Source organism: Caretta caretta, chromosome 8 (assembly GCF_965140235.1).
Source record: "Caretta caretta isolate rCarCar2 chromosome 8, rCarCar1.hap1, whole genome shotgun sequence".
NCBI classification, from domain to species: Eukaryota; Metazoa; Chordata; order Testudines; family Cheloniidae; genus Caretta; species Caretta caretta.
In genome coordinates, this window is record NC_134213.1 from 40,194,155 (window position 1) to 40,481,729 (window position 287,575).

At 50.7% G+C, this 287,575-nt stretch overlaps 1 protein-coding gene across 4 annotated transcripts; it reads left to right on the forward strand.

Annotated features, from left to right (window-relative positions):
• The first annotated feature begins 105,345 nt into the window (after positions 1–105,345).
• PCDH1 (protocadherin 1) lies at positions 105,346–234,332 on the forward strand. 4 transcript variants are annotated; one of them, XM_048862359.2, is made up of 6 exons: positions 111,179–111,198; positions 120,430–121,244; positions 123,465–125,657; positions 175,590–175,809; positions 220,661–220,704; positions 230,018–230,156. In XM_048862359.2, the coding sequence occupies exons 2-5, from the start codon at positions 120,447–120,449 to the stop codon at positions 220,684–220,686; spliced, it is 3,237 nt and encodes a 1,078-aa protein (XP_048718316.1). In that variant the 5' UTR covers positions 111,179–111,198; positions 120,430–120,446; the 3' UTR covers positions 220,687–220,704; positions 230,018–230,156. The 4 variants fall into 4 exon arrangements, with proteins under 4 accessions (XP_074987523.1, XP_074987522.1, XP_074987521.1 ...); XM_075131422.1 differs by lacking the exons at positions 111,179–111,198; positions 220,661–220,704 and adding an exon at positions 105,346–105,558 and having other exon boundaries at positions 230,018–234,332; XM_075131421.1 differs by lacking the exons at positions 111,179–111,198; positions 220,661–220,704 and adding an exon at positions 110,005–110,251 and having other exon boundaries at positions 230,018–234,332.
• Positions 234,333–287,575: the final 53,243 nt, after the last annotated feature.

Consider the following 287,575-nt stretch of genomic DNA (forward strand, 5'->3'; position numbering starts at 1 on the left):
ACTTTGCTGGTGCTTGTTATGTAGCCTGTTGTAAAACTAGGTAACTATCGAGATGAGTTCTGTACCCCCTGGCAGAGCTCTGGGTACCCCCAGGGGTACACGTACCCCTGGTTGAGAACCACTGGCCTAGATGATCACAATAGTCCCTTTGGCCTTTGGTCCACAATGGCCATGGACTCTATGAACCTAGCAGTGGCAGTGTCTCTACCATCAGTGTAGGTGTCTCACACCCTTTAGCACTGGTGGGGGGCGGGTTTAATCACACCCATTAGCTCTAGTGAGGTCTCTGCCCCATTGCCGGGGGTCTCACACCCTGTGCACTACAGCTTGCCATAGTAGTGAGCAGAGCTGGTGAAACCATTCCTGGGGAATCCCTGAGGCTGATCTCTGAGGACAGATCCGTTGTTCAGGAGGAGTCATTGCATCGTCTGTGGAAGCCCATTTCCATCTGGGGGGTATGCGAGCTGTTCCCATCAGGTATGTGCAGGGACTGGCCCAGTCAATAACCCAGGGCTGTTTGTACTCTTCCACTGGATGAGTGAACAAGGAGTCGCTTTCTCCTTTGGGGGGATTTTGTACCATCTGCGGGCATCACAAGCCTTTCCCTGGGTCCCCGGTGGCTTCTTGAACAAGTGAGAACAGGCCCCAGCAACAGGAGCCAACACAAGCTGGCGCTTCTAACCCTGTTGCCAAGTGCTCTGACTGGCTGGCAGAACCCACCTCGGACCTGCTAGGCTGGCTCAGTACATGGGGAAGGAGGGAGCAGGAGGCAGACGGCACTTGGCCATGCAGTGGGGCTGGGAATGCCTCACTGGTGGGGGACATTGCAGGGTGTGAGTCCCATAGGTGTCGGAGACCCAGTCATTAGTGTGACATGGAGCCCTGTCCTGGTGTTCATGCCCTCCACTGCAGACACCCTTCCCAGCTCACCATAAACAAAAATTGCTGCCCCTCTCCCCCGCCACGGCCCCCTCCTGCCCTATTTAAACCCAGCCTGGGATTGGACAGGGCAGCAAACACCAGCAGTGCCAGACCAGGAGACGGGGGGGGTGAGTTCCACAACTGAGACCCCTTTGCTGAAACATCCTGCTGGGAGCCCTTCTCTTCTCTGCCAGTGGGCTGAGCACAGACTCAGGGGAAGGGAGGCGGTCAGGACCAAATGAGCCAGGTGCTGCCTGTCTGGAACTGCACAGCCTGAACCCAAGCATGTCAGTGTCACTGGAAAGTGCTGGGAACAGGGCAGGCTATTGAGCCCGTCACATCAGTGGCCTGTGTGGGATGGGGCGTGGCCACATGTGCAGCTACTTCAGATAGCGATTGCCCTTTGAATTCACCCTGCCATTAGCTGAATTAACTGTCCAATGCAGGCAAGTGCCTCGTGGCTGCATGGCTCTCTGGGCTTTGCTGGGGTATTCCTGGAAGCCCAAGTGGAAGCAGACAAATTTTCGAAAGTGGCCACTGAGTTGGGGGTGCCTCAGGATCTGGGCACCCATGCTGAGACACTGTAAAGGCTGGCTAAGCGCGGCAACCAGGATCAGTGGCCACGGGTGGAAACGTAGTCCTCACGGCGTGGCAGTTGGGAGCAACAGCAGCCGCTGGATGCTGTGCATCGTGGGGAGCAGCTTCACTGATGTGATTTTTACATATGGTCAAATATTTATGACAAAACAATTTGTGGATAATTAATTCAGAGACTGATGGCAAAGCTCCTCCGATTTATTCTATGAGTGCCAACTACTCATGGGCAAAGCTGGCGAAGAGTGGGCAAGTGTGTTCATAAATCATTCATCATTTAGTGATGAAAACATCATCAAATAAACTTGGCCTGAATGCTCTCCAGCCAGCAGGAATGCTAGTGACTGTACGGAACACCGGGACGTGGGCACCAAGGAAACCACATGGAAACTCCCCGCAAACTACAGGATTGTCAAGAAGCTTAGCGAGATGGAAGCACAGGCATGGGCAGCGTGACAACAGAGGAAATAGCAGTCCAATCCTTGACCACTTTAGCTAAATCGATATCGGGCCGAGTTCAGAGTCTCCACACAAGGGGGCTGCCCCGGCTTAATTGTGGCAATTTCTAAGCCAATTTAGCTCAATTGGTGAAGTTTTCTCCTGGATCCAAGGCCATGGTGGGGCTCTCTGGACCTGCGAGATGCTCTGGGGAAGAGCTCTTGGGCCATTGTGGATCCCCAGGCCTGTAAGGTTGGGAAACCAAAAGCAAATGTCCAGCAGAGGCTGAGTGCTCCAGACGAGCATTGGCAAAACGATGAAGCTGGGGCCAGATTGCTAGCTGAGTAAGTTACCAATGCTCCACTTAAGTGAGGGAGTACTACTGATGTCAGTAGGGCCTGTCAGTTCACCCCAGCAGAGGATCTGGCCCAGAAAATGGGCCTCATTCTCCCCTGCCCTGCACTGTCAATGTCACTCGGAGCTGTGCATTCTGATTGAGGGGATGTTACAGCCACACTGCACCCACTCTGCCTGGCTGCCAATGGTGGCCACATAGCCAGGACTAAGGACACCAGCTTGGCCATTATCTCGCTCCTGGAACCATGCAACGCCCCCCTGGTCCCTTGAGGGCACCTTCCCCCAGCCCAGCAGCTGATGGACTGCAGTGTGGGGTTACCAAAGGTGGGTCATGTCAGATTAACCTTATCTCCTTCTTTGAGAAGATAACTGACTGTTTAGATAAGGGAAATGCAATAGATCTAATACACCTGGACTTCAATAGAGGTTTTGACATGGTACCACATGGGAAGCAATTAGATAAATTAGAAACTGTGGGATTTCTCCCCAACCCCCACCATTTTTGTGGGTTTGTTTTTTATCTCCTTCCTCTGAAGCATCAGGGCTGGCTGTGGCTGGAGATGGGACATTGGGCAGGCAGGTCAGGGCTCTCAGGTGGCACTGAGCACTCTCTCTCTCAGGTGCTTGGCTGGTGGTTTGTGCTCACATACAGAGGCACCAAATTCCCCAGTTCCCAGGTGCTCAAGCCCCCCCCCCCCGCTCTACCCCAGGCCCCTCCCCAACTCCATCCCTTCCCCCAAGCTCCACCCCCCTCCTACGTGTACCTCAGCATGTCTTTCTATTTTGACCGGGATGATGTGGCTCTAAAGAACTTTGCCAAGTATTTCCTGCACCAGTCCCATGAGGAGCGTGAGCATGCTGGAAGACTCATGAAGCTACAGAGCCAGAGGGGCGGTCACATCTTTTTGCAGGACATCAAGAAACCAGATTGTGATGATTGGGAGAATGGGTTCACAGCAATGGAGTGTACCTTGCACCTGGAAAAGAATGTGAACCAGTCACTCCTTGATCTGCACAAGCTGGCAACTGACAGGAATGACCCTCATTTGTGTGACTTCATTGAACTCCACCCAGTTCCACCCCATCCCCCTGCCTCTTCCTGCCCCCGCTCTCTCCCTCCTGCCCACTGCTGAACAGCTGATCGCAGAGGGCGGGAGGGCTGGGGGGGAGGGAGAGGAGCTGATCGCAGGGGCTGCCGATGGGTGCTGAGCACCCACTATTTTTTTTCCATGCATGCTCCAGCCCTGGAGCACCCACAGAGTCTATGCCTGTGCTCACATGCTCAGGGTCTGACTGATTGCCATGGGTGGTGGTCGGGAAGGAATTTCCCCCAGATGAGATTGGCTGTGGCCATGGCAGTTTTACACCTTCCTCTGCAGCATGTGGGTGTGGGTCACTTGCCAGGATTATCTGGGTAAATCTAATTTAACCATTTCCCTGCCATTGTGGGGCCTCGAGCACTGGTGCGCCTTGGTCCCTCCTATTCTCTGCCTGTGCTCTAGTCTCCTGGGCACTGTAACATTTTGGTTGTTGGGTTTAGTGTGTGGCTGCTGGCTCGTGTTGGTGGCCTGGTGATCTCTTCTGGCCTTCAACTCTATGGCTCCGTCATGAATATAGCGGGAAGGGTAGCAACCTTAATGTATCCTTGGCAGCTGTACTGGATTGCCTTACCTATAAAGGGTTAAGCAATTAAAATAACCTAGTTGGCAGCTGACGAGAGGGACCAATGAGAAAAGAAAATACTTTCAAATCTGTGGGGGAAGCATTTGTTTGTTGTTCTCTTTTGTTGTTCTCTCTCCAGAGGGAGGGAGAAGCCAAGCACGTACAATACCTCCTGAAAATATACCTGGAATAATCCATCTAGAATCATATTTCACTAGGAGAGTGGTGAAGCACTGGAATGGATTAGAATCATAGAATCATAGAATATCAGGGTTGGAAGGGACCCCTGAAGGTCATCTAGTCCAACCCCCTGCTCGAAGCAGGACCAATTCCCAGTTAAATCATCCCAGCCAGGGCTTTGTCAAGCCTGACCTAAAAAACCTCTAAGGAAGGAGATTCTACCACCTCCCTAGGTAACGCATTCCAGTGTTTCACCACCCTCTTAGTGAAAAAGTTTTTCCTAATATCCAATCTAAACCTCCCCCACTGCAACTTGAGACCATTACTCCTCGTTCTGTCATCTGCTACCATTGAGAACAGTCTAGAGCCATCCTCTTTGGAACCCCCTTTCAGGTAGTTGAAAGCAGCTATCAAATCCCCCCTCATTCTTCTCTTCTGCAGGCTAAACAATCCCAGCTCCCTCAGCCTCTCCTCATAAGTCATGTGTTCTAGACCCCTAATCATTTTTGTTGCCCTTCGCTGGACTCTCTCCAATTTATCCACATCCTTCTTGTAGTGTGGGGCCCAAAACTGGACACAGTACTCCAGATGAGGCCTCACCAATGTCGAATAGAGGGGAATGATCACGTCCCTCGATCTGCTCGCTATGCCCCTACTTATACATCCCAAAATGCCATTGGCCTTCTTGGCAACAAGGGCACACTGCTGACTCATATCCAGCTTCTCGTCCACTGTCACTGATTACCTAAGGAGGTGGTAGAATCTCCATCCTTACAGGTTTTTAAGGCCCGGCTTGACAAAGCCTTGGCTGGGATGATTTAATTGGTGTTGGTCCTGCTTTGAGCAGGGGGTTGGACTAGATGACCTCCTGAGGTCTCTTCCAACCCTGATATTCTACGATTCTATGATCTAAAACCACAGAAACTGTGAGTAGGGCAAGGAAATGCATTAGGTTACCTTTTGTTTTGACTTGTGAATTTTCCTATGCTACAGAGGTAGTTTCATTCCTGTTTTTGTAACTGGGAAGCTGAGCCCAGAGGGGAATCCTCCGTGTTTAAAATCTTTTATTACCCTGTAAAGTTATCTTCCATTCTGATTTTGCAGGTGTGATTCTTTTACTTTTTTCTTTATAAATAAAGTTCTTCTTTTAAGAACCTGATTGATTTCAGGTTTCAGAGTAGCAGCGGTGTTAGTCTGTATTTGCAAAAAGAAAAGGAGTACTTGTGGCACCTTAGAGACTAACCAATTTATTTGAGCATAAGCTTTCGTGAGCTACAGCTCACTTCATTGGATGTAGCTCACGAAAGCTTATGCTCAGATAAATGTGTTAGTCTCTAAGGTGCCACAAGTACTCTTTTTCTTTTTGATTGATTACAGTGTCCTGAAGACAAAGGGTCTGGTCCGCTGGTCTGCGGGAGAGCAGTGGGCCGGGGGCTCTCCTTGGCTCTAGTGTCACAGACTCACAGGACTTGCGCTCTCTCTCGGCTCCGTACGGTCCCTGAGAGAAACTCCCTTCAGTTTGACAGCTCTTCTCGGGGGTTCACTCTCTCTTGGGGGTTAAGCTGTAGGCCCCTCTGCCTCCTGGAACCGCACCTCTCTGAGCCCTCAACAGGCCTGTCTCTCGCCGTGGGCCCCCTCAGGGAGCCCACTCGCTCTGGACCCCCGGGGCCTCCACTCCCAGGGGGAATAATGCAACCCTGATCTATAGACCAGAGTGACTCTCAGACAGCGTAAAACAGAAGGGTTTATTGAGCATCTGAACACAGCACAGGAAACTCTCAGGGCCTCAGGCCTAGCAACCCTCAGCACAGTACATCTAGGTCTCTCCAGCCTCCAGGTGGGCTCTGGCTGCTCTCTCCTCCCAGCCCAGAGACCAGCTCCTTCCAGCCGAGGCATCCTAAATCACCAGCCCCAACAGCTCCTCCCCGTCCTTGGTCTTCTGTTCCAGGTAAACAGGTCTGGGGCCCTCTCTCTTCCATCCTTTGTTCCTCTCTGGCTGGAACTGGTTGGTCAGGTCACTGGGGTCCTCTCTCCTCAGTCCTTTGTCCTAGCACTGTCCAGAACCGGCTGACTGCCAAGCTGGGGTGGGCCTCTTTGTCACCAGGTCACCAGTTGTTGGGGTTTCCCATCTCCAGACCATTGTCCGGGGGTCCTGACCACACCTGGTCCTCTGCAACAACAAACACTCTCCCACCACCTTGTTAAACAAGCAGCACACAGGGAAACTGAGGAGCCATATGCTATTCATGTAAAACGCCACAAAAATCACCAGCTTCATCATAACTATGCTGAGGAGCCCCCCTGGGGCAGAGGGACCTTTGCACCCTGAACTGCACTGCCCCAGGGCTGGGCTGGACACTGCTGGGGGGTCTTTTACTGTAACTGCCAAGTCCCTGGGCCAGTGGCAGATTAGTCACAGGGCCAATGGGGCCCATGCCCAGGGACCCCTGCCAATTGGGGGCCCCAGAAATATGGGTGCCCCTGTACCCCACTCAGCCCGCCCGGCACGCCAGAAGTCCAAGTTCATGTACCTGGATGCATCCGATGAAGTGAGCTGTAGCTCACGAAAGCTTATGCTCAAATAAATTGGTTAGTCTCTAAGGTGCCAAGAGTCCTCCTTTTCTTTTTATCATTTCACAGTTGAAGCTGGAATAAGCAGCCTTGGGCTGAAAGACACGTCTCCAAAACTCAGTAAGTGGCTGGTGGTGCATAGCTCTCCTGCTACTAAGAGGCCCCATCTGCAAGCTTTCTGCCCCAAGGAATTCTTGTGCTGAAGTAGCATTTTATGGTTTCCCTCCCCAAACTGGTCTTCTGATTAAAGAGATGGTATCATGTCCAACGTGGCCCCAAATTAAGGTTTTTGGATGTTTAAAAGCAAAATGAAAAGTTCACTTCATTGGCGCTGTAGCTCATGAAAGCTTATGCTCAAATACATTTGTTAGTCTCTAAGGTGCCACAAGTCCTCCTTTTCTTTTTGCGGATACAGACTAACACAGCTGCTACTCTGAAAAGCAAAATGTTACTGACCCAAAGTCCAATAGAAACAGTCCTAGGATTTTCATGAATTCCAGCAGAAACAAGTTAAATAAATCCTCCCCTGCGCTATTGCAGGAGAAGCATGGAATGAGCCTTCCTGCTCAGTTTTCATTGTTCAGCTCAGACACAATGCAGAAAATAAACAGGAGCACCAGGCACGCGGAGCAGGGCATGCCCCCACACCCAAACCCCACTCCCTGGCAGGAGCGCCGGGTGGGTGGGAAGAGTGGGGCAAGCCCCCATGCCCTGATTCCATTTCCCTGGCAGGAGTGCCACGGGGAGGGCACAGGGGGCACTGCAGGCAGAAGGGGTGGAGAGGGCCCCACAAAACCCTAATCCACCCCTGCCCTGGGCTAGGGTATTCGCTCCTTTATTTCTGCCAGTCCCAGGAACAGCCCTCTGTGACTTACTGGGAATGGGCGGGAGTCAGTGGGGCCCACCGAGGGCTGGGCCTGGAGAGCCCTGTGCCGGGACCACCCACAGTGCCCACCTACCAGCTCGTAAGGCCTAGAGCAGTTGGCAAAGTGCTGGGAAGGCTGGAGAGCTGCAGCGTTTGCAGTGCCTGCTTGTGGTGCACACCTGCTCAGAGGCCCCTTGACCCACCTCCTCCTCCTGCTGATCCAGGTCAGCTGCTGCCTCTGGAGACCAGGATCCTGCTCTGCATCTCCCCGTCTGCTCTGGCCTGGCTCTGGTGTAGGGCCAGCCTGCCTGGAAGCAGGCCTAGTCCACCCTGTGGTTTGGAGGCTCTGCTGTTCATGTGTGGTCTGTGCAGGCAGACCAGCTGGCCCTGCCACCTCCCTGCTGGGCCCACTGCCCTTGCATAGAGAGCAGGCGTAGGGCTCCCAGGGCTGCACAGCGGGGCTAGCCGGAGTGGAAAATGCTTTGAGAGTGTCCCTAGTGAGACAGGCTGGGTGAGGATAGGTTTGCACAATTAAAGCTCTACAGCTGCGGAGGAGGGGGCCTGAGAGGCTGGGCTAGGGGGAACAGTGGACAGGCAAGGGCAAGCAGTCTGTGCTTGTCCTGCTAACCTGAACCAGGAGCTGCTCCCAGATGCTCCCAACCACTGCATTTGTAAGTGCTAATGGGCAGGCTGCGTCACAGTGTCTGGGGCTCTGGCCCTGAGAGACCGTCTGGGGTCAAACCCTGCAGCCAGCTTTAAATTAGGGCAAGAGACTCTTGTGGTCAGCAACAGCCTTGGCAGCTAAGAGCAGAGCATACACACTGCCAGTGCCAGGTTCTGGCTGGTCTCCAGAGGGGCCATCCCGGGCACGGCTGCTCAGCTGGCCAGACATCTGGAATAGCAGGTGTTGGCTGCTGCTGGCAGACGGATACAGGTCATGAACGGTCCCCGGCTCATCCCCCTTCTGAGTGCCTGTGGGCACCCTCATAGGTGCAGGAGATGCTCCCTGGCCAGTCTCAAACACCAGATGGGGCAGCATGGAGATCTGCAGAGCCTGTCCACTTGCAACCATTGTGCAAAACAGCAGTCACATGGCACCAGCCAGGCCCTGAGCCTGGGGTCACAAGGCCAGAATCGTGACTGAGAACAGGCAGGCAGCATGGAAGGGGAGGGCCATGAGGGCATGGTGTGGGACTGGAGGGCACGGGGGGAGGGCCATGGGGGTATGGCAGAGGGCAGGAGGGTATAGGAGGGGGTGAGCCAATAGGAAGGTGAGGGTGCTGGATGGCCATGGAGGCAGGTGGAGCACAGTCCTGGCACTGGCAGTGCCCCGGCATTCCTTCTGTTCCAGGTCACCCAGCCCGTGTAAAGGCAGCCAGGGCACAACCCCAGCTATGAGCGCTGCAGATCAGTGCTCCCCTCTCCTGGGCCTCTCGCCATTTCCCTGACCCCTGGCCACCTGCCCCCCCCATCTGCCCCCCCCATGCTGTGCAGCCAGGATGCCCTGGGGCTGCGCTATGCGGGGGACGCCACACAGCACTGTAGCTCATTCTCCTCACAGAAAGGGGCTCTTGTTTCCCCTCAGACTTGCTGCAGGGGGCAAGGAGGCCAGGCGCGACACGGGCAGCTGCCAGCCGCCACAAGCCTATTAGCACTTGGATAGCCAAGTGGGATCCAGCAGGCGTGGGGGGCTGCAGATCCCAACTCCCCCTGTCACCCGCCCCCACGATCGTCCCAGGGAGTACAAATGTCCGCACGCAAGGAGCTGGCTGCTGCTTCAGTGATGGGGGAGCTCCTGCCCCACACCAGCCCACAGGCCAGCAGGGACCTCCATGGGGACCCGGCCAGGAGCAGGGAGAGCCCAGGCCTTGCAGCCTCCACACACCCCTGCTGCAGCGTGTTGGGGGAAATGGGACGTGTGCCAGCACCTCCCCCTCCCCCAACAACTGCATGGGAAGGGCACGAGCACCATGTGGCCAGGCTCCCCAACATGGAGACCTCATCGTCCTGAGGCCAGCTACCGCCCCACTCCCTGTACTAACATCTCCCTCCCCCAACCCCTGCACCAGCACCTCCTCCCTAGCCTGATACCCTGATCCCTCCACCTGCATCTCCCCTCCCTTCTCCCCAACACCCCGAACCCTGAACCAACACCTCCCCTCCACTGACACCCCAATCCCTGCACCACCTTCCAGTCCCTCAACCCAATCCCTGCATCAACACTTCCCCCATCCTTCCCCTGCATGAACACCTCCCCACCCCTCCCCGACCCCATGCACCAACACCGCCTCTTCCCTCCCACAATTCCTGCACCAATACCTCCTCCCTCCCCTGACACCCTGATCCCTACACCTGCAACTCCCCTCTCCCTCCTCCCATCCGGATCCCTGTACCAATACCTCCTCTGATCCCCGCACCAACACCTGTCCCCTCCCCAGCACCCTGATGCCTGAGTCAACATCCCTGCACACTGAGACCCCTCCCTCACACTAAATCCCTGCACTCAGACCTCCTTCCTACCCCAAGGGTCTAATAGAGACTGACATGGGTAGGCTGTAAGCCTGGCGTTCCCGGCCTATGCCCTGCACAGTAGGTATCTTGGAGGGCACTGGAAAGGGCACCTGAAGAGGTGTTGAATCGTCTGGCGGTGGGTAGAAGCTGCCCGCTGAGGCTGTGCAGAGCACTAGCAGCCCGGCATTGTCTAATGGACTCATCAAACCCTATTGCTCAGGGTTCCACAGAAAGCCCATTCTCCATGCCACAAAAGGGGCAGAGGGCCATTCCGTTCTGGCAACCCGGCTTCTGAATCACCAGACAGGGATCACTTCCAAGAGTGGCACTGGTGGCCCCTGCGAATCTGCTCTCCATGGGACCACTTGCCCGACAGGCTCACTCCAGCCTGGGGGGGTGACATGCAGCTGGCATGCTCAGATGCCTGGAGACAGGCCCTGTATGACAACCTTCGCTCACAGGGCCAAGCTGGGAGTCTGGGCTCCCAGGGCTCTGGGTCAGTTGTGATAGCAGAGCCCCCACCTGGTGGAGCGTTCCTTCCTACTGGCCTCTTGTGGGCCAGGGTTGCATTCTCTCCTGCTGGCTCTAGTGGGGACTGTGGCCGAGTTCCCTCTTGCTGGCTCTAGCAGGGCAGGAGGCTGTGTTCCTAGGTGTTGGCTCCCGCAGGACCTCGGGCAGCGTTCCCTCCTGCCAGATCTAGAAGGACCTGGGGTCATGTTCCCTCCTGCTGCCTCTTGTGGGGTCTGGAGCTAAGTTCCCTCCTGCCAGCTCTAGCAGAGCTAGATGCTGCATTCACTCCTGATGGCTCCCACAGAGGCTGGTGCTGCATTCCCTTCTGCTGGCTGCCGTGGGGCCTGGAGCCACGTTCCGTCCTGGTGGCTCCCACAGGACCTGGGGCCCTGTTCCTGTCTGCGGGCTCCCGCAGGGCCTGGGGCCAAGTTCCCTCCCACGGGCTCTCATGGGGCCATGGGCCACGTTACCTCCTGCTGGCTAGAGCAGGGCCTGGAGCTGCATTCCCTGCTGCTGCCTCTAGTGGGGCCTGCAGCCGCGTTACCTCCTGCCGACTCTAGCAGGGTCTGGGACCGCGTTTCCTCCTGCTGAGTTCCATGGGGCCTGGGGCCACGTTCCCTCTTGCTGACTCAAGGAGGGCCTGGGGCCACATTCCCTCCTGCCAGATCTAGCAGGACCTGGGGTCAAGTTCCCTCCTGCTGGCTCTTGTGGGGCCTGGGCCGCATCCCCTCCTGGTGGCTCCCGCAGGGCCTGGGGTCACGTTCCCTCGAGTCAGCTCCCATAGGGCCTGGGGTCACATTCCCTTCTGTCAGCTCCAGCGGGCCCTGGAGCCGCATTCCTTCCTGTCGGCTCTAGTGGGGCCTGGGGTCGTGTTCCCTCCTGATGGCTTCAGGAGGACCTGGGGCCGCGTTCCCTCCTGGTGGCTTCAGGAGGGCCTGGGGCCATGTTCCCTCCTGCCGACTCTTGCGAGGCCTTGGGCCTCATCCCTCCTGCTGGTTCTGCAGGGCTTAAGGCCCCGATCCCTCCTACTGACTCCACAAGGCCTGGAACCGCATTCCCTCCTGGTGGCTCCCGCGGGGCTTGGGTCTGTGTTCCCATCTGCCAACTCTAGCAGGACCTGGGGACACATTCCTTCCTGCTGGCTCCTGCGGGGCCTGGAGCCGCGTTGCCTCCTGCCAGCTCTAGCGGGGACAGGGGCCACATTCCCTCTTGCTGGCTCTAGCAGGGCCAGAGGCTGCGTTCCCTCCTGCCGGCTCCTGCATGGCCTGGGGCCGCATTCCCTCCTGCTGGCTCCTGTGACGCCTGGAGCCGTGTTCCCTCCTGCCAGCTCCCATGGGGCCTGGGGCCACATTCCCTCCTGCTGGCTCTGCAGCGCTTAAGGCCTTCTATGATGAGATAACTGGCTCTGTGGATGAGGGAAAAGCAGAGGACGTGTTATTCCTTGACTTTAGCAAAGCTTTTGATACGGTCTCCCACAGTATTCTTGCCAGCAAGTTAAAGAAGTGTGGGCTGGATGAATGGACTATAAGGTGGATAGAAAGTTGTCTAGATCGTCGGGCTCAACGGGTAGTGATCAATGGCGTAATGTCTAGTTGGCAGTTGGTATCAAGTGGAGTGCCCCAAGGGTCGGTCCTGGGGTCTGTTTTGTTCAATATCTTCATTAATGATCTGGAGGATGGTGTGGATTGGACCTTCAGCAAGTTTGCAGATGACACTAAACTGGGAGGAGTGATAGATACGCTGGAGGGTCTACCAGGCCCTGGGACTACATTCCCTCATGCCTGCTCTTGGGGAGCCTGGAGCTGCATTCCTACCTGCCAGATCCCGCAGGGCCTGGGGCAGCATTCCCTCCTGCTGACTCTTGTGGGGTCTGGGGCCGTGTTCCCTCCTGCCGGCTCTAGCAGGGCCTGGCGCTGCGTTCCCTCCATCTGACTCTAGCAGGGCCTGGGGCAGCTTTCCTTCCTGCTGGCTCCCACAGGACCTGGGGCCGTGTTCCCTTCTGTCAGATCTAACAAGATTTGAACGCTCCCGCAGGGCCTGGGGCCGCATTCCCTCCTGCCAACCATAGCAGGGGCTGGGGCCGCGTTCCCTCCTGCCAGCTCCCACAGGGCCTGGGGCCACGTTCCTTCCTGCCAGATCTAGCAGGGCATGGGGCCACTTTCTTCTGTGCCAGCTCCCGCAGGGCCTGGGGCTGCATTCCCTCCTGCCAGCTCTTGTGGGGCCTCGAGTCCACAGGCACCGGCTTCTGCTGGTGCCAGTGGGTGCTCGACCCGCCCCTGTCCCCAGCACCACGCCGACTCCAACCCTGCCTCGCCCCCTCCCATCCCTGCCCCGTCCCCATTCCAACCCTTTCCCCAAAGTCCCCGCCCCAACTCCGCCTCTTCCCTGCCTCCTCCCCTGAGCATGCTGCATTCCCACTCCTTCCCCCTTCCTCCCAGAGCTTGTTGCGCCGCGAAACAGCTGTTTCGCGGAAGCAAGCACTAGGAAGAGAAGCAGGGATGTGGCGCGCTCAGGGGAGGAGGCGGAGGTGAGGTGGGGCGGAAGCGGGTTGGGAGGGGAGCTTGGCTGCCGGTTGGTGCAGGGCACTCACCAATTTTTCTCCGTGGCTGCTCCAGCCCCGGAGCACCCATGGAGTTGGTGCCTTTGCTTGAGTCTTGTTCCCATCTTCTGAATCCCGTGGGGCCTCGGGCCACGTTCTGTCCTGCTGCCTCCCGCAGGGCCTGGAGCAGCGTTCCCTCCTGCCAGCTCTAGTAGGGCTGGGCCGCGTTCCCTTCTTGTGGCTCAAACAGGGCCTGGGGCCACATTCCCTCCTGCCAGCTATAGCAGGGGCTGGGGCCACGTTCCCTTATGTCGGCTCCCGCAGGGCCTGGGGCCGTGTTCCCTCATGCCGGATCTAGCAGGTCCTGGGGCTGTGTTCCCTATTGCTGGCTGCCACGGAGCCTGGAACCGTGTTCCCTCCTGCCAATTCCCGCAGGGCCTGTGGCCGTGTTCCCACCTGCCAGCTCCAGCAGGGACTGGACTGCGTTCCCTCCTGACCACTCTAGCAGGGGCTGGGGCCGCGTTCCCTCTTGACTGCTCTAGCAGGGCCTGGGTCCGCATTTCCTCCTGCCGGACCTAGCAGGGCCTGGGGCCGCTTTCTCTCCTGCTGGCTCTTGTGGGGCCTGAGGCCTCATTCTCTGCTGCCGGATCCTGAAAGGCCTGGGCCGTGTTTCCTCCTTGTGGCTCCCGCAGGACCTGGGGCCGCGTTCCCTCCTACCGCATCTAGCAGGGCCTGGGGCCGTGTTCCCTCCTGCCGGCTCTACCGGGATCTGTGCCACGTTCCCTCTTGCCAGTTTCAGTGGGTCCAGAGGCCGCTTTCCCTGCTGCCAGCTCTAGCAGGGTCTGGGGTCGCATTGAATCCTGCTGGCTATAGCGGGGCCAGGGGCCGCGTTCCCTCCTGCTGGCTCTAGCAGGGCCTCGGTCAGCTTTCCTTTGTGCCAGCTCCTGCAAGGCCTGGGGCCACATTCCCTTCTGCCAGATCTAACAGAACATGGGGCCGGGTTCCCTCCTGCCAGCTCCAGATGGGCCTGGGTCGCGTTCCCTCCTGGTCGCTCCTACAGAGCCTGGGGCCGCATTCTCTTCTGCCAGCCATAACAGAGGCTTGGGCTGCTTTCCCTCCTGCCAGCTCCCACTGGGCCTGATCCCGCGTTCCCTTCTGCCAGTTCTTGTGGGGTCTGGGGCTGCGTTCCTTCCTGGCCAGCTGCCGCAGGGCCTTGAGTTGTTTTCCCTCCTGCCAGCTCCCACTGGGCTTGATGCCGCGTTCCCTCTACTGAATCTAGCAGGGTCTGGGGCCGCGTTCCCTACTGCCAGTTCTTGTGAGATCTGGGGCCGCGTTCTCTCCTGCCGGCTCCAGAGGGGCCTGGGCTGTATTCCCTCCTACCAGATCTAGCAGGGTTTGGGGCAGCATTCTCTCCTGCCATCTCTTGTGGGGCCTCTAGTCGTTTTCCTTTCTTCTGACTCCCGTGGAGCCTGAAGCCATGTTCTGTCCTGCTGCCTCCCGCAGGGCCTGGAGCCGCGTTCCCTCCTGCCAGCTCTAGCTGGGCCTGTGGCTGTGTTCCCTCCGGTTGATCCCGCAGGGACTGGGGCCATGTTCCCTCCTGCTGGTTCTAGCAGAGCCTGGGCTGCATTCCCTCCTGGTGGCTCTCTCATAGCCTGGAGCCGCGTTCCCTCCTGCTGGCTCTAGCAGGGCCTGGGCCGCGTTCCTTCCTGCCAGCTCCAGCAGGACCTGGAGCCGTGTTCACTTTTGCCAGACCTAGCAGGACCTTGGGCCACATTCCCTCCGGATGGCTTTTGAGTGGCCTGAGGCCACGTTCCCTCCTGCTGGCTCCTGCGGGGCATGGAGCTGTGTTCCCTCCTACCAGTTCCTGCAGGACCTGTGGCCGTGTTCCCTCCTGCCGGCTCCAGTGGGACCTAGGCCACGTTCCCTCCTGTGGCATCTAGCAGGGCGTGGGGCTGCATTCCCTCCTGCTGGATCTAGCAGGGCCTGGGGCCTCGTTCTCTCCTGGCGGATCCCGCAGGTCCTGGGCCGCGTTTCCTCCTGGTGGCTCCCACAAGGCCTGGGGCTGCGTTCCCTCCTGCCGGATCTAGTTGGGCCAGAGGCCGCGTTCCCTCCTGCTGGCTCCCATGGGGCCTAGGGCCGCGTTTCCTCCTGCCGGCTATATTGTGGCCTGGCATCGTGGTTCCCTGCTGCCAGGTCTAGCGGGGCCTGGGGACGCATTCCCTCCTGCCGGCTCTAGCAGCTCCTGGGGCCGCTTTCCTTCCTGCTGGCTCCCTCAGGTCCTGGGGCCACCTTCCCTCCTGCCAGCTCCCGCAGCACCTGCAACCACAGTCCTTCCTGCCAGCTCCTGTGAGGCCTTGGACTGCATTCCTTCCTGCTGGCTCCCACAGGGCCTGGAGCTGTTTTCCAGCCTCTCAGCTGCTGTGGGACCTGGGGCCATGTTCCCTCCTGCCAGCTCTAGTGCTGCCTGGGCCTCCTTCCCTCCTGGTGGCTCCTGCAGGGCCTGGAGTCGCATTCCCTCCCGCCAGCTATAGCAGGGGCTGTGGCCGCATTGTTTCATGCCAGCGCCTGCAGAACCTGGGGTTGCATTCCCTCCTCCCAGCTCCCACAGGGCCTGAGGCAACATTCCTTCCTGCCACATCTAGCAGGGCCTGGGGCCGTGTTCCCTCCTGCCAGCTCTTGGGAGACCTGGGGCCAAGTTCCCTTCTGCTGGTTCCCGAGGAGCCTGGAGCTGCATTCCCTCCTGCCAGCTCCAGATGGGCCTGGGTCCACGTTCCCTCCTGCTGGCTCCCGCGGGGCATGGAGCTGTGTTCCCTCCTGCCAGATCCCGCAGGTTCTGGGGACGCATTCCATCCTACTGGATCTAGCAGGGCCTGGGGCTCCTGACGGCTCTTGTGGGGCCTGGGGTCATGTTCCCTTCTTCTGACTCCCGTGGGGCCTGGGGCCATGATCCCTCCTGCTGGCTCCCGCCAGGGTGGAGCCACGTTCCTTCCTGCTGGCTCTAGCGGGGCCTGGGGCCGCATTCCCTCCTGCTGGCTCTTGTGGTGCCTGAGGCCTCGTTCTCTCCTACTGGATCCTGCAGGGCCTGGGCCGCATTTCCCCCTGGTGGCTCCCGCAGGGCCTGGGGCTGCGTTCCCTCCTTCTGGCTCTAGCAGGATCTGCGACTGCGTTCCCTTCTGCCAGTTCTAGCGGGGCCTGGGCCATGTTCCTTCCTGCTGGCTCTTGCCTCTATAGACTTTACTTCTCCTGTGCACCTTAGCAGTGATCACATGGGATAATCTAGTTGGGGTGAATGTGTTCCTTGGAAGGTAAATTCAAAAGCGGGAGAGAGTTGTAAATGCAATTTTAGGGTGGGGAAAACAGCATGAAGGATAAAGACGGGACACCAGGCAGCCCCAGTGCCCCCTTCAGGGGTTCCCTCCTCACCCCTTCCTCTGGGTATGATTGGGCGTACCTGTCCTACCAAATCCCAGAGCCCCTCTGTTCCCACCCCCAGTGCTCCATACATCCAACCAAAGGGCTGGGAGAAGCGAAGCAAGCTCCGCCACCAGCCTTGTGTTCCCGGGGCCCTGGTTGGGCTGTTTCCCTGCAACCTTTCCAGCGCCAGAGTCACAGCGGGGGCAGGGGGTGAGGGCAGGTTGCCAGGCTCTGAGCAGCTCTGTGTGCAATGTGTCTTGTCCATGAGAATGCAGCCCTGATCCCCACCATCTCCTCACCCCTGCAGGGCACTCTGGGCCATGGAGCAGGTGTGGGTGAGGCAGGGGGGGGGGGGATCCATGGAAACCCAGAGCAGTAAGGGAGGAAAAGGGTATTGGAGAGACACGGGGCCACCTGTGTCCCGTGGAGATGATGGGACCATCGGTGGATGGGAGAGCTGGGTAGCCTGTGGGGGTTGGAATCTGGTGGAACTCAGCATTGGGGCAGCCAGGAGTATCGGGGATGGGGGGGCAGTGAGCCTATGTTGGGAGCCCTGGGTGGGGGGACTGGACCTGGGGAGGTTGCAGGAGCCTTCCCCATTCTCTGCCTTCTCCTATGCCCTCCAAACCCTCCCTTCCCAGCTGGGGGCTGAGGGCACTGCCCCCTTCCCACTCCACCAGGTTCCATGCTGCTCAAGGGGCAGTGAGGTGGGGAGAGACTGCCAGCTCCCTGGGGCCGGGAGAAGAAACTACAGCCCAAGCCCTGCTGCTCACAGAGCCCAACACAACAGGTGGAGGTGCCAGTGCCACAAGATGCCAGACACACGGCTGGACTGTAGGGGGATGACATGTCCATGTCCCAGAGCCCCCGGGCCAGTCCTGGATCCCACTGTGGTCCCTGTATGATGAAATAGGAATTTTTCATAATGTTTTGTATGAATACTGTGTGCCTCAGTTTCCCCTATGTGCTGCTTGGGTAACTGGTGCATGGGAACTGTGTGGCTCCTGGAACTGCCCATGAGACAGGCATGGGGGTGGCACTCAGCAGCTCAGAGGTGCTGCTCAGATGTGGGCTCCTGCATGGGCTCGGACCGTCCATGCCCAGCAGGGCTCTGGCTCGCCCTCCCCAGGCCTGGCTTGCCCACACAGGCCTCACTCACTGTCTGTGATGACTGGCGTTACCTAGGCTGGTGTGTGGGGCTCTCCTCCAGCCATGGGATGTGCTGGGCTCCTGACCCCTGCCTGACTCCCCACCTCTCTCCCCTGACTCCCCCTAGGGCTGTGAGCAGCTCTCCCATGCTGTAGTGCCAGCAGTGGGCCTGCTGGTGAACCCGTGCCACCCTACACAATGGGGGGTGGGGGTTGAATGCCAGTGGCTGCCTGGAGCCCTGGCTGCTCTAGCACTGCCTCCATTGTTCCCACCAGGGGAGCCATCCAAACAGCAGCACCAGGGGCTTTTAGGCGATCAGGTCTAGTGAAAAAGCAGCCTTGTGCCTGGCTGCCTGTCTCTGCCCCTCTGCAGGGGCTGGGATCCAGGGGTAGGGTTGCCAGTCATCTAGTTTTCAACCAGAATGCCCAGTCAAAAAGGGACGGTCAGCGGCGCAGCAGGGCTAAGGCAGGCTCCCTGTCTGCCCTGGCTCCATGCGGCTCCCAGAAGTGGCCTGCATGTCCCTGCGGCCCCTAGACATGACCCTGAGCGCCAGCTCACAGCTCCCATTGGCTGGGAACCGCGGCAAATGGGAGCTGTGGGGGCAGCACCTGCAGACGGGGCGGCACACAGAGCCCCCATGGCCTTGCCTCCACCTACGGCCGCAGGGACATGTCACCGTGTCCGGGAGCTGCCTGAGCTCAGCGCCGTCCACAGTCCACACCCCAAACCCCCTCCGACACCCCAACCACCTGCCCCAGCCCAGAGTCTCCTCCCACACCAAAACCCCCTCCTGGAGCAGCACTGCGCACCCCCTCCCGCACCCCAACCCCCTGCCCCAGCCCTAAGTCACCTCCAGCACCCAAACTCCATCCCAGAGCCCGCACCCCTTCCTGCACCCCCAAATCCCTCATCCTCAGCCCCACACCAGAGACCACACCCTCAGCCAGAGCCCTCACCCCCACTGCACCCCAACCCTCTGCCCCAGACCAGAGCCCCCCTCCCACCCTGAACCCCTCATTTCTGGCCCCACCCCAAAGCCCGCACCCCCAGACCACAGCCTGTACCCCCTCCCACACCCTTTCCTCCTGCCCCAGCCCGGAGCCCCCTCCCAGACTCCAAACCCCTCATTTCTGGCCCCACCCCACAGCCTGCACCCGCAGCCAGAGCCCTCACCCCCTCCCGCACCCCAACCCACTGCCCAGCCCGGTGAAAATGAGGAAGTGAGCAGAGGATGGGGGATAGCGAGTGATGGAGGGAGGGGGGTGGAGTGAGCAGGGGACAGGGCCTCAGGAAGGGGCACAGCAGGGGGCAGGGCAAGGGTGTTTGGTTTTCTGCAATTGGAAAGTTGACAGCCCTACCTGGGGGTGACAGTGCTGGAGGGCTCCTCAGGGCTGGTTGCTGTTCTTCAGTTTGTAGATGATGGAGGGGAAGTTCCGCACACAGTCCTGAGCCCATCTCACCTTGGGTGCAGGCCCCAGGGCAAGGCACCCCACCGCGGCCATTGGCACTGCAGGAGGCAGCTCACTGGGAGCAGCCAGGAGCAAATCACAGGCTGTATATTACACAAGCACCTTAGCAACTCACTGAACCTGCTGTGCATAGCAAGGAGAGAACAGCCACTCTGGGGCACCCGCCCCTCAGCTGGGTGCAGGGCTGGAGAGCAGCTGCTGGCACTGGAGCCATGGCAGCCAGTGACAGGGACAGGAGAGTTCACTGCATCCCCTGGACTGGATCAGTGCAGACTGGATCCCCTGCACCCTCAAGCCAGCCCAAGCTGGCACCCCATGCCGGGAGAAGCCCAGGCCTTTGGCAGAGCAGGGCAGGCCAGGCAGCAGAGGCTGCAGCGGATCCAGGCAGGCAGCATGGGTATATTAGTGCCTAGGCCCTGCAGTGGGCCATCCCTCAGGCCTCATCCACTCAGGGAAGCCTCTGCTTCTCTCAGCCCTGCTATCCAGCTAACAAAGCGGGAGGGAGTGGGATGGAGCAGGGTCTGGGGGTGATAGAGTAGGGTAAGGGATGGATCCACTACCACAAGAAGGCGCTGTGCCCCAGGAGAAGTCACTGCACAACCAGCCTGGGCCCTGCCCCTCCTGCCCCAGAAGCTCCCTGCCCTCTCCCCACCCTGTGCCCAGGATCAGTGCTGCTCACTCCACAGTTAGATTCAAACCTGAGAGGAGGGCTTTGCTTTTTCTGCTGACTAGTGTGAGCCCTGGATCAAGTAGGGGCCCTGGCCCAGACTTATGGAGGTCCTGCTGCATGATCCCCAACGTGACTGGGGGCCCCTAGGCCCAGATCCAAGGGGGGCCCTGCCATGATTCAAGGCGATCCCTGCAGCCTGGGCCCAGCTCAGAAGGGGGATCCCAGGGTTGGGGAAGTACCAGCCCCTCAAGAGGGAGCAGGGCTCTCTCCTGCCTGGGCTGCAGGATCATACCGTTTCCCATCCATCTGCTCTCCTGTCACATCCCTGTCTCCCTGATTATTTTAATGAGTATAATGATTCACACCTGGGCAATTCAAACCCGCTAACAATAACAATTTTAATTAGTTTCCACTACAAATCTGAAATGTCGTCATTAACATTTAAAATGCCTGCAACTGGCAGCTCCCTGCAAAGCAGAGCATGGGTGGGCCTAGGGGGTGGAGGGGAACTGGGATGGGTGGGCCATGGGGCAGGTTGGAACTGGGGCAGGTGGATCAGCTGTAGGGCTGGGGAGACTAGAATAGGCCAGGGAGAGGGAGTGGAATGGGGCAGGCAGATGGGCCAGCTAAGAAGAGGGACACATAACCTCTGTCATGTGCCATGGCTTTGCAAACCCCTCTCCTTGTGCCCCCCTTGCCACCACCCCCATTTTAACCCAGCTCCGAGGCAGACCAGCAAGGAGGGGAAATAGCTGTGAAGCAGGCTGCCTGGTGACTAGGGTACCCCAGCGAGGGATGGGCAGGCAGGGCCAGGGTGCAACAAGCTTGTCAGATGTTCCTGAGTGAATGGGCCAGCTGGGTGTTTGGCTGGCACTGGCTCTTTCCATATCACTCTCAGATCGATAATGGTCCATGCGAGCTGTGTGCTCAGTGCTGCCGTCAGGGGACGGTGCAAAGGGCCCTCGGGTATAGGGGCTATTTAAAGAGCTGGACATGTCAGTTGGAGGCTGGTTATAATTTCACACAGCTCTCTCTGGACCTTTTAATGCTCTACAAGGCTGGAGGCAAGAGGCAGGCTGCAGTGTGAGATCAGGACCATCAGGGACACTGGGAACCATCAACACACACACAGGTGCATTCACTGACAGACACACACACTCACAGACACACACAGAGACACAGATGCACACATGCACAAATGCTTGCACACATAGACAAACATGCGCACAAACACACACATACGGGCTGTTCTGCTTTCTACTTCTCATGGGAAAGCCCTAGTGGCCAATGGCAAGGGCACCTCAAGCCAGGAAAAGGTTTTGCATCTCCAAATGTTGGCTAAGACCTTCCTCCTGTACCGAGTCATCCAGAGCCCTCACTTATCCTAGCATCGCTCTGGGGCATTTTGGGGTCAGCACTGACTCTGTGGGGAGAACTTCTCCTGGTGAGCCCCTTGCAGCATAGCGCCCCCTAGCACCATGTTGGGACACTGGGGCCAGCACTGACTGTGTGGGAAGAGAACCCCTCATAGACCCCCCGCCCTGCTGCCTGCAGCACCCTGAAGATATTCCCAGGCAAGCACTGCCCTGCTCAAACCCTGCTTTGTTTCTGAACTCTGAGCAGTGAGACAAAGGGTTCTCTGCTGCTGAGACAGCCAGCCCCATGCAGGGAAAGACACTGGCATAGGAGAGGATGGGGGGCAGAAGCAGCAGAGTGGCACTGAGGCACAGAGAGAGCCCCTCCTAGAGCGAGGCCCAGGGACCTGGGGGGTGAGGGACAGAGATCACACTTTCATGGGGGTGGGGAAGAGAGGAGCTGGGGTGAGAGAAACAAAGGCAGCTCCCTCCCACTCAGTGCAGAGAAGGCCTGGGGTGAGGGGGCTCAGCAGATGGCTTGTTGGTTGCCCTGGAGTCTGTATGTGGGTCCCGGCCTGTGGGTGCACAGAGAGCAGGCACTCAGAACCCTGCAGCAGAGTCTGACTCAGCCCCTCAGAGCTCTCCCCACTGGGTTTCTCTTCCTCTCCCCACTGTGAAGAGTAGAGTGTTGGGAGAGAGGAGAAAGGGCGAGGGGCTTCCTGGGCTGCCACTCCAGCAGTGCACAGGACTCTGTGCTCACCCCAATGCTACTAGCTGGGGGCGGGAGCAGGGGCAGGATCCGCCACACAGGCACGCTCAGCCATGAGATTTGTTTGATGTCTTGATTTGACTGGTTCCCCTCCCCATTCCTGGTCTTTACCATCACATCCTGGCCAGGCTTGGAATTCCTCTCCAGAACCAGCCATAGTCTGTCCAACAAAGGAGCTCCTTATTCATCCCCAGAGCAGCAGGAAGGGGGGAGGGGAGCTGGGCTCGAGGAAAGGATGTCATTATTAGGGTGACCAGATGTCCTGATTTTATAGGGACAGTCCTGATATTTGGGGCTTTGTCCTATATCGGAGCCTATTACCCGCCACCCCCGTCACACTTGCTTTCTGTCACCCTAGTCATTATCCAAAAACTAGCAGTAACAGCCCAGGGAATTCCTAGAGCTTAAGGCCAGAAGAGACTTCAACTGGCAAATAATGTTTATCTTAAAAGGTGTCCAAACATGCTAAGCTATAGAAATGTTCTATTGGGGCACCAAACAACCTTAACTCTGCCCTGGAGACACCATGCAATAGGCATACAGTCATGTTTGGTTCATGTTAGTACTTGTGGACCGAGGTCAGACTAAACCAATTTTTAAAGCCTTTAGACTTTTTTATCCTGATTTTTCCTCAGGGCATCACTGCGGGACAGAGTTCAGTGGTCCAGGTGCATTTCCATTGTTTAACATGACTAGGTTTCTTTTCATTTAACCTTAACTCTGAATTCCCTGCCCTTGTGATGCATGTTTCTGGAATAACTCCTCTTGCCCTGTAAGGTAGGTTACTGCTGTGTGCTCTCCACCTTCACTGCAGCGAAACTTCCCTTTTAAAAATGTACCCATTTCCCCCATGACCAGTAAACCAGCCACTCAGAGGATACTCCAAAGGGCTATTGCGAAGGAGCTGAAGGTCTGTAGAACCAACCTGGACAGTTTATTTTAGCTTTTAGGGGCACATTGTCCAGCACACTCTCTGCTGTCCCAGAGCAGCCAGCAGGGATAGGCCACTTCTGCTGCATCGACAGCTCTCTGTGCAGCCAGAGCAATGGAAGGTAGCTGGGGTCCACACCTATCTTCCCTGGCTGCTGACCTCTGCATTGCCCCTCCCTCCTGGCCTCTACATTGTACAGCACGAGTGCCCACCACACGCACATGCACTGCCTTCTGCCCCAATGGTCTCCTGTGTTCCTGATGGACGTGATGCCAAGCTGCCCTTGGTGAGTGCGACACCCTCCCGTGCTGGCAGGAGGCTGCGAGGAGTGCTGTGAATGGCTGTAGTGGCCATCTTTGTAAAGGGCGGTCCATGATGTCAATTCCATTGAGAGCCATAGGAGATGTCAGCCTGAATGCAGGAAACAGCCTGGAGTAAACCTCCCACCCGGCCCATAAATGCCATCTGTGCACCAGGAGCTAGATGCGGGTGCAATCCCTCTTCCACGTCAGTGCCAGCCCCTTCAGCCTCTGCATGGCTCTCTCTGCCCGCCCGGCTCCCTGGGCTGCTGCGGCCTGTTCCCAGCTGAGCTGGGCTCTGTGTTGCCCAAGGAGGCCCCAGCTGTGTCTGACACTGGTGTGGTGCTTGGCCAGTCCCAGAAAGGCCTCACCAGCCTTGCCCAGCTGGGCTATGGGTAGGCTGCTGCGCACAGAGAAGCTCAGAGGGCTGTGCAGGGTGGCCACAGGACAGATAGACGGCGGCCGTGTGGGGACAGGGCAGTGGGCGAGGTGGGCACTGATGGGGCCAGAGGCTGTAATGCTGAGTGCAGGGAGCCAGGAAGAGATGACCAGGAGCAGAGTGCCCTGGAATTTCACCAGGGCTGACCCAGCCTCGCTGGGGATTGCAGCTCCAACCCTTCACAAATGCAAAGCTTGGCAACAGGTTGGGCAGGTTTCCTGGGTGCGAGCAGGCAGCAGGCCAGGAGCTGCAGGGGCAGGGAGCCATGTAGGACTGCTGCACACTCTCCCCACAACCCCTCGGAGCAGCACCGGCTGTTGTCTGAGTGTAAACAAGGTATTTAATATGCAGATGAGCTCATTAGCATCTCCTGGTTTCAGCGGCACTGTGTCTGCAGCTGGACTCACGGGACGTGTCACAGGAAATCTCAACACAAAACTTTTAATTACAGACAAATGGGTGGACACGTTGTTGTTGGCAGCTCTGGGTGCTTCCTGCCAGTCAGGCTCGGCTCCCGTTGCCAACCTCACCTGGACGGGCAGAAGCATCAGTCTGCCACCGCCTGAGCCACAGGCTGCTGGAGAGGAGCGTGTGTGGAGCCAAAGCAAGAGCAAGGCTTAGGGTTGCCCGGCGTCCGGTTTTGACCAGAATGCCCAGATGAAAAGGTGGGTCCGGTCGGCACTGCCAACTGGGCCATTAAAAGTCCGGTAGGGGGCACAGTGGTGGCCCACGGCTAAGGCATGCTCCCTGCCTGCCCTAGCTCTGCGCAGCTCCAAGAAGCGGGCGCCAGGTCCCCGCAACCCTTAAGCGCATGGGTGGCCAGGGAGGCTCCACATACTGCTCCCTCCTCAAGTGCCGGCTCCGCAGCTTCCATTGGCCGGGAACCGCAACCAGTGGGAGCTGCAGGGGCAGCAGGAGCAGGCAGGACCATGGCTGGGGGTGACGCCCTGGTCTCCCTGGATAGGGGAAAAGCAGGCAGGCCTGCTGGTCCTGTGCTGCTCACAGAGTGTACAGGGCACATGGTTGTAGTTCCACCCTGCTCAGGGGCTGGCCTAATTTGCCCTCAGCAGTGCCCCTGCACAGTCTGATGTGCCATCCCTGCCAGACTCCCCCATGTGCCAGGCTGGAGGCCAGTTGTAGAAGGTCTGGAGGTGGAATCGCTGCCAGGCTCTCAACCCTCCAGGCTCAGGCATCTGCCAGCCAGCAGAAGGTGCTCATGCTACCTGGTGCTGGTCCCGATGCTGCGGAGTGGATGTCAGGGGAGCACAGACAGCAGAGCCACACTGCCTTTGGCTCCCTGGGGCAGTGGAGCAGGGTAAGGGTGAGGGGGAAGCCCTCACAATGCCATGGCTCTGCCCTGGCATTGCTGGGCTCCTCGGTACAGGGAGCTAGTGCAGTGACCATCATTGTCCTCCAGTTAAACCCCCAGAGCAAGTGTTGCAATCCCAGCATTGCATCAGAGTCACGCTAGTGTCCCTGGGTCCGCACGCTCACACCAGCACCATGGGTGACCTGCCAAGGACTCACTCCTTGGGAGGCTCTTGTGCCTTGGCGTCTCCATTGGTAGGTGCGGTGTTGGGGTTCAGTCTGGGCTGATCTGGCTGTGGAGGGGCACTGGGAGCTGGGTGGTGATTGGGCATTCACTCTGCCCACTCACAGGCAGGCTGGGGGCAGCGTCCCAAGCACAGACGTCCCATGGCAGGATGCTCCTTAAACCCGTGTGAACAAACCCAAACGCAACTACAGAGCTTAGCACTTCCAAGGGCCAGTGCTGGGGCAGTCAGGCCCAAGAACGTCTCCCCCTCCCCCAAGGGTTCTTGCCATGTCCTCACCCCCTGCCCCCCGATCTCCACTCGCCAGGGGGCTCTACGTGCGCAGAACACAGAGACCCCAACCCAGTCTCCTCAGCCAGCAAAGCCAAGGAAAGACGGGCCCAGCCCAGAACTCCCCTGCCAGGTCCCTGGCAGGGCCGAGGCAGACGCTGCCTTGTCAGAAGGGAAGGCTTGGCCGTGAGCAGCCAGGGCCAAGGGGGACTCCAGGTGTGAGCCTCCCAAGAGGGGGAAGGTTGCTGAGTTGGGGCTCATCTCCCCCCACATACATCATCCCCCCAAGATGGGTATCAGAGCCATCGGGTTGCCCCACAATCCTCCACATCTCTGGGGCACAGACTGCTGGGAAACAGGGACTCCCTCCACTGAATGGGACCCTCGCCATATAGCCCCCGGACTCCAAGCTGCATAACACTGGCTTTGCTGGGCCCCCCAAGAGCTGCCTCAGCCCCTCCATGAACAGCTGCCATGGAAAGGGAGCCAGTCAGAGTGCTTAGGCTCCAGCGGCTTGGGGGCACCTGGCTGTCATTGCTTAGCCAGTGTGATTGAGATCCCTTTGGATCATGCTGCCCCTTCCTCCACCAACCTCCCTGGGGCCAGCCCTGCTCTCCTGACTTCTGCATTTCTTCCCTTCTCTTCCCCACTCTCAGTTCTTTCCTTCATTCTCTCTGGGCTGCTGCAGCCCCTTGGAGCCTCTGTCATTTTGTGCTTACCTAATATCCAATAGAAACTTGTAACTGAATAAAAAGAATTGGTAGGGCAGCTCCGCGGCCAATTGCCTGCTAGGGAGTAGCCAGAGCCCGGCCTGTGCCAGGATCTGCTTGTTATTTGGTGAAAGAACAGTCATCCCAAGCTGTATCCAGGGCATGCGCTATTCATCTGTCACTGTAGTCAAGAGCTAGTCAGTCAATGATGGGGGCAGAAAGTCTAGCATGTGACCACAGTGAGCACTCATGCTGTCCATCGAGGGCCACACATTGTCAAAGGGAGCCCATGCCATGCCAGGCTGGTATGACCCAGCCAGTGAATCCAACATGTGCTGGTTCTGATCACATCTGTGATCCCCTCCAGCCCGCCCCAGGTGCTGCACAGACAGCCGGAGACAGGGCCCCCCCCCAGGAGCTCAGGGTGCATGAGTACAACACTGAGGGCTGGGGAGCGGCGGGAAGAGGGGAGGCTGCTCAGATCTCACCGTTCCACACGTCGCTCTGTGCAGCATCTAGGAGCTGCTCCGAGTGACAAGCGTGTGGGCAGAAATGGGGCTCCGGGCGCCAGTGAGTCACAAGCAAACACAAGGGTAGGTACACAGCAGCTATGGGTCCCAGCTCCCAGGGTGGGTACTCAGGATATCCCCTCCCCTGTGCCATGCCCCAGAGCCCCTAGCACTTGGCGCTGCTGAGTGGGTAACAGCAGCCAAGACAGCAGCAAGGTTACACTCAGAAAGCAGCTGCATTTCGCCACTACTAACCTCCAGGCATCTGATGCTGATCCCCTTCCCAGGGAAGGCAGGCGCTGACCACTCTGGCGTTCCCTGGGGGCTGCCCAGATGCATTGCTTTCTCTATCTGCAGCAGCTTTGCCTCACACAAGGAAACTGAATTCCCAGCAATTGGCAGCTAATGCCCGGCCAGTCTGAAAAGCACAGTTATGTCAATGTAAGTATCTTTTAGCACTGGGTCATTAGACCCTGTCCAGGCAGGAGCTGTCCCCTCCAATGCAGCATTGTGCAGGGAGCCCCTTTCCCCACTCTGATCACAAAGAGCAAGGACAGACTCAGGCAGAAAGCCTGCAGGACAGCACCGCGCGTGGGACTCCCTGCGGGATCTGCTGCATCCACCCTGCATCCCACTTTGACATCCCGACATGGCCTGTGTGTCAGTGCTGAGAATAGGCACCTCCAGGCTGGCCTATGGAGCACCAGGGATGGAAGGTCCGCATGGTCAGAGTGTAGCTGTCTGGTCATTTGCACACTTGCCAGGGAGGGCAGACAGCATTGCAGGAGGCGGCAGGCAGGTGTGGCGCTACCCTAGAGACCATGGAGCAAACAAAAGGTCTTGTCTCCACATTGATGCAGAGCCCAGTGAAGGCCCAGCACCTGTATGAACTGCCACTCGTGCCCGTGCAGGGTAACCAGATCTCACCTGTGCAGATCCCAGGCAGAGCTTTCAGTCCTGCCAGCATGACACCCACACAGTGACGTAGTGCCAGGGACCTGAACCAGGCATCGGGATTTGGCTGGGGCCTGGGTTGGAGTGGGTTTGACCAGCAGACCAGTTTGAATGGCTGTTCTCATGGGGTGAATTGGAGAGAAAACTGGAAAAAATTAAATTCAGTCATGTTTCAGAGTAGCAGCCTGTCACGGAGTCCCCAGGCGATGCTCTGGAACTGCTCCCTACGAAGCCAGTCAGGACTCTGGGGAAGTTTCCTCTCTGTGAGCAGACTGTCTGCAGGGCAAAAAGCTCACATGGCTTCCACCTCCCTGGGTCTGACCTCGAAGCATTCAGCATCCTCTGCCCCTCCATGCACTTCCCACAGTGAGTCTGCCCAGGCGGGGTCCTGGGGAAGCCAGAGGGTCCTGCACCCCAACTTCACAGTCAGATGTGACTCTCAGCCAGCCAGTAAAACAGAAGGTTTATTAGACGACAGGTCTAAACTAGCTTGTAGGTACAGAGAACAGGACCCCTCAGCCGGGTCCATTTTGGGGGGGAGTGAGCCAGACAACCCCGTCTGCACTTCACTCCATGTCCCCAGCCAGTCCCAAACTGAAACTCTCTCCAGCCCCTCCTCCTCTGGGCTTTGTCCCTTTCCCGGGCCGGGAGGTCACCTGATCCCTTTGTTCTCCGACCCTTTAGCTCTCACCTGGCAGGGGGGAAGGGCCAGGCCATCAGTTGCCAGGAATCATGGTGTTGGCCATTCTCTGTGTCCAGACCCCTGCACACACCTGCCCTCTAGGGTTCTGCAATGATCATACACCCTTACCCCACCACCTAGATACTTAAGAACTGCATAGGGGAAACTGAGGCACCTCCACAATATTCAGAGGAAACATTAAGAAGAGTCATTGAACAGTCATCGCTTCATCACACAGCCGTGTTAGTCTGTATCCGCATGTGCACCCAGAGACAGCAGGGCTCAGGCCCTGCCCCTACAGCCTACATAGGCCTCAGCCACTTGAGTGCCTGTTGCCCCTGTCAGCCAGTGTCCAGGGGGACTTCACCCTCCCTTGGCCAATAGGTCACAAACGTTTTGATAGGCAGCAGCAGAACACTGGTGATCAGGGCTCCTGGGCTCTGGTCCCAGCACTGGGAGGGGAGAGTAGCCATTCAGGTGGGACTTTCAAAGGCCCTGAGGAGGTTAAGTGCCCAGCTGCTATTGATTTTCTGCTACCATTTGAGTGTCTGAGACTCGCCCTGGCTGAAAGGCAGTCTGGCTTCGCAGCTAAGACTGGGGCCTGCTGTATCAGTGACACAGTGCTATTCCCAGCCCGATTGAACCATGGCCTGGGGAATGTTTTCAAAAGCAGGTTGGTGACTCAAGTCCTTCAGAGGCAAATTTGTAAAGACACCCAGGGAACCAGACACCCAGGCACCATACATCCAGGGAGCCCAGACACCCAGGGAGCCAGACAATCAGGGAAGCATACATCCAGGGAGCCAGGGTGCCAGACGCCCAGGGTGTTGGGCACCTCCATGAGTTGGAAAGTCCCACTAGGTCCCTTAATACTGTTACAAATCTGACCTAAAGGCTCATTTTCCAAAGTGATGTAGGCCAGGCCCTCCTTATCTGCCAGCACCTCGGCTCTGCCTCGGGGCAAGTCCCACTCCCACTATGGCTTCCCAGGAGTAACTCACCTTCCCTTTCCAGCAAAGCACCTGTGCTGCAGTTTAGAGCACTTGGCAGAGCAGAGGCAGCAGTGAGATCCCGGATGCCCCCGCAGGGGTGGCTGCTTCACAGGGACACCGTAAGATGCAGTACCTGGCTGTCGGCAGAAGCGGCTGTGCTGCTCTGCGTATGCACACTCTTGGCTAAGTTTCTGTTACGCACTTTGATTCCTGCTCTTCTTATGTGGAGTCCCAGGGCTTCAATGATGCAACAGCCGAATACCTTGCCTGAAGCACTGTGATGCTATCCAAGCCCATAAGCTAGGAAAAATTGGTTCTGATTAGCACTCGCACAGCCCTCCTGAGAGCATGGAGCTTGCAGCACTCACATGTTGTTTGTACCCCACACAGCAGGTCTCCCATGGGCCGGGCTGCCTTTCACCCACCGCTTTTTTTACTGCTGAGGTTGTTCATGATTTTTCTTTTTGGTTTAAATGTGATTGTATGTGCATGAGAGAAAGAGAGACAGTGAGGTGGTGACTGAATGTACCCTCACCTGTGTGTGTCAGTTCTGTATTGCTGTAGGGCCAAGGGGTGCCAGTCATGGACCAAGGCTCCATTGTGCTAGGCGCTGTACAGGCAGAAAGCTTGCAATCTTGGTGTCAGAGGACAGACAGCGGAGCAAACAGATGGGAACCCAGTGAGCTGATTGCAGACAGCCGAGCCATTGTCCAGGCTCCTGTTGGCCTTCCTGCAGAGGGGAGAGGTAAGGAAGGTTTGAGGGATCAATGAGGGGATTTGTGCAGGTCCTCCCATGTTAGGGGGCAGCATGGGAGAAAGTGCAAAGGGGCTTGCTGGAAAATCTAGCAAAGGGGTGATTTGCTTAGGGTTGGCACCATTGGCCAGAGCAGGGCTACACAGTGGGGTGACATGGTCCAAGCAGGGATTTCCCTCCCCCCCCCCGGCAAATTTCCCCACCCCCCCACCCCCCAGTTTAGTGAACTACTTACATGCAGTGTTGCCAGTTAAGTGATTGTTTGGGAATTTGAATTGAAACTGAAACATTAATACACACTTTAAAAGCATATACAGTGTATGATAAAATACGTGTATCTGAAAAAGTATAATAGATTTGAAAAGTATAAACAGACTAGCTTCCTTCTACAGCTGTTGTTTTTTCTGACAATGTCAGTGCATTCATTTCAGTGTTGTTGGCCAACCTAATTCAAATTATGATTTGTAAGCAAAGTCTAAATGAGCTCTCCCTGACAGCTAGTGATGAGTTGCGGGGAAAGGCTTCAAGACCAGATTGTATTTCCATTCACACCTAATCTACCTAGGTATCCAGCAAACAGAGCTGCATTGCCCAAGTGATAGATTTTGGCTGGGGCTGGGTTACAAATCACGTGAATGTGGGGGTTGGGGGGTGGGGGTAATGAAATGTTGTTATTCTTATTGTAGGAGTAAAGAGCACTAGAACTGTACTTAGCCTGTGCTGATTGAGGGCATCAAGACAGAGGGTGGGGACACGTGTTTTTCTTGATGGTCTGCCTGAGTCACAAGTACTATTTGACCTGCCCCTCTCCACTGTTTAAAGACAGAGCTGATTAGTCTCCATAGAGAGTCTTTTGTTCTGTTAAGTGACCACTACAGCTGAAATCACTGATAATCAGATCTAAGTGCTCAGAACTGCTGAGGGACAGTGTTTCTGTGGAAGTGACGGCCCAGTCTGCACTAGCAGCGAGGTTCCCCCACTGAGAGCTCAGCTGAAATCACTGAGAGCTGGGTGGAACCTCAAGAGACCAACTCGCAGAGGTCACAGTGGCAGCAGAAGGTGACGGTGCAGGACCATTGTCAACAGAGCGATGGAGTGAACAGTGGCACAACGAACAACAGTGGCCAGAGCGAACAATGAGCAGCTGGAGGAACGAGCAAAGTGCCTTCTTGCCCCCCACCTGGGAGGTGAACTCATGTGAAAGCACCTCTGAACTCTGAGTCTCCACTGCCCAAGGACAACACGGCTGAGTGCTAATGAGGCTGTTAACAATGCTGGAGACGCAACACAGTTCATGAGAACACACATGGCCGCGGCATCCTACTGTCTATTTAAGAAGAGACACCGCACACTACAGACTGGAGGCCAGTGTTAAGTGCATTGTCACTTGTTCATCCTCGAGTTGAACACTGGTTCCAAACAAGACCAGCAAATGCTCTCACTATCTTTCTGCAAGAAACTCAGCTGACTGCCTAGATGCATGTGGTGCAACAGTGAAAGACTCAACAGTTCAAAAAGTGAAGAACTCTCACCACATTCAAAAAATGTGCATACATGGCTGATGAATGCACCGATGCAAATAGGCATCAAGTGGTAAGTCATTGTGTATGTTATCTTGATGTCAGTGGTAGGCCAGTAGATGCATTTCTAGATGTTCAAGTTATAGAAGACACATCGGCTGCATCTTTGACAACCCAAATCTTAGAAGAGTTAAATAAATGCTTATCAGTTGGACCCCAAACAGATGGCTGCTTGTGCATTCAATGGAGCTGCAAACTTCTCTGGAAGACATGGTGGAGTACAAGCTTTGCTCAAGAAAAGTGTAACCCTAATCTTTCCTATACACACTGCAGAGATCATCTACTCCAACCAGCGCTAGTACGAGCTGCAGGCTCTTCAAAAGACATTTAAAAAGCTATAAATGTAATGTCTTCATTATATTCTTTTTTCAGCAAGAGTCCAAAAAGACTGGATATCTTGGAAAATATAGAAGAGACACTGGGACTGAAGTTCAAATTAGTCCAACCTGGGAAAACCCTCTGGCTTTCTCATGAGCGATCCTTGGCTGTTGTCTTAAAATTACTCCAGCCATTATTACTGGCTTTGGAAAGTATGGGATGGATCTAAGTAGTGAGACTGGTGGATTACTTTTGCTACTATGTTCAGAGAAAACTATTGCCATTCTCTCTCTTGTAAGTCTACCGCTGAAACTAGTTGGACAATTAAACAATGCCATCCAGGCATCTGCTACAACAGTAGTAGATCTTTGTCCAGCAATAGAAGCTATATTTGGATCAATCAGAGAGCTATGCATTGAGAAAGTACTGGAAGAAGCAAAGACTTCAGTCCAGAAGTTGACTAATGAAGGCATTTATATTGAATCCTTAAGTGAAGAGGACAAGAAGAGTTTGTTAAGGCAACTGAAAAAGTACACAGACTTGATTCTTAAAAATCTACAACAGCAACTTCTAGAGTCTACTCAACCTCTGTAAGCTTTTCCAGATCCCTGTCCTATAAAACACCAACATTTGAGTGGAGAGAGGCACTACCAGCAATGGGGCTGCCATGTGCTCAGGACAGAATAGAGAATTTGAACACAGAGTGGAATATCATATGACGAATGAATGAAGATTTGACTTCAACTTCTTTTTTATCATCACTAGTGGCTTGACCCGATCTTTATGATATGTTTCCTGGGATGAAAGAAGTAGGAATTCCTGGGAAAAACACTGGGTCCAAGTGACAAGCTGGAAAAATGATCTCTGCAGGAGCATTGTGAATGGATCTAAGTGGGGGTAAAGTGGGATGTGTCCAGACCAGGCAAGAGGAGGGTGTGAGATGCTGAGAGCCTGGAGGAGAGAGCTAGCTGCGTGGATGGAAAGGAAAGGGAGCAGCAAGGTTTAAACACAGCCTGGAGGTGAGGAACTAGAGAGATGGCTGAGTTGAAGATGATGCCCAGGCTACAAGTCTGAGTGACAGGAGTAAGGTGATGCTCTCCGTGGGGACTGAGAAAGAACATTTGTTCCCATGTAGGTATTTACAGACTGTGATCAAATTCCCCCTTAACCTTCTCTTTGTTAAACTAAATAGATTGCACTATAAATAGATTGACTATCACTGAAAGGAACATTTTCTTATCCTTTAATCATTTTTGTGGCTCTTCTCTGACCCCTCTCTAATTTATCAACCTCCTTCCTGAAGGCTGGACACCAGAACTGGACACAGGATTCCAGCAATGGTCACACCAGCGCCAAATCCAGAGTTAAAACAACCTCTCTGGTCCTACTCTAGATTCTCTTGTTTATGCATCCCAGGATTGACAGCATCACAATGGCAGCTCATGTTCAGCTGATTATTCTCGATGACCCCAAAATCTTTTTCAGCCACTGCTTACCAGGATAGAGTCCCCCATCCTGTTACTATGACCTACCTTCTTTGTTCTCAGATGTATACCATTATAGTTAACTGTATTAAAGCTCATATTGGTTGCTTGCACCCATTTTACCAAGTGATCCAGCTTGCTTAGTATCAGTGACCTGTCCTCTTAATTATTTATCTCTCCCCCGATTTTTGTGTCATCTGCAAACATTATCAGGCTGCGAACTGATCCCTGAGGGACCTCACTGGAAACACACCTGTCTGATGATGATTTAGTGTTTACAGTCACGTTTTGACATTTATCAGTTAGCTGGCTTTTAATCCATTATAATGTGTTCTGTTTTAATATTATATTTTTCTAGTTTTCTATTCAAAATGGCATGCCATTCCAAGTCAAACGCCTTACAGAATTCTAAGTATATTACATCAACACTATTACCTTTATCAACCAAACTTGTAATCTCAACAAATAAAGATAGCAACTTTAGTCTGACAGGAGCTATTTCCCATAATCCCATGTTTATTGGCATATTGGCACAACACTGGCTTTGTTCCAGTCTTCTGGAACTTCCCCAGTGATCCAAGTGTAACCCTTCTGTCCGTCAGAGTTGGCAGCAACAAGGGCCGGGTTCAGTATCTAGGGGTTCCATTCCAATAACACAATGCAAAACCGGCTCGAGCCCCCACCCTGTGACCTGGGACAAATATATACCATCCCTGCTGGGCGCCTCTAAGAGGCAATACTTCCCCTCTCGCAAGCACAGAGTCTAAGGGTATGTCTACACTACGAAATTAGGTCGAATTTATAGAAGTCGGTTTTTTAGAAATCAGTTTTATATATTCGAGTGTGTGTGTCCCCACAGAAAATGCTCTAAGTGCATTAACTCGGCGGAGTGCTTCCACAGTATCGAGGCTAGAGTCGACTTCCGGAGCGTTGCACTGAAGATAGCTATCCCACAGTTCCTGCAGTCTCTGCTGCCCATTGGAATTCTGGGTTGAGATCCCAATGCCTGATGGGGCTCAAACATTGTTGCGGGTGGTTCTGGGTACATATCGTGAGGCCCCCGTTCCCTCCCTCCGTGAAAGCAAGGGCAGACAATCGTTTCGCGCCTTTTTTCCTGAGTTACCTGTGCAGACGCCATACCACGGCAAGCATGGAGCCCGCTCAGGTAACCGTCACCGTACATCTCCTGGGTGCTGGCAGACGCGGTACTGCATTGCTACACAGTAGCAGCAACCCATTGCCTTGTGACAGCAGACGATGCAATAGGACTGGTAGCCATCATTGTCATGTCCGAGGTGCTCCTGGCCACGTCGGCCAGGAGCGCCTGGGCAGACATAGGCGCAGGGACTAAATTTGGAGTGACTTGATCAATTCATTCTCTTTAGTCCTGCAGTCAGTCCTATTGAACCATCTTATGGTGAGCAGGCAGGTGATATGGATTGCTAGCAGTCGTATTGTACCATCTTCTGCCGAGCAGCCCTGAGATGTGGATGGCATGCAGTCCTTCTGCACCGTCTGCTGCCAGCCAAAGATGTAAAAGATAGATGGAGTGTATCAAAACAAGAAATAGACCAGATTTGTTTTGTACTCATTTGCTTCCCCCGCCTCCCCCGTCTAGGGGACTCATTCCTCTAGGTCACACTGCAGTCACTCACAGAGAAGGTGCAGCGAGGTAAATCTAGCCATGTATCAATCAGAGGCCAGACTAACCTCCTTGTTCCAATAAGAACAATAACTTAGGTGCACCATTTCTTATTGGAACCCTCCGTGAAGTCCTGCCTGAAATACTCCTTGATGTAAAGCCACCCCCTTTGTTGATTTTAGCTCCTTGAAGCCAACCCTGTAAGCCGTGTCGTCAGTCGCCCCTCCCTCCGTCAGAGGAACGGCAGACAATCGTTCCGTGCCTTTTTTCTGTGTGGACGCCACACCAAGGCAAGCATGGAGGCCGCTCAGCTCACTTTGGCAATTAGGAGCACATTAAACACCACACGCGTTATCCAGCAGTATATGCAGCACCGGAACCTGGCAGAGCAATACCGGGCGAGTAGGCGACGTCAGCGCGGTTGCGTGAGTGATCAGGACATGGACACAGATTTCTCTGAAAGCATGGGCCCTGGCAATGCATGCATCATGGTGCTAATGGGGCAGGTTCATGCTGTGGAACGCCGATTCTGGGCTCGGGAAACAAGCACAGACTGGTGGGACCGCATAGTGTTGCAGGTCTGGGACGATTCCCAGTGACTGCGAAACTTTCGCATGCATAAGGGCACTTTCATGGAACTTTGTGACTTGCTTTCCCCTCCCCTGAAGCGCATGAATACCAAGATGAGAGCAGCCCTCACAATTGAGAAGCGAGTGGCGATAGCCCTGTGGAAGCTTGCAACGCCAGACCGCTACCGGTCAGTTGGGAATCAATTTGGAGTGGGCAAATCTACTGTGTGGGCTGCTGTGATGCAAGTAGCCCACGCAATCAAAGATCTGCTGATATCAAGGGTAGTGACCCTGGGAAATGTGCAGGTCATAGTGGATGGCTTTGCTGCAATGGGATTCCCTAACTGTGGTGGGGCCATAGATGGAACCCATATCCCTATCTTGACACCGGAGCACCAAGCCTGCGAGTACATAAACCGCAAGGGGTATTTTTCAATAGTGCTGCAAGCTCTGGTGGATCACAAGGGATGTTTCACCAACATCAACGTGGGATGGCCGGGAAAGGTACATGACGCTTGCGTCTTCAGGAACTCTGATCTGTTTCAAAAGCTGCAGGAAGGGACTTTATTCCCAGACCAAAAAATAACTGTTGGGGATGTTGAAATGCCTATAGTTATCCTTGGGGACTCAGCCTACCCCTTAATGTCATGGCTCATGAAGCCGTACACAGGCAGCCCGGACAGTAGTCAGGAGCTGTTCAGCTACAGGCTGAGCAAGTGCAGAATGGTGGTAAAATGTGCATTTGGATGTTTAAAGGCGCGCTGGCGCAGTTTACTGACTCGCTTAGACCTCAGCGAAACCAATATTCCCACTGTTATTACTGCTTGCTGTGTGCTCCACAATATCTGTGAGAGTAAGGGGGAGACATTTATGGCGGGGTGGGAGGTTGAGGCAAATTGCCTGGCTGCTGGTTATGCGCAGCCAGACACCAGGGCGGTTAGAAGAGCACAGGAGGGCGCGGTACGCATCAGAGAAGCTTTGAAAACCAGTTTCATGACTGGCCAGGCTACGGTGTGAAAGTTCTGTTTGTTTCTCCTTGATGAAACCCCCCGCCCCTTGGTTCACTCTACTTCCCTGTAAGCTAACCACCCTCCCCTCCTCCCTTCGATAACCACTTGCAGAGGCAATAAAGTCATTGTTGCTTCACATTCATGCATTCTTTATTCATTCATCACACAAATAGGGGGATGACTACCAAGGTAGCCCAGGAGGGGTGGTGGAGGAGGGAAGGAAAATGCCACACAGCACTTTAAAAGTTTACAACTTTAAAATTTATTGAATGCCAGCCTTCTTTTTCTTGGGCAATCCTCTGTGGCGGAGTGGCTGGTTGGCTGGAGGCCCCCCCACCGCGTTCTTGGGCGTCTGGGTGTGGAGGCTATGGAACTTGGGGAGGAGGGCGGTTGGTTACACAGGGGCTGTAGTGGCAGTCTGTGCTCCAGCTGCCTTTGCTGCAGCTCAACCATACACTGGAGCATACTGGTTTGATCCTCCAGCAGCCTCAGCATTGAATCCTGCCTCCTCTCATCACACTGCCGCCACATTTGAGCTTCAGCCCTGTCTTCAGCCCACCACTTACTCTCTTCAACCCGCCACCTCTCCTCCCAGTCATTTTGTGCTTTCCTGCACTCTGACATTATTTGCCTCCACGCATTCATCTGTGCTCTGTCAGTGTGGGAGGACAGCATGAGCTCAGAGAACATTTTTTTTCCTTTCTAATCTTCACTAGCCTCTGGGAAGGACAAGATCCTGTGATCATTGAAACACACGCAGCTGGTGGAGAAAAAAAAAAAAGGGACAGCAGTATGTAAAAAGACATTTTATAAAACAGTGGCTACACTCTTTCAGGGTAAACCTTGCTGTTAATATTACATACATAGCACATGTGCTTTCGTTACAAGGTCGCATTTTGCCTCCCCCCCACCAGGTGGCTACCCCCTCAACCCTCTCCCTTCCCCATGGCTAACAGCGGGGAACATTTCTGTTCAGCCACAGGCAAACAGCCCAGCAGGAATGGGCTCCTCTGAGTGTCCCCTGAAGAAAAGCACCCTATTTCAACCAGGTGACCATGAATGATATCTTACTCTCCTGAGGATAACACAAAAAGAGTTAAAGAACGGATGTTGTTTGAATGCCAGCAAACATACACTGCAATGCTTTGTTGTACAGTGATTCCCGAGTACGTGTTACTGGCCTGGAGTGGTAAAGTGTCCTACCACGAAGGACACAATAAGGCTGCCCTCCCCAGAAACCTTTTGCAAAGGCTTTGGGAGTACATCCAGGAGAGCCATGAATGCCAGGGCAAATTAATCCTTTCACATGCTTGCTTTTAAACCATGTATAGTATTTTAAAAGGTACACTCACCGGAGGTCCCTTCTCTGCCTGCCGGGTCCAGGAGGCAGCCTTGGGTGGGTTCGGGGGGTACTGGCTCCAGGTCCAGGGTGAGAAACAGTTCCTGGCTGTCGGGAAAAGCGGTTTCTCCGCTTGCTTGCTGTGAGCTATCTACAACCTCATCATCATCTTCATCCCCAAAACCTGCTTCTGTGTTGCCTCCGTCTCCATTGAAGGAGTCAAACAACACAGCTGGGGTAGTGGTGGCTGAACCCCCTAAAATGGCATGCAGCTCATCATAGAAGCAGCATGTTTGGCCTCTGACCCGGAGCAGCCATTCGCCTCTCTGGTTTTCTGGTAGGCTTGCCTCAGCTCCTTAAGTTTCATGCAGCACTGCTTCGAGTCCCTGTTATGGCCTCTGTCCTTCATGCCCTGGGAGATTTTGACAAAGGTTTTGGCATTTCGAAAACTGGAACGGAGTTCTGATAGCACGGATTCCTCTCCCCATACAGCGATCAGATCCTGTACCTCCTGTTCAGTCCATGCTGGAGCTCTTTTGCGATTCTGGGACTCCATCATGGTCACGTGTGCTGATGAGCTCTGCATGGTCACCTGCAGCTTGCCACGCTGGCCAAACAGGAAATGAGATTCAAAAGTTCGCAGGTCTTTTCCTGTCTACCTGGTCAGTGCATCTGAGTTGAGAGTGCTGTCCAGAGCAGTCACGAGCACTCTGGGATAGCTCCCGGAGGCCAATACCATCGAATTGTGTCCACAGTACCCCAAATTCGACCCAGCAAGGCCGATTTAAGTGCTAATCCACTTGTCAGGGGTGGAGTTAGGAAATAGATTTTAAGAGCCCTTTAAGTCGAACTAAAGGGCTTCATCGAGTGGACGGGTGCAGGTTTACATCGATTTAATGCTGCTAAATTCAACCTAAAGTCCTAGTGTAGACCAGGGCTGAGTGTAGCAGAAGCCTTTTAATAACAGAGAAGCAATGTGGCATTATGTTGGGGAAACACCACCAACAGGATTCATAACACAACCCATGAGCAAAACCCATCCCAAGCAAATTGGGCCATGTCCTTTCCCTTTGGTTCTTGAGTCCAGCAACCCAAAAGTCACTCAACCCAAAGTCTCTGCCCCTGGTCAGTGCAGCCCCAGAGTTCTAAAGGTTAGCTACAGAGTTTTACCTCCCAACCTGGGTGGAAATGGGAGGGTTAAGGGGCACCTTATGTGGTCTGAAGCCAATTGCCCTGCCGCTCCACTCCACCAGCCATCCCACAACTGCTCCGCTCCACCAGCCATCCTGCAAACTGCTCCACAATATATCTTCAGGCTCCCCCACTGCTTAACACAACACTCAGTTATTTCAGCTCTTAATAATTTTAGCTCTTTTGTGATTTCAACTCTCACAAATCTTGGGAGACAGGCCAGTCCTTGCCTACAGACAGCCCCCCAACCTGAAGCAAATACTCACCAGCAACCACATACCACACAACAGAACCACTAACCCAGGAACCTATCCTTGCAACAAAGCCCATTGCCAACTGTGCCCACATATCTATTCAGGGGACACCATCACAGGGCCTAATAACATCAGCCACACTATCAGGCTCGTTCACCTGCACATCTACCAATGTGATATATGCCATCATGTGCCAGCAATGCCCCTCTGCCATGTACATTGGTCAAACTGGACAGTCTATGTAAAAGAATAAATGGACACAAATCAGATGTCAAGAATTATAACATTCATAAACCATTCGGAGAACACTTCAATCTCTCTGGTCACGCGATTACAGACATGAAAGTTGCGATATTACAACAAAAAACTTCAAATCCAGACTCCAGCGAGAGACTGCTAAATTGGAATTCATTTGCAAATTGGATACAATTAACTTAGGCTTGAATAGAGACTGGGAGTGGCTAAGTCATTATGCAAGGTAACCTATTTCCCCTTTGACAGGTTTCAGAGTAACAGCCATGTTAGTCTGTATTCGCAAAAAGAAAAGGAGTACTTGTGGCACCTTAGAGACTAACCAATTTATTTGAGCATGAGCATGAGCTTTCGTGAGCTACAGCTCACTTCATTGGATGCATACCGTGGAAACTGCAGAAGACATTATATACCCAGAGACCATGAAACAATACCTCCTCCCACCCCACTGTCCTGCTGGTAATAGCTTATCTAAAGTGATCATCAAGTTGGGGAAATGGCCCACGAAAGCTCATGCTCAAATAAATTGGTTAGTCTCTAAGGTGCTACAAGTACTCCTTTTCTTTTTGCGAATACAGACTAACACGGCTGTTACTCTGAAATAGAATCAAAGTTAGCTCTAACATTCCACAGTGAAGGGGGAAGAAGGTGCAATTGTAGGGTCCTCACCAGGAGCCCATACACCAGGTATTAATACCTGTCCCCAGCCTCTATCCATTCACTGCATTTGGAACCCATGTCCCTTGCCTAATGAGTGCTACTTAGTTGATGGCGAGTCCCTCCATCATAACAAAAGGCCAAGTATAGTTCCACTGTCCTTGATTCACATAATCAGGATAGCAACAATTTATTCTTCCTGCCCCAATAACAGAGGAACTGGGGGTCCCACAGCAGCCAAAGTGAGCATTTGGGCAGCTATGGGTTCATGCTAGGCGGGGTGGGTGTGCCAGTGCAAATGAGATCAGCCCCTGAAGTTCTTTCACAACTTGCCACAACTCACCACCAGATGTCAGGGTGGAGCTCATCCTGACTCTGCTTACACAAGACTTATTGAAAATCAACATTAACAGTCCAGGGAACTCCTCAGCCAGCTCTTTTAAAACTCTGGGATGCAAGTTAACTGGACCTGCTGATTTAAAATGTCTAACTTTAGGAGCTGCTGTTTAACATCCTCCTGAGATATTAGTGCAAGAAAAAATGTTATCAGATGATATGACTACGTCGTAAATGGAAAAGAAATATTTATCAAACACTTTTGCCTTTTCTTATTGATAGTTCCACCATTTCTATCTCACAATGAACCAATACCAATACTAGGATTCTTCACTGATGTCCTACAGGTATTTATTAACAAGCAGGAGAAACAAGAATCGGGGTAGGTTATGTGACTGTTTCATAGGCTTTTTAAAGCTTTTAACTTATTCTGGCAGTCAGGACTCACCCTTAAATTGCTACCTGATGGAATTTGTAGAAAATCTAAGGGCATCACTGAATTATAGAAATCATAGAAATGTAGGATTGGAGGGGACCTTAACAGGTCATCTAGTCCAGTCCCTTGCACTGCAGCAGGAATAAGCAGACCATCACTGATGGGTGTTTGGCTAACCAGTTCTTAAAAACCTCCAATGACAGGATTCCATGAACTGGAAAAATCATGGAGCAGGTCCTCAAAGAATCAATCCTGAAGCACTTGCATGAGAGGAAAGTGATCAGGAACAGCCAGCATGGATTCACCAAGGGAAGGTCATGCCTGACTAATCTAATCGCCTTTTATGATGAGATTACTGGTTCTGTGGATGAAGGGAAAGCAGTGGATGTATTGTTTCTTGACTTTAGCAAAGCTTTTGACACGGTCTCCCACAGTATTCTTGTCAGCAAGTTAAGGAAGTATGGGCTGGATGAATGCACTATAAGGTGGGTAGAAAGCTGGCTAGATTGTCGGGCTCAACGGGTAGTGATCAATGGCTCCATGTCTAGTTGGCAGCCGGTATCAAGTGGAGTGCCCCAAGGGTCGGTCCTGGGGCCGGTTTTGTTCAATATCTTCATAAATGATCTGGAGGATGGTGTGGATTGCACTCTCAGCAAATTTGCGGATGATACTAAACTGGGAGGAGTGGTAGATACGCTGGAGGGGAGGGATAGGATAGAGAAGGACCTAGACAAATTGGAGGATTGGGCCAAAAGAAATCTGATGAGGTTCAATAAGGATAAGTGCAGGGTCCTGCACTTAGGATGGAAGAATCCAATGCACTGCTACAGACTAGGGACCGAATGGCTAGGCAGCAGTTCTGCGGAAAAGGACCTAGGGGTGACAGTGGACGAGAAGCTGGATATGAGTCAGCAGTGTGCCCTTGTTGCCAAGAAGGCCAATGGCATTTTGAAATGTATAAGTAGGGGCATAGCGAGCAGATCGAGGGACGTGATCGTTCCCTTCTATTCGACATTGGTGAGGCCTCATCTGGAGTACTGTGTCCAGTTTTGGGCCCCACACTACAAGAAGTATGTGGATAAATTGGAGAGAGTCCAGCGAAGGGCAACAAAAATGATTAGGGGTCTGGAACACATGACTTATGAGGAGAGGCTGAGGGAGCTGGGACTGTTTAGCCTGCAGAAGAGAAGAATGAGGGGGGATTTGATAGCTGCTTTCAACTACCTGAAAGGGGGTTCCAAAGAGGATGGCTCTAGACTGTTCTCAATGGTAGCAGATGACAGAACGAGGAGTAATGGTCTCAAGTTGCAGTGGGGGAGGTTTAGATTGGATATTAGGAAAAACTTTTTCACTAAGAGGGTGGTGAAACACTGGAATGCGTTACCTATGGAGGTGGTAGAATCTCCTTCCTTAGAGGTTTTTAAGGTCAGGCTTGACAAAGCCCTGGCTGGGATGATTTAACTGGGAATTGGTCCTGCTTCGAGCAGGGGGTTGGACTAGATGACCTTCTGGGGTCCCTTCCAACCCTGATATTCTATGATTCTATGATTCTGTAGGTAATTTGTTCCATTGCTTAACTGTCCTGACAGTTTGGAAGTTTTTCCTAATGTTCAATCTAAATCTCCTGTGCAGCAATTTAAGCCCATTGCTTCTTGGCCTGTGATCAGTGATTAAGAAGAATAATTTATCACCCTACTCTTTATAACATACTTGAAGATTGTTACCATGTCCCCCCTCAGTCGTCTCTTCTCCAGACTAAACAAAGCCAATTTTTTTCAATCTTCCCTCACAGGTCATGTTTTCTGGACCTTTTATCATGTTTATTGTTCTTCTCTGGACTTTCTCCAATTTGTCCACATCTTTCCTGAAATGTGGTGCCCAGAACTGGACACCGTACTCCAGCTGAGGACTTATCAGTACTGAGCAGAGTGAAAGAATTATTTCTTGCGTCTTGCTTACAACACTCCTGCTAATACATCCCTGAATGACGTTTGCTTCTTTTCAACAGTGTTACACTGTTGACTCATATTTAGCTTGTGATCCACTATGAGCCTCAGATCCCTTTCCACAGTATTCCTTCTGAGGCAGTTATTTTCCATTTTGTATTTGTGCAACTGATTGTTCCTTCCTAAGTGGAGTATTTTGCATTTGACCTTATTAAATTTCATCCTATTTACTTCAGATCATTTCTCCAGTTTGTCCAGATCATTTTGAATTTTAATCCTTTCCTCCAAAGCAGGAATTCTCAACCTTCTTCTTTCTTTCTCCAGATAAAAGCCAGGTCCAGGATTAAGGGGTAGGAAGCAGGGCAATTACTAAGCTTCAGCTTCAGCCTTGGACATTGGGGTTCGGGGCCCTATCAAGTCTAATGCCAGCCATGCTTGGCGGACCCCCTGAGATCTGCTCATGGCCCGCAGAGGCCCCCAGACCCCTGGTTGAGAACCACGGTTCCAAAGCACTTGCAACCTTTCCCAGCTTGGTATTGTCTGCAAACTATAGAAGTGTACTCTATATGCCATTATCTAGATCACTGATGAAGATATTGAACAGAACCGGACCCAGGACAGATCCCTGCAGGATCCCACTAGATATGCCCTTCCAGCTCAATTGTGACCCACTGGTAACTACTTGGTTTTCCAAACAGTTGTGTACCACCTTATTGTAGGTTCATCTGGGCTATATTTCCCTAGTCTGTTTATGAGATCACAGAATCATAGAATATCAGGCAGGGACCTCAGGAGGTCATCTAGTCCAACCCCCTGCTCAAAGTAGGACCAATCCCCAACTAAATCATCCCAACCAGGGCTTTGTCAAGCCTGACTTTAAAAACCTCTAAGGAAGGAGATTCCATCACCTCCCTAGATAACCCATTACAGTGCTTCACCAACCGCCTAGTGAAAAAGATTTTCCTAACATCCAACCTAAACCTCCTCCACTGCAACTTGAGACCATTACTCCTTGTTCTATCATCTGGTACCACTGAGAACAGTCTAGATCCATCCTCTTTGGAACCCCCTTTCAGGTAGTTGAAGGCAGCTATCAAATCCCTCCTCATTCTTCTCTTCTGCAGACTAAATAATCCCAGTTCCCTCAGCCTCTCCTCATAAGTCATGTGCTCCAGCCCACTAATAATTTTTGATGCCCTCCACTGGACTCTTTCCAATTTTTCCACATCCTTCTTATAGTGTGGGGCCCAAAGCTGGACACAGTACTCCAGATGAGGCCTCACCAATGCCGAATAGAGGGGAATCATCACTTCCCTCAATCTACTGCCAATGCTCCTACTTATACAGCTCAAAATGCCGTTAGCCTTCTTGGCAATAAGGGCATACTGTTGACTCATATCCAGTTTCTTGTCCACCGTAACACCTAGGTCCTTTTCTGCAGAACTGCTGCCTAGCCACTCGGTCCCTAGTCTGTAGCGGTGCATGGGATTCTTCTTTCCTAAGTGCAGGACTCCGCACTTGTCCTTGTTGAACCTCAGATTTCTTTTGGCCCAATCCTCTAATTTGTCAAGGTCCCTCTGTATTCTATCCCTACCCTCCAGAGTAGCTACCACTCCTCCCAGTTTAGTATAATCTGCAAACTTGCTGAGGGTGCAATCCACGCTATCTTCCAGATCATTAATGAAGATATTGAACAAAACTGGCCCCAGGACTGACCCTTGGGGCACTCCGCTTGATACCAGCTAGACATGGAGCCATTGATCACTACCTGTTGAGCCCGACGATCTAGTCAGCTTTCTATCCACCTTATAGTCCATTCATCCAGCCCATACTTCTTTAACTTGCTGGCAACAGTACTGTGGGAGACTGTATCAAAAGCTTTGCTAAAGTCACAGAATAACACGTCCACTGCTTTCCTCTCATCCACAGAGCCAGTTATCTCCTCATAGAAGGCAATTAGGTTAGTCAGGCATGACTTGCCCTTGGTGAATCCATGCTGACTGTTCCTGATCACTTTCCTCTCCTCTAAGTGCTTCAGAATTGATTCCTTGAGGACCTGCTCCATGATTTTTCCAGGGACTGAGGTGAGGTTGACTGGCCTGTAGTTCCCCGCATCCTCCTTCTTCCCTTTTTTCAAGATGGGCACTGCATTAGCCTTTTTCCAGTCATCCAGGACCTCGCCCAATCACTAGGAGTTTTCAAAGATAATGGCCAATGACTTTGCAATAACCTCCGCCAAGTCCTTTAGCACCCTCGGATGCAGCGCATCTGGCCCCATGGACTTGTGCTCGTTCAGCCTTTCTAAATAGTCCTGAACCACTTCTTCCTCCACAGAGGACTGGTCACCTCCTCCCCATGCTGTGCTGCCCAGTGCAGTATTTTATGACCTGGTTCATGAAGACAGAGGCAAAAAAAGCATTGAGTACATTAGCTTTTTCCACATCCTCTGTCACTAGGTTGCCTCCCCCATTCAGTAAGGGGCCCACACTTTCCCTGAGCTTCTTCTTGTTGCTAACTGTGACAAAGTTCCTCCTCTGCTTTGGTGGATCCTGCGCTTTTTGGCAGATTTGCTCACCTCAGATGTTCACAGCAGCCCTCAGTTTGGCCGCTTCTGCTAGAGCCTCAAACCTGCCGTTCACTCAGCAAATCTCATCACTGGCCAGCATGGAGGAAATGGAGAACAATCTCCACAGTCTCTGTTGTCCCACGTAGTGGGTCGGGGACAGGCCAGGTCCCTTTCCAAATTAGACCTTCCCTTCTGTTGTTGCTCACAGACCAGGTCCACTCCTCCTCCAGGAGTTGGGGTAATGGGGGGAACCCGGGCCCACCCTCTACACCAGGTTCCAGCCCAGGGCCCTGTGGATAGCAGCTGTCTAGATCTCTTGTAACAGCAGCATGACAGCTACAGCTACAACTCCCTGGGCTACTTCCCCATGGCCTTCCCCCAGCACCTTCTTTATCCTCACCACAGGATCTTCCTCCTGAAGCCTGATCACACTTCTCCTCATATACTCCTCAGTCCTCCAGCAGCATGCCTTCTCGCTCCTTGCATGCACTCCACTAACTGATGGGAGGTCCTTTTTTAAACCAGGTGTCCTGATTAGTCTGCCTGCCATAATTGATTCTAGTATGTTCTTAATTGGCTCCAGGTGTCTTAATTAGCTTGCTTGTCTTAATTGGTTCTAGCAGGTTCCTGATTGCTCTAGTGCAGCCCCTGCTCTGGTCATTCAGGGAACAGAAAACTATTCATCCATTGCCCAGTATATTTGTCTTCTACCAGACTCCTGTACCCCACTGGTCTGGGTTTGTCACATAACATGCCTGTAGAAACCCTTCTTGTTACTCTTAACATCCCTTGCTAACTGCAACTCCAAGTGTGATTTGGCCTTGCTGATTTCACTCCTGCATGCCTGAGCAATATTTTTATACTCCTCCCTGGTCATTTGTCCAATCTTCCACTGCTTGTAAGCTTCTACTTTGTGAGACAGTGTCAAAAGCCTTACTAAAGCTGAGATATATGACATCTACAGCTTCCCCCTATCCACGAGGCTTGTTATCGTGTCAAAGAAGGATATTAGGTTGGTTTGACATGATCTGTTCTTGACAAACACATGTTCTTGAGAAACCTATGTTGACTGTTACTTATCACATATTTTTCTTCCAGCTGCTTACAATTTGATTGTTTGATTATTTGCTCCATTATCTTTCCAGGTACTGAAGTGAAGCTGGCTGGTCTGTAATTCCCTGGGTTGTCCTTATTCCCCTTTTTATAAATAGGTTCTATATTTTCCCTTTTCTAGTCCTCTGGGATCTCTACTGTCCTCCATGAGTTCTCAAGGATCATCACTAATGGCCCAGAGATCTCTTTAGTCAGTTCCTAAGTTATTCTAAAATGTGATTCATCAGGCCCTGCCAACTTGAAAACATCTAACTTCTCTAAGGGTAAGTCTTCACAAGTGCTTTAATGTGGTTGTGTAGTCGTGGCACCAGCGCTGGGAGAGAGCTCTCCCAGCACTGTAAAAAAACCACCCCTACGAGGGGAGTGGCTACCAGCGCTGGTGCACTGTCTACACGGGCACTTTACAGCGCTGAAACTTGCATCACTCAGGTGGGTGTTTTTTCACACCCCTGAGCAAGAAAGTTTCAGCGCTGTAAAGTGGCAGTGTAGACAAAGCCTAAATAATTCTTAACTTGCTCTTTTCCTATTTTAGCTTCAGACTCTCTGTTTACAATGATGTATATTATATTAGTCGTCCGATCACTGCTAACCTTTCTGGTAAAAACTGAAACAAAATGGTATTTAACACTTTGTCCTTTGTTGAGTTTTCTATTATTGTCTTTCCCTCCTCATTGAGTAATGGGCCTGCTGGGTCCTTAGTCTTCCTCTTGAGTCTAATGGATTTGTAAAATGTTTTCTTGTTACCCTTTGTGTCCCTAACTAATTTAATCTCGTTTTGTGCCTTGATCTTTCTAATTTTGTTCCTACAAACTTGTGTTGTTATTTTATGTTCATCCTTTGTAATGTGAGCTAGTTTCCTCTTTTTGTCTGACACTGACTCCTTTTTGAGTTTCAGGTAATTGAAGATCTCCTGGTTGAGCCAGGGTGGTCTCTTGCCATAATTCCTATTGGTGAGTGCATGCATCAATCCATCAAATGCAGGATCAAAAGAAACAACAAGCAGACAGAGCCTTCAGGTTAGAAAGGGGAGAAGAACAGGGACGCAACCTCAACCTGACCCTCCTCAGCACAGACATCAGGGACCTACCAGCCCTGCTGGAACAAGCCCCAGATGGGGACTCCAGGGCTTGATGCTCCATGGTGCTGAGCAGCCTGGGCTCCTGTTGATTGTGGGTGGTGAGGGCCCTTGTACCCCGCAGGAGTGCTCAGCACCTTGCAGGGTTGAACCCAAAGTACCTGCTGTGTGCAGTTGATCTGGTCTGTCACCCCTACCTGATGGTCTCTAGGCCTGAGCCCTAAATGTCATCCTGGAAAATACAGTCAGATAAAGCCTGCAAACACCGTGAAGTATTACAGAGACACGGGGTGAAATCTGGGTCCCTGGAGTCAGTGAGGTGTTTTCCAAGATTTCACCCTAGAGGACTGAACCCATCTGAAGTGGTGGATTTCTGGGCTTTGTAATCAACACCTCAAGAGCTTCTGCCTGGCTGTACAGACACTAAGGCCCAGACTGGGAAAGGTGGTTGGGTGTCGCTGCGCCCAGCATTGCAATGCCTAACTGAGTTAGAGCCTCAGGCTCATTTTCCAAAGAGAATTAGGCCCTTACACACCAAGATCCCATTCACTGGCACTGGGATATCGGCTCCTAAGGGCCTTAATCATGGCTGAAAATAAGACTTAGGCCTGGGCTACACTTCAAGGATCGCCCTAGTGCTCCGTCCCTCAGAGCTGTGACCAGTTGTGCCCCTGGAGCTCCATACATAGGTCCCTGGACCCCAGTGCAGATGCAGAGCTCAGTGGAAGAATTCTTCATTCACCTTGCTGCCACTTCCCAGAGAGGCAGATCAATGACAGTGATCCATTGATGTAGGAAGCGCCTGCACTGCAGTGACACAGCTACAGCACTGAGCACAACAAGGCCTAAATACCTCCCCAAATACAGCCCTTAGGCTCCGTGGGTCTCTGTGCCAAAAGCAGACAAAGCCCCGCTGCCCCTCCTGCCGGGAGTATTTGACAGTGGCATGTGGCAGCCAAGCTGGGGCTTGAACACAAGCTGTGACAAAAGCCCAGTAAAAACCTCACACCTTCACATCACGCTGCAGCCTGGGAGCCTGCAGCTGGAGCCCTCCAGCACAGAATGGCCAGATCTTGCTTGCTAATCAGCGTGGGGGGCGTCTCAGCCATGGCAGCACAGTCCCTGCCCCAAACCCAAAGCACCAGGGAGTCGAAAGCTACAGTGAGAACACATCCCACTCTGAACCCCGGCCTCAGGACTAACAGCCTGGGCACAGCTCCAAGACCGGAGCCTGGTGCTCAACACACGAGAGCCTGGGAAGATCACAGCCCAGTGCGATGGCTCTGGCTGCCTGCCCAGGTCTATCATACACTGCACCACAGCCACGTGTGCAAGCCAATGACAGACTTGCAACACATGCATCAACAGTGACCAAGGATGAGAGCTGGAGTGAGAGGAGCCCAGTGTGAGCCAGGAGCGGAGCTGTGGGGTGGGAGGATGTATGCTGGGGGCTCTGAAATACAAGGAAGTGCAAGAAACTCCCACACATCTTCAGATAAGGGAAAGTGTGCCTGAGCATGGGGGGGAGCTGGCACTGAGCTGGGGCACCCTGCCCCAAAGCAGACGCGGGAGCCACTGGCACATGGGCATAGGGATCAAACAGCATGTGGCCTGGCCTGGGTGGATTGTATCCCCTTGGAGTTGGCACAGCCCAAAGGCTCTGACTCTTTACACCGTGGCCACAAGGGTCTAGCTGGGCAGGCCAATGAAGTATTATTATAGAAACACATTGACAATGTGTGGGAGTGAGTGACTGTGAGTGTGAATACGACAGTGTCTGTGCACAGGTCTCTGGCTGTGTGTGATGATGAGTATGACTTGTGACCATCTTTGGATATGTGTGAGTGTGACCGTCTTTGAGTGAATGTGATCATGAGTGTACTCGTCTCTCCATGTCTATGTGAATATGACTCTATCTCTGGGTATGTTAGTGTGGCCCTGAGTGTGACTGTGTCTAGATGTGGCCGTGAGTGTGTGTCAGTGTAGTAGTGTCTGGGTGTGGTTGTGTGTGACTGTGAGTGTGATTGGGTGTGGCCATGTGTGTCAGTGTAGTGGTGTCTGGGTATGTCTGTGTCTGACTGTCAGTGTGTCTGGGTGTAGCCATGAGTGTGAGTGTCAAGTGTAGTGGTGTCTGAGTGTGTCTATGTCTGGGTGTAGTTGTATGACACAGTGACTGGGTGTGGCTATGCATGTGACTGGGTGTGGCTGTGAGTGTCAGTGTAGTGGTGTCTGAGTGTGTCTGTGTCTGGGTGTAGTTGACACAGTGACTGGGTGTGGCTATGCATGTGACTGTCTGGGTGTGGCTGTGAGTGTCAGTGTAGTGGTGTCTGAGTGTGTCTGTGTCTGGGTGTAGTTGTTTGACACAGTGACTGGGTGTGGCTAAGCATGTGACTGGGTGTGGCTGTGAGTGTCAAGTGTAGCGGTGTCTGAGTGTGTCTGTGTCTGGGTGCAGTTGTATGACACAGTGACTGGGTGTGGCTATGCATGTGACTGTCTGGGTGTGGCTGTGAGTGTCAGTGTAGCGGTGTCTGAGTGTGTCTGTGTCTGGGTGCAGTTGTTTGACACAGTGACTGCATGTGGCTATGCATGTGACTGTCTGGGTGTGGCTGTGAGTGTGAGTGTCAAGTGTAGTGGTGTCTGAGTGTGTCTGTGTGCAGTGGTATGACACAGTGACTGGGTGTGGCTATGCATGTGACTGTCTGGGTGTGGCTGTGAGTGTCAGTGTAGCAGTGTCTGGGTGTGTCTGTGTCTGGGTGCAGTTGTATGACACGGTGACTGGGTGTGGCTGTGAGTGACAGTGTGCAGGTGATTCCAGTGAAAAGAGGGAGCGAGTGTCCACGCAACTGTTTTTTCTCTTTCATCGACAAGTATTTGCAGCAGCCAATGTGCTGCTTCCGTCTGGAGTGCTCTGAAGCTGCTTCTACTGCATTTCTAATTCCTGCTTATTGCTGAAGCCTGTTGGGAGCCCATCTCCCACCTGCTCTGTGTCGAGCTCGGTGTTCTGCCCCTTACAGGGCATCCCTCATGCTTCACTTTGTGCTTCTTTCTTCCCTGAAAATCTGCTTACATCCCTCTCCTGCTTTTCTGGAGTGAACAGAAATGCAGCGAGGGTGAAGGACTATCCTGTGGAGACAGAAATCCGTCTGTCTGCCTCCCCTATGCCTTGCGCATCCCGCTGGGCTTGGTGGAAGCAGAACTCACCTGGCAGGCTGCAGAGTCTGTTGGCCTCTCTCTGGTCATAGGTGGCCCCATCTCAGCCCAATCTATCACACTCCTGGGAACAGAGGCAGTTAGGGGTTTTTGGGGCCCTGGGCCAGAGCAAGTGGGGGCCCCTCCCAACCCCTTTTGCCTGCAGTCCCCCCGCCCCCACCTCCAGAGCTCCTGCTGGGGAATGGGGTTGAGGCGCGGAGGCTTTCCCCACTCCCTGGCAGGAGCACTGGCTGGGCAGAGCAGGTCTGGTTGCAGGAGCACCCATTTTTCCAGGGGTCTCCAATTGGCTGGGGCCCCAATTGGCTGGGGCCCCTGGGCACGGGCACAGACCCCATTGGCCCAGTGACTAATCCGCCACTGCCTTGGAATGAGGCATGGGGCATCCAGCCCCACCATCATGCTCCAACTTCGGGATGCCTCTTAGTGCTGGTGTGAATCCCCCCACCCTGAATGTCACTGCCCAGCCCTGGCAGCTGGGGGACACGGTTGGTGTCTTGCTATTGTCACCACAGAAGGGGAGTCTCTGGCTATCCACCCCGCACCCCAGACAAAGGGTCTCAAAGGGTTGTCTCATGCCCCTCGTTCTGGGGCCCCCACTCATCAAGGACAGGCCCAGGAGGGGTCCTGGATTCCTGGGTTCAGCGTCCCAGCCCCTTCTCAGAAAGGCTCAGCCACTCATGCCTCTCTGCTGCACCGACCCCTGCCCACCTAGGGGGCAGCAGGGTCATTGGAGCAGGGCAATTAGCAGGAACTCGCCAAGAACATACACACCACATGCCACACAATTAGGGGCTTTATACCAAAGACAGGTCACCCAGTTACATGGGAAGTGCCATGGGCATTGTGCCACCTCGTGACTGGGTGAGCGCCATGGGCATTATGCCACCCAGTGACAGGATGAGTGTCATGGGCACTGTGCTACCCAGTGACTGGGTGAGTGCCATGGGCATTGTGCCACCAGGTGACTGGGTGGGTGCCATAAGCATTGTGCCACCCAGTGATGGGGTGAGTGTTGTCGTTCAGAAGAGAGACCTGCAGGGCCCAGGCCAGACTGGCCTGGGAGATGGCCTGTGGGTATAGCTGCAGTTAGTAGGAGCTATGAACTTTCCTTGCCTACTGCCCTGCATGGAGCTCTCTTCATTGCCTGGTCCTTTGTGGGTTAATGACACAGGTACAGGCGTGGCGGAGAGGACAAGGCAGAACCTGGGAAGGAAGGACATGGGGTTTGGGGTTCCTAGAGTCTGGAGGGGTGCCCAGAGATGGGGCTGTGTGGGGAGCACCCATTGGCAGGAGGAGAAGAGGCACTGCAGAGGCAAAGAGCCAGAAAAGAAAGGCAGGGAAAGAAGAGGGGCTCTCAGGAGACAGCACTGGGATGCAGAGTGTGAGCGGGCAAAGCAAACAGTATGGAGGAGACAGGAGGTGATTGCTGCCCACTGTGGGCTACCACCCTTCTGCTGGGCAGCCAGTGCCAGTAATAGGACCCTGACTGAGATGGGCCCTGCCCTGAACTGTGGCTGCCCCAAGCATGCTGGATCTGATTGGGAGGCTGCTCTTTGTGCTGCCCATGCTCGCTGACGTACAGCACCCCAGGATCCAGGTGTTCCTTGAGCCGTCCCTAGCTCAGGCCTCGCCCCAGGCGCTGGCCCATGTGTGGGCCAAGCACTGTGAAGCACCCCGCACAGCAGGGCCAGGAGGCGTCAGCAACCTCTCTGATTAGGGGGCTTAAATCAGCTGTGCAGGTGAGGGCAGCCTGACCTTGCATTTGGCTCTGGCTTGTCAAGCGTGCGTCATTTTATTCCCACCCCGGATCTTCACTCAGAGCCAAGGCAGATGCTCCGCCCCATGGGCTCTGTTCATGCACAATCGAATGGGCGCTTTCTCTGGTCAGCCCCAAGCCTGAGTGATGGGAAGAGCCAGTGTGAGCATGGTGCCCCCAGCTCCAGGCTGCCTTCAGTCGGAGAAGAGTGGTGCCTTGGGCCCTAGTAAGGTTGTCAACCCTCCAGGATTGTCCTGGAGTGTCCAGGAATTAAAGATTAATTTTTAATTAAAGATTATGTCACGTGATGAAATGCGGGTTGTCAGGCGTCCGCCGACCGAGCCACTAAAAGTCCGGTCAGTGGCACAGTGGGGGTCCGGGGCTAAGGCAGGGTCCCTGCCTCCCCTGGCTCCACGTGGCTCCTGGAAGCGGCCTCCAGGTCCCTGCAGCCCCTAGGTGCTGGGGTGGCCAAGGAGGCTCCACGTGTGGCCTCCGCCTGAATGCCAGCTCCACAGCTCCCATCCCATTCCCCTACCCCAGCCCTGAACCCGCTCCTGCAGCCGAAACCCCTCATCCTCGGTCCCACCCTCACCCCCTCCTACACCCCAACCCCCTGCACCAGCCCATAGCCCCCTCCTGCACCCCAAACCCCTCATCCCCAGCCCCACCCCAGAGCCTCACCCCCAGCCGGAGCTCTCACCCCCTCCCGCACCCCAACCCCCAGCCCAGTGAAAGGAAGGGAGGGAGGGGGGAATGGAGCAAGCGGGGGCGGGGCCACGGGGCAGGGATGTTCGGTTTTGTGCAATTAGAAATTTAGCAACCCTAGATGAAATCTCCAGGACTTCATCCAACCAAAGTTGGAAACCCTAGGCCCAAGAAGGTTCCTCCCCACACACCCTCCAAATCTTCCAGAGAAGGTTGCCGCTGAGTGGCAGAGGTGTTTGGAAAGGAAATGCCCAAAGCAGCTGTTACCACTCTGCTAGGGTAATAAACAAAGGCCTGTGTGCAGAGAGCAGAAGCACAAATCCATCCTGGGATGTGAGGGGAGGGAATATCTTGGCTGGGGGTGAGAGGACGTTTGGGAAACACACAGGAGCAAAAGGATGTGACCCCCACTCATTTCACCCATGAGCCCAAGGGACTGGGTGCCCCCCCCTCAGGAGCCATCTTCATGCGGGCGGGGAAGGGGGCAGCCCTGCGTGTGGCTGGCCTGGCTGGTCAATTTGCATTTCTGGGATCCATAAATCTTTCAGCTGGTGTTTTAACTGGGCTTCGGAGACTAGCCAGGGAACAGCTTCAGCTGAACCAGCCCAGGACTGCACAGGCCAGGTGAAATCATGGCACCAGCCCTGAAGTTCCCCAGGGCCACTCCCCAAGAACTAGGGGTCTCTCCCCTCCCCACTGTAAACCCTCCTCTCCCCCAGGACCTTCAGCACAAAAGCCAGGGCCTGTGCGACCTGAGCCAAAGCAGAAACGCCATTCGCTGGCAATGGTAGGAGGCTGTTCAGCGTGGATCAGCCACAAGAGCAGCCATGGCATACTCCCCTTGTGTGCTCTGCTGCTTAACCTCAGCCTCTGAGGCAGGATCTTGGGTGCTGAGGGAGGCTGTGATGAGTGGTGAGCCGGGGGGAGCACGCAAGCCGGGGTGTCTGCTTCCTCCCGCTGGCAGTGCGATGGGGGCAGTTACCGCTTGCCAGCCACATGGTTCCCTGCATGCTGGAATGGCCCTGTGGGCAGGCTGCAAGAGGGGCACTGGGAAGAGCTGCATCGCCCCAGCCCAACCCGCCTGGGAGTTCAGCTAGGAGCCACCTGCCTCGCCTCTGCCCTGCCCACCCTCACCCCCACCAGCTCTGCTCTCCTGGCCAGCCCGGCGCCTTCCCCTCCTCCCTCCCAGCTCTTCCTCCTCCTCCTGCACTGGGCCCTGGGAGGGCTGTACACGGAAATCCGTTTGCAGCTGCCTTGAAGCCGGAAGAGCTCGCAGTCAGTCAAAGGCAACCAGGCCTCTCCAGCTGGGTGCAGGAGCTGGTCGCTGGGACAGCAGGTCACCCAACGGGCCCAACAGTCGCTCCCCTTCGGGGGAGAGGGCCGGGCCAGAAGGCTGGGCACTCCCACCCTAGCTAGGGGAGGGTAAATAGCACTTTGCCCATCCTGTGTTGGGGACTGCCTAGAGCTGCAGGTCCAGCAGCAGCCCCCTCCCCCCCCCGCCCGCTTTCATAGTCTCACCTCTGAAAGGGGATTTTGAGCTGGTCGTGGCGAGATGAGGAGAGGCATGCGGGAGGGGGCAGGTGCAGAGGTCTGCCTTGCAGGTAGGTCGTGCAGCACAGACACACAGGGCAGGGCTCTCCCCCACCAGCACCAGTCATGCCAGTGCCACTGCATGGCACACGGGACCAGCGCCTGACCCCCCCGAGAGAGCGAGCAGAATCACAATGGCCTCAGCCCTCCACACACGCATGAACATGCACAAACACATGCATATGCAGCACACACACCCAACGTGCACATACACATACTTGCACACACATACACCCTTGCAACATAGACACATGCACATTCAGACATGCAAACATGTGCACACATACACTCGCACACATACATACCTGCATGCACACACATTCATACACATATGCGTGCACATACCCATACCCATACCCAGGCATACACCCATATGCACACACACAAACACATACACATATACAAACATATGAACCTATGCACACACATGCACGTGCACACTTACACACACAGATGCACATACACACACATACATATCCACACACACACAAAACATACACATGCATACACAACTACACACGCTCACGCCCACACACAGGCACACACATACATGCATGTGCACACAGACAGACATACAGTCATGCGCATATACACACATACAAATGTATGCAGACATACACAAAGATATACACAGGCACACATGCACACATTCACACACATGCACACACACATATACTGAGCACGTACACACACATACATATACAGACACAGATACACACGTAGGCACATACACACAATAGACATATACACAACCACACAGATACACCCACGCACATACCCATACACACCATCTGACTCTGCTTCTCTCTCTCTGCTCTACCCTCAGCCACTGCAGGCCATGTGGCCCCTGCTGGACGGGGTGGAAGGGTGTCCCTGCTCAGTCAGGTTCTCCCCAGGGGTGACGTGCCTTCCCAGGGCTGGCTGATGGCAGGGCTAGACTGATCCCACCCTCCCACCGAGGCAGGGCCTGGGGAGCTGATTGGTGTTAGTGATCACTTACAGACCTGTGGCGGGTAGGGCTGGGGAGAGCAGGCTAGGATTAGCGCAGTTTGTTCTGGGATTACAGTATTGTTTAGCAGTAGCACAGCCGGAGTAACCCGGCTCCGCTCTCCTGATCTCCATAGGATTAATACTTTGTTCCAGAGGATTACGGCCATTATGAATGTTGTGGGGGTTGGACTGCAGGATGCAGGCTGTGCTCACAGACAGCACAGAATTAACAGGCGCACCAGCTCAACAGAACAGTACAACAATCACCACACTGCCCAGCCCAGCGGGCAGGGGCAAGGGTGCCAGGCTCCACAGCTAGGGGCAAGGGATTCGGATCCAGCCCTCAAGGGCAGCTGCCCAGCCCCAGCCCCCTCAAACCAGACCCACGCCCCCAGCGCACCAGCCCCCTTGTGACCATGTGGGGGATCCATCAGTGCACATATGGATTCTGGTTGTGTTGCAGCTCTGAAACTGTTCTCATGCAATTCCTGTATCAGTGAATACCTCTGTGTAAATGTGGAATCCATCATGACTGGCAGGGCCTGTAGCCCCCACCCCTCAGTTAAGCAGGGACAATGAGGAGCAGTTAACCTTAATGACTGTACTTGGACTGCACAATGGTTATGCTAAGGAGGCTGGCTGATTCCATGAGACCCAGCTTTCCCCACCCCTCAACAGAGAAAATTCCCAGCAGCAGAACAAAGGAACCAGGTGTTGATGGTGAGGCAGGAAACTCCAAAACCGACAGAGACAGGAGCAGCTCAAGCTTTGGGCAAGCAGGAGAGGAGAAGTGTCAGAGGAGGTCTGCTTTCAGGGTGGGAGGAGGGCTTTAGCTTCTCTGACCAACCAAGCAGTCAGAGGAAGCAAGCTGAGACTGAGGGAGAGGGCACAACCCCCTTCCTCACCCAGTCTCCCAGCAGACTTCAGCCCTGCCCCCTCACCCAGTCTCCCAGCAGAGAAACACCCCCCTCACCCAGTCCCCGCAGCAGAGCAACCACACCCTGCCCTCCCAGCAGAGCAAAACACAAAGGTAAACTGAGTACTGAAAAAGGAAATCCCAGCCTGCCTGACCCACTTTACATAATTCCACACCCTATACAACTCAGCCCACCCAACCCCAGCCTGCCCTGTCCAACCTCACACCCTGACTACCCACCCAACCCAGCAGCCTCCACCCAGCTCAGCTGGACAACAGGTGCAGAAAGAGGAAAGCAGCAATGACCTTCAGCAGTGTTTGGGATGCCCTCGGAGAGCCCCACCACAGGGTCCTCTCCTAGAGACCTCCTGATAGACATAATGCAAGGGTTCCCAGGTGCAACAGGGCTCCCCATTCCTGACGTGAGGCCCAAATAGCTGTTCTGTAATGATCCACTTGTGCCATTCCAGCATCAAGGAGGGGCCTTAGAACCAGCAGCCCTCCACTGGCATGACTCATTTTCATGGTGGGCAAACAACAAACATCTATCATCCTCTTCAGTGTTCCACAATAGTCCGTCTGGCGTCGATGGATCTTCCCTGCTGGACAGGATGTCACACCTTCTCTTGGAGACCAGCACTATATTCCAGTTATTGTCTCTCTCTTGTCTGGTGACTTATGCAGTCACAGAGGCTTACCGTACAACTGCTTAAATATTACCTTACAGTACGGGTGTAACGCCGACTCATACAAGGCGTCGGCAGCAGGGCTCAAACCTGGAACCTCTTCAGTTAAATGCATGACCGTCTTCTGACTGAGCTAAAAGACATGTCTCTGTTAACAGGGACTGTAGCAAGCTCATCAATCGCTCGCTGGCCTAGCCACCACTAGAGCGGGGACAAAGTGTCACTCTGACCAACCAGGCCAGGATGGTCACCTTCCCTCTCTCCATCTGGCAGCATCCCATGGGATGCACACTCTGCAGGAGGGATAACGTCGTCTCCCCTTTAGCTTGCACCTGACTCGGACCTACACAGGTTCCCTGTTCTCTGACACAGGCCATCTCCTCTTCAGTTTGCTTCATTCTCCATTCAGTTAGCGAGCATGAAGTGGCGCTCAGGATCAGCTCCCCACAGCGCACACAAGTTACAAGTCCCCCCTGGTAATCCAGACTGGGAATTTACTCCATTTCCCTGGGAATCAGCAGAGGTGTATTTAAGGGCTGGGTTAAAAGACAGGATCCCAGCAGTGGCTCCAATGTAGCACCTCCTCTCCACCCAGTTACCTCCTTTCTTAGAATCATAGAAGATTCGGGTTGGAAGAGACCTCAGGAGGTCAACTAGTCCAACCCCCTGCTCAAAGCAGGACCAACCCCCACTAAATTATCCCACCAAGGCTTTGTTAAGCCGGGCCTTTAAAAACCTCTAAGGATGGAGATTCCACCAGCTCCCTAGGTAACCCATTCCAGTGCTTCACCACCCTCCTAGTGAAATAGTGTTTCCTAATATCCAATCTAGACCTCCTCCACTGCAACATGAGACCATTGCTCCTTATTTTCTCATCTGCCACCACCGAGAACCCCTGAGCTCTATCATCTTTGGAACCTGCCTTCAGGAAGCTGAAGGCTGTTATCAAATCCCCCCTCACTCTTCTCTTCTTCAGACTAAATAATCCCAGTTCCCTCAGCCTCTCCTCGTAAATCATGTGCCCCAGCCCTCAATCATTTTTGTTGCCCTCTGCTGGACTCTTTCCAATTTGTCCACATCCTTCTATAGTGGGGGGGCCCAAACTAGATGGAATACTCCATATGTGGCCTCACCAGTGCTGAATAGAGGGGAGTAATCACTTCCCTTGATCTGCTGGCAGTGCTTCTACTAATTCAGCCTAGTACACCGTTAGCCTTCTTGGTAACAAGGACACACTGTTGACTTATATCCAGCTTCTCGTCCACTGTAATCCCCAGGTCCTTTTCTGCAAAACTGCCACTTAGCCAGTCGGTCCACAGCCCGTAGCAGCCTTTAGTGCCAATCTCCTTACAAGTTTGAATGGGCAGGCCTGTGTTCTTCTGGGTCCCCACACATCCAGTCCTGCCCTTTCTGTGGCTGGCTCCAGGCTATCCCCATAATGGCTTCTTCCCCATCCAGGGCTGCTGGGGAGGGCAGGTCACACCCTATTGGTCAGGCTAGCTCTTCTTCTCAGGCTTTCCCTTGTCAGTAATTTGACTCTGCCTCCTCCTCCTAGCAGGCTGCCTGCAAAATGCAATCTGTCCCCAAACCAACAAGACCCCTGCTGTATCTCTCTTCTCTCCCTATGGGTTGCTGAGCAGACTCTGAGTCTGCCCTTGGCTCCCGCTCCCTACCACAGACAGGGTATATCTCCCTGAGCTACCCACACATAGAGCCCGGGGACCTCCGGACGCCCCTGTGGGTTACAAGGGATACAGATGTTATAAGTGGGATAAATGCATGCGGAACTCACCAGAAGTCAATGAAATCTAAACACTAAACACACTCTAGTTTAACAACACTGACACACGGGTGAGCCAGACTGATCCCAGCTCTGTATTTGTCAGTGTTCAGGTGAGACCTTGGCATGAACTGGCACCTGGTCTGCCAGCATCACAAAGACAGATTAGCACCATTCAGCTCTGTGACACCTTGGAGGCCAATACCTGGATCTGGTTGAATCTCTTATCTTGGGGAGGCACCGGCCCTCCTCGTGCCTATCTCAGTGCCAAGGGCTGTCCTTCGGGGGAATCAGAGAGCTCTTCTTTGCAAGCCCATGGGCCTGAAGCATGGCGAGGGGCCGTCTGGGTCACCTCCTGAGCAGCTCTGGAGGAGGATACTCTGATAAATGTGGCATAAGCTTTCGTGAACTACAGCTCACTTCATCAGATGCATCCGATGAAGTGAGCTGTAGCTCATGAAAGCTTATGCTCAAATAAATTTGTTAGTCTCTAAGGTGCCACAAGTACTCCTTTTCTTTTTGCGAATACAGACTAACACGGCTGCTACTCTGAAATCTGATAAATATGTCACCTAAGAATAGTGCAAATGCCTTCCTCTGTTCCTCAGCCTTGCCATGACCACCACTTCCAAGAACCCCCCGAGGAGATGACAAAGGCTCTTGCCTGTGTGATAGTCCCTAATGACCATGGCCCAGATTCACAAAGGGACTTGGGCATTGTGACACTCAGCAGTGCAACACCTAACTTTTGTGTACCTAGAAAACCACAGAAACTTGCTGTGGTTCACACAGCCTAGGTCTGGGCACATGGGTTCCCAGTGTAACGCATGAGGAGAGCGAGGCACCCTCTAATGGGATCTGTGACACTGCACCCCATATTCTTCACAATGATATTATTTTGATATGATTACAACATAGTTATGATGTATTTTATGCAAGATAAGTCATGTGAGATGTCATTGATTTGCTGAATATGATTATCCTATTTGTGTGTATGTATCATTTTTGTATCTGAAGTTATGAATATTGACTATGTAGCTGTATTTCATATGTAGTTACACCTGGGTAATGCCCACTAGACAAGATGCTTTCAGTCTAGTTAGTGGGTGGGGAATGGGCCATTAGGAAAACAATAAGCCTTAGGGCATGGCTACACTGGAAACTTCAAAGCACTGTTGCAGGAGCTCTCTCAGCGCTCCTGGTAATCCATCTCCACGAGGGGATTAGCTCCGAGCGCTGGGAGCCTGTTTACACTAGCGCTTTAAAGCGCTCTGACTTGCTGTGCTCAGGGGGGTGATTTTTCACCCCCCTGAGCCAGCAAGTTAGAGCGCTATAAAATGTAAGTGTAGCCAAGCCCATAGAAGAAACTTATCTCCTACCTGGGGAGCCTTCCTGAAGATGCTACAGACAGCCTCCAAGTAATGGCTGCTGTGACTGTAAAAAAACAAGTTATCTGACCACGTCTCTAGACTCCATCTAGCGATGTGTTTTTCCACAGACCAAGCTTTGAAACAAAGGGTTCTCACCATATGCAAATGCTATATAAGGCAGTGAGTGACATCATCTGGTGTTCTTTGCTCCCCCTCAAGGAGACTCCTGGAAACACCTGAGGAACAAAGACTGAACTGGGGAAAGTGCTGGACCCCAGGCTAAAGGGATTTTTAGCCTGTGAATGGAACACATGGGGATTCCAAGCTGTAAGCAAGTGCATCTTACCTCTTAAGAATCTGCAGCCTGTTTGTATCACCTCTTAGGGTGAGACTCTGTTCTTCATATCCAATCTATTTAGTATATTAATCTTAGTTTATGTTTTTTGTTTATTTGCTGGGTAATCTGCTTTGATCTGTTTGCTGTCCCTTATAATCACTTAAAATCTATCATTTGTAGTTAATAAACTTGTTTTTACTTTATCTAAACCAGTGATTTGGAGTGAGGTGTGTGGGAATCATAACTCAGGGGCAAAAGGCTGTTGCATGTTCCTCCCCACACTAGGGAGGGGGCGAGTGTTATGAGTTTACGCTATACAGTTCCCTGTGCAGCGCAAGATGGTATAATTTTGGGGTTATACTCCAGAGGGGGTGTATGCCTGAGAAGCTGGTACTTGCCCTAGCTGTAGCCTTCCTATGCAGGGGCTCATCTAAGCACCTGCATATAACTGCAGTGGGGTGTGTCCCTACCTGTATGTATGCTGGTGAAAGTGCAGCCTAGAGGGTTTTGCAGTTTGTCACAGCAGTGCAGTGTGAGAGGGAGCCCAGGCTGGTGGGTCAGGGGCAGTGGCATTTTTTCCAGAATAAGCAGTTAGCTGTTGTTGTTGGTGCTAATGCCCGAATGGGGCTCAGTGGGGTGAAGGCACTGAGCAGAGGCTTCTAAAACCTCAGGCAGACACAGGACTAAGGGCTCCATGATTAAGGGAAAGGCAGGAACTGAAAGCTGGGAAAAGTTCAGCCAGCCTCCCCCCCACCCCAACAGGTGGACAAAGTTTTGCACATTCCTGGCACCTGCATGAGATTCGGGGAGAGAAACTCCTGCCTCGGGCCCTGCCCTGTCCCTTGGGGGTTTGGAAGAACAATGATGGCATCTTGTCCGGTGACTGACTCTGTGTCCCCCAAACACAGAGTTCTGAGTTCAAGGAAAGATTTTTAACATGAGAATTTTTACAAACTGGAGCAATGGCTCCTGACCAGTTCCCGTATCGATGTAACCTATATAACTGTGTCTATCCCAGGGCTGTCACTGGTATTGAAATGTCACCCAAATGTCACCCCCATAACCACCATCGCTATACTGGGACTGTCTATGCACACCAGGCCTTAGTCTCCAGTTCTGTCATAGATCCCAAGGCCAGATGGGACCACTGTGATCATCTAGTCTGACCCCCTGTATAACAAGATGGAGACCTACCCCCAAATCATTCCTAGAGCAGATCTCTTAGAAAACAGACCATCTTGATTGAATAATTATCAGTGATGGAGAATCCCCCATGGCCCTGGGTAAATTGTTCCAACGATTAATTACCGTCCCTGTTAAAAATGCCTTGTTTCAGTTGGAATTTGTCTAACTTCAGCTTGCAGCCACTGGATGGGGTTAGATCTTGCTCTGCTAGCCTGAGGAGCCCATTATCAAATATTTGATCCTCAAATTTCTTTAGCTGCCCAGACTCAAGCCAAGCTCACTACTCGGCCTGGCGCCAGGAGCCAGGACCAGTGACTATAGCTGTTTTGGGGGTGAGCTCCCTGCCCCTTAGTGCTGCATGGGTTTCTTTCCTTTCCTCCAATGAGTGCAACCCCCAAATATCCGGGGTTTGCATCCCTGTCATGTGCACGGCTGGCAGGGAGCTTTCCTGGATGAGTCCATCAACCTCTGCACCTTCTCTGTGTTCATTAAAGACTTGAGCCCTTCCAGGAGCGGCACCAACTTCCAAACATGCCCTGAGTGCTGTGGAGGCTGGGCTGCCTTCCCCCGCTGCAGCAAGGCTCTCAGTGCTCCCCCAGGCAGCAAGACTTCGATCTGTTCCGCTCTGCAGCTGGGAAAGCTCCCAGCACCAGTGGAGAGGGGCCAGGAACTATTCACTGGGGCTCCGTTGGTGTACAATGGAGACCCCCCCCTACGCTCCCCTCCTGTCCCACAGCCAGAGGCTCTGGGGCGAGGAACAACAGAGTGAGAACAGAGAGAGTGCACCACTTGTCCAGGACCAGGGACCTGCGGGGGGAGATTTTCAGCCCTCTAGCTGTGAGCTGACACTGAGATGGAGGCCCTAGGCCCAGTAGGAATCCCAGCATCCTTCCCTTTCTGTGCCTCTAGGCAGGACGGGAGCTGGCGCTGCACGGTGGCACACTGTATCCCTCTGGGTATCGTGTAGGTGATGGGTGGGGGAGAAGGAAGCTGGGGAGGGGACTGAGACACACTAGAAAGGAGCGCAGCCCTGGGAGCCTGGGGGAGAGGAAAGGCAATTGGAAGTGAGAGATCCTGGCCAGAAGGAGAGCAGAGGGATGGCCAGGGGAGAAGGAACTGAGGAGCTGCCCCAGGAAAGGGAGGCCCAGGGTCTAGGACAGGCCAGGGCTGGTGGATGGAGCCAGGTGGGGGGAAGGTAACAGCAAAGCCAGAGGAACCATTGTAGAGAATGCTGGGACATGGCTTCTGCCCACCCCGTGGAGTTCTCCCAAGCGGTAGCTGTTGGCCCATGGACATTGCCCCAGCTGGACTCCATCATGCTCAAACTGTTCACACCCAGGAGTGGGTTAACCAGCCTGCGTTAAATCGGGCCAATTTCGGTTAGAACCGGTCCAGAGTCTCCTGCCAGCGGATGGGAACTCAAGCAAGGCTTCTCTCGATATATATCATCTGTAGCTATGTGGCTCACTACATGTATGCGCATGCACACACAGACTCAGATTTAATTAAGGAAAATTGTTTATCACTTTGCACTGTGCACAGAACCAGCTCTCATGCCGGCACCCAGTAGCTGACGAGTGCCTCTCCTCACTGTGGGCCATTCGTGGATGGGATCTACTGCAAAGCCCACTGCAGTGAGGGACCGGAAATGAACTTTCCATTTTTCTGCCACTCCAGGCTCCATTCATGTACATTAACCACACTTGTTTCTCTCCCATTTCATGGTGTTCTCTTGCCTGCAGCTCACCTGTGGTGCTGCTCTTGTGGGGTGGGTGGTCGGAGATCAGCTGGTGGGATCGTTTGCAAGCATAGCTGGGTGAGCCAAAGGCAGATGGGAAGAACGCAGCCTCCTGAGTGTGGTGGCTTGGCCTAGCCTGGCGCGTCCGGCTGTGCTGTGGTTTGAGTTAACTGACTTCCAGTTAACTTGATGTAGCTAACAGGACAGTAACGCTAACACAGCTGTTTTACAAGGGCTGTTCCCTGGTCATATGCATTCCTGTCAGTTAACTCCATTTAACGGGTGATCAATTAACTTCAGTTCTCACAGGACCATATCCTCTAGTCTAGACAAAGCCCTGGTGGCCCTAGGAGGCAGAACCTGGTCAGGCTCTGATGAGGTGTTTGTGTGAGCCAAGCACTTTTCCTAGCCCAGACCAACTCCTTGTGGACTTGTCAGGACCTGCATGAACTGGCAATCAGCTAATTAAGCAAACAGCTCTGCGCACTAAGAGTCACACCCCTAGAGTAGCCATGCCCCATGTGGGCTGCCATGCTGGGCACAGGAGCAGAGAGGTGCAGAGAGCAGTTCCCTGTTCTCTGCACTGTTGGGATGCTCAAGGGATGCTCATATAGCAGGGGATTGCAGGGGCCTGGCACAGATGGGGCTGGCTCTTCACAAGCCCAGTATTTGTCAGTCACACCCCGCTCTGCCCACTGCTGAAGAACGGGAATGACATGAGACAAAATTTTGTTCTTCAGCTGGTTCGTGGGCTCTTGTGTTCTGGATGCTGCCTGTTCAGGCCAAGGCACTTCGTTAGGTAAAACTGGGCTGGAACACGGTGCCTCAGGGCAGGGCTGGATGAATCTTTTGGGGGCCTGCCAGAGGCACTGAGCTGAGGACTGAGCAGAGGCCAGCTGGCTCAGCTGCTGGAGGCAACATCCAGTACTCAGGGCTGGATTAATCTTTTGGGAGCCTGGTGCCAAAAATATCTGTGGGCCCCCATGGATGCAATTGGAGCATGGAGTGGGGAATTCAACCCCTGGAGTGAGGGGCTGGCCAGGGGCATGGCATGGTAGGGACAGCCCCACTCTGCCCAGCCCAGTGTGAAGGCACTATTTAAAAACTGGCGGGCCACTGTGCATTTGGCAACGGCACAGCCCTCTGCTGCTCTTTCCCTCGGGGGCGGGCCCGTGCCTCACCACAGTCATCCCGCCCAACTCACCCCTCGACTCCCTATGGCCAGAGCCCCCCTGGACCTACTATGCCCACCCCCCCCCATCCCCACCGCCCCCCTACCACAATCGCCACAAATGCACAGTGTCCTGCACAACACCACTCCTGCCCAGTGCCACCCCTGCCCACAGCCCCACCACCACTGCCCAGTACCCCACACACAACCCTGACTCCCTATTGCCCCAACACACACACGTTTTCAGTGCTGCCCAGTGCAGTAGTCTGGGAGCTGACCTTGTTCGTGAAGACAGAAACGAAAAAAGCATTGAGTACAAGTGTGATTTGGCCTTCTTGATTTCACTCTTGCATGCCTGAGCAATATTTTTATACTCCTCCCTGGCCATTTGACCAATCTTGCACTTCTTGTAAGCTTCTTTTTTCTGTTTAAGATTAGTAAGGATTTCACTGGTTTCAGAGTAGCAGCCGTGTTAGTCTGTATTCGCAAAAAGAAAAGGAGTACTTGTGGCACCTTAGATACTAACCAATTTATTTGAGCATAAGCTTTCGTGAGCTACAGCTCACTTCATCGGATGCATACCGTGGAAAATAGAATGAGGAGATTTATATACACACAGAACATGAAAAAATGGGTGTTACCATACACACTGTAAGGAGAGTGATCACTTAAGATGAGCTATTATCAGCAGGAGAGCGGGGGTGGGGGAGGGAAGAAAACCTTTTGTAGTGATAATCAAGGTAGGCCATTTTCAGCAGTTAACAGGAATGTCTGAGGAACAGTGGGGGGTGGGGGAGGGGAAATAAAACGGTGAAATAGTTTTACTTTGTGTAATGACCCATCCACTCCCAGTCTCTATTCAAGCCTAAGTTAATCGTATCCAGTTTGCAAATTAATTCCAATTCAGCAGTCTCTCGTTGGAGTCTGTTTTTGAAGTCTTTTTGTTGTAATATTGCGACTTTTAGGTCTGTAATCGAGTGACCAGAGAGATTGAAGTGTTCTCCGACTGGTTTATTAATGTTATAATTCTTGACATCTGATTTGTGTCCATTTATTCTTTTATGTAGAGACTGTCCAGTTTGACCAATGTACATGGCAGAGGGGCATTGCTGGCACATGATGGCATATATCACATTGGTAGATGTGTAGGTGAACGAGCCTCTGATATTGTGGCTGTGATTAGGCCCTATGATGGTGTCCCCTGAATAGATATGTGGACAGAGTTGGCAACGGGCTTTGTTGCAAGGATAGGTTCCTGGGTTAGTGGTTCTGTTGTGTGGTGTGTGGTTGCTGGTGAGTATTTACTTCAGGTTGGGGGGCTGTCTGTAGGCAAGGACTGGCCTGTCTCCCAAGATTTGTGAGAGTGACGGGTCATCCTTCAGGATAGGTTGTAGATCCTTGATGATGCGTTGGAGAGGCTTTAGTTGGGGGCTGAAGGTGATGGCTAGTGGTGTTCTGTTATTTTCTTTGTTGGGCCTGTCCTGTAGTAGGTGACTTCTGGGTACTCTTCTGGCTCTGTTAAGCCAAGCTGGTCACCTGCCATATTTACTATTCTTTCTACACATTGGGATGGTTTGTTCCTGCAACCTCAATAAGGATTCTTTAGAATGTAGCCAGCTTTCCTGGACTCCTTTCTCCCTCATTTCAGAGTAGCAGCCATGTTAGTCTGTATTCACAAAAAGAAAAGGAGTACTAGTGGCACCTTAGAGACTAGTACTTCTTTTCTTTCCCCCTCATGTTATTCTCCCAGGGGATCCTGTCCATCAGGTCCCTGAAGGAGTCAAAGTCTGCTTTTCTGAAGTCCAAGCACTTGAGATAACTCGCTGATCATCCTTCTTTCCCAGTACGAGGCAGCAGTCCTCCCCTCTTGTGCTCTCCAGCTCATGCTTCCTCCTGGTATCCCACTTCCTCACTTACCTCTGGGCTTTGGTCTCTTTCCCCTGGTGAAACTAGTTTAAAGCCCTCCTCACTAGGTTAGCCAGCCTGCTTGCGAAGATGCTCCTCCTTCTCTTCGTTAGCTGGAGCCCATCTCTGCCTAGCACTCCTCCTTCTTGGAAAACCATCCCATGGTGAAACAATCCAAAGCTTTCTCTTCCACACCACCTGCATAGCCTTTCGTTAACTTCCACAATTCAACAGTCTCTACCTGGACCTTTTCCTTCCACAGGGAGAATGGAAGAGACCTTGCACCTCAAACTCCTTTATCCTTCTTCCCAGAGCCACCTAGTCTGTAGTGATCCACTCAAGGTCATTCTTGGCAGTATCATTGGTGCCCACGTGGAGAAGTGGGAAGGGGTAGCGATCCGAGGGCTTGATGAGTCTCAGCAGTTTCTCCGTCACATCATGAATCCTAGCTCCTGGTAAGCAGCATACTTCTCAGTTTTCCCAGTCAGGGCGGCAGATAGATAACTACCAGTCCCCCTTAGGAGAGAGTCCCTGACGACCACCACCCACCTCCTTCTTTTTGGAGTGGCGGTCATGGAACCCCGATCCCTAGGACACTGCATCTCACGCCTTCCAATCGGTGGAGTCTCCTTCTGCTCCCTTCCCTCAGATGTATCATCTAGTCCACTCTCCGCATTAGTACCTGTGGAGAGAATATGAAAAGGAGACTATGAGAGGAGCTGGCAGGTGGGGCTAAGAGGTGGAGAGGAGCCCTCGGCCAGCAGGCAGGCCAAGAGGAGCAAGTCGTGGGCAGAGGGGAGCCAGTGGGCTGGCAGGGTCTTGGGGCATAGTGCAAACAGAGCAGGCTGGGGCCCCTTTTGAGCATGGGCCCGGCTCCAGGGTGCCACTGGCACCACTGTAAACCCAGTACTGCCTTAGGGTCACTTCCTGGAGATTTTAGAGTTGTTATTGCTAAGTGACAACTTTAATCTTTTCTCTAACAAAATACCTCTCCTATGGGCTCAGCTGGGTGCCTGGGCCTGGCTTCCCCTCAGCGTGGCTCCAATGCCCAGCAGGTACCCTGGGCCTGGCTTTCCCTCAGCATGGCTCCGATGCCCTGGCGGCACCCTGGGCCTGGCTCCTTGTTGACTAGCAACAATGTCAATGGGCTCTGTGTGTAGCCCACCTGTGCCTGGTATGAAAGGAGCCGTTGCTCAGTGTGGCCTGGGCTGGGCAGGTCTCCACACTCTGACCAGTCCTCTCCTTCCCCACATGCGGTCAGGTGCAGTGAGATAATTAACAATGTTGGCATCTAACTATCATCACTGACCATCTCCACTGGGACTGGTGGGGCTGGTCCCACCTCCAAGCCTCATTCTGGCTCTATCTGCAGACACAGGCAGAGACAGCTCATTTATGCTCCGTTCACCTTTTCAAGGTTTCCTTTGCAGCCATCACAGCTAAAGACTGAGGTTTTCCAAAGGAAAGCTAAGATTCAGGAGAACAAAGGAGAGGCCTGCGAGTGCCCCCTGGGCACTCCACTCTCTGGGAGACCCTGCGCTCTTATTGGGAGGAACAACTTCAGCTGATGTGCCCAGTGTTCCTGGCTGCTCAGTGCCTCTGCTGGTCTTGGACTGAGTGTATGTGTTGGGATTTTCCAGCAGTTGCAATACAAGTCATAGGTGTCAACTTTTACTTTTCCCTGGGGGTGCTCCGCCTGGAGGCCCCGCCCCCACTCAGCCCCTTCCTCCAAGGCCCCATCTTCTCTCCGCCTCTTCCAGCTCTCGTCCCACCCCTTTCCCGAGGTCCCACACTCATTCCGCCTCTTCCTGCCCTCGCCCCTCCCCGGAGACCCCTCTTGCTGCTTGCCACCCTCCCCCAAGCCCTTCCCTGAGCCACCAAACAGCTGTTTGGCGGTGCTCCCGAACAGCTGTGGCTGGAGGGTGTTGAGCACCCACTATTTTTTTTCCGTGGGTGCTCCAGCGTCAAAGCACCCTCAGAGTTGGCACGTATGATACAAGTATCATTAGAAATCCCTCAATGAGAGAAGCACTAGACTGAAAGGGGGGGGGGTGTGTCTCTGCCCCATATGCCATGCTACCGGCTTTCAGTTTGTTCCGGGGCAGAGTGAGCCAGCTGCAGGCCGAGTGTTTGTTCCTCATCCAGTGGGTTTTCCCCCACAAGTAATCAACAAAAGGAAGTAATATTTGGTCCCAGTCTAAGGCCAGTCCTGGTGCCTTGTAGTCGGCCTTTTCCTAAGACAGAGCACATGGCATGAATGCAGAAAGTTGCTACTGGTGATCTGGGAGAAACCTGCATTTTGTGAGCATAAAGTGCCACCTGGCCAAAACCCTTTTGAGTAAGAGCATGTCGATATTTGGCAATTTACCAAAATAGTTATGCTGGGTGCCAGAATTTTGGTCAATTTCCGCAGGTAGAGAAACCCTGAGTCTCTTGTCCTGCACACAGCCTGGTGCAGAGGGCTGAAGGCTGCATTTCCCCGCATCATGTGTGACAGCGCCATTCCAGGAGTTTTGGCACAAGGGTTTGGTGTACATTTTTAATGGCGAGGGTAGTTAACCACTGGAACAGCTTCCCAAGGGTGGTGGGACCTTGTGCAGTAAAGATCGGGTGTGTTTCTAAAACGTCTGCTGTAGTTCAAACAGGAATCAGTTTAGGGCACTTCTCCGGCATGACTAGATAGTCACAATGGTCCCTTCTGGCCTTGGAATCTGTGAATTTTCTGGCTACTTCACCTCTGGAGCCCCTGGACAGGAAGGCTAGAGTGGGGAACCATAATGGTTGGAAAAAATGTATCCAAGTGTGAGGCCTGTGAAGCTGGCTTTGCTCCAGAGTCGAGTGGCTGCCTTTCCAGCTTACTGAAGGCCTCACAGTCTCCTGGTATGCTTGTTGACACTGGACAGAAGCTTTTTGGTACCTGATGGGAGCAGGACGCTCATTCAAAGCCTTTATGCAGGTTTTCTTGATGGTGCTAGTATGAAATTTGTCAACAGTTTGCATGCACTGAGAATCTGTATCAATAGGGTGGAAATCTCTCACACATTATTGACAAGTTTCTAGTCTCTTGTGGTTTGGAATAAAGTCACAAATGTTTTGGATTTTCCCTCTGACAGTTCTCCTTGTAGTATTAGGGTTGGGTGGGCAAGTTGCTCTGGATGTAACATGCAGAGAGTTGTCTGTTTGCACAATCCTTGATCTGTGTAGGGTCTTACAACAATATATTGACTGGAGTGTGAGGGGTCACAGGGCCCGGCCCATCAGATGTTGTTCAGTTCTGTTTGCTGAGCTTCTCAAGAAGTGAAGTGATTAAGGAAGAAGTTGGGCGTACTGCCCCTTGCCCCCAGTTCTTGCACTGAGATTCTGTTTTCTCGGAGCTATGAGCTTGTAAAGAGCAACTTTGATAGCCCAGTGGGTTTGAAAGGGGCAAGCAAACCTTGGTAAGACAGACAATGTCACTGTGTTACCTCTCCTGATAAAACATCAGTTGTGGGGAGGGGTGCCACTGGGTTTAGACTGAGTCTGCAGATTCCTTCTAGTGCTGGCTGCTCATTTAGGATGTTGATTAGATCTCTGCCCTTAGTTGTGTTTGTCTGCATCTGAAAGGGGTCGGGGGGGGGGGGGGGGGACGACTCTCTAACAGGACCTGTTCCCAGTAGAACTGAATAGTGGGGCTCCCCCTTTCTTTGCAGCCCTGGGCATTCCCCACAGCCTGCCAATGGACACACTAGGGCAGGCAGGGAGATGTGGGACTATGCAGAAGTTGATCTCACCCCACCAGTGAGATTCCAGCCTGACTCCTGTGACCTGGGGAGTTTGCTGCTCTGACTTGTCTGTCAAATCTCTCAGGGTCTCACTGCTGGGTGAGCACTGAAGGATCAGAGTTGACAGGACTCTAGTGCCAGCCAGGGCAGAGTTTGTGCGGGGGGAGGGGCCATGCTGCCTGTGCCTCTTTGCAAGGCCAGGCTACAGATCAGAGTCCAGTTTTTATAGAGGTTGGGTGAACAGCCCTTAATTTATAACCTGCTGGAGCCACCTGGCACTGAGTGGGCTTGTTCCAGAGTGCGGGAAATGGGGCCATTCTGCCACCAGTAGCTGTCATCTGTCCTTCCTTTGCCACTTGCCCAAGGACGGGGGTTTGAACAACCTCCAAAGCCCGTGTGAAGTGGGCCAGCCCTGGGCAAAGTTGGAGGGATGGGTAGGAATGACTGATACTGATGCGTCATATGGTCAGAGTGCCTCTGCCAGCGGCCTGCTGGCACTGGAAAGAGTTCACCCTTTAATGGTTAATGTCCAGGCCGGCGCTTTTGGAAATACTCCCTGTGCCTCAGTTCTGCCTGCTGTAATGTGGGTGAGAACAGGTCAGACTCGGCCCCTCCATCCATACTGGGACAATTAACTAAGGTGTGCGTCTGGAGGTGCCTCATGTTACGTACCCGCCTTTAGCTTCATTGATTTCCCCAAGGGCACTGAGTGAGTCAGCGGCACGGCCAGGATTAGGGCTCCAGGAGCTTGCTGCCTTTATGCCTCTAGGCCAGTGTTCTCAGCATTCCCTCCACCATGGGACCCCAAAGCCCTGAGTCTCCCAGCCCCCAGGCTTCGGTGCTCTTTTTTCCTGAACAAGCATCTATTTGAACACCACCACCACTGGCTTGAGGGGCTGGGTGGGGGGTGCTGGTGCTGGAGGTTAGGGCTGGGCTAGTGGCAGCCTGGTATCTGGCAGTGGGATTGCCAGGACTAGGCGGGTGCCCCAGGGGTTTGCTGGGATGCTGTCATGATGAAATGGGAGCCCGGGAAGGTGAGGGAGGAAGCCAGGGCGATGGGTGGGGGGTGGGGCAGGGGTGCTGGAACAATTTGTGAAGTGGGTTGCTGAGAGCCCTTGAACCAAACTGTAAACCTTGTATATAACAGAAACCACTTCAAGCCAGAGGGTGCAGCAGCACCCCCAGCACCCCTAATTCCAGCACCTATGGGGGTGGGGGGCGGCAGTTAGTTAGCTGTTCATGTCTGTGCAGTGGCCAGAATTAATTTATAATTGTTTTCTTGGCAGGCTCCAGGGGCTGCTGTTCCCTCCCTTTTCAGTTAGCTAGATTGTTAGCAAGGTCTGTTGCAGGGTCTCCACCCTGGCTCAACTGCCATTGATTGTGGGGACTGACAGTGGGCTGGGTCTCTTATTTTCAGCCCAAAGGCCCATTGAAATTAACAAAGCAGGGTTAAGTAGCCTCTTCATCAAATCACTTAATGTCTCCTCCTGCAGCCAGGACAAAGCATCAGTTTAGGACTAAAGCTGAAATGAACAAAGGCTTCCCTTGCAGGGAAGAGAATGGAAAACAAGTGAATGCTCTAGACCTGCTGCCTTGTTGGAGTCCATGGGTGTGTGTCCACAAGGATAGATAAGGAAAAAGGTGCAGTATGACCTGGGAGCACAGATCTGAAAGGTGTTAAAGTACTTCTCTGCCATCCCTAGGCAGCATTACGAATCACTTGAGCAAATTTGATTTGAAAAAGCACCCTTTTCCTTATCAATTTCCCAGCGCCCATGGCACGGGCCCTGGATCTCCTTGCTCCCTGCAGTTAAAGAGAGAGGGAATTGCCCTGCACTCCTCTGGCACTGTTAATGACACAGCTGGGGCAGCTAGGGCTTGTCTACACAGTGAAATGACATCACTAGTCATTGCAGTATAATGCTCTTTCTGGACACTCTTATTCTGGGCTGAGGGCCTTGCTCTTATTGCTTTGAAAGTGGCTTAAGCTAAACCAGAAAAAAGGCCTTGTTATTCTGCTAGCCAAGCATCCACGCAGGGACTTATGCCACTGTAAGGAGAGCATAGGATTATGCCAGTGAATTTCACTGTGTTGACAAGCCCTTAGTAATGCTGAGAAATGGACGTGAGCAGCTATTAGGTGAGGGACCCACCTGGGATGCAGAACCAGCGCAGCAGTGGGAACAGGGTTTAGGGCCTCTGGACATTTCCCCTTCATCCCCACCCCAAAGCACGCCACACTCTAGCTCCAGGCTCTCCAGTATGTGCTTGCTATTGACTCTCTACTGCCTCCTGTTGGGCATAGTTGGGTTTCTCTCTCTCTCTTTTTTTTTTTAGTGTTTGTTTATTTAGGAAGTTTTAACAGGTTTACAGCTCCTTGCCATGTAAACATCAGAGCCAAAATAATAATCATTACATTACAAGAGTGAGCTGTTGTTTCGAACCGTTGTACAGTAATACAGCAGAGTCATCAGGTATCTCTGTGGAACAGCCTGTTTCCATACTACAAACTGAGCATCTGTAGCTATCCACCATGTGTTGCTTCTGGTAATTGTACTAAATCGAGTGACATCTCTGAATACACATTTTTAACAAACCAGGCATGTCTATCAAATGTTAATAGTAAAAAAAAAAACAGACAGGTGTGCTGGGGTTTTTGCAGGTGACTGAATGTACTTTGTCTGAGCATTGATTACATAGAAACCAAATATCTACAAATCTGTTTGTCTTCTGTCTGTTTTGCTGAGGATGTAATTGGTGTGTTCATTTTACCATAACAACCACCTCCCTTATTTTTTGACCCATTCCTCTAGAGCTGGACTAGTTTTCTTTCCCAATGACAGGCTCTCAGCCGCTGAGCAGCTACTAACAGATGAGAGATTAAGGCTTAATTTCCTTTTGTGTCATTTCCACTAGGCACCCCCAAGAGACTTGCCAAAGCAGCATTTGGTAATAAACACCCATCCATTTGTGATGTCTGGTGATGGAGCATGTCCCAATGCTCGCTAGCTGAACATGTCCACACGCTCGCTAGCTGGACATGTCCACCATGTCCACCAAAAATCTCTTCTTTCACCATAAAAAGAAAAGGCGTACTTGTGGCACCTTAGAGACTAACAAATTTATTTGAGCATAAGCTTTCGTGAGCTACAGCTCACTTCATCAGCTCGAATAAATTTGTTAGTCTTAAGGTGCCACAAGTCCTCCTTTTCTTTTTGCGGATACAGACTAACACGGCTGCTACTCTGAATTCTTTCACCATGTCTCCAACATTTATACCCATCCAGATCTCTCTGTATTTTAACCTGACTGTGGTAAGTTGCTATTGAAACAGTATCGTAGGAAATTTTTCTTGTATCATGTTACAGACTGAGATTGCTGCTCTGTTTGGCATAGTTTTTAATAACTGAAATTGTCTGTCCATTCTCCTCTCCTGCTAATCCCTCATTCTTTGTTCTCCTTTCCCCTCCACTCCTGCTCTTGCTTTTCTTCACCACCTCAGTCCAGTCTCCTCAGCTCCCTAGCCCTACCTCACTGTGTATACAACTTACCTAAGAAGAAAGAGACCATGCACCGTGCCCACTCCAGCATGTATCCAGTGCCGGGTACACTCTCGAGCCTTGTCTGGATAAAGGGCGGCTCTTCACACAGACTTGCACCGAAATACCTACATGTGAATTCAAAGCCATGTTCATAGGTGCTGGAACTAGGGATGCTGGGGGTGCTGCTGCATTCCCTGGCTTGAAGTGGTTTCCATTATATACAGGGTTTACAATTTGGGTCAATGGCACTCAGCACCCCCACTACACAAATTGTTCCAGCCCCTCAGCCATATTGTTAGTTCAGCGCAGGTTTGCATGTAGCCCAGCCCTGAGATCAAAGGTGTTCTAAATCATGTGAGCTGGCACATATGGTTACAGCTCAGTGCCAATAGGACAGGCTGGTTGAGGTGAACCCACCAGGGAGGCCAGGCTACAGCTTGGCCTGCTAATGTCTTCAAACCCACTTGCCTCATCTGCACTAGGGTTTTTACACTGTGTTAGTGAAAATGCAGTGCCAGCGGGCTGGGCCTCTGTCCATAATTCAGCCTAGGTCATGACAATAGCAACCCAAACCTTGCTTGCCTTTGGGGATTTTAGCAAGAAGCCTGACCAAATTCAGTAAAGTTACTGAGCTTTACTCTAACAGGGAGCTTCTTGGCAAGTCTAAGGAAGTGTAACCACAATCAGACAAGCCAGTCTGGGAAAGGTGGTACCTGAGCTTGGTCGTTAGGCCTGTGAAAGGTGGCCATTCGCGAGTCAGCCTCTCCTCAGCAGGCTGGCTCCGGCAGAGAATGGCCTATCTGGATCCTGTGGTGTGACACGGAGCTGGAGAAATCTGGTTTGGAAGTGGGGTTTGTTCTGCTGAAATGAGTGTGTGTGTGTGTGTGCGGGTTGCTAAGGAGATTGAGGGAGGTAAGTGACTTACCCAAGGTCCCATGTTATGGCAGAGGCAGGACTAGAATCCAGGTCTCCCAACACCCAGCCCTGGGCTTTGCTCCAGGACCATCCTCCTCTCCAAATGAGTGGCTCTTTTCTGCTCAAGCTGATGTTCAGGTGCAGCTCCTCGTAGCATGCATTGCACTGACACAGCCTGCAGGTGGCAGGCAGGAGTAACCAGGCGAGTTCCCAGGCACGGGTGAGCAAAGTGATCTTGCCCTCTGTTACTACCTGGAGAGCCAGCAGCAGCTGTGTATCCAGCAAGGCCCCCAGTTTACAGACCTGAGTCAAACCCCTCAATGGAGGGAGCCAATATCTACTCAGCCAGCTCCTTCAATTCGTCCCTTAGCCTGCCAGCAAACCTCTGCTGTCTCTGGCCCATGCTCAGGGCTGATGGCATGATCTCCTCCTGCAGAACTGAATAGGCCCTCATTTATCACCATCCCTTTGGGCCAGCCCCCCGCCGTAGGGCAGGCCCCAGATTGCCACTGAGACCACATGTTAGATTCATTGGCCTAACACTTCCTTCCCCCCACTTATGGGTGGGGGAGGTAACACAAGCCTCCCTCCAGTGCCGGCTCGAATATCTGCTCCTGGGGCAAAGCTTTGGTTGGCATTTCCAGCTCTGTGAGCATAAGGCTAGTGTCTTGGTCCCTGTGCTGGGATGGCCAAAAGCCTATTTGCTCCAGCAGCACTCGCAGGGCCAAGCACACGCTGCTGGACTTTCCCACCACAGAGCTTCCCTGCTGCCCGTTTAGAGCCGCCTACCTTCTAGGGCGTCAGGTAAGGGACTGGGCTCACTGGAGGTCCCCTCCAGCCTAGAACCTCTCATCTTCTGGTTGCTAGACTGTAGGTCCCTGGCTGACCAGGGCAGGATTGGAAGCCCATGACTGTCCCAGCAGTACAGGTTTCACCTGTCCCATTGCAGCCCCCTGGGCCTGAATGCACACTCCTGACAGACACATGTGGTCATGCTGAGTGTGCTCTAAGAGACTTCACAGCCGCTCCAGTGTCAGTGGGTCCAACAGCAGGTTCCCCCTCGTCTGCCCTTCACTTGGGTGGTTTTCTTCCCCAGGATCTCCTGTGGCCTTAGCTCCTGACCTGTGCTCTGCCCTGTAGCATCGCATGTCGAAAAAGGACCCCTGCTAACATAAGTCCTAGCACTAGCATAAGCCGGCGGCTGTTTCTCTGGCCCTGACCTCTTTACCTGCCAGGCTCTGGGAAATTGGGCTCCCCCCACCCTGAACAGCAGTGTTCTCCTGTGTGCCATGTCCTGGCAGGTGTGTCCGGCAGCATTCACTGGGGGATGGAAGTGAAGGGAGAGATTTATCTGCAGGGAGCAGGATGAGGACAGGTTCCCCAGCCTGTCACGGGCTTCCAAGCACCACGGGGTGCTAAAGCCAGCTCCACGAAGGCCAGTGCCCAAAGGGGAAGCAGCAGAGCAGGAGCCCTGGTTTCTCCGGGACAATCTGCACTAACTGTTTCAGAGTAGCAGCCGTGTTAGTCTGTATCCGCAAAAAGAAAAGGAGTACTTGTGGCACCTTAGAGACTAACAAATTTATTTGAGCATAAGCTTTCGTGAGCTACAGCTCACTTCATCGGATGTGATTTAGTTGGCGATCGGTCCTGCTTCGAGCAGGGGATTGGACTAGATGACCTCCTGAGGTCCCTTCCAACCCTGAGATTCTATGATTCTATGACTCATCCTCCAAGCAAGCCCAGCCCCACACCAAGGCTGCTGTAAGGAAGGAGGTGCCATACAGCCAGTGCCTGAGAATGCTGCCATGCAAAGCAAGCTCCAGGCACAAACAGGGTCCAGAATCCCAGCATCCCCCACCCTACCACTTGAACCTGAGCTCCCACCAGATGCCCTGAGCCAGAGGAAGATCAAGAGCCTGCTGCTTTGGAATGCAGAGAGCAGAGGAACAAAGGCCCTGTGCTGGGGAGAGCTTGCAGGAGCAGAGTGTGGCCAGCTGGCCAGGCCTCTCATGCCGCCCACATTAGCAGCCTGCCTGGGATCTGTGTATTAGCCGTGAATTAATGTCCTGCAGAGACTGGGAACCTGGATCAGGCGGGGATTAAAGAGGCATTACCCCTTTGTTAAAGCTGATGTTTTGGGGATAATCTGGAAGCTTTAGCTAATACATTATTACAGAAACTTCTTCAATCACAGTGGCAGACAGTAAGCAGATTTGGATATTACTGCCTACCGGTGTGCAGGGCCTGCTGCTCCCGGGGGAGTGGGTTTGCATCATGGCAAACACATGCCTGAGCTCCTCAGGCACTCTGGAGGAGCAGCAGAGGGGCAAATGGGGGGCAGCGGGAAACAAGGGAAACTCAGCCGCACCCAGGGAATAGGCTCCTGCCCCACTGGGAGAGGGCCCCAGGTAGGGTAACCATATGTCCAGTTTTGGCCGGGACAGTCCCTTTTTAAAGCCCTATCCCGGTCGTCCTGACTTTTTTGGCAAAAGTGAGCATTTGTCCTGTTTGCTCTCGCTGACTTGATCAGTTGGCAAGAGCAAACGGGAAAAATGCCCAGTTTTGTTAAAAAAAAGGTGGATTGTGGAAGAACTTGTGGAGGGAGAGATGAGCGTCAATGGCAGCCCCACGCAGTGGGGGAGGCAGGGTTCAGATGAGGGGCAGGCAGGGCTCAGGTAAGCAGCAATGCCAGCCCCAGCCTCACGTGGGAGCAGACAGGGCTCAGGCGAGCAGTGACACCAGCCCCAGCCCCACATGGGGTGGGGGGCCAGGAGTGCAGCTCGGCCAGCCCTGTTTGGAGGGGGCCTCAAGAGAGTGCCTTGGACCAGTCCCGGGTTGGAGGGGTGGGGGTGGGAGGTTTAGGAGAGCGGCTCGGGCCAGCCCCGCATGGAGAAGGGGGTCTCGGGTTAGCCCCACCCTCCCTTTGGGAAATATGGTCACCCTAGCCCCAGGGAGTGCCATGCAAAAAAATTGGCCTGGTCTCACTCACCAGAGGCAGCAGCAGCCAGGGAGACCTCTGAAGAGGCCACTCAGGCCCACCCCACTCCTTACCCCCACTGGAGATTGCTGGGATTGGGTCTCTAGGAGCTGCAGTGTACTCCAGTCTGGCTCACTCCAATAGCCCAGAGTTTGCCACCTTTCTAATGGCTGGTAACCAGACCCCCTAGGCCTTGCCCCCTGCTCCAGCTCTTCCATCAAAACCCTGCCCTTTCTCTGCTTCTTCCCCCAAGGCTCCACCCCTGCTCCGCCTTCTCCCCCCACTTCCGCCAGCCCCCAAATAAAAAAACCCAGACATCAGGGCATGTCAAATGGCACCAGGAAACACAAGCCAAAACCCAGACTGTCCGATGGCAACTCGAAATACCCTCCAGCTTTACTGTTCAGTTCCTGCCACAACAGATCCATGGGATCTGGCAGTTGGGAGAGGAGCCCCAGATGGGGAGATCCCCAGCTTTCCAGTCAAATGGGCGCTAGGTGCCAATGACTCTGCTGGGGGCAGTAGGGCTTGGATGAGGCAGCTCAGGGCATGGCCTCACCCATTCTAGGCTCCAACGTCTGGGGGAGGTTGCTCCCTCCTAGCCCAGGAGAGAGCAGGATCCAGATGATCAGGGCTCAGCCTTGCAATATGGAGGCAGCAGGAACCAGGGGAGGCTATTTTGTGCCTCTTCAGCCTGCCAGAGGCACTGGGCTGAGGACTGAGCAGAGTCCAGCTGGCTCAGCTGCTGGAGGCAGCATCTGGTGCTCAGGGCTGGATTAATCTTTTGGGGGCCTGGAGCCAAAAATATTTGTGGGCCCCCATGGAGGCAATTGGAGCATGTAGTGGGGAGTTCAGCCCCTGGAGTGAGGGGCTGGCCAGGGGCATGGCATGGTAGGGACAGCCCCACTCCACCCAGCCCAGTGTGAGGGCACTATTTATAAACTGGTGGGCCACTGTGCATTAGGCAACTGCCCGGCCCTGGGCTGCTAGCATACCCCTTCCTCTCGGGGGCGGGCCTGTGCCTCACCACAGTCCCCCCTGCCCAACTCACCCCCCAACTCCCTATGGTCAGAGCCCCCCTGGACCTGCTATGCCCACCGTCCCCACCCCAATCCCCACTGCCCCTCTCCCACAATTGCCACAAATGCACAGTGCCCTGCACAACATCACCCCTGCCCAGTGACACCCCTGCCCACAGCCCCCCCATCCACTGCCCAGTACCCCACACACAACCCTAACTCCCTAGTACCCCAACACACAAACATCTTCCCTGCCCCCTCACTGCTCAGCACCACCCCGCCCCCAGATCCCCCCAGAGACCCACTCCCCCATGCCTTGCCTCCCAGCCACACTCACTGGCACTGCTCGGAGGCAACTGTCTGCCAGGCTGAGCCGGGGTGGGGAATTGCTCCGGCCCCTCGGGAGTGGCACAATCAGCCAGGCCAGGGCCTGCCCCAACCAGGCTACCTCAGGACCCACTTGCCTGGAGGGACCCAGCCAAGCCCCCAACACGGTCTACCCCTGCCCCTCCCCTGCCACAACCGGCCAAGACTGGGAAGGCTACTGCACCAGTCAGAGGTGGCTCCGTGGAGACAGGCAGGGCCCCACAGGTAGAGGGAAGCAGAGACTGCACGGAGCTGGAGGTGCACTGGGGTCTGGCCAGGGGGCAGAAAGAATCATAGAATCAAAGAATCTCAGGGTTGGAAGGGACCTCAGGAGGTCATCTAGTCCAACCCCCTGCTCAAAGCAGGACCAATACCAACTAAATCATCCCAGCCAGGGCTTTCTCAAGCCTGACCTTAAAAACCTCTAAGGAAGGAGATTCCACCACCTCCCTAGGTAACCCATTCCAGTGCGTCACCACCCTCCTAGTGAAAAAGTTTTTCCTACGATCCAATCTAAACTACCCCCACTGCAACTTGAGACCATTACTCCTTGTTCTGTCATCTGCTACCACTGAGAACAGTCTAGAGCCATCCTCTTTGGAACCCCCTTTCAGGTAGTTGAAAGCAGCTATCAAATCCCCCCTCGTTCTTCTCTTCTGAAGACTAAACATCCCCAGTTCCCTCAGCCTCTCCTCATAAATCTTGTGCTCCAGCCCCCAATCATTTTTATTGCCCTCCACTGGACTCTTTCCTATTTTTCCACATCCTTCTTGTAGTGTGGGGCCCAAAACTGGACACAGTACTCCAGATGAGGCCTCACCAATGCCGAATAGAGGGGAATGATAGGGGCTGTCCCTAGATATTCTGGGGCCCTACACCGCCCCCCCCCGCGGGAGGTGTGTGGAGGGCCCCAGGCCTCCATGGGGGGGGGGCGAGGCGGGGCTGGCATGGGGGGCCAGGGAGGAACCGCCTCCCAGCACTTCCTGCCACCAGTGAGTGCAGGCCTGGCCCTGCTGCAGTTCTCAGGAGAGTGGGGATGGGGATGGGGCGGAGCAGGGGGAGGAAGACACAGGGTGGGGGCAGAGCAGGGCAGGGGCTTTGAGGATGGGGTGGAGTGGGGGCAAGGCTGGGGCGGGGCAGGGGTGGAGCAGGGATGGGGGCCATGGACCAGGGGCGGGACAGGGGCTGGAGCCACATGCAGCTACGCAGGGCATCAGGAAATTTGGTGCCAAATTTCCTGGTGCCCTACGCAGCTGCGTACATTGGGTATGAGTAGGGACGGCCCTGGGAATGATCCCGTCCCTTGATCTGCTGTCAATGCTCCTACTTATACAGCCCAAAATGCTGTTAGCCTTCTTGACAACAAGGGCACACTGTTGACTCATATCCAGCTTCTCGTCCATGGTAACCCCTAGGTCCTTTTCTGCAGAACTGCTGCCTAGCCACTCGTTCCCTAGCCTATAGCGGTGCATGGGATTCTTCCTTCCTAAGTGCAGGACTCTGCACTTGTTCTTGTTGAACCTCATCAGATTTCTTTTGCCCCAATCCTCTAATTTGTCTAGGTCCCTCTGTATCCTATCCCTACCCTCCAGCATAGCTACCACTCCTCCCAGTTTAGTGTCATCTGCAAACTTGCTGAGAGTGGAATCCAGGCCATCCTCCAGATCATTAATGAAGATATTGAACAAAACCAGCCCCAGGACCAACCCTTGGGGCACTCCGCTTGATACTGGCTGCCAACTAGACATGAAGCCATTGATCACTACCCGTTGAGCCCGACAATCTAGCCAACTTTCTATCCACCTTATAGTGCATTCATCCAGCCCATACTTCTTTAACTTGCTGGCAAGAATACTGTGGGAGACCGTGTCAAAAGCTTTGCCAAAGTCAAAGAATAACACGTCCACTGCTTTCCTCTCATCCACAGAGCCAGTTATCTCATCATAGAAGGCAACCAGATTAGTCAGGCATGACTTGCCCTTGGTGAATCCATGCTGACTGTTCCTGATCACTTTCCTCTCCTCCAAGTGCTTCAAAATTGATTCCCCGAGGACCACATCCATGACTTTTCCAGGGATTGAGGCGAGGCTGACTGGCCTGTAGTTCCCCGGATTCTCCTTCTTCCCTTTTTAAAAGATGGGCACTACATTAGCCTTTTTCCAGTTATCCGGGACTTCCCCCATTCACCATGAGTTTTCAAAGATAATGGCCAATGGCTCTGCAATCACAGCTGCCAATTCCTTTAGCACTCTCGGATACAACGCGTCCAGCCCCATGGACTTGTGCACGTCCAGCTTTTCTAAATAGTCCCTAACCACCTCTATCTCCACAGAGGGCTGGCCACCTACTCCCCATGCTGTGCTGCCCAGTGCAGTAGTCTGGGAGCTGACCTTCTTCATGAAGACAGAGGCAAAAAAAGCATTGAGTACATTAGCTTTTGCACATCCTCTGTCACTAGGTTGCCTCCCTCATTCAGTAAGGGGCCCACACTTTCCTTGACTTTCTTCTTGTTGCTAACATATCTGAAGAAACCCTTCTTGTTACTCTTAACATCTCTTGCTAGCTGCAACTCCAGGTGTGATTTGGCCTTCCTCATTTCACTCCTGCATACCTGAGCAATATTTTTATACTCCTCCCTTGTCATTTGTCCAAACTTCCACTTCTTGTAAGCTTCTTTTTTGTGTTTAAGATCAGCAAGGATTTCACTGTTAAGCCAAGCTGGTCACCTGCCATATTTACTATTCTTTCTACACGTCGGGATGGTTTGGCCCTGTAACCTCAATAAGGATTCTTTAAAATACAGCCAGCTCTCCTGGACTCCTTTCCCCCTCATGTTATTCTCCCAGGGGATCCTGCCCTTCAGTTCCCTGAGGGAGTCAAAGTCTGCTTTTCGGAAGTCCAGGGTCTGTATTCTGCTGCTCTCCTTTCTTCCCTGTGTCAGGATCCTGAACTCTACCATCTCATGGTCACTGCCTCCCAGGTTCCCATCCACTTTTGCTTCCCCTACTAATTCTTTCCTGTTTGTGAGCAGCAGGTCAAGAAGAGCTCTGCCCCTAGTTGGTTCCTCCAGCACTTGCACCAGGAAATTGTCCCCTACACTTTCCAAAAACTTCCTGGATTGTCTGTGCACTGCTGTATTGCTCTCCCAGCAGATATCAGGGTGATTGAAGTCTCCCATGAGAACCAGGGCCTGCGATCTAGTAACTTCTGTGAGTTGCCGGAAGAAAGCCTCGTCCACCTCATCCCCCCGTCCGGTGGTCTATAGCAGACTCCCACCATGACATCACCCTTGTTCCTCACACTTCTAAACTTAATCCAGAGACTCTCAGGTTTTTCTGCAGTTTCACACCAGAGGTCTGAGCAGTCATACTGCTCTCTTATATACAATGCAACTCCCCTACCTTTTCTGCCCTGCCTGTCCTTCCTGAACAGTTTATATCCATCCATGACAGTACTCCAGTCACGTGAGTTATCCCACCAAGTCTCTGTTATTCCAATCACATCATAATTCCTTGACTGTGCCAGGACTTCCAGTTCTCCCTGCTTGTTTCCTAGGCTTCTTGCATTTGTGTATAGACACTTGAGATAACTCGCTGATTGTCCCTCTTTCTCAATATGAGGCAGGAACCCTCCCCTCTCGCGCTCTCCTGCTCGTGCTTCCTCCTGGTATCCTATGTCCCCACTTACCTCAGTGTTTTGGTCTCCTTCCCCTGGCGAACCTAGTTGAAAGCCCTCCTCACTAGGTTAGCCAGCCTGCTTGCAAAGATGCTCTTCCCTCTCTTCGTTAGGTGGAGTCCGTCTCTGCCTAGCACTCCTCCTTCTTGGAACACCATCCCATGGTCAAAGAATCCAAAGCCTTCTCTCCAACACCACCTGCGTAGTCATTTGTTGACTTCCACGATTCGACGGTCTCTACCCCGGCCTTTTCCTTCTATGGGGAGGATGGACGAGAATACCACTTGCGCCTCAAAATCCTTTATCCTTCTCCCCAGAGCCACGTAGTCCGCAGTGATCCTCTCAAGGTCATTCTTGGTAATATCACTGGTGCCCACATGGAGAAGCAGGAAGGGGTAGCGATCCGAGGACTTGATGAGTCTCGGCAGTCTCTCCATCACATCGTGAGTCCTAGCTCCTGGCAAGCAGCAGACTTCTTGGTTTTCCTGGTTGGAGCGGCAGATAGATGACTCAGTCCCCCTGAGGAGAGAGTCCCCAACCACCACCACCCACCTCCTTCTCTTGGGAGTGGTGGTCGTGGAACTCCCATCCCTAGGACAGTGCATCTCATGCCTTCCAATCGGCGGAGTTTCCTTCTGTTCCCTTCCCTCAGATGTATCATCTTGTCTGCTCTCGGCATTAGTACCTGTGGAGAGAACATGAAAATGGATGCTTACCTGTATCTGTGCTGCTGGTACATGGACGCTCCCCTTTCTTCTTCTTTGTATCAGTCTTCACCATAAAAGATGCTGGGGAGGAACTGACCCCAACCTGCTCTCGTGGGTAGTACGAGATTGAAGTCAGCAACTGAGTTTTCAAAAGAGGAGGTGCTGGAACAAACATAAATAAAGAGCAACAAATTCGCCAGCCGAGACGGCACAGACAAGAGTTTAGAAGGAACTTCCGAAGTGCCAGGGCTGCCAGTGGTAATGTCTCATCAAAATCAGCTACTGTAGTGGAGGGCAGCAAACCTTGTGCCTCTATTTTTAAAGGGCCCTAGCGTGACCCAGGAATTACAGACCAATTAGCTTTGCTTCAGCACAAGGTAACTGGTTGAAACTATCACTTAGAGCCATATGATAAAACACCTAGAGGGATGTAAATATTGGGCTACTCAGGGCAGGAGTATCCCAAAGCCCTAGAGTACCAGTAGCATGCCAAGAATCCCACCATTCTCCACGTTGCAGGGGCTATAGCTGTGGTGGGTCCCAATAACCGCTCAGGCACATGGCTCAGGGAAAGGTTATTTTCCTAGGGCTGGAAGTAAAAGGCAGGGTACAGACACCCCTAGGTACAGAGGCCTAAACAGTTACATTTCGAAGTGAGCAGCAGCAGTTCCTGGTTGGATCCCTGCTGGGGCTGTCTAATCCAGAGTCAGGGGTGTCCCTCCAGTCCAGGCTCTATTCAAGCCAGCAGGAGCTTGCAGGTTTCCAGGCCAAGCTCAGGGAGTGTCTCTCACTGGCTCCCTGCCCAGCAGCTGCTGCTCCTCACACAGACCTGCCCTCAGCTTGATGTCTAGCCATCACAGCCTGTTCCACATGGGGCTCACATTTCCGGGGAAATCTTTCTGCCCTCATGAGGCTGCTGCTTCACCAGCCCTCCTCCTCGATCAGGACCCTCCCCACACCTAGCCAGGAGGTAGGGGCCGTGAGTTGCAATCCTTGGGTGACCATATTTCCCAAAGGCAAATGGGACACAGGGTGGGGCTAATCCGAACCCCCCTCGTCCACACAGAGCTAGCCCAAGCCACTCTTCTGAGCTCCCCTCCACACGGGACTGGCCGAGCTGCTCTCCCAAGCCCCACACCCCCACCCTGCACGAGGCTAGGGCCCTGCCCGAGCCCTCACTGTCTGAGCCCTGCCTGCCCCCTGACCGAGCCTGCCTCCCCCATGCGCGGGGCTGGCATTGACGCTCACCTCCCTTTACATTCCTTCACACCCCACTTTTCTTAACAAAACTGGGCATTTGTCCCGTTTGCTCTTGCCAAATGATCAAATCAGCAAGAGCAAACAGGACAAATGCTCACTTTTGCCAGAAAAGTCAGGGCATCCGGGACAGGGCTTTAAAAAGGGACTGTCCCAGCCAAAATGGGGTGTATGGTTACCATAGGAACAGCTCTGTTCTCTAGTGTGCTTAAGGCCTAACATGGTGCAGCCAGGATAGGTATCTGTGCTGAGACCTCATCCAGCCACCACGGCAGCAGGGTCAGCGCTGCTCTGGGCATGGGGTGTAAGGGGACTCTCCCTTTTGCAGATGAGGCCTCAGCACAGGTCTGCATTAGAGACACTAACCCATCCTCATCACACTGGCTGGATGCACTGCTCAGGGTGTCTGTGTCCACCAGTGCAATTGGTCTGGGCAGCCTTACAAGTGTGCTTGAACCACCTCCATTTGCCCTGCCCACTGCATATGCATCTGAGACCTCCTGCAAGAGCTGCCAGCAACAGTGCCTTCTGGGTGATTTCAAAAAGCCTCATGGGGTTCCACATGGGTGCCCTGAAGAACTGTGGTAGAGGAGGTCCAAGTCCCAGAAGCCCCTGGGAAATCCCCAAGGGACTCCCATAAAGTTCCCTTCAGCCGTGGCATTTTCAAGCAGCATTCGCAGCATGGTGGGCAAACAGCATGCTTGGATCCCATGTCTCGCCTGGAAGCTGCCAAGGTTTGTGCTGCTATCTATGCAACATTTTATGCAAACTAGTTAGCAAGGTCATTTGAACATAAGAACGGCCATACTGGGTCAGACCAAAGGTCCATCTAGCCCAGTATCCTGTCTTCTGACAGTGGCCAATGCCAGGTGCCCCAGAGGGAATGAACAGAACAGGTAACCATAGAGTGATCCATCACATCGCCCATTCCCAGCTTCTGGCAGACAGAGGCTAGGGACACCATCCCTGCCCATCCTGGCTAATAGCCACTGACTTTGCATATTTACACATAGATTCATAGATATTTAGGTCAGAAGGGACCATTATGATCATCTAGTCTGACCTCCTGCACAACGCAGGCCACAGAATTTCACCCACCACTCCTGCAAAAAACCTCACACCTATATCTGTGCTATTGAAGTCCTCAAATCATAGTTTAAAGACTTCAAGGAGCAGAGAATCCTCCAGCAAGTGACCCGTGCCCCATGCTACAGAGGAAGGCGAAAAACCTCCAGGGCCTCTTCCAATCTGCCCTGGAGGAAAATTCCTTTCCGACCCCAAATATGGCAATCAGCTAAACTCTGAGCATATGGGCAAGATTCATCAGCCAGATACTACAGAAAATTCTTTCAGGGTAACTTGGATCCCACCCCATCTAATATCCCATCACAGGCCATTGGGCCTATTTACCATGAATATTTAATTACCAAAACCATGTTATCCCATCATACCATCTCCTCCATAAACTTATCGAGTTTAATCTTAAAGCCAGATAGATCTTTTTCCCCCACTGTTCCCTTGGAAGGCTATTCCAAAACTTCGCTCTTCTGATGGTTAGAAACCTTCGTCTAATTTCTAGTCTAAATTTCCTGGTGGCCAGTTTATATCCATTTGTTCTTGTGTCCACATTGGTACTGAGCTTAAATAATTCCTCTCCCTCTCCCGTATTTATCCCTCTGATATATTTATAGAGAGCAATCATATCTCCCCTCAACCGTCTTTCAGTTAGGCTAAACAAGCCAAGCTCCTTGAGTCTCCTTTCATAAGACAAGTTTTCCATTCCTCGGATCATCCTAGTAGCCCTTATCTGTACCTGTTCCAGTTTGAATTCATCCTTCTTAAACATGGGAGACCAGAACTGCACACAGTATTCCAGGTGAGGTCTCACCAGTGCCTTGTATAACAGTACTAAAACCTCCTTATCCCTACTGGAAATACCTCTCCTGTTGCATCCCAAGACCGCATTAGCTCTTTTCACGGCCATATCACATTGGCAGCTCATAGTCATCCTATGATCAACCAATACTCCAAGGTCCTTTTCCTCCTCCGTTACTTCTAATTGATGCGTCCCTAGCTTATAACTAAAATTCTTGTTATTAATCCCTAAATGCATGACCTGACACTTTTCACTATTAAATTTCATCCTATTACTATTACTCCAGTTTACAAGGTCATCCAGATCCTCCTGTAGGATATCCCTGTCCTTCTCTAAATTGGCAATACCTCCCAGCTTTGCATACAACCCTAAACTTCATTTGCAACAAATTGTGTGGCCCATGCAGCCCTGGGGACGAGCCCTCTGATTATCCCTGGGCAGCGGCAGGGCAGCTTCCCCCACTCCCCACCATGCCAGCAGCCTCACACTGGTCTGGGAGTTGCCTCTCGGGGCCATGGGGCGGTTTGGTTGCCATGGTCCAGGCTGCTCTGCTGGGTCAACCAATCAGTGCAAAGCAGTTGACATGGGAGCTGGCACTGAGACCCCTCCAAACTCATCCCAAAAAGGGGCATCCCGAACTGCCCCAAGGATGGGAACAGCTGGTCTCTGGGGAGTTCTGATGTTACACATGGACAACGAGACCATTTTGGCTGAGAGACGTTTATTCAATGCAGTCGTGGCCTGTGTGGAGCTCTCCTAGGCAGGGTCTGCCCCTCCCTGTTCCCCAGCAGCATTTATCACATACTGCACTTCAAGGACACAAATATTAACACAACCTCCAATTTCATCCGACAGGGGGTTTGCAATGAAACCATTCCAACAAGGACAGCGCACAGACTGATGGAGGGGAGCAGGGAACCTATGTAAAAACACACACCATGGGTACAAGGCCTTGCTTAGTCAGGAGGGTTACAAAGAGAGTTGCATGCAATTATATTTATGTTTTATAATTGTTATTCTGTATTTTGGGTATTTCTTATTATTTCATTTGATCCATTTCCTCCCTGGGGGTTGGTCCTACCCCCGGGGTGAGGGGAGTTGGGAGCCCTGAGTGGGGGATCAATCCTATCCCTGGAAGATGCAGAGCCCTGCGGGAGGTGGGGGACTAAGCTTGTACCTCACTGCACATTCTTCTTGGCTATGTAATGGTGTTGGCGGCGGGGGAGCTCTCTGAAAAAGCCAGGCATCTCCCCTACAAGGCAGGCAGGCCTGACAGACAGGCCTAGCACAAGTGTGCCATGGCAAACACAGGCTAAGGGGCAGGGCCAGCTGCCGCAGCTCTCGAGAAGCCATTGCAGCTGAGGCTGGTGCAGGCAGGCAGGGGGTGCAGATGAGGGGAGACCTGATCCAGCAGCCTCCAGAGCAGGCACAGCTGGCCCTGCCCGTCAAGCACATGGCTTCATGCTCTGCTCTGCTGCTGGATAAGCTACAGCAAGTGGTGGGTGTGAGCAGGAGCCTTGCATGGTTCATCCTGGGGCCTGCAGGGAGCAGGGGTAGCTGGACACTGGCTGTGATTGCCTGGGGCCCTGCCCCAGGCAACCCAGGGTACAGGAGGCCCAAAGGCATATAGCCCCCTTTGTCTGGCTTCTACAGGCACACAGGCCAATGGCGCTGTTCCCACGGCCCGGAGATTGGGGCTCCTGAGGTGCCTGGTGACAACTCAGTAAGTGTCACCCTGGCTGGCAATTCACTGCTGGCAGAGCCCACGTGGGAAGAGGGGAGGGGGAACCATGGGATGTGCTGAGAGAGGGGGCTCATTTGGGATTGGCACTGGGTGGGGCTTCATGAGATATTGTCCAATCGGACCCGTGGGAACAAAAGGCTGTGGGAATGGAGCCAAAGGGGAGCCAACATAAGGAGTACAGTGGAGCCCAGTGCATCCCTGCCCTGATGCATCCCTGCCCCAGCACGAGAAGCCTGGCATGTCCTTGGCCTGGCCTGGGGAGCCTGGTGCATCCCTGTCCTACTTTCTGCCAGCCCCCTTATGCAGGATCACACTGTGGCCAAGGATCCAAAAAGAAAAGGGCTCAAGGTGCCAGGAAGAAGGTGAAAGAAATGGGAGAACCACCAAGCTTCAGGCACCAGAGGGGCCATCTTCAGATATGCCAACTCCCCATATCTGACCCTACATCTTTAAAAAAAGTAAGAAGGAGAACCTGGGGAACTTAGTCCCTGGAAAAATCGTGGAGCAGGTCCTCAAGGAAGCCATTCTGAAGCACTTGGAGGAGAGGAAGGTGATCAGGAACAGCCAACATGGATTCACCAAGGGCAAGTCATGCCTGACCAACTTGATTGCCTTCTATGATGAGATAACTGGCTCTGTGGATATGGGGAAAGCAGTGGACGTGGCATATCTGGACTTTAGCAAAGCTTTTGATACAGTCTTCCACAGTATTCTTGCCAGCAAGTTGAAAAAGTATGGATTGGATGAATGAATTATAAAGTGGATAGAAAGCTGGCTAGATTGTTGGGCTCAATGGGTAGTGATCAATGGCTCAATGTCTAGTTGCTGCTGGTACCCAGCAGAATGCCCCAGGGGTCGGTCCTGGGGCCAGTTTTGTCCAACATCTTTATTAATGATCTGGATGATGGGATGGATTGCACCCTCAGCAAGTTTGCAGATGACACTAAGCTGGGGGGAGAGGTAGATACGCTGGAGGGTAGGGATAGGGTCCAGAGTGACCTACACAAATTGGAGGATTGGGCCAAAAGAAATCTGATGAGGTTCAACAAGGACAAGTGCAGAATCGTGCACTTAGGATGGAAGAATCCCATGCACTGCTACAGGCTGGGGACTGACTGACTAAGCAGCAGTTCTGCAGAAAAGGACCTGGGGATTACAGTGGATGGGAAACTGGATATGAGTCAACAGTGTGCCCTTGTTGCCAAGAAGGCTAATGGCATATTGGGCTTCATTAGTAAGAGCATTGCCAGCAGATCGAGGGAGGTGATTATTCCCCTCTATTCGGCACTGGTGAGGCCACATGTGGAGTATTGCGTCCAGTTTTGGGCCCCGCACTACAGAAAGGATGTGGACAAATTGGAGAAAATCCAGCGGAGGGCAATGAAAATGATCAGGGGGCTGGGGCACATGACTTACAAGGAGAGGCTGAGGGAACTGGGCTTGTTTAGTCTGCAGAAGATATGAGTAAGGGGGGATTTGATAGCAGCCTTCAACTACCTGAAGGGGGGTTCCAAAGAGAATGGAACTAGGCTGTTCTCAGTGGTGGCAGATGACAGAGCAAGGAGTAATGGTCTCAAGTTGCAGTGCGGGAGGTCTAGGTTGGATATTAGGAAACACTATTTCACTATAAGGGTGGTGAAGCACTGGAATGGGTTACCTAGGGAGGTGGTAGAATCTCTATCCGTAGGGGTTTTTAAGGCCTCGCTTGACAAAGCCCTGGCTGAGATGATTTAGTTGGTGTTGGTCCTGCTTTGAGCAGGGGGTTGGACTAGATGACATCCTAAGGTCTCTTCCAATCCTAATCGCCTATGATTCTTCTATGATTCTACAGAGCACCCGGCTCCGTCCCTCTGTGGGCCTATGGAGTGATCTGCTCTGTCCCTCAGTGACCCTATAGAATGACCGGCTCCGCCCCTCTGTGGCCCTATGGAGTGCCTGACTCCGCCCCCCATGGCCCTATAGAGCACCCAGCTCCATCTTTCAATCACCCTATAGAGTGCCCGGCTCCATCCTTCTCTGACCGTATAGGTCATTCCCCTCTGCCCCTGTTTGTGGCTCTGGAGGTCATGCTGAGCCAGTCTCCTTATTTTGGGGAAAATGCCAGCTGAACCCCAGGGCCTGATCGTAGCCAGGAGGGTGGGCCCAGCACTGTGCGGCGGGGGCAGGGAAAGCTGGCTCGCTCATGTGCACTCCCTGAGGTTCTTGGTGATGACATAGTCAGTGTGGGTCCCCGTCTAGCTGTGTGTGCATCTCACATGCTGTCAGGGCTGCATCCCCACTCTGTCACTCCGAGTGCAGAAGGTGGGGGTCCACAAGGATTCTAAAAATTAATACTTGCCACTCCAGGCTTGTATTAAACTCCCAGATTACAGCTTTTCTCTGACCTTGGCTTAGTAAACGCTGCCACCACCCAAATGCAAAAAAAACCAACCTTGCACCCAGGAAGGAGCACTTGGGAATTCCTCCCTGTGGGGTACCCTCAAGCCCTTTCACACACACCCCAACCCCCCAGGGAAGAGCTGAGAAAGAAAACAAAGGAAATTATCTGTTGCCACCAGCTAATCAAACAGCATATGCACAAACGTCTTAGGGCACCAAAAATCCAATCCTGTTCTTAAAAAAGGTAAAAATTTTAAAAATAAAAAGGAAGAAAATGCATCTGGAACTTAGGCTTTTGCTAGATTTTAAAAGAGCAATTCCAAAAATTAAACACCTAAAATACATTTCTTGGGAGTTCAGCTTAAAGGTTACAAGCAAACAAAAGCATCTGGGGTTACACAGAGGAGTCCACAAGCCTTAAATATAAACAGAAATAAACCTAATTGCATCTTCCTAAACATTCCTAATTTACTTACATATTTGGGTTGTTAAATGTAGTTCTAGATATGATCTGATGGTTTTCATATCTGGTTCAAACTTTACACAGCATTCCTGCTTATAGCATTTTTGCTCCAACAGACAAAGGGAAAGTTTCTTTCCCAATTTTAAAAAGTTCTATCTTTCCATTGGCTCTTTTGGTCAGGTGCCCACTTCCTTTTCTTTACTTGGGGGACTTTTAACCCATTACAGGTAAAGCAAGCAGAGAACAGCTACCAAGAGGGATTTTACAACTAACTGGCTGGCCGGATGCCCATCAAAGGGAGCTACCTTCCCCCGCCACACACACACACACACACACTTCATTTATCACATGTGCAAGGTCAGAGTTTGTGACCTTATAAAATGTTCTGCAGGACGGCCCAATCAGGAGTGGATGCTGCTTGCTATCACATGTAGCCAAAGTGATGGTGACCAGAAAGGCCACCCTGACCATGAGATGCTGCAAAGAGCAAACTGAGAGCTCCAAAGGGGGCTCCATGGGATCCAGGAGGACAATGTTGAAGTCACATGCTGGAGCTGAGTCCGACAGGTGGGTAAACAGTTAACAGGCCTTTGAGGAAGCTTGAGGCCATGGGGTGTGATCAGACTGCAAATGATTGCATCAGATGACAAGCCAAGATTGCTGCAGGGTGGACCTCGATGGAGCAGAATGACAAGCCAGACTAGTCAAGGATTTTTGGTAACAGAGCCTACACTGGGCCTAGGCTATGCTGGGCTTCCCATACTGAGAACCTCTAAATTTCAATCCATGTCTCTCACAAAGATGTTTTCCTGCCCTGTATCAGGATCTCCTGAACTCACAGGAGCAGTCTCTGTTTATAGCACTCAGCAAGCCAACATTCATGCTGTCGGGTGCAGAGACTTTGACTCCAGGTGCAGTGTATACATTTAATGGGTGGCGCACCTGAGCCCACTTATCCACTGATGCTTTAAAAACTCCCACACCCCAAACTGGATCTATGCTGGTTATGTGATATGTAAGTACCTTTCATTATGACAGGTTTCAGAGTAGCAGCCGTGTTAGTCTGTATCCGCAAAAAGAAAAGGAGTACTTGTGGCACCTTAGAGACTAACAAATTTATTAGAGCATGAGCTTTCATGAGCTACAGCTCACTTCATCGGATGCATAAAGTGGAAAATATAGCGGGGAGATTTTTCTACACAGAGATCATGAAACAATGGGTGCTGTAACACTGTAACAAGGGTGATCAGGAAAGGTGAGCTATTACCAGCAGGAGAGCTGTGGGGGGGAGGGGGGGGAAGAGAAACCTTTTGTAGTGATAATCAAGGTGGGCCATTTTCAGCAGTTGACAAGAACAGTAGGTGGGGGGAAATAAACAAGGGGAAATAGTTTTACTTTGTGTAATGACACATCCACTCCCAGTCTTTATTCAAGCCTAAGTTAATTGTATCCAGTTTCCAGTATAGGGTGGTGTTTATGTGACCATCGCTTATTAGCACCGTGGTGTCCAGGAAGTGGATCTCTTGTGTGGACTGGTCTAGGCTGAGGTTGATGGTGGGATGGAAATTGTTGAAATCCTGGTGGAATTCCTCAAGGGCTTCTTTTCCATGGGTCCAGATGATGAAGATGTCATCAATGTAGCGCAAGTAGAGTAGAGGCATTAGGGGATGAGAGTTGAGGAAGCGTTGTTCTAAGTCAGCCATAAAAATGTTGGCATAATGTGGGGCCATGCAGGTACACATAGCAGTACCGCTGATTTGAAGGTATACATTGTCCCCAAATGTGAAATAGTTATGGGTGAGGACAAAGTTCCATCCCACCATCAACCTCAGCCTGGACCAGTCCACACAAGAGATCCACTTCCTGGACACTACAGAGCTAATAAGCGATGGTCACATAAACACCACTCTATACAGGAAACCTACTGACTGCTATACTTACTTACATGCCTCCAGCTTTCATCCAGGCCACACCACACGATCCATTGTCTACAGCCAAGCTCTACAATACAACTGCATTTGCTCCAACCCCTCAGACAGAGACAAACACCTACAAGATCTCTATCAAGCGTTCTTACAAATACAGTACCCACCTGCTGAAGTGAAGAAACAGATTGACGGAGCCAGAAGAGTACCCAGAAGTCACCTACTACAGGACAGGCCCAACAAAGATAATAACAGAATGCCACTAGCTATCACCTTCAGCCCCCAACTAAAACCTCTCCAACGCATCATCAAGGATCTACAACCTATCCTGAAGGATGACCCATCACTCTCACAGATCTTGGGAGATAGGCCAGTCCTTGCGTACAGACAGCCCCCAACCTGAAGCAAATACTCACCAGCAGCCACACACCACACAACAAAAACACTAACCCAGGAACCTATCCTTGCAACAAAGCCCGTTGCCAACTGTGTCCACATATCTATTTAGGGGACACCATCATAGGGCCTAATCACATCAGTCACACTATCAGAGGCTCGTTCACCTGCGCATCTACCAATGTGATATATGTCATCATGTGCCAGCAATGCCCCTCTGCCATGTACATTGGCCAAACTGGACAGTCTCTATGTAAAAGAATAAATGGACACAAATCAGATGTCAAGAATTATAACATTCAAAAACCAGTCAGAGAACACTTCAATCTCTTTGGTCACTTGATTATAGACCTAAAAGTGGCAATTCTTCAACAAAAAACTTCAAAAACAGACTCCAGTGGGAGACTGCTGAATTGGAATTAATTTGCAAACTGGATACAATTAACGTAGGCTTGAATAAAGACTGGGAGTGGAGGTGTCATTATACAAAGTAAAACTATTTCCCCTTGTTTATTTCCCCCTCTACAGTTCTTGTCAACTGCTGGAAATGGCCCACCTTGATTATCACTACAAAAGGCTCCCTCCCCCTACCCCCGCTCTCCTGCTGGTAATAGCTCACCTTTCCTGATCATTCTTGTTACAGTCTGTACGGTAACACCCATTGTTTCATGTTCTCTGTGTATATAAAATCTCCCCACTATATTTTCCACTTTATGCATCCGATTAAGTGAGCTGTAGCTTATGAAAGCTTGTGCGCTAATAAATTTGTTAGTCTCTAAGGTGCCACGAGTACTCCTTTTCTTTTTGTATGTACCTTGTAACCGATACTTGCAATCCCCCATAACCCAAGCCCGACCCCAGATGTACAGTACTTTCCCTCTTAACTTGTGTAAATTTGATTTTAAACATTAACTTCAATAAAATTTTTAAATCTGATCTGCCTGTGGTTCTGCGGGAACAGGTCTGGGCACTCTGGCCAAGCTGGATAAATGGCTGCTTGGGCATCTGCAGGAGGTGTCAGCCAGAACTATCTCAGCTAGTATGGAGCTACAAGGATGATTGTGGCTCTGTCCCCATCAGATCTTAGGTGTCACACTGGGAAACCAAAGAATCAGTGGGAAGGCCTATAGGATGCCTTGATTCCGCAGCTGAAGGAAGGCATCTAGTAGCAGTCCTGGACTCATGTCCCCCTCGAGCAAAAGTGCACATATTCCAAGGTCAGAAAGCACCATTGTGACTATCTAGTCTGACCCCAGGGATAGCACAGGCCAGAGACTTTCCTGAGAATCAGTTCCAGGGCAGAGCCAATCTCGCTTGAACAACTGCCAGTGATGGAGAATCCACCATAACCCTGGGTAAGTTGTTCTAATGGTTAATTACCCATCACAGGTTTCACTGTGGCACCTGCTCATGGCAGGATCCAGAGATCAGCTCCCATCAGGTCTAGCACCCTTTTCCGTCACTCTCTTGCCCAGGACTCAGGGTGCTTTCTTTTTGTGACTCAGCCCTCCAGCCAGATCACTACACAGTTTTCTCCTTCCAGCATAACCAAATCCCACCTGACAATCTGCCCCTATGCTGTCTCAGGCAACCTTCTGTAACTCCCAGTTTGTGCCATTTCCCCAGTGACTGGCCAGGGAACCCGGCCCAGGGATTCTATTATTAGTTGCCAAGGTCTGCACTGTTTCAGCCCTCACTGCTCTTTCCCTAGGCTTCTTCCTACTCTACCATCCACAGGCGTTCTTCCCTGTACCATCTCCGGGTAAACTTGTCTTGCAGGGCTGGGATCCCAGAGCCTTTACCCACCCCCTTCTACCCGCAGGGTTTCTTTTTATCCACCTCTCTGTGCCCAGACAGTGCCTATAACCTCTTCCCCCTCATGCTCACAACTTCCTGGCTTTATACAAGCCCACCCTGCTCCTGCCCAGCAGGGATTCATCTCCAATTAGTGCTTATTAATCAAGCCTGACTCTTCCCCAGGTGTGCCCTATAAGGTTAATTAACCATTTCAGGGCAGGTGTGGGGGGAACACCCTATCACATCCTCACTGTTAAAAATGTATGCCTAATTTCCAGCCTGAATGTGTCTAGCTTCAACTTCCAGCCATTGGATCGTGTTATCCTTTCTCTGTTCAACTGAGGAGCCCATTGTAAATATTTGTTCCCTGTGTAGGTACTTACAGACTGTGATCAAGTCTGCTTTTCACCTTCTCTTTGTTAAACTAAACAGGCTGAGCTCTTTGAGTCTATCACTATCAGGCAGATTTTCTAAACCTTTAATCATTCTCGTGGCTCTTCTCTGACACCGCTCCAATCTATCAACATCCTTCTTGAATTGTGGACACCAGAACCAGACACAGGATTCCAGCAGCAGTTGGACCACTGCCAAATCCAGAGATAAAATAACCTCTTTGCTCCTACTTGAGATTCCCCTGTTATGCATCCCAGGATCCAATTAGCTCTTTTGGCCACAGCATCAGGCTGGGAGCTGCTGTCCAGCTAATTATTAATACCCTCCTCCTTCCCCTGCCCACCAAATCTTTTCCCCTGGATAGAGTCCCTGTCTTGTAGGTAGGGCCCACATTCTTTGTTCCTAGATACACACACTTACATTTAGCTGTATTAAAACACATGTTGTTTCCTTGCACGCAGCTTATCAAGCAATCCAGATCACTCAGTATCCATGACCTGTCCTCATCATTATTTACTATGCCCCAGTTTTTGTTTCATCTGCAAATTTTATCAGTGTTGATTTTATATTTTCTCCCAGGTCATTGATAAAAAATGTTAAAGAGTGTATGGCCAAGAACTGACCCCTGTGGGAGCTCACCCATTCAGTGATGATTCCCCATTTACAAACACATTTTGAGACCAATCAGTTAGTTAGTTTTTAATCCATTTAATGTGTGTCACGTTAATTTTAGTTTTTTAGTCAAGATGCCTTACAGATGTCTAAGAATGTATATATATTATAAAAGCTCTGAGACTTGGTGTTGTTTTTGCTGGCAAGCAGGTCTATTATGGGAATTCCCCACTGGCTGAATACCAGCTCCAAGATGGACCCTGGCAGTGACTGGGGACAGACTGTCTTCTTAGGAAGTCCGCTAGAAGTTTCTGACTCTTGGTAGGTGAAGATCCATTGGGGTTATTCTGTGTCAGTGGCACCATGTCCGGATACCTTACTGGCAAAGTGGTGATGGCAAAGTGGCAAAGCTGCTTGTGTGTTTATGTAGTATATTGATGTCACAGAGTGGGAATTTTTCATAATATTTTATATGAATATTGTGTGTGCCTCAGTTTCCCCTATGTGCTGCATGGTTAACTAGGTGGGGGAAAAGATCGTTTACTCTTTGCAGAGGTCCAGGTGTGACGGATGCCTGGCTGTCTGGGGCCTGGGCTCATGCTCATGGAAAGTCCCAGAAAACAATGCCCAATTGGCCACTCCAGTTGCCCAGAAATTTGGTACCTAGCAACTAACGACCACAGTTGGCCGACCCCTCTGCAGAAAGGCAGCCAGGTGTGACCAGCTAAGTAGGAGGACAGGTGAACAATGACAAAGGACTGGGGAGAGACCAGGTGGGGGGATTAAGTGTGGGCTGCTGAAGGCAGAGAGATGCTTCTTGACTGGGACTAAGGAGGGGTCAGGAGAGCACTGGGGTCTGGAGGAACCCAGACCAGACTTTGCTGTAACTTTCCATTCTCTATGTTAACTAAGGACTCTCTACGCCGTGTTCCAAACATCTAATGAACTCTCCTGATTTTACAGTGCTCCAGAGCCAGGAAGCTGGGACTGCATGGCTCCCTTTGGGTGTGTAAGTCTCCCTCCCATGTCCAGTCCAGGTGGACTCACTGCAGGGACCTCATGGCGTGAAGTAGGACAGCGGAAGACTCTGAGGTTCCACCTCAGAAGGTGGTGAAGCCCAGGGACGTACCCAGAGAGAAAGTGTGACCCTTTGGGGGATGACACACTGAGGGGTCCTCCAAGAAACTGTTCCAGAGCCAGGCCTGTGGATCTGCAACAATTGCAGGTGTCTGTCAAGATCTGCACTGTAGAAATCCATAGAACAGGTAGGAATGCCATGCAAGCTAGTCTGATGACCCAGAGCTCCACCATGTTTATGTGATGTCCCACGTCTGCAGTGGACCAGCTCCCTGCATTTGTACATGGTCCAGGTGGGCTCCCCAGCCTGTAGGAGCCGTGTAAGATGTGTCCAGTATCAAAAGTCATTGTTGGGGAAGGGACCGAGACAAAACCTCCCTTCGCACATTTTGGAGGGCCTACCCAGTGTGACGGGATCCCTGGGGTGCAACCTGAGACTGTGGGACCACTGTGCCCCTTAACTCTCTCCAGCCTGGGCTGTCTCTCACAATGCCTTGCTAGTGACCAGCAGCAAACACCTCCAGGTGCTGTGATCACTCAGCACAACAGCATGTGGAGCCCCACACACCCAGCTAGATTGCATGAATGCTCCCAGAGCCACTCATGAATCTCACAAAGAAAGGCACCAAAGCCAAATCCCCCAGCTCCCAGTACTGTACCCCAGGAATATACCATCTTGCACTGCTCAGGACGAGCAATGCAGATGTCTTAATTGGTTCACTACTTCATCAATGTAAAATGGATATACACCAGCCTTTGCAAAACCTGAGCAGATTTGCCACACGCTTCATACAAACTCACTGGTAAAGATAAACAGTTAAACAAATTTATTGACTACAAAAGATAGATTTTTAAGTGATATTAAGTGATAGGCAAAAAGTTAGAGTTAGTTACCAAAAGAAAAGAAAATATATCCACGCAGTCTAAACTCTCAACCCTATTAGACTGGGCAACATCTAGATTAAGCAGTTTTTCTCACCCCACTGGATACTGCAGTCCTTAATATACAGGTTTGTTCCTTAAACCTGGGCCAATCTCCTGTGTTGGAGTCTTGTTTTCTTCTCAGTGTCTTAGTTGCTTGCAGAGTAGCTGGGGCAGGAGAAAAGGCCCTGCATGTGGCCACTGTGTCAGTTTTACACACTCAGTCCTATGTGCTTGGGGAGCACAAGTCCAGGCACATCTGGGGGCATTGCTGAGTCTCCAGGCAAGGTTGAGCAATTTCCCTGGTGGGCCTCATGCAGGTGAGTCATCGAATTGTAGCTCCCTTGCTGGACAATGGCTGTTGATGGGTTGTTTCACACCCCACATGGGTGTTGATTACTTTCCTTGCTGTTGCCTCTGTGGAGCTAATATCTGGCTGATTCCACAATTTACCACATGTTTTAGTGACAACCATACAACACAATTCTCGTAGTTTCATATGCCTGAATGACATACATATATGGATAGAGAAATGATTTTCAGCAGATCATGACCTTTCCCCTGATACCTTACAAGGCATTCTTTATATGTGAGATCACAATTATATAAAAATGAGGGATATGGAGGTTACAAGATGCTCCCCCAAGGTACAGTATGTCACACACACCCATTCAGCTTTGAGATGACATGAGCTGGGATGTGACTTTCTTGATCATCTGGCATCTCATTGGGGAGTAGATGGACCTGAGCCAAAGCTGAAGGGGCCAGAGGTGAAGTCTGGCAAGCGTTGGTGTGTAAGTGCCCCGGACATGCTGCCTCGCCATGTGAAGCAAAGCTGGATCATGTGGTTGGGTCTGATTATATTCCACTTAGTAACAGTAACAATGGTAGCAATCTGTCCTCCAGAAGATAATTCCTGGCTAACCTGGAAGCAACCATGGCTCCTATGAGCTCTATTGCCTGTGATGGGGTGAGGGAAGATTTTTCACAGTACACAAGGAGGCCCGCAGAGAGAGAGCATATTTGGGGTTTGCTGTCATCTCTTATGGGGCTCTGTCCCTAATCAGCCAGTCATCCAGGTCAGGGCAGATATGGCTACCTCCCCTCCTCTGCATGCAGCCTCCACCGCTAGACATTTCTCAACAACTCTCAGCGCCGTAGAGAGTCCGTAGAGAGTACCTTGTGATGGCAGTTGCTGGGCCGCAGCGCAGATCTGCGGTACTTCCTGGGTGCTTCGTGGAATTTCACATCCTACAAATTGAGTGCCGTGAGCCAGTCTGAGACTGCAGAGGCTGTGGAATGATGGAGGCTAAGGCTACCACCCAATCTCAGGCAGTGGAGCATTTGTTCAGTTGCCTCCATTCTAGGACAGGCCAACCCTTTTTTCTTCAGGTTAAAGACATATCAGGAGTAGATGCTTCTTCCCCTAGAATCCTGTGATAATTCTTCTGTGGCTCCCAGACAAAGCAACAAGGCCATTCACTTCTGTTTGCAATAGGTTCTTGTGAGAAGGATCCCTGAAGAGGGCTGGGACATGGGGACAGGGGTGGATCAGGGGGAGAGTATGGTAATAGATGAGGTGACAACATCTAGCACCCATTCACCAGCTGTAATCATAGCCCAAGCCAGTGGAAGGGGAAGGAGGGGGCTTTCAAAGATGATGGTGGGCTTTAGGTTGGTGTTAGAGACTGGGCCATGGGTGGGCAGGGCTAGTGGCCAGAGCAGAAGCTAGGAAGAGGATCCAAACCAAGGGTCAGGGCTGGAGTCAGGACCCGGAGTAATGGAGAGGAAGCTTGAACTATGAGAAAGGTGAGGTAGCGGGGACTGAGCAGGAGCAAGGCAGGGGAACAAGGCAGGAACAGAAGTAGGAATATGGCTTGAGCAAGCCAGGAGCAAGATGAGGAGCTGCAGACTCAGGGAGCATCACAGCTGCAGGTTTAAATGCATGGAGCAGCCAGAAAACTGCTGCTGCTACTGGGCTTAAAAGCCATCCAGCCGTCCTTCCTGCCCAGTCAGGTGGCGCAGTCAATCAGACAGCCTGCACAGGTCAGTGGTGCTTGTTGGGTGGCCAGGAGACAGATTCTGCCATAGGCCCTGATCCCTGACGTTTGGCTCCGGTACGGCTCCCAGCAGTCCCGTCAAGACTGCTACCTCTGCAAGGATGCTGGTGTGTGAGGGAGAAGAGCAATCACCTCCTGGAGTCAGGGCCTCCTCCTGGGAGGGTACTGCAGCTGTCCAGTCTGGAGTAGGAAGGGTATCTCTGCCTTGGTGGGGCTGGTGTTTGCATGGCTTGTGATGGGGTGTAAATCCCTGATTGCAGGCTGGCCCTCGAATCCTTCAGGCAGTGGAGCCCTTCGTCTGCTTGGCTGCTGAAATGGCAGGTCCTGCATGGTGCACTGCACCTCCCGTGGGATGCCAGACACTTGGGGCCAGGAGGCCTTTTTTGGGGTGACTGCCATGGCCATCAACCTGACAGCTGTGTCCACTGGGGCCATGGCCACTTGTCAGGCTGTGTGTGTGGCCGTTTCACCCTCATTAATGAACTCTCTGAGTTCCTGCCCATTGTCCTGTGGTGGGAATTTGTCAGGAAAGGGGCCACTTGCTCCCCTCTGAGGAAATGATAGTTCATGCTCATGGCCTGATCGGTCATGACCCAGCACTGTAATACTGCAGAGCAATAGGCCTTGTGCCCCAGGAGTCCAGTTTCTGATGTCCCTTCCCTTTTGGGTGCCACTTGTAGACCTGGATTTTTCCTGCACTGGATTAGGATGGCACAAACGTATTCAAAGCCCTTTTATTGAACCTGCTACCTCTTTCTGATCCTTTTGCACAAGGGAGGAAGAGTCACCAGGGTCTGCCAAAGTCCTTCGCTGGCTCGAGTCTGCCCTCGTTGTTGGGGAGGGCAATTTGGCTGGGGTCAAGGGGCTAAGGATGTCAAAGACCTTGTGAGACAAGGTCGGGGAGGTGATATCTTTTATTGGACCATCTGCTGTTGGTGAGAGAGACAAGCTTTCAAGCCACAACAGAGCTCTGCTTCAGGGCTGGGAAAGGTACCCCAAGCATCACCCTTGCCCAGACCTGAAGAAAAGCTCTGTGTGGATCAAAAGCTTGTCTCTCTCACCAACAGAAGTTGGTACAATAAAAGATATCCCCTCCCTCACCTAGTCTCTCTCACCTCCCGGGACTGACATGGCTACAACACCACAACAGACAAAAAGCTTGTAGGACTTTTCCTGGATTCTAGGGGTTTTGATGGCCCCGGTCTCTGCAATCTGGGACAACTTTGAAGTTGTCAGGTGCCCTTGTCAGGGCAAATTCCTCACCTCGTCTGGTGATTGTGATGACTCCTTCACAAGAGAGAGAGATGCTGCCTGTGTCTGGCTCTGACATGGAAAGCCTCATTATTGACATCACTGAGGAGCAAGGTCTTCTCCTCTTCCATGAGACCTGGGAGGGAGATCTGCTCCATCCTGCACGTGATGGTGCTCCCAGTAGTACCAAGGTGGCATGCTGCACAAGTATTGTCTAGCTTGAGAATGATCTGCACGCTGCCACTCATGCTTTTCCTGTGATGGAGTCCTGTGTGATCCCTCTGATTGTATAGGAGACAGGACCTGGCTTAGCATTGGGGAAAACGCATGGGTCAGCCAGGGCAATGATGAGTATATGTCCTTCAATGGTAGCATGTTGGACAGCGTGACCCTTGCCAGCCACAGTCTCAGTGTGGGGAGTGGCCTTAGTGGAGATAGGGATTCCTCCACCAAAATGTCTCTTGGCATCATGATGAGCTTGGGCCTCAGGGTCAGTGCCAATGTGAGCATGGACGGGTTGGAGGTTTGTCACTAGGGGACTGGTGTTTATATCTTTCCATCTGAGATGAGCCGGGATGGTGCTCAGAGCTATACTTCTACCCAGAACCTGTCCACGCCTATCTCTTGAGGCCAGTCTTTGGAGCTGGGTCCATCAGTGCCCAGGGTTGATGCCAGGGTTGCCAGTACAGAGAGTGCTGGTTCTGGGGATGCTGGTGCCAAAGCAGATGGTGGTGTGGAGGCTGCCCATGCTGGGGTTGCCAGTGCCAATGTTTTCAGCAGCTTTTTCTCATTGTTGGATTGTGGGTGCCTGCTAGAGGGGGCACTTGGCGGGGACAACTTCTTTGGCTCTGGTTTGGGTGTGGCTGTGTCCTCTGGGTCAGAAGTGGCCCTCTAGCATGCTCTAATAGACGCAGTTTCAGATGAGCATGTCTGCAATTATGGAAGAAAAGGAGCAGCAAATGGGGAGCAGCAAACAGAGCATTGGTTTGGAATGTGGCTCTCCCCAGGGCACAAGAGGCCGTGGCTGTGGCCATCTGCGAGTGAGAGGAGCCCACCCGAAGATGGGCAGATCTTAGATCCAGATGTTTTAGATTCCCCCATTAGGTGTGGCAGTCTGCACACAGAGCCAGGCCCCGCTGTATGAGGGGTGTCCAGGGCGGCTTCCAGGGGTACACGTCCAGGACTGTGCATCAGGGGGTGGGAGGAAGGAGTCATCCTTTCCTCTCCTTTTCTTGGTTGTTTTCAGTCCCATCAGGTCTGTTTGATAAGCAGGATTCTGTGGTGGGTTTTGTTTATAAATCAGGATTAGCAAGCTCCACCGAGAGCAGCAGGTCGGATGCTCATTGGGTCCCCTCTCGCTGCTCTGAGCAGTAAGAGGAAACTGAGGGAGGCCTGTGGTTGCTCCATCCTCATTCCCTCGCACAGGGACACAAGAAGGTGCAGGGCTCATGCACGGCCCTGACAGACACAGCCGTCCTCTCCATGAGGCACATGTTCATCTAAAGTAGGATCCACACTGACACATACTGAAAGCAAAGGGGGTACGCTATCATGTGCCCTCCCAGACAGGAATTTGGGTAGAGTCAGACAGAAAAGGACAAGCTGGTGCTGGCCACCTCCTCTTCCTTCCCAACAGGGTTTTTCTATTAGTGGCTAATTTATTTTTGCAGAAGTTAGTTAGGTGCCTGTATCCCCCTGGGACTCTCCCTGCAGTTCCTAGCTCCTGTATCTCCTGGGACTGGTGGGGCTCCCAGCTGCCCATATGTCCCTTGCATTAATCACTGGCTTCCCTCTCAGGGTTCAGGCCAGGCCCTGCCAGGAGCAGATGTGAGGTGTCAGTGAATGGTGCAATCCCAGCTCCACAGGAGGTGCTCAAAGCAGAGACCCCCAAGCAGGGAGGGGGAGCGTCAGGGCTTCTGACTGGGCTGGGCAGGCAAATCAGATGGAATCAGCCAGCCATTTTTTCCATGTCATTGAGCCTTAAGTATGAGTGAGACAGAGCTTGTGAGTTTGTGCCATTGGGGCCAGATCCCCCCAGATGATGTACTGCCTGGGGTCTGACCCTTCTTTCCGTGTCAGCAGTAATGGAACTGGGGGGGCTGCCGCACCCCATGGCTCGAAATGGTTTCCATGAAATACAGGGTTTACAGTTTGGTTCAATGGCTCTCAGCTCCCCCACTGTAAACATTGTTCCAACTCCCCTGTGTCCTTGCCTGCTCAGGGGCTGCCCTTTCAGCTCCTGTGTTTGAGCCAGAGAGCGTGCAAGGGCCTGGGTCAAGGACAAAGGAAGTGGAGTGTGTAAAACACTAGGAGCCTGTGAAAAAGGCTGGGGAGATCCCCTCCAGGCCAGCAGCATTGTCAGAGCCAGGAACTTTTCCAGAGAAGCTGAAGGTCAGAGCCATGCCCAAGTACAGAAAGATGGCCATTCACAGCATCTCTAGCTGCTTTCACTTGGCTTTAGGGGTCTGATTTGCCTTGGCAGGTACTGGGAGCTGTTCCCCAGAGAAGCGGAAGTGAGCACTGAGGAGGGGTAGAGGGAGGGGGCCCACTTCCAGCATTCAACCGCAGACCTTGGCTTGAGGGGTCCATCAGATGGTGGGATCACAGCCTGAGCAAAGATGGAACCTAGGCATGAAGACAGGAGATGCGTTTGTGGGGACTGAGCTAGCTGGAGGGCTGGGGCTTCCACCAGCCTGCCGCATCTCTGGGCCTCCCATCACTGCAGAAGCTGGGCCAGATCTGCATTTGCAGCGGCCGACACAAGCTGCCTCTGTTTTCCTATTTTTGTTATTTTTGAGAGGATATTTTAGTGCTGAGCACATTCCCTCCTGTTGCCATGGCAGCCGTGACAGGGGTTATATACCGTGAGAAAAATACCAAAATTAATGAGTGAGTGAAAGTGCAGCCGAGAGAAAAACAAGGTTAAAAAAAGAGTTAAAACAGTAATAAAAACAATCTCTCAATAATTCGGCAGCAGGCATCCTGCAGGCAGGAGAGAGAGAGAGAGACCATTCCAAGAGTGCATGCTTTAGCCTCCACCACAAACCCAGCACAGAGGCATATACCCCACAATCAGAGCAACGCCTTCCCAGCTACAACCCACAATCAGCACAACACCTCCCCAGCTACATCCTACAATCAGTGCAACATCTTCTTTGCTACACCCCAGACACTGATGAGTCTCCCTTGGGATCCCAGTTATGGTCTGGATCCTGGCTGGAGTCTCCAAGCCTCCCTCTGTCTCTGCACCCGTACATTATCAGGAGTGGAGGTAGGCATGAGGGGAGCAGTTCTTTCATGTTGCTCATTTCCTTGTGTTTAGTTTTGGGGATCTTTTGTTTTTAATTGGAGGAACGAACGCATTGTCAGAACATCTGGGTTATTAGCATTTGCTGCCCAAATCCAGGCTGCTGCCTCTCTCGAGGAGCCCAGAGCAGATGAGAGAGAACAGAAGAGCCTTTGAACTCCTCACAGCAGACAGCAGACAGGTTTGCTGCGTGTGTGTTGGGGAGGGGGTATTTATTCTCTTGTAAGGTTCATTTGCTTGCCTTGTTTCCCTTTCTTCTTGCTTTCCCAGAGATTTATCTGGATGCTCTTCACTTGCAGGCTTTGTTCTTCTGACAAGGCCCCAGTGGCCCTGAGGAGCAGCTGTCTCTGTGTGATGCCAGAGCAGACCAGCCTGGGGTATCCTGCCTGGGCCATACTGCAGCCTCAGCACCCTCCTGGAGGGTGAACTGGGCCAGGGGCCTGGGAGACTGATTTTCCATGGCGGTTATTGAGAGGGGTCCTTGGGGATGGAGATGGAAACCAAATGCTATGTCCTGGATTTGGGGGACTCCCTCATGATGGTGCAACTTGCCTGGCCTGGGACCAGCACTAGCACCAGGATGGGAGGAGGAAAGGGGAGTGAAGGCAAGAGGTGGGGTGGGCAAAAAGGCAGGGGCTCCCCATGGGACATGCCCAGCACCTTGCTTGGCCCCATTTTCAAATGCCAATTGGCAGTTCAGGGAAGCAGAGAGAAAAATGTCCCTGCCTCCCCTGCACTCTCGTGCTGCCAGTGCCGATGCCCTATGCTATGGAATTATCCTGACGCCTCCCCTTCTTAGAGGACATCGGGTCGTTGGTCTGACTGTCACCCAGGCTGCAGCTCATCGAGTCTGATGAGCCTCAGCTGACTGGTCAGATTCCCAGCCAGGGTGCTGCACTGGGCTACCTGGTTTAGACCCTGCCCAGGGTGGCACCTGCACTTGGCACTGCACACCCAGACAGCGGGCAGTGCAATGCACTGTACGGGTTGGCATGCAGCACAAAGGAGCACAGTGACTGGTGGAACCCATTCCAATGCAGACACCTGGAGAACGTGTCCAATATGTTGGAAGAGGTGCCCATGGTGATATGCCCACCCAGGTCTCTGTACAGGATGGCATATATGCATGTATGTCACCCCTGGCCTCGGAAGCAGCATTACATAAGAATGGCCATACTGGGTCCATCTAACCAACAGTAGGCAGTGGCAGATGCTTCAGAGGGAATGAACAGAACAGGATCAAGTGCTCCAGGCAATGACACCTCAGGGAATGGTTCCTATCAGTGCTGGGCTCCAGACTTTGGGGACAGACCAGAAAAAAATGAGTCCTGATTCCATCACATTATTTCTTCAATGCTTTTACAGTTGGGGCCATGTGTGAATAGGCACTTGCAGACACCCTCCAGGCCTGTGCAAATGCGCAGTCGAAGCAGGGATGCATTTGCAGTCTCCCTCCCTTATGTACAATTTGTACAAAATGTACAATTTTGGGAACCAGACATGCAATTTAGCCACATATTTTTTTGCTCACAATATTGAAAATCTGGGCCTCCAACTGTCACGGAGTGTGAGGGAGTCCAGGCCCTGCACCCCTCTTCCTGGGATTCACTGAGACTCTCAGCCAGCCAGTAAAACAGAAGGTTTATTGGACAACAGGAACACAGTCCAAAACAGAGCTTGTGGGTACAACCAGGACACCTCAGTCAAGTCCTTCTGGGGGAGCAGGGAGCTTAGACCCCAGCCCTGGGGTTCCCTGCGTTCCTCCACCCAGCACCAAACTGAAACTAAACCCCCGCAGCAGGTTCCCTTCTGCAGCCTGTGTTCACATTCCTGGGCAGAGGTGTTACCTCCCCCTCCCGGCTCAGGTGACAGGATCTCAGGTCTCCCATCCCCAGCGCACATTCCCAGGTCAACACTCCCCGCTCCCTGCTGCGTCCCATCGTCACACCAACATATCTCAGATGTTGGGGCTTCTGCCCTGAGTTTATATCCATGGTTCCATAGTGTCTCTTAATGGAACCCATCCTGAATCTTCAGGGCTCACCTAAGACAGTGCTTCAGACTATCGGCCTCTCTCTGCTTCTGGATCTTGGCCCCTTTCTCTGAAGCCCTATAATGAAGGCAGCTGTTTGCATTCTGTCTCTAGGCTTGTTATTCCCTCTCTTTAATAATACAGTTATGAATAATAATAAATAATCCCTGGCTCTCAGCCAGCTCTGATTTCACCAGCTCCCTTTGCAGAGGGGCATTGACCTTCAGGGGGTCTGGTCTCCTCCGATTTTGATGTCTTCTGCTGATTGGATTGCAGGTGAATTTACACGAAAGAAAAACCTGGCCCAGCTGGGCAGGAGCAGAGAAGTTTGCCATTAAAAAGATCCAGGAAAGCCTCTGAGTTCCCTGGGAGGGCAAGACCCCCACCCCAAGAGGAACCAGTTCCTGACAACTCTCTGCCTCCCTTCCCTGCCCACCAGGAAGGGAACCACGCTTCGGTGCCGCCCGCTGAAGCTCAGCCAGGAAGAGGCGGATGGATTCCTCCTCGGAGAAGGAGCCTTGAACCACGGCCAGGGCTGCCGGAGCCGGCTCCATGGAAGGAAAAAGCAGCCTCTAAAAGATGGTGCAGTGGGTCATCAAAGGCGAGGTGACAGCAAGTGTGCGAGGAGAGGGGCGGGGGGCTGTGCTGTGCATGCAACAGGTTCATGTAGCTCAGCAGGAAGTAGGGCTCCTCCGTGCCGCCCACGCCCTCAGCGGCGGGAGAGCGGAGCAGGAGCTCCATCCCTGGGCAATAAATCTAGCTGTCAATCCGCTCCTGGGCAGGGATGTGAAGAACTGCCTCCTCCCCCCCGCGCTACCGCTCCGAGCCCCCAGCCTACAGATTTCACTCGGCACCAGAGAGCACCTAGCCTGTCTGGTCAGCCACCCCGCCCTTGGCCAGGAGAGTCCCCGCGCAGCTCGGCTGAATGCTGCAGAGACTGACTCCAGGCTGCAAACGCAGGCAATTCGCTCGCACATTAACGGAACAGAGGGGCCAGGTGTCACTGGAGCGGCTGGCACAGGGAATGGACTGCCCTAGAGCACACGGGCTGTGGGGCGTAGCCCTGACAAGGACTTGTCTCCCCTGCCCCCATCAGGCTGCCATACACAAGAGGTTCCAAGAAGTGCAAACAAGGTGCCTGACCCAGCCCTGTAGTGGGGGAGGGGGGAGTTGCACTGTCAGTGGGGAACCTGCAGCTGCTCAGCTCTGCCCAACGGGGGTCTGACGCCTGTAAGAAGAGCGTACGTGACTCACCAGGGTGCTGACACCGGCTCAGTGACCTGCTCTTTTGCCACCTAGGCACCCCTGGGGCAGGGCTCCAAGCCGCAGCCAGGCAGCCTGTCCCCGCCGGCCCAGGGTCACTGACTCAGGAACGGGGCATATACTAGCTCTGCGCCTTGGCCCACAGCAGGCCCGCGGAAGCCAGAGCTGTTTGTTGGGAGGAGCTGAGCATCCCTGGGCTCCTCCCTAGCTGCATTTCTTGAAGGGGCGGCTACTGGCTGGGCTGAGAGCGGCGGGGCACAGTCACCAGGGGCCGGTGGGAGGGCCTCGACCAACCCCTCTCCTAGCTCCCCAGCGGGCTAATGAAGCCAAATTCTGGCCTGCTGTTCCATGGGCAACACCTGGCTCTGGCCCCTTCACTGAGCTGCGCTCCGGGCTCCGGCTGGCAGGGAAGCCCAGGGTGGGAAGGGGCTTGTGGGGGAGAAGGGCAGCCGCGCAAGGTCTGTTGCGGGTGAGGGACCGGTCGCGTGCGCTGCTCACAGGGCTCCTCTGCTCCAGGGGAGCGCACCGGCTCGTTGGGAGCCGAGGGCAGCATCTCGAGCAGCTCCAGGAGCGCAGCTCTGCCTTGGAGTCATGGGGCCAATTCCTCCCGCTCCCACGGGGGAAGGGCTGGGCGGGCCGGGCAGCTCCTTGGCCCCCGCAGAGGCGGGATGGGGGGGGGGCAGCCGCGGACGCGCTGGCCGTTGGGCTGCCCCGGGGCCGGAGCTCTGCGGAGTGGTGGACAACTGGGCGCTGGCTCCGCTCTCCAGCGAGGCTTTCGGGGACACATTGCTCAGTCCCCAGAGAACTGGAGGTCGCCCCGGGGCTCTGCCCTAAGCGCTAGCGCAGGGCTGGGGTCTGGCTTGGTTCCTGGGGAGATTAGCCATGCGCGCACCGATCCGCCCCCGGCCGGGCAGTGCAGGTGGCGGCCCGGGCCGGCTGCTCGCAGGGGAACAGGCGGGTAGCTCCGGCTCCGACCCACCGCAGCGCAAGCTAGAGGCTCCAACTGCCTCCCAGCCGCAGAACTCGGCGGATCCGCTGAGCCCCCGCCCCGCCGGGCTCCACCTCCCGGTGCTGGCGGCAGCAAGAGGCGGAGCAGCAAGGGGGAGGGGGCTAGGTCGGCTCGGTGCGTCCCTGGCACAGCCTCACACACGCCGAGAGCCGGACACTGCGACGGACACGGCTGCGCCAGCCCCGCTCGCCGAGCCGGGAGGGAGCCGCAGCCCCGACCGGCCGCCACGGGTCCTCCGGGATTCCGCCTATTTTGTGGGGAACCAGCCGGAGGCGCGGAGCGGAGCCGGTCCCGGCAGGGGCAGGGGATGGAGAAGCCGGAGGAGCCGCGCACACGGCGCTCCCCGCAACCAAGTAAGAGCCGCAGCCGGAAGCCTGCCCGGTGCTCGGTGCCCCAGCGCGGCTGGACCCGGGAGCCCCCAGTTGCCCCACAGCGATGCCTCTGTGTGTGTCGGAATGCGGGAGTGCGCGGGTCTTCCTGGCCGGGTCCGCGCGGGCAGGGAGCGAGGCGGGGGCCGGGTCTCGGGGACCAGGCGGCTGCGCTGGCTGCTGGGGCTGCGGGTTGCGTCCAAGTGCGGGGCAGCTGGGTGCCCGGGAAGGGGGAGTGGAGCCCAGAAGCGATGCTGAGTAGCGAGGCGGATGCTGCGCCCAGCGAGGGAGGGACGCGCCTCCCGGCAGCCGGGCGAGGGAGAAGGGGCCAGGAGCGGCTGCCCTTCCGCCGCTTGTGCGGCCACCAACTTTCTTTCCAGGCTCTGTGCTGAGCTCTGTGCTGAGCCGTGATCAGAGGCTGCCCGGGGATCGGAGCCTTATTGGGGGCGCAGCCGCCCCGTCCCCGCCATGGGCTCCCGGGCTTCACCCGTCTCGTCCCTGGAGATTCCCGTGGCTTGTTGGGCGGGGAGCTCCCCCTCTCCTCGGCACCAAGGGTGGATCGCGGAGCTGCCCTAGCCCGAGCCAGGGCCGGGAGGGGTGGAGTTGCTTGCGCCAGGGGCTTTCGCCGGCTGCTCAGAGCCGGGGCCCGGGGCTGGCGAAGCGAAAGGGCTGCCGGGCTGCGCGCTGCAGTGCCGTGGCGTCGCCTGACCGGACAGCAGCGCCGCACGCGGCTCCTGACACTTGTTGTGCTGCTGCCTCCATCCCCGGGAGAGGCTGCCCAGAGCCCGCCAGGAGACCAGCGCCTCCCCGATCGCCCACCGTGGCTGAAACGGGCTCATCTGCATCGCTCCCCACTGGCCGCCGAGCTCCCGACCTGCCCTATAGCTTCCCCAGGAAAACCAAGCCTGCTTCGGGTGCGGGCAAATGCTGCTGTAAGTGCGAGAAAGGGAGTGGGAGCGCGCGCGCGCGCGCGCGATCGCCGCTGGCACAGTGTGCGCGCGCGCGCCACTGGCATGGGGTGAGTGATGTGTTTGTGTGTGAGCGCCACTGGCATGGGGTTTGTCTATGTGCCACTAGCGCTGCTTGTGTGTGTGCCTGTGAACGAGAAGGTACCAGGGAAAGCAGGTGTCCCTTTCTAAATGGCCCAAGCGAACCCTTATCCACCGCTTTCCTTGCCTGGCCCTAGCTCCATGACGGCAGCTTTGGGATTTGGCCAGTGATTAGTTCCCCGAGAGCTTGTAGAGTGTGTGCCCCTCCCCGCGCGCGTGTGCCTTGCCCCTGGGTGCAGTGGAAGGGGGGGTCCGGACCTGGCATTTCCCCTTTAATCCCTTTCCCCCTTTTTTCTGGAGTCACTACCCAGTTGCCAGCCTCCCTCTGGGACTCAGCTCCCTCAGGGTTCTCGCCCAGGGCCAGGCTGTGCTAAGTCCTGACAGCTCCAGCCTGGCGCGGCCAAGGTTGGGAGGGCTGGTCAGTGCTGGAACTGCCCCGGCTCTGGGGCAAGTGGGCAAGGCAGGGCAGGTGCGATCTCGTGCATAGTGTAATGTGACTGTGGGTGTCAGGCTCCAGGCCGCTGGTGCCTGCTTCGCAAATCTTGCTCCCTCTGTGCCTAGGAATGGTCTGGGGGTTCCTGCTGCCTGTAGCTGCTGTGGTGGGGGTGGGCCTGAGAGCCCTGGGCAGGGACTTGCTGTGGTGGGATGCACAGGTGTGATTCTCCCTTGCCCTGTTTCAGGCTACTTGGCCAGGCAGCACTGCCTGTAGCTATGGCTGCCAGGATGAGATCTTGTTTTTAGTTGCTTGTTGGTATGATTTTACCAAACGCCAAATCTTCAGGCTGGAATTTCTCACACTCGCTGTCTGCCTTCCGGCTGGATCTTTTGGAAGGGTTCAGCTCAAAGGGCTCAGCCATTTCTGAGAAATACCATGTTTGACCATGTTAGAAACGTTCCCACTGCTGTTGGGTTGAGAAGCTCTGTCACCACCATGCTTGGGGGTTAAGGCTTGAACGGTGGTCACTCCAATGCTGGGGAGGTGCCTTTTGCTGTTCCTGGGAAAAAACACCCAAATTTGGTCAAGTGAAAAGCCTTTGAAAAATCTTAGTGTGCACATGCTCAGTAGAGAGAGGTTCAGCCTCTAAAATCTCAAAGATTCTGTCTGAACTGAGCATGCTACAGCCTAGGACTGCGGGGCCTGAGCAGGACTTTCCCTGCTGTTTCTCCCCCAAAGGCCAGAGGCTGCTGTGGAGCAGGGGAGCTGTCTGTCCTATGCCCTCAGTGCCCTCCTGCTGTGTCCAGGCAGGAGGAGGAAAAGGGTGTGGCAGGAACTCAGAAGAAGGGATGGAACAGAATGGGGGGTGGAAGATGGCAGTGGGGACAGAACAAGGTAGTGGAGGGAGGGGGCAGGAGCCATGGGGGGGGGAATAGGATCAGGGTGTGAGCATGGCAGGAGCTGGGGACAGATGCGGGGGATGGCAGCAGGGAAGGGGAAATGGGGGGAGAGTGGCAGGACCATGAACTCTGGAGGGGGAGGCTAGGAGCAGAGCTGGGAGTAAGTAGGGGCAGGAAGACAGGAGATAGCAGCAGGGAGAGGGACAAGGTGAAATGGGGCAGAGAGATCTGTAACCACTAGAGCACACTCCCCTCCAGAACCTGGGACTGAATCCAGGATTCCTTGGTTTCAACTTTACTGTTCAGCAAGTATGTGTGAAACCCACTGGTAAAGTATGTCTCCAGCCCCCTCTAGTGGTAGGTCCATATTGAGGTTGACAACCTACTACTGCTATCAGTGAATGTTAGCTTACATGGTGGAGGACTGTGCTAAGGATCCCAGACCCACTGATGACCCACGTTGGTGTCGGTACAGTTTTACACAAGGAAATTAGTGTTTTTTTCAATTGTTAAGTTTTTTAAAAGTAGGAAATAACATCTGCAAAGGAACATTAAGGTTGCAAAGTCAAGCACTCAAAATTAGGGAATGCCTGAATTAATTTTGCATGTAATCTTAATTCAGTCCTCTTGTACCTATGCATTATGATACAGCCTTTAATTATGTGTTCACGTACTTGCTTTTTGCACTGGGCCCCTGTCTCCTTCAGTGCACAGGGCGGATCTGCTCTAGGGATGAATCAGGGTTGTGTAGTGAAGGAGGCTGCTTTCTGTGGAGCCCCTGCCTCCTCTGCTGCAGAGGTTGGAGAGTGGGGAGGGAGTGAGGTGGTAGTGGGGGGAGGGGTTGCAAGAAGAGAAAGGTTGGTTTCACTGTGTCAGTTGAATACTGCCTTTAGGACTGGGGTCTCTCCCTCTCTCTGGAATAGGGTCTGTAGCCTGCATGAGGTGTAGGGTAAACTGGAATCTGCACAGGTGGCAACTTAGGTGTTTCTCATTGTGGGCCATCTGGCTTAGGACAGTTAGGCCAAAGCTGCAGAAGTGCTGAGTGCTCCCAGCTGCAGCTGAAGTCCACTGGAGCTGTGCTTTGAACATACTAGATCGGGGTCAGCAACCTTTCAGAAGTGGTGTGCCGAGGCTTCATTTATTCACTCTAAATTAAGGTTTCGCGTGCCAGTAATACATTTTAATGTTTTTAGAAGGTCTCTTTGTATAAGTCTATAATATATAACTAAACTATTGTTGTATGTAAAGTAAATAAGCTTTTTAAAATGTTTAAGAAGCTTCATTTAAAATTAAATTAAAATGCAGATCTTATCAGTTTAGTGTGATCTTTGCCCTTGCTTTTCCTTGCTGAGTTTTCCAATGTCTGGCACGTATTTGGATACTTTAAGCTGCACACAGGCTTCTGAGTGATCAGTTGTTAACCAGCTCCAAGAGGGACAGAGGACAGATTTCATGTGTGAAAATACCTGTTCACACATGTATGTGGATCCAAATGCTGAAAGCATTGCAAACGCAATTTTCTTCAAACAGTTAAATTTCACTGACGGGGACGTCCAGCAGGTCAGAACAGAGGCCCAACAATCTCTCTCGGTAACTTCAAGTACACTCCGCAGAACTCCAAACTTAGATGCCCACAATTCTGAGCTTTTTAACTGAATGAGCTGCATTTCGGAAATCTTCAACACCCATCCACTGAAATACAGACAGATGCAAGTCGCTTTTGTTGAAGTTTTCAGGTTTAATTATAAAAGAAAGCATTGGGCCAAATCACTGGAAATCTTGAAATCTGTCTGAAAATTCTGATTCCAGTTCTTGCATGTACATTCTAATCTCAACATCAAACGCAGTGTGCTGTTCCACGTGGTGTCATAGTGATGTCAGCAGCAAATCAAGACTTAAAAATATCCCAGTACAGTGGCGCTGGAACAATTTTTGTTGTTGCTGAGCCCCCTCTTGCTGAGCCCCCTCTTGCTCCTGTCTGCACCCCTCACTGCCCCAGGCTGGGGCCAGTGGGTCACAGCTGGTGGTAGCTGCAGAGCCCTGGGCTGGCGGCCGGGACCCCAGGCTGACAGCAGAGCCCCCCTGACCGGTGGCTGGGACTCGGGGCCGGCAGTCGGCTAAACGGGGCCAGCGGATGGAACCCCGGCTGGCAGGGGGCCGGCAGCCGGTATCCCAGGCCGCCTTTGGCACATGCCATAGGTTGCCTACCCCGTACTAGATGTTAGCGAATGCTAAGATTGGGCCTTCTCAGATTTGGGCATCTAAAATTTGTTCAACACCTTTGGCAGTTTTGGCCTTAAACTCTCTACTTCTCTTCCCCATGTGCAAAATAGGGACAACATCCCCTCTACCTGACAGGCATTGTGAAGACACATTCATTAATGTGTGTGAAGCACTCCGATGCTGTAGTGATGAGCAATATAGAAAAGCCCCGGAGGAAATGAATTATTCTTTATTCAGGTCATGGTTTGAGTGGTGTGCAGTAAATAAGACCTGGGGCCATGCAGTGAATGATGAGGATAAACAGAAGTATTGAACATGGAGCACTGTCCACTATGTGCCCTGAATGAGGCAGGGTCCTGTGGAAACAACAGTATGTGAGCATGTAATCCAAGACTGTCTCCTAATGCCCACGCACAAAGGGGATTAATGAAGGTCCCACAGGGAACCTTAATTCTGGCATTTCTTAACTTTTGAGTTCTGGACTTTGCAACCCTCATGTTTCTGTACACAGCGCCTTGGGTGTAATTCTGTAGAGGTTCTGATCCCACCCTCATCACAGCAGTATCTGAGCACCTTCTGATGGTGCATTGAGTGATGCCATGTGTGGTTTGCTCTGTTGCTCACCCTCTTTCTGGGGGAGAGTTGTGTGTGCAGTGGAGTGGTTTGGGTTGTAAATGGTAACTGCTCCCGGTGTTCAGCGGTGCAGGTGGGTTGTAGGAGCGTGCCTGGCTCTCTGAGCAGAAGCTGGGGAGATCTGGTACAGTCCTTAGCTCCTGGAGGAATTGGTTCCAGTGCATCCTGAACAGATGAGCTTTACCATTGGTGGACAGCTTCACTGTGCCCAAGGGGCCGCGCTGTTGGTCATGATTCTCAGGCTGGAGCTCTGCAGCATGTCATTCAGAGCCATGCAGTGAGTGGGAGTTGTTCACGCACCCTCTCTGCACCAGCAGAGGATGGTGGGGGACCAGAGGCAAAAATACAGCGCCTGCTCAGGCCAAGGTGAATTGTCCTGCGAGTGAGTGTTGGTCCGTGTTCTGCCTCTGGCTCCTGCTGCAGTGAGAGAGGTAGCAGGGTGAGTGCTGGGCTTGCCCAGCCCCACTAGTGGTCACAGTGGAAGCTGCTGGGTGCAGAGCCCTGCGAGATACCTGGCCCAGAGCCTAGGAATGGCTGACTCAGGTTGCCTGCTAGGCACAGGGACTGCCTTACCCTATGACTTTCACCTTTGCCCCAAACCTCACCCAATGGGAATGACAGTTGGAACCCATGCCTAGAATAAACAAATATGGGGAAACAACCTCTGGGAGCAGCTCCAGGCCCAGCTGCAGCTCCAAAAGGGCCTCACCAGGGAACTCAATAGATCCCGACCGACTCTTGGGGTCTGTCCAACTGGGACTCCCCCAGGCCCTGTGGTTAGATAGTATTTGTTTGTCTTGCTCCATACGCGGCCATTTTCTAAGATACTACCGAGCAATAGGGTGCCTGAGAAGGGCACGCACACTTGCGGTCCAGGCGTGTGGCACACTGTGGCTGCTGTCAGCCTTTTGCCTTCCTCTGGGAGCCATTCTCCACCAAAGCTGATTTTGCTCTGTTTCTTCTCTGTGCCTGGCAATGTGCTTCTCCTGGGTCAGGGCTGAGTCTCGGTGTTGATGTCCCTTGCCTTGTTACTGGGAGGGGCTTGTTTTGCTCTCACACTTTGCCAGGACAAATGGGCCTGCCCCACACATGGGCAGCTCCTGGGCTGGATGCTCCTGCCATCCCAGAGCCCCCTGTCTCACTCATGCTGCCAGGGAGGGGTGGATTTCTTAGTCCTGCGTGAAAGGCACTTAGCAAAGCGGGACAGCTCTTCCAAGGAGGGAGAGCCAGGCCCCACGGCTGGGAGCCTGGGAGCAGGGCTGCTAAGACTTCCCTGTGATTGTCATCTGTGCTTGTGGAAGAGGCTGTGGTCTGTGCAGGAGAGGAGGGGCTGCACAGGGTCCCCTCTGCTGGGCTGGGGTCAGGGACTTGTGATGGGCTGTGAGCTAGTGGCTCGAGGAATGCGCTAAACTGTGTGGCACCCTAGCTGCTCTTGGCACTGCCTGTTGCCCCACTCGCTTATTCAGGGGAGCACGGGCCCACCCAGGGTCAGAGCACCATGTAGCAGAGTGGGGGTGGGGAACTGAGGGATTCCCTGGGGTGGGGGGGAGGAGAGCTCACAATGAATGGGAGTGGGGTAGTACCCCATGGGATCACTTTGTGCTGTGGAGGGAGACTCAACTCGCTATGTGTGGGGGAGTGGGGCTGGCCATATGTGGGGGAAGGGTAGCATGGGGGCTGGCTCTGTGTTGGGGGGCAGCTTACTGAGTGTGTGGGTGGAAAGAGAAGGGCTGGGGGAGTTTGCCGTGTGGGGGATGGTCTGGAGCTTACATGGGAGAGGGGTCTTCTGGGCTGGAGGGATCCTTTTGCTTGGGGTTCCCATTGCTCAGGTGTTGCCTCCCACAGGCTTGAAGCTGCAGCATCTCTCTAGGGGCTGTGCTTGTTGCCAGGCAGCTGTAACCCTCCCCAATGCCCCCCATCCTATGGGCACTCGGAGACGCTCCCTGCTGGATAGGGTGAGGTTTGGGAAGGGCACTGCCAAGGGTCCTGTGCTCTGACCCACTGGGGCCTGGCACTGCTCGTGGGGTTGATTTTCAGGGAAGGCAGTGAGGCCAGGCATGCTTGGAGGGGCTGGGCCAGGTGGGCATCTCTCTTGCCATTATCTCAGCTGCAGCCCCAAAGGGTGTGCCTGGGCCTGAGGGAAGGGGAGGTGGAACTCTGTAGAGGAGTGGGTGTTGTTCTCATGGGCATCTCCTGCTGTTTTCTCGGCCCTCCCCTTGCAGAGCCTGCCTGTTCAGAGAAGAGCTCGGAGCTTAGAGCTGAAGGTAGCAGCCAGGATGGGGGGCTGAATGTCATGGGGGAGGAGTGAGGGGTTCAAGCCTTGTGCCCGGGGGAGATGCTGGCTCTTAGTGCAGTAACTGAACCAGGAAGAACTGGAGAGGAGGGAATTGTGTGTTTCGGGGTTGAGGTGGGAGGTGTGTGTATGGTGGAGGTTTGGGGTTGTGTGGGGTGCGTAGTGGATAGTGTTGAGGGGCTGGGGGCTGCAGTGTGGGGAGGGAGGAGTATGGCATTGCATGTCTGTTCATCACAGGAGGTGTTTCTGTGGAGGCGTGAGGCTGGGGCATGGGCAGGGTGATGGGTTGCGGGGAGCAGTGCTGTATGTGGGTCCCTGGGAAATAGGGGGTGTGGGGCCATGATTCTGGTTCTGGACAGTCATGCTAGAGGTTGGCAAGTTTGTATAGTGCTTGCGTTCAGGTGCTTGGCTGGGATTGTGTTGTTTCTAGGGAGGAAGTTGATGCGTGTATGTGTCAGGTACATGGCTTCCACTGTGGGCTGCTTATTGGATCTGTATTGGTAGTCAAGCCCTCTGTCTCTTGGGGCGCTCCGGTGTGTTGGCGGGGGTCAGACAGTGTGTGAGTGTCGGGGGGAGGTTCCTCTGTGTGTGTGTGTGTGTGTGCATGGAGGGTGTCAGACAATGTGTGTGTGTGCGCATTTGGTGGGGGGTCAGACAGTGTGTGTGTGTGTGTAGGGGGGGAGGTTATTTTGTGTATGTATATGTGCAGAGGGAGTCAGTGTGTGCGTGTTGGGGGGAGGTTACTGTGTGTGTGTGTGCGTGGCGGAGGTCAGACAGTGTGTGTGTGTTGGGGTGATGTTACTATGTGTGTTGGAGGGGTCAGACAGTGTGTGTTTGGGGGAGGCTACTGTGTGTGTGCTGGTGGTGGTCAGACTGCGTGTCTTAGGGGATCAGACAGTGTGTGTAGTCGGTAGGTTACTGTGTGTGTTGGCACGGGTCAGACTGTGTGTGTGTGTTGGAGAGAGTTTACTGTGTGTGTGTGTTGGAGGCAGTCAGACTGTGTATGTTGGGGGAGGTTACTCTGTGTGTGTGTATGTGTGTTGGTGGGGGTCAGACACTGTATGTGTTGGAGGTCAGACTGTGTGTTGGAGGAGGTTACTGTGTGTGTTGGTGGGGGTCAGACTGTGTGTTTGTTGGCAAGGTGTGTGTGTGTTGGAGGTGGTCAGACTGTCTCTATGTGTTGGGGGGAGGTTACTGTGCTTGTGTATCTTGCGGGGCCGGGATAATGAGGAGGGGAGGGGTCTCACCTTGCCTCTCTGCCCCCCACCTGGTGTATGCCCACAGCTCGTACCAGTGTGAGCAGGGGTGGGGCCCCAGCCTGCCCTGTGTAGCCAGGGAGCCCAGCTCGGGGCCAGCACAGCAGTGCTGTGGGGGTTCCACTCCACGTGGGGAAGTGCTGAGGTTAGGAGCTGCTTTATGGGGTGGCCCCAGTGCCCTGAGAGTCTCTTCTCCTGTCTGCTGTACTGCAGCCCCCTGGGGCCAGGAGTCAGGACTGGGTCTGTGTGTGTGTGGGCGCAGTTTATGTCACTGCAGCATGGGGGGTAAGCGTGCGCTTGTAGCATGTGTCTGTGCCGCACTGGGGGGGGGGGTGCACTTGTAGCGTGTGTCGCTGCAGCGCTGGGGGGGCACCGTGTCACTGTAGTGCCGGGGTGTGGGTGGGAAGCTCATAGCATGAGTCACCATAGCACAGGGTGTGTGTGCGGTCGTAGCATGTGTCACTGCAGCACTGGGGGGGCGTTGCACACTTGTAGTGTGTCGCTGCAATGTCCGGGTGGAGGCACTTGCTCACAGCATGTCGCTGCAGCGCTGGCGGGGGGTGGGGGGGCAGGGTCTCTGGTCTGCGCCGCGAAGCTGTCTCTCTGGCTAGAGCACGTGATGCAGTGTGTCACTGCAGTGCCAGGGGGAGGGGGTGCATGCTCATACCATGTGTCACTGCAGTGCCGGGGGGGGGGGGGGGAGGGGGGGGAGGCGCTTGCTCACAGCGTGTCACTGCAGTGCCGGGATGGGGACACTCATAGCGTGAGTCACTGTAGGGTGGGGGTGGGGATGGGGTGCGCTCGTAGCATGTGTCACTGCAGCACTGGGGGGGTTGCACACTTGTAGCGTGTCACTGGAGTGCCAGGGTGGAGGCACTCGCTCGCTTACAGCATGTTGCTGGAGTGCTGTGGGGGATGCAGGGTCTCTGGTCTGCGCCGCGAGGCTGTCTCTCTGGCTAGAGCATGCTGTGCACTGCAGGCGGAAGCCCTCTGCAGCATGCCCTGCGTGCATCTACCTGGGCACAGTGTCCTTTCGCACTGTGACTAGCTGGTGGGCAGGGACAGGCGTGGGGCTGGGTTTCAGTGCCCGTGTCCTTACGCAGGCAGGGCTTGCAGGAGCCTTTCCCCTGGGCACCGATGTTGGGGGGTTGCAGACGGCTGCTGGAAATCAGCTCCTGTGACTAGCTCAGCAGGGAGGTGAGTGTGTGGAGCAGGGAAGTGCTCAGCTGCTTCATGGCTGTCAAGAGGACTGGGGTTTCTCATTCCTAGCCAGGTTGGACATGGAGTGGCAGCGAATGGGGCCTGTGGGGAGCGAGGAGGCCCAAGGGATGGAGCATGCTGTCCCTAATCTGTGGTGTCTTTGCTTCCTTGCAGCCCCTGTCCAGCACAGGATGACGTGGCTGGCAGCCTGCCTGGGCCTGTGGCTCTTCCTGCAGCTCCCCATCTTGGGCGCTGGGACACGCGTGGTCTACCAAGTACAGGAGGAACAGCCGCCCAACACACTCATTGGGAGCTTGGCTGCCGACTACGGCTTTCCTGACGTGGGGCACCTCTACAAGTTGGAAGTGGGGGCCCCCTACCTGCGTGTGGATGGCAAGACTGGGGACATTTACACCACGGAGACCTCCATCGACCGAGAGAGCCTGCGGGAGTGCCAGAGCCAGTTCCCAGGGGACCGCTGCTTCTTGGAGTTCGAGGTGTCCATCACGGACCTGAAGATGAACAGCAGCCCACGCCTGCTGGAGGGGCAGATCGAGGTGCTGGACATCAACGACAACACGCCCAACTTTGCCTCACCCGTCATCACGCTGGCCATTCCTGAGAACACCAACATTGGGGCACTCTTCCCCATCCCCCTGGCCATGGACCGTGATGCAGGAGCCAATGGGGTCGCCTCCTACGAGCTCCTGGCTGGGCCTGAGGCGCAGGAGCTCTTTGGCCTACAGGTGGCTGAGGATCAGGATGAGAAGCAGCCACAGCTGATTGTCATGGGGAACCTGGACCGAGAGCAGTGGGACTCCTATGACCTGACCATCAAGGTGCAGGATGGAGGCAGCCCACCACGGGCAAGCAGCGCCCTGCTGCGCATAACCATCCTGGACATGAACGACAACACCCCCAAGTTTGAGAAGGCCCTGTACGAGGCGGAGCTCTCGGAGAACAGCCCCGTGGGGCACTCCGTCCTTCAGGTGAGCATGCAGCGGGGCACCAAGCATCGCGCACAAGCTGCACCACCCAGGCCAGCTTCCCACTTTCTTCATCAGTGTTCAAAGGAGGGGTGTGGAGCAGCTGGAGTGTCTCTATATTACTTACTATGATTATTATTTATTAGGTGTATTATGGGAACACTAAGGAGGCCCAGTCACGGACCAGGCCCACATTGCAGTAGGCACTGTACATTATTAGGAGTATTACAGTATCTCTCATCGGCCCCAGTCATGGCTCAGCCCCCTGTGGCCCCAGATGCTGTACAAACACAGAACAAAAAGAACAGTCTTTGTCCCAAAGGCCTCACAGTCTGTCTGTCTGGAAATGTGCTGAGGCACCACCGGGGACCTGGTTTCAGGCATGGCATGATCACAAGTGGCAGGGGTTTTGTAAGTTGATAAGATTAGGAATGGAAAAGAAGTGGGGGAAGGCCAGGGCTGGGCTAGCAGGGGCTGCAGGTCAGGATAGAGGGGCACTGGCAGCGCTGTGCTTGGGAAGCCTGCCCACTGCCTAGCTGTGCTAAATGCTGGCTACAGACAGGAAATTAGTCTCCCTTTCAGCAGCATTAGATGCCTCTGAGAGTAAAGCAGGCTCCTTTGGCTTGGCAGCCCCTGGGAAGTGCCTGCTCCCCGGGGAGATGTGGGATGGTGCAGCCTCTCTTGTACATGCACAAACAAAACGTGGCATGGCTGTCTCTGAAGCCCCGGGGCAGCCAAAGGCCGCTTGCATGCCACAGACTCCACAGAGAGAATTTTGAGCCCAAGCGTGGCATCCTAATGCCCATCTTGATTGGCTGGGGGCCCTGAGGGGTGGGTCTCTGTGGATTTGGTGGAAGGGGCACTGAGCTGATGGGAGCTGACATCTGTTTATCTGCAGCTGCCATCTTAATAAGCGGAGCGCGGCCAGCGCTCGGCTGCTCGGCTCGCTAATTTTGATGTGAATTTTAAGAATTCATTTTTCACTGTTCAGAGAGCGAAAGTTGGAGGCAGATAAGGCAGAAGCGACAGGAGAATGGGCTGCAGCTCTGCTGCTGCCATTGCTCAGCTTTTATCTTTCAGGAAGAAAATGACTCCTCAGCTCAGGGAGTGGAGGTAAAAGGTGGAATTTACATTTAACAACTTTTGTTCTCCATCCAAATCTGCTGAGCGAGATAACGGCAGAGCCGCAAATGGGGCAGAGAGGAGCCCGCTTGGAGAGCTGATTAGGAAAGCAAATGTTAGACAAACCTCTGATTCTTTAGAAAGCAAATAATAAATGTGGAAACAGGCTTATGTGAATGCAGAACTCCTGACCGGGAGAAGCCAGGAGCCGGGTGTGTGGGTGTGTGTGTGGGTGTGTGTGGGGAATAGAGCCATGCAGCGTATGGGCAGCTCTCCTCTGTCCCTCCACTCAGCCAACATCTCTCAGCCCCAATCTGGAGCTGTTCCAGCCCTGGGACCCACCTCCCCCACTTCTGCTGCTGCCCCTCAATCCCAGCCTCTCCCCCCTACATGCTATTTCTGTCCTCGGTTCCCCCACTCCCCAGCTAGGCTGGTCCCCATAGTCCTGACCCACAACTCCCTGCCACCCCCCCATGCTATCCCAGCCCTGAGCTCCTCCCCAGCTCTGCCATTGCCCCACAGTACGGAACCTCAGCCCGCCTCCCATTGTTCCAGTCCTGGGCTCCCCCAACACCCAATTCAGCTCGAGCTCCTCAATCCCAATCTGCAGCCTCCTGCTGTCCCAGCCCTGAGAATCACTAGCTGTCTGCACTGAACTGCAGCAGCCTCTGGACTGGCTTTGGGTCAGGACGGCCCAGGAGCAGGCACTGGGCTGGCTGCGTGGCTTCAGAGCAGCAGCCCAGAATGGGAAGCAGTGGGTTCTAACCCAGCCTTCCCGGGTGGTGTCTTTGGCTGCATGTAACTAGCTTCACTGCAGTGCGGCGGTGAATCAGGGTTCATCTTAGCAAAGAGGTGTGCAAGGGCCCAGCAGGGTGTGGCCGACTCACTTGGACGGGCTGCATTCTAGTTCCTGGCTGTTCCTTCCTGTTGCTGGGTGTCAGACCTGCTGGCTGGCTGGTTCCCATGGAGAATTCCTTGCATGCCAGAGCAGGACAGCAGGGAGTGGGGCTGAGGCAGCCTAACCGGTCAGGCCAGTTTCACTGGAGCAACATGGACAGGGTTGCTTCTGTTCACCTTGTCCTCCTCTTCCTCCTCCCACAGGTGAAAGCCAACGACTCAGATCAGGGCGCCAATGCCGAGATTGACTACTCCTTCCACCAGGCCACGGACATGGTGCGCCGCCTGCTGCGCCTGGACAGGGCCACGGGTCTCATCACTGTGCAGGGGCCCATTGACCGGGAGGACATCAATATCCTCAAGTTCTCTGTCCTGGCTAAGGACAAGGGGGCCAATCCCAAGAGTGCCCGCACCCAGGTGGTGGTGACCGTCAAGGACATGAATGACAACGCCCCCTCCATTGAAATCCGGGGCATTGGCCTTGTCACCCATCAGGACGGCATGGCCAACATCTCTGAAGACGTGCCTGTGGAGACGGCCGTGGCTCTGGTACAGGTGTCTGACCGGGATGAGGGTGAGAACGCTGTGGTCACCTGTGTGGTTGCTGGCGATGTCCCGTTCCAGCTGAGACAGGCCAGTGAGACGGGCAGTGACAGCAAGAAGAAGTACTTCCTGCAGACCACCACGCCGCTGGACTACGAGGCGGTGAAGGAGTACACCATCGAGATCGTGGCTGTGGACTCGGGGAACCCGCCCCTCTCCAGCACCAACTCTCTCAAGGTGCAGGTGGTGGATGTGAATGACAACGCCCCAGTCTTCAGCCAAAGCCTCACCGAGGTGGCCTTCCCCGAGAACAATGCACCTGATGACCTGGTGGTGGAGGTGAGCGCCAGCGACGCTGACAGCGGCTCCAATGCCAAGCTGGTTTACTCCCTGGTCATGGACCCCTCCTCCAAGGGCGTCTTCTCCATCGACCCTGACTCAGGCGAGATCCGAGTGAAGACGGTGCTGGACCGGGAGCAGAGGGAGCGCTACGAGTTCCTGGTGGTGGCAGCTGACAAGGGCAGTCCCAGTCTCAAGGGCACTGCATCTGTGGCCATCAATGTCGTGGACAGGAACGACAACGACCCCAAGTTTATGCTGAGCAGCTACAACTTCTCAGTGATGGAGAACATGCCTCCCCTGAGTCCGGTGGGCATGGTGACAGTGATTGACGCTGACAAGGGCAACAACGCCCGAATCCAGCTGTCAGTGGAGCAGGACAACGGGGACTTTGTCATCCAGAATGGCACTGGCACGATCCTCTCCAGCATCTCTTTTGACCGGGAGCAGCAGAGCACGTACACCTTTCGGCTCAAAGCTGTGGATGGCGGGGACCCTCCCAGATCCGCCTACGTGGGGGTGACCATCAACGTGCTGGACGAGAATGACAATGCCCCTTTCATCACCTCCCCTTCCAATGCCTCTTACAAGCACATCCTGCCCCACACCAGCCCTGGGCAGCAGGTCAGCAAGGTCAAGGCCGAGGACATTGACTCGGGGGTCAATGCAGAGCTGACTTACAGCATCACGGGGGGTAACCCCTTCGAGCTGTTCCAGATCTCGTCGCAGAGCGGGGACATCACGCTGGAGAAGGAGATCCTGCGCAAGCACCACGGCCTGCACCGCCTGGTGGTGCGGGTCAATGACAGGGGCAAGCCCTCACGCCACGGCACCGCACTGGTGCACTTCTACATCAATGAGACCCTGGCCAACCGCACGCTGCTGGAGACCCTGCTGGGACACAGCCTGGACACGCCGCTGGACATCGACATTGCCGGCGACCCCGAGTACGAGCGCGGCAAGCAGCGCAGCAACATCCTCTTCGGCGTCATTGCCGGCATCGTGGCCGTCACCCTGGTCATAGTACTGGTGGTGCTGGTGCGCTACTGCCGGCAGAGGGAGGCCAAGAGCGGCTACCAGGCGGGCAAGAAGGAGACCAAGGACTTGTACGCCCCCAAGCAGGGCAACAAGAGCAGCAAGAGCAAGGGCAAAGTGAAGAAGAGCAAGTCCCCCAAACCGCCCAAACCGTCCGAGGATGAGGAGGAGACAGGGCTGCAGAAGTCCCTCAAGTTCAACCTCATGAACGACTCTGTCAGTGATAGCCCCCGCATCCACCTGCCTCTCAACTACCCGCCCGGGAGCCCGGACCTGGGGCGCCACTACCGCTCCAACTCCCCACTGCCCTCCATCCAGCTGCAGCCCCAGTCACCCTCCGCCTCTAAGAAGCACCAGGTGGTGCAGGACCTGCCTGCCACTAACACCTTTGTGGGCACTGGGGACAACAACTCAACGGGCTCCGAACAGTACTCTGACTACAGCTACCGCACCAACCCCCAGAAATACACCAACAAGCAGGTAGGAGAGCTCGTTCTGAGCCCGCCGGACGCACCCCCTCTGCATCGGGGCGCCATCTGGACGGAGGTGTGGGAATGAGCATGGACCCACCCCCGGCCGCACGGGAATGGCCTGGGGGGCTGGCAGAGGACTAATGGAGCACCTAGCCATGGCTCCTTCCTGGGGCAGGAAAGGGCAGGGGCTGAAGCACTGTGACCTGTGGGCAGCCGCCTGTGGCTGATGGGGGTGGTAGCTGCTGAGCTACATTGCTGGGGGTTCCCCTGACGGGAAGGAACCCTGCATGTGCTGGGTGAGGGGTGTGGATGGACTGGATCCGCAGCCCCTGGGCCCCAGTAGCAGCCAAGCACTGGGCTAGAGACCAGGCCTGCCAGCACCAGCAGATGGCAGTGCCCACCCCGCCCATCCCGTGAGTCGCGCTTGCTTCAGCTGCGCTGGGCTGCCTGGGGCCTGCCCGTTGCTGGTCCCACAAAGAGCTGACTTCCTGCCCTGCCTGGGTCAGGGGTGCTGTGCCCAGTCCCAGCCCATTATTGCTAGCAGCAGCCTCTGAAGTGCCAGCTCTGGGCTTCTGGGGGAGGGGCAAAGCAAATCTGTAAGAGAAGCTTCTTCGGCTCCTGGGGTGGGGAGCCTGGCCTGTGTCCCAGGGCCAACCCTCGCTGCCTGGGGTGCTTGGCCCTTTGCTCCAGCTTGAGCATCAGGCTTGTCTCTGGAGCTGCAGGAGCTGATGCTGCAGCCTCTACTAAGCCCACTGCAGAGAAGATCAGAGCACAGCTTGTTACCATAAATGAGGGGGCTGGGCTGCACCAGGGCTGTCTGTGTGTCGGGAATGGGGAGCCAGGGCTCGCGGAGTTGGGGTCTCTGCTGGGGAGCAGGAGATGGCTGTGCCAGTCAGGGCTGGGGAGGGTCTCTGCTGGGGAGCAGGTGGTGGCTGTGCCGAGTGTCGGGGCTGGGGAGCCGGGACTGTGGTGGTGGGGTGTCTCTGCTGGGGAGCAGGAGGTGGCTGTGCTGAGGGGAGCCGGGACTTAGGGGGGTGTCTCTGCTGGGGAGCAGGAGGTGGCTGTGCTGAGGTTCAGGGCAGGGTCACTGCTGAGAGTTGGGGCTAGGTGTGTCTTGCTGCATGAGGGGACAGAGCAAAGGTCCTGGCTGCATCTTGAGGGACCTGGGGGGGCTGGGGGGGAGAATGCAAATCTGGGAGCCAGGCTGTGGAGGTGATGGGTGAGGTGGAGGGTTCAAGGCCTTGAGGACATCCTGCCTGGCTGCCTCATCTTGCTGGGCTCCTGCTCTGTGGGCCCTGTTGCGATCTGCCCATGGGGGGGGGGGGGGGGGGCGCTTCCCACCTGCAGCATTGGCATTATATCCTGTGTGTCCTGGGGCTGGGCTCCCCTCCCCCTCCATTGCATTGTAGGCTGTGTGTCCCATGGGACTTGGCTCCCCCTGTTGCATTGTAGCCTGTGTGTCCCATGGGGATGGGATCTGCCATGGGCCTGGACTGCCCCCATTGAATTTGCCCTCAATAAAGTTTTATATTTTTGAATGCTGTGTCTTGTTTTCCATAAGGCCCAGAGGCGCGGGGAGGGGGAGTGAACAAAAGGGGGCTCTGCCTCCCCCGCCCCCGCTCCCCCCCGCAGTCCATCCCCCCATAGTACAGCTGGGGGCAGTGGCACATTATCCACCACCCCATCCACATCCACATTATCCACCACCCCAACCTCTCTCCATGTGAGGACGTAGCAGGTGAGCCTAGAAATGGCATTACAAGGCCCGGTCCTGTGCAGTCAAGGGGCAGCAATAGTTTGAGGTGCCTCCCCCACACCGTGGAGCCTAAGTTGCACCTGGGGAAAATTTCCAGGGCTGCTCCCCACAGCAACCCCCGTCCCTGGGTCAGGCTCCGCTCCTCCCATCCCTGGGGTTTGTGCCTGTGCCTTGGGGCTAGTTCCTCTCCTGTGCCCTGGCTTCCTTGTGCCTGAGTCCTGTTTTCCTGCCTGTGGGATAGGCCAGGGCAGGGTGGCTTGGGAGGGAACATGGCATGTCCCTGGCGGGCTGTGCCGTGCTGGTGAATGATGGGGGCTGTCGCAGACATCCGGCCCCTCCCTGTGCTGGAATCAAGCTTTGCCACTAGGGTTGCCAACCCGGCAATATTTAAAAACTGGACACTCCAGCAGGGGTGGAACCTCCCCTGCCCTGCCTCTTCCCCCTGAGGCTCCACCCTGCTCTGCCTCTTCCCCCCAAAGCCCCACCCTTGCCCATCTCTTCCCCTGAGGCCCCGCCCCCATCCATTCCCCTTCTTCCCTCCCACCCCATTGCTTGCTTCCGTCTCCGCCTGCCTGGGTCGGGGTTGGGAGCTGCAGCCGCACAACGAAGGTAGGAGGTGGCCCTGATTGAGTAAAGGCTGGAGTGGGTGATGATCTGGCAGCTCCCTGTCTCCCCTGCTCACAGTAACTGGATTTTGGGTGTCCAGTCAATAGATCCGACCGGACGCTGTCAGGTCCCCCTTTCAATCAGATTTTCTGGTCGAAAACTGGGCACCTGGCCACACTACTTGCCACGAGGGAGCTCCAGCGTGCCAGCACACGCCTGGAACTGCTCCATGCACCCTACTGGGTGCAGCGGGATCAGCAACGGTCAGTGCTCGCACCCAGCAGGGCAGCGTGGTGCGTGCATGCATCGGGGCTGCCTCTGGGAGCACTTACTGACCAGGTCTCCATACTGCAGTGGGGTCTGCGTGGGAGAGGGAGCGAGGAGCCATGCTCCAGCAGGAGAGGGAGCTATCCCTCTGCTTTGACCTCACACTCAGTCCCTGACCACGGCCCTGTGGGATCCATTCTCTCCCTTGCCCCTTATCCCAGGGTGGTTCCTGCACTCTTGTGCCCACTGCAGGCAGGTGCCTATGGAGGTGTGCAGGACACTTGAGTGTCCCGTTCCTTGTGGCATAAGAACGGCCATACTGGGTCAGTATCCTGTCTCTGACAGTGGCCAGTGCTAGATGCTTCAGGGGGTATGTACAGAAGAGGGCAATTGGAGGGTGATCCACCCCATCTTCTCTCCCAGCTTCTGGCAGTCAGAGGTTTAGGGTCACCCAGCGCATGGGGTTGTGCCCCTGATCATCTAGGCTAATAGCCATTGATAGCCTATCCTCCATGAACTTATCTAATTCTTTTGTGAACCCAGCTATACTTTTGGCCTTCACAACATCCCATGGCAGTGAGTTCCCAGGTTGACTGTGTTGTGTGAAAAAGTATTTCCTTATTTATTAAACCTGCAGCCTATTAGTTTCCTCGGATGACCCCTGGTTTTTGTATTGTGGGAAAGGGTAACTAACACTTTTCTAATAATTTTCTCTGCACCATTCATGATTTTATGGACTTCTGTCATATCCCCCCCATGTCTTCTCTTTTTTAAGATGAACAGCCAAAATCTCTCCTTGTAGTGAAGCTGTTCCACACCCTTGATAATTTTTGTTGCCTTTCTCTGAACCTTTCCCAGTTCTACTATAACCTTGTTGAGATGGGGTGACCAGAACTGCACGTCATGCTCAAGGTATGGGCGCAGCATAGATTTATATAGTTGCTTTATCTTATTTTCTGTCTTATTTTCTATCACTGTTCTAATGGTTCCTAACATTCTGTTAGCCTTTTTGACCACTGCTAAATTGATGTTTTCAGAGAATTATCCACAATGACTCTGAGATCTTTGTTTCGTGGGTGGCAACAGCTAATTTAGACCCTATCATTGTATATGTATAGTCGGAATCATTTTTTTCAATGTTCATGACTTTGCATATCAACACTTAATTTCATCTGCCATTTTGTTGCCCACTCACCCAGTTTTGTGAGATCCCTTTGGAACTCTTTGCAGTCAGCTTTAGAATTAACTGTATTGAATAATTGTGTATCATTTGCAAACTTTGTGATTTCCATTTTCCAGATCATTAATATGTTGAACAGCACTGGTGCCAGTGCAGACCCTTGGGGGATCCTGCTGTTTACCTCTCTCCATTCTGAGAACTGACCATTTATTCCTGCCCTTTGTTTCCTGTTTTTTAACCAGTTACTGATCTATGAGAGGACCTTCCCTCTTATCCCATGACAGCTTACTTTGCTTAAAAGCCTTTGTGGTGGGACTTTGCCGAAGGCTTTCTGAAAGTCCAAGTACACTATATCCACTGACTAACCCTGGTCCACATGCTTGTTGCCACTTCAAAGAATTCTAATAGATCCATGAGGCACAATTTCCCTTTACAAAAGTTGTGTTGACTCTTCCTCAACTAATCGTGTTTATCTATGTGTCTGATAATTCTGTTGTTTAATATAGTATCAGCCAATTCGTCTATCCTGAAGTTTGCCCTGTAATTGCCAGGATTGCCTCTAGAGCCCTTTTTAAAAATCGGCATTACATTAGTTACTTTCCAGTCATCTGGTCCAGAGGCTTGTTTTAGTGATAGGTTACATATACCACAGTTAGTACTTCTGCAATTTCATATTTGAGTTCCTTCAGAACTCTCAGGTTCTGAAGGTCTGGGCCTGGTGATTTATTACTGTTTAGTTTATTAATCTGTTCAATTTGTACTGCGACATCAATGTGAGGCAACACTTTAGATTTGTTACCCACATCAGAGCTAGCCTTTTGGGTATCCTTTTTTGAAAACCGATGCAAAGAATTCATTTAGCTTCTCTGCAATGGTCTTGTCTTTCTTGAGTGCTCCTTTAGCACTTCGATCGTCCAGTGGCCCCACTGATTATTTGTCAGGCTTCCTGCTTCTGATATATTTTAAAAAATTGTTACTGTTTATTTTTGCGTCTTCTTGTGAATGCTTTCTTGGCCTACCCATACTCTGGGCAGGAGGCTCTGCTGGGGCCATGCGCGGCCTGTACCCTGGGCAGGAGGCTCCACGGGGGCCGTGCCCAGCCTGTACTCCAGGCAGGAGGTGCTGCGGGGGCCGTGACTAGCCTGTACCCCGGATGGGAGGCAGTGTGGAGTTCTTGCCCGGCCTGTACTCTGGAGTGTGGGGGGTGATGCTGAGTCTCTGTGTAATTCTCTGGGAATGGGGCCCATCAGGATTTGTGAGATCCTTGCAGCCGTGCTATTAGTGGGACAGGTTACCCCTGATGTCTGTGCTGCCTGGGGACTGGCTTTGCCCCAGAGATCCTAGCCATGCTACAGGCAGTTCCAGCTGCCCAGAGCATGTTGTCCCAGGCTGGCTGGAGCCTTCGTAGAATCATAGAATATCAGGGTTGGAAGGGACCTCAGGAGGTCATCCAGTCCAACCCCCTGCTCAAAGCAGGACCGATCCCCAATTAAATCATCCCAGTCAGGGCTTTCTCAAGCCTGACCTGAAAAACTTCTAAGGAAGGAGATTCCACCACCTCCCTAGGTAACGCATTCCAGTGTTTCACCACCCTCCTAGTGAAAAAGTTTTTCCTAATATCCAACCTAAATCTCCCCCACTGCAACTTGAGACCATTACTCCTTGTTCTGTCATCTGCTACCATTGAGAACAGTCTAGAGCCATCCTCTTTGGAACCCCCTTTCAGGTAGTTGAAAGCAGCTATCAAATCCCCCCTTATTCTTCTCTTCCGTAGACTAAACATCCCCAGTTCCCTCAGCCTCTCCTCATAAGTCATGTGCCCCAGCCCCCTGGTCATTTTCAGGGCCTGGGATGAGCGGAGCAGAGCTGGACCCATCTGCAATGCAGCTTCCCAATCAGCAGCATGCGGCAGGGTGGGGCCCTGGGCAAAAAGCCGGCAGGGCACAGATGTCACTCAGGCTCTGGCTCAACATGGCCTAAAGCAGTGGTTCTCAAACTTTTGTACTGGTGACCCCTTTCAAATAGCAAGCCTCTGAGTGTGACCCCCCTTATAAATTGAAAACACTTTTTAATATATTTAAAACCATTATAAATGCTGGATGCAAAGCGGGGCTTGGGGTGGAGGCTGACAGCTCGTGACTGCCCATGTAATAACCTTGCGACCCCTGAGGGGTCCCGATCCCCAGTTTGAGAACCCCTGTCCTAAAGGCTGATCCTGGGCTCAGCCCGTGGAAGGAGCCTGTGCCCCCGGTGTGTGTGTGTGTCAGATCTGTGTGCATCGACTCCATGCAGTGTGCCACGCTCACAGCGCCCCTATGCTGTTGCCATGCCATGCTTCTGGATGCACCTTCAGCTAGCACCACACACTGCTGAGAGAAAGAGCTGCCTGGGAGTGCCCCGCCGTCAGGCCCTCCCTCATGCTTTGTGTGGGGGAGTCTCTGCTCTACGCCCCCGGCAGGGTCCCCATTTGCCTGTTGCTGTGCCTCTGCAGCATAGCATGGAGCTCCGCATTGGCCTGGCCCTGACTCGGCCAGGGGGTTGCGTGGGGATTTTGTTAATTACCGAAGCCCTGGCTGTTTGTGCGCCCTGCTGGGGATCCAAGTGGCTCTGATTGATATTCCCAGCACTGCCTCTCCCCGGCTCCATTGCAGAGCTGCTCCTTGGTATTCACAGTCCTTCTGGAACCAGGCCAGAAGCTGAGTCTGGCAAATTATTCACCCAATTACTGGGGCAAAAATGGATTCAGCTGCCCTCTGCTTGGGTGTGTTCATAGGCCTTTCTGTCACTAGCCAGGCTCCTGTGGAAGGGTGGGTATCAGTGCCTAAGGCGCCATGGGGCAGGCAGGGGTGGAGGGCAGGGTGCTTAGTGCAGGAAGGGTGGAGGGCAGGATGCTGTGGGGTAGCGGAGGTGGAGGGTGCTATGGGGCAGGGGATAGAGGGCAGGGTGCTGTGGAGCAGGCGGGGGTGGAGGGCAGAGTGTTGTGGGGCAGGAGGAGGTGGAAGGCAGGGTGCTGTGGGGCAGGAGGAGGTGGAAGACGGTACTGTGGAGCAGGTGGGGAGGGTGCTATGGGGCAGGAGGGGGTCGAGGGCAGGGTGCTCAGGGCAGGGTGCTGTGGGGCAGGAGGGAGTGGAGGGCAAGTTGTTCTGGGGTGGGGCTGTGCTTGGGACGCGGGCCAGCTGTTTCCCTGTGGGCAGCTGTGTCGTGTCAGAGTGGGGCTGGCCAGTGCCTGGGTTTTCCCCGTGGGTAGTAGGCGGAATGTACTGAGAGGCGTGTGCTGGTCTCGTGTCAGTTCCAGCTGGGGCTGGTGTCTGGCAGTAGGGGCATGTGGACTGTGGGTTACTTGCTCCTATAGTGGGGGGGATGGAGTTGAGGCAGCCCTGCCCCTCGAGAACCATGGGGTGAGTGCCAAGTCTCCTTGCGTGGCAGGAGTATGTGGGGTGTGACTGCAACTCAGGTGAGGCCCCCGGGGAGCTTGTTGCTGGGATTACACCCAGTGATGCCAGGGGATGAGTGTTTCCTGGGGCCACAAAGAATGGGAGCTCCTGGCTGTGCCGTGGGGTCAGTCTGCCAGGGAGGGCAGTGCTGGGCAGCTGGGAGGGAGGTGGGCATTTGTGCAGCAAATTCTGTCTGCGGATCCCACTCGTGGTACGTGCGCCTCATGTACGAGGTTGAGATCTCTTGACCTGCAGTGTCTATTGGGGCCATGCATGTCCTTGAGCCCTCCCACACATGAGGGCATATAGGGTAGGGCAGCCCTGCCAACCTGTAATAGTGAGTTGTCTTTCTGCTGCCCTGTAACACCCCTCCATCCCGTCCGCTAGTGTGTATTTGACTGGCTAGGGGAACTGAGTAGCACGTTTCTGCCCTGTTGGCATCTCTGTTGATTGTTTTCTTTCTTTAAAATCTCTGTCATTCCCATAACTACACTTAGCGCTGAGGCACCTTCCTGCCCAATCACCCAGCCTAAATCCTTGGTCTTCAAGCCATGTACAGTGTGTGATGGACTTATCTTATTAACCAATGGACATGGTTAGTGTCTCTTCGCTTTGGGCGAAAGACGCATTCCAGACTGTGTCTGTGTGCACTGGTCACGGTTTCAGAGATATCCAGCTAAAACTCGGCCTACTGGAGCGATCCATGAGAGGAGCATCAGACTGGGGAGATGTTCCTCTGACTCCACAAAAGGACTTTTCTCCCAAAGATCCCACTCCTTCAGGGCCCCTGTAAGTAGCGATTCTTCCCTGAAGGCTTCCGATGCGAGTACCGAGAACCGGCCTGCATCCCCTTCAGGTAGTCATTCTCAGTTCTCCAATCTGAGTCCCATACTGGCTGGGAGCTCAATGCTAAAGCACAATACCACCTCCACCTCATTAGTGCAGGGCAGATCTGAGCACTGCTCTATGTTCGACTCATGGCACCTATCCTCTTTCCCCAAAGAAACTGAAAGTGATGGGTCTTCTGACTCTTCTAAACCCAAGCCTTGAGGCCAGCTCACCCTGGTGGTGACTCTTTGCCTCACCTGGTTCCGAGTTGGACCAAGTCCATTCTGTCGCTGACACCCTTGGTACTGACCTCGGTGGTAGTACCTGTCACGGAGTCCCCGGGCGATGCTCTGGAACTGGGGGAGCCTCCTCTCTGTGAGCAAACTGTCTTCAGGGCAAAAAGCTCACACGGCCTCCACCTTCCTGGGTCTGACCTCTGAGCATTCAGCATCTTCTGTCCCTCTGTGCGCTTCCCACAGCGAGTCCGCCCAGGCGGGGTCCTGGGGAAGCCAGAGGGTCCTGCACCCCAACTTCGCAGTCAGACGTGACTTTTAGCCAGCCAGTAAAACAGAGGTTTATTAGATGACAGGAACACGGTCTAAAACAGATCTTGTAGGTACAGAGAACAGGACCCCTCAGCCGGGTCCATTTTGGAGGGCAGTGAGCCAGACAACCAAGGCTGCACTTTGCTCCTCCTTCCCAGCTAGCACAAACTGACTCACTCTCCACCCTTCCTCCTCTGGGCTTTGTCCCTTTCCCAGGCCAGGAGGTCACCTGATTCCTTTGTTCTCCTTGCAGGGGGGAAGGGCCCAGGCCATCAGTTTCCAGGAGACAGAGTGTCAGCCATTTATGTACACTGGCCCTTTGCTCTGCAACAATTACACCCCCTTATCCCACCACCTAAAGACTTAAGAAATGCATATGGGAAACTGAGGCACCCCTATAGTATTCAGAGGAAACATTAAGAACAGTCTCACTTCATCACAGTACCGAAAGACCTTTACCATCTCGTGACGTTGAGTCCCCAGCACTGACCTCGGTACCAATGCCTCTGACACCAATCAGAATTAAACCCTTGCTACTGGTAGTCTCCTATCCTAGCACTGAGAGGACAGGCTTACTCCTCCTCCTCCTCTGGCCACTCTTCCTCTCCAGAATCAAGCTGAGCCCGTTCTCTAGACGTCCATTCCCCTCCACTTCCTAGGGAGCCTCTGAATACAGCAACTCCCAGATCACTGCCAGCAGACTTTAGGGGTCCCAGAGTTCCTAAATATCCCTTAGCAGATGTCTCCTCAGGCCTCAGCATATTCTTCGCCCTGTCCCTTTAGCTTCCCATCTTAACCATATTGGCATTCAGGGTCCCTGGTCTAGACCCTCTAGAAGCTGCTCTCCCTCTCACATTACCCACAAATTACTATATTCCCGTCACCAGTTAGGTGCCGACTAGCCCACTAGAAAGAGAGAGAGAACAATATTAGGAGGCAGAGGCTCAAGAGGAAGCATCATAAGATTATGGTTCTCTCCTACAAATCTGTCTTCCTCTTTGCAGGATGAGGTGGTGATGTACACTCCAGTACCACGCCCTGCAACTTCAGTCCTTCCAGGAGTTACTGGGTAGGATGCAGACACTTAATCAAGCTCAGTTTTGATACAGGTTAGTTTCCCGCACCCCTACCCTGCTGCTCCCCTTGGAAAGCTGTTCCAGAACTTCACTGTCTTTGATTGGTAAAAGCCTTCATCTAAACTTGTTGTTGACTAGTTTATAGCCAATTGTTCTTGTGTCCACATTGATACTTAACTTAAATAACTCCTTTCTCACCTGGGGTGTTTATCCCTCTGATGTACTTACAGAAAGCAGACATATCTCCCCTGAGCCTTAGTTTGGTTAGGCTAAACAAGCCAAGCTCCTTCAGTCTCCTCTCATAAGGTATGTTTTCCATTCCTCTGCAGCCCTTCTCTGCACCTGTTCCAGTTTGAATTTATCTTTCTTAAATATGAGAAACCAGAATTGCACAGTGTTCCAGATGAGGTATCACCAGTGCCTTGTATAATGGTACTGTATATTTCTCTGTTGGAAATGCCTCGCTTGGTGCATACTAGTATTGCATTAGACTTTTTCCTGGCCACAGCACATTGGTGGCTTATATTCATCCCCCTGTGATCAACCAATACACCCAGGTCTTTCTTCTCCTCTGTAGCTTCCAGCTGAAGCATCCCCAGCTTGCAGCAGAAATTCTTGTTGTTAGTCCCTAAGTGCAAGATCTTACAGTTTGCACTATTAAATTTCATCCCATTTCTATTTTTCCAGTTTTCAAGGTCATCCAGATCTTCTTGTATGATATTCTGGTGGTCCTCCGTATTGGCAATATCTCCCAACTTCGTATCATTCACAACTTGTATTGCGCACTCCCACTTTTTATGCCAAGGTCATTAATGAAAATATTAAATAAGATTAGTCCCAAGACTGATCCCTGAAGAACTCCACTAGTAACCTCCCTCCAGCCTGATAGCATGACCCGTTGTAGTCTCCCTTTTAACCATCTCCTTACCCATCTTTCAATTCTTGGATTAATCCCCATCTTCTCCAATTCCACTAATAATTTCCCATGTGGAACTATATGAAATGCCTTACTGTAATCCAGGTAGATTAGATCTACTGCATTTCCTTTGTCTAGAAAATAGGTTATCTTCTCAAAACAAACAAACAAAAAACCAAAAACCATCAGGCTGGTCTGGCACAAGGTATCTTCTGTAAAACATGTTGTATTTTGTCTCAATTACTGTTTACCTTAGCTATTTTTCTTTCAGAATTTGTTCCAAAACCATGTATACAACTGAGGCCAAACTAATGGGCCTGTAGTTTCCTGGATCACTTTTTTTCTTTCTTAAAAATAGGTACTGTATTAGCAATTCTCCAGTCATAGGGTATGACCCCTGAGTTTATGGATTCATTACAAATCTTTGCTATTTTGGTCTTGCAATTTCATGTGCCAGTTCTTTTAATAATCTTGGATGGAGATTAGCTGGGCCCCCCAGTTTGGTCTCATTAAACTGTTTGAATTTGACTTCCACCTCGGTTGTGGTAATTTCTACTTCCTTGTCATCATTCCCATTAGCCATGCTGCCACTACCCCATAGATCCTCATTACCATTATTAAAAACTGGGAAAAAATGTTCATTTAGGTGTAGGGCCATGCCTAGATTATCTTTAATCTGCACCCCTTCCCGGTGTTTAGCCATCCCACTTCTTCTTTCCTTGTTTTCTTTTTATTTATATGGTAAAAGAACCTTTTACTGTTGGTTTTAATTTCCTTTGCAAGGTCCAACTCTGCTTGGCAGTTCTCACTTTTACCCTACACTTTCTGATCTCCAAGAGGTCGCTTTCATTGCTGATCCAGCCCATCTTCCATTACTTGATTTAAATCACTAGTCAGGAAGACTCGATTTAATCATGGTTTTCTACATAAAAGTGCATTCTTGTTGGTTGTTATAACCTTAATACATATTCTTCACAACTGAGAGTTAGATGTAGGTTTCATTTTTAGGAGGTATGCACTATACATTTTAAAGCAGTGATCTATTTTGAAAACTTTTAAGATTAGTTTTACAGCTATATCAGAAAATGAATGATTTGGTAAATGAAATAACCAAGGTAATTGAAGCAGATATTTATGAAGTCATTGGGAGGTGAACTATCTCCAATTCAACAGGTTAATCATTAATATTTGGAGGATTTTCTTGCCATGCTGTATTAGGAGGAGAACATCACCAGACAGACATTTAAATTGTTTTATTTAACTAAAACAACGTTAAGTATTCTGGATTTTTTTCTTCAACAGCAAACATATAATATTTTAACAAAACAAGCATATGTTCCTCACTTCGCACATTTATCTCCAGACTTCTTCTCCTTGTCCAGGTCTATTCCGCCCCCAACAATCTTATATTCATTGAACTTTTTGAAACTTTGCACTTTTAGAGAGAGGTAAGAGATTGACTCTGTGTACACATATTTGCAGAGGGACAATAGAGTTGAGGTCTGTTATTTCTCACCTATGCATATTATTTATTTATTTAAAACATTTTTGCTGTTAACAAGCCAGTTACCTCTGGAGACACAAATCCACAGTTTGAGAACTGCAAAACTAAGCATCTCTGATGGTATCTTCTAGACTGAGCACTGAGTCCCATTGGGTAAATTGAAAGATTAACCTAAATAATCCATACAGAAGCCTGTGGAACCCATAAGATTGGGTCCCTAAATAAGATTGAGTCCCATGAACTATTGGACCTCATTTACAAAACTTTTCTTAAACATTACATGAATATATTGTCTCATCCTATAGAGTTAGAATTTATAATCCCTATTCCTTGATGAGATATCTTTGAGCTATAATGTATCTTAATTAAAACTATCTTTAGTTTTTTTTCCTCAGAAAGCATTTTATCAAAAAAATCCAATTTTAAATTTAAAAAAAAAAATCATTTATTTTTATCCACTCTGCCTTGTAGAAGTTCTGTTTTCTCTCAATCACCTGTTTGAAATGCTTGCTTATCAAGCTTGGTTTGCAACCCGTCCCTACCAATGTTTTCCCCTTGCTTGGAATACAGGCTTCAAATAGCTTCTGCAACTTTGGCTTAATGTAATTCCAAGCCTCCCCCACATTAAGATCCTTGAGTTCTTCAGTTCAGACCATTTGCCTAACTTATTCCCTTAATGTTTTAAAGTCTGCCTTTTGAAATCAAGGACCTTTGTGGCAGATCTATTTTTGTTTGTTTTGTTTAAACTGAATTAACTCATGATCACTCAAACCAAGGCTGTCCTCTACAACCAGTTCTTCTATGAGCTCCTCGCTATTTAGCAATACTAAATCTAAAATGGCATCACCTCTTGTTGGCTCAGTGACTCTTTAGAGAAGAAATCTGCCAGCTATCACATCCAGGAATATCTGGGCCCTACCATTATTTGTAGCACTTGTCCTCTAATCTATATCTGGGAAATTAAAGTGTCCCATAATCACACAATTCCCACTTGTATTTATTTCATTAAAAATATTAAAGAGGTCTCTACCCATATCCAAATTGGATCCTGGGGGTCTGTAGCATACTCCAAATGCTATCCCAGTGGAGCTTCTGTTAAGTTTCTTCCTCAAAGTGATTTTGATCCTAACAGATTCTGTTTTATCCATTCCATCACTTCTAATTTTTTTACAGTCTACCTCATTATTATTATACAATGCTACTCCACCACCTTTGCCTTTATTTCTGTCTTTGCTGAACAGCACATACTCTTCAATCCCTGTATTCTAGACATGACTGCTATTCCAACATGTTTCTGTTATCCCTATGATATCTGATTTCACTTCTTGCACCAGTAGTTCTAGTTCCTCCATTTTGTAACCCAGGCTCCTTGCACTGGAATATAGACACCTTAATATAGTTGTTGCTTGGCTTAGCCCAGATTCCTCACTTGATTAGGTACAGTCATTCTACTGCCAGTATCACTGACCTGCCTGTTAGTGCCGAAACCAATGACACTGTATTTCCTCTTGATGTCCATTCTCCTGCCCTCTATTATTCCTTTCCCTGTTCCTGTGTCCTCTCTTACTTGATTTTCCTCCTGCTCAATATTACAATCAGGTGTGGAGATTACATGAGCATCTCCCAATGGTCTCCCCTGAGTTCCTAGTTTAAAACTCTTTTAATCAGTTGTGCCAACCTCCATCCCAGAAGTCTGTTTCCCTCTTTACTCAGGTTTAGTCCATCTCATGAGAACAGTCCTCTGTCCATGAATGCCTTCCAGTAGTCTAACATCCCAAAGCCCTCCTTATCGTACTACTGCTTGAGCCATCTGTTGATCATCATAGGTAGAATCCCACTGAAGATCACCTGAGCCTCTATTTCTTTAAGCATCTTCCCAAGCATGGCACAGTCTCCCTGGATGTGTTACCATGGTAATCTAGCAGTATCGTTTGCTGCCACATGAAAGTGGGTTCTTTCCTGCTCCCATTAGGATCCTCTTCAGCCTCAGGTCCACATTCTGTATTTTAGCTCCTGGCAGGCAGCACACTCTTCTGTTCTCCAGCTCAGCTCAACCAGCCTTCCTCCTGTTCTTTCTGGATGCAAGTCCTCTTGTCTTCTGTTCTCACTTACAACCTTCTGTGAGTCATCCTCTATCCTGCTGTGAACTCTGGCGCTCTCCATTGACTCTTTCCCTTTTCTTGTAGGACTAGCTTCTCTTCTCTTTTTCCTTGCCCTCCCACCTTCTGTTACTGCCTGCTGTGCCCCTTCATTTTCCAGATGAGCAAACCTGTTCTTCAGCTTTATTTATCCTTCACTAGCCGGTCTTTTCCTCTTCTTGTTCTTATAGTCACATGCTTTCACTGGCCACTTTCCTCATTTAGCAGTCTACCATCACAGTTCTCCAGTCCAGCTTGCATGAGCAAGTCTTGAGTTTTCCATTCAGCCTCCTTTCACCTTCCCTCCATCATCTGGTCAAATCCACCTCAAAACTCAGCCGTAGTTTCTACCTGCATCTCCAAACCTCAGATCGTGTTTTCCATCAGATCTATCAGGCAGCACTTTATAAAAACCTTTCAGATACCCTGTCCAGGATAATGTACATCCTGCAGCTTCCACATCCCGTCATCTTCACTGTCTTTTCCATTCCTAGGGTCAATACCAGTGCTGCCTTTGTAGCTTTCGTACCCTTCACTCCTAAGCTCCTGTCAAGAAAAAACAAAAACAATAAACAAAACCCCACACACTCCTTCCATAAACTCTCTTGTTTTCAACTCTGTTTCCTGGCTCCTGTGGTGCTGTCCAACTGACACCAAGGCCTGGTAGAGACTTATCCACTGCAGGAATCAGTGCACCTCACCAGCATTGACAATGACACTCACCCAGCGCTGTCAACACAATTGGGCTTATTAGTCAACTGGACACAGCACATGAAGTCTTTAAGGTTAGCAAGAGAAAGGAAAGTTAAAGCATAGCCCAAGTTCCTCTTGGCCAGCACAGAGCCCAGCCATGCTATGGTGAACCCCATGGCTCAAGCTCTGTCTGTCTCCGACTGACCTCCTTAGTCGGATCCCAGGTGAGAGTCCCGACTCCTTCCTGCAGCCACCTCTGATCCCCCTCCTCATCCCTTCCCAGTCCCTTGTTCTGGAGCTGGGGTCTGTGCTCAGCTGTCCTGCTGAGAGGTGGGGAAATCCATCTCCCCCTGGGTCTCTGGTTGCTAGGTGTCCATGACCTAGTGACTTTGCTGTTGTCTTCTCGGATTCTGAGCCAGTCCTTTCCCAATGACCCATTCAAACTCAGACAGCTAGTGACATTCATACCTATGTCTCATAGCCTGCCCTGAGAGCAAAGAGTCCTTTGCCACCCACTAGGTAACAATGAAGCATGTAGGGAAAACTGAGGCATACATAGGGATCATAAAAATAGTGCTGAAAATCCCCATTTCATCACAGCTATCACTTACCTGGCATCATCTTCCAAACAGCAGGCACCATAGGCTATTGGAGATTATTATCAAAGTCACTCCATATAGTTCCAGTGTTTTCTCCTCTCTCACTCCCTCTTCAAGGACCCATTTAATGAGAAACAACTGAGGGAAGAAGGTGGATTCCTTACTTTATCTAGGAGTAAGTAAGAAGGACCGTAGGAGTGTAGAGGGAGGGGTGTCTATTCCTGTTACGGTACGCCTCCTGCCCTGGGCCTGAGACAACTAAACACATTCACACACCCAGTTCAATTCAGAATGGTGACACTAGCCTTCAGCATCTCTGCCGTAGAAGCTTAGGATTGGCTTGCAGCTCTCAACACTTTGTCCTGGAGGCTTAGTTTCATGTAGTGAGGATTCTGGTGCACAGTAGGACATGGCCATGACAGTACAGCTCCATGAATGTTCACAAAATTCCTGCCAGTAGTGGTGGCCCATCTGAGCTGGCAAGGAATACACATCTACCTGTACTTGGATGACTGGCTTCTGAGAGGGAGAGTCCCCTCCAAAAATATCTGGCACCCTCAACATCCCATGCTCCCAGCCCGTCCACAGAATTTATAGAGGCCCTTTCAGATTCCAAGTCAGCAGAGCTGTACCTCTCTCTAGACAGGTTTCAGATCATCACATGCATGACTTCCATTACAGCAAGAGCCTATCTCAAACTCTTAGGTCACATGGCGCTATGCTTATGTGATGCCTCCTGCTAGACTCCACCTCCAAGACTGGCCGATCTGTTTACCTACCCTCCTAACATCTTATAGATCATCTCTTCAAAGTCCTGACTTCTCCTTGCACTGGTGGGCAAAACCACACATGGTCCCCAGAGGGGTCCCATTCTGCACTTCTCCTCCACAATAGGTTGGTGAGGGCCATCTAACCCACCTACAGATTCAAGAGTCCTCGTTGTCAATATGCTGGAACTCCAAGTAATTAGAGCAGCCCACAGAGCCTTTCTGGTGCTCCTGCAGGGGACCACAATACAGATCCTTACAGACCAGAACTCCACAATGTAGTATCTCAACAGTCAGGGTTGCCTGCTCATCCCCTCTGTGGCAGGAAGTGATCTAGCCTGGACATGGTGACATTCTCATATGATAACTCTCCTATGGTCCTTCATCTATCAGGAACAAACAGCAATTGGGCAGGTCACCTCAGCACACAGGTCTCAGCCAAATACAAGCGGTTGCTGAAGGATTCTGTTCTTGAGGCTGTATTCTGCAGATGGGGCTGTCCTGTCATAAACCTGTTTGTCAGCAACAGAAATAACAAGTGCCCTTCTGCCACAGCAGGTACCAACCCACTGTACCTCCAGGATGCATTCATCCTTCATCCATGCAGTAGCTAAAGTCTGAAAGTCTCCTTTATGCCTTCTCCCCCATCCCACAGATTGCTCTTCCAGGATCAAGGACAAATTCTCCACCCAGACCCCACATCTCTACTCTTGGCAGTTTGGAAGTTGACTGTCTGAGTACAATAGACAAGGACTGTTCCAGAGAGACCCCAGAGATCCTCATACAGAACAGGAAGCCTTTTACCCCTCTCCAATATCAGTCTACAGATCCAAGTGGAAAAGATTTTCCATTTGGGCTTCACAATGAGGTCTCGACCCATTGCAAGCTCCTGTTCCCAAGAGTCTGGATTACATCCTTCAGTTCAGGTTGAGGGGTCTCAGCGCTATCATGGTCTAACTAGCAGCTGTTTCAGCATGCTACACACCCGTTCAAACTTACACTAGTGTTCTCTCACCCCTGTTTCAGAATTCCTAAAAGGACTGGTCTGTGCCAATCCCCTGAGTCAGGAGCCTCCCCTGTCCTGGGACCTTAATGTTCTTATGGGCCTTACGGACACCCCCCCTCCCGCTCCCCCTCCCCTTTCCCAAGTGCTCTCTGCACTATCTCACTCTCAAGCCGCCTTCTGGTGTTGGTCACCTCAGCCAGAGCTCCACCCTATGTTGCCTTCTACAGGGATGAGGCAGTGCTGAGACCTTCACCCTAAATTCCTTACCAATGGGGTGTCTGATTTTTTCACTGAAACCAAATAATTCACTGCCCCATTTTCTTCTTCAAACCTCATTCAAACCTGGGAGGAACCAAGCTCCACCCTCTAGCTGTCCAGAGCCATCCTCTATTATTCAGACAGGGCAAAGCCCTTCAGGAAATCACTCTGTTTATTTGTGGTGCTGGGGGAGACTGCAGAAGGTCAAGCCATCTTTTCCTAGAGATTATCCAAGCTGATCACCCAGTATCACAGTCTGTTATCCACTGCAGATGTGCTCCTTCGTTCAGGTATCAGAGCCCACTCAACTAGAGCTCTGGCAACCTCATCAGCATGCGTAATAAATACTTCTGTATCAAAGAGCTGTGGGGCAGCCACTTGGAGTTCAGCACATACCTTTACCAAGCATAATGCCTTGGGTTTGGCAACTAGCTCAGAGGCCAGACTCAGGAGAACAGTTCTGCAATCCTTTATCTATCTGTAACTATGTCCCTCCTGTTAATTTGGGAACTGCTAACTAGCCACCATGAGTGGGATCAAGATGGACAAAGACTCTTTAAAGAAAGAACAACTGCTGACCTAACAGTAACTGTAGTTCTTCAAGATGTTTTGTCCATGTGGATCCCAAACCCCACCTTCCATCCCTGCTCCTTTGCTGTCTGGCTCTTCTGGGATTCTGAATTTGCAATGGAAGTGAGAAGCAGTTAGGACCACTCTATCCTATGTACCCGTTGGTGCGGGGCATGAGGACATAGAGGACACAGGTGCAGTCCCCCCAGATACTGCTGGTTGAGAGATTCTGATCTTGCGCTCGTGAGGTGCTCGCACACCAGGAGTGGGATCCAATGGACAAAGCTAATGCTGAGGCGGGGAGGATGTGTTCTGGGTATGACGGGGAGGAGAGGAAGGGAATTGCCAATCATGCTGGAAGGAGTGGGGGTGTTAAAAAGGCTGAGTAGGGATCACTGCTAGCAGTAGTGTGGGTCACGTGTGAGTGTTCTGCAGGCACACAATGGCCAATGCCCGGGCGTGTACTCATGGGCCAACTGCATCTAGTGTGTTCTCACCGGCATGTGTTTTCCTAGGGTTAGTGACAGGGGTGTCTGGAAGCAGGGACTGTGGAGTGATTGCCAGTCCCACAGAGGGCATGAGTGTGTACCTAGGGCATTGGGGACCGCCTGCCCAATGTTATGGGAGTTGCCTCTTCTGCTGGCTGGGGCTGCAGCACACCACAGTACTGCTACATCTTGCCCTGGGACTGGGGATCTGGATCACACCCCAGGTTTTCCCTAATGATCTTTTTTCCACTTTGCCCTTCTCAGCAGCTCCCTCTTGGGCCACTCTATGTTTCCTTTGGTGAGCTGTCCAGTCCCTTTGTCTCCAAGCTGCCACCTCATGCCCTTTCCCTGTTCTGCCTGCTGCATCCCTGCTCTCTCAGACGAATGGTCTGGACTCTGCCCTGCCAGGTGGCAGAATCAATATGTGATACAGCCAAAGGGAGAGTCGGAGTCCAAGGCCATGGAACAGGGCCACTGACCCATGTGATCTCAAACACCCTGGAGCCCCCAGCGCGAGCTTCTTCACCTGGCTGAGGACACCAGCAAAGGGGGAGGCAGCATGGCATGTGCCCCCAGGCTAAATGAGTGCTCATATGGGCTTCTTACCTACTGTGCCAGCTGAGAACAAGTGCACTTCCTTGCTGTCCACTGATGTGGGAGGGGCTGCCCCAGGTTATTCCCCAGGGAGCAGGGGGCATCCTGCCACTGTAATTTCCCTGGGAGGAATAAGTCGGGGGAGGGGTCAGCCTTAGTAATACCCCCTTTCCCCACAATGTGAGACCCACCCCAAATAAAACACAATAATGACATCACTTCCCCTCAACAGACACTCAAGGCTAGTGCAAGCCCGCTATGATCCCCCCAGGGTGGCAGGGTGAGAAGGGGCTCTTCCATTAGAGGAGTACAGGTGGGCAGGTGGATGTGGATTTCCCCTCTGGAGGAAGTGCAGGGTGCGGTGTCTGCAGTAAGGTGCAAAGCTCCAGTTTGGAGGCTACCCTTGTACCTCCCACCAATGCCCCTAGAGCTCAAACATCTGCCCCTGTGTCCCACCCCTCCACAAAAGCCTTCCAAAGCGCCGAACCCTCTCGCCTGGGGACCCGTCATCCTCAGACCAGGCAGAACAAAGCAGTAACAGTTTCTCCCTCAGCAGATTCATGATGCTGTTTGTGAATCATCCCTGCCAATCCAATCTGTCCCCTGCCTTCTGACATGTCCCTGCCCGAATAATTCCTTAGGTACCCTCTGACCCTCCCCTGCCCTCTGACACGTTCCTGCCTGAACGATTCCTTCCCTACCTTCTGACGCATCCCTGACCTCTGACCCCCCCCCAACCAATTTATTCATTGCCCTCTGACCCATCCCCGCCCAACCAATCCATCCCCTGCCCTCTGACATGTCCCTGGCCAACCAATCCATCCCCGGCTCTCTGACCCCTCCCTGCCCAATCGATTCATCCTCTGTCCTCTGACTGCTCCCTTTTCAATCAATCCATCCCCTTCCCTCTGATCCATCCATGCCCAACCGATTCATCCATAGAATCATAGAAGATTAGGGTTGGAAGAGACCTCAGAAGGTCATCTAGTCCAACCCCCTGCTCAAAGCAGGACTAACACGAACTAAATCATCCCAGCCAGGGCTTTGTCAAGCTGGGCCTTAAATACCTCTAAGGATGGGGATTCTACCACCTCCCTAGGTATCCTATTCAAGTGCTTCATCACCCTTCTAGTGAAATAGTGTTTCCTAATATCCAACCTAGACCTTCCCCACTGCAACTTGGGACCATTGCTTCTTGTTCTGGCATCTGCCACCACTGAGAACAGATGAGCTCCATCCTCTTTGGAACCCCCCTTTCTGGTAGTTGAAGGCTACTATCAAATCCCCCCTCACTCTTCTCTTCTGCAGACTAAATAAGCCCAGTTTCCTCAGCCTCTCCTCAGAAGTCATGTGCTCTAGCCCCCTAATAATTTTCGTTGCCCTCTGCTGGACTCTCTCCAATTTGTCCACATCCTTTGTGTAGTGGGGGGCCCAAAACTGGACACAGTACTCCAGATGTGGCTTCACCAGCGCCGAATAGAGGGGAATAATCACTTCTCTCAATCTGCTGGCAATGCTCCTACTAATTCAGCCCAATATGACGTTAGCCTTCTTGGCAACAAGGGAACACTGTTGACTCATATCCAGCTTCTTGTCCACTGTAATCCCCAGGTCCTTTTCTGCAGAACTGCCGCTTAGCCAGTCAGTCCCCAGCCTGTAGCAGTGCATGGGATTCTTCAGTCCTAAGTTCAGGACTCTGCACTTGTCCTTGTTGAATCTCATCAGATTTCTTTTGGCCCAATCCTCCAATTTGTGTAGGTCACTCTGGACCCCATCCCTACCCTCCAGCGTATCTACCTCTCCCCCCAGCTTAGTGTCATCTGCAAACTTGCTGAGGGTGCAATCCATCCCATCATCCAGATCATTAATGAAGATGTTGAACAAAACCACTCCCAGGACCGACCCCTGGGGCACTCCGCTTGATGCCTGCTACCAACTAGATATTGAGCCATTGATCACTACCTTTGAGCCAGACACTCTAGCCAGCTTTCTATCCACCTTATAGTCCATTCGTCCAATCCATACTTCTTTAACTTGCTGGCAAGAATACTGTGGGAGACTATCAAAAGCTTTGCTAAAGTCAAGGTATTTCACATCCATTGCTTTCCCCATATCCACAGTGCCAGTTATCTCATCATAAAAGGCAATCAGGTTGGTCAGGCATGACTTGCCCTTGGTGAATCCATGTTGACTGTTCCTGATCACTTTCCTTTCCTCCAAGTCCTTTAAAATGGATTCCTTGAGGACCTGCTCATGATTTTGCTGGGAACTGAAGTGAGGCTGACTGGTCTGTAGTTCCCCGGTTTCTCTTTTTTCCCTTTTTTAAAGATGGGCACTATATTTGCCTTTTTCCAATTGTCTGGGACCTCCCCCGATCACCACGAGTTTTCAAAGATAATGGCCATTGGCCCCTGCCTTCTGACGTGTCCATGCCCAATCATCCATCCCCTGCCCTCTGACATGTCCCTGCCCAACTGATTCATCTCCTTCCCTCTGATCCATCTGTACCCAACGGCTTCATCCTCTGCCCAATGACCCATCTGTACCCACCTCATTTATCCCCTGTCCTCTGACCCAGCCCTGCCCAGCAGATTCCTTATACAGAGTTCCAGAATAATGAACTATGCTGACTATTTGGAATGTACAGCTGTGTCTTGGCTGGAATAACCATGATGAGATACATGTCCTGCAGATTGACTGGGTCTTTGAACTGTAGCTGAGCCCAGTGTTATACACAGGCCACTGGGAATGATAAGCAATGGGAATGCCAGGGATGCTGCAATTTCACACTGACCAGGGGGAGCAACTATCTTGAGGAATGTCTGGGGAGATCACTATGAAACTCAGGCCATGTAAAACAATGGACACAGGAAAAGCTGGGGAGGTCACAATCATCCGTAGGCTTCAGGAAACTGTGGGTTCAGGGAATGGTAGGAAAGCCATAATTATAGCAAGGTTGCAGTAAAGAGTTCACACAGTTACCAGGGAGAGAGGTTATAGTTACATGGAGGCCACATGGGGTGATAGGCTCAGTGGATTCCGGGGGGGCCAATATTACGCACAGGCCACGGGAGCAATGGGTTCAGGGAATGGTTTGGGAGGGGCACAATTACACACAGGCCAAGGGGAGCAATGGGCCCAGGGAATGGGGGGAGATGATACTATTCTTCTTCTATGACACTTATGTATTCCCACTTGTGGGGTTCGGCTCCTCTGTCATTGTGATGTAGAATTGTCTTCCAAATGCATGTCTATTTGGGTGCACAAGCAGAGAGGGACTGGTACTCAGCACCTTTGTTTTGCTAGAGCCGTCGCTAATTTTTTCTGTGTATATTTGTAAATATAATGTTATTATAGCATTATATGTAGATATAGGATAGTCATCTTTCCTTTCTGTTGATCCTGGGTCCTCGGCTGGTCCTGTTTTTGTCCTTGAGCTCAGTATCTCTTGTCCCTCAGTCATCCTGGAGACTGCTGCTCACATCCAGTGACTCATGTGCCTGTGAGGATCTCATTCAATTACTCAGTGTGTGGCCTACCATGCCTTTACAGCCCAGACAAAAAGGGAAAGGTACCTCAGATTCCTGGCCCATCTGACCTCTCTGTTCCTGCATCCCATATCTCGACCAGCATCAGTGCCAAGGTCCTGTATGACAGTCCCCTCAACCTCACAGACTGGACTGGGTCACTCACTTCAGCACTTTGGCTATAAAATAGAATCCATTGTTGGTCAAAGCCTACTTGAATCTATAGAATGCATACAAGGAGCGTGGGCAGCTGCAAGAAGCTATTGAGCATTATAGGCATGCGGTACTCCTCAGAGAAGATTTCATTGATAGGTATACTAATCTGGCTTCTGCACTGGTAGCTGCAGACTATACAGAAGGGGCAGTATAGGCCTATGTCTCTGCCCTTCCTGTAAGTAACACTCTACTCCAAGAACTCTCTGTCCTACCTGACCATCAAACACACTGCTGCATCAGTACAGATAGAGAAGTTTTTGTCTTTAAAAAGTTTGTTTGGAGAATTAAGACTGGAGCCCTAGCCACAAATTTAGAGTTTCTGGTGGTCAGGTTTTTTACAATTAATATTCTATTTACAGTTTTTAAAGGGCATTACATTCTTTGTTTGAGTTGTCTCTGCAAAAATCTTCATCGGGGCATGTTATGCAACTGCTGGTATATGCTTATTGAATAACTGGGATAATAAAGGAAATTTCCCAATCAGTGACTTTGGAAAAGATTTGAGGGTCATAATAGATAATCAGTGAAACATGAGTTTCCAGTACAATGATGGGGCCAAAAGGGCTAATTGATCTTTAAATACATAAACAGGGAAATCTCGAGTAGGAGTGGAGAGGTTATTTCACCTCTGTATTTGGCACTGGTGTGACTGCTGCGGGATATTGTGTCCAGTTCTGGTGTCCACAATTCAAGAAGGATGTTGATAAATTGAAGAGGGTTCAAAGAAGAGCTACAAGAATGATTAAAAGATTAGAAAATATGCCTTACAGTGGAATTCCCCTCCCTATAATCAACATCATCAAAAGCTTCTATTCCAACTTTACCTGCAGTATTGATCACAGTGAGGTCAATTTTGAAGTCAAAACAGGAGTACGTCAGGTGTGTGTCATGTCTGCAGTCCTCTTCAACATTGCCATCGACTGGGTAATGTGGCATACAACAGAAGACATACCAAGAGGCATTAGATGAACACTCTTCTCATGCCTTGAAGACCTGGACTTCACAAATGATCTTGCTCTCCTATCACATACCCAACACCGTATACAAGAAAAAACAACCTGACTCAACACATTCAGCCAGCAAATTGGACTGAAGATCAACCGCAATAAGACAGATATCATGACCCTTAATATTACCTCACCATCACCAGTATGGATAAAGGATCACCAATGTAGAAACATTCACATACTTGGACTGTATCATCAGCCAAGATGGTGGAACAAGCCAGGACATCCGGAACAGAATCAGTAAAGTCAGAAACACCTTCAGGAGCTTAAATACAGTCTGGAAATCATCAATATACATCACGAAAACCAAACTCAAGATTTATCAGAACTGTGTACTTTCAACACTACTTTATAGTGTAGAATGCTTGGGAATGACAAAGTATGACATGTCCAAACTGTCTTTATTCCATACAACCTGTCTCAGAAAAATCCTCTGTATCTTTTGGCCCAGAACAATCTCAAACCAAGATCTATTGACACAATGCAGGCAAGAGGATATGAGCAACATCATTGCCAGGAGGCGTTGGATATGGATCGGTCATGTGCTTCAGATAGAAACTGATTCCATCACCAGAGTAGCAATAAGATGGTCACCTGAAGGCAAGCAAAAATGAGGCCGCTCGAAAACAACATGGCGAAGAGCTGTGGAAGCTGAGCTTAAAAACCTGGGGCACAGCTGGGGAACCATTGAAAGACTTGCCAGAAACAGACAGGAGTGGAGGTGCTTTGTCACTGCCTTAAATGCCAGAGGAGTAATGGGTACTAACTAACTAACTTACAGTGATAGTCTCAAAGAGCGCAATCTATTTAACTTAACAAAGAGAAGGTGAAGCAGGGACTTGATTACAGTCTATAAGTACCTATATGGGAAACAAATATTTAATAATCATAGAATATCAGTGTTGAAAGGGACCTCAGGAGGTCATCTAGTCCAACCCCCTGCTCAAAGCAGGACCAATCCCCAGTTTTTGCCCCAGATCCCTAAATGGTTCCCTCAAGGATTGAACTCACAACCCTGGGTTTAGGAGGCTAATGCTCAAACCACTGAGCTATCCCTCCCCCAATAATGGGTTCTTTAGTCGAGCAGAGAAAGGTCTAACACAATCCTATGGTTGGAATTGAAGCTAGACAAATTCAGACAGGAAATAAGGTGTAAATTTTTGCCAGTGAGAGTAATTGACCATTGGAGCAATTTACCTTGGGTCATGGTGGATTCTCCATCACTGACAATTTTTCAATTAAGATTGGATGTTTTTCTAAAAGATCTGCCCAAGGAATTATTTTGGGGACGTTCTCTGGCATGTGTTGTACAGGAGGTCAGACTAGGTTGTCACAATGATCTCTTCTGGCCTTGGAATCTATGACCTCATCTGAAAATTGACCCTACTCCTAGACACCAACCATCAGCCATTGGCATCTACTAAGGCTAAGATAACAGTCAAGCTTAAGCTGGCATTGATGGCATGGGCCACTCTCTTGGCTCCAACTAGTGCCCCAGCACTGAGCACAATTTCTGCACTCTGCATTGATGGGAATCCTCCAGGGCCAAATGGTCCCTTTAAGAAAAAGAAGAGGAAACATGTCCTTTTGGAGAATATTCATAAAAAGAAACAGAGGAAGCATCAACATTCTGTGTCTTACTCATTTACTCAGAACTGCCTTCAGACTCTCTTCTCAGTGCCATTGACACCATCACATCCCACTTTCCCAATGTGGATCATTCTGGCTTGAACTTACCTGGATACCTTGCCACTGAGTATTCTGAGGACTCAATCTCCATGCTGGAGTGTGATAATACTGGGGTGGATTCTGGTCACCTTCCCTCAGCACTTTGTGTCATCCAGCTTTCACTTATCTAGCCATCCTCTTTTGTCCCAGAACTGACAGAGAATCTGTTATGCTATTGGGGATTCCCATACAGGCCTTAGGTCTCAAATTCTTTGTTTCAACCATCAGCCTCATCTCATACAAGGAACTGTCCCACTATTGATGCTGTCTTACATACAAGACTTAGACACTTCCGGGCAAATGTCATCTGCACTGATGTAACCTTTGGCTCTTCAAGCCCTTCTTTCTTGCCACGCATTAGGAATCATGCAGGCGCCAGTGCTCTTGGCACCAAAATTTTTCCAAGACACGTCTCAGACAATGTTATCACTGGCACTGGGTCACCCAACATTGATCCCAGTGCCCCTTCCTAGCTCTCATAAAGATCAGCCTGGTGAGGATGACTAGGAAGAGAACAGGCCCTTGAAAAATTGTACAAGTATCCCTTGAAGGACATCATGGGAGCCGCCTCCCCTGAAAACCAGATTGGAGCTGCTTCTGCGTTTCCAGCTGATGAACAGACAGTTTCAAGAGCTCCTGGGGAGGATGGCACAGACTGTTCAACTACAGACAGAGGCATGACACTGGAGACTCCCAATCCCTTCCTTGAGATCCTGCAGTCACATCGGAAGGAGAAACTATCTTTCTTACTCAGTTCCAACCTCTTGAACCCAGCCAGGGACATTTGGTTTTCTCCCTTCTCATCATCCCCTTGTTTCCTAATGTGCAAACAGGATGCAGGCAGTACCATCTGAATCATAGAATATCAGGGTTGGAAGGGACCTCAGGAGGTCGTCTAGTCCAACCCCCTGCTCAAAGCAGGACCAATCCCCAATTAAATCATCCCAGCCAGGGCTTTGTCAAGCCTGACCTTAAAAACTTCTAAGGAAGGAGATTCTACCACCTCCCTAGGTAACGCATTCCAGTGTTTCACCACCCTCCTAGTGAAAAAGTTTTTCCTAATATCCAACCTAAACCTCCCCCACTGCAACTTGAGACCATTACTCCTTGTCCTGTCCTTTTCTACCACTGAGAATAGTCTAGAACCATCCTCTCTGGAACCACCTCTCAGGTAGTTGAAAGCAGCTATCAAATCCCCCCTCATTCTTCTCTTCCACAGACTAAACAATACCAGTTCCCTCAGCCTCTCCTCATAACTCATGTGTTCCAGATCCCTAATCATTTTTGTTGCCCTTCGCTGGACTCTCTCCAATTTATCCACATCCTTCTTGTAGTGTGGGGCCCAAAACTGTACACAGTACTTCAGATGAGGCCTCACCAATGTTGAATAGAGGGGGACGATCACGTCCCTTGATCTGCTCGCTATGCCCCTACTTATACATTTCAAAATGCCATTGGCCTTCTTGGCAACAAGGGCACACTGCTGACTCATATCCAGCTTCTCGTCCACTGTCACCCCTAGGTCCTTTTCCGCAGAACTGCTGCCTAGCCATTCGGTCCCTAGTCTGTAGCTGTGCATTGGGTTCTTCCGTCCTAAGTGCAGGACCCTGCACTTATCCTTATTGAACCTCATCAGATTTCTTTTGGCCCAATCCTCCAATTTGTCTAGGTCCCTCTGTATCCTATCCCTGCCCTCCAGCGTATCTACCACTCCTCCCAGTTTAGTATCATCCGCAAATTTGCTGAGAGTGCAATCCACACCATCCTCCAGATCATTTCTGAAGATATTGAACAAAACCGGCCCCAGGACCGACCCCTGGGGCACTCCACTTGACACCGGTTGCCAACTAGACATGGAGCCATTGATCACTACCCGTTGAGCCCGACAATCTAGCCAACTTTCTACCCACCTTATAGTGCATTCATCCAGCCCATACTTCTTTAACTTGCTGACAAGAATACTGTGGGAGACCGTGTCAAAAGCTTTGCTAAAGTCAAGAAACAATACATCCACTGCATTCCCTTCATCCACAGAACCAGTAATCTCATCATAAAAGGCAATTAGATTAGTCAGGCATGACCTTCCCTTGGTGAATCCATGCTGACTGTTCCTGATCACTTTCCTCTCATGTAAGTGCTTCAGGATTAATTCCATGATTTTTCCGGGGACTGAGGTGAGGCTGACTGGCCTGTAGTTCCCAGGATCCTCCTTCTTCCCTTTTTTAAAGATTGGCACTACATTAGCCTTTTTCCAGTCATCCGGGACTTCCCCCGTTCGCCACGAGTTTTCAAAGATAATGGCCAATGGCTCTGCAATCACAGCCGCCAATTCCTTTAGCACTCTCGGATGCAACTCGTCTGGCCCCATGGACTTGTGCATGTCCAGCTTTTCTAAATAGTCCCTAACCACCTCTTTTTCCACAGAGGGCTGGCCATCTATTCCCCATGTTGTGATGCCCAGTGTAGCAGTCTGGGAGCTGACCTTGTTCGTGAAGACAGAGGCAAAAAAAGCATTGAGTACATTAGCTTTTTCCACATCCTCTGTCACTAGGTTGCCTCCCTCATTCAGTAAGGGGCCCACACTTTCCTTGGCTTTCTTCTTGTTGCCAGCATACCTGAAGAAACCCTTCTTGTTACTCTTGACATCTCTCGCTAGCTGCAGCTCCAGGTGCGATTTGGCCCTCCTGATTTCATTCCTACATGCCCGAGCAATATTTTTATACTCTTCCCTGGTCGTATGTCTAACCTTCCACTTCTTTTAAGCTTCTTTTTTATGTTTAAGATCCGCTAGGATTTCACCGTTAAGCCAAGCTGGTCGCCTGCCATATTTACTATTCTTTCGACTCATCGGGATGGTTTGTCCCTGTAACCTCAACAGGGATTCCTTGAAATACAGCCAGCTCTCCTGGACTCCTTTCCCCTTCATGTTAGTCCCCCAGGGGATCCTACCCATCCGTTCCCTGAGGGAGTCAAAGTCTGCTTTTCTGAAGTCCAAGGTCTGTATCCTGCTGCTTACCTTTCTTCCCTGTGTCAGGATCCTGAACTCAACCAACTCATGGTCACTGCCTCCCAGATTCCCATCCACTTTTGCTTCCCCCACTAATTCTTCCCGGTTTGTGAGCAGCAGGTCAAGAAAATCTCCCCCCCAGTTGGCTCCTCTAGCACTTGCACCAGGAAATTGTCCCCTACGCTTTCCAAAAACTTCCTGGATTGTCTATGCACCGCTGTATTGCTCTCCCAGCAGATATCAGGAAAATTAAAGTCACCCATGAGAACCAGGGCGTGCAATCTAGTAGCTTCTGCGAGCTGCCGGAAGAAAGCCTCATCCACCTCATCCCCGTGATCCGGTGGTCTATAGCAGACTCCCACCACTACATCACTCTTGTTGCTCACACTTAAACTTAATCCAGAGACACTCAGGTTTTTCTGCAGTTTCGTACCAGAGCTCAGCAGTCATACTGCTCCCTTACATACAGTGCTACTCCCCCACCTTTTCTGCCCTGCCTGTCCTTCCTGAACAGTTTGTAACCATCCATGACAGTACTCCAGTCATGTGAGTTATCCCACCAAGTCTCTGTTATTCCAATCACGTCATAATTCCTTGACATCACCAGGACCTCCAGTTCTCCCTGCTTGTTTCCAAGGCTTTGTGCATTTGTATATAAGCACTTGAGATAACCTGTTGATCGCCCCTCATTCCCAGTATGAGGCAGGAGCCCTCCCCTCACAGACATTCCTGCCTGTGCTTCCTCCCGGTATCCCGCTTTCCCACTTACCTCAGGGCTTTGGTCTCCTTCCCCCGGTGAACCTAGTTTAAAGCCCTCCTCACTAGGTTAGCCAGCCTGCTCGCAAAGATGCTTTTCCCTCTCTTCGTAAGGTGGAGCCCGTCTCTGCCCAGCACTCCTCCTTCATGGAACACCATCCCATGGTCAAAGAATCCAAAGCCTTCTCTCCGAGACCACCTGCGTAGCCATTCGTTGAGTTCCACGATTCGACGGTCCCTACCCAGGCCTTTTCCTTCCATGGGGAGGATGGACGAGAACACCACTTGCACCTCAAACTCCTTTATCCTTCTTCCCAGAGCCACGTAGTCCGCAGTGATCCGCTCAAGGTCATTCTTGGCAGTATCAAGGTCACCAGTTTTTCACCAACAGCCACCAGCCAACTCTATACTGGTGTCTGCAGCACAAGGAAGATCAGGGGGAACTAGAGCCTCATGTTTTGCCCTTTTGGACAGGCGTACATATTGGTCATGTTTGGCAGGAGAGTATATTCATCTGGCTCTTTTGGCCTAAGAGTAGCCAATTACATCACCATCATACCCCAGTATGATTTTGCCCTTTGGGCTGCCATGATTCTTATCCTGCATTTCCTTCCAGAGGAGCAAAAGGAAGCAGTAAAGAACCTAGGAATGAAGAGTCACATCCTGGCCAGGCTTTCTTTAAGAGCTGCCTGTGAGTCCTCTGACTCACGTACCAGAACTATGGTCACTGGGGTGGTGTAATGAAGATATTCCTGCCTAAAATTCTCTGGTCTTATGCTGGAAATACAGGACAGGATTAAAGATCTTCCCTATGAGGGCAGCAGCTTCTTTCATGAAAAGACTGATGAGGTCTTGGAGACAATTAAAAACATCCAGTTCTGTCCCAGGCCTCCTCACCTTCCTCTCCCTTTTCCTTCCCTCTTCACAAACCCATCTCATGAGAGTTCTACTGGAAGAGGTGGAGTCCCTTTTCAGGAAGAGACTCCTAGAGGAGATCCTGCAGGAACACCAAAAGAAGTGATTTTATTCCTGCTATTCCCTGACTCCCAAGAAGAGCAACCTCAAAACTCAACAGGAACATAAGAACATTTACATTCAAGATGCTCACTTTTTGGTAAATTATCCTTTTCTTATTCCAGGGAGATTGGTATGTATCTGAGCCTGGGGTAACTACTAGATGCGTTGCTCTGATAGTGGAGGCTGGTTGTATGCCTTTCCAGGAATTCCCTGATTCCCAGGGTGATTTCCAAGATCAAAAAAGACAAAGCCATGATCATCCTGGTAACTCCATACTGGCTGAGATTTGAATTGACTCAACAAGTTCATCCGCCTTTCAAATTCAAGACAGTAACAGCCTCTATAATCCCATCCTTAGGTTCCTGGGCCTGGTTTGTGGCTCTTGTCTTACAAGATGCCTACTTTGACATATCAATTCACCTGGTTCACAAACTGAGATTCCAAGTGGGAGGTTCCCATTACAGAGTTCTTCTCTTTCAAGAGCACCAAAGGATATTCAAAGAGTGCTTGGCAGTGGCTCACCTAAGATGACAAGAGAGCCAAATATACCTGTACCTTGAAGATTGGATCATTCGAGGGAGATCACCACAGCAGGTGATCGACTCTTCACCTAATCCTACATGTTTTCACTATACTGCATCTCAGGATCAACAAAGAGAAGGCATCACTGTTGCTGACCCAGAAAATAGAGTTCATGGGGCAGTGGTGGATTCCACATCGACAAGAGAGAGATTCAGGACTGTGGTAGACCTCATCAATCAGGGGCAGACTTAGCCACAAATGTCTGTAAGGGTATACCTCAGATACCCTGGGTTACATAGTCTCCTGAACTTATGTCACACAGCATGCCAGACCTCAACTCATGCTCCATGCAGGGGCAGTTGAAATCTGTGTATCTACCCAGCACATGACACATGGATATGAGAGTGCAGGTCCCCTGAGAAGTCCTCTCATTGTTCGATTGGTGGAAGAACCCTCTCCACGTATGCAAAGGAGTACTCTTTTCTCCATCTCTACCTACCAAGGTGACGATAATGGATACCTTCACACTTGGATGGGGAGCACACCTGTAGACCACCATCAGACCCAAGACCTCTGGACTCCCAAAGAGACTCACCTCCGCATAAATGTTCTAGAACTCAGAACTATTCATCTAACATGCACAACATTTCTTCCTATGCTTTGCAGACTAACAGTCTAAGTAATGTATGCAGTGTTGTTGTAGCTATGTTGGTCCCAAGATATTGGAGGGAGAAAGTGGGTGAGGTAATATCTATAACTGGACCAACTTCTGTTGCTGAGAGAGACAAGCTCTGAGCCATAGAGAGCCTCTTCTTCAGGTCTGGAAAACTAACTATGAGCTTTTTTGGTTTTGTAACTGATAAACTATAATTAGCGTAAAATAGCTAAACAAAAGGTCATTTCAGACTGAAAAATACCTGATGAATTCATCAAAACTGACCTTTTCCTGTAAACAATTTCAGTTTTGACAAATCAGCATTTTCTGACAAAAAAAGTTTCATCTAAAAATGATTGACGAGCTGTACTTAAAAGCCCCGCTTCCTACTATCCAGGATGCTTAGGTACCCCGAAAGCAGGGATTGGCAACCTTTGGCATGCGGCCCTCCAGGGTAAGCCCCCGCCAGGCCAGGCTGGTCTGGTCTGTTTACCTGCTGCGTCTGCAGGTTTGGCTGATCGCAGCTCCCACTGGCCGCATTTCGCTGCTCCAGGCCAATGGGGGCTGCGGGAAGCAGCACGTACTGAGGGATGTGCTGGCCACCGCTTCCCGCAGCCCCTGTTGGCCTGGAGCAGCGAAATGCATCCAGTGGGAGCTGCGATCAGCTGAACCTGAGGATGCGGCAGGTAAACAAACCGGCCTAGCCCGCCAGTGGGCTTACCCTGGTGGGCCGTGGGCCAAAGGTTGCCTATCCCTGCCCTAAAGCACTCAGGACTATCCATCAGCTCTATCAGGGACATTTAATAGCAACATCAGCTCATCATCCTCCTGTCTAGGATCACACCATGTTTTCCCATCCTATAGTTGCTAGATTCCTCAGGGGCCTTATTCATGTGTTTTCCCCAGTTCAGGAGCCCTCTCCTTCTTGGGATCATTAGAAAATCTTAGAAGATTTAAGGGATCTCCTTTTGAGCTCTCTGTCCCATCTGTCTATGAAAACAGCCTTTTTAGAAGCTAAAATATCAGCTTGAAGGGTAGGGGACGGGACATTCAGGCCCTCGCAGCTGGTCCAGCTTACACCTTATGGTGTTCCATCAAAAAAAAACTCAACCTAAGTTTTTACCAAGGTTGTTTCAGATCTTCATCTGACTCGGATGATTTCACTTGCCAACGTTCTTTCCCAAGCCTCATTCCAACCAGTAGGGAGCCAAATTGCACACCCTTTTACTTGTTACAGTTCATTTATATTACCTTGATAAAACAAGACCCTTTAGAAGCTCCCCCAGGCTGTTTGTAGCCTTTGCTGTTGGGGTGATATATCAGGCAATATCCACTCAGAGACTGCCCACAAGGGATTCTAATTGTATTATATCATTCTCTGAGTTAACAAGATTAGATTCACTTGTGCAGGTTACAGCCCGCTCCATCAGGGCTCAGGCAGTTTCTGCAGCTTGTCTAAAAAGCATACCATTTTCAGAAATTTGCAGGGCAGCTACATGGGGATCAGTTTATGCTTTCACCCAGAACTGTTCCTTAGTTGAGGGCTCAAGATCTGATGCCTGCTTTGGTAGAGATGTCTTATAATTATTATTTAAATAGGACGTAAGCACCTATCTCATTGCTTGCTAGTCTCCAGAAGTAAAATCCATCTGGACAATCACACAAAGAAGAAAGAATAGTTACCTGCCCTACAGTAATTGTGGGGTTTTTTAGATGTTTTGTCCATATGGATCGCACAACACACCGTCTTGCCTCCCTACTACAACCTCCTATACCACCTGGAGTATTTATGTTGGGCCCACTCCACCCTTTATGCTCTTTGGAGTGGACATGAGAGCATCTAGAGCACAAGCACAGATTTAACTGTCACTGGTGGCCAGAGATTCCGATCTTGTGCACATGGGGCTCATGAGGACCAGAAGTAGAATCCAACAGTGAACAACACAACTTGAAATACCACAGTTACTGTAATGAGGATGATGCAGGAATCAATGGGTGAGGTTCTCTGGCTGGTGCTATGCAAGAGGTCAGATTAGATTATCATAATGGTACCATCTGGCCTTAAAAGCTATGAATCTTTCCTAGAGTTATCACAATTAGTTGAGTTACCATAATTTCTGACACACACTTTGTGGAAGGGATATTAAACCTCAGGCTTCAGGGTTTAAGCCAGTCTCTAATGATTAGAGATCGGGATGAGGTCTAATTTGGGGGAGCAGGGAGAGGTTGCCCCACATCTGCCTACGGCTCTGAAGCAGTTGGTGCTGCCCACTGTTGGCGGCAGGACACTGGACTGGGTGGAGCTGGGTCTGACCGAGTCTGGCCGTTCCTATATTTCTAAGGCCACGTCTACACTATCCACCGGATCATCGGGTAGTGATCGATTTATCGGGGATCGATTTATAGCATCTAGTGTAGACGTGATAAATCGATCCCCGATCACTCTGCTGTCAACTCCGGAACTCCACCAGGGAGAGAGGCGGAAGCGGAGCCAACGGGGGAGCGGCAGCCGTCGATCCCGCGCCACGAGGACGCGAAGTAAGTGATTCTAATTTGATCTAAGATGTGTCGACTTCAGCTACGCTATTCTCGTAGCTGAAGTTGCGTATCTTAGATCGATTGCCGCCCCCTCCTCCCCCCCAGTGTAGACCAGGCCTATGAATCACTGAACTTGCTGGGGTAGTTCTGGATCCCCCATGCATTGAAATAGTTGTAGCCCAGTGGATCCTGTTAATCCTGCTGCTCCTTGTTCTGCCTCAATTCTCCCCCCGACCCCGACCCTTAGATAGTATTTAACAGTATCAGGACAGCTGATTGAGGAACTGCAGCTCTGGGTTGGTCTTGTATTCACACTGGGCTATTGCAGTAACCTTGTATCTCTGAAGATCTGGGACCCGAGGTGTTCAGGGGACAATGGGGACATGCGTGAGTGCTGTGGGAAGAGGCCTGATCTCCAGGTCACAATCAAGGAAGAAAAAATATCTGGGGATAGGTCACTGGAAGTGTCCAAAGTCACTAGGAGTACATATGCCCTTTGTCCGTCATTTTCAAATACACCTTCTATAACAAATGTGCTCTTTGTGCTGTGAACTGTCTACATCTCAGATGATGGTCCCAATATGCCAGCATGATGCAAGGGATATTGTGCTACAGGGAGTGGTGTGAGTGACTCAGTAGGGAGTACTTTTCTCTCTGAGTCAGTGCTGACTGATGCCCCAGTATTGTGCTAGGGGTCATTGTGCTGCAGGGAGTGGGTAATTTGATAGGGGAGTGCTGTCTGCTCTGAGTCAGTGCTAACCCCAAAGTACTAAGACAGGGGTAGTCAATTATTTTTTGTCAAGGTCCAAATTTCTTGGTCAAGATATAGTCAAGGTCCAGACTCCAGAGAAACATTTTTCACATCACAATAACAATAATAATAAAAAGTAAATAAAAAGATTTTGCGATTTGTTCAAAAGTGTCTGGTTGTCCAGATTTGGCCCGCGGTCCTCCTATTGACTACCCCTGTACTAAGGGATGCTGTGCTGCAGGGAATACTGGCATTCAAATGAGGGTAAAACCAAAAGGCTGATCACTTATGGCCATTGATGATCTAAGGTCTGGCTTTCTAAGAGCATAAGTTCTTTACCCTGGACAATTTGAAACTAGGTAATTCAAATTCTGCTTCCATAAATCCCTGCAAGTGGTTTCCATCATATACGAGATTTCCCTTCATTTCTAGTCCTTAGATACTGTATTGCACTTCTGTATGCCTGTGTTCTCCCCCAGATGCAGCTGCTTTTCAGTGAAAAATGAAGAAGTCTCCACGTGACGCACAGTCAGCCTGTGGAACTCTTTGCCAGAAGATGTTGTGAAGGCCAAGACTATAACAGGGTTCCAAAAACAAGTAGATAAGTTCATGACGGATAGGTCCATTAATGGCTATTATCCAGGATGGGCAGGGATGCTGTCCCTAGCGTCTGTTTGCTAGAAGCAGGGAATGGGCGACAGGGGATGGATCACTTGATGATACCTGTTCTGTTCATTCCCTCTTGGGCACCTGGCATGATGGACCATTGTTCTAACCCAGTATGGCCATTCTTATGTTCACAAACAGTAAGGACCCTATGTATAGTGAAGTAAGCTGGACCTGTAGTTCTGTGGCAAGACTGCCTGGTTGGCACAGCAGACTAGAAATCTTGCAGTAGCTCTGGATCAATTTAAAAAGTATTTAATTAATTAATCTGAAATTGACTCTCTCATTCACCACCGTGGCCCCCATATCAGGGCTGTTTTGATATTCTGTACATTTGGCTTGGCTTTTAGAGTTTCAGTACTGTAAGGTACTGCATTGTAGTAGCTGGTGGAGAAGCTGGAGATTTTGGCAACTGACTAGGGGGTAGTTGGGACTTTTGGCATCTGGGGAGGCATCAGAATTAATTGGCAGTTGTCAAACAAGCACATTAGCGATGTTTCTGCTATAATAATTGACATTTGAAGTATCACAATTAGGTTTCAGAGTTAACCCTGCTTTGGATTAATGGGGCAGTTCACACTTGCCTGAACTGTTGTTCCAGGCTGCTTCTCTTCACCAGTTGGGGAAGAAACCAACACCCGCACCTAGGCCAGAGGTACCTGACCAGCAGTTGGCATGATCCCTTCCTCTCTGCTTCTCAGAACCAAGAAGACTCTGGAGATTTCACCAGCAGGGCTGAAGGTGTGAGAACCTTACTCCAGCCACACACTTGAGCCAAACCCAGCCTCGGCACACAACTCACAGGATCCATTGGCTCCATGAGGGGAGACAGCTACACAGCCCAGGGCTCTGGTGACTTTGAGTAGGGGCTGTCAGGTCAGAGATCATGTCACTCGGTGTGGTAAGTACCCTCTGAAGTGAGATTGTGTCGTTCAGTGGTAGGGCTAGGTGTTTCTGAGGTGAGAAATGGTGTCAGTCCTGAGGGCTGTGAAAAGAGATGGTTTCAGTATGCAGGAGATCCCTGAGGGGAGAGTTGGTATCAGTGGAAAGGAATCTGAGGTGTGAGATTGCTTCAGCTGGGGAGTTAGGAATTGGGCAAGCATGGTGACCCTTGTTGGTGGCGCCCTACTAGGGAGGGCTCTGGCTGAGAGATGGCATCAGTTGTGGAGGGGGCAGCTCTGAGCGGCGTGGTAATGTCAGTCAAGGGGGTTCTGAGCTAAGATATGGAGTCAACTTGGGGAGACACCTGAGGTGAGGAGGTGTTGTGAGTTTGTGTTAAGGCTGTGAGGTGAGAGATTGTGTCAGTCAGGGATCAGGTATACTAGGGACTCTTCTTCACTGTGCTCTGCCAGGGAGGACTCTGATGTGAAGGATTGCACAGTGGGCACATCATGTCAGTTATTCATTGGTGCCAGAGGGAGGGCTCTGAGTTGAGAGATAGTGTGTCATTTGGGAATTGTTCTGAGGTGAGAGTTGGTATCAATGGGGGGTTGTTTTGAGGTGAGAGTTGGTGACAATCGAAGGGTTGTTCTGAGGTGAGAGCTGGTATAAATCAGGGTGCGCTCTCAGGTGAGAGTTGCTATTGATCAGAGGGGTGTGCTGAGGTGAGAGTTGGTATCATTAGGATGATTGCTCTGAGCTGAAATTTAGGGTGTGTCTACACCAGTGGTTCTCAACCAGGGGTCTGGGGTCTGCTGGGGGGCCGTGAGCAGGTTTCAGGGGGTCTTCCAAGCAGGGCCAGCATTAGACTTACTTGGGCCCAAGGCAGAAAGCCAAAGCCTCACTGCATGGGGCTGAAGCCGGGGCCCTGAGCCCCAACATCTGGGGCTGAAGCCAAAGCCTGAGCAATTGCAGGGCCCCTGTGGCATGGGGCCCCAGGCAATTGCCCTGCTTGCTACTTCCTTACATCAGCGCTAGCTTTTATACGCAGAAACCAGTTATTGTGGCACAGGTGGGCCTTGGAGATTTTATAGCATGTTGGGTGGGCCTCTGAAGGAAAAAGGTTGAGAACCCTTAGGTTATACTACAGCATAATCATCTGGACCCATGGCAAAGAAGCCCTTGAGGAATACCACCATGATTTCAACAATTTCCATCCCACCGTCAACCTCAGCCTGGACTGGTCCACACAAGAGATCCACTTCCTGGACACTACAGTGTTAATGAGCGATGGTCACATAAACACCACTCTATACTGGAAACCTACTGACCGCTATAATTACTTACATGCCTCCAGCTTTCATCCAGGCCACACCACACGATCCATTGTCTACAGCCAAGCTCTAAAATACAACCACATTTGCTCCAACCCCTCAGACAGAGACAAACACCTACAAGATCTCTACAAGAGCGTTCTTACAACTACAATACCCACCTGCTGAAGTGAAGAAACAGACTGACAGAGCCAGAAGAGTACCCAGAAGTCACCTACTACAGGACAGGCCCAACAAAGAAAGTAACAGAACGCCACTAGCCGTCAACTTCAGCCCCCAACTAAAACCTCTCCAGCGCATCATCAAGGATCTACAACCTATCCTGAAGGACAATCCACCACTCTCACAGATCTTGGGAGACAGGCCAGTCTTTGCTTACAGACAGCCCCCCAACCTGAAACAAATACTCACCAGCAACCACACACCACACAACAAAAACACTAACCCAGGAACCTATCCTTGCAACAAAGCCTGTTGCCAACTCTGTCCGCATATCTGTTCAGGGGACACCATCATAGGACCTAGTCACATCAGCCACACTATCAGAGGCTCGTTCACCTGCACATCTACCAATGTGATATATGCCATCATGTGCCAGCAATGCCCCTCTGCCATGTACATTGGTCAAACTGGACAGTCTCTACGTAAAAGAATAAATGGACACAAATCAGACGTCAAGAATTATAACATTCAAAAACCAGTCGGAGAACACTTCAGTCTCCCTGGTCACTCTATTACAGACCTAAAAGTGGCAATACTACAACAAAAAACCTTCAGAAACAGACTCCAATGAGAGACTGTTGAATTGGAATTAATTTGCAAACTGGACACCATTAACTTAGGCTTGAATAAAGACTGGGAGTGGAGGGGTTATTACACTAAATAAAACTATTTCCCCATGCTTATTTTCCCCCCTACTGTTACCCACACCTTCTTGTCAGCTGTTGGAAATGGGCCATCCTGATTATCAATGCAAGAGGTTTTCCCCCCCCCCCCCCCTCTCCTGCTGGTAATAGCTCACATTAACTGCTCACTCTCGTTATAGTGGGTATGGCACCCATTTTTTCATGCTCTCTGTGTACATATATATCTTCCTACTGTATTTTCCATTGCATGCATCTGATGAAGTGGGTTTTAGCCCACGAAAGCTTATGCTGAAATAAATTTGTTAGTCTCTAAGGTGCCACAAGTACTCGTCGTTCTTACTACAGCATAAGTTGACATAAGTCATGTAGCTCAGGGGTGAGACTGAGCCACTCCCTGAGTGACATAACTTATATTGACTTAAGCGCCAGTGTGCAGATTCTCCTGCTGACATAGTGACTGCCTCTTGTGAGGCTGGAGTAGTTAAGTTGACGGGAGAGCTCTCTCCTGTCGTCTTAGAGTGGCTACACTAGAGAGCTTACAGTTGCATTGGTGCAGCTGTGTCGCTGTAAGCTCTCTAGTGTAGTCATAGCCTTAGTGTCAGTCGGGGGTTGCTCTGAGGTAAGAATTGGTGTCAATCAGAGGGTTGTTCTGAGGTGAGAGTTGAGATCAATTGTGGGCTTGCAGTGAGGTCAGAGTTGGTGTAAATTGGGGGGCTGCTGTAAGGTGAGACTTGGTATCAATTAGGTGAGGTTGCTCTCAGGTGAGAGTTATCAGTGTTCCTTCTAATTTTTTACGTCCGTGTGCGGAATGAATTTTGTTATGTGTACCAATATGGAGGTGATGTGTGAAACATCACCTCCATATTGGTACACATAACAAAATTCATGTGAGGGGGGTGGGGCCGATCGAACCTATCGGCCCCACCCCCCTCACATGAATTTTGTTATGTGTACCAATATGGAGGTGATGTTTCACACATCACCTCCATATTGGTACACATAACAAAATTCATGTGAGGGGGGTGGGGCCGATAGGTTCGAAGTGTGGGAGGGGGCTCAGGTCTGGGGCAGAGGGTTGGGGTGTGTGTGGGTGAGGGCTCTGGCTGGGGGCTCTGGGATGTGGCTAGGGATGAGGGGTTCAGCAGAGGACTCAGGGTTGGGTGCAGGGGTTGAGGGTTCTGGCTAGGGGTGAAGGCTCTGAGGTGGGGCAGATGAGGGGTGTGGTGGGGTGCTGGCTGTGGGGTGGGGCCGGGGATGAGGGCTTTGGGGTGGAGGCTGCCCTGGGACTGTGGTGGGGAAAGAGGACTCACCCCAGCCCTTGCAGCAGCAGCTCGGGGCCGTGGGAGAGGTGCTTCTCCCTGGCTGTGGCAGCTCCGGTGGGGCTGGGCTGGGCTGAGGGAGGGGCTCCTCTCCCCAGCAGTTCGGGTGGGCCTGGGCCGGGCTGGGCTGAGGGAGGGGCTCCTCTCCCCCGGCCACAGCAAGTCCGGGTCAGGTCCGTGTTGGGGCCGTCAGGGAAGTATTAATGGGAGGTTCCTCCGACGTGGGAGTTAGTGTCAGTGGGCAGGGGTTGCTCTGAGGTGAGAGTTGGTATCAGTTGAGAGGTTGCTCTGAGATAAGAGGTGGTATAAGAACATAAGAATTGCCATACTGGGTCAGATCAATGGTCCATCTAGTCCAATATTCTGTCTTCTGTCAGTGGCCAGTGCCAGATGCTTCAAAGGCGATGAACTGATCAGGGCAAGTATCAAGTGATTCATCCCATCAACCATTCCCAGCATCTGGCAGTGAGATGCTTGGGGACACAGAGCATGGGATTGCACCCCAGACCATCTTCGCTAATAGCCATTGATAGGCTTATCCTCCATGAACTTACCTAATTCTTTTGTGAACCCAGTTATAGTTTTGGGCTTCACAATGTCTCCTGGCAATGAGTTCCACAGGTTGACTGTGCCTTGTGTGAAGAAATACTTCCTTTTTTTTGTTTTAAACCTGCTACCTATTAATTTCATTGCGTGACCTCTGGTTCTTCTGTTACGCGAAGGGGTAAAATAATGGTTTCTTATTCACTCTCTCCCCACCACTCATGATTTTATAGACCTCTGTCATATCCCCCCTTAGTTGTCTCTTTTCCAAGCTGAACAGTCCCAGTCTTTTTAATCTTTCCTCATATGGCAGCCGTTCCAAATCCTTAATAATTTTTGTTGCCCTTCTCTGCACCTTTCCATTTCTAATCTATCTTTTTTGAGATGAGGCAACCAGAACTGCATTCAGTATTCAAGGTGTGGGCATACCATGGATTGATATTGTGGCATTATTTTTACTGCCCTATTATCTGTCCCTTTCCTAATAGTTCTTAACATTCTGTTAGGTATTTTTTGTCTGCCACTGAACACTCAGCAGATGTTTTCAGAGAACTATACACAATGACTTCAAGGTCTCATTCTTGAGTGGTAACAGCTAGTTTAATGCCCCCATCATTTTGTATGTATAGTATGTTTTCCAATGTGCATTACTTTGCATTTGTCAACATTGAATTTTTTCTGCCATTTTGTCACCCAGTCTTGTGAGATTCCCTTTGTGACAATTTGAAGTCGCTTTGCACTTAACTATCTTGAATAATTTTATATCATGTGCAAGGTTTCCCACTTCACTGTTTACCACTTTCTCCAGATCATTTATGAAGATGTTGAACAGCACTGGTCTCACTACAGATTCCTGGGGTCACCACTATTTACCTTTTTCCATTCTAAAAACTGACCACTTATTCCTATCTTTTGTTTCCTGTCTTTTAGGTTCATAAGAGGACCTTCCCTCTTATCCCATGACCCCTTACTTTGCTTAAGAGCCTCTGGGGAGGGACTTTGTCAAAGGTTTTCTGAAAGTCCAAGTACACTATATCCACTGGTCCACATGCTTGTTGCCGTCTCAAAGAATTCTAATAGATCGATGAGTCATGATTTCCCTTTACAAAAGCTGTATTGGCTCTTCCCCGACTAATTGTGTTTATCTATGTCTCTGATAATTCTGTTCTTTACTATAGTTTCAAAGAATTTGACTGCTACTGAAGTTAGGCTTACCAGCCTGTAATTGCCAGGATTGCCTCTGGAACTTTTCTAAAAAATTGGTGTCACATTAGCTATCCGCTAGACATCTGATACAGAAGCTGATTTAAGTGTAATTTACCTACCACAGTTAGTAGTTCTGCAGTGTCATATTTGAGTTTCTTCAGAAATCTTGGGTGATACCATCTGGTCCTGGTAAGTGCTTCTTGAGCACCTTGGTCATCAAATTGCCCCACTAATGGTTTGGCAGACTTCCAGCTTCTGATGCACTAAAAATGTTTTTGCTGGTTTTTTTGAGTCTTTTGCTAGTTGCTTGTCAAATTCTTTTTTGGCCTGCCTAATTTTACACTTGACTTGCCAGAGTTTATGCTCTTTTCTATTTTCCGCAGTAGGATTTGACTTCCAATTTTAAAGGATGCCCTTTTGCCTCTAATTGCCTCTTTTACTCTGTTGCTAAGCGACGGTGGCATTTTTTGGTCCTCTTACTGTGTTTTTTATAAAAACATAAGAATGGCCCTACTCGGTCAGACCAAAGGTCCATCTAGCCCAGTATCCTGTCTTCCGACAGTTGCCAGTGCCAGGTGCCCCAGAGGGAATGAACAGAACAAGTAATCATCAAGTGTTGCTCATTCCCTGCTTCTGGCAAACAGAAGCTAAGGGCACCATTCCTGCCCATCCTGGCTAATAGCCATTGATGGACCTAAGCTCCATGAATTTATCTAGTTCTTTTTTGAACCTTGTTATGGTCTTGGCCTTCACAACATCTTCTGGCAAAGAGTTCCACAGGTTGACTGTGCGTTGTGTGAAGAAATACTTCCTTTTATTTGTTTAAATCCTGCTGCCTATTAATTTCATTTGGTGACAACTAGTTCTTGTGTTATGAGAAGTAGTAAACACTTCCTTATCTACTTTCTCTACACCAGTCATGGTTTTATAGACCTCAATCATATCTCTCTTTAGCCGTCTCTTTTCCAAGCTGAAAAGTCCCAGTCTTATTAATCTCTCCTCATACAGAAGACGTTCCATACCCCTAATAATTTCTCTTGCCCTTTTCTGAACCTTTTCCAATTCCAATATATCTTTTTTGAGATGGGGCGACCACATCTGTACACAGTATTCAAGATGTGGGAGTACCATGGATTTATATAGAGGCAACATGATATTTTCTGTCCTATTATCTATCCCTTTCTTAATTATTCCCAGCATTCTGTTCTTTTTTTGACAGCCACTGCACACTGAGTGGATGTTTTCAGGGAACTATCCACAATGACTCCAAGATCTCTTTCTTGAGTAGTAACAGCTAATTTAGACCCATCATTATGTGGGGTATGCATTTAATATGAGCCTCTATTATGGCCTTTTAAAAAAGTTTCCATACAGCTTGTAGGCATTTCATTGTTGTGACTTGTTCCTTTTAATTCCCATTTAAGAGGGGTGGGTTGGCTTTGTGGTGAGAGTTAGTTTTGGGGAGGAGGGGGAATTGTGCTGAGGTGAGACTTAGTGTCAATCAGAGGCAGTGGTTCCGAGGTGAGAGTTAGGCCATGTCTACACTACCAATTTGTGTCGACAAAAGTGATGTGACACCCAAAAGTCAACATAATAAAAATCACAATTTCATGTTCATACTTTCTCCCTCTGTTGGCAGATTGCGTCCACAGTGGGGGGGACCATCATCAGTGTGAGCAATGCACTGTGGGTACCTATCCCACAATCCTTCTGTCGCTAGATGTTGTGGGACGATGGAGCAGATCGCGGCGCATGTTGGGACAGTGCTAAATGTCCCGTGATGCATTGCTTTCTGTTCCAGCACTCCATGGGCTTCTGGCTTTCTTTTGCAGCATTTTTTCAACAGCTCTTTGCTCTGCACCCCAGCATCTTTGTGAGAAGGGATGGATCCTGCACTACTCTATGTCTGTTAACTGTCATGAAGACTGTGACAAGTTCAGACACAGAGAACCCCTTGGGACTGTCACCTGGCGTATTGGAATTATCTCTGAGCCTGTTTTCCACTGCCAGCTTGGGACACCAGAACCCTGCCTTGTTGAGCCAGACACACTAGTCTGCTGCAACAGAGACCCAGGTCTGGTCCACGCCCCCAAAGCTGCAGACATTAATCAAAAACTGCTCAGTAAGTCACTTATCTCCAGCACCCAGACACCCAGTTCCCAATGGGATCCAAACCCCAAATAAATCTGTTTTACTCTGTATAAAACATATACAAGGTAAAATCATAAATTGTCTGCCCTCTATAAGACTGATATATATGCACAGCTGTTTGCTCCCCCAGGTATTAATCACTTACTCTGGGTTAATTAATAAACAAAAGTGATTTTATTAAGTATAAAAAGTAGGATATAAGTGGTTTTAAGTAATAACAGATAGAACAAAGTAAGTTACCAAGCAAAATAAAACAAAACATGCAAATCTAAGCCTAATACATTTAAGAAACTGAATACAGGTAAATCTCACCCTCAGAGACGTTCCAATAAGCTTCTTTCACAGACTAGACTCCTTAGTCTGGGCCCAATCCTTTCCCCTGCTACAGTTCTTGTTAGTTCCAGCTCAGGTGGTAACTAGGGGATTTCTCATGACTGGCAGCCCCCTTTGTTCTGTTCCACCCCCTTTTGTGTCTTTGGCACAAGGCGGGAATCCTTTTAATCTCTCTGGGTTCCCACCCTTCCTTCTAAATGGAAAAGCACCAGGTTTAAGATGGATTCCAGCATCATGTGACATGTTCACATGCTCTGAGAGACTTCATTACTCACTGGCTGGCACCAACGGACACAGGAAGGCTTACAAATAAACAGCCATTTACAACCAATTGTCCTAATTAATAGGAGCCATCAACATTCCAAGCCTCCATTTATGGTCCACACTTTGCATAGTTACAATATGACTTCAGACTAATAGTTCATATTTCTAGCTTCAGATACAAGAATGATACATTTCAGAGTAGCAGCCGTGTTAGTCTGTATCTGCAAAAAGAACAGGAGCCTTGACAAATTGGAGGATTTTGCCAAAAGAAATCTGATGAGGTTCAACAAGGACAAGTGCAGAGTCCTGCACTTAGGATGGAAGAATCCAATGCACCGCTACAGACTAGGGACCGAATGCCTTGGCAGCAGTTCTGCAGAAAAGGACCTAGGGGTTACAGTGGATCAGAAGTTGGATATGAGTAAACAGTGTGCCCTTGTTGCCAAGGCGGCCAATGGCATTTTGGGGTGTATAAATAGGGGCATTGCCAGCAGACCAAGGGACGTGATTGTTCCCCTCTATTCAACATTGGTGAGGCCTCATCTGGAGTACTGTGTCCAGTTTTGGGCCCCATACTACAAGAAGGATGTGGAAAAATTGGAAAGAGTCCAGCAGAGGGCAACAAAAATGATTAGGGGACTAGAACACATGACTTATGAGGAGAAGCTGAGGGAACTGGGGATGTTTAGTCTGCAGAAGAGAAGAATGAGGGGGGATTCAACTACCTGAAAGGGGGTTCCAAAGAGGATGGCTCTAGACTGTTGTCAGTGGTAGGAGATGACAGAACAAGGAGTAATGGTCTCAAGTTGCAGTGGGTGAGATTTAGGTTGGATATTAGGAAAAACTTTTTCACTGGGAGGGTGGTGAAACACTGGAATGCGTTACCTAGGGAGGTGGTGGAATTTCCTTCGTTAGAGGTTTTTCAGGTCAGGCTTGACAAAGCCCTTGCTGGGATGATTTAGTCGGGGATTGGTCCTGCTTTGAGCAGGGGGTTGGACTAAATGACCTCCTGAGGTCCCTTCCAACCCCGATATTCTATGAAGGGGTTGGAATGGGGGCGGGACAGGGTGGGAAGAAGCAGGGCAGGTGTGGGGCCTCATGGAAGAGGTGGAGGGGGGGCGGGGCCGGGGGCAAGGGGGGGTGTGTCAGTGAGGGCCAAAGCACTAGTCCTCATGTGGCCCTCGTGGTCATTTGAGTTTGAGACCCCTGGACTAGACGATCATAATGGTCCCTTCTGACCTTAAAGTCTATGATGGGGGGGGAGGGATAGCTCAGTGGTTTGAACATTGGCCTGCTAAACCCAGGGTTGTGAGTTCAATCCTTGAGGGGGCCGTTTAGGGATCTGGGGCAACTATGGGGGATTGGTCCTGCTTTGAGCAGGGGTTAGATTAGATGACCTCCTGAGGTCCCTTCCAACCCTGATATTCTATGAGTCTAGTTGAAAGCAGCTATCAAATTGCCCCTCATTCTTCTCTTCTGCAGACTAAATAATCCCAGTTCCCTCAGCCTCTCCTCATAAGTCATGTGCTCCAGCTCCCTAATCATTTTTGTTACCCTCCACTGGACTCTTTCCAATTTTTCCACATTCTTCTTGTAGTGTGGGGCCCAAAACTGGACACAGTACTCCAGATGAGGCCTCACCAATGCCAAATAGAGGGGAATGATCACTTCCAATCCTCTAATTTGTCTAGGTCCCTCTGTATCCTATCCCTACCCTCCAGCATAGCTACCACTTCTCCCAGTTTAGTGTCATCTGCAAACTTGCTGAGGGTGCAATCCAGGCCATCCTCCAGATCATTAATGAAGATATTGAACAAAACCGGCCCCAGGACCGACCCTTGGGGCATTCTGCTTGATACCGGCTGCCAACTAGACATGGAGCCATTGATCACTACCCGTTGAGCCCAATGATCTAGCCAGCTTTCTATCCAGCTTATGGTCCATTCATCTAGCCCATACTTCTTTAACTTGCTGGCAAGAATACTGTGGAAGACCGTATCAAAAGCTTTACTAAAGTCAAGTAATAACACGTCCACTGCTGTCCCCTCATCCACAGAGCCAGTTATCTCATCATAGAAGGCAATTAGATCAGTCAGGCATGACTTGCCCTTGGTGAATCCATGCTGACTGTTCCTGATCACTTTCCTCTCCTCTAAGTGCTTCAAACTGATTCCTTGAGCACCTGCTCCATGATTTTTCCAGGGACTGAGGCAAGGCTGACTGGCCTGTAGTTCCCCACATCCTCCTTCTTCTCCTCTTTTTAAAAGATGGGCACTACATCAGCCTTTTTCCAGTCATGCAGCTCCTCCCCTGATTGCCATGAGTTTTCAAAGATAATGGCCAATGGCTCTGCAATCACATTTTCCAACTCCCTTAGCACCCTCAGATGCAGTGCATTTGGCCCCATGGACTTGTGCTCATCCAGTTTTTCTAAATAGTCCTGAACCACTTCTTTCTCCAGAGGACTGGTCACCTCTCCCCCATACTGTGCTGCCCAGTGCAGTAATCTGGGAGCTGACCTTGTTCATGAAGACAGAGGCAAAAAAAGTATTGAGTATATTAGCTTCTTCCACATCCTCTGTCACTAGGTTGCCTCCCCCATTCAGTAAGGGGCCCACATTTTCCCTGACCTTCTTGTTTCTAACATACCTGAAGAAATCCTTCTTGTTACTCTTAACATCTCTTGCTAGCTGCAACTCCAAGTGTGATTTGGCCTTCCTGCATGCCTGAGCAATATTTTTATACTTCTTATAACACCTGTCACCTAAGCACTACTGAGGGTGTTGCGCTTAGGTGACAGGTGTTATCAATCGGGAGGAGCACTCTGAAGTAAGAATTGGTATCAGTGGCTGAGGTTACACTGAGATCAGAGTTGGTATCAATGGGGACGAGATTGTGCTGAGGTGAGAGTTGGTGACAATCGGGGGGTTGCTCTGAGGTAAGAGTTGGTATAAATTGTGGGGGGTTTCTCTGAATTGTGAATTGGTATCATTCAGGAGGTTGCTCTGTGGTAAGAGCTGATATTGATTGGGGGCTGTGATGAGGGGAAAGTTGGCATCGATCAAGTTGGTTGTACTGATGTGAGAGGTGGTATCAATTGGGGCAGGGGGGTTCTCTGCTGTGAGATTTTTTGTATCTGTGGGGGGTTGTGCTGAGGTGATAGTTTTAATGATCCGGGGGTTGCTCTGAGCTGAGAGTTGATGTCAGTTGGGGTTAATCTGAGGTGAGAGTTGGTACCAACTGGGGTTGTGTGTTACTCTGCTGTGATAGTTGATGTCAGCTGGGTGTGTGTTCTCTGAGGTGATAGTTGGTATCAATTATAGGGGTTGCTCAGTGTTCAGAGTTCCTGTCAATCGGGGTGGGGGGAGAACTGGTATCAGTCAAGGGGGTTGCAATGAGGCGAGAATTTAAATCATTTTGGGGTTGTGCTGGGATGAGAGTTAATATCAATTGGAAGGTTGCTCTGAAATGAAAGTTTGAGTCAATCAGGGGCCTGCTGTAAGGTGAGAGGTGGTGTAAATCAGAAGGGTTGCTCTGAGGTCAGAGTTAGTATCAAGTGGGGGGGGGGGCAGTTCTCCTAAGATGAGAATTAGTGTGAAATGTGGGGTTGCCCTGAGAGGGGGTGGCATAAATGAGGGCGGTTTCTCTGAGTTGAGAGTTGGTATTAATTGGGGAGTTGCTCCAAGGTCAGAGTTGGTATAAATCCTGGGGATTTCTCTCATGTGACTGTTGCTGTCAATCAGGGGGTAGTGCTCAGGTTAGAGTTGGTATCGATTGGGATGGAGGGGAATTGCACTGATGTGATAGTTTGAATCAATCAAGGTGATTGTGTTGAGGTGAGAGGTGGTATCAGTTGGTGCCCTCTGATGTGAATGTTGGTATAAATTGGGGGGTTACTCTGAGGTGTGAGTTGGTGTCAGCTGGGGGTTGCATTGAGGTGAGAGTTGGAATCGATCAAGGGTATTGTACTGAGGTGAGAAGTGGTGTCAATCCGGGGTGCCCTCTGATTTGAATGTTGGTATCAGGGGAGGATTGCACTGAGGTGAGGGTTGGTATCAATCGCAAGGTTGCTCTGAGGAGAGAGTTGGTAGCAGTCAGGAAGGGTTGCTCTACGGTAAGAGATGGTATCAATAGTAAGGTTTGCACTGAAGTAAGAGTTGGTATCACTTGGGGGACTCTGAGATGGGTGTTGGTGTCAGTGCGGGTTGAGGTAAGAGATCAGTAAATATTTCCAACAGCTGGAATTGGGACACTGGGGAGGGCTCTGAGTATAAAGAATTCTTTCCCAGGTGTCTGGCTGGTGGGTTGCATTCACAGGCTCAGAGTCTAACTGATCCCCATATTTGAGGTCAGGAAGGAGTGTTTCCCTAGGTTAGATTGGCAGAGACCCTGGGGTTTTTTTGCCTTCCTTTGTATCATAGGGCACTCTTAATTTGCTGGTTTGAAGTAGAGTAAATGATGGATTGTCTGTCACTTGCAGTCTTTAAATCAAGATTTGAGGACTTCCAGCATTCATCCAGAGATTATGGTCCTATCACAGGAGTGGGTGAGTGAGTTTCTGTGGCCTCTGAAGTGAAGGAGGTCAGACTATATGATCATGATGGTCCTTTCTGGCCTTAAAGTCTATGAGTTTATGTCAATCAGGGTCTCTGAGATGAGAGATGGTTTTAGTTGAGGGAAGACCCCTGAGGTTAGAGGTGGTGTCAGGTGTGAATGGGACTTTGAGGTGTGAGATTGTGTCAGCTGGGTAGTCAAAGATCAGGCAGTTCTGGCACCCTGTTCTGTGGAACTCTGCTGGGGTTCCTCTGAGTTGGAGATTGTGTCTGTTGTGGAAGGAGTTGGCTCTGAGATAAGAGTTGGTGTAATGTAATTCCTGTGTGGGACTGTGAGATGAGAGATGATGTTAGCTGGAGGACTGCTAGTCAGGGACGGTTCTGAGGTAAGAGATTATGTCAATTGGGGGTTCTCTGAGGTGATATGGTAGTAAGGGAGGTGAGGGGGTGATTCCATGGAGCTCTGAAATAGGAGATGATGTCTGTTGGGTGGTGGGGTGTTTCTGAGATGGTGTAAATTGGAGGGTGGACTCTGAGGTGAGAGATCATGTCTGTTGGGGGGCAGATTTCTTTGGTGAAAACCGGAAAGACCCCTGAGGTGAGTGATGGTGTCAGTCAAGGAGAGACACCTGAGATGAGGGGAGGTGACACTTTTTTTTGGGAGGGGAGTGGGGATACTCTGAGGTTGGAGATGTTGTCCATTGGGGGGCTCATGAAATGAAAGATTTTTTTCAGTTGGCAGGGCTTAGGGTCAAGAGAAAGCTGTGGTTCTTTGTCCTCAGTGCTTTGCTGGGGAGGTCAGGTTTCATAACCAGTCCTGATCACTCCCTGTGGGTGGCTGGTATCCCCTCTTATCTCTTCTTTTCTGCTTTGCAGTTACCTCATCGCCGAGTGACATTCTCTGCAGCTAATCAGGCACAGGACTTGCAGGACCCCTCTCAACATAGTTACTATGACAGCGGGCTAGAAGAGTCAGAGACGCCCAGCAGCAAGTCCTCATCAGGGCCCCGGATTGGGCCACTAGCTCTTCCTGAGGATCATTATGAGCGCACCACACCCGACGGTAGTATTGGGGAGATGGAGCACCCTGAGAACGGTAAGAGAGCCTGCTGCATGCATGTCAGCCTCCTTCCTGCAGATTGTCTTGGTGCAGGCACTTCAAAGCCTTGCAAATCTGCATCCCATGGAGGAGGGATAGGTGGGAGGGTTAGTAGCCATGTTGGGACAGCCTTGGACAGCGTGAGGCAGGGAGGCCAGAGAAAGTCACAGTTCTGAAGGCAAGAGACCACCAAGGATGAGAAGGGGCTCAGAAAGGTGGTCACTGGAGAGGAAGAAAGGAGAAAACAGGACTTTAGAGGTAGGAGTAAAGGAGTTAAAGGGATGCCTGGGGCTGATATGGCACAGGAAGAAGGGGAACCAGAAGGCTTTGATTTGAGTTGTCAGTAGAACATCATGGAGGATAGTTGGAGGGGAGATCTTGGGGGTTAGACTACATGACCTCCTGAGGTCCCTTCCAACCCTGATATTCTATGATTCTATGATACAGTTTGTGACTGAGCCCATGGGCAAATCACAACTCTTTGTGTCTTGGAACAAAGGCCAGGGGAGTGTCTAGACTAGCATGTACAGTTATATGTTATATGTTAAAACTGGGTCCCAGACTCTTGTTTAAACAGACTCAGAGGAGCAGTTGGGGTAGAAACAAGATGGAGTGGAGAGGGCCTATGGGATTCCTTGGTGTAGAGGTGGATATTGAAGCCATGGGAGCCTTTATAGTGGCAGAGAGGGAGAATACAAAAGGACCAACCTTGGGATAACAATAGACCTTGGAAGAAGAGGGGACATGGTGCAGTATGATTGTGGCAAACCCAAAGGCATCAGGGCTTTCCATTGAGTTTGTTCGCCATAACAGCCTAACTCTTTTTTTATGGTCCCATCAAAAATGTTTCTTCGCTCCCACCGCAGATCATCTGCCTCTTCTCCATCTCAGGCATGGCATGGGCACTGTCTTTGGCCCTCCGAGTGCCAGGGGTCTGTCTGTCTCCAACTAACCACTTCCCCAGGCTATCTTCTGTCAGGCTAAGTTGCCTCCTCCTGCCCAGGCTCTGGCCATGTGCCCAATACCTTCCTTACTCTGCCGTCTGCATTCTGACATACAGGAGTTTTCCTCTGAAATGAGGCCTCTCATTAAGCTGCAGAGAAACCTTTGGGAAAGAGCAGGGCAGGAAAATTGTCGTTGTGAATTTTCCTAGTGCTGGGAGAGATGGAAATAAACAGGGGTTCTCTTACTTGGGACAGGGTAGATAAAGGGCATCTGCGCGAGCACATTGCTGGGCACTTGCTGTGGCCAAAGCCTGTGGGGGGGGGGGGCCCACAGGCAGCCTAGGGGGTTGGAAAGCCACTAGATCTCTCCACTGGGAATACCCTTGGTGTGATGGGGATTGCATGGTGGCAAAGGCCTGGTGGAATGTGCCTCAAATCCCTCCTTATCAGTTTCTGGGACAGGGGTCTGAGAGGATATGGCTGGAGTGCACTATGCTCCAGCTATTCTGGGCTGCTCAATGAACCCAGCAGGAGCAGCCAGACCAAGTTAGAGCAATCTCTAGGACTGAAGTGGCCCCTGAATCCAGGATGTGCTAAAATGGCATAAAGCTCCCCCTCTATCTGTGGGAATTTCATACAGACCACTTCCTCCCAAAGAGGAAAAACATTCAGCCTGGAAAAAAGGGAGAAAGGGGAGGTCTGGGGCCTGGCTGATGGGGTTCTTGGGATCTCTTGCGTATGCTGTGTAATAACCCTCAGGTAACAGCTGGGTGAGTGGAAGGGACTGTTGAGGGACCTGTGAGGAGAATTCTGATATGACACCGTGTCAGTTGGGTGAGCAATGACTGAGTGTCATCAATAATGACAGTGTTCTGGATAGGATGAAGGCCGTGTGAAAACAGAGGAGGGAATAGGAAAGGAGGAGAGACTGGAGCTGGACAGAGGAGGAGATGAAGGAAGGAGAGAGAGAACAAGGGACAGATGGGGACTCACAGAAGGCTGAAACAAGCAGCAGAGTAGAGTTCCCACTGACAGCATATGGCATCTGCCAGGGAAGATTTTGGTGGGGAAACTGAGGCTCAGCAAGAGGAGGTGACATGGTCAGGCTGCAGTGTCAGCAACAGAATCTTGGCCCTGTGCTTTAGCCACACAGTCCTTCCTCTGGCTAGTTAGACCTGCAACTGCCTTTAGCCTCTGGGATTCTGACTATTCTGGACTCTTTTTCCCTTCTTGATGATTAATCCTGTTCAGGTCAGTTTCAGCTCCAGCAAAGCTGTCAGCATGCTATTGGAGAGACCCCTTGACTAGCCAGCAGAGGGAGATAATTTAGACCCCACTATGTTGTTGATCTCTGAGATATTCAGTTCTCAGCAGGGGATCAGAGTGCAAGGAGTGAGCTAGACCAGTGGTTTTCAGACTGCGGGTTGTGACCCAGTACTGGGTCACGGAATGTAAGGCACTGGGTTGCAGCCAGCTCCTAGGTTGGGGGGCCACAAGGCTCTGCACATGCCCCTGCACCGCATGCTGCCCCTGCCTCAAGCACCAGCTTCCACTGGTTCCCAGCCAATGGGAGCTGGGGGGTGGGGAGGTGGTGCCTGCACGTGAGAGCCGCTTGCATGCCTCCGCCTAGGAGTTGGAGCTGCTGCTGGCCACTTCTGGGCCGCAGTGTGGTCCGTGGTGCCAGAAGAGGCAGGAAGACCCCACTGCAACGCTGACTGGGAGCTGCCTGAAGTAAGTCCACTCCCCAACCCCATGCCCCAATCCCCTGCTCCAATCCTGAGCCCCCCCCAACCCAAAGCCACTTACTGCACCCAAAACCCCTCATCCCCTGCCCCACCCCAGAGCCCTGACCCCCTACTGCACCCCAATCCCCTGCCCCAGCCCTGAGCCCCCCCAAACCTGGAGCCCCCTCCTGCACCCCAAACCCCTCATCCCCAGCCCAGAGTCTCCACCCCAAGCCCAGAGCCCTGACCCCCTCCCACACCCCAACCCCCTGCCCCAGGCCAGAGCCCCTTCCACACCCTGAACCCCTCATTCCCGACTCCATCCCTCAGCCCTCACCCCCATACCTCAACCCTCTGCTCGAGCCCTGAACCCCTCCCACATCCCAAACCCCTCATCTCCAGCTCCACTGGGGCACAGGAATCAACAATTTTCTTCAACTAGGTTGCCAGAAAAAAGTTTGAAAACCCTGAGCTAGACCATAGACAGGACAGGGGACACTCGTCCCGGGTAGTGCCCTGCACAAAGGAGGCACATCCTCTGACTGAAGTACCTGAACATGACTCCCCTGAAAGCTGAAAATATCAGTCTCTGCTCATAAACTTTTCCTCTCCCTCCTATAGTAAGGTGCCTTCACTAACATGCTCACTGCCATGGACAGCAGCCAGGTGTGCACACACACACACATGCACACCACACATACGTGCTTGCCAACACACACATGCATGCACACGCCATGTTCACATACACAACAGGGCTGAAGAGATACAGAACTGTATTTTGTGGCCATCATCACCTGGCCTGGGTCAAGCTCCCCTCACATGTTAGTCAGGCTCCCCTGTTTCCTGCAGCTGCTGGTACACACACAAACTTGATGCAGTGCAGAAAGAGTGAGAGGCCAGGGCTCCACTGATTCTTCTGACATTAACTCTAGCCTGTCTCTATGTTCTTCAGATTGTCTCACAAAGATAATTATATCAACAGAGAATATGAGAATAGGGTCAAAAATTCTGATCCACCTAGGCGATACACTGGGTGACTGTGGAACCAGGCAAAGGGATCTGTAGCTTGAAAGGTACCTAGTTACACTGCTACCTTACTTCATGATAATTAGCTAGAGATTCCTCTGGTGAGGCTAGCATATTAAGATCTGATCCATTAGGAATTTCATAGCTCAGACTAGTAGTGTGACCCAAATTAAGGAGTCCTATGGAGCAGATATCATCATGACTTTGAATCGGCTCATTCAGTTTCTCCAGCTAGTCCTCTAACAGTGCCAACTCAACAAGGGCCATACAGGGAAATCTAGTTTTGTTTCTGAGATCTTGGAAGCATAGGCCATTCTTGCCCACAGAATGAGAAGTTAATGCTGGAGAAACACTATTATTAGATCCCACACAGCTTATCATCTGTGGCAGGTGCAGGACTGCACCCTATTGTACATTTTCTAGAGTTTTATCTAGTCTAGTAGTAAATGTTCAAAATGATGGGTCTTCACCATTTTCCCCAGGAGACTGTTCAAAGCCTAAGAGATCTGATGGGTGGATGATCATCTTTTGATATCTCTTCTGCTGGAAGGCAAACTGCATGGTAGTTGTGTCTTTTCTTCTGTAAGTCATCCCTTATTTGGTTATCACAGACACTTTTGGATCCTTCCTTATTGGACACCTCCTACCGTGTAAGCTGCAGTGAAGTTCTGAGTTGCAAAGGCTGCATGAGCCTTTCCAAAAAGATTTAGTAGGCTGTTGAGGGAGAGCTCTACAGTATTTTGGCATTGACATATGCCATCTTCCCTGGTAACACAATTGGTTGGTACCTTTAGTACCTGACTAGGATGTCCCCCACTTCCTATCCAGCACTCTGCAGTGCTGTCATCTGGTAGAGTGTGAAATACTGAGCTGGGGACCCCTGCATTACTTACCTGTAAGGCTGCCAGCTCCCTTGCTCACTCTGAAGACATCTGTTCCCATAATATTGAAACTTGCTCTGGTAAGGAAAGGCTGGGAATTGTTTAAGAACACTTTACTAGATGCCCAAAAAGCCACAATCCCACAATTTAGGAAGAATGCCAAATTGGTTAAAAAACTACCCGGGGATTAGTGGAGAAGAAAAGGCAGCAATAAAAAAAGGAAATATTTCAAACAAATGGAAGAAAGGGGATGTTGATAGTAACGAATATAAATCAGAAGTTAGGAATTGCAGAAAATTGATAAGGGAAGCAAATGGACACAAAGAGAAATCTGTGGCTAGCAGAATTAAGGATAATAAAAAGAAGCTTATTAGGAACAAAAAGATGACCTCCTGAGGCCCCTTCCAACCCTGAGATATTCTATGATCAGTCCTTTGTGTAGAGCTTCCGTTTGTAGCAAAGTCCCTCCAGAGGTAAGAAGCAGGGTTGAAGACAAGATGGAGAAGCTGCAGCAGCTTTTTATAGTCTCTTGCCATGTGGTCTTTCTTTCTTTGTCCCAAGGACAAGCTGTCCATCACATGGCCTGGAAAAACCTCAGAGTTCTGTCCATAGGCATGTCCCTGCATACCTTGCTCAGTCACAAGGCATGTCTGCCTTCTCTCAGTGGGTCAATCGTATAGCTGATGGTCCTTGGTGTCAGGCTAGGCAGAGCTGACACCAATTTGTCTGGGGTGTCACCCAGAAGCATTGCATAAGTTTGAAATACAGACAGTATAGAGACAATATGCATAACTTCAACTACAAAAATGATACACATATACAGATTGCATAATCATAGCAAGAAAACCATAACCTTGTCTTAGACACCTTATTTGACCCCCTTTTTACAAGATTTGGAGCCGCTACAGGACTTTGGTTGCAACAACGATCTATACAGTTACAGATTCTGTCAATAACGTCACACAAGGTCTATGTGGTTGCTCAGACAACTTCCTGGGCCAACACCTGGGGTTAAGTAGGGGCACTTGGCCAATCAGAGGACTGCAGGGTACTGTCACTCTGGGTCTCGTGGGTGGTAGTTCCTGCAACGCCTATTCACACCGCTTCCTGGCTGTGCCTCTGCAGGGCCTTCTGCTGGTATGGTGGGAATATCAGCCACCCCAGGCTCTGCGTACCTAGGTTTTATTCCCTGCATCCTTACAAAACTGAGGCAATTGAAATGTTTAATTTCAATCTCACTCAAAATGTTTTGATTTACTGAAAATTCAGAACATTTTGGTTTTAAGTTCGATCCAAAACAAAACTTTTTTTGGGGGGGGAGGGGGGCGTAGAATTGCCTGTGAATTAAAAAAGCCACTATTTTCCCAGCTCTCTTTCTTAGGCTGGGCAGAGTATAGGCACTGTCAATCTGGCTATGGGCCTCCAGGAACACATTCCAGGTGCCAACCCGATACACCAATTGCCTGGGCCCTGAAACCAGTGCTGGCTTTCCTTAGATCCCCAAGAGCTCGTGCATGCTCTCAGAGGACAACTGAAGCTGCCAGTCTTCCAGTGTACTGCTTTCCCCTTTGGGGACTACATGAAAGTGTAAGCAAATAACACACAAACACAGCTAAGGCATTTCTAAATACATACACACTTAACGCTTAGGTAGCACAAGAGATATACAGATATCCTGTACCCAAATCCCTGTCTTAGTTTCCTCACTCCAAAAGGCCTTTGGGATTTGGCCTGTGTGTTTCCAGGTGGTTCAGGATTCTTCCTCTTCTTTTTCTCATGGGTATTAATAACCCTGCCCAGGGCAGCATGTGGCTATGTGTTGTGCTTTATGGGTGTTAGCAGTCCTGCTTGGGGTGGTATGTGGCTACATGTTGTTGATATGGAATTACTGGGCCTGCCAAAAGAGAGAACATTGGACGCTGTCCCTCTCCTGACGGGACTTGTGCTCCTGGTGGGGGGTGGGGAGCTGCAAGGAGCTGAGAGCCCAGGCTCTTAGCCCCCCCAACACTGCCCCTCTTAAGTCAGTAGAAGTGCTCCTGGTGAAGATGTGCATCACCAACAGAAGGATGTGGATGTGAACCGCTGCAGTAATTACTGCAGTGGCTATAAGTCAACCTAAAATAGGTCAATATAAACTTGTAGTGTAGACATGCCCTTAGATTTCACCAACCAATTATCAAGTGAAAACTCCTCAAGCACTTTAACAGCCTTAACATGGAGTCACAGACAGTCCAATCTGGTACTTTGGTCTATCTTGCCACCCAGGTAAGCTTTCCTTTGTGATAGATGGTCCCTTACATCAAGGATCAGAGCAATATTCAGGTTAATCCCAGTCACACACCCCAAGTTAATTGCATCTTTAGATCTCAAACCAAGATAAAGTTTGTAGCTAATCCTATAATAAACTGTCTAAAGATTTATTAAGTAGTTGCCAAAGGAAATAAGAGAGTTATTTACAAGGTTAAAGCTGGTAAACATATATACACACAAATGAGTTCCAGTCTTAAGTTTCAAAAAGTAATAGAAGCTACTATAATAAGCAAGTTCTATATGTCCTTTAGAGCTAATTTAGTCCAAGCATGGGGATCATTTGCTTATGCTTATCAGTCCTTGCCCCTGAGAGTCCAAGCAGTATAAAAGCTTTGGACAGCTTTGCTTAACTATCTTGAGTAATTTTGTATCGTCTGCAAATTTTGCCACCTCACTGTTTACTGCTTTTATGAACATGTTGAAAAGCAATGTCTCAGTACAGACACCTTGCTTCATTCTGAAAACTGACCAATTGTTCCTACCCTTTGTTTCCTGTCTTTTAACCAGTTACTGATCCATGAGAGGACCTTCCCTCTTATCCCATGACAGCTTACTTTGCTTATGAGCCTTTGGAAACGGACCTTGTCAAAGGCCTTCTGAAAGTCCAGCTATACTGTATCCATTAGATCACACTTGTCCATATGTTTTTTTGACCCCCCCCGCAAGGAATTCTAATAGATCAGTGAGGCATGATTTCCCTATACAAAAGCTGTGTTTACTCTTCCCCAACAAATCGTTTTTATCTGTGTCAGATAATTCTCTTCTTTACTATAGTTTCAACCAATTTGCCTGCTCCTGAAGTTAGGGTTACCAGCCTTTTTATTGCCAGGATTGCCTCTGGGACCTTTTTAAAAATTGGCATCACATTAGCTATCTCTCAGGGCCGACTGATTCTGCCTAAAAGTGTGGGTACTCCGAGTCCCCACCCCCTCCATGGCCTCACCCCTGCCGCTCCTCTTCCTCCTAAGGCGCCACCCCTGGCCAAGCTGGAAGCTGAAGCCAGGCCACGGAACCCAGTCCCATCAACCTGCCTGGGGTGGGGTGAGGGCCTGAGAGAAGCCCTTAGCCCATGTCCCTGCCCCCTGAATCCCCACCCCAGGCAGATGGAGGGTCAGGGGCTCCCCCCTGCTGCCTGGGCTCTGCAGGCTGCTCTTACCCAGATGGGGTCCAGCTTCTAGCCTGACCAGGGGGTGGGGTCTCAGGGGGAAGAGAAGGGGCAAAGGGCCAAGCCCGTGTCAAAAGGTAGATGGGCCAGGTCTGTCTACTTTGAAAAAGTGGGCGGGCCATGGCCCCTAGGCCCCCTCTATGCCAGTGCCCCTGCCTCCAGTCATCTGGTACAGAAGCTGATTAAAATGATTGGTTACATACCACAGTTAGTAGTTCTGTAATTTCATATTTGAGTTCCTTGAGTGGGTGAATACTGTCTGGTCCGGTGACTTATTACTGTTTAATTTATTGATTTGTTCCAAAACCTCCTCTATTGACACCTCAATCTGGGACAGTTCCTCAGATTTGTTACCTAGATAAGAACGGCCATGCTGAGTCAGACCAAAGGTCCATCTAGCCCAGTATCCTGTCTTCCGACAGTGGCCAATGCAGGTGCTTCAGAGGGAATGAACAGAACAGGCAATCATCAAGTGATCCATCCCCTCTCACCCATTCCCAGCTTCTGGCAGACAGAGGCTAGGGACACCATCCTTGTCCATCCTAGCTAATAGCCATTGATGGACCTATCCTCCATGAACTTATCTAGTTCTTTTTTTAACCATGTTATGGTCTTGGCCTTCACAACATCTTCTACTAAAGAGTTCCACAGGTTGACTGTGCGTTGTGCGAAGAAATACTTCCTATTGTTTGTTTTAAACCTGCTGCCTATTAATTTCATTGGGTGTCCCCCTAGTTCTTGTGTTATGAGAAGGAGTAAATAACACTTCCTTATTTATTTTCTCCACCCAGTCATGATTTTATAGACCTCTATCATATCCACCCTTAGTCATCTCTTTTCCAAGCTGAAAAGTCCAGTCTTATTCATCTCTCCTCATATGGAAGCTGTTCCACACCCCTTTTAATTTTTGTTTCTTTTCCAATTCCAATATATCTTTTTTGAGATGGGGTGACCAGATCTGCATGCAGTATTCAAGGTGTGGGTGTACCATGAATTTATACAGAGGCAATATGATATTTTATGTTTTATTATCTATCCCTTTCCTAATGATTCCCAGCATTCTGTTAGCAATTCCTTAAAGGAATGGCTTAGGTGTGGGAACCTCCCTCACATCCTCTGCAGTGAAGACAGATGCAAAGAATTCTTTTAGCTTCTCTGCAGAAAAGGACCTGGGGATTACAGTAGATGAGAAGCTGGATATGAGTCAGCAGTGTGCCCTTGTTGCCAAGAAGGCTAACGGCATACTGGGCTTCACTAGTAGGAGCATTTTCAGCAGATCGAGGGAAGTGATTATTCCCCTCTATTCTGCACTGGTGAGGCCACATCTGGAGTATTGCATCCAGTTTTGGCCCCCCCACTACAGAAAGGATGTGGACAAATTGGAGAGGCTGAGGGAACTGGGCTTGTTTAGTCTGCAGAAGAGAAGAGTGAGAGGGGTTTGATAGCAGCCTTCAACCTGAGAGGGGGTTCCAAAGAGGATGGAGTTCAGCTGTTCTCAGTGGTGGCAGATGACAGAACAAGGAACAATGGTCTCAAGTTGCAGTGAGGGAGGTCTAGGCTGGATATTAGGAAACACTATTTCACTAGGAGGGTGATGAAGCACTGGAATGGGTTACCTAGGGAGGTGGTGGAACCTCCATCCTTAGAGGTTTTTAAGGCCTGGCTTGACAAAGCCCTGGCTGGCATGATTTGGTTGGTGTTGGTCCTGCTTTGAGCAGAGGGTTGGACTAGATGACCTCCTGAGGTCTCTTCCAACCCCAATCTTCTATGATTCTATGCAATGGCCTTATCTTCCTTGAAAGCTCCTTTAAGTCTTCGGCTAATTACTCTTCAAAGTCGTCTTTGGCCTGCCTAATTATACACGACTTGCAGAGTTTATGCTCCTTTCTATTTTCCTCAGTAGGATTTAACTTCCAAATGTTAAGGGATGCCTTTTTGCTTCTAACCACTTCTTTTACTTTGTTTAGCCATAGTGGCACTTTTTTGATTCTCTTAGTGTGATTTTTAATTTGGGGTATACATTTAATTTGACCCTGTATATGGTGCAGATCTGCAGTGACTTTAATCCTTTCATAAAATAGGATCCTGAAGTCAGGCTACATTTTTTACTTATTGAGGTAGGCTTGAGACCTCTGTCAGAGCCAGGTCAGTCAGTATATTGTGTCAGTTAGGAGTGTGCCTCCTACTTTGCCTGAGTTCCAAAACGGCTCACCCTCCCGATTGCCGAGGAAGAGTCATAAGACCTCCAAGCAGCCCACCAAAAGAAGATCTCTGGCATCGAAGTCTGCTAGGCATGGGGTTAAGAGGATAGTGCAGCTGAAGTCCAAGCACTCCTCTTCTCCAGCACCCAAGAAACCAGCAGCAATGACTCCAGCATCGAGGCAGGTACTGTTGAGTCCAGGCCCTGAGGGAGCACCTTCCGCACCTGTGGAACTGCACAAGTAATTTCTGGCAGCCTCAAATGCCTAAAGCATGCTCAGTACCAATGATCTCTTGTCACTTTCAGTGCCGGTATCACCAACAGTACAGGAGTCGGCACTCTTGGTACCACCGGACACAGGGGCTCCAACAACATTGCTGTAGTGCTCGTTACTGTGTCAGCCCCATTTGCCTCAGATGGCTTGTCCTTTGGTACCACTGAGGGGGGAAGCCCGCAATGCTTGCTATGCTGCGATTTGCGATTTGGCCTCAGTCACTGGTACCATCAGTAGCAGCACCTCCATGGCTACCGGAAGGAGAGCTGTCCTCCTATTAATCAGAGGTTGGGTCCTACATTTCCCAACCTTGGAGCCACTTTCTCTAGTCCCCGTCGAAGCACTACTACCCTGCAAGGGATCCTTCTGCAGGAGTACCATCAAGTGGGTGGTCAGGAGGTCACTTGGGGCCTACACCTGTCCAGTTGCCTTTTTGGAATCTGTGGGATTTCCCTATGTTTTCTAGATTATATTTTAGGCATTCTTATTCAGTCACCTTGGAGAGGTGTGCAGTATCTGCCCACCAGGTACCTCCTGTTCTTGAACCTGTTCCTGAGCCCAGTACCAGGTGCCAAGAGCTGGATGAGGAGGTCTCCACTGGACAAGTGATGGAAGAAGAGCAGCCTGAGCCTATGCTGGCCCCCTCTTCATCCTCTCCTGATGACACAGGCTCATCAGGGGGCATTTCACCTCCCCCAGATGACTATAAGGCCCACCAAGAATTGTTAAAGAGGGTGGCCTTAAGCCTGGGCATCCAGGTGGAGGAAGTGAAAGAATCCTTGCACCTCCTGATAGATATTTTGGCCTCAGCAGATCCTTCCAGAGTGACCTTGCCTCTCAGTGAGGCAAATATGGATCCCGTTAAGGCACTCTGGCAGACCCCTTCATCCCAATAGGGTGTATTAAACTTCCAAGGTTACAGTTTCTCTCTAACCTTGGATGGGTAGATGCTGCCACCACCCAAATGCAAAAAAACCCCTCCCTTTTTTGAGAACCCAGAAAGGTGCAGTTGGGAATTCCTTCCTGTGGGGTACCCTCAAGCCCTTTCACTCCCTGCTTCAGGGAAGAACTGAGAATGAAAAACAAAGGAAATCAGCTGTTGTCCCCAGCTAATTAAACAACATGTGCACAAACCTCTTAGGACACAAAAACCCCAATCCTGTTCTTAAAAAAGGTAAATTTTATTAAAAACAAAAAAAGAAAATACATCTGGAACTTAGGCTTTTTGCTAGATCTTAAAAGAAACAATTACAAAAATTAAACATCAAGATAGCTCTCTTGAGGTTCAGCTTGAAGGTTACAAGCAGAACAAAAGCATCTGGGGATAGCACAGAGGAGTCCACTAGCCATAAGAAATAAACAGAAATAAACCGAATTGCATCTTCTAAACATTCCTGATTTACTTACACATTTGGGGGTTCCAAATAAGTGTTTCTAGGTATGATCTATGATCATACCTGGCTTAAAGCTTCTCATAGCATAACTGCTCTCTGTTCCCCTCTTTCCCAGAGAACAACAACGGACACAAAGGGGAAATTTTTTCCCCATTTAAAAAAGTTCTAGCCTTCTCATTGGCTCTTTTGGTCAGGTGCCCAGTCCCTTTCCTTTACCTGGGGGACTTTGTTAACCCTTTACAGGTAAAGCAAGCGGAGAACAGCCACCAAGAGAGACTTTATAGCTAACTGGCTGGCTAGGTATCCATAAAACAGAGCTTAACCCCCATCCCCCTTCATTTATCACAGAATGTTAGACAATCACCAGTCAGAAGGGTCTAGATAATACTTAGTCCTGCCTTGAGTGCAGGGGACTGGACTAGACGACCTCTCCAGGTCCCTTCCAGTCCTATGATGTCATCTTCTATAAGATGCAATCCCTGAATCAAAAGATGCAAAAATTTAGATCTGTTTGTCAGGAAAGTTTATTCTACTCGGGGAGGAGAAGGCTGCAATTTAGGATTGCCAACCAGCAGGTGCTCTTCAGCCAATATAATTTTAATGTCTGTGATACCATGCTCAAGTTTAGAGACATGCTGCCAGAAGATACTAGGCAGGAGTTCTTGTAAGTGGATGAGGGGAAATCTGTGGCAAGAGCTTCATTGCAAGCTGCACTGGTTTCAGTGGACTCAGCAGCCAGGTCCATGGCTTCTGCAGTGGAGGCCATACCAGTTCCCAGGATGTTAGACCCCATTTTTGTTTATTTGCAAACTGCCTTTCCCACTTTCTCAGTGCTTGGTCCTGCATTACTAAGGACCATTGGGTGTTAAGCCATGTGGAAGTGAGATATACCCTCCAGTTCAGTTCTACCACACTCTCCCTCCCCTTCAGTCTTCAGGGACTACTCTCATGGCAAACTCTTAATTCAGGAGGTTTAGTCTCTCCTTCAGCTGTAGAGGAGGTTCCGCAGAGTCTCAGAGGAAAGGGGTTCTACTCCTATTTCCTAATCCCCAAGCCAAAGGGCAGTCTCAGACCTATTTTGGACCTGTGTCAGCTCAACAAAAAGATAAAGTTCCACACAATCACCCGGGCTTCTATTATTGCCTCCCTAGATCCTGGGGACTGCCTACAATTTAAGAGATGCCTACTTTCATGTGGCAATTGTGAAGTTCCCCTCTGGTGTTATCCGGACCGGTGATCTGCTAGGTGACTCCAATCCTTGACTCTGGGAGCCAGCCTTACCATGCTCTGCTGTGAGAACCCCCCACTCCTGGGCTGTTCACGCACAGCCTCTGGCATGTAAGCTGCTCCTTGGATTGTGCAACCGAATGACACTAGCCAATACCTCCAGTCCCAGACACAACCCTAGGAACCTCCATCTTGCAGTGTCCAGTTATGTCCTCTGGACACTGCAAGCTTATATGAGTTTGTCAATTTAACAAAGAAATTGATATGTATCAGGCTTGTTTCCCAAGGGAGGCCTCTGACACACTTCAAACAAAACACACTGCTTCAGGTAGAATAAACAAACAAATGTATTAACTATAAAGATAGATGTTAAGTGACTATAAGTCAAAGGATAATTTGGTGAAATGAAATAAAAGCAAAATGCATTCTAAACTGATCTTAACACTTTCAATGCCTTACAAACTTAGATGCTTCTCACCACAGGCTGGATGGTTGCTCTTCAGCCAGGCTCTCCCCTTTGATCAGCGTTTCAGTCACTTGATGTGGTGTTTGTAGATGGAGGTGGAAGAGAGAGAGAGCATGGCAAACGTCTCTCCCTTTTATCATGTTCTTTCTTCCCTCTTGGCTTTCCCCCAACCCCCCTTCAGAGTCAGGTGAGCATTACCTCATCACGGTCCCATACTGACTAAAGGAAGAGGGGGGACGACTCACTTGAACAGATCCTTTTGTTGCAGCCTAGGCCAGCGTTCTTTGTTCCTCTGAGGCTGGGCTGGGTTTGTCTGATACCTGCCCTGATGAGGTGTGAACTGCCTCTCTGCTCTTGGAGAGTTTTTGCCTGGGCTTATTTTAAGCCATGAGGATACATTTTCAGCCTCATAACTATAACCTATAACATTACTGTAACAATTACTATAACAACAGTGCTCAGTGCTTCATGAGCCTTCTGAAGACACCCAACATAAGAAACTTTGCATTGGGTACCACCCAATCATTTTACAAGGATGAACATTGGGGTGCTGGGTGTTTCCCTGAGGTACAGAGCATCACAGCAATATATCAAGGTCACGAATGGTGTCTCAGGTTTGCATTTTCCAACATATAGACCTGTTTCCAAACAAGGCCAATAGAAAATGTCATCAATTTGCTTGCTGCAAAGCTACAATTAGTTGAAACAATAGTAAAGAATAAAATTGTCAGGCTGTATCATAGTTGCTTTTCTGCTACCCTAGCTGTTTTATCCTTTTCCCCCAATCACAGTCCTTCCCAGAGTGCTACTGAAGATCAAGTGGAACCAGGCCCGAGTTATTAATAGCCCCAACGTGTCTCGCCAGCACTGGTTCTCCTCTCTACTGGACCTGTCAGAGGCAACTCCAGTTTCACTCTCATTACACTCGGACTTGATCTCCCAAGATCAATATCAGTTGCTCCACCCAAACCTGCAGGCCCTTCGTTTAACTGCCTGGAAGCTCCATTGCTAAATCTCATGTAGCAGTCTTGTTTGGAGTAATTTCACCATGTCTTATTAAATAGTAGAAAGCCCTCTATCAGAGCTGCTTACCTGTCAAAATGGAGGCATTTCTTTACCTGGATTTGTCAAACTGGAATCTCACTGATGCAGTCCTCTATCCAACATATACTGAACTATCTATTGCACCTAAAAAAGGCAAGAGTTAGCAATCATAACATTCTTTTGATATATTTTTGAAGTAATTGGGAAGCCAGTTCAGTACAGTCAATACAGTTTTTTCAGGTACACAGGCCAAAATATGACTAAAGGAAGGATGGCCCAGTGGATCAGAAGCTTGGGAGAAATGGGCTCAATTCCTTACTCAGCCACTGATTCCCTCTGTGTCCTTGGGCAAGTCACTAATTTCTCTGTGCCTCAGCTTCCCATTGGTAAATGGGTATAACAATATTATTTCCATAAGGATTGTGAGGAACTCAGGCACTAAAATCATGGGAACCATGTAAGTATTTTAGACAGATAGCTAATATATGTTTTAAGTATTTGTATGCAAGTCATTTATAATGACCTGGAAAGCAAAGTGACAGGAGATTGCCCAGAGCCCTGGCCTGTCACACCCTCAACACTGCATCGTGTGTGTGTGTGTGTGTGTCCCAGCAGCTGCTGGAAAAAGTGGAGCCTGACTGACATGTGATGGGACCTTCTTCCAGGTAAAGTCATGGAAGCCAGGAAATAGAGTTCAGGATCTCCTCAGCCCTGTTGTGAACATGCATACGTCGTGGGCACTTGCAGCTGGGTTCATTTGGGGCCAGCAAGCCAAGGCTCAACAGTCTCTCAGAGTCTCGGGGTGGCCTTGCCAGGCAATCTGAAGGTCTAGTGACCAAGTTACAGTCCACCATCTACTGGACTCCATGGGTTCCCCTGGTCTGGTGAAGGAAGAGGAAAAAGTGTAGGGGGACCCACGCCCTTCCTCTTCACTAGCTCCTGGCGCAAGGCCCAAGGGGGAAGGGATGAGTTGATATTCAGTCAGCTCTAGCTTTTACAACAGACCAGTCTCCCTTAGGTCACTTCCTACCTCCCCCTATTCTATCTTCAGTTTGGAACGTGGTTGTGGCACTCAGCTTCTCCCTCTGCAGAGGGTTTCTTCCTTTCGGGGGGAGGGATAGCTCAGTGGTTTGAGCATTGGCCTGCTAAATCCAGGGTTGTGAGTTCAACCCTTGAGGGGGGCATTTAGGGATCTGGGCCAAAAATTGGGGGTTGGTCCTGCTTTGAGCAAGGGGTTGGACTAAATGACCTCCTGAGGTCCCTTCCAACCCTGAGATTCTATGATTCACAGTCTCAATAGTTCAAACACTCATTTGGGTCTTCCCAGTGTCCACCTACCCCTTTTGTAGGTGACAAATCTGAGGAATTGTCACAGATGGAAGTGACACTAGAGGAGGTTTTGGAATTAATTGATAAACTTAACAGTAACAAGTCACCAGGACCAGATGGCATTCATCCAAGAGTTCTGAATCATAGAATATCAGCATTGGAAGGGACCTCAGGAGGTCATCTAGTCCAACCCCCTGCTCAAAGCAGGACCAATCCCCAACTAAATCCTCCCAGTCAGGGCTTTGTCAAGCTTCACCTTAAAAACTTCTAAGGAAGGCGATTCCACCACCTCCCTAGGTAACGCATTCCAGTGCTTCACCACCCTCCTCGAGAAAAAGTTTTTCCTAATATCCAACCTAAATCTCACCCACTGCAACTTGAGACCATTACTCCTCATTCTGTCATCTGCTACCACTGAGAAGAGTCTAGATCCATCCTCTTTGGAACCCTCTTTCAGGTAGTTGAAAGCAGCTATCGAATCCCCCCTCATTCTTCTCTTCCGCAGACTAAACAATCCCAGTTCCCTCAGCCTCTCTTCATAAGTCATATGTTCCAGTCCCCATATCATTTTCATTGCCCTCTGCTGGATGTTTTCCAATTTTTTCACATCCTTCTTGTAGTGTTGGGCCCAAAACTGGACACAGTACTCCAGATGAGGCCTCACCAATGTTGAATAGAGGGAAACGATCACGTCCCTCGATCTGCTGGCAATGCCCCTACTTATACAGCCCAAAATGCCATTGGCCTTCTTGGCAACAAGGGCACACTGTTGACTCATATCCAGCTGCTCGTCCACTGTCATCCCTAGGTCCTTTTCTGCAGAACTGCTGCCTAGCCATTTGGTCCCTAGTCTGTAGCGGTGCATGGGATTCTTCCTTCCTAAGTGCAGGACTCTGCACTTGTTCTTGTTGAACCTCATCAGATTTCTTTTGGCCCAATCCTCTAATTTGTCTAGGTCCCTCTGTATCCTATCCCTACCCTCCAGCGTATCTACCTCTCCTCCGAGTTTAATATCCTCTGCAAACTTGCTGAGGGTGCAATTCACGCCATCCTCCAGATCATTAATGAAGATATTGAACAAAACCGGCCCGAGGACCGACCCTTGGGGCACTCCACTTGATACCGGCTGCCAACTAGACATGGAGCCATTGATCACTACCCGTTGAGCCCGACAATCTCGCCAGCTTTCTATCCACCTTATAGTCCATTCATCCAGCCCATTCTTCTTTAACTTGCTGGCAAGAATACTGTGGGAGACTGTATCAAAAGCTTTGCTAAAGTCAAGGAACAACACGTCTACTGCTTTCCCCTCATCCACAGAGCCAGTTATCTCATCATAGAAGGCATTTAGATTAGTCAGGCATGACTTGCCCTTGGTGAATCCATGCTGACTGTTCCTGATCACTTTCTTCTCCTCTAAGTGCTTCAGAATTGATTCCTTGAGGGCCTGCTCCATGATTTTTCCAGGGACCGAGTTGAGACTGACTGGCCTGTAGTTCTCCGGATACTTCTTCTTCCCTTTTTTCAAGATGGGCACTACATTAGCCTTTTTCCAGTCGTCCGGGACTTCCCCTGTTCGCCATGAGTTTTCAAAGATAATGGCCAATGGCTCTGCAATCACATCCGCCAACTCCTTTAGCACTCTCGGATGCAGCGCATCGGGCCCCATGGACTTGTGCTCGTCCAGCTTTTCTAAATAGTCCCGAACCACTTCTTTCTCCACAGAGGGCTGGTCACCTCCTCCCCATGCTGTGTTGCCCAGTGCAGTAGTCTGGGAGCTGACCTTCTTCGTGAAGACAGAGGCAAAAAAAGCATTGAGTACATTAGCTTTTTCCACATCCTCTGTCACTAGGTTGCCTCCCTCATTCAGTAAGGGGCCCACACTTTTCTTGACTTTCTTCTTGTTGCTAACATGCCTGAAGAAACCCTTCTTGTTACTCTTAACATCTCTTGCTAGCTGCAACTCTAGGTGTGATTTGGCCTTCCTGATTTCACTCCTGCATGCCTGAGCAATATTTTTATACTCTTCCCTGAAAGAATAGTTCCGCAATTTCACATTTCAGTTAACTATGGTTTGTAACCTGTCCTTTAAATCAGCTTCTGTTCCCAGTGACTGGAAGATAGCTAATGTAACGCCAATATTTAAAAAGAGCTCTAGAGGTGATTCCGGCAATTACAGACCGGTAAGTCTAATGTCATCACCGGGCAAATTAGTTGAAACAACAGTGAAGAATAAAATTATCAGACACATAGAAGAATATAAATTGTTGGGCAAAAGTCAGCATGGTTTCTGTAAAGGGAAATCATGTCTTACTAATCTATTAGTCCAAGGAGTACTTGTGGCATCTTAGAGACTCACAAATTTATTTGAGTATAAACTTTTGTGGGCTAAAGCCCACTTCATCAGATGCATGCAGTGGAAAATACAGTAGGAAGATATATATATATATAAACATGAAAAAATGGGGGTTGGCATACCAACTCTAACAAGAGTAATTGATTAAGGTGGGCTATTATCAGCAGCAGAAAAAAGCTTTTGTGGTCATAATCAGGATGGCCCATTTCAAACAGTTGACAAGAAGGTGTGAGCAACAGTAGGGGGAAAAATAAACACAGGGAAATAGTTTTTAGTTTGTGTAATGACTCATCCACTCCCAGTCTTTAGTCAAGCCTAATTTAATGGTGTCCAGTTTGCAAATTAATTCCAGTTCTGCAGTTTCTTGTTGGAGTCTGTTTTTGAAGTTTTTTTGTACAGACTAACTCGGCTACCACTCTGTAATCTATTAGAGTTCTTTGAGGGGGTCAACAAACATGTGGACAAGGGGGATCCAGTGGACATAGTGTACTTAGATTTCCAGAAAGCCTTTGACAAGGTCCCACATCAAAGGCTCTTACATAAATTGAGTTGTCATGGGATAAGAGGGAAGATCCTTTCATGGATTGAGAACTGGTTAAAAGACAGGGAACAAAGGGTAGGAATATATGGTACATTTTCAGAATGGAGAGGGGTAACTAGTGGTGTTCCCCAAGCCATTGCACAGTCAACCTGTGGAACTCCTTGCCTGAGGAGGTTGTGAACACTAGGACTATAACAGGGTTTAGAAGAGAACTAGATAAATTCATGGAGGTTAATTCCATTAATGGCTATTAGCCAGGAAGAGTAAGGAATGGTGTCCCTAGCCTCTGTTTGTCAGAGGGTGGAGATGGATGGCAGGAGAGAGATCACTTGATCATTACCTGTTAGGTTCACTCCCTCTGGGGCACCTGGCATTGGCCACTATCGGTACACAGAATACTGGGCTGGATGGAACTTTGGTCTGACCCAGTGTGGCCATTCCTATGAGAAGCGGGGAAAAAGGGGGTCAGACACTTGGCCTCCCAGTTGGGTCTTACCCACAGTCCAGACTCTTTCCCTGCACATCCCTCTGTTCCAGAAGCTACAGCCTGGCTTCCTGCATGCAGGTAGTCTCTCCTTCATTCTCCTCCTGCTTACCTGTCAGAATTTCTTTTTAAGCAGACCTTCCTTTTGGAGCATGCTCTGCAGCTGCTGAGGGGAGGGGCCCTCGTGGTCCAATACTGTTCCATTACTCCTTTAACCCTATGGAAGAGTCTGTAAACCCCATCACTCACCCTCCCCCTCAGGCTGGACATCGCAGGGACAGTCTGTGCAAACAAGTTCCCTGTCCCTTGAGAAGAAGTCTGCATTCCTATGGTCTTTTTCTGCTCAGTGTAGTACCTTGAACCTGTATGGCTGCAGTGAGAGGTAGCTTCACATGATCCGAGGTTATAATCTTTCATGGCATGCAGTCACTGATGGGGTGAATGATCCACTACCAGATGGAATGGCTGGGCCCATACATAATAGCGGAGCACTTTGATAGCCCATTTCACTGCCACAGTCACCTTCCAGATTACCGAGTAAGAAACTTCTTGGGAGAACAATTTTTGGCTGAGGTAAAGAATTGTGTGTTCTTCTCCCTCAATTTTCTGTGAAAGCATGGCCCCATGGCAAACATCAGAGGTGTCCATCTGCAAAATGAAGTGTTTGGAAAAATCAAGGTGGAACAGGACAGGTTCCTCAGTCAGTGGATCCTTTAATTTTCTGAAGGCTATGGTGCAGTTGTGGGACCACTGGACCTTCTTGTTAGCTGCATCCTTCACCAGGTCCATCAGTAGGGCCACAACTGTGGTGAAATCCAGAATAAGCCATCTATAATATCCTGCTTATCCCAGGAAACATCAGACCTGCCTCTTTGTGGCAGGCATTCTGCTAGGGCTTGGACTTTCCCTACCAATGGGCATAGATGCCCCTCCCCACCATATACTCTAGGTACGTCTCCTCCCAGTTAGCTAGGCAATACTTGGATGGGTTAGTTATAAGTACAGCAGTTTTGAAGGCATGCAAGATTACCACTACCTGCTTTAGAACAGTGTTTCTCAACCAGGGGTTGAGACCCCCAGAGGTCTTCCAGGGGTTATATCAACTCATCTAGATACTTGCCTAGTTTTACGACAGGCTACATAAAACCACTAGCAAAGTCAGTGCAAACTGAAATTTCATATAGATAATGTCTTGTTTATACTTCTCTATATACTATACACTGAAATATAAGTACACTATTTATATTCCGATTGATTTATTTTATAATTACATGGTAAAAAAGAGAAAGTAAGCAATTTTTCAGTAATAGTGTGCTGTCACACTTTTATATTTTTATGTGTGATTTTGTAAGCAAGTAGTCTTCAAGAGAGGTGTAACTTGGGGGTACTCAAGACAAATTAAACTCCTGAAAGGGGTACTGTAGTCCAGAAAGGTTGAGAACCACTGCTTTAGATGTTTCCTTCAGGATGTGCTATAGATGATAATTTCATCAATGTATGCAACTGCACATTGGAAGGTAGCTGCTGCGCCATGTAGGCCAAAGGGCATAGTCTTAAATTGTTATATGCTGAATGGCATGTAGAAGGCTGTCTTTTCTCAGGATTCTGGAGTCAAAGGGATCTGCCGGTAACCTCTGGGTGGGTTGATGGTGGTGATATAACTGGCAGCCCCTAACCTCTCTAATAACTCGTTTACCCTTGGCATCAGCTAGGCATTGAATTTTGACACTGTTGACCTTTCGGCAATCTATGCAGAATCTGGAAGACATGTCCTGTTTAGTTGCCTATGCTATGGGGCTTTGCCACTTGCTCTGTGACTCCTCAACTACCCCGAGGTCTAACATAGCCTGTAGCTCTTCTGTACTATTTCCCACTTGTATCAGCAACTGTAGAAAATTCTCTCACCTCTTTTTCTGGCTCAGTCTCTGTGTGGTGAAACACCAGGTGAGTCTGTCCAGGTACTTCAGAAAAGACCAAAGCTAAGGACTGAGCCAGTTTTCGGATCTGCTATTTTTGTTCCATCTGCAGGTTCTTTCCCACTGGAACTTGTTTAGAACTGAGGGTTACAGGGGCCTGTGGCTCTAGTTCAGGTTCTGGGCGAAATGGTGCTATCAGGAGCCCCTCCCAATTTTTCCAGGCCTTTAACAGGTTGACGTGGTATACCTTAGTGTCCTGCCTCTTGCCTGGCATGGTTTACTGCTCCAATCCATCTAATCACTTCGGAAGGACCTTGCCATCTGGCCAACGGTTTGGATTCTGAGGTGAGGAGCAGAAGTAATACTTGGTCTCCCAGTTGGAACTCCCAGACACAGGTTCCCTTGTGGTAGGCTTCTGCTTACCCTAGATTTTCCCTTGCAAATTCGCTTATGGTCTTTAATTTCTCCCTCAGCCATAACACATACTGTATCGAGTTAGTGGCTTTGGAATCTTGTTCCTCCGATGCCTCACAAAGGAGATCTAGTATTCCTCTCAGCTATCTCCCATACAGTAATTTGAATGAGAAGCCCATCAATGCCTGTAGGACCTCGCAGACAACGAACAGGAAGGGCGGAAGCAGTTGGTCCCAGTGGCAAGGTTCCAGGGCTTCGAATTTTTGCAGCATACTTTTTAGTCTTACTGAATCTCTCCACTAATCTGTCAGATGGGGGATGATACACGGACGTTCTTAAGGATTTTATTCTCAGCAGGCTGCACAACTCTCTCATAAATTGAGACACAAAGTTGGTTCCCTGATCAGTAATTATTTCCAGAGCGATCCCCACCTGGGCAAATACTTTCATGAGCCAAGGGCAAGGGAGTAGAGTGGAGTGGAATCACCTTGGGGTATCTCATGCCATAGTTTTGTATGATTGATATGTATTAGAAACCTGCTGCACTCTTCTCTAAGAGACCCACCAGGTCCATGCCAATTTCACTATGGGGTGGGATATCAGGGAGGCCTGGGGTACCATCTTCTGACTTGTCCACTAGCATTCTGGGCAGAAGGGGTAGTACTCTCACACCTCCTGTTGGACACCTGGCCACTAAAACCACAGTGTCACTCGTTTTTGTGTTTTCTCCAGAGCCAGATGTCCCCCATAGGATATGGTGTGGGCCAATTCTAATATTTCCTTGTAGTACTTCTTTGGGATGAGAAGTTGCATTTTAACCTCTCCAGTCTGCTGGTCTTTCTTCGCTCTACACACTTTTTCTCCCTGTAATTGTAATTTGTCTCCCTCTCATTGCTTCAGGAATCAGGACTCCACAATCTCCCCATTAACTCAGGCATGGTGTTTGTAGGCTAGCCTTAATGTTGCGTCCTTCCTCTGTTCCTCCACAGAATGAACCTTGTCCAACAGTAGGTCGGTCTCCATAGGCTCATTTAGGACCTTCTGTTGTTCGTCCCCCATAAGAGAAGTCAGGTCTGCCCCAGTCGTCTGTGGGGACTCATGTTCCTTTCCTTGGGTCCTCCTTCTCCTTGCCTGCTAAGATTTGAGGCCCCGCAATCCCCACATCACTAGTATCACTGCCTGTCCCTTCCAGGGCTCCCCATTCTCAGACTTTATTAAGTCTCTAAAAACCTCCAATCCTGTCTGATTATCAGAGAATATATGAAGTTTGGGGCTACCCCTACACAGATTTCCTCGTTGTGATTCTGCACCATCATCAGCACTTTCTTTGTCAGGTAAGGGCACACATCCCCACGGATGCACTGCAAATAGATGGTGTCCATGGGAACTGTTTCCAGTCCCGCCAGACTCACCCTCACCAGAGTCTGGCAGCAACACCAGTCCATCAAGCCTTGCACCTCCACTCTGTTCACTTGCATGGGCTCTAGTAGTATCCGCGGCCCCTTATTACAAGCCCTGGAGTCAGCCACCCATACTTGGTTGTAAAGACAATCGATGTACAGGCAGTCTCAACGGAAGTGCCTGACTCCTCCTGGTCTCCCGCACTCCTTGTCAGTTTCAGAGAAGGGCTGTTGCCTGAACCCACCACACTTCCTAAGCTGGGGGCCTGGCAGAGGCGTGTTCCCAACCACCACTCTTGATCTGTGGCTGTCGCCTTGCTGGGATCAGGTTACCATGTCCTCAGTCCTCACCTCCCCCTTCCTTGCTCTCCCTTCCACCACCTTTGTCAGCTAAGGTGAGGGACAGACCACCCTAGGGGGTCTCCACCATAGGCCCCATGGTGACATGATAATTCTTTGCTTAAGTTAAGCCTTGGACAGGGTTGCAGGCTGTTGTCGCACCCTTCAGTAAACTGCACTAGGACAATTCTTTTGGCTACCTGAGCTCCCATTTTTGCATTGCATTGGAGCCATCACCCACCACCAATATTCTCTGAAACACAGGGCCACTGCCATGGTCATGCCCCAGGTGGGAACCTTTCCCATCAGAATCACTGGTGATGAGTCTCTGTCAAAATATCAAAGGCATCTAAGATGGCTGCCTTAAATTGAGAGTGGACTTGTGCAGCAGTCACATCTGGTACACAGACTGAGCTGTATCTGTTAGGTAGGGGGCTAGCATGTGGTCAGGTTCTCCACAGGCCAGCGGGTTGCCATGGCAACCCTTTCACGAGGAAAGCCATTGAATGTCATCCAGCCCCACTTTTTTAGCTTTAGTGGTGTAGTAGGAAGAGAGCCTAAGACATAAGCCCTTTTATTAGAGGCCTCGTATGAGGCCTGAGGTCTAGGCTAAAGTAGCTGTCAAAACTTTGATAAAAATAAAGCAAAATCTGGCTTTGAGCTAGAGGCAGGCCCTGCCCACAGAGTCTGGTAAGAACAGGGCTGATATTTTTCAGAGTAGCAGCCGTGTTAGTCTGTATCCGCAAAAAGAAAAGGAGTACTTGTGGCACGTTAGAAACTAACAAATTTATTTGAGCATAAGCATATGCAGTGCATGCATCTGATGAAGTGAGCTGTAGCTCACGAAAACTTATACTCAAATAAATTTGTTAGTCTCTAAGGTGCCACAAGTCCTCCTTTTTTAGGGCTGATATTGCAAAAACACACATTCCTAAGAGGTGCTAGGTACAGAGCACTCATGCAAACACATTCCAGAAGGGTTGTACCAAAATACCTTGATACCAACACATTCCCTAAAGATAACAGGAATACACTGACCCATCCTAAAGATAATGTCAGGATGACAGTGTGATGGATAGAGATGTACAAGGTAATGGGTGGTAACTGGTCAAAGGGTGTCAACTAACTACGTCAAAGGGGCAGTATGTAACTTGTTTGTATTGATGTATAAAATAGAGCCTCACAGGAAGTTTCTCTGTCTAGCCTAGGGAGGAACGGAGTGTCCCACAGTTTACTGAGTTGTTCCATTGTTACGGTCATACATGTATTAGTGGTCCAGTAGAGTCAGTGGAATACTAGTATTCATTAACAATAAACCTGGCCTGGTGCCTTCGTCCATTAATGGATCTTGTCTTCTCAGTTATAGTTCCAGTCAGAGCCAGATTTACGCCTTACACGTCCTGAGGCATAGTATCTTCAGCACCCTCCCTGCTTACAGCAGACCTTCATATTTTCTGTAAAATATAAAAGGAAAAGAAATATAAACAATAATTTAAATACAGTAGAACCTCAAAGATACGAACACCAGAGTTATGGACTTACTGATCAACCGGACACCCTGTGGAACCGGAAGCCCTCAATGAGGCAGCAGTGGCTCAGTTATTCAGCCATGGGAAGGTTGGAGCTTCAGTGTCAGGGCTCCAGACTTCTGACCCTAGGGAGCACTGGGTCTCAGGTCTTTAGACAGGAGGGAGCGCTGGGGCTTGGGGCTTTGGCACCATGGCTCTGCTCCTGGTTTCAGCCCCAGCACTCCCCCCATAGCTAAAGCTCTGAGCTGTGGCCCCCACAAGGCTGAAACCAGGAGCGGAGCCATGGGACTGAAACCCCAACCCCAGCACTCCCCCCAGGTCTAAAGTGCTGAGCTCCAGGGCTCCCACGGGACAGAAGCCCTGAGTCCCCTGCCCAGAGCCCTGACAGTCAGAAACCCCGACTCCACTGCTTCCCCAGCCCAGAGCCCTGACACCCCCATCTTCATTCCCCCGCAGCTGCAGCCCCAACCCTCCATGTGGCTGAAGTCCGTAACCTCTTCTTCAGAGTTATGGAACATTTCAGAGTTACAGCCAACCTCCATTCCCTTTTAAACTTTTAACCCACTTTTAACTTTTAGGAGCCCCTAGAATGCTTGCACCGCTAGGCGTGTGCCTAGTGTGCCTAATTGGAAATCCAGCCGTGGTGCCAGTTCCCCTCTTGAAAACCATTTCCAGCTAAGAGACAAAGACTCAGTGTGGAAGGATGTTCCCTGCTGGTTTTTTTTCACCTGTTTGAGCTTCCTTTGTTTCCCTTCCTGCTTGATGACTCTGTTTACTGCTTACATGCAAATTAAGACAAGTATATATTCCATTGTGTAGAACAAACCTATCTGCCAACTTCTGTTTAGGCAGGGCTGCTGGTTTGGGTTTGGAACATGTGTTCATAACATCATAGAATTTCAGGGTTGGAAGGGACCTCAGGAGGTCATCTAGTCCAACCCCCTGCTCAAAGCAGGACCAATCCCCAATTTTTGCCCCAGATCCCTAAATGGCCCCCTCAAGGATTAAACTCACAACCCTGGGGTTAGCAAGCCAATGCTCAAACCACTGAATTATCCCTCCCCACCATGCTCTCAACAACATCATATTGGGAATTCTTATAACTTCACATACAATGTTGCCACACATATTTTATCAGGGCAGCACTGACCAGCAAATTATGAGCTTTCAAATGATATCATACAAGGCATACCTTGTACAAAGACTATTACTATAGTGTGTAGGTTCTGAATAGAGGGGTGTATTTAGTCACAACAGTAGTGCGGGCTAGGAACGTGAGTACCTACCGAGGGTATTCCCACAGTATTCTTGCCAGCAAGATAAAGAAGTATGGGCTGGATAAATGGACTATAAGGTGGATAGAAAGCTGGCTAGATTGTCGGGCTCAACGGGTGGTGATCAATGTCTCCATGTCTAGTTGGCAGCCGGTATCAAGTGGAGTGCCCCAGGGGTCGGTTCTGGGGCCGGTTTTGTTCAATATCTTCATAAATGATCTGGAGGATGGTGTGGATTGCACCCTCAGCAAGTTTGCAGATGACACTAAACCGGGAGGAGTGGTAGATATGTGGGAGGGTAGGGATAGGATACAGAGGAACCTAGACAAATTGGAGGATTGGGCCAAAAGAAATCTGATGAGGTTCAACAAGGACAAGTGCAGAGTCCTGCACTTAGGATGGAAGAATCCCATGCACAGCTACAGACTAGGGACCGAATGGCTAGGCAGCAGTTCTGCAGAAAAGGACCTAGGATTTACAGTGGACGAGAAGTTGGATATGAGTCAAAAGTGTGCCCTTGTTGCCAAGAAGGCCAATGGCATTTTGGGCTGTATAAGTAGGGGCATTGCCAGCAGATCGAGGGACACGATCTTTCCCCTCTATTCGACATTGGTGAGGCCTCATCTGGAGTACTGTGTCCAGTTTTGGGCCCCACACTACAAGAAGGTTGTGGAAAAATTGGAAAGAGTCCAGCAGAGGGCAACAAAAATGATTAGGGGACTGGAACACATGACTTATGAGGAGAAGCTGAGGGAACTGGGGATGTTTAGTCTTCAGAAGAGAAGAATGAGGGGGGATTTGATAGCTGCTTTCAACTACCTGAAAGGGGGTTCCAAAGAGTATGGCTCTTGACTGTTCTCAGTGGTAGCAGATGACAGAACAAGGAGTAATGGTCTCAAGTTGCAGTGAGTGAGTTTTAGGTTAGATATTAGGAAAAACTTTTTCACTATGAGGGTGGTGAAACACTGGAATGCGTTACCTAGGGAGGTGGTGGAATTTCCTTCGTTAGAGGTTTTTCAGGTCAGGCTTGACAAAGCCCTGGCTGGGATGATTTACTTGGGGATCGGTCCTGCTTTGAGCAGGGGGTTGGACTAGATGACCTCCTGAGGTCCCTTCCAACTCTGATATTCTATGATTCTATGAGGGTTCCAGTCGTGTTTCTACAGCCCTTGCTGCAGCCCACATCTTCACTGCTCTTTGTTCTCACACTTCCTACAATTTAAGCTGCAGTCACACTTCTGACTGCAGTGTAGACATACCCTGGGTGGGACCTACAAAATCCCAGGCATTGTGCTTCCTCTGCTGGCTAGGCAAGTGGTCTGTTGAGAGCTGTGTTTTTTAATTTGGGGTATACATGTAAGTTGAGCCTCTATTATGGTGTCTTTGAAAAGTGTCCATGCAGCTTGCAGGGATTTCACTCTAGTCACTGTACCTTTTAATTTCTGTTTACCTAACCTCCTCGTTTTTGCATAGTTCCCCTTTCTGAAAGTAAATGCCACAGTGTTGGGCTGTTAAGGTATTCTTCCCACCACAGGAATGTTAAATGTTATTATATTATGGACACTATTTCCAAGCAGTCGTGTTATAGTTACCTCTTGGACCAGATCCTGCGCTCCACTCAGGAATAGATTGAGAGTAGCCTCTCCTCTTGTGAGTTCCTGTAACAGCTGCTCCAAGAAGCAGTCATTTAAAGTATCGAGAAATTTTGTCTCTGCATTTCGTTCTGAGGTGACATGTACCCATTCAATAGGGGGATAATTGAAATCCCCCACTATTATTGAGTTTTTTATTTTGATAGTCTCTCTAATCTCCCTTAGCATTTCATCATCACTATCACTGTCCTGGTCAGGTGGTCAATAATAGATCCCTACTGTTATATTCTTATTACAGTATGGAACTACTATCCATAGAGATTCTGTGGAACATGTGGATTCATTTAAGATTTTTATTTCATTTGATTCTACATTTTATTTCACGTATAGTGCCAATCCCTGCCCCCGTACGACTTGTTCTGTCCTTCCAATATATTTTGTACCCCAGAAGGATTGTGTCCCATTGATTGTCCTCACTCCACCAGGTTTCTGTGATGCCTATTATATCAATATCCTCCTTTAACACGGGGCACTCTAGTTCACCCATCTTATTATTTAGACTTCTAGGATTTGTATACAAGCACTTTAAAAACCTGTCACTGTTTATTTGTCTGCATCTTTTATGATGTGTCAGATTCATTATGTGAATGTTTCTCATCTGATCTGGCCCATACTTTATCCTCTTCCATCCCCTCCTCCTGACTAAAACCTGGATAATCTTTATCAATACACTCTCCTCTAAGAGAAGTCTCTGTCTGATCCATATGCGCCTCTGCAGCAATCGGCTTTCCCCCATCTCTTAGTTTAAAAACTGCTCTGCAACCTTTTTAATGTTAAGTGCCAGGAGTCTGGATCCACTTTGGTTTAGGTGGATCCCATCCTTCCTGTATAGGCTCCCCCTATCCCAAAAGTTTCCCCAGTTCCTAATAAATCTAAACCCCTCCTCTCTACACCATCGTCTCATCCATGCATTGAGACTCTGAAGCTCTGCCTGCCTACCTGGCCCTGCGGATTTCTGAGAATGCCACCATAGAGGTCCTGGATTTCAGTCTTTCCTAGCAGCCTAATTTGGCCTCCGGGATGTCTCTCCTACCCTTCCCTACATCATTGGTACCTACATGTACCAAGACCACTGGCTCCTCTCCAGCACTACACATAAGTCTATCTAGATGCCTCACCAGGCAGGTAAGTCACCATATGGTTCTCCCAGTCATCACAAAACCAGCTATCTATGTTTCTAATGATCTGTCTCCCTCGTGATCCCCGCAAGAGCTTGGTGTTTGCAGATCCTCCTTGGACTAGCACAAATCTGAAGTTTCCATGGGTCTGTGGTGGCCAAAGCAGCAACGCAAAAGCTCTTCCCCACACCGGGCAAGCTGCCCTCAACGTGCCTCAGAGCCACCGTGGCTTAACAACCATGTAAAAGAAGCAGTGAGAGATAAAAAGGTATTGTTTAAAAAGTGAAAGTCAAATCCTCGTGAGGTAAATAGAAAGGAGCATAAACACTGCCAAATTAAATGTAAAAATGTAATAAGAAAAGCCAAAAAGGAGTTTGAAGAACAGCTAGCCAAAAACTCAAAAGGTAATAACAAAATGTTTTTTAAGTACTTCAGAAGCAGGAAGCCTACTAAACAACCAGTGGGGCCCCTGGACGATCAAGATACAAAAGGAACGCTTAAAGACAATAAAGTCATTGCAGTGAAACTAAACCATAGAATATCAGGGTTGGAAGGGACCTCAAGAGGTCATCTAGTCCAACCCCCTGCTCAAAGCAGGACCAAGCCCCAATTTTTGCCCCAGATCCCTAAATGGCCCCCTCAAGGATTGAACTCACAACCCTGGGTTTAGCAGACCAAAGCTCAAACTCCTGAGCTATCCCTCCCCATCCCAATTCTTTGCTTCAGTCTTCATGGCTGAGAATGTTAGGGAGATTCCCAAACCTGAGCCGTCTTTTGTAGGTGACAAATCTGAGGAATTGTCACAGATTGAAGTGACACTAGAGGAGGTTTTGGAATTAATTGAGAAACTTAACAGTAACAAGTCACCAGGACCAGATGGCATTCACCCAAGAGTTCTGAAAGAACTCAAATGTGAAATTGCAGAACTATTAACTATGGTTTGTAACCTGTCCCTTAAATCAGCTACTGTACCCAATGACTGGAAGACAGCTAATGTAACGCCAATATTTAAGAAGGGCTCTAGAGGTGATCCTGGCAATTACAGCCCGGTAAGTCTAACGTCAGTACTGGGCAAATTAGTTGAAACAATAGTAAAGAATAAAATTGTCAGACACATAGAAGAACATAAATTGTTGCGCAAAAGTCAACATGTTTCTGTAAAGGGAGATCATGTCTTGCTAAACTATAAGAGTTCTTTGAGGGGGTCAACAAACATGTGGACAAGGGGGATCCAGTGGACATAGTGTACTTAGATTTCCAGAAAGCCTTTGACAAGGTCCCTCACCAAAGGCTCTTACGTAAATTGAGTTGTCATGGGATAAGAGGGAAGATCCTTTCATGGATTGAGAACTGGTTAAAAGACAGGGAACAAAGGGTAGGAATAAATGGTACATTTTCAGAATGGAGAGGGGTAACTAGTGGTGTTCCTCAAGGGTCAGTCCTAGGACCAACCCTATTCAACCTATTCATAAAATGATCTGGAGAAAGGGGTAAACAGTGAGGTGGCAAAGTTTGTGGATGATACTAAACTGCTCAAGATAGTTAAGACCAAAGCAGACTGTGAAGAACTTCAAAAAGATCTCACAAAACTAAGGGCAACAAAATGGCAAATGAAATTTAATGTGGATAAAAGTAAAGTAATGCACATTGGAAAAAATAACCCCAACTATACATACAATATGATGGGGGCTAATTTAGCTACAACTAATCAGGAGAAAGATCTTGGAGTCATTGTGGCTAGTTCTCTGAAGACGTCCATGCAGTGTGCAGCGGCAGTCAAAAAAGCAAAAGGGATGTTAGGAATCATTAAAAAAGGGATAGCGAATAAGACAGAGAATATATTATTGCCCTTATATAAATCCATGGTACGCCCACATCTTGAATACTGCTTACAGCTGTGGTCCCCTCATCTCAAAAAAGATATACTGGCATTAGAAAAGGTTCAGAAAAGGGCAACTAAAATGATTAGGGGTTTGGAACAGGTCCCATATGAGGAGAGATTAAAGAGGCGAGGACTTTTCAGCTTGGAAAAGAGGAGACTAAGGGGGGATATGATAGAGGTATATAAAATCATGAGTGGTGTGGAGAAAGTGAATAAGGAAAAGTTATTTACTTGTTTCCATAATATAAGAACTAGGGGCCACCAAATGAAATTAATGGGTAGCAGGTTTAAAACAAATAAAAGGAAGTTCTTCTTCACTCAGTGCACAGTCAGCCTGTGGAACTTCTTGCCTGAGGAGGTTGTGAAGGCTAGGACTATAACAGGGTTTAAAAGAGAACTGGATAAATTCATGGAGGTTAAGTTCATTAATGGCTATTAGCCAGGATGAGTAAGGAATGGTGTCCCTAGCCTCTGTTTGTCAGCGGGTGGAGATGGATGGCAGGAGAGAGATCACTTGATCATTACCTGTTAGGTTCACTCCCTCTGGGGCACCTGGCATTGGCCACTGTCGGTATACAGGATACTGGGCTGGATGGACCTTTGGTCTGACCCAGTGTGGCCATTCTTATGTTTTTACAGGCAGGAGTACTGCCTGAGGCAGTGCTATTGAAGCCAAAGGCCAATGCTAGCACAAGAACAAATGGGGATAAACTGGCCTTGAACACGCTCAGGCTGAAAATGAGAAGAGGGCTTCCAACCATCAGAGGAAGGAAGTTCTGGAGCAGCCTCCCAATAGGGGTTGTGGGGGCAAACACCCAAACTGATTTAAGATGGTGCATGATAAGTTTATAAATGAGATTATATGACAGGGCTGCCTGCAATAGCAGGAGATGGAACTTGGTGATCCAGCAGGTCCCTTCCAGTCCTGTATTCCTATAGTGGGTAGGAGCTCTGGATAAGGCACATTCCTGCATCTCACAGGATCACCTGGAAAGAGCAGCACAGCAGAGGGCCTGGTGCCAGAGCTATGCACCAACCAGCCCCTACTAGCAGACTCTGTGGAGAAGTTGGGAGCAGTGCCAGGGTCAGCACACACAGGGCTCCTGGGAGGGGCTAATTGATGGCTCCATTTTTTCTCTTGTTACTCAGTACACAGGTCTGGCACTCCCAACCTACTCCTAATAGAACAAGCCCAATTCCCAGCCTGGCCCAACCCCTTCATCATATGGGCTCAAGCACTCCCAGTCCACCCACCTTGGCAGAGGTGTCCCAGGCTATCACTGGCTCTGTCAAGTCATAAAGCAGATGGCAGAGAGACAGGGGGCTTGTGTGAGGTGTTGGCACAGGTGACTTCCTTCTCTGGATCAGAGGAGCTGAAGTACTCAGCAATAGAAATAGCAGGATGAGCAGCTAGGCAGGTCAGATTCACCACTTGGAATCCTGCAGGAGTATGGAGAATCCTGTTCATAGGGGTTGCTGCACAAGAGAGATGTCTGTGAAAAGGGTCAAGAAGGGACGCATGCAAGAGACAGTGGTTTATGCGTGTGACAAATAGGATATTACCTATAAGGGGGTGTATGAGTTGAAGCCTTGTGTGAGTGGCATGTGTGTGTTTCCATACGTATTTGCACAGACATTTATGCCAATGCAGGGGAGGGCTGAATGCACAGAGGCCAGAAAGCCATTCTGCTGGGCAATCCCATCTCCACATTTCAGAGGGAGAAGAGCAGGAGCTGCTGTGCTATGGTGTGTCATTCCTTTCCTGACACTTGCCCAGGTACCAGATGGGCTCACAGATTCACTTTAACAGATTCACAGATTGCAAGGCGAGAAGGGCCCACTGTAATCATCTAGTCTGTCCCCCTGTATAACACAGGCCAGAGACCTGCCCTCAAATAATTCCTAGACCAGATCTCTTAGAAAAACATCCAATCTTAATTACAGAATTGTCAGTGATGGAAAATTGACTGTGACCCATGGTAAATTATTCCAGTGGTTAATTACCCTCATTGTTAAAAATTTACACCTTATTTCCAGTCTGAATTTGTCTAGCTTCAACTTCCACCCACTGGATCGTGTAATACTTTCTCTGCTAGACTGAAGAGCCCATTATTAAATATATGCTCCCCATATAGGTATTTACAGACTATAATCACGTGCCCCCTTAACCTTCTCTTTGTTAAGCTAAATAGATTGAGCTCCTTCAGTCTATCACTATAAGGCAGGTTTTCTAATGTGTTAACCATTCTTGTGGCTCTGCTGTGAACCCACTCCAATTTATCAACACTGTTCTTGAACTGTGAGCACCAGAACTGGACACAGTATTCCAGGAGTAGTTGAAGCAATGCCAAACACAGAGGTATAATAACCTCTCTGCTCCTACTTGAGAGTCCCGTGTATCCAAGAATCACATTATCCCTTTTGTCACAGTGTCACACTGGGGCCTTATGACCCACAAACCTTTTTCAGAGTCACTGCTTCCCAGCATAGCCCCCCATCCTGTATCTATGGCCTACATTCTTTGTTCCTAGATGTATATAGTTATATTTAGCCATATTAAAATGCATATTGTTTGCTGAACATAAGAACAGCCATACTGGATGAGACCAATGGTTCATTTAGTCCAGTATCCTGTCTTCCAATAGTGGCCAATGCCAGGTACATCAGAGGGAATGAACAGAATAGGTGAGTGATCATCAAGTGATCCATCCCCTGTCGTCCACTCCCAGTTTCTTGCAATCAGAGGCTAGGGACACCCAGATCATGGGGTTGCATTCCTAACCATCTTGGCTAATAACCATTGTGCCCACCTTACCAAGCAATCCAAACTGCTCTGTAACAGTGATCTATCCTTTTCATTATTTACAACTCCCCCAATTTTTGTGCCGTCTTCCAACTTTATCAGGGATGATTTTATGTTTTCTTTCAGGTTATTAATAAAAATGTTAAATAGTGTAGGGCCAAGAACCTATCTCTGGAGGATCCGACTAGAGGAACACACCTGTTCGATGATTTCCTGTTTACAGTTACATTTTGAGACCTATCGGTTAGCCGTCTTTTAATCTATTTAATGTATGCCATCTTCAATGTACATCTTTGTAGTTTTTAAATCCAAGTATCATGCCATACCAAGTCAAATGGTAGAAGAAGTCTAAGCATGTTACATCAACTCTGTCACCTTTATCAATCAAATTTATAATCGCATCAAAAAAAGATATCAAGTTAGTATGACAGGATCTATTTTCTATAAACTGGTGTTAAATGGCATTAATAATACTACCCTCCTTTCATTCTTTATTAATCAAATCCCATATCAGCCACTCCATTATCTTGCCTGGGCTGGATGTCAGAATGACAGACCTATAATTACTTGGGCCATCCCATTTACCCTTTCTAAATGTTGGCACAACTTTATCTTTCTTCCAGTCTTCTGAAACTTCCCTGGTGTTCCAGTCTAACTGAAAAACAACATTAACAGTCCAGTTAACAGTCCTGACTGACTGCTCAGTCAGATCTTTGAAAACTCTTGGATGCAAGTTATCTGGACCTACTGATTTAAGAATGTCTAATATTAGTAGCAGCTATTTAACAAGGAAAGAGTGTTATCATCTTATGGAAAGCAGTCTCATCATATATTTTTTTCTTAAATACAGAACAGAAATATTAATTGGACACTTTTGCCTTTTCTGCATTATTACTGATAATTCTACTATTTCCATCCAGTAATGGACCAATACCACTGTCCGGTTTCTTTTTGTTCCTAATATACTTTTAAAATTCCCTCTTATTTTCCTTTGATAGCCATAGATTTATCCTTGTGTTCCTTTGGCTCCCATGTCAATTTTCTACAATTGCAAGCTTCTTATTTATATTCATTACTATTACTATTAACTTCTATTTGTTATATATTATTATTTTTATTTTTTATAGTTGCCTTCATTTCTCCTCTAAACGAGGTCATTTTTTAACCAATATGGCCTTCTTCCTCAATTGTGACTTTTTGGGTGGGTATCTAGTACCATGTTCTTAAACAATTCTCAATTATCATTCATATTTTTCTGGTTAAATTCTTCCTCCTAGCTCATGTGGCTCATAATTGTTTTCAGCTTTATTCATTGGCTATAGCACCAAGAATAAATATCATGGTCTGGACTTTATTCTTTTTCACATTATAATGCAGAAAATGCAAAAGTGTTCAATTAATATTTCTGTTCTGTGTCTGAGAAAAAACGTATGATGAGACTGCTTTCCATAAGATGTTAACACTTTTTCCTTTCCACTAGTATCTCGGTCTGCAAAGCATTCTGTGTGTTTTTTTGCTGAGGTCTTTGGTCAGTTCAAGGAGCTGCCTATTGCTAAGGCTGTTAGTCAATCTGGACAACTTCCAGACTGGATATTGCAAAGCCATTGGTTGATCCAGGAATATATCTGTTCTGGTATGGCAAGAGTCCTTAGTCAGTCTGGGGAGCTGCTTGTCAAGGTGTTGCAAGGACTGTTATTTGGACTATGGTTAATCTGCAGAGCTGTCTATGTTGGTGTCACAGGGCTCAGTTGGGACCAGCTGTCTATCTGGATAGTGTAGGTTTCAGGATGTAATTTTAAATAAATTATTAGTATAGTATAGGCACTGCAGGTAGCAAACCCTGTGTTAAGATAGCCTAACACTTTCTATTGTAGGACCCCATTTTCAGATGCTTATAACTTTGTCAAACTTTTAACTGTTAAGGCTTAAATATTCCCTGATCAGCATCTACCTTGGGCTGAATATTTTGGGAAAGTTTCAGCAAAACCAGTTCAGTCATTTCAGAGAATGAAGCTAGGGGAAATATGTTGTTTTGCCCATGATAAAAATGCATTCTGCCATTTAATTGAGAAACGCTAGCACTTCTATGCTTTCGAGTAGGAACTTCTTGCAATCCCCTGCCTCACTTGCTACACACCTTATAGCTTCTGCACCAAATGTGGTGGGACTCCTACAGACTACAGAGCATCGTCCATCTAGTGCACTGAATGAGGCAGGGGTTCTGTGAAAAAAATGGTATGGGATTATGTAATTAAAGACTGCATCATAATACATGCAAGGGAGATGAATTAGGCTTGCATGGACAACCCTAATTCTGACATTTCCTAACTTTTGAGTGCTTGACTTTGTAACCTTCATAATATTCTTTAACATAATTTTTAAAATGTAATTATTGTTGTGTTTATTATGATGGTGCATAAAGATCCTGATCAGGAATGGAAGCCCATTATTCTAGGCTCTGTATAAACACAAAGGAAGAAATGCCTCCAGTACCAAAACCTTAAAATCTAATGTGTCTGTTGTAGAGGCTTGAATATGGTCTTGAATAACTATCCATCTGGGTGTTGTTGGGACCAGTGTGGAGTCTGGGAGCTGTCTGGGGTTTGAAAAGGTTATTGTTTGTCAATAACAATAGTCTTGTGTCTGGGTGCTGTGAAGGCTTTGGCAGAGTCTGAGGAGTCAGCTGTTTGAGTGCTGTGAGGATTGGTGCTGCTCTCTGGAACTTGTCTATCTAGGTATGATAGGAGCCAATGTTTGGTCTGGGACAGCCCCCTGTCTTGGTGGTGGCGTGTTTAGATGGGGTTTGGGAAAATAGTTGCCTTGGTTTTGTAGGAGTTATTCTGGTATGTTCTAGGGCCATTGTTTGGTTTCTGGCGCCCACTGTCCGGATTTAGTAGAAGTGGTTAATTCCAGAGAGAGTTGTCCATATGTGTGATTTAGGTGGCATTGTTTAGTGCCGGGGGAGCCATCTGTCCAGGTGTTGTAGGGATGAGTGTTGGTCCTGGGGAGCTGTGTGTATGTTGCTGGGACTTGTGAGACATCTGTCTTTTTGTTGTGGTGGTAAGCAGTAGTTCTGAGGATCCTTCTGTGAAGGTGTCGTAGGGATGGTGTTAGGTTTTTGGAACTGTCCGTCTGGGTGTTGTAGGAGGTCAATGTTGGGTCCAGGGAGCCATTTCTGTGTATGGACAATGTTGGGTTTAGGGAGCCATCTGTATGAGTGTTTAGGAACAGGTATTGGGTCTTGTGTGCCAGCTGTCCGATTTTGTAAATATCATGTTGGGACCCAGGAGCCACCTTTGTTGGAGTCACAGGGTCAGTATTGGATCCCTGTAGCTGTCTACCTGGGTTTTGCTGTGATGATGCTGGGGCTCAGAAGCTGTCTGGGTGTTGGAGGGATGGTGTTGGTGCTCAGGAGAAACTGTCTGGGTGTTGGGGGTATACTGTTGGGGCTCGGAAACTGTCTATTGGAATGTTGGAGGGATGGGGTAGGATCCCAGAAGCTGTCAGTCTGAGTGCCATAGGGACTGATGTGGGGCCCAGGGAACTCTCTGTGTGTATGTGTTTTCATCCCTTACTCTGCAGATCCTCGATCTCTAGGATCTCTCTCCACAGTGATCTGCTCCAATTCATTGCTTCCTCTTGTGGAAGTAAGCACCATTCCAGCAGCCTGCCTCAAAGGATGGAAAGTGAAATTGATGCTATGCTGTGCGGGAGGCAAAGCTCTCTGGCCTGTGTCCATGTGCAGTGATAGGAAGGCAGAGATCTTAACAAAGCTGGTATGGGGAGCTCAGGGAGGCTGCATTGCTGGCCGCTCCTTCCCTAAGCCAGGAACCTCTGTGTGCCCTTTGGCAGTGTAAGGCAGATGCTGTGCCCAAGGCTGTCTGCTGGGTGAGGTTGTGGGTTGGGAGAACAGGCTGCTGTCTGGATGGTCTAATATCCAGATCTGGGTGGACGGGGTCGGGGGGGTACATGAGTGGGAACCCACAGCATGGCCAATCCTTCAAAAAAGTCAGTTCAAAGGGCAGTTTGGGTGAGAGCTATTAAGCTTCTGCCAAGCCAAGCGCCTGCTGAGCCTTGCTTTTGAGGAGGTCTGGCATGCTGAACTGGGAGGGCCAGGCTGCTCAGCACTCTCGCCCTGGGAATTCAAAGGAGGGTACTTAGGACTATTGGGATCTGTACGTGGCCCACTCACAACTGCCTCCAGAGAGAAGGGGTGTGGTGTTGTTGTCAGTACCCAGGAACAGTACCCAGAGGGATCCAATACAGAGCAGCCACATCCCATGTGAGATGCAATATGAGGGAAGGGTGCCCAGGGGGAATACTGCGGATGCATGCCGATGAAGTGGGCTGTACCCATGAAAGCTTATGCTCAAATAAATGTATTAGTCTCTAAGGTGCCACAAGTACTCCTGTTCTTTTTGTGGATACAGACTAACATGGCTGCTACTCTGAAACCTGTTAGGGGGAAGTAGCACTGTAGCAGAGAGGTGCCCAGGGGAGCAGAGCTGTAGGGAAGTGATGATACGAAGGTTCATAGCCATAGAGGTGCAATGCCCGGGGTAGCAGGGCGACAGGGAAGTGATGCTGCAAAGGTTCGTTGTCATTGGGATATGGTGCACAGGGAAGCAGGGCATTGGGGAAATGATGCTGCCAGGGTTCGTAGCCATAGGGATACAGTGCACAGGGGAGCAGGTCAGTAGGGAAGTGATGCCGCGAAGGTTCATTGACATAGGGGTGCAGTGCCCAGTGCAGCAGGGAGATAGGGAAGTGATGCCGCGAAGGTTCATTGCCATAGGGGTGCAGTGCCCAGTGCAGCAGGGCAGTTGGGAAGTGATGCCGCGAAGGTTTATTGCCATAGGGGTGCAGTGTTCAGGGAAGCAGGGCAGTAGGGAAGCGATACTGCTAAGGTTCATTGCGTATGGTTGCGGTGCACAGTGGAACAGAGCGGTAGGGACATGATATTGTGGTTCTTTGCCATAGAGGTGTGGTGTCCAGGGAAGCAGGGTAGTAGGGAAATGATGCCACGAAGATTCATTTCCATAGTGGTGCAGTGCCCAGGAAAGCAGAACTGCAGGGAAGTGATGCCGTGGTTCATTGCCATAGTGGTCCTGTGCCCAGTGGAGCAGCGTGGTAGGGAAGTGATACCATGAAAGTTCATTGCCTTAGCGGTGTTTTGCCCAGATGAGCCAGGCTGTAAGGAAGTAATGCCGCCAAGGTTCTTTGCCATAGAGGTGCCGTGCCCAGGGCAGTAGGGAAGAGATACCGCAATGGTTCATTGCTATAGGGGTGTGGTACGCAGTGGAACAGGGCTGTAAGGACATGATGCCATGGTCCATTGCCATAGGGGTCGGTGCCCAGGGCTGCAGGGCAGTAGGGAAGTGTTTTTGTGAATGTTCATTGCCATAGGGGTGCGCTGTCCAGGGGAACAGGATGGTGTGGAAGTGATACCATGAAGATTCATTGCCATACGTTTCCGGTGCAGATTGAAACAGGGTGGTAGGGACTTGATGCCGCGGTTTATTACCATAGGGCAGTAGTTCTCAAACTTTTGTAATGGTGACCCCTTTCACATAGCAAGTCTCTGAATGCGACCCCCCCCTTATAAATTAAAAACACATTTTTATATATTTAACACCATTATAAATGCTGGAGAAAAAGTGGGGTTTGGGGTGGAGGCTGACAGCTTGCGACCCCCCCCAATGTAATAACCTCGCGACCCCCCTGAGGGGTCCCAACCCCAATTTGAGAACCTCTGCCATAGGGGTATGGCACCCAATGATGCAGGGCAGTAGGAAAGTGATGCTGTTGTTCATTGCCATGGGGTAAGGTGCCCAGGGCAGTAGGGAATTGATTCTGCAAATGTTCATTGCCACAGGAGTGTGATGCTCAGGGGAGCAGGGCTGCATGGAAGTGATGCCGTGGTTCATTGCCATATGGGTGCCTTCCCAGTGGAGCAGAGCTGCAGGGAAATGATGCCATCGAATTTCATTGCCATTGGGGTACGGTGACCAGTGGAGCAGAGTGGTGGGGACACGATGCTGCAAAAGTTCATTGCCTTAGCGGTGTTTTGCCCAGGGGAGCCAGGCTGTAGGGAGGTGATGCTGCAAAGGTTCTTTGCCTTAGGGGTGAGGTGCCGAGGGCAGCAGCATGGTAGATCAGTAAGGATTTCTCCAAGAGTCGGTCCTCGGGCCGGTTTTGTTCAATATCTTCATTAATGATCTGGAGGATGGCGTGGATTGCACCCTCAGCAAGTTTGCAGATGACATTAAACTCGGAGGAGAGGTAGATACGCTGGAGGGTAGGGATAGGATACAGAGGGACCTAGACAAATTAGAGGATTGGGCCAAAAGAAATCTGATGAGGTTCAACAAGAACAAGTGCAGAGTCCTGCACTTAGGAAGGAAGAATCCCATGCACCGCTACAGACTAGGGACCGAATGGCTAGGCAGCAGTTCTGCAGAAAAGGACCTAAGGGTTACAGTGGACGAGAAGCTGGATATGAGTCAACAGTGTGCCCTTGTTGCCAAGAAGGCCAATGGCATTTTGGGCTGTATAAGTAGGGGCATTGCCAGCAGATTGAGGGACGTGATTGTTCCCCTCTATTCAACATTGGTGAGGCCTCATCTGGAGTAGTGTGTCCAGGTTTGGGCCCCACACTACAAGAAGGATATGAAAAAATTGGACAAAGTCCAGCAGAGGGCAACAAAAATGATATGGGGACTGGAACACATGACTTATGAGGAGAGGCTGAGGGAACTGAGATTGTTTAGTCTGCGGAAGAGAAGAATGAGGGGGGATTTGATAGCTGCTTTCAACTACCTGAAAGGGGGTTCCAAAGAGGATGGAGCTAGACTGTTCTCAGTGGTAGCAGATGACAGAATGAGGAGTAATGGTCTCAAGTTGCAGTGGGGGAGGTTTAGGTTGGATATTAGGAAAAACTTTTTCACTAGGAGGGTGGGGAAGCATTGGAATGCATTACCTAGGGAGGTGGTGGAATCTCCTTCCTTTGAAGTTTTTAAGGTCAGGCTTGACAAAGCCCTGACTGGGATGATTTAGTTGGGGATTGGTCCTGCTTTGAGCAGGGGGTTGGACTAGATGACTTCCTGAGGTCCTTTCCAACCCTGATATTCTATGATACAATGATTCTATGAAGGGAAGTGATACCCCCAAAGTTCATTTCCATAGTGGTGCGGTGCCCAGGGGAGCTGGGACATAGGGAATTGATGTCGTGGTTCATTGCCATAGCTATGCTGTGCCTACTGAAGCAGGGCAGTAGGGAAGTATTCCTGTGAAGGTTCATTTCCATAGGGGTGCGGTGCCCAGGAGAGCAGGGTGTTAGGTTAAGTGATACCGCAAAGGTTCATTTCCTAGGGGTGCAGTGCCCATGGCAGTACAGCAGTAGAGAAGTGTTCCCCCGAAGATTCATTGCCATAGGTGTGCGGTGCGCAGGGGAGCAGGGTGCTAAGGAAGTGACGCTGCAAAGTTTCTTTGTCCTCGGGGTGCAGGGGAGCAGGACAGTATAGAAGTGATACCGCAAAGTTTCATTGCCACAGTATGCAGGGGAGCAGTATGTTTAGCAGATTCTAAAGTGATGCCACCAAGGTTTATTGCCACAGGGGTTTGTTGCCAAAGGGATCAGGGCGCTAGGGAAGTGACGGTTCATTGCCATAGGTGCTGTAACCAGGGGTGCAGGACCTTATGGAAGTGGTACAGCAAAAATTTATTTCCATAGGGTTGCGGTTCCCAGGGGAGCAGGCCAGTGGGGAAGTGATACCGCAACGGTTCATTGCGCAGTGCCCAGTCTAGCAGAGTGGTAGGGAATTGATGCCATGAAAGTTCATTGCCATTGGGGTGTGTTTCCCAGGGGTGCAGTGCTGCAGGGAAGTGATACCGCAAATACTCATTGCCATAGGGGTGCAGTGCGCAGGGGAGCAGGGCAGTATAGAAGTTACACCACAAAGGTTTATTGCCATAGGGGTGTGTTGCCCAGGGGAGCAGGGCTGTAGGGAAGTGATACCTCGAAGGTTCATTGCTGTTGAGGTGCGGTTCCCAGGGAAGCAGGAACCTGAGTGTTCATCATTTTCGTAAGAGCCCTTTCTGAGGGAATCAACACCAAGGCACATTTTTGAAGTGTAGTGCAGTGTTTGGGTGGCTGTTCCGGGAATCACTGTACTGTTCTCTGCCCTAAGGGGAGGCATGTTAGAAATAGTCCCAGCTGTGCTTTCACACAGCAAGGGCTGGAGAAGATGCTGGAGTGAGACGCTGATGGAGCTTAATCTGTGCGCTTCAAAAAGAAGACTTACAGGCTATGATTTCACTGTGTAAGTGCTTTCATGGGATGAAAATATTTCTAGCAGAGAAAGAGTGCAAGAGCCAATGGCTGGAAACTGAAGCAAGACTTTCACATTAGAAATAAGGCATATCATCTTAGCTATGAAGGTGATTAACCCTGAGAACAAACTGCCAAGGGAACTGGTGTATTCTCTAGCTCTTGATGTCTTCATATCCAGCTGACTGCCTCTCTGGAAGATGCTTTAGTCAAACACAAGTTACTGCGCCCAGTACAGGAATGAATGGTTGAAGTTCTCTGGCTTGGGCTACACAGCAGGTCAGACTGGATGATCTGTTGGTCCCTCCTGCTCTTAAAATATGTGAATCCCACATCTCATTGTGTTCCCCCAATGCTGCCTCCACTGCTGTGCTTCCCTGCCCCTTCCCACCCTGCCATACCCCCCCATTTCCCTCTCTGCACACTCCCAGCCCACCACACTGCCATTCCTCTTTGCTCTCCCACACTCTTCTGTGCTCACCCACTCCACCGCGGTCCATTGTCCCTCCCACGCCACAGTTATCGTCCCTTGCTGCTGCACCATGTTCTCCCATACTCCCACCTCATTTCCCCCATCCCTCCTTACCCTACTCTTCAATCCCTTCCCTCCTTGCCATGCTCCCTGCCCCACTGCCCTACCCCGTCCCTTCTGCACATGCATAGCACCTTGCCATGCTCACCCGTGCACCCCTTCGCAACAGTCTCTTGACTCTCCCCAATGTACTCCCCTGCTGTGCTTCACCACCGCTACCCACCCCACTTCTTGTCCCTCTCCATAATGTTGCCATGCCAGCTCTCTCAGCCTGCCTCCCTCTGCCAGCTGCCTGCCTTTCACTACCTATCCCCAGGCACTTTCCTATTGTCCCACTCATCTCTCCCTGCACCCTCCGTCAGTGGCTCAGCTTCCTCTTCCCTCCATCCTACCCCCTGATTTTCTTGGCCCTACTTGCTTCCCTCCCCCTTATCGTTGCTTACTGCTCCCTTATGCCCCCCCACTGCAGTCCCCCTCAGCTTGCCTGACCCCCCAGCTTACACAATGCTGAAAGCACTACTTGTCCATTTCTCTGGGCATTTATAGGGATTTCTAAAAGGTTTTGCACAAACACATGTAGCCCTCACTGAGTCCCAAATTTTTACTCCCTTCCATGCACAGACACACTCAGATGCACAGCCCCTGGAAATAGCATGGCCCATACCAACACTGACTCCCCTCCCTCCTAAGTGCAGTTGAGCTCCTCGGGCCTGCATGGGCAAATCAGATGTTTTCATATGGGCATGTGCAAGCCTTTTGTCATTAGCACCTGTCATGGGTGAGCACCTGATTTTGCAGCTGAGCAAATGGACATCGCTGTGATGTGTCCATTTATTTGTGCCCGTCTGTGTGTGTGAGTGTTCACATCCAGGTGTGTGAGAGCACGTTTGCCCATGCATGTATGTATGCATGTCTGTGTGAGTATATATGAGTGTGAGCGTGTGACTGTGCATGTCCCTTTGTGTGAATGTGCATGTTTGTGTGATTGTGCACATCTGTGAGTGTGTGACTGGGCACGTCCATGAGTGTGAGTGGGCATGTCCATGTCTGATGTGGGAGTGCCTGTGTCTTTGTGCATGAAGGGCTTTGTGCTCTACTAGTCAGGTGTCCCCTGCCCTAATCTAACTCCAGTGCCAAGCTCTGGGGCAGGGAGTTGCTTGGTGATGGAGTTGGATATGGATAGGGCCCTACTAAATTCGTGGCCATGAAACATGAGTCACAGCCCGTGAAATCTGGTCTTGTGAGTGCTTTTACCCTATACTATACAGATTTCATGGGAGAAGCCAGCCTTTCTCAAGTTGGGGGTCCTGACCCAAAAGGGAGTTGCAGGGGGGTCATAAAGAATTTTACAGGGGACTTGGTATTGCCACCATTACCTCTGCGTTGCTTTCAGAGCTGGATGGCCAGAGAGTGGCGGCTGCTGACTGAGGGCCCAACTCTGCAGACAGCAGCGCAGAAGTAAGGGTGGCAATACCATACCGTGCCACCCTTACTTCTGTGCTGCTGCTGGCAGTGGCTCTGCCTTCAAGGCTGGGCTCTCTGCCAGCAGCCGCCGCTCTCCAGCTGCCCAGCTCTGATGACAACGCCACCGTCAGCAGGAGTGCAGAAGTAAGGGTGGTAGTACTGCAACCCCCCCCTACAATAATCTTGCAACCCCCCCCCCCCCCACACACACACAACTTTTTTTGTGTCAGGACCCCTATGATTACAACACCATGAAATTTTAGATGTAAATAGCTGAAATCATGAAATTTACAAATTTTAAAATCCTATGACTGAAATTGACTAAAATGGACCATAAATTTGGTAGGGCTCTGTATATGGAGGGTGGCAGAAAGAAAGCAGAGTTGTGGAGAGTGAAGAAAAACTGGTGGGAAAGGAGAGAGATCCAGAGGCTGGGAGCTGGCATGGTCAGTGGTGGGGAAGGGCTGGCAAAGACAGGGGACTAGTGAAGGATGGAGGTGGGTGGTACTGGCTGGGGTTCTGCAGAGGCTGAGCCGGGGCCAGTGGAGGTCTGGGGGAACTGGAGCAGGTTAGGAGGAGTAGGTTAGAGGAAGACCTCATTGGGCAGTGTTGGCCAGATAGTCTGGTGGAGCCTAGGGTGGGGCCAGTGACTCCCAAGTCACTGGTAAAGACAGCAGATATCAGAGGAAGCCTGGGGGAAAGAGGTGCAAGGCAGAGATGCAGGGGCGGGCTGATGCAGGCTGGAGGGGCTGGCAGGGTCCTGTGGGGAGTGTGTAGACTGGGGGCTGTATAATGATGTGACCCTGTCGTCCTTTTTCTGCTCCTCATTAGAGTCCCCTGAGCGGAACAGGCTGTGAATGGGGCTCTGAACCGAGGTATGTCCGCACGGCTTCCACCAGGGTGTTGCAGCTAATGTGCCCCAGGGGATGGGCCATGGGAGGACCCTCCCTGCCCATGGGAGGGACTCACAGGGGGTGACATAACCGATACAGGAGCTGGAGGAGGGAGAACCTGTGGGCATGATATAGCCGCTGCAGTAGCCAGTGGTGTGGGGGGCACTATGGGGACCTCACAGGTGATGCCGGAGCAGCGGGTGGGAAGCAATGGGGATGAGGCAGTCACTGCAGGAGCTGCCGGAAACCAGTGGGGGTGACACAGTTATTTCAGGAGCTGCAGGTGTGGAGTGTGGTGGCTGATGGGTTATTTTTGAAAAACAACAATTTCAAGAACATCAGTTGATCATTAACTCTGACTCCCAGTGCCAACCCCTTCTGTCTGACCTGCAGCTCCTAGCCCCATAGCTCTCACCTCTGACTCAAGCATCCAATCTGTGTGGCTTGACCTCTGATCCCCAGCACCTGATCCGTGGCGCCAATCCCCTGACTCACTGAGCTCAGATTTTGAGCCCTGGCTCTGCAGGGACCTGGCTTAGTGAACTTATGTATTTACTTGTAGGAAGTCTGCCTTGTGTGAAACCAGTGCCAAAGGAGACTCAAGAGTCACTGTGCCCAAGAGCTCAGAGCTGTGGGAAGGGGAGCAGGCAATGGAAGGGAACTATTGGAGAGGGGCATTGGGGCACAGTAGAACTGGGAAGGATTTTCAGTGGGTGTCAGGGTTCCCCCCACACACTCTGAACTCTGGGGTACAGATGTGGGGTCCCACATGAAAGACCCCCTAAGCTTATATTCTACCAGCTTAAGTTAAAACTTCTCCAAGGCACAAATTCCTTTCCTTGTCTTTGGATGGTATATTGCTGCCACCAACAAGTGATTTACACAAAAATTCAGGGAAGGGTCACTTGGAATCTCTATCCTCCCAATATATCCCCCCAAGCCCCTTTACTCCCTTTTCTGGGGAGGCTTGAGACTAAAATACCAACCAGTTGCCTTAGCAATGTGAGCTCAACCAGACCCTTTGTCTTTAGGACACAGAAATCAGTCAGGTTCTTAAAAGAAGAACTTTTATTATAAAGAAAAAAGTAAAAGAATAACACCTGCAAAATCAGGATGGAAGATAACTTTACAGGGTAATAAAAGATTTAAAACACAGAGGATTCCCCTCTGGGCTCAGCTTCACAGTTACAAAAACAGGAATGAAACTACCTCTGTAGCATAGGGAAATTCACAAGCCAAAACAAGAGATAACATAACGCATTTCCTTGCCCTACTCACGGTTTCTGTGGTTTTAGATGGATTATTCCAGGTATATGTTTTAGGAGATATTGTGTCTGCTTGGCTTCTCCCTCCGGAGAGGGAACAACACACAGAATAACAAAACAATCCTTCCCCCGCCCAGATTTGAAAGTATCTTCTTTCCTCTTTGGTCCTTCTGGTCAGGTGCCAAGTAGGTTATTTGAACTGCTTAACCCTTTACAGGAAAGGCAATCCAGTACAGCTGCCAATCATACACAAAGGTTACTACCCTTCCCCCTATATTCATGACAGTGGGAGTGACATGGGGACCCTCTGTGGGTAGCAGCAATGTCTGATGCTGTGTCACACTCCAGGCTCTGGGCTGGCGATGTGGCAGCTGGGTGGTCTTTCTCCCCCAAATTGTGGTATTGTATGCCTGTTTCTGTGGGGGAGTAGTGTGTGTGTGTGTGTGTGAGAGAGAGAGAGAGAGAGAGAGAGAGAGAGAAGAGAGAGAGAGAGAGATGGTGTTTCCAGGGTGGAGAAGCACTGTGCACATGTTTGTACAGTACAGTGTTTTCCTTGGGAACCAGAGTATTGGGGGAGGGTGATGCGGGGGGGATACTGTTATCTGTGCGATGAAGTATTTCTGTGGCGGGGGGGTATAAGGTGTCTGTGGAGGAGATGGGGAGAGCATTGTGTATATGTGTGGATATTGTGTCTGAGTATTTGATGTGTATATCCAGCATTGTGTCATGTATTTACGTGTTGGAAAAATTGTGTATGTGTGATGAGTTTGTGTGTGGTGGCAGTATTGTAGATATATTGTGTCTCTCTGGAACAGTATTGTGTGTCTGCAATGTAGCATATTGAGGGGAATCCCACATGTTTTGAGGTGTATTGTGTGTGGTGTTGAGTATGTGGAGTGTATTTGTGGTATACTGTGTGTGGGTGTATTCTCAATAGCACAGTGTATGTGAGAGATGTATAGTGTGGGGGTGTATTATGTGTGTTATAATGTGTGGAGGATGTAATGTGTGTGTGTGAGAAAGGAATGTTGTGTGCATAGGAATATAGTGTGTGTGGTATTGTGTGCAAAGGAGTAGTATATGTGGCATAGTGTGTGTGTGAGAGAGAGAGAGAGAGAGAGAGAGAGAGAGAGAGGGAGGTGTAATGTGTGTGGTATAATGTGTTCTGGGTGGGGGTGACACAGAGGCAGAAGGGAGAAGTGTACATGGCATTGTGTGCATGTGTTTATGTGTGTGAGAGAGAGGGGTGTTGTGTGCGTGGTATACTGTGTGGGGATGAGGGTGACAGATAGGCATAAGGGAGTAGTGTGTGTGGCATTGTGTGTGTGTGAGAGACAGAGGGGTGTTGCGTGTGTGGTATAGTGTGTGTGGGTGAGGATGACAAAGAGGCAGAAGGGACTAGTGCGTGGCATTGTGTATATGTGTGTGTGTGTGTGAGAGAGAGAGAGAGGGGTGTTGAATGTGTGCTATAGTGTGTGGGGGTGAGGGCGACATAGGCAGAAGGGTGTAGTGTGTGAGGCATTGTGTGTGTGTGTGTGTGTGAGGTGGGGGTGTTGAATGCATGATTTTGTGTTTATGGGTGATGATGACAGGGGGCAGAAGGGAGTAGTGTGTTTGGCATTGTGTTTATGTGTGTGTACGTGAGAGAGAGAGGGGTGTTCTATGTGTGGTATAGTGTGTGGTGGGGAGGGTGACAGAGGCAGAAGAGAATAGTGTGTGTGGCATTGTGTGTAGGTGTGTGCATGGGGGGGTGTTGTGTGTGTGGTATAGTGTGTGGGGGTGAGGGTGACAAGCAGAAGGGAGTAGTGTGTGTGCCATTGTGTGTATGTGTGCGTGTGAGAGAGAGAGGGGGGTGTTTTGTATGCGGTATAGTGTGTGGTTGTGAGGGTGACAGAGGCAGAAGAGAACAGTGTATCTGGCATTGTGTTGTATGTATGTGTGTGAGAGAGAGAGGGGTGTTGCATTCATGGTATAGTGTGTGTGGGTGAGGATGACAGATGCAGAAGAGTAGTGTGTGTGGTATTGTGTGTTTGTGTATATGTGAGAGAGAGGGTGTGTTGTGTGTGTGGCATAGTGTGTGGTGGTTTGGTGTATGTGGTATTGTGTGTATGTGTGTGAAAGAGGGGTGCTGCGGGTATGGTGTGTGTGAAAAAGGGGTGGTGTGGTATTGTCTGTGACAGAGGCAGAAGGGAGTAGTGTGTGTGGCATTGTGTGTGTGTGTGTTTGTGTGAGAGAGAGGGGGGTGTTGCATGCATGGTATACTGTGTGTGGCTGAGGGTGACAGAGAGGCAGAAGGGAGTAGTGTGTGTGACACTGTGTATGTGTGTGGGGGGGGGCTTGCATTTGTGGTATAATGTGTTGGCGGTGAGGGTGACAGAGAGGCAGAAGGGAGTAGTGTGTATGGCATTACGTGTGTGTGTGAGAGAGAGAGGGGGGTGTTGTGAGTGTGGTATAGTGTGGGGGGTGAGTGACAGAGAGGCAGACAGGAGTAGTGTGTAGCACTGTGTGTGTGTGAGAGAGGGTGGGGTGTTGTGTATGTGGTATAGTGTGTGTGGATGAGGGTGACAGAGAGGCAGAAGAGAGTATTGTGTGTGTGAGAGAGACAGGGTGTTGCATGCGTGGTATGGTGTGTGTAGGTGAGGGTGAAAGAGAGGCAGAAGGGAGTAGTGTGTATGGCATTGTGTGTATGTGTGTGTGTGAGAGTGAGGGTGTTGCGTGTGTGGTATATTATGTGTGTGGGTGTGACTGACAGAGAGGCAGAAAGTAGTAGTGTGTCACTGTGTGTGTGTGAGAGAGAGACAGAGAGAGAGAGACAGGGGTGTTGCGTGCGAGATATAGTGTGTGTGTGGCTGAGGGTGACAGAGAGGCAGAAAGGAGTAGTGTGTGTGGCACTGTGTGGATGTGTGTGTGTGAGAGAGAGAGGATGTTGCGTATGTGGTATTGTGGGTGAGGGTGACAGAGAGGCAGAAGGGAGTAGTGTGGGGGGCATTGTGTGTATCTGTGTGTGTGGGAGAGAGAGTTGGTGTTCTCTGTGTGGTATAGTGTGTGGCGGGGAGGGTGACAGAGGCAGAAGAGAATAGTGTTTGTGGCAGTGTGTGTGTGTGAGAGAGAGAGAGCCGGGTATCACGTGTGTGGTATAGTGTCTGTGGGTGAGAGTGACAGAGAGGTAGAAGGTAGTAGTGTGTGTAGTATTGTGTGATCCCTGCAGCACAAAAATAAAAGAGGCCGAAGCAGCCTCCCTTGGGTCCCAGCACCTGGCTGGATCTCTCAAGGTGGGTGCTCTGGAGGGGAGTGTTCTGTGTGTAGAGCAAGGAGGCCCTGGTATGTGTGTGTCCATTTGGGAGAGTGGTGAGCGGGGTGGGGGGATTTTTGTGACTGGTACTCCAATTACTTGGCTGTCCCAAGGGCAGAAGAGCAGTTGGTACTTGGTACAGCCTGCTTGTGCCTGGTGCAGAGGAATGACTGGTGCCCAACGATGCCTGGCTGTGCCTGAAATAGGGGAGTGACCTGTGCCCAGGGGTGGCTGGCTGTGTCTCAGTAGAGAAAGTGGATGGTTCCCAGAGATGCCTAGTTGTGCCCAATATGAGGGAGTGCCTGGTGCCCAGAGATCGTAGAATCATAGAATATCAGGGTTGGAAGAGACCTCAGAAGGTCATCTAGTCCAACCCCCTGCTCAAAGCAGGACCAACACCAGCTAAATCATCCCAGCCAAGGCTTTGTCAAGCCTGACCTTAAAAATATCTAAGGAAGGAGATTCCACCACCTCCCTAGGTAACACATTCCAGTGTTTCACCACCCTCCTAGTGAAAAAGTTTTTCCTAATATCCAACCTAAACCTCCCCCACTGCAACTTGAGACCATTACTCCTTGTTCTATCATCAGCTACTACTGAGAACAGTCTAGATCCATCCTCTTTGGAACCCCCTTTCCGGTAGTTGAAAGCAGCTATCAAATCCCCTCTCATTCTTCTCTTCCGCAGACTAAACAATCCCAGTTCCCTCAGCCTCCCCTCATAAGTCATGTGTTCCAGTCCCCTAATCATTTCTGTTGCCCTCCGCTGGACTCTTTCCAATTTTTCCACATCCTTCTTGTAGTGTGGGGCCCAAACCTGGACACACTACTCCAGATGAGGCCTCACTAATGTCAAATAGAGGGGAACGATCACATCCATCAATCTGCTGGCAATGCCCCTACATATATATCCCAAAATGCCATTGGCTTTCTTGGCAACAAGGGCACACTGTTGACTCATATCCAGCTTCTCATCCACTGTAACCCCTAGGTCCTTTTCTGCAGAACTGCTGCCTAGCCATTCGGTCCCTGGTCTGTAGCGGTGCATGGGATTCTTCCATCCTAAGTGCACTTGTTCTTGTTGAACCTCATCAGATTTCTTTTGGCGCAATCCTCCAATTTGTCTAGGTTACTCTAGAGTCTAGACCCTATCCCTATCCTCCAGCGTATCTACCTCTCCTCCCAGTTTAGTGTCATCTGCAAACTTGCTGAGGGTGCAATCCACGCCATCCTCCAGATCATTAATGAAGATATTGAACAAAACCGGCCCGAGGACCGACTTTTGGGGCACTCCACTTGATACCAGCTGCCAACTAGACATGGAGCCATTGAACACTGCCCACTGAACCCGACAATCTAGCCAACTTTCTATCCACCTTATAGTCCATTCATCCAGCCCATACTTCTTTAACTTGCTGGCAAGAATACTGTGGGAGACCGTGTCAAAAGCTTTGCTAGAGTCAAGGAACAACACATCCACCGCTTTCCCCTCATCCACAGAGCCAGTTATCTCGTCATAAAAAAAAATAAAAAATTTTCCAGTCGTCCGGGACTTCCCCCGATCGCCATGAGTTTTCAAAGATAATGGCCAATGGCTCTGCAATCACATCCACCAACTCCTTTAGCACTCTCAGATGCAGCGCATCCGGCCCCATGGACTTGTGCTCATCCAGCTTTTCTAAATAGTCCCGAACCACTTCTTTCTCCACAGAGGGCTGGTCACCTCCTCCCCATGCTGTGCTGCTCACTGCCATAGTCTGGGAGCTGACCTTGTATGTGAAGACAGAGGCAAAAAAGGCATTGAGTACATTAGCTTTTTCCACATCCTCTGTCACTAGGTTGCCTCACGCATTCAGTAAGGGGCCCACACTTTCCTTGACTTTCTTCTTGTTGCTAACATACCTGAAGAAACCCTTCTTGTTACTCTTAACATCTCTTGCTAGCTGCATCTCCAGGTGTGATTTGGCCTTCCTGATTTCACTCCTGCATGCCCGAGCAATATTTTTATACTCTTCCCTGGTCATTTGTCCAATCTTCCACTTCTTGTAAGCTTCTTTTTTGTGTTTAAGATCAGCAAGGATTTCACTGTTAAGCCAAGCTGGTCGCCTGCCATATTTACTATTCTTTCGACACATCGGGATGGTTTGTCCCTGTAACCTCAATAAAGATTCTTTAAAATACAGCCAGCACTCCTGGACTCCTTTTCCCCCTCATGTTATTCTCCCAGGGGATCCTGCCCATCAGTTCCCTGAGGGAGTCAAAGTCTGCTTTTCTGAAGTCCAGGGTCTGTATTCTGCTGCTCTCCTTTCTTCCCTGTGTCAGGATCCTGAACTCGACCATGTCATGGTCACTGCCTCCGAGGTTCCCATCCACTTTAGCTTCCTCTGCTTATTCTTCCTGGTTTGTGAGCAGCAGGTCAAGAAGAGCTCTGCCCTAGTTGGTTCCTCCAGCACTTGCACCAGGAAATTGTCCCCTACACTTTCCAAAAACTTCCTGGATTGTCTGTGCACCGCTGTATTGCTCTCCCAGCAGATATCAGGGTGATTGAAGTCTCCCATGAGAACCAGGGCCTGCAATCTAGTAACTTCTGTGAGTTGCCGGAAGAAAGCCTCGTACACCTCGTCCCCCTAGTCCGGTGGTCTATAGCAGACTCCCACCACGACATCACCCTTTTTGCTCAGGCTTCTAAACTTAATCCAGAGACACTCAGGTTTTTCTGCAGTTTCATACTTAAGCTCTGAGCAGTCATACTGCTCCCTTACATACATTGCAACTCCCCTACCTTTTCTGCCCTGCCTGTCCTTCCTGAACAGTTTATATCTATCCATGACAGTACTCCAGTCATGTGAGTTATCCCATCAAGTCTCTGTTATTCCAATCACATCATAATTCCTTGACTGTGCCAGGACTTCCAGTTCTCCCTGCTTGTTTCCCAGGCTTCTCGCATTTGTGTATAGGCACTTGAGATAACTCGCTGATCGTCCCTCTTTCTCAGTATGAGGCAGGACCCCTGCCCTCTCGCGCGCTCCTGCTCGTGCTTCCTCCCGGTATTCCACGTCCCCACTTACCTCAGGGCTTTGGTCTCCTTCCCCCGGTGAACCTAGTTTAAAGCCCTCCTCACTAGGTTAGCCAGCCTGCTTGCGAAGATGCTCTTCCCACTCTTCGTTAGATGGAGCCCGTCTCTGCCTAGCACTCCTCCTTCTTGGAACACCATACCATGGTCAAAGAATCCAAAGCCTTCTCTCCGACACCACCTGCGTAGCCATTCGTTGACTTCCACGATTCGACGGTCTCTACCCAGACCTTTTCCTTCCACGGAGAGGATGGACGAGAAGACCACTTGCGCCTCAAAATCCTTTATCCTTCTTCCCAGAGCCACATAGTCTGCAGTGATCCGCTCAAGGTAATTCTTGGCAGTATCATTGGTGCCCACGTGGAGAAGCAAGGAGGGGTAGCGATCCGAGGGCTTGATGAGTCTCGGCAGTCTCTCCATCACATCGTGAGTCCTAGCTCCTGGCAAGCAGCAGACTTCTTGGTTTTCCCGGTCGGGGCGGCAGATAGATGACTCAGTCCCCCTGAGGAGAGAGTCCCCGACCACCACCACCCGCCTCCTTCTCTTGGTAGTGGTAGTTGTGGAACCCCCATCCCTAGGACAGTGTATCTCATGCCTTCCAGTCGGCAGAGTCTCCTTCTGTTCCCTTCCCTCAGATGTATCATCTAGTCCACGCTCCGCATTAGTACCTGTGGAGAGAACATGAAAACATGTCTGACTTTGCCTCAGAGTGGGGCAGGGGGTGGCCCGAGGGATGTCTGTCTTTGTTGCGGGTGTGTTGGTACTCAGGTATACCAGGCTTTGCCTTGATATCCAGGTACGCCTGGATGTGCCCAGGGTGGGGAGTGGCTGGTGCCCAGTGATTCCTGGCTGGTGCCTGTGTCATGGGAGTGGCTGGTCCCCACGGATGCCTGACTGTGCCCGGGGAGGAATGGCTGGTACCCAACAATGCCTGGCTGTGCCTGGAGTTGGGTGGTAGCTGGTGACCTAGTTTTTCTCTCCTTTGGTGTGCTATTTTCATCTCCCTCCTGGCATTCTGCGATATCATCACTGTCGATTGGGGAATTCCCTGTAGCAGCATGGGGGCAGGTGAATGCCAGATGCGCTGGGTCAATGGCTGTGTCAGCCTGGGTGTAAGGGCCACACTTGCAACAGGGCCTGTGCTGAGCCTGAAAGGGCCCCGGCCCCAGGGCTGCTGCAGCAGTGAGTTTGAAGATGGGGGCTGGAATCACGAGTCCCGGGTTTTAGGCCCAGCTCTGCCATGCCTTTTTATGGCCTTGGGCCAGGCTGTGCCATAGGGTTCCTCTGCCTCCCAGGAACAGGGCAATTTGTGACCCGTGGCCCATGCCAGACTCCGGGTGCTCGTGCTAACTGTGATTGTTCAGCCTTCCCCAGGGCCTCATGGCAGTGAGCTTCCAGAAGTACTGGAGTCCTCTCTGGCCTGGGACGGGATGACAGAGATGGGACATTACCTTCTAGAGTCCCTTTTGCCCCTGCCACCAGTGGAGAGGCCACGACAGGAAGCCTGTCAGCGAAATGTCCCCCAAAGTGCCATGTGCTTAGCGCTGGGGGGGGGGGGGGGGGTCAGGCCTGAGCGGTGCCCTAGGATCCAGATCCAGCAGTGGCTCCCATGTTGTGGGGCTTGTGCACATAGGGTTAACGCCGCTCTTACTTCCCTTCTCCACAGATCTCCGGCCTCTGCCTGATGTTGCCATGACTGGGACCTGCACCCGGGAATGCACGGAGTTCGGCCACTCTGACACCTGCTGGATGCCTGGCCAGTCCTCCCCGAACCACAGGCCCAAGAATGCCCTGAAACTCTCCACTTTTGTGCCTTACCAAGAACGGGGGAGTCAAGAGCAAGTTGGGAATGGCAGCCCCAGACTCTCGGAAGAGCGCAGCACCAAAATGGCCAACCTCCGCCTGCTCCCCACATACAGTGCCTTCTCCAACTGTAGCCATGAGCCCTGCAAGGACTCCCCTATGGAGGAAATTCCTCTCACCCAGACCTCGGACTTCCAGCCAGCCACCACCCCCTCGTCTCAAACCGCTAAGAGGGAGATCTACCTGTGAGGCTGGGCCCAAGGGGTGGGGAGCAGACACTTGAGGCCAGTTTCCAGAGGAACATTTGAAACTTTAATGCTTTATCGCTCCTGCAGCCGGTTCTCCAGGTCGTTCCCAGTTTCCACCCCCCTTCGGGTGAGATGCCCCAACTGGCCTCTGAGGACACAGGGCAGGGCAAGGGACAGGAGGGCCTTTTTAACTCATTGTCTTCGGGCAGGGGGTGTGTGTGTGAAACCTAAGGAATTTCCAAGCACTTGAGGGTGCGTCTCTGAACTGCTGTGTCAGGGAGGGCTGGGCAGGCTCCGAGTGCAGAGGACACGGCTGGGGTGAAGGGCTTAGGTACCAAAGGTCCATGCAGAGCTGGTGGAGTTCCTGGGGCACAGGATAGAGGGTGTCTCCATGCACAGGGAGCAAGCTGCCTGTTGCTTTACTGTAGACTCCTGTAAATATGAATCTTAGGAATGACATTCAAATCCTGCCTGATTGAAACTTTTATTGTCCTTGAAACAAAAGACATTTCAACAAAACAAACCACAGGGAGCAAGTTCCAGCGTTGAATGGTTTGGTGCATGGAAGAGCACAGGGGAGCACAGCTTCCAGTCCACACTCCTGTTCCATATTGTAAATAGAGATGTGATTGGTTCCTCAAACAGCTGGGAATGGGAGGAGAGGGGCAGGGGCCTGTCAGTGCGGCTGGAGGCTTTCTGGTTTTACATCCTGGCCTGCTTGCCAAATGCTGTCACTGTGCCCATGGGCTGCAGGGTGTCCAGGGACTGCTCAGTACCAGAGATGAGGGCCTATGCTGAGGGGTCCCTTTCGGCTGTGTGCCAGTGGATGGCAAAGCTGAAAGAGCCAGGAGTAGGCCTGGGGAGCACCGGTTTGATAACTATATCTCTGGCTGTAGATGTCCTTGGCTCTAGCTCTGCTGGAGGGAAGGGAGGCACAGGTCATTGGGCCTCACCCCTCCCCTTGCACCTGCTGTAGTGCAGGGAACTCCCATGGGGCCATCTGTGCCATGAACTTGACCTTTGACCTGTCCGCCTGTAAGCCACCATTTGCCTTTGTGAGGAGGAGCTTTGTCTCAGGGTCACACCAGGGGCCACTGGCCCCTGCAAGCTGGAGTCCCGCTGCCCTTAGGCCACAGAGCCACTCTCAAGGGCTCCAGCATCCTCTTCCAGTGTCAAAGGTCATCCAGTCTCCCTGGGGTGGCACCCTAATGCCGTGCCAGGTGCCAGCAGCATCTGAGCTCCCCTTCACAGGGTACCAAATCCAGGGAGACACTGTGCAGGGTAGAGAGGAAGGATGGCTGCCGTCAGCTTGAACAGGTGCTCATAGGAATGGCCCGTGGCTTGGCCAGCCCGAGCAGGGCGTGGCTCAAAGGGGTGGCCCTGGTGGGACACAGGAGCTTCTGCTGGCTCTGCTTGAACTCTCTTGCTCTCTTGGAGGCCTTGGAGCTGTTTTGGTGACTTGGTTTCTGTCCCATTCTCAATTGTTCCAGCTCTGGCCTGACCCCCTGCTCCAGACACTTGGGCTGTCCCGCCTGGAGCAAGGTGAGGGTGAGTCATGCCTCATTCTCTCTAGGATACCTCCTTTCCTCTCCTCATCCAGTAGGGGTGCTAGAAGGGGGGTGAGATGCCCCATTGTTCTTCCCTTCCTATCTCCTCAGCACTCTTCATCACTCAGCTCTTCCTTGGGCAGTGAGGCCAATGGCAGCTTCAGGATAACATCCCCTTTCCTATCTTTGGTCCATGCTTGGCCTTTGAACATAGGGGGAGGGGGTGGGAACATTTTGTGTCTCCTGGCAGGGCAGCCTTTCCTCTCTCGTGCCTGTGGGTGGCTAGGCAGGACTTGTTCAACACTGGGTGCTTCCTGCAGGGAGAGGGATTTGCAGCCCCATCCCATCAGGCCCAGAGGCCTGCAATTCCTGCAGTGAGTCTCGGGAGGTTCGGGGCAATGGAACTTGCCCTCCCTTGCCTCCTGGTGTTCAGTCCCTTGCTGAGTAGCTCCCGACCCTTTGCTCTGGCAGTGGTGATGGGATATGGCCAACTTCATGGCGTAGCTTCCTCAGGGCTGTGTGGCCTGATAGACACAAGCTGAACCAGGTCTGCCCAAGGAGCTCAAGGCCGAAAAGGCATAGAACTGACAAGGCCTGTGGAAGGGCCGCAGAGACTGAGGCTCCTAGCTGCCCTGCCCTGCCCGCTCCCCCAGCTCCCTGTTCTTGTGTCACCCTCTCCCAGGTGATGTGATGGGGGACTGTGCCACCACAGTTCATACATCTAGAGGTGTCGCTTAAGGGAGTCAGGACCCCCCCTTCCCACCTCTCCTGTCACAGCTCCCCTGCTTGGAGGGCACTGGTCCAGTGGGTCTCTGTGGTGGACATCACCTCCAGGTGGGTGTCCGTCCAGGCATACCTGTTCTGCTCTGCTGGCAGTGCTGTGGGGCCCGTGTTCCCCCTGGCCTGGCTGCCTGAGCACGTCACTTTCCTGAATATGTTTTTATTGTAGTTCTAGTTTCAGGGCCTAACTGGGCAGAACGTGCAATTTGGCCATCTAGGCCAGGATCCTTGATTCCTCTGCCAGCTCAGATGCTCGCTCCCACACCCAGGCTCGGGTCTGGGGCAGCATCCCTCTGGGGCAGGCTCCCCAGGAGAGCTATATGACCGACACAGGTGAGGGGCACTGCTTCCAAGAGGGAAAGAGTGGGCCCTGGCTCTCCCCATGGCCTGGTCTGCAGGATGGCTCCCCTACTCGCTGCTTGGGTCACTCAGGGAACCCTGAGGCTCACAGCCCTTTGGTTTGGTTCAGGAGCTGCCTAAGGCAGCACAGCAGCTCACTCAGCCTGCATACACGGCCATTTGTGCTTCTCAGACCCTTTGGTTTGGGACTGAGGGGGGAATCTGCCTCAGCAGGGAGGGCAGAGGTGGTGCTGGGATCAGCCCACATGTGAGGGATGAGGTGGTGCTGGGATTGGCCCAGGGTGAGTGTGTAGGTGGTGCTGGGGATTGGCCCAGGGGTAGGGGTGGAGGTGGTGCTGGGATCACCCAAGGGTGGGAGCGGTTCTGGGATCAGTCCCAGGGTGAGGGTGGAGGTGGTGCTAGGGATCAGCCAAGGGGGGAGGGGTTCTGGGATCAGCCCCAGGATGAGGGTGGAGACGGTGCTGGGATTGGCCATGGGGGGAGGGGTTCTGGGGTCAGCCCCAGCATGAGGGTGGAGGTGGTGCGGGGGATTTGCCATGGGGAGAGGGTGCTGGTGCTGGCAGGGAGAAGCTCATTTGCACAAAGATAAGCCAGAAGGATAAAGCCTCTGCACATGGGGGAGGGAAGGCTCCCCACAGGCTCCGGTCTAGACAAGCACAGTGAAGGGGGGTGGGGGGTTACAGATGCCCCTCAGGGAGGGAGGGGGGTTCACTGTATTTAACACTGCACTAGGACAAGCCAGGGGGTAAAACCAAAGGTGGGAGCCAGGGAGCAGTCGGGCTGTGTGGGAAGGATCCAAGCGACCCCATTGTAGCTCTTCAGTGTTGGTTCTATTTATACGAGATTTCATTTCCTTGCTTGTGATGCCTTGTTTTTTGTACAGTTTTATGTACATGCAGGTGTAGCTTTTCTAAAGGAGAAATCCTATGTCAGAGGAAAGTACCCAGCTATTTTTCAGATGGTGACCTATGTCTAAGGCAGCGCCTATTGCTAAGGTTGTATTGCTCTCAACGTGTGATGCATTTCCCTGTGCGGGGAAGGCTTTGGGCCTTGGGTTTGGTTTTTCCCAGGCACTGTGAGCACAATTGATTCCCTTGTAATTCTTTCTGTTCGGAGCAGTGAGCATGACACCTTGTGAGCCCCTTTCTGTTCTCTCCCCTTCTGTTTGTTTGCTGAGCTGTCAGATGACAAACTCCATTGTAATTAGCCCTTCCCAAAGCTTTACAATAAAAGTGTGAAAACCCGGGTGCTGTGCCTGCTGGATTCTTCCCCATGGGTTGTGTCCGCAGGGTCCTCGGAATCAGGGAGAGGACTATGTGCATGAGGGGCTTTGCATAGGCTCACTGCCTCCCTGCTTCCTCTCCTCGGCCCCACAGCACTCCCTCGCTGTGGGGGAAAAACCCCTGGCCACCCACCGAGGCTGAGAGCTTGGCTCATCCATTCACCATTACCCCATTTCCAGAGTAGGGTGTTTCCAGATGGGGCCTGGATCAAGCACAAGGAGCAAATTAGCCAACCTTGCCAGGCCCTGGCCTGCAGTGCCCTGGTGCTAGCCATGATTAGCTCAGCAGGCCTGACTCAGGATCAGCACCCGACTCTGGCTCAGTGCCTATATGTCTATTCTCTTGGGATGCCTGCCTCCCCCGAATACTTACCATGTCCTGGCTCTGCAAAAGGCCCAACTGCTTCACGCGCCTTCATGAGAGCTTGTCTGTGCCAGCCTGTCCTCTGAGAGCTGACACCTGCCTGCTCTCCAGAGAGGGGATTTTAACTGTTCAGAGCCCTCTGATCAGTTAGTTCTCAGCCTGGCAAAGCAGCCATGTCACTTCTGCCTGGGGCTGGGAATATGCCATTGGCCTGTAATTGTTCAGCCAATGTTTGCCAGGAGGGTGCTTAGCTAGAGCCATTGATTTTTTCCCTGCTTGTTTTTCCAGCAGACCCGTTTAGCTAGAACAACACACTCAGACCAGGAAGTGTAATACACACTCACACCTCAGCAACCAAAGGTCACACACACTGGTCATTAGCTTATCACAGCTCAGGGCTAGTCTACACTAGAAGCGCTACAGGGTAGCGGCACCGCTGTAGCACATCTTGTGAAGACACTCTATGCCGACAGGCATAACTCCACCCCCGTGAGAAGCAATAGCTATGTTGTGGAAGCTCTCCTTCCAACAGTGCTATGCTCATCGGTGCTTAGGTCAGTGTAACTTACATCGCTGGGGGAGGGGGTATTCACACCCCTGAGTGACATCAGTTATACTGCAGGAAATGGTAGTGTACACCTGGCCTCAGTGTTGTGAGATTGTTACACAGCATCACCATGTCGGTCATACACCCCAACCACTCACCATGGAGCTCAGCTCTAGGACTGGAGAGGGGCATGCCATGCCATGCGGCTTAGTAATGAGAACTTCCACCCCCACCCAGCTACTCCTCAGGGCACAATGCATTGGGAATGGGGGGTGCCCGTAGATTCAGTGCCAATGGAAGTGTGATGTGTGCGCTTGGCAGCCTTGTGCCACACTCATTGCTCACATCCATACCCTGCAGTGACTCCTGCCCCAAGGCACACTGACACAGGCTGTCTATCAGCCCCCATGGGTGCCCCAATACCAGGGGAAGCACAGCAGCTGGTAGGGATGGGATAAGAGCGGCCTCTGTCAGGAAAGGAATAGACAATAAAACAGAAAATATCATAATGCCACTCTATAAATCTCTGGTACCCCCACACCTTAAATACTGCATGCAGATCTGGATGCCCCATCTCAAAAAAGATGTACTAGAACTGAAAAAGGTACAGAAAAGGGCAACAGAAATGATTAGGGGTATGGAACAGCTTCTGTATGACGAGAGATTAGAAAGACTTGGACTTCTCAGATGGAAAAGAGACAACTAAGGGGGAATATGACAGAGGTCTATAAAATCATCAATGGTGTGGAGAAAATGAACAAGGAAGTGTTATTGACCCCTTCTCATAACACAAGAAGCAAGGGTCACCCAATGAAATTAATAGGCAGCAGGTTTAAAACGAACAAAAGGAAGTACTTCTTCACACAACGCACAGTCAACCTGTGGAACTTGTTGCTAGGGGATGTTGTGAAGGCCGAAAGTATAACTGGGTTCAAAAAAGAATTAGATAAGTTCATGGAGGATAGGTCCATCACAGTGGCGTAGTGGTTAGCCAGAGTGATCAGGGATGCGGTCCCATGCTCTGGGTGTCCCTAAACCTTTGACTACCAGAAGCTGGGAGTGGTCAACAGGGGATGGATCACTGTTAATTGACTGTTCTGTTCATTCCCTCTGAAGCACCTGGCATTGCCCACTGTCGGCAGACAGGATACTGGGCTTGATGGACCATTGGTCTGACTGATTATGGCCATTATTAGGTTATTATGGTCTCTGTGACAGCCCAGGATTGGCGTGCTGGACAGCTGGTCGGGGATACAGCCCTGCCTTGGGCTTCAGTGACAGGCATCAAAGGGACATCCTAGAGATCAGCCTAATGGACAAGAGGGGGGGAGGGTCCAGAGACTCACCACCACGATCAGCCTCCCCAACAGACGCCATGGGAACCTCACCCCCATATCAGTCCCACCAACAGATGCCTCAAGGACCTCCTCCCACAGATCAGCCCCATCAATAGGTCAGGAATGGGCAGGGTCAGTGTCTAGGGATGGGTCTGGTGAATGTCTCTAGGGAGTGGGAGGATGATGGGTTGGCATCTAGGGCAAGGGATGAGTCAGCTCAGTGTCTAGAGTATGGGATGGATCAGGTCTGTGTCTCGGGGGGGTGGGTGGGCGGGGAGCATCATTATCTCCCTCCCTGTCCCAGAAGCAGTGGGTGAGACTTTGCTCTGAGGCTGGTGCCCACCTTGCTTTGGGCACTTAGCCTTGCTCTCTCTGACCTGGTGCTGCAGCTCCTGCCGCACAACACTTCAGCTCTTGTTCTCTGTCCAGCCCCCAGCTGGGGGCTCTGCACGCATCTCTAGGGTGCTCCCCTGGAGGGAGTGCTTCTCTACCCTGCAGCTGGGCTGGGGCGGGTGGGGGGTGGCACTACTGCCCCTGTAGCTCCTGCCCCTCAGCAGCTTCCATTCCTGCGATTTGGTCTGCCCCACACTCTTTGCTCCCTGTCCCCTAGGCTCAGGCCCCTCCCTCCCCTGCTCTCTACTCCAAGCTGCCAGTTTGTACAGCTTCATGGGTGTGATGTATGAAAATGATTTCATGAGGAAGTTTTCATACATACTCATAATTTGCATAGCATAACTTTCTGGTCAGCACATCCTGCCCCAAGCAGTGGTGGAGCCGGCCTTGGCAGCTTGAAGTTGGGGGAGACAGGTGGGGTGGTGGGTGTTGGGTCAGAGGGCTTGTCAAGGTTCCTCCCCCACTCTGAACTCTAGGGAACAGATGTGGGGACCTGCATTAAAACCTCCTAAGCTTACTTTTAGCAGCTTAGGTTAAAACTTCCCCAAGGTACAAATTAATTTTACCCTTTGCCCTTGGAATTTCCACTGCCACCACCAAACTTTAACTGGGTTTACTGGGAAATGTAGTTTGGACACGTCTTTCCCCCCAAAAATCCTCCCAACCCTTGCACCCCACTTCCTGGGGAAGGTTTGGTAAAAATCCTCACCAATTTGCATAGGTGACTACAGACCCAAACCCTTGGATCTTAGAACAATGAAAAAGCATTCAGTCTTCTTACAAGAAGACTTTTAATAGATGTAAAGGAATCACCTCTGTAACATCAGGATGGTAGATACCTTACAGGGTAATTTGATTCAAAACATAGAGAATCCCTCTAGGCAAAACCTTAAGTTACAAAAAAGACACACAGGCAGGGATAGTCATTCTATTCAGCACAGTTCTTTTCTCAGCCATTTAAAGAAATCATAATCTAACACATACCTAGCTAGATTACTTACTAAAAGTTCTAAGACGCTATTCCTGTTCTGTCCCCGGCAAAAGCAGCATACAGACAGCCCCAGACCCTTTGTTTTTTCTCCCTCCTCCCAGCTTTTGAAAGTATCTTGTCTCCTCATTGGTCATTTTGGTCAGGTGCCAACGAGGTTATCTTTAGGTTCTTAATCCTTTACAGGTGAGAGGATTTTTCCTCTGGCCAGGAGGGATTTTAAAGGGGTTTACCCTTCCCTTTATATTTATGACATGCCCCCCAAATCTCAGCTAGGGTGAAACGCTGGCTGGGATTTCTTCCTGGAGCTCTAGGAAAAACAGAGTTAATAAGACACACGCACCTCTAAATATACTACCAAGTACATAAAGACTAACAATATTTTCCACATCAAGGACGATTTTAACCAGTTGATTCTGGGAAACTTTCACAGGAGAGTGCATCAGCCACTTTGTTAGAAGCTCCTGAGATGTGTTGGATGTCGAAATCAAAATCTTGGAGAGCTAAACTCCACCGAATAAGTTTTTTGTTATTTCCCATGGCGGTATGAAGCCACTGTAGCGCAGCATGGTCGGTTTGCAGGTGGAAACGCCGTCCCCAAACATATGGGCATAGCTTTTCCAGGGCGTAGACAATGACGTAACATTCTTTTTCACTGACTGACCAGTTGCTTTCCCTCTCAGACAGTTTTTTGCTGAGAAACACTACAGGGTGGAATTCTTGATCAGGTCCTTTCTGCATTAAAACTGCTCCCACACCACGCTCGGACACATCTGTGGTTACTAGGAACGGTTTGTCAAAGTCTGGGGCCCTTAGTACAGGGTCAGACATGAGTGTCGCTTTAAGCTGGTTAAAGGCCTTCTGACACCCTTCGGTCCACTGAACGGCATTTGGCTGTTTCTTTTTGGTTAGGTCTGTCAGTGGGGCGGCGATTTGGCTGTATTGCGGTGCAAATCGTGTGTAATAACTGGCCAAACCTAAGAAGGATTAAACCTGTTTCTTTGACTTTGGGACAGGCCACTTTTGGATAGCATCCACTTTGGCCTGTAGGGGGCTGATAGTTCCTTGACCCACCTGGTGTCCAAGGTAAGTCGCTCTGCTTAGGCCTATTTGACACTTCTTAGCCTTAACAGTTAGTCCTGCCTCCCTTATGCACTCAAGGACTTTTTGTAGATGTTCCAGGTGTTCTGCCCAGGAATCCGAAAATATGGCCACATCGTCAAGGTAGGCGACTGCATATTCTCCTAATCCCTCTAGGAGACCATCTACAAGTCTTTGGAAGGTGGCAGGTGCATTTCGCAGCCCGAAAGCGAGTACATTAAATTCATACAGCCTGAGATATGTGGTGAAGGCTGACCTTTCCTTGGCGGATTCATCTAGCGGTACTTGCCAGTACCCCTTGGTTAAGTCCAAGGTAGAGATGAACTGGGCCCGTCCCAGTTTCTCTAATAGTTCATCAGTGCGTGGCATTGGATAGTTGTCTGGGCGAGTTACAGCATTTAGCTTACGGTAGTCCATGCAAAAACGTATCTCCCCATCTGGTTTGGGAACTAGAACCACTGGAGATGCCCATGCACTTCCAGAGGGGCGGATTACACCCATCTATAACAGATCCTGGATCTCCCGTTCTATAGCAGTTTTAGCTTGAGGAGACACCCGGTAAGTTTGGACTTTAATTGGGTGAGCATTACCTGTGTCAATGGAGTGGTATGCCCGTTCAGTCAGTCCTGGGGTGGCTGAGAACGTTGGTGCGGAGCTAGTGCATAGCTCCTTGATCTGCTGTCGCTGCATACACCCAAGGGTCATGGAGAGGTTCACCTCTTCCACACCACCAGTACTTTTGCCTTCGTAGTAGACACCTTCAGGCCACTCAGCGTCATCTCGTCCCTAGGCTATAAACTGACAAACCTTTAATTCTCTGGAATAAAAGGGCTTTAGAGAATTAATATAGTACACCTTAGGCTTTCGTTTGGAGGTGGGAATGCTATGAGATAATTAACAGCTCCCAGGCGCTCCTGGACCGTGAATGGCCCTTCCCACGATGCTTATATTTTATGGGCCTGGGGCGCCTTTAAGACCATGACCTGGTCCCCTACTTTGAAGGAACGCTGTCTGGCATGTTTATCATACCAGGCTTTTTGCTCTTTTTGAGCATCCTGTAAGTTTTCTTTAGCAAGGGCTAAAGAGGTTCGGAGGGTGTTTTGTAGGTTGGTTACAAAGTCCAGAATGTTAGTTCCTGGAGAAGGTGTAAATCCCTCCCATTGCTGCTTCACCAACTGTAATGGCCCCTTAACCTCACAGCCATATACAAGTTCAAATGGGGAAAACCCTAAACTGGGATGTGGTACAGCTCTGTAGGCAAAGAGCAACTGCTGCAACACTAGGTCCCAATCATTGGAGTGCTCATTTACGAATTTATGTATCATGGCCCCCAAAGTTCCATTAAAATTCTCCACCATGCCATTTGTTTGATGGTGGTAAGGAGTGGCAACCAAGTGATTTACCCCATGAGCTTCCCAAAGGTTTTCCATAGTTCCTGCCAGGAAATTAGTCCCTGCATCTGTGAGGATGTCGGAAGGCCAACCTATCCTGGCAAAAATGTCTGCTAGTGCCTGGCACACACTTTTAGCCCTGGTGTTGCTTAGAGCTACTGCTTCCGGCCATCGGGTGGCAAAATCCATGGAAGTCAGTATGTACTGCTTTCCTCTGGGTGTCTTTTTCGGAAAAGGACCCAGAATATCCACAGCTACTTGCTGAAATGGAACTTCAATGATGGGGAGTGGCTGGAGAGGGGCTTTGACCTGGTCTTGGGGTTTTCCCACTCTTTGGCATACTTCACAAGACCAGACATAGGTAGAAACATCCTTGCCCATTCCCTCCCAGTGGAATGACCCCCCCAAACGGTCTTTGATCCTGTTCACCCCAGCTTGGCCACTACGGTGATCGTGGGCTGAGCTCAAGAGCTTGGCCCGGTATTTAGTAGGAAGTACCAACTGTCTCTGAGGATGCCAGTCTTCCTGGTGTCCACCAGAAAGAGTTTCCTTGTATAAAAGTCCTCTTTCTACAACAAACCTGGATCGATTAGAAGAGCTGAGAGACAGTGGGTTGCTCCGTACCACCGTCCAAGCTCTCTGGAGGCTTTCATCTGCTTCCTGTTCGGTCTGGAACTGTTCCCTTGATGCTGGAGACATCAGTTCCTCATTGGATTGTGGACCTATGCTTGGTCCCTCTGGAAGCGATGTAGGGAATGGGGCTGTTTCCATTGACTGTGAACCACTCTCCGCTGGGACACTATGTTGGGGTTCAGGCTCCAGCTGAGCCTCTTGTGTAGGGTTATGGGCTGCTGCCGGTTCAGGTTCGGTGGGGGCCTCTGGTGTTGAGGTTGCAAGTACTGGATTCAGTGCCAGCAATGGATCTGGTGCTGGTTGTTCCTCTGGTTCCGGGACTGGTTCCGTCTGGGTCTCTGGGACTGGATCCACTACTGCTGTTGCAGACATTGGCCTGGGGTCCGGGTCCACCACCTCTGACCGGGTCCTGATAGAAGTTTCTGGAACAGAGCTAGGCCTCACGGCTTGTTTAACCTGGCTGCGGGTGACCATTCCCACCCTCTTGGCCCGCTTCACATGATTGGCCAAGTCTTCCCCCAACAGCATGGGGATGGGATAATCATCACAGACTGCAAAAGTCCACATTCCTGACCAGCCCTGGTACTGGACAGGCAACTTGGCTGTAGGCAAATTGAAAGAGTTGGACTTGAAGGGTTGAATCGTCACTTGGATCTCTGGGTTGATTAAATTGGGGTCCACTAAGGAAGCATGGATAGCTGACACTTGTGCTCCGGTGTCCCTCCACACGGTGACCTTCTTCCCGCCCACACTTACAGTGGGCCGCTCCAAAGGTATCTGGGAGGTATCTGGGCCTGCGGACCTCTGGTGTGATTCCGGTGCAATGAACTGTAATCTGTTGGGGTTCTTGGGGCAGTTGGCCTTTACATGCCCCAGCTAGTTACATTTAAAACATCGTCCAGCTGACGGGTCACTGGGGCGAGGTGGGTTGCTGGAGAACGGGGTGGTGGGACGATAAGGTGTCTGGAGGGTTCTTTGGGAGGTAGGTGGGGCCTTGGGCGGCCCCCGGTAATAGGGTGTGGTCTGGGGTTGTCCCTTCTGGTCTCCGCTCCAACTGCGAACAGTTTTCTTCTTCTCTGCCAGCTCCACCCATCTGGCTCCAATCTCTCCTGCCTCAATTACAGTTTTGAGCTTCCCATCTAGGATGTATCTTTCTATTTCCTCAGGAACACCCTCTAAGAATTGTTCCATTTGCATTAGGAAAGGCAAATTTACTGGAGATTCAACACTTGCTCCTGATATCCAGGCATCCCAATGTTTCACAATGTGGTAGGCATGTCGGGTAAACGACACGTCTGGTTTCCACCTTAGGGCTCTGAACCGCCGACGAGACTGCTCGGGTGTTATCCCCATTCTGACTCTCGCCTTGGATTTAAACAGTTCATACTTGTTCATGTGTTCTTTAAGCATTTCAGCCGCCACCTCAGCTAAGGGTCCACTGAGCTGCGGCCTCAGCTCTACGATGTATTGGTCGGTAGAGATGCTGTACATAAGGCAGGCCCTTTCAAAGTTTTCTAAGAAGGCCTCCGTATCATCGCCTGCCTTGTAGATGGGGAACTTTCTGGGATGGGAAGTGGTACCTGGAGAAGGATTGCTAGGATTTGTTGGTATATTCTGCTGAGCCTTTATCTTTTCCTTCTCCTCCAGTTCTTTGGCCCTTGCCTCCATTTCCCTCCTGTGGGCAGCCTCCTGTACCTCCTTCTCCAGCCGCATGAGTTTTATCTGTCTTTCATGTTCCTTTTGTTTTTCCTCAGCCTGAAATCTGGCTAATTCCAGCTTTTGTTGAGCCGTGGATTCTGTCATCCTAACCTCTCTGTTTTTAACTAACTTTACACCCGAGGTTTAGAAATAAACAAGCAAAACTTGGCTGTAAAATTTTGCTGTGCTGGAATAGGATACCTATTCTCTGATAGTGATTGTCAGCCTACAGAAAAAGACAATTCCCTATGTCTCTGCTCTGGCCCCAAATCAAAGCAAAAAACCTCCAACTACTTGGAAACCTGCTTACCAGCAGCCCAAAGGAAAAAAAAATTCCTCAAGCCTGTGCTCCTTGTAAAAAAAAAAAAAAATCAAAATCCTAAAATAAAAAAACCCTGCCACTTTTGTCTCCAGGCAAGTGGGTAGAACACCCCCCCTATTTACTTTTAGGGAAAAAAAAAAACCTCTGGTTTGCAAAGACTGTGAATTTCCCTGCAGGAGTTAATTACTCCGCCTCCATGCAAAGAAAACCTGCAATTCACAAAGATAATCCCCTTTTGTCTCTGCTCTGGCCCCAAAGCAGAGAAAAAACTAGCTGCTTTCATTTGGACCTCCTTTCCAGCAGCCCCAAAGGAAAAAACAATATTTCCTTTTTAAAATCTGTCTTTCTGGTTCAAAAAATCTCAAATTGATCTCAAAAGGATTTCAAGTTAATCCCACCACGCTGCCACCATGTCAAGGTTCCTCCCCCACTCTGAACCCAGATGTGGGGGACCTTCATGAAAACCTCCTAAGCTTACTTTTACTAGCTTAGGTTAAAACTTCCCCAGGGTACAAATTAATTTTACCCTTTGCCCTTGGAATTTCCACTGCCACCACCAAACTTTAACTGGGTTTACTGGGAAACGTAGTTTGGACACGTCTTTCCCCCCAAAATCCTCCCAACCCTTGCACCCCACTTCCTGGGGAAGGTTTGGTAAAAATCCTCACCAATTTGCATAGGTGACCAGAGACCCAAACCCTTGGATCTTAGAACAACGAAAAAGCATTCAGTTTTCTTACAAGAAGACTTTTAATAGACGTAAAGGAATCACCTCTGTAAAATCAGGATGGTAGATACCTTACAGGAAAATTAGATTCAAAACATAGAGAATCCCTCTAGGCAAAACCTTAAGTTACAAAAAAGACACACAGACAGCGATAGTCATTCTATTCAGCACAGTTCTTTTCTCAGCCGTTTAAAGAAATCATAATCTAACACATACCTAGCTAGATTACTTACTAAAAGTTCTAAGACACCATTCCTGTTCTGTCCCTGGTAAAAACAGCATACAGACAGCCCCAGACCCTTTGTTTTTTCTCCCTCCTCCCAGCTTTTGAAAGTATCTTGTCTCCTCATTGGTCATTTTGGTCAGGTGCCAACGAGGTTATCTTTAGGTTCTTAATCCTTTACAGGTGAGAGGATTTTTCCTCTGGCCAGGAGGGATTTTAAAGGGGTTTACCCTTCCCTTTATATTTATGACAGGGCTGGATAGCAGGTTTCTGGGGCAGTGGGTGCTGGAGAGTAATGGGGGGCCAGGCTTTCTGGGTGCTGTCTGGGGCTGATGCTGGAGGCTAGGGTGACTAGGTACTGTTGGGGTTGGGTGGGGTGTTGGGACATCTGTGGGTGCTGGGGCAGGTAGGTTTGTGCTGGAGTCAGTTTGGGGGCCTTGTAGATGGAGACAGGGGTCCAGCTGAAGGTCAGGGATGGGAGTTTGGCTGGGCTGCAGCGAGGAGCCAGGTCTCCGCTTCAGCTCCCCCCCTAGGGTTCCAACGCTCCCCCTTCTCTGCTCACTGCCACCCCGCTGGCCCTGCCCCTCTCTCAGGAGCACAATAGGGAGTGGGAGGAGCTCAGCACTCTGTTGTCTGGGCCTGAGCAGCTCAGTCACCCCAGTGGTAGCCATGGAAGGAGGAGGATGGCACCAGGGGACTTCCAGTGAAATTCAGGGGGAGACAGACAGGCTCATGGCAAGACAAAGGGCCAGGGGAAGGGGGACAGGCCAGGCAAGGCAAGGAGAGCAACACCAGTGATGGGTGAAGGTCTGGGATAGTGATGGGGAACAGGAGAGGGAAAGGGACCAAGGGAACGCTGCAGGGCCAAAAGGGGCAGCATGGGCTGGGGACTTAATGCCGAGGCCAGGGATCCACGATGCTGGGATCCAGTTGCAATCCTACCACTGACTCGCTGGGTGCCCAGGTCACCACACCATACCTCAGTTTCCTACTCTGCAAAATGGGGATAACAACATTGTCCCCTCCCACCCCCGGTGTGTCAGCACCGCCAGACCTGAGCTGGGAAGGTCAGTGCAAACATGAGTGGGAGACGGGTTGAGTCAGGGAAGCTGCGCACTGCCTGGCCCCTGCAGCAGCTGCTTGGCAGCGGTGTGTGGCGATGGTGTAGGGCAGTGTTTTTCAAAGTACAGGCCCTGCACAGCGGGTCCTGCTGAAGGTCAGTACTGGGTCATGGAATGTCAGGCACTGGGTCACCTTGCTGATTCAAACGCCAACGATTGTTGCCATGCAGCAGCTCTAAAGGGGGACCTGGAGAGGAGAGAGGTAGGGGGTGGGCGGGAACCGGGGAGAGGAGCAAGTTGGGCCTCTCCCAGGCCCCAGAGCTCACTGCTGTCAGCAGGGAGAGAGATTTCAGAGGAACAGCCGTGTTAGTCTGCATTCGCAAAAAGAAAAGGAGTACTTGTGGCACCTTAGAGACTAACCAATTTATTTGAGCATGAGCTTTCATGCTCAAATAAATTGGTTAGTCTCTAAGGTGCCACAAGTACTCCTTTTCTTTTTTCAGGGAGAGAGAGAAGCCTTTCCCCCGGAGCTCCGTATTCCCTGCCACCTGCCTGCAGTGGGAGAGCGGGTCCCCTTCCCCCAGAGCTCTGTGCTGCCAGCGGGAAGAGGGCTGGGGGGGCGTCCTCTGGCCCCAGCCCTGGGGCAGCCTGCCTGCACCCCAATTTCTTCATCCCTGGCCCCACCCCAGAGCCTGCACCCCCAGCCAGAGCCCTCACCCCCCTGTTTCCCAACCTTCTGCCCCAGTCCTGAGCCCCCTCCTGCATCCTGACTCCCTCATCCCCAGCTCCACCCTAGAGCCCTCACCCCCAGACAGAGCCCTCACCCCTGCACTCCACCCTCTGCCCTACCCTGGGCCACCTCCCACGCTCCTTACCATAAGCTTACTAATGCTAGTGTCTAGTGTTAGTTATGTAAAGTGGGTTAAGCTGGAAGGTATTGCAATATTATGATTTTATGAAAACTCTAGTCAAAAGATATAATTATGTTGGGTCATGGGCATCAACAATTTTCTTCAGCTGGGCCATGAGGAAAAAGTTGAAAACCACTGGTATAGGGGAGCAGCCCATTAACGTTGCCTGACACTTCCCATCATACAGTAGTGATCAATGGCTCCATGTCTAGTTGGCAGCCGGTATCAAGTGGAGTGCCCCAGGGGTCGGTCCTGGGGCCAGTTTTGTTCAATATCTTCATAAATGATCTGGAGGATGGTGTGGATTGCACTCTCAGCAAATTTGCGGATGATACTAAACTAGGAGGAGTGGTAGCTATGCTGGAGGGTAGGGATAGGATACAGAGGGACCTAGACAAATTGGAGGATTGGGCCAAAAGAAATCTGATGAGGTTCAATAAGGATAAGTGCAGGGTCCTGCACTTAGGACGGAAGAACCCAATGCATAGCTACAGACTAGAGACCGAATGGCTAGGCAGCAGTTCTGCGGAAAAGGACCTGGGGTGACAGTGGAAGAGAAGCTGGATATGAGTCAGCAGTGTGCCCTTGTTGCCAAGAAGGCCAATGGCATTTTGGGATGTATAAGTAGGGGCATAGCGAGCAGATCGAGGGACGTGATCGTTCCCCTCTATTCGACGTTGGTGAGGCCTCATCTGGAGTACTGTGTCCAGGTTTGGGCCCCACACTACAAGAAGGATGTGGATAAATTGGAGAGAGTCCAGCGAAGGGCAACAAAAATGATTAGGGGTCTGGAACACATGACTTATGAGGAGAGCCTGAGGGAACTGGGATTGTTTAGTCTGCAGAAGAGAAGAATGAGAGGGGATTTGATAGCTGCTTTCAACTACCTGAGAGGTGGTTCCAGAGAGGATGGTTCTAGACTATTCTCAGTGGTAGAAGAGGACAGGACAAGGAGTAATGGTCTCAAGTTGCAGTGAGGGAGGTTTAGGTTGGATATTAGGAAAAACTTCTTCACTAGGAGGGTGGTGAAACACTGGAATGCATTAGGGAGGTGGTAGAATCTCCTTCCTTAGAAGTTTTTAAGGTCAGGCTTGACAAAGCCCTGGCTGGGATGATTTAATTGGGGATTGGTCCTGCTTTGAGCAGGGGGTTGGACTAGATGACTTCCTGAGGTCCCTTCCAACCCTGATATTCTATGATTCTATGATACACATGCATCCAACCGTTTAGTTTAAGAGCTCTCCCTCCTTCCTGGCTTGCAGCAGGAGGAGCCTGATATTTGAATGCAGATTGCATTTGCTGGCAACCTTAATTTGGGCATTTCTTTACAGTTGAGTGCCTGACTTAAAAATGGAGAGTCAAGCACACAGCACTGGCCTAGTCATTGTGAAAGGCAGAATGGCTCAGTGGACGAGAGATGGGTTTTGTTCCTAACTCTGTCACAAATGACCTAGTACAAATTCTCAGTTGCCCTATCTGTGCAATGTGGGGCTGGTACAGGCCAGCCTCCTAGAGCAGGAGTATGAGTTCTTGCTCAGTAAGGAAGTCTGTGAAGATTAAAGACTTAATAACAACACTCAGAGGAAGAAATTAGATTGGGACTCATGGTCCCCTTGTTCCCAGCCCAGAGCACCCTCCCTTAGGCTAACAGGAATTTTCACAAGCAGGCGGGCTGGGCAGCACCTCACTTTGGCCTGGGAAAATGCACAGCACCGTTGTAACATTCAGAGAAGTATGGGGTCAGCATATAGCAAGGGTCAAGTTTCTATGGCTTATCTTAGCCCAGCTAAAATGGATTTTTATAGGCACCTCCCTGACCCAAGCGAGACCCCTGCCAAATTTCAAGCCCTAGCTCCAAAGCCTGGAGGCCTAGAGCTGTTCAGTTTTAGGTTGGCAAAACAGCCTCCTCAGCAAAGCTGCCTTCACTGAAATGTTCAGAAAGAAAATCATGCGGCGGCTGAGCGTGAGGGCGGGAGTTCCAGCACTGGCGGCTGCAAGCTGGCAGAGCTGTAGGCAGCCAAAAGCAGCGTCTGTACTACAGACTTTGGCCGGCACGGCTGTGTCGCTCGGGGCGAGCTCTGACTGGCAGAAGTCCTTACCGTAAATGCAGCTAGATGGCAAAGGCACTTTTACCAAGTCAGCTTATTTTGTTCAGGGGGAGGGATAACCTATAGCTGCACCAGCCCCGTGGTGCCGGTAAAGCTGCGCCTGCACTAGGCACAGTGCTTTGGGCTAGCTCTCCTGGTGACGAGCTCCTGGTGTCCCCTGGCCTAGGGAGTGGCAGTGTCAGGCAGCCTGACCTATCTGCATCACTACATGCTCAGTCTGAGCAGTGCCTCCTGGGGGGCCAAGCCTCAGTGTCTGTCACATCAGCGACTGCTTTCCTGGGTGGCACCCAGGCACCACAGTGAGGGGTACAGTCCTAGCCTGCCCGCAAGGGATGGAACCCAGGCCCGTTGCTGGGCAGACTCAGGAAGCAGCAATAGTGCTTGGCCTTGCCTTGGGGAAGCCACAAGTCATTTCTGCCAGGCTGGCTTTCGTTTGTGGGAGGTCGTGCCCTCTGCAGTTATCCCCTGTCTGCGTATTGCTGGTACTCACTGGATGAGTGGGGCATGTCTGCTCCACGCCTTGCCAAGGGAAATGGCCTCACACCTGGCCCAATGGACATGGGGTGGAGGGTGGCGGGATTTCTTGGAGTAGGAGGGTAGCCCCCGTAATCGCTCACAGGATGGCTTGGACAGAGGCAGGGGGAAACCCAGCCCAGCCTTTGCTCCTATCTCTCCAGTTGTCTGGCAGTGTTGATGACAGGGATTAGGAAATTTAGAACATCCTTCCCCCAACCCTTGAATTGAAGCCCCAGCAGAGTTTGCAATTCAGTCTATTCCCAGAGGCAGGTTAAGGCAGAGGAGTTGCAAACAGCAGCTAATCTGAGAAGCCACAATATTCCTTCTGCATTTGCAGGGCGAACTGGGATCTTCCAAACCAATGGTATCTACTCAGCTACCTCAACTGCCAACCACTGCCAGCCACTTCTGACCCCACACCTCAGACGAGCCTGCACCTCACCTTGCTATTTAACAAGTCCTGACTAATTTTGTTCACCCCAAAGCTCTGTCAAGGCACCTTAGCCCTGAACACTCCATCCCCACCATTCCAGTTCTGGGCCCTTCCACAGCTGTGTAAATGCATCTCAATCCTGACTGAACACCCCCTCACCTCCCACTGCTACTTTGCCAGTCCTGGGCACCCCCATCACAGCTCTGCTGATGCTCCTCAGTCTTGAGCTACAGCCCCTGGAATGGTTGGTTTGTATTGTGTTTTAATCACACCAGCACCAAGGAAGTCACTCAGTTCGAAAGGGAGTGGTTAGGACTGAGTGCAAATATGAGTGTAATTAGTGACAATGAGTCATACAGTCTGTTACAGCTGCCACCACAAAATGGGAGAAGCCTTCTTATACAGTATACAATTATAGTATCTAATCTAATCATCATCATCTATCTATCTATCTATCTTTCCAGAGTGCCAATCACCATATTATCTCAGCTCCAATACTGTAAAGATCAGCCAGAGTGACTGGGACAAAAGACAAAGAGACACAAACTATCATTTCAGGCTTTTCCAATGAAGCAATAGGTGTGAGATTTATTGGTGGTTTAGGTGTTAATCCCCCTCCCCCTGTTCTCAGCATGGACAGCTGGCTGCCATCATAAAGCCCCCTTTTGGCCCCACTGTATCTTTGGCTTGGGAAATAGGGTTGGCCTGAAAATTGCCAGATTTACCCCTGCAGCAAAGGGGAATATTCCACAAAGTTTGAAGGCAAGGCTTTGAAATGTCCCCTGTCTCCATAAGGGCTTGTTGCTGCCCCTCCAAGCTTTCCATAGGGCATGTCTTTACCACTGTGAGCAGCCCAGGTGATCGGCACCAGGTCAGCCTAGCCCAGGTGTGAGCAGCCCCGGTGCAAAGCCCTGCTGGGGTTATTGCATCCTCGCTGGTGCTGAGCTCCCTAAGTGTGTCCCACTCCCTGCTGCATCCACGTCAGGGCCGGCCCACAACATTTTGGCACCTGAGGCGGGGAGCTCAAATGGCGGCCCCATACCCCCTCGCTTGGGCCAAAACTTTGAAACTCTGGGTCCTAGTGGCGCCCCCCCCCAGCAGCTGCCTCAGTTCGCCTCATGGTAAGGCGAGCCCTGGTCCACATCCTGTGGCTCTTTGTACGGCACTGAGCTGAGCTGCTCTGCCATTCTCTCCCAGTGAATTGTGGGAGAACTTGCTTGTCCCGGGCCCAGGGGAGAATTGGGAGGAATTGGCAGACTGGCAGCCCTAGTTTTTGTTATTATTAATAATTGTCGTAGTGCCTGGGAATCCCAGGCACTGGCCACAACCCCCATATTGTGTCAGGCGCTTTAAGAACATAGAACAACAAGACAGTCCCTGCCCCACAGAGCTGACTGATTCAGGTGCCTTGGCCTGCATTCCCACTGCAATGCAGGTGGGTGACCCGCCCGAGGCAAAGCCTAAACCCCAGGATGAGCCAGCTACCATGGAGTAAAGCCGCAGGGCATGGAGTGATAGGGTTTTGTGTGCGACTGGGAGGCAGGTTAGTTAGCACCCCAGCAACAGCCCAGCTTAACACTGCAACCAAGACAAGCGCAGAAACACCTAGACAGCTTGGTGCTGGCTTAATTGGAGGAGGCAGGTTTTAATTAAGCCAAGTTGTTAACAACGTGCAGCTGACCCTTTCAGCCCAGCCATGCTCCCATTGATTTCAAGAGGAGTTCTTTGCCATTGGCTTTGGGGAGAGCAGGGCAGGGCCCCAGCTGCATGAGAACGCTGCCCTCTATTGGCTGTTTGCAGCTTAGAAAGGGCAGGGAACCATTTTGGTGGCAGCTGCTCATAGCCCTTCTGCTCAAGCAGGAGAGGCCTGTTCTCCATGGCGTGCTGGTCCCAGGTGTATTCCACCCTTGGGTGCCCATATGCCACGTGCCTGGATTCAGAAGTTTTTTCCAAGCAGCATTAATTGGCCTGCACATGCGCAGCATCTCCCCTCGTACTCCCTATTCAGGGTACAAGGGGCAGTGAAGGTCGATGCCCCTCCAGTTCCTTCTGCCTGCTGCCTGGCCTGAGTTGGATCCCTGTCCCCCTTCCCTCTTCTAAGCTCTGGAAGGGTTTTTGTACGTCTTTGCTACCAATAGTTATTCTCTAGTTTAGAAATCTTAATTGTACATAGTATAGTCTAGTATAGCATAAGAAACGTCCTTCCCCAAGTTGGGGGAAACCCTCTTTATTGGGGTCCCGGGTTTCCAGAACTGTGTCTCCTGCCCTTGCTCCTTTCCCAGCAGCAATAAGCATCAACGGTGCTACTACGGTCTGGGCGAGGTGAACATCTCTGCGAAGTGCCGCATCTGTAAGTCCTTTCTGCCCAGAACCAGAAAGGCCTGAGCACTCAGGCTGAGGAAGCACCTGATGGGAGAGGCTATGAGGCCCCAATCTGACCCTGGCCCAGGAGACCCCCTATACGTTGGCCTCAGCCAACCAGTGGTGCCTCTCTGAGCATGAGAGTGGAGCGGAGCCGTCGGCACCGAAGCCCAAGTACTGAGAACACAGGGCTGCCCATGAGAGTAAGAAACACTGTCATGGGCATGAGGGCAGATCACCGCAGTGAACTGCCCACAAGAAGTGTGTTCCCTCCCTGAGCCATGCCAAGTCAGGTGAGACGTCATGTACAGATCCATGGAACCAGCACCGAAGGGTCCCTGCTTGATGGGTAGGGTGAAGAAGAGGGATCCAGTGGTACTGACAGTGACCAGGTACAAGGGCATGCAGCTAGGCCAATCCCATCCACCAACACCTGTCCAGATGTACCATCGATACTGCCTCAGCAATATGGAGACTGGCCAGTGTCGGTGGTCAAACCAGGTCCCTCTGGTGTCTCGATGGGAACCCCACAGACTCTGAGCTATACAGAGACTTTTCTGACACTGGAAGAGGTCTTCCTCCCCTATCCACAGTCCTCACTTTTGTTGGACCTGATGGTTCTCAGGGAGGCTCCTACTCTGCCGCAGGAGAGACCCTTCATTATCAATTGGACAGGGGCCTCCTGGTACCAACAGTACCAACCTTTCCCATGGCACTATCATCAGACTCAGAGGAAATAGTCCCACTGATGTCTCCGACATGGTGCAGAAGCCCAGATACACAGCTGCAGCTACCCTACCCACCCGGGTATGACTGCCCCGCCCCCCCACCCAGGGACGCCTGGTATCACTTTGCGTGGGGCCCACCACAATCCATAGCCCCCTCCTTTTGGCTGTATAGCAGACTCCCGGACCTGTCACAGGAATCCTATTGCTCTTCCCCCTCTTGTTAGACCATTCTTTCAGTGTACCAGGAGGAAGATGCCGAGCTGGTACTGCCGGATCCTCCTAATCACCCTCTCTGCCAGATGACCACCGGCAATATCAAGATCTGCTCCAAAGGGTGGCTACTGCCTTGAAAATCCTGCTGGAGGAGATCCAGGACCCCCAACATGGTCTCCTGGACATTTTACAGCCACAGGGACCATCCAGAGTGGCCCTCCCCATAAATGAGGCCATACTGGAACCTGCTGGAAAGGTCTGGCACACACCAGCATTGGGTGTCCCCACCCCAAAGGGAGCCACGAGACTCTATTTTGTGCCAGCCAAAGGGGCTGATTTCCTCTTGACACACCCTGCCCCTAATTCACTGGGAATGCAAGCAGCCACAGAAAGGGCTTAGCAGCACTCCCAGAAATCCACCCTGCCAGATAAAGGATCAAAGAGGCTGAATCTCCTCAGCAGGAACATCTTCTGCTCTCTAGGCCTTCAGTTTCATATTGCCATCTACAGGCGTTGTTGGCTAAATATGACTAAGACTTACACCAGGCTGGTGGGGTTCAAAGACAAACTCCCTGCTGAAGATCTGGCCCAGTCCTTGGTGGATGAGCGAGGCTGGTGGCAAATGGACACAGCTGATACTGCATCCTGATCCTTAACCACAGGGCTGGTTATGCATAAAGACTCTTGGTCCAATCATTGGTCCAAAATACTATTCAGGACATCCCTTTTGATGAGGCCAATCAGCTAAAAGATGAGTGGATGTCCGCAATCCCTGAAGAACGTGAGATCCACCCTAACGTCCCTGGGGATCTACACTTCAGCCCCCAGGAAAAACATCAAAACAGCCCTTCAGATCATGGCCACCCTCTTCCTATTTCTCCTACTACCAATGGCAAGCTGAACCTCCCTGAAAGCATCTGAGATCCCAGACAGCCTGTTTTCTGGCTCCTCCCACTACCACATTGTCCATGTCCTCCCAACCTCAGGGCAAAGGCCACTTTTGACATCCAGGTTGAGACCCATGCACCACCACTGATGCCGCCTATTTCGCCACCCATCATCTTTGGAGGCCACGTCACCTTCTTCGCCCACAGTTGGAGCAAGATCAGCATGGACAATTGGATTCTGGAGATCATCCATCATAGCTACTCCATAGACTTCCTTTCCTTCCCACCTCACAAACCACCCACCTGGCTTCCCCTCGGGGCTCCCTCCTGCCAACTGATTCTTCAACAAGAGGCAGATTCCCTACTTCACTGGCAGAGATTGTTCTGCCTCAGTACCAGGGAAGATATTTCCAATATTTCCTCATCCCCAAGAAGGGTGACCCATCCTGGAACCTTGACAGCTCAATATTTTCATCAGGAAGCTGAAATTCAAGATGATTACACTGGCATCAATAATCCCCCCCTCCAGAAAGGAAGTGTGGTTTGTGGCTCTTGACATGAAGGACACATATTTCCATGTGGACATTCACCTATTATACAGGAAATTCTGAGTATTCAGCACTGGACAGCCACACTACCAGATTTGCGTCCTTTCCTTTGGTCTTGCAATGGCACCAAAGGTCTTAACGAAAATGTTTACGGTAGTAGCGGCCCAGATGTGATGCCAGGGTCATACGACTTACCTGGACAACTGGCTTCTGGTGGGACATTCCCAAAAAGAAATTGTCTTCTCAAAAGAGTCTCTTAGAGGCTGCATAAACAAAGACAAGTCCGTTTTGTCACCCACACAGACAATATATTTCATAAGATCATGTCTGGACTCGGTCTTGGCACTAGCTTTCCTTCTAGCCAACAGATTTCAGATGATGAGCAGCCTGATTGCTCGCATCATCCCAAGCCCCACATGACGGTGTGTCAGTCCCTTTCCCTCTTGGGCCATAAGGCTGCCAGCACCTACGTGCCATCTTTTGCCAGGGTCCACTTGCGGTGCCACTCGACCTACCATCCAACCAGGGATTGCATCAATTCCAGAGTCACTGCTCCCTCAGGAGTTCTTGCCTCTTTGGCTTGGTGGTCCAGCCCAACCAAGGTCATGGAACAATTCCCTTCAGCCCTCCCATACTGAGGCCACCATTGTGACAGGCACTTCCCTTATGGGATGGGGCGCTCACCTGGATTGCCACACAACCCAAGATGCATGGATGCCAGGGGAAGCCCGGCTGCACAGAAATCTGTTGGAGCTCAGAGTAGCCCACCTTGCCTGCAAGGCCTTCCTTCCCCTCATATGCTACCTCCACAAGCAAATACTATTGGATAGTATCACCAGCGTGGTATGTATCAACAAACAGGGAGGAACGAGGTCTCATCCCCTCCGCCTGGGACAGTCAGATTGTGGAACTGGTGAGTCAGAAACCAGGTTACCATAGAGGCCGTATACCTCCTGGGTGCTCAGAACTATTGTTGGACAGTCTAAGCAAAATTTTCTACATTGACTATGACCATAGGAAATACACAACACAATTCTGACGAACATCTTTGCATGCTGGGGCACTCCCTTATGGGACCACTTTGCATCCCAGAAGAACAAGAAGCTTCCAATGTATTGCTCCAGGGGGGCCAAAGGCAGCGACTCACAGGGTGATACTCTCCTGCTGCCCTGGATGGGTAACCTCTAATACATCTTTCTTCCTATGCCCCTCATACCACTATTTCTCTGGAAGATTCACCAAGACACAGCCACCATCCTCATCCTAGCATCCTATTGGCCCAGACAGTTCTGGTTCACTGATCTCCTAAGGCTATCCACATGCCCATTCCCAGAGCTCCTGACACAAGACAATGGGAGGCTCAGGCACCCGCAACGGAGCTCACCCCACCTCACAGTTTGGTGTATGGATGAGCGTCAGACAGAGGACTCTCATGCTTTGCCTAGGTCCTTAACCAAGCAGGAGAGAACTGACCAGAACATGTTACTGTGTGCCACTTCTCGACTGAGTGCACTGCTACAACCATCCTCTTGCTAATGGTGAGCATTCCAATTATCCTCAGCTATCTCTTAGCCCTGAAAATACCTCGCAGCGATTAGCGCCTTCCTTCCCTGGTGGAGGACGCTCCATTTTCACGCATTCAATGACAGTACATTTTATGAAAGACTTGATCAGAAACTTCCCACCAGGCATCAAACCCATGCCCCAGTGGGACCTTAACCTTGATCTGTCAACTCTCACAGGGCTGCCCTTGGAACGTCTGGCAATCTGTGCCATGACCCACCTCTCCGTGAAAGTTGCATTCACCATCACTTTGGCCAGAAGGCTCAGTGAGCTAGCAGCCATGATGGCAGACCCTCCCTTCACAGTATTCCACAAGGAGGTCACCCTCCAGTTATACCCCATGCTCCTCCCCAAGATTGTGTCCAAATTCTGTACCATTCACTTAGCTGTATTTGTTCCAAAACTCATGCCTCCCCTGATGACAAGACACTTCCTCGATGACAGACATGCCCTAGTGTTATATCTGCAGAGAACCAAACCTATTAGAAAGTCTCAGAAATTCTCTGTGAGGATATGGCTTGGCCCATTGATATTTCTGCTATGGCAACAAAGAGTCTCAAAGTGTGTCTCAGGATGCATCCTAGAATGCTATAACATAGCAAACCTCCCAGGGGTGTTACAGCTCATTCCATGTGGATGCAAGCTGCCTCCACGGCATCATTATCAGATATCCTATTGCAGGACATTTGCAAAGCCACATTTCTGGCACACTACACCCTGACACTCATCAGCTGTGGATGCAGCAACAGGCAGGGTCATATTGCAAAAGGCTCTGCCATCAGCCTCCTCGCACCCACCTCCACACTGCTCACTGCTCACACGTCACCGACGTGTGGAATACACGTAGGGCCCAGCACTCAGAGAAGAAGAAGAGGTTACTTACCATAACTGGAGGCTCTTTGAGATGTGTGGTCCCTATCTGTATTCCACTACCCACCTTCCTTCACCTCTGCTTCAGACTTGATTACACTGTGGTAAGAGGAGGCACTAGAGAGGCATTGACCCACACCTCCCCTTATGTCCTCGATCGGGAGCACGAGGGGAGACACTGCACATGTGTGGATCAATGGACACTGCTTGGAAAACTTCTGGACTTGAGTGAATGGCACACATGCGCACCCACATGGAATACTGTTAGGGCCCACGCATCTCAAAGACCCTCCAGTTGCAGTTAGTAACCTCCACATTCTGAAGCAGAAGGGCTAGTGCTTCTGGCTCTGCAGGGCCAGTGCATGTTGTTACTCAGGTGACAGCATGGAGAATAGCTAAGGTGGCACCTACAGTCCTATCAGAGAGCTGATGTGGATCCCATTATGACTCCAAAACCGATAGGAAGGGAGGGAACGCCTCCTGCTTTCTAACATTTCATGGCAGGTTTCCCTGACACATTCTCAGCTTCAGAAAATCCTAGACTTCCCAAGAATCAAAGACTCACTGTAAAGGGCTCCCTCCCCCTGGCCTGAATTCCCCCCTCTCCACCCTGTGAGAGAGAATCACACCTCAGCATCTGACCCTGTGCAGAATGTGACCCTGACTCATGCAGTAGGCAGTTCTCAGTGGCAGGAATAATGCAAACAGCAAAAAAATGATGCCTTTAAGAAACAGCTCTTTGAAAACCAGACAGGAGTCTCTGTCAATAGTTGATGGAGAAACAATGGCAGGGGAGAACACATTTATTGTCAAACAGGAGAAACACCAAGCTTCTCCATTGCTTCCCATGCCCCTCACCATAACACCCCTTGGCCTGGGGGGAGCGTGCTCAGGTCCATTTTGTAGACAGGGCAATGAAGCATAAAAGACGTCACACTGTTTTGGGGACTTAGGTGTATTGGAAGACTGCCCTGAATAGGGTATAACCCCCAAACTGGTTGTAAGCACTATATCTAGATTTCACCAATCAACAACAATTGCAAACCCCTTAGGCACTATAAGCGAACTCAAGAGGTCACAGACAATCCCCGTAGGCACTCTGATCCACTTTGCTACCCAGGCAAACAAGACTCTGTGATAGAGGGTTGCTTTACTCCAAAAATCAATCACAAAATTCAGGTTACACCCAGTCCCAAGAGACCAGCCCCTCACCTAGGTCTATTTGCATCCTAGATTTCACATCAAAGACAACGCGGGTAGTCAGTTCTATAGTAAACTAACTAAAGGTTTATTAGCAAAGAACTGAGAGTTAATGAGAGGTTACAGCAGATAAAATATACATATACTGATGAGTCATGGTTTATAACTTCAAAAGGCAGCAGAGATGTAATCTGCCAATTTCCCAAAAGTCTTTCCGGGCTACTCAAAGTAACTCTGGGGATTTCTGCCTTCTCCTTCAATTATTCTGGCCTGTTAGAATCCAAAGAGTCCAGAGATGAAACATTTTTTTCTTGTGTCCATATGTATAGCTTTTTCTTACAGAAACCAAGCTGACAAAACAGCATCCATGTGGGTCCTTTCTTTCATGATTGAGAGGGAGAGAAATGCGCTTAGAGACTGATCTTTGATCTCTCACACACAATGACCATTTGTGTTCCGTGTGCAGAAATTAGTACTTTCCAGTTAGAGTTCTTAATTTGCATTGCACAGACTTCTTTCTCCTTTGATGAGTTACAGGGGTATATACTATGCAAATGCTTAATATAACTTTATACCATGGGCTGTAGAGCTTATAGGTGAGAGCAATACATGCAGCATCCTACAAGCATTTTCTAATGTCTAAACATTAAACACATTCTTATCAACTTACCATTTAATATCTAGTATGATTATGGTAAAACACAGGGAAGCAAGACTGGTTTTCAGCTATGCATTTCCAAGTGTTCATTGAGCCCTGAGGCCTTCGCATGAGCTGGCACCAGATCTGCCAGTGTCACAAGAGACCTAAAAGAAATTTCCAAAACTTGCATAAAAAGTTTATGGCAGATCTAGGAACAGTCCCCTTATTAGCTGAAGATGAGCTCGTAGTGCTGTGCTGTGGCCCAAAGAGCTAATACGATCCTCGGATTCATAACAGCGAAATCTCAAGTACGAGCAGAGAGGTTATTTTACCTATGGATTTGGCCCTGGTGCGACCACTGCTGGAATCCTGTGTCCAGCCACAAGAATGAAGGATTAGAAAACCTGGCTTGTAGTGATTGAGAGACAAGATGGGGGAAGGAATAACTGTTATTGGCCCAATATCTGTTCGTGAGAGAGACAAGTTTTTGAGCTCACAAAGGGCTCTTCCCTTTCTTCCCTTGAAGAAGATCTCTGTGTAGCCCGAAGGCTCAAAGGCATTTGCAGTGACATTCAGACAGCATTGTCAAATCAGTTGGATTTATTCATTAACGGGCACATAGCACAGGAAGTCCTTAGGTTAGCACAGAGATATAAAGGTTAAAGCCTTGTCTATTCTGGTCATAGCCCAGCCAAGCTGTAGTGAACCCCTCGGTTCAAGATCTGTCTGTCTGTCTGACCTCCTTGGTCCCAATCCCAGGTCAGAGCCCCCCAACTGCCTCCAGCAGCCAACTCTTAACCCCCGACCTCAAACCACTGTAATTCTTTGTTCCCGAGCTAGGGAAATGCTGCTCAGCTTCCCCAGTAGATCAGTGAGGCCTGATTTCCCTTACAAAAACCATGTTCTTCCCCAACAAATTATATTGACCTGTGTGTCTGATAATTCTGTTCTTTACTATAGTTTCAACCAGAATTCTTTGAGGGGGTCAAAAAGCATGTGGACAAGGGTGATCCAGTAGATGTAGTGTACTTAGATTTTCAGAAAGCCTTTGACAAGGTCCCTCACCAAAGCTTTTAAGCAACGTTAGCTGTCATGGGATAAGAGGGAAGGTCCTCTCATGGTTCAATAACTGGTTAAAGGATAGAAAACAAAGGATAGGAATAAATGGTCTGTTTTCAGAATGGAGAGAGGTAAATAGTAGTGTTCACCAGGGATCTGTACTGGGACCAGTCCTATTCAACATATTCATAAATGATCTGGAAAAAGGGGCAGACAGTGAGGTGACAAAATTTGTAGATGATACAAAACTATTCAAGATAGTTAAGTCCAAAGCAGACTGCAAGGAGTTACAAAGAGATATCACAAAACTGGGTGACTGGGCAACAAAATGGCAGATGAAATTCAATATTGATAAATGCAAAGTAATGCACATTGTAAAATATAACCCAACTATACATATAAAATGATGGGGTCTAAATTAGCTGTTATCACTCAACAAAGAGCTCTTGGAGTTATTGTAGACGGTTCTCTGAAAACATCCACTCAGTATGCAGTGGCAGTCAAAAAAGAGAACAGAATGTTGGGAATCATTAAGAAAGGGAAAGATAATAAGATGGAAAATATAATAATGTCACTTTATAAATCCATGGTACCCCCACACCGTGAATACAGCAAGCAGATCTGCTCACCCGACCTAAAAAAAAATTTTGAATTGAAAAAGGTTAAGAAAAGGGCAACAAAACTGGTCAGGGGTATGAAACAGCCTCCATAAAAGGAGAGACTAAAAGAGACTGGACTTTTCAGCTTGGAAAAGGGATGACTAAAGGGGGGCAGGTCTGATAGAGGTCTGTAAAATCATGACTGGTGTCGAGAAAGTAAATAAGGAAGTGTTATTGATCCCGTCACATAACACAAGAACATCACCCAATGAAATTAATAGGCAGCAGGTTTAAAACAAATAAAAGGAAGTATTTTTTCACACAATGCACAGTCAACCTGTGGAACTCCTTGCCAGAAGATGTTGCGAAGGCCAAGACTATAACAGGGTTCACAAAAGAACTAGATAAATTCATGGAGGATAGGTCCATCAATGGCTATTAGCCAGGATGGGCAGGGATGGTGTCCCTAGCCTCTGTTTGCCAGGCTGCTTCTGGTCCCAGGATTTCCCCTCACCACAAAGGGGTGCAGGGCTCAAGGTGCAGATTACACAACTGCACTAAACTCCAAGCTGTAGTCTCCTACCTCAGCGTCCAGACACACTCACAGCAGGCAGCAGCCCTGGACTAGCAGCCAGAGCAGAGCTGACCATGTGGTGACTGGTCTCACCTAGGGAGCTGGAGGACTAACTCAGCCTGGCTGGGGAAGTTTCCCAGCAAAACTCTACAAACTGGGAGTCATCAGTGGAGAGGGGAAAGCCCAGCTGAGGGATCTTGCTTTCAAGTCCCTAGAGGCCAATTCTCAGTGGAAACCCTGCATGCAGGCCTGGGACTTACCAGCTCCCCACACAGCCAGTCCTGCCCTTGCCCTGGCTGGCTCCAGACTGACTCAATAATGGCTTCTCCCCTTTCCCAAGCTCCCTATTGGTTGCCGGGCAGACTCTGAATCTGCCTTGGCTCCCCTTCCCTACCAGGGGCAGTGTGCCTCTCCCTGAGCTGCCACCAGGAATCTAGGTAATCTCCTTGGGAGTTACACTGCCATCCCCCTCCTGCCTTCCCCAAACCCCCCATCCCCCACCTTCCCCAAATCCTCCCACCCTCTCCTGCCTTTCCCGAAGCCCCCATCTCCTCATGCCTTCCCCCAATCTCCCATCCCCCTCCTGCTTTCTCTGAGTTACCAGCAGACTTCCCCTGTCTCACCAGGTTTAACTTTGTCCCTCATCCTTCCACAGGATGCTCAAGGTTCAAACGAACCTTGGCTAGGACAGATCAGACTCCTGAAAGGGGGACAGCGCTCTGGAAAAGTTGAGAGCTAGGAGATTATAAATGCCTGTTTCCTTTCACAAGATCCATTTCCAGTCCAGTGTGATATTGGCACGAGCTCCAGCATTACTCGTTGAAGGAAAAGTTCAGTGTGACAAAGCCCACATGGGGGAATAATTTGGACTCTCACACACATTGCCGGGCTCTAAATTAACTGGAGCTGCTTAGAAAGAGACCTAAGCATCCCGGTGGGCAGCTCAGTGCAGCCCTTGCCTACATGTGCGCCTGTGGGCAGAAAAGCAAACAAGCATGCAGGAGCATAAGGAAGGAGATGGCAAACAGTACTGAGCCAGTGATAACGCCATTAGCTGGCTTGACGGGACACTGGGTCAGTGCTGGTCAGCCTGTCCCCAAATGACAGAGCAGCAAAGGGGTTCAGAGTCAGGGAAGAAGAATGATCAGCGGCCTGGGGACCCTTCGTATCTGGAGGAATCGAAAGGGTTGAGGCTGATTAGTGTAGAGAGGACACTGTGAAGAGGGGACAGGCTGCAGATGGAGCAAGCGATGGAGGATGCAGAGAAGAGAGGCCAGGCTTCCAGCGACCAATCCTTAGAGCACAAGGACAAGGACATACTCAATGCAAGGAAAGGCCAGCAATGTACAACTGAACGAAGGAGTTCAGTTCTCACACCAGCTCCATCAAGTTGTGGACATTGCCACGAGGCACTCCACTGGTGTTTCCAACCACTGCACTGGTGCTGGTCCTTTTTTTTACTCCATCTGGGACAAGCACAGACAGACCCTGGCACCAAAGGGCTCCGTGCTGGGAGACATGGCACAGAGCTGAAAAGCTGGTGGTCACTGCCTGTATGGGCAGCCGTGGCATTTTTCCCAACAAGGTCAGTGTATGGAAGGTCACTGAAGCCAAAAGCTGAGGGGAGCTGAAAGGGGATGAGACATTGATCTGGATCCAGTTACATTCAATAGGATAAAAAATACCTTTATAATGGATCTAACCCCTCCTGCTTCTGAGTGCAACCCAGATTCTCCCACAAGTGTGTGTGTGCGCGCGGTGGGGTTGTTTCCTAGATCTATAGGTTCCAAGGCCGGAAGGGCCCATTGGGATCATCTAGCCTGACCTCCTGCATGGTCAGGGACCTGTCCCCAAACAATTCCTGTGTGGACTAGAGGAGATCTTTAAAAATAAATTAATACATCCAATTTTGATTTAAAAGTTGCCTGTGATGGAGAATCTCCTATGATCCTTGGTAAACTGTGAGGGAGGGAGTTCCCATAGGGAGGCATATCCCATAATTGTCCCTTAAGGTTTTTCTTATAAAATCATAGAACTGTGGGGCTGGAGGGGACCCTGAGAAGTCATCAAGCCCAGCCCCCTGCTCTGAGGCAGGACCAAGGAAACCTAGACCATCCCTGATGGGTTTGTCCACCCTGTTCTTAAAAACCTCCAGTGGCGAGGATTCCACAACCTCCCTTGGAGCCTGGTCCAACTCCCCTGAGAGTTACAAAGTTTTCCCTAGTATCTAACCTAAATCTTGCTGCAGATTAAGCCCATTGCTTCTTGTCCTACCTTCAGTGGGCATGGAGATCAATTGATCACCGTTCTCTTTGTAACTGCCCTGAACATAATTGAAGACTGTTATCAGGTCCCCCCTCAGTCTTCTTTTCTCCATACTAAACATGCCCACTTTTTTAACCTTTCCCCACAGATCAGGTTTTCTAAACCTTTTATCATTTTTGTTGCTCTCCTCTGGATTCTCTACAATTTGTCCACATCTTTCCTAATCTGTGGCTCCCAGAATTGGACATGGTACTTCAGCTGAGGCCTCATCAGTGCTGAGTAGAGCAGGACAATTACCTCCCATGTCTAACATATGACACTCCCATTAATTAATAAACTCCAGAATTATATCAGCCTTTTTCACAACTGCATCACACTGCTGACTCATATTCATTTGGTGATACACTATAATCCCCAGATCCTTTTTAGCAGTACTACCGCCTAACCCAGTTATTGCCCATTTTGTAGTTGTGCATTTGATTTTTTTCTGCCTAAGTGATGTACTTAGCACTTGTCTTTATTGAATTTCATCTTGGTCATTTCAGACCAATTCTCTAATTTGTCCAGGTCTTTTTGAATTTTATTCCTGTCCTCCAAAGCGCTTGCAACCTCTCCCAGCTTGGTGTCAGCTGCACATTTTATAAGCATACTCTCCACTCCATTATCCAAGTCATTAATAACAATATGGAATAGCACCAGACCCAGGACTGAGCCTGCAGGACCCCACTAGATACACCGTCCCAGTTTCACAGCAAACCATTGATAGCCGCTCTTTGAATATGGTCTTTCAACCAGTTGTATACCCACAGTGCCCAGGGACCCCATGGTGCCAAGTAGAGGGGGTACATGGGTGTGCAGGGATACAGAGATCCCCTGAGTCTGGTATCTAATCATAGTTCACCGGAAGGTGTCTTGTCAGGTCTCTATACAAAGCCTGTGTCACACTGGTTATCAGTCAGTGCCAAATGTACGTATGGATGATATGTAAGAAGCTATGTATCTTTTCTAAAAATTATGATCTTAAGATCTGTGAGTTGGGGCTGCTCACCAAAAGGTGATAAACAAGTTTATTTCAGGTAGGAGACACTTCTCTACTTGGCTGGCTAGATGTGAACTAAGTATTGTATACTTTACAGTGGCTGCCTATTTACAGTCTGAACAAAATGCCAACCAAGGGAGCCAAATGTTAATCAAGAGATTACAAAGTCTCCAGGAGAGATTCTCTGCAGGAAAGCACAAGCAGTAGGGGTTGGGAGTTACCCTGTTTAAAAGTGAAGACAAAGGATGGATGGAACTATATCTTCGGGGGGAGGGGACAGAGATACACCCAGTTATCCTTCACCTAGGGGACAAGCTGTCAGCTGTCTCATCTTATGAATGGAGGATCGCAGCTGGTCTGGCTGTTTAATGTGGGAGAGAAACTTTGGGTGAGCCAACCTATATGGGACAGGTGACTGACCTATATGGGACAGAGGACTGGCTTGTTTGGTAAATTTAGTCTCTAGAGGATGCATGAAGGGGGAGAGATAGCTCAGTGGTTTGAGCATTGGCCTGCTAAACCCAGGGTTGAGAGCTCAATCCTTGAGGGGGCCATTTAGGGATCTGGCGCAAAAACTGGGGATTGGTCCTGCTTTGAGAAGGGGGTTGGACTAGATGGCCTCCTGAGGTCCCTTCCAACCCTGATATTCTATGATTTTATTTTCTAGGTGATCCTTTGTTTCCATTAATTCTACTCGTTTCACGAGGCTCGGTTCTCTGTTAAATACATTACCTGTTTTCATTATAAACATGTCTAAGTGCTATATGTGAGAGGCACGATGACTCTGCGATGGAACTGATAAGTGGGTGTGCACTGGTCCGGTGGGAGTAGTGGCTCTGTGCATTCTGTGAGTGCCCAGCAGAGCAGGGGCTGGATATGCCAGGTGGAACTTGGAGGTCTCAGGAATGGGAATGTGTCTATTGCTTTGAGCAGTGGGACAGTGGATTCTGTGTGGACTGAGAGGGAAGTGCTTTTGCTACCAGAGGCTGGTGGTGTCAAGGAGCTGGGCCCTGGCAGGCACAGACAAGTCTCCCTCCCACTAAAGTGGATGATAGCGAGGAGCCACACAGCCCAGGTACCCCAGGAAGCGTTGCCCCCACCTTATAGCAATTTAATCCAGCCTGCATTTCCCTAGTTAGAGTATGAGAATGTCATGTGGGACTGTGTCAAAAACCAGCCTAAAACCAAGGTATATCACCTCTACTGCTTCCCCTATCCACTGGCCGAGACCCTGTCAGAAAAGGAAATGAGGCTGGTTTGGCATGATTTGTTCTTGACAAATCCATGCTGGCTATTCCGTATAACCCTGTTACACGCTGGTGTTTAATCATTTCTTCCGAATATCTTTCCAGGGATTGAAGTTAGGCTGGCTGCTCTGTGATTCTGGGGGGTGGGGGTGGGGGGCTCTTTGCTCCTGTTTTTAAAAAAGGTTCTGTGTGTGCCCTTCTCCAGTTCTCTGGGCCTCACCCGTCCTCCAGGCGTTCTCAAAGGTCATCGCTAACAGTTCTGAGATTGTTTCAGCTAGTTCCTTGAGTACCCTAGGGTAAATTTCATCAGGCCCTGCCCACTTGAATTCACCCAACTTATCTAAATATTCTTTACCTGGCCTTGCCCTATTTTGGCTTGTGTTCCTTTCTCCTTGTTAATATTAATTATGTTGAGTATCTGGTCATCATTAACCTTTTTAAGGAAGACTAAAGTGAAATAGGCATTAAACATGTCAGTTTTCTTGACATCATCTGTTATTAGGTCTTCTTCCCTGCTAAGGAGAGAACCTTCACTTTCCTTCATCTTTCTCTTGCTAAAGAACCTCTTCTTACTGCCTTTGTGCCCCTTCCTCTGGAGCATCTGGTGCTGGACACTGTCAGAGGGACTATTGTGATCACCTAGTCTGACCTCCTGCACATTGCAGGCCACTGAAACTCAGTATCCCTCCAGTGCAGATTCATCCCCTACTGATCTCTGGGTTCTTTGCCAGCAGATCTACCATCCGTGGGCCACTGCAAAGTGTTCAGTTCAGGTGCCATTGGGTGTGAAGCTGCTGCTGCTGCTTCTCTTTGCCCTGTCTCCCTGGACTTTGGCAATGGGTGTTTGCCAGAACTTGCATCTCTTTTCTCTGCTGCATTTTATCACTTTGTGTTCCAGCAGCCATTGCTTTCAGCTGGGTTTTTTAGGGCCTCCAGTCTAGCTGCAGCTGTGGCTATTTCCCAGGACAGCATGGCTCCTCCCTGAGCATTTCTCTCAGGCCTCGTTTACACACAAAAGTAATATTGCTCCGACTCTACCGGAATAGTTTACCCCCATCCTGTGGGGACACAGTTATACTGGTATAACAGTATAGCTATTCCCATATGGGAAGGAGGACAAGCTATACCGGCAGAAGGCCCCTTTACACCAGTGCAATGACATCTACACTAGGGCTTGTACTGGTATCACCTCATTGGTACAAAGTAACTTCCCAGATGGCATAGTTGCGCGGGTACAACTGACTCTGTAGAACAGGTCTTGGGCCTTGTGCACACACACACATTGCATGGGTTTAATTAAATCAGTTTAATACCCTTGGACTTAAACTGGTGTAAATCCTTGTGCTGTCTCCTATATTGGTTCAAAATTGGTTCTGTGGGTTTAGCTTGTGCTTGTAATTTACTGACAAAAGCTAACCTGAAATATGCCCAGTAGGATACAGTGTAAGGGTGTCCACATAGCCAACAGCTTAACTCATTTGCTTTAAAGTCACAACTTTCGTTAAACTGGTGCAATTTTGTGTGTAGCTCAGGACTTGGAGTTGGAGCTGAAACTCTGTCCATGTCCTCTCTGTGTATCCAATCTGAGGGCTTGAGTCTCCTTTACCTTACCCGTGGGCAGAGCAAGGGCAGCGTCTGACATCCACCTTGCGCTGGTGCAGCTGACTCCAAAGGCGCAAGGCAGTGGAGAATTAGGCCTCAGAGTCTGTGCCAAACAGGCTTCACTATGTACAAACTGTGAGAGGCACAGGCTAATTAGAAGAAGCAAACCAGGCTTTGAGGGCTGGACTCTGCCCAGGTCCTCAGGGGGTCTGAACCCACATTGCTGATTGAGAGAAATGTAACTGCATCTTTTTATAAATTGAATTAAAGCTACTAAACAAACAAAACCAAACTCAGGAGGTGAGCCAAAATGACCTTAAAGTTATGACTCTATAGGCACATTCGCAAAGCAAAGCTACAGTTAGTAACGCTAAACTAAGCTAAACCTAAAGCAATTCAACTATCATGCCAGGATCAGATCAACAAGCTGGTATCAATATTGGATTGGAAACAAATAATCAAATTAGTCCAATCGTCAGGTTCATTCAACACATAATCAATCATTATAAATCCTAAGAAGTGATCTAAAGAGGTGGCTTCCATTTGGTTAGAAATCCCAGTTACAGATCATCACCAAAGGAAGGTCCGGATCGGAGCTGGTTAGATATTGAAACCAAATGATTGTTTAATGTCCTAACTACAACCCCAAAGCTAAAAAGTCCCTCCCCACCCAGGTATCACAAAACAGGCTCAGTGGAATGCTCCAAGAAAAGGAAGTTGGACAACTCCTGCTTAATGTTTTACAGTTGACAGCTGTATGTTTCTTGCATTCTCAAGAGCACAGAATGCAGAATGCTTGACCAAGAACCTTGGGGGCAGCTAGGACTGTTCAGACCTGGGGAACTTTGTGGCACTTGCAGCATGTGGGCATCCACTGGTGCTCACACACACATGCTTCTGCACACGGTCACACTTCCATTCCCTAAAAGCAAAGACTAAAAGCCTGGGACATCTCCCAGTTAATAAAAGGTAAATAAGAAAAAGAAAAAATAAGATGCTGAAGCTACCAGGGGACTCGCCAACTCTTCAGGTTTCTCGGTCTTCGGAGCTCTTTCAGCATTGGAAGTGGACAAGGAGCCAGACAAAGGTGCTACGGGCACAGCACTTCTTGCTAACAGGACCTTTTTGATACCAGGGGGCTGGTCAAAGGCTGGTGTAGCCTGTTTGTTGATATTTGGACTTCTTCTCCCTAAGCAGGCCCACCTCAGCTTCCAGAAATGTCAGGCTTCCTGCAGGGCACTTGTTGACCTGAAGGGGGATGCGTCTTGGCCATACCTTTCATTCTAAGAGTTTGCATCTTTGCTGACTCTACCATGCAGCGCCTCCCTCCAAGGTCTTCAGACAAAGTTGCTGTGAGGCAGATCTTGGAGCCCTGCAGCTTGGTCCAGCTCTGTGTGAGTTGCACTTTCAGTGGGCATCAAACCTGGGAAAAGGCCTTCTTAAGTCAGCAATTTAAAATAAATATTTGATGTTTGCATCCCACAGAGGCTGCATGTCCATGACCTCCCCCCCTAAAATAATGTTATGCTGGGATGGGTGGACAATCAGACTCCCTCTTGAAGATGTTGGGTGGGATACTGCTTTCCATTCAGGCTAAATGAGGGAACAATTAAATGCCTCATTGCTGAGTGATAGCTGAAGCAATGGAAAAACACTGCCCAAGGACTTAGCCTCAAGCAAGCCTGGGCAGTGGCAGGGCCATGAAGTCCAAGAGGTTTCCTAGGGATCTGATATGTAGGGGCTGGGGATTGATTTGACTGTAGCTGTGTGAGTGAGAGAGAAGCAGGAGAAACACTAGAGGAGCAGGCAGAGAAGGCATCAAGGAGGCTCCAGACAAAGCCAGAAAAACACTTGTAGTGTGACTCTGAGAGAAAAGCAAGAACTTCTGGGGGTGAGTGGTGCCTGGAAAGAGGCTTGGGATTGTCAGCAAAGAAACTATCTCCGTCTCTTTTCTCCTTGCTGTGTTCAGGGAAACAGGACTTTGAACATTCCTTGTAAATAAATAAGACTGCACCAAAGAAATACCTGACTCATATAATCAATTTCTCCTCTTAACGGAAACAGCCAAGCAAGACCCTGAATATTAGCTAACCACCCAGGCCAAAAGGGGTAACAATATCAAGAATACTAAACAGAGACCAGGTTTGAGGAAGCACCCCATGCTGAATATGCATTAGACACAGTGGTGTCAGTGTAACGTGTTATAAAAGCTGTATCCCAGCCTGTGGGCAGGAGAGGCAGAGATTTGGCTGTGGGAGGTGCCAGGATGATGAGGTGATGATGAGGAAGGTGATGGGGATGGGGATGAGGAAGGTGATGGCTGACATTTCAGGTTGTTCTGAGAGGGGTGGTGTGAGTAACTGGATGTGCAGATGGACATTCTGTGTTATCTCTGAACACCATGCTGGGTTAGAGTGTTTGTGACTTTGCTAAATGTACTATATGAACTATTATCAACAGTTCCTGAAGTGAGAGCGTTGCAGTTGTGAACATCAGGGTTCCCAGCTGAACAGTGATTTTGATAATACTGGGCCTGAAAGTTTGACAAGAACCTGTCAAACCTTGGAGTGATAAGTGGGAATTCTTAAGTAATCAATATGATTAATACAGAATCTATAAATCAGGCTACAATTACTGATTGAAAAAGACCCTTAGCAACAACCACCATTCAACATTCATCCATTAGCAAAATTAAAAATAAAATAGAACATCTTATGTCCAGATATCACCATTCACTCCTTTAAATGAGTCAGCTTTATGGTAATCTTTACATTTAAGAAGTAGGTGACAGTTGCCATCTTGATGGAGAAAAATTACTTTAAAGCTCATCAGGCTGGAATCCCTTTACAATACAATAATTAAAATGCTATTAGGTCTGTATTCCCATTGCACCATTTCCCTCACGAAAGAATCCTGCCCTCATGACTCCTTGCTATTTCTCATGGAGTCTGTATGTAGCAAAAACTGGGTTTCCTATTTATCAAACTAGCTTTCCCTTCCCATAATCCTCTGCCCCAGAGTCCTGCATGCTAAGATGTCTTGGTCATGCTAATGTGTTAATTGCATGCCACAACGGGCCCAGCTGAATAAGGTGCAAGTTCCTGCCAGCACCTCAGTGCCCAACACCTCCATTCCCTCCACCGCAGTCTCCTCCCTCCCTCACTTTCTCCCTGTGCTTCCCCACAGCCTCCTGCCCTGGCCTGTCCCCTGCACTCACATGTCCCCACATTTTCCCTCCCTTTCTCTTTACAGTATCCAATGTGGCCAACCCCAGCATTGAGTCACAGCCCCCAAAAGTGTGAGATTGGCTTCAGATCAGGAGATATTTTTAAAATACTAAGGCTGGGTTCTTTGCTTTGCTTGCCAATCCCTGAACCTGCAGGATGCCCTTGGCAAACTGCCAAGGTCTTCCCTTTGCAATGAAAGCTGAGATTCTCCTGTGGCCTCTTGATTCCAGGAGCTGGGGCTTTAAGAAAAGCACCAAATATCGTCAGATCATGCTCAGTTGTGAAATATCTTACTCCACATTTTCCCGCTGCCACCTCCTGTTCTCTGCACCCCTCAGCCTCCTCCTGCCCCTCTTTAGTCTCTATCCTGTGCCCCAACTCTCAGTCTCCCACTGCATCCCACATTTCCTTGCACCCCTCCATCTTCTTGGCACCCCAATTCCCTTAAACTCCCAGAAGTCTCCATCCCTGCATCCGCATTCCTCTCTCCGCACCCTCATTCCCCTGGGCCCTCAGTCACACCCCTGTCCCCCCGCCCCCCAGCCTCTAGGATCTTCAAAGTTTCTCTCCAGCCCCTTCTGTAATGGCCATCCTCCCTGAGCAGCCTGATCTATACAGTCATAGGTTTTACCCCTAGTCTGACCACCTGCCTCACACAGGCCATAGAACCACCCTGAATTCATCCCTCTTTGAAGCAGAGCAGAGCTTTTCACCTGGCATCAGTCCCACGGGAAGCAATGGGAGTTGGTGACCACCTTGACTAGAGCCAGCCTCTCTTCCACATGCAAAGCCTTCAGGGGAATGGTGCCTTCCTGGCCTGTGGGCAGTGTGACGGCATATGCAGATATTTGGCATGAGGGGAAATTAATAAATTTAATACCAGCAATTGTGAAATCCTGGGAAGCTTTTAAAACCGCAACTACTGGAGAAGGGTGTGAGCCCGGAACTTTGCTCACTTTCACTTGGCTGGTGTGTAACACCAGTGACTGTCCCACAACAAGTCTTGCTCTTGGGCCTCTCCCAAATCCTGCTCCCGGGGGGTCCTGACACAACCTACTGGGCCCTGGCCTCCCTGGAGCTGCTGCTCTTTGGGGCTGCCTGCCTGCTATGATAGCCTCCCACTCTCTCCATAAAGGGGTTAGCAAGCCCCTACACACCAGCTCCTGGGCATCAGAGCCAGGCTGGGCCACCAGGGCTCTCAGCTTTGGAGCTAGCGGCAGTTAATCAAGTGCAGCCTCGTCTGCAGGAGTTTAGTGGGGCCAGGGACCAGAGTTGATGGCCAGGGATCGATGTAGGTGAGACACTGCTCCACAATCAATCCACTGCTCACCCTGATGTCTCTTGTTTGACCAAGCAGCCCACAGGGCTCATTGGGGATAGGCTGGAGCAGGTGAGGACTGGGGCATTTAACTACCAGACACACTAAGTAGGGAGAAAAACAAGAGAGATGCACACCTCTGCAGGGACACTGTTGTGATCCTGCTGACACCATGTGTGATGTTTCCCTCTGGTGTTATCTGGACTGGCAATCTGCTAGGTCATTCCAATCCTCGACTCTGGGAGCCAGCCTTACCCTGCTCTGCTGTGAGACCCCCACTCCTGGGCTGTTCACACACAGCCTCTAGCATGTAAGCTGCTCCCAGCTATGTGAGTGATCACTTTGTCCAGCTGCTGCTGGGATTGTGCAACCGAATTACACTAGCCAATATCTCCGGTCCCAGACACGACCCTAGGACCCTAGGAACCAGTTATGCCCACTGGACACAGTAAGCTTATATAAGTTCGTCAATTTAATAAAGAAATGGATATGTACCAGGCTTGTTATCCCAAGAGGAGTCTCTGACACACTTCAAATCAAATGCACTGCTTCAGGCAGAATAAACAAACAAATTTATTAACTACAAAAGATAGATTTTAAGTGATTATAAGTCAAAGCATAACAAGTCAGATTTGGTGAAATGAAATAAAAGCAAAATGCATTCTAAGCTGATCTTAACACTTTCAGCGCCCTTACAAACTTAGATGCTTCTCACCACAGGCTGGCTGGTTGCCCTTCAGCCAGGCTATCCCCTCTGATCAGCGCTTCAGTTGCTTGATGGTGGTATCTGTAGATGGAGGTGGAAGAGATCTTTTACCATGTTCTTTCTTCCCTCTTAGCTTTGCACCCCCCTTCAGAGTCAAGTGAGCATTACCTCATCATAGTCCCAAACTGACCAAGGGAAGGGGGGTGACTCATTTGAGAGTCCAACAGATCCTTTGTTGCTGCCTAGGCCAGTGTCCTTTGTTCCTGTGAGGCTGGGCTAGGTTTGTCCCATACATGCCCTGATGAGGTATGAACTGCCCCTTTGGTCTTGGAGAATTTTGCCTGGGCTTGTTTTAAGCCATGAGGACACATTTTCAGCCTCATAACTATATACATGAAATTACAACCTATAACATTACTATAGCAACAATGCTCAGGGCATCATGAGCCTTGCAAAGACACCCGACATGACAAACTTTGTATTGGATACTCCACAATCATATTATAAGGATGAACATCGGGGTGCAGGGTGCTCCCCTGAGGCACAGAGCATCACACCATGCTCCTTCCCTCCTCCCCCGGGGAAGGACATTATGCCCCTGCCCTCCTTCATCAGCGGCACCATTCCCTGCCCTCCATCACAAGGGGAAAAGAATCTGTGCAATGGCCATGGTCCATTACTAGATGGAAATGATAAAATTATCAATAATAATGCAGAAAACACAGATGTGTTCAATGAATATTTCTGTTCTGTATTTGGGGAAAAATAGAAGATGTAGTCATAGCATATGATAACACTCTTCCCATTGCACTAGTATCTCTGGAGGATGTTAAACAGCAGCTACTAAAGTTAGACATTTTAAATCAGCAGGTCCAACAATTTGCAGCCAAGAGTTTTAAAAGAACTGGCTAAAGAGCTCTCTTGACCTTTAATGCTGATTTTCAATCAGTCTTGGAACATGAGGAAGTTTCAGAAGACTGGAAGAAAGCTAATGTTGTGCCTGTATTTAATAAAGGCAAACAGGATGACCCAAGTAATTATAGGCCCGTCAGCCTGACATTGATCCCAGGCAAGATAATGCAGTGGCTGATATGGGACTCAATCAATAAAGAACTAAAAGAGTGTGTGATGGGGTGTTCACCTCACACTGCCCCTGAAGGGGTTAAGGCAGGTGAGAAAGGGCTAATTAAGATGGCAGGCCATACCTGGGAGAGAGGTAGGCTTGATTAATAAGCACTGATTGAAGAGGGAGCCCATCTTGGCAGGTCCTGTGTACAGCCAGGATGGGAGAGCAGAAGGTACTGCTGTGTAGAATTCTGCAGTCACTCTCTGGGCTCAGAGAGGAAAGGAGGAGGGCTCCTGACTCTGAGGGAAGGACATACCCAGAGGTGTGGTGGAGAAGAATAGGAGGGAGCCCAGGTAACAGGAAAAAAAAAAAAGTCTGCAATACTGCAGAACTTGGCTGCTCATTGTAAGGTCACTGGGCAGGTCTAGGTTCCCCTGCCATCCATGGGAAAAGTGGCACAGTATTGATTTGGAAGATTGCCTGGAATGGCACCCAGACAGCTGGTCTGCTGAGCCTTTGTTACCCCAGAAGGAGAAAACTGTCTGGTGAGCTGGCTGGAGGGCTAAGTCATGAAGAGGAGGGGCTAAGCCACGAAAAGAAAGCACTACGACTCCCAGAAAGCAAGTGGGCCCCTGGCATGAGTGATTGACAGAAGGGGGCATGAGCCTGGGCAGAGCTAATTCTCCGACGCAGCCACAAGGAGGTGCCCCAGTGGTGACAGAGGGTAATATAATTACTGCCAATCAACATGGCTTTATAGAAAATAGATCCTGTCAAACTAACTGAATATCTGTTTTTGATGAGAAAAGGAGTACTTGTGGCACCTTAGAGACTAACCAATTTATTTGAGCATGAGCTTTCGTGAGCTACAGCTCACTTCATCAGATGCATACCGTGGAAACTGCAGCAGACTTTATATACACACAGAGAATATGAAACAATACCTCCTCCCACCCCACTGTCCTGCTGGTAATAGCTTATCTAAAGTGATCATCAGGTTGGGCCATTTCCAGCACAAATCCAGGTTTTCTCACCCTCCACCCCCCCACACAAATTCACTCTCCTGCTGGTGATAGCCCATCCAAAGTGACAACTCTTTACACAATGTGCATGATAATCAAGTTGGGCCATTTCCTGCACAAATCCAGGTTCTCTCACCCCCTCACCCCCCTCCCAAAAACCACACACACAAACTCACTATCCTGCTGGTAATAGCTATCACCAGCAGGAGAGTGAATTTGTGTGTGGGGGGTGGAGGGTGAGAAAACCTGGATTTGTGCTGGAAATGGCCCAACCTGATGATCACTTTAGATAAGCTATTACCAGCAGGACAGTGGGGTGGGAGGAGGTATTGTTTCATATTCTCTGTGTGTATATAAAGTCTGCTGCAGTTTCCACGGTATGCACCCGATGAAGTGAGCTGTAGCTCACGAAAGCTCATGCTCAAATAAATTGGTTAGTCTCTAAGGTGCCACAAGTACTCCTTTTCTTTTTGCGAATACAGACTAACACGGCTGTTACTCTGAAACCTGTTTTTGATGAGATTACAGGTTTGGCTCATAAAGGTTGATATAATATACTTAGACTTCTCTAAGGCATTTGACTTGGTACCAGATGATATTTTGATTAAAAAACCAGAATGATATAAAATATACAGGGCACACATTAATTGGATTAAAAACTGGCTAACTGATAGGTTTCAAAATATGATTGTAAATGAGGAATCATCATCAAACAGGTGTCTTTCTAGTGCAGAGGTGGGCAAACTACGGCCCGTGGGCCACATCCGGCCCGCAGGACCGTCCTGCCCGACTCCTGAGCTCCTGGCCAGGGATGCTAGCTCCCAGGCCCTCTCCCCTGCAGTCATGCTGCCGCGCAGGCAGCGCAGCTTGTGCCCACCCACCTCCCAGGCTTTCCAATAAGCCTGTCCTGCCGCTCTCAGTGGCATGGTAAGGTGGCCAGGGGCGGGGGGAATTGGATAAGGGGCAGGAGGTCCCGGGCAACAGTCAAGGGACAGGGGGCAGTTGGATGCGGCAGAGGTTCAGGGTGCAGCAGTCAGGAGACAGTGAGCGGGGGGGTCGGATAGGGGTTGGGGGGTCAGGGGTTCCTGGGGGGGGAGACAGGGAGCAGGGGGGGTTGGTTAGGAGGTGGGGTCCTGGGGAGGCAGTTAGGGATGGGGGTCCCAGGAGGGGGCAGTCAGGGGACAAGAAGTGGAGTGGGGATTGGATGGGTCGCGGGTCCCGGGGGGCCTGTCAGGGGGCGGGGGTGTGAATAGGGGTTAGGGCAGTCAGGAGACAGGGAGCAGGCGGGGGTCGGGGGTCCCGGGGGGGGACAGGGAGCAGGGTAGGGGTTGGGTAGGGGGTGGAGTCCTGGGGGGCAGTTAGGGAAGGAGGGTCCCGGGAGGGGACGAGGGTCCCGGGGGTGGGGGGCGGTTAGGGGCGGGAGGTCCCGGGAGGGGACGGTCAGGGGACAAGGAGAAGGGAGGGTTGGATGGGTCGGGAGTTCTGAGGGGGGCGGTCAGGGGGAGGGATTTGGGAGGGGGTAGATAGGGGGCGGGGTCAGGCTGTTTGCGGAGGCACAGACTTCCCTAACCGGCCCTCCATACCTTTTCGCAATCCCGATATGGCCCTTGGGCCAAAAAGTTTGCCCACCCCTGTTCTAGTGGGTCCTGCAGGGATCGTTTCTTGGACCTATGGTATTCAACATTTTTTCAATGACCCAGAAGAAAACATAAAATTATCAACAATAAATTTCCCAGGTGACACAAAAATTGCGGGAGTGGCAAATAAACAAGAGGACAGGTCATTGATTCAGAGCGAACTGTATTGCTTGGTGAGCTGAGCACAAGCAAACAATATGCATTTTAATATGGCTAAATGTAACTGTTGACATATACAAACAAATCATGCAGGTCATATTTACAGGATGGGGGACTCTATCCTGGGACTCTGAAATAGATTTTGGAGTTGGGGGACAGGGGTATGGATAATCAGCTGAACAGGAGCTCCAAGTGTGACATTGTGGGCAAAAGGACAAATGAGATCCTGTGATGCATAAACACGAGACTCTTGAATAGGAGCAGAGAGGTGATTACTAGAATACTGTGTTCAATTCTGGTGCCCACAACTGAAGAAGAATGTTGCTAAATTGGAGCTGGTTCAGAGAAGAACCGCAAAAATGGTTAAAGGATTAGAAACCCTGCCCTACAGTGATAGACTCAAGGAGCTCACCTCAGTCTCTGGAAAAATCATGGAGCAGGTCCTAAAGAAAACCATTTTGAAGCACTTGGAGGAGAGAAAGGTGATCAGGAACAGTCAACATGGATTCACCAAGGGCAAGTCATGCTTGATCAACCTGATTGCCTTCTATGATGAGATAACTGGCTATGATGAGATAACTGGGATATGGGGAAAGCAATGGATGTGATATGTCTTGACTTTAGCAATGCTTTTGATATGGTCTCCCAGAGTATCCTTACCAGCAAATTAAAGAAGTATGGATTGGATGAATGGATTATAAGGTAGATAGAAAGATGACTAGATTGTCTGGCTCAATGGGTAGTGATCAACGGCTCGATGTCTAGTTGGCAGCTGGTATCAAGTGGAGTGTCCCAGAGGTTGGTCCTGGGGCTGGTTTTGTTCAACATCTTTATTAATGATCTGGATGAAGGGATGGATTGCATCCTCAGCAAGTTTGCAGATGACACTAAGCTGGGGGGAGAGGTAGATATGCTGAAGGGTAGGGATAGGGTCCTTAGTGACCTAGACAAATTGGAGGATTAGGCCAAAAGAAATCTGATGAGGTTCAACAAGGACAAGTGCAGAGTCCTGCACTTAGGAAGGACGAATCCCATGCACTGCTACAGGCTAGGGACCGACTGGCGATACTACAAGAAGGATGTGGAAAAATTGGAAAGAGTCCAGTGGAGGACAACAAAAATGATTAGGGGCTGGAGCACATGACTTATGAGGAGAGGCTGAGGGAACTGCAGAAGAGAAGAATGAGGGGGGATTTGATAGCTGCTTTCAACTACCTGAAAGGGGGTTCCAAAGAGGATGGATCTAGACTGTTCTCAGTGGTAGCAGATGACAGAACAAGGAGTAATGGTCTTAAGTTGCAGTGGGGGAGGTTTAGGTTGGATATTAGGAAAAACTTTTCCACTAGGAGGGTGGTGAAGCACTGGAATGGGTTACCTAGGGAGGTGGTGGAATCTCCATCCGTAGAGGTTTTAAAGGTCAGGCTTGACAAAGCCCTGGCTGGGATGATTTAGTTGGAGATTGGTCCTGCTTTGAGCAGGGGGTTGGACTAGATGACCTTCTGAGGTCTCTTCCAACCCTAATCTTAGAATAATAGAATCATAGAATATCAGGGTCGGAAGGGACCTCAGGAAGTCATCTAGTCCAACCCCCTGCTCAAAGCAGGACCAATCCCCAACTAAATCATCTTCTATGATTCTATGAATGTTTGCTCTGCCAGGAAGATACATGGGCTTATTTGCCTGCAGTCTTGTGTGCATATATGTGAAATGTATGTACATGGTGTGGGTGTGCACAGTGTATGTGCATATGCTGTACGTACACATGTGTGTGTACTGTATGTATGTGTGTGTGTGCATGCTGTATGTACATGGGGTGTGTGTGTGTGTGTGTGTACTGTATGTACACGTGTGTTTGTACTGGGGGGATGCTGGTGGTTGTTGGGTGTGTACTGGAGGGGATTACTGCTGGTGCATAGGGGTACACAGTGCACATGTCCATGACCAGGTGTTCGGGCTCTGCAGTTGGCCTGAGGCATTTATTATTCTTTATTAGTTTTCCTGTCTCTCTGACATATTCTTCATCACTCTGTCTCCATTGCTCACTCTCTCTCCTCTCTCTCAGTCATCCGCGATTAGTTCTTCTGTCTGTCTCTCTTTTCTATATTCTTTATCATACTCTCTCTCTATGTGTCTTTCTCTCTCTGTCTCTTTCTCTCTCTCGCTCTCTCTCTACTGCTGTGGAAGCACAGTGCATTTGGTAATTGAAGATCAGTTGTGGCTCTTTTCCAGGCAGCTCATGGCTGCTCAGCTGCTGCCCCTCTAAGCAATCTCAGTCCATTCCCTGTCACTCTCCATGAACTGCTGCACAAATTCTAGACTGCAGGTGAAATTGGATTTCAGTAACTTGCAGGGAAAGACCACGCCTCCCCCCCACCTTTTGGGGTCGGAAGCTGAAGAGGGTGGACACTTGTGCAGCCCCATGGCCCTGCCTCGGGGTACCTTGGAGCCAACACTCCCATGCATAGATGCCTAGATCCTGCCTTGGGGTCACCTGGTTAGACCCTACTTGTGGGTTGGCTGGCCCTTAGGACTCGCAGGGAATTACCTTAGAGGACTTGTCAGGTGCAGCCCACTTCCTGCAGGCCGCAGCTCAGAGACACGATCAGACGCCCAGAAGCAGCCACACATCAGGGAATATGGAGCAGGGACAGTAATGCAAGGAGGGGCCAGTGATTATTGCAATGAAATAATCAAAAGGGCTGGATGCGGCGCCCGGGTCATAGTTTGCCCGCCTCTGGGCTAGGTGCAGGGAGCCAAAGTCCTAGATGTGCTCATTGGCAGGGCACGTGCTCAGAGCCCCAGGCCCATCCTCTCTCCTTTGCCAGCTGTCAAGGGTCAGGGTTGCTGTGTGGATGAGAACTCTGTTCTGTGACACTGATTGGCACTGGCCGGCTGCGTTCCCGGCGGGGTATTGATCTACCCTCCTGACTGATGGCCAGCATTGCTTGTTTACTCTAAAATAATAACTCTATTAAGAACTAACAGATACTAGCTCCCTGTGGGGCTGGCTGACGTGGAAGCCAGGCAGGCATGGGGCATAAGGGCCAGCTGGCTGACACCCAGTCGTGGGGTTGTAGAGGACCTGGTTGGTTCAGACAGCCTGTGATGGGGCAGTAGCTCATCCCCTCCCTTCGGTGCAGCATGTGCCAGTGGTTAAAGCAGGAGGAGGAGCTGTGGGGTAGCAGTGGGAGAGTAGGGGAATGCCCCTCTGCTCGTATGTACCAGCTGCACCCTTGGGACGCCCAGTGTCTTGGAGCAGCATGACCAGGTTTGCCGTGTGATATCTGGGGGTCCAATCCCCAGCCTGTGGGCATTGTGCGCACAGGCGCCACGTCCATGAGATGCCAGCTGCCATATCCAGGCACTAGAGCGTAGCACAAACGAGTGTGACCCCTCCACCCCCCAAGCATTCGCCCAGGGCCGGCAGAGCAGCGTGCTGCCATGCTGTACTCAGAAAGCTAGTGGAGGAGAGAGGAAATGATGGCGGTGGTGGTGGTGGTGGGGTCCATAGGAGATGAGCGGATGGCTGTTGCGTTGTTCTCTTTATTAAGGCATGGATTTTATTTACCACATACACACTTTTGTTTTCACATCACTCTACCACAGCAACCGGGGCCTGCTACTCCCTGTAGCCCAGACTCTACCTTCCAAACCAGAGGATGCCTTTGGTTGGCAGTCACAGCCACATCCTTCCACACAACGGCAGCCCCTGAGGGCACACAGCCTTGTGAGGGACTGAGCTCTGCTCGGCCAGTCAGGAAAGTTCCAGGCATTCTGTGAGTGGGAACAGTCCAGATGCGGGAGAGGGGTGTCTGTCTGTCCCCCCATTGCCCATCCTTCCCCCAGTGCTGGAGCTCTGGCTGGCTGTGACAGGCTATTTCCTGAAGGGCCAGAGGGGCTGTCTCTGGCTCCAGTGGTGAGGATTCAGCTGCTGGTGTGACAGGGTGGGGAGCTGCTGGACTGGGCATCTAGCTGGGAGAACTGAGCAAGTCACGGGGGTGTCTCTAGCACTTGGCAGAGTCCAGGACATCCAGGTGGGTTGCAGTAATTGGCTGAAGATCCCCTCCTAGCTGAGGTGAACACTGGGGGAGCAGAGGACCAGTTTTACATTCCATCCAGTGACAACTTTGATGTATGTGACACCCACAAAAGGGGTTGCCAGTCCGCGGAAGTTGCTAGGAAACAGCCTCCTCCCCTCTGGGTCACTGATCAGCCAATGACAGTTTGTTCTGGTGATGTAATGCTTCTCTAGGGTGTTTCATTGCTTGTGTGTGTTGTCTCTCGATGCCAAAGCTGGGTGAAAAACGCAAGAAACCTTTGCAAATATTCATTGAGCCCTTCCAGGAATTTGCTTTGCCTGTGTTCCCCCTGGGTTCCTGCCCCTGAGGCAGCAAGCCTCTTTCCTGGCACTCAGCTCTGCAGAAAGCAAATTTTAATATTGGCACCAGAAGAGCTTGCATTCTCAGCCAACCTGGGAACAAAAACAACACCACGTGATGTGTCTAGCCAACCACAGAGCAACCCAGTTCAAATGTAGCATGTCTGCAATCAATGCACTGAGCAACAGCAATCTGAAAAGATTTTTGAATTAATTCAGGGGAGGAATAAATGGAAGGGAGCTGGGCTGATGCTATTCCAGCAGGAGAGAGACTTGGTGAATAAATCCATTGCTGCATATGATTCCCTCTGCCCTGGTCAGTGTCCCACCTGCCCGCCGGGGGAGCATTGGCAGGTGAATTTGCTACTGAACTGGTCCCAACTGGAACTAGCTCTTCGGCCTGCTGGTGTCAGTTCAGTTAGTGCTTAAGAAAAGCAGCTTGTTATTCTCTAGGTCATGCCAGACCCTTACCCTTCTGGCTCCGTGCCATTGTTGTCTGCCTTCAAGGGCAGGGCTTGGGAAGCTCTTGGGAACCCTGGTAGCAACTTGCCCTTTGTATGGGTCTAACTTGCCCTTTGTATGGGTCGCCCGCCCTAGAGCTGGTCCTGATTCCTACCATTATGCACTAGGCAATCTAGACTAGGATTCCCCCAACCCACTCTCCCCTTTTGTGCTCACTCTATCCACTTCCTTGATCCCTGTCTCTGTCTCCTCCCCTCCCTGTCACCGGGTTCACTGGGGCTGTGAGATCTGCGCTATTTGCATCTCCTCTCTGGCCAGTTCCAAGCTTTCAACCTGTGGCTAGGGACCCTGCCTCCTGCTCTCACAGCCCCCAGGTGCATGGCTTCATCATCCCTGAGGCAAGTAACAGTGCAAGGAGGTTGCCATGGGGCAGGTGATCTCTCTCAGGCCAATGCATGGAAAGCTTCAAAGACTGACACAAAGACACTGGATCTGAGCCTGCATTCGGCAGGGAGCCAGTGAGGTGGGTGGTCCCAGAGGCTGATGGTACCTGGAGACTGCGGCCTGCTGGCCCAGCTGCTCTGTGAGGTCCGCATGCTCACTGCTAGTGAGAGCATGTGGGAGCTGTGCAGCCGGCCTGTCACTGTGGCAGGCCCACATTCCAGGAGATGGAGTGCTGTCTCCTGGCTAGGTGCAGACAGAAGAAGGCATCAGGGTGCGTGGTGGTCACTGTCAGATGTCTAGCAGCAGTGAGGATGCAGGGGGCTAATCCCAGAATGCTGGACTGGCAGTAATGAGCCTGAGACATGGCTGTCGCAGAGATGCCTGACTTAGAATCATAGAATCATAGAATCATAGAATATCAGGGTTGGAAGGGACCCCTGAAGGTCATCTAGTCCAACCCCCTGCTCGAAGCAGGACCAATTCCCAGTTAAATCATCCCAGCCAGGGCTTTGTCAAGCCTGACCTTAAAAACCTCTAAGGAAGGAGATTCTACCACCTCCCTAGGTAATGCATTCCAGTGTTTCACCACCCTCTTAGTGAAAAAGTTTTTCCTAATATCCAATCTAAACCTCCCCCACTGCAACTTAAGACCATTACTCCTCGTTCTGTCATCTGCTACCATTGAGAACAGTCTAGAGCCATCCTCTTTGGAACCCCCTTTCAGGTAGTTGAAAGCAGCTATCAAATCCCCCCTCATTCTTCTCTTCTGCAGGCTAAACAATCCCAGCTCCCTCAGCCTCTCCTCATAAGTCATGTGTTCTAGACCCCTAATCATTTTTGTTGCCCTTCACTGGACCCTCTCCAATTTATCCACATCCTTCTTGTAGTGTGGGGCCCAAAACTGGACACGTTACTCCAGATGAGGCCTCACCAATGTCGAATAGAGGGGAACGATCACGTCCCTCGATCTGCTCGCTATGCCCCTACTTATACATCCCAAAATGCCATTGGCCTTCTTGGCAACAAGGGCACACTGCTGACTCATATCCAGCTTCTCGTCCACTGTCACCCCTAGGTCCTTTTCCGCAGAACTGCTGCCTAGCCATTCGGTCCCTAGTCTGTAGCAGTGCATTGGATTCTTCCATCCTAAGTGCAGGACCCTGCACTTATCCTTATTGAACCTCATCAGATTTCTTTTGGCCCAATCCTCCAATTTGTCTAGGTCCTTCTGTATCCTATCCCTCCCCTGCAGCGTATCTACCACTCCTCCCAGTTTAGTATCATCCGCAAATTTGCTGAGAGTGCAATCCACACCATCCTCCAGATCATTTATGAAGATATTGAACAAAACCGGCCCCAGGACCGACCCTTGGGGCACTCCACTTGATACCGGCTGCCAACTAGACATGGAGCCCTTGATCACAACCCATTGAGCCCGACAATCTAGCCAATTTTCTATCCACCTTATAGTCCATTCATCCAGCCCATACTTCTTTAACTTGCTGGCAAGAATACTGTGGGAGACCGTGTCAAAAGCTTTGCTAAAGTCAAGGAACAACACATCCACCACTTTCCCCTCATCCACAGAGCCAGTTATCTCATCATAGAAGGCGATTAGATTAGTCAGGCATGACCTTCCCTTGGTGAATCCATGCTGGCTGTTCCTGATCACTTTCCTCTCATGCAAGTGCTTCAGGATTGATTCTTTGAGGACCTGCTCCATGATTTTTCCAGGGACTGAGGTGAGGCTGACTGGCCTGTAGTTCCCTGGATCCTCCTTCTTCCCTTTTTTAAAGATTGGCACTACATTAGCCTTTTTCCAGTCATCCGGGACTTCCCCCGTTCGCCACGAGTTTTCAAAGATAATGGCCAATGGCTCTGCAATCACAGCCGCCAATTCCTTTAGCACTCTCGGATGCAACTCGTCCGGCCCCATTGACTTGAGCCCATCTCCATAGCCCCCCATGCTGCCAGAGGCTGGGGTCATTCTTGACACAGCTGATATATACCCCTGTGTCTGCAAACTGCCAGGGACCTTTCAGAAATGCAGGTTTCAGAGGAACAGCCGTGTTAGTCTGTATTTGCAAAAAGAAAATGAGTACTTGTGGCACCTTAGAGACTAACCAATTTATTTGAGCATGAGCTTTCGTGAGCTACAGCTCACTTCATCAGATGCATACCGTGGAAACTGCAGCAGACTTTATATATACACAGAGAATATGAAACAATACCTCCTCCCACCCCACTGTCCTGCTGGTAATAGCTTATCTAAAGTGATCAACAGGTGGGCCATTTCCAGCACAAATCCAGGTTTTCTCACCCTCCACCCCCCCACACAAATTCACTTTCTTGCTGGTGCTAGCCCATCCAAAGTGACAACTCTTTACATAATCAAGTCGGGCTATTTCCTGCATAAATAAACCTGGATTTATGCAGGAAATAGCCCGACTTGATTATGTAAAGAGTTGTCACTTTGAATGGGCTAGCACCAGCAGGAGAGTGAATTTGTGTGGGGGGGTGGAGGGTGAGAAAACCTGGATTTGTGCTGGAAATGGCCCAACCTGATGATCACTTTAGATAAGCTATTACCAGCAGGACAGTGGGGTGGGAGGAGGTATTGTTTCATATTCTCTGTGTGTATATAAAGTCTGCTGCAGTTTCCACGGTATGCACCCGATGAAGTGAGCTGTAGCTCACGAAAGCTCATGCTCAAATAAATTGGTTAGTCTCTAAGGTGCCACAAGTACTCATTTTCTTTTTTCAGAAATGCAGTTTCCATATTTTCAGCAGCCCCCTGGTCTGCGGAGACTCAGACATCTCCCTGCTGCGTGCTCCTTCCCAGTGAGACGGGCTTGCAGGCAGGGGTGGCATGAACATGGATGCAGAGAATCATTCCGGGTGCCTGGAAGGAAGAAACAAACCCTGCCCCAAAATACATCTACCATGTCACCCTGGTGCCAGCCAATGCCATGTTGGCCCCGCCTTATCCCACCTGTGCAGCGCCCATCAGCCTGGGGACCACCCTGCCTGTCACAGCCAGTGCATTGGCAGCTTGCAGGGGAGGGACTGACTTTTCTGCCTGTCTGGTCTTGCTGCAGACTTGGCATCACACACTGGGAAGTGGCAGGTCTGGGTCCATGGCGGTGCACCCCAGATGATCCAGAACTCCTGTTTGCCAGATTCACGTATAACATCAAGTATCCATTTCTGTCCTTCATGAGGGAAGAAGAGCCTGGAATGTGACTCAGCAACAGCCTCTCTAGAGTCAAGGGGACCAGTTCTCCCCAACCCTAGGGCCCCTATGTCGCACCAGTGCCAGAACACGGCTATAAAGGCCAGGTAGTCCTCCAACCATGTGCCCCTCAGGGTCAGGGGGCTCCCAGCTGGGGTGGAGCTGGCAGAACAGCCCCCTTCACATTCATGGCAGAGGGGTGTGCCAGGCCGGGGGTGTGCTCAGTTGTGCCTGGAGGAGTGAGCAGCTTAGGGACCTATGCTCAGACTGTGCATATGTTAGAGCAGCCTGGTGTGCGCTCTAATTTACAACAAGGACCACACAGATCCCCTGCCATGTCCAACATCCTGAGAAACACCAAGGTGGCCGGAAAGTACCATTGTTCTCTCCCTCCGTTCCTGTGTTGCAAGTATCTGAGCCGTGCTGAGAATCAGGTTCCACATCTCTGGTGAGCTCTGCCTGGCAATTGGCAGATGTGAGGTGCCCACACTGCTGCTAGATATTTCAGCAACCTTCGGTGCAGGGGCTCACTAGTTGCCACTGGCTCCTTTGGAGCATCCAGTGAGGTGAACAAGATTTTGCTTTGCTGTGTCTTCCTTCCTTTCCAGGAGGCTCATGGAGAGAACTGCTGTAATTATGACCAATCACTGGAAAGCACTATCTCAGCAGCTGTTCTTCCTCTCGCCCCTCCCTCCATGCCCCCAGCTACCTATCCACACCCCGCAGGGTTGCCAGGCATCCAGTTTTCAACTGGAATGTCCAGTCGAAAAGGGACCCTGGCGGCAGGCTGCTAAAAGTGTGGTTGGCTGCAGCAGTTGGCTCCGCAAAGCTCCTGGAAGTGGCCACCATGTCCCTCCAGCTCCTAGGCACAAGGGCAGCCAGGGGGGCTCTGCACGCTGCCTCTGCCCATGGTACAAGTGCTGCCCCGAGTGCCAGCTCTGCAGCTCCCATTGCCCGGGAACCATGGCCAATGGGAGCTGTGGGGGCAGCGCCTATGGACGGGAGCAGTGCGTGGAGCTCCCTGGCCACCCTTATGCCTAGGAGCTGGACAAGCTGGCCACTTCCTGGGAGCTGCCTGAGGTCAGTGCCACCCAACACGGGGCCCGCTTCTCTCACCCTCTCCCACATCCCAACCCCCTGCCCCAATCCGGTGAAAATGAGCAAGTGAGTGTAACCCTTCTGCCCGTCAGAGTTGGCAGCAACAAGGGCCGGGTTCAATATCTAGGGGTTCCATTCCAATAACACAATGCAAACCGGCTCGAGCCCCCACCCAGTGACCTGGGACAAATATATACCACCCCCGCTGGGCGCCTCCAAGAGGCAATACTTCCCCTCTCGCAAGCACATAGTCTGAGTGTAGCAAAAGCCTTTTAATAACAGAGAGAAACAATGTGGCATTATGTTGGGGAAACACCACCAACAGGATTCATAACACAACCCATGAGCAAAAAAAGAACCCACCCCAGGCAAATTGGGGCATGCCCTTTTCCCTTTGGTTCTTGAGTCCAGCAACCCCAAATCACCCAAAGTCCCAAAAGTCCAATGCCCCAAAAGTCTCTGTCCCTGGTCAGGGCAGCCCCAGAGTTCGAAAGTTTATCTGCGGAGCTTTACCTCCCAACCTGGGTGGAAATGGGACGGGGGTAAGAGGAACCTTACGTGATCTGAAGCTGACCGCCCCATAGCTCCATAGCGGCACTCTGCTCCGCCAGCCGCCCCACAAACTCCTTCGCTCAGCTGCACTCCGCTCCGCCAGCCGCCCCACGAACTCCTTCGCTCCGCTCCGCCAGCCGCCCCACGAACTCCTTCGCTCAGCTGCACTCCGCTCCGCCAGCCGCCCCACGAACTCCTTCGCTCCGCTCCGCCAGCCGTCCCACGAACTCCTTCACTCAGCTGCGCTCTGCTCTGCCAGCCACCCCACGAACTCCTTCGCTCAGCTCCACGGCCCACAAGCCGCTCCTGCCATCCACACACTGCTCCGCGTCGAACTGCTTCACCAGCCGTCCCGCAAACTGCTCCACAATATATCTTCAGGCTCCCCCACTACTTAACACAACACTCAGTGATTTCAGCTCTTAGGTGAATTCAGCTTGTAGTAGGGGAGCCCCAGTGCTGGTGCACTGTCAGCCCAAAGTGAGCTCAGCAGCCTATAACTAGACTTCTAATGAAATCAAAATTAGCTCTGATATTCCACAGTGGAGAGAGGAGGAAGTGCAATTAGCATGTAAGGCCCTCACCAAGGGGCCCATGCCACCAAGTATTAATACTTGTCCCCAGCCTCTCTCCATTCACACAGTTTTGGAACCCATGACCCTTGCCTAGCGAGTGCTACTTAGTTGATGGTGAATCCCTCCATCATAACAAAAGGCCACGTACAGTTCCAAGCACAGTTCCCATAATCAGGGTAATAACAATTTATTCTTCCTGCCCCAATAACAGAGACACTGGGGATCCCACAGCAGCCAAAGTGACCATTTGGGCAGCTATGGTCTCATTCTAGGCGGGGTGGGTGTGCCTATGCAAATGAGATCGGCCCCTGAAGTTCTTTTCCACAATTTGCCACACCTCACCACCAGATGTCAGGGTGGAGCTCATCCTGACACTGCTTACATGAGAAAGGGTCGGGGAGACCGAGTGACTATGGGGTGTGTGGAGTGAGTGGGGTCATGGCCTAAGAGAAGGGGCAGGGTGGGGCCTCAGGGAAGCTGCAGGGGAAGGGTGTTCTGTTTTTCTGTAATCAGAAGTTGGCAACCCTAACACCCCCTCCCATACCATCTGCTCCACACGCACTTCTTACCCTGCCCACCACACACTCACCACTTTCCCCCAAACGCATTTTCTTCCTGTCCACACCCCACTTATGTCGATCTCAGAGACTCTCAGAAACTACCCACAGGCCAGGCCAGGCCCCTGCTGTCTCTCCTGCAGGGAGAGCTCAGACAGCCCAAGAGATGGGGGTGCCAATTAGAGGTGATCCCACAGCCCGGCAGGTCTCAAGGGGCCCCGCTCTGAAGCCTTTCCCAATGGCAAACTGTCACTAACTGCAGGAAAGGCTGAGGTAGGCACGTGGGCTTCACCCCACTGTCAGGATCTGGCTCCTGTTATTCAGCCTAATTTTTGTTCCAATCCCCGCTTTCTATTCTGATGCCCCCTAAGCAATTCCACTCTTTTCGTGGAGCTCCCCACCCTTGAAGTACTAGGACAGCTCTCTTGCCCCAGCCCAGCGGCTGTTTGGCCAGTCTAGACAGATTTAGTTCATTTAATCTGCCTCCGAAATCCCTCCTTCAGCCCCTAGCATTAATTTCTCTAAACGCTCCCTGTTTTGTCTCTGTCTCTTTGGTGCTGAAGTGCCAGGAAATGAGTGCAGCCTCCAGACATGCTGTGGCCAGTGCTGCATGGAGAGGGGCT

Excerpts from the sequence above, each read along its gene's own strand:
- PCDH1 (XM_075131421.1), top strand. The coding sequence starts at position 110,206 with ATGGAGAAGCCGGAGGAGCCGCGCACACGGCGCTCCCCGCAACCAA. Across the intron at positions 110,252-120,429 it reads ACGGCGCTCCCCGCAACCAA|CCCCTGTCCAGCACAGGATG; the intron begins GTAAGAGCCGCA and ends GCTTCCTTGCAG. Across the intron at positions 175,810-230,017 it reads GATGGAGCACCCTGAGAACG|ATCTCCGGCCTCTGCCTGAT; the intron begins GTAAGAGAGCCT and ends CCTTCTCCACAG.